This window comes from Pempheris klunzingeri, chromosome 16, assembly GCF_042242105.1.
Source record: "Pempheris klunzingeri isolate RE-2024b chromosome 16, fPemKlu1.hap1, whole genome shotgun sequence".
NCBI classification, from domain to species: Eukaryota; Metazoa; Chordata; class Actinopteri; order Acropomatiformes; family Pempheridae; genus Pempheris; species Pempheris klunzingeri.
Window position 1 is genome coordinate 4,041,264 of NC_092027.1, and position 288,358 is coordinate 4,329,621.

Below are 288,358 nucleotides of genomic sequence, written 5' to 3' on the forward strand. Positions count from 1 at the left end.
TGAGGTCACTGAGTGCTTTGCAACTTCAAAAAGGATTATTTTGATAATTATACATCAATAGGAGAATTCTGAGGCTCCTGTCAGATTTAAGCACTGAACTGTTATGTTGTAACTCAAATTCATGATTTATGCAAAAATAAATGAGTTATTACCAGAAGAATATTTCCTGTAAAAGCTATGAGTGCAGATGTCTTACAATAATGAGAAGTATTAAATTATGAACTTGGACAAAAGATTAATTTTGAGAATTTGTTTCAATACTACAAAACTTTGGTTCCTTATTACTTGAATCTGTAAAAAATAAGATTTCTTTTCTGTGGCAGCAGGTGTTCCCTTTATTTTAAGCCTGTACTGTATCCCTGCTCTTTAGCGGAGGCCTGTCAGATCAGATGAGATGAGACACGCTCATTGTCAGTGAGCATTTGTTCACTTTTGTGGCTAATTAACCGTATCGCTAAGTTCATCCTGGTCCCTGCCGGGCTCTGCTTCTGACAGAGATATTAAGTGAGTGAGGAGAGGGTTGGGCATCAAGAGTGGTTTGGTTCAAATCAGAATGAGGCCCGCACTGTCATGTGATGGACGATCGTATTAAATGTTGAAGAGCATGGATGATGAAACCACGGGGCCACGGCTACTGCCAGGAGGCTGCACATTACCAGATTTATGTTCTCCATCCGGTGATATCAGGCATCCATCAAATCTCAGTGGTATTTCAGGTTTGATGTTGACAAACCTTTGAATGATGCACAATTTGTCCTAGTCTTAAAAAATTAGGCTGACTGTTCTATTGGAGAGCCGAGTTTAAAGGTTCGTTTCAAACTGAGGTGGAGGAAGAAGATGAAAGTAGGAATCCTGCCAAACAAACCACATTTTAAACTTAAGGCTCATCCCAGTTCAGTCCCATCACATCAGCAGACAACTGTAGCAGACGCTGAATGTGCTGTACACACTGAATGAGATGCAGTAATCCGTCTGTTCAATTTAACATTAGTAACTAGAAAGAGTCTGCATGTGTTGCTGCTTTTAAATAAGACTATAAGTCTAAAACAGTCCATCCCCGACAAGTTCTCCTAGAAGTCATTGGTTGGACTGTAGTGACATGTACAACACACTGCCAGGATCTGATTTTACATTATCAGATTAATCTCCAGCTTTATCCAAATCACCCGTGGTTCAACGAATGCTGTCCAATTCCCCCATGTGGATGCGTTGGTCAATGAAATTGTTCAAAGATGGTGTACATGAATTATAAACTGTAATAGTATTGTTTTTTATTCTTTATTGGCATCACCATTAGCTGCCTCTTGGGTCGCAGCTACTACTCCTGGGGTCTACACACACGAAAAAGATATATAACACATGTAAAAAGGCTGAAGTGTAATAATCATAAAAGTATTTGACTCCTTGTGATTGGTGTTAACTGGCAAATGCAGGAACACATTTATGATTTTGATTAGATATTAATGAGGTTTACTACTTTGTGTATTTGCTTGCATTCAGTGGTACCTGTATCGGTTAGCGATCAACCCCTGCATACCACCAAGAGCCTGCAATTACTCGGCCTAATGAAACCACTTTGTGCTCTCAGTCCCAAAGGTATGAGTGAGAAGATTCAAGAATAACGTGGAGGAAGAGGAGCGACGGCTGAGATGAAGAGACAGAGAAAAGGGTCTGTGATTGTGAGTAGAGACGTTAAAAAGGGAAAGAAAAGAAATTGCGAGATAGAGGGATTAGTGTAAGAAGGTATGGAGATAGACTCAGAGAGATTAAGAGAGTGAGATAGACTGAGGCAGAGTGGGCCACCGAATCAATGAGCTAGTCGATAGTGAGTGGGAGAGATGTGATGAGAGAAAAATGGCATGGAGGAGGGAAACGCCCCCTGTAGTGTTGGAGCCCCACCGAGAAAAATGGCCCCAGAGAAAATGAGAATCCACGACACTCTACAAGTGATTGAAAAAGCCTGTTTTATTTTGGCTTATCATCTGGAACAGGTACAGATTTGAGATAATTTGGTGACAGATGCTCTCACAGGAATCCACAGGGAAAAAATGATAAGGTAATAGAAGTTTCATGTTTGATTTGAGAAATTATGACGATCTGCGTACAAGAGATCCTTATTCCCAGTAAGACATTAATTATTGTGGTTAGGTGACAGGCAGACAGCTAGATAGATGGAGGAGGGAGAGATGGACAAATGTAATGAGAGCAGTGAAGTTGACAACCGGTAATTATAGAGGAAACCTTCAGAAAAAGCAACATTATGAAGAGAACAGAGGTGTGAAATTGATTTTAAGGTGCACTGTAGGTGGCAATAAGTAGCTGAGAGAGACTTTTTATTACTTTATCTCAAAACCACAGTGTATAGCAGTGGCTATAGTTCACATCTGAATAGTAATTTTTTGATATGTTTCTTAAAGGCATGACTTTACGAGGTCATGTATCTAAGGACTAGCTGCTGTTTGCACGATCTTGACTAAGCTCCAAAATATCCAAGATTAACAAACTGTCTGAAGATTGAGTAAATATATAACTGTACACAACTATACAGGAGCTGTTGAGATATTTCAGTCCAGAATAAAGTCATGGATTTACTGACAAACCAACATTGCCAGAGCAATGCTGCTAGCAGGGCTAAAATAGTTTTGTGAATAGCAGATAAGCATTGCAGACTGGTCTGTCATTGATTGATATATAAATTAGTCAATACAGAGACGGCAGCATGACTGAGATTACAGATGCCAAAGTATTGACCTCTTGTCCTTTTGTGTCTTCTTTTTCACTTTTCTTCTGGGTATATATTCTACTTTTGACAAGTTTCAGCTTTGAATTAGAGATGTGAATAATCAAAAAACACTAGTTAGTAGATAAGCTGATTAATATTCTTGCCCTTATGTAGTTTAAACGCAGCTTTAAATGAGCTTCGTCTTAAAAAGAATATTTCCATAAATAAGTTTATTGTCAAGTTCTATCCACACAGATTTCACAACCTATTAGAAGTGGTATCAGCTCTAGCGTGTGCACTTGATGGCTGACATTTTCTCTCTGTCGACGCTGACAAGAGAAATGAGAAAGAAAATGCTGGAGCCAGAACAACAGCCGCTCCTCAGCAGAGATGCTATCGCTGCAGGCTGAATCAGAGACGTCCCTAGGCAGAGGAGGACGCAGTCTTTATCTGAAACTATAAAAGTCCTCCTTTAAGCTGTCTCTTCCTGCCTTTACATCTCTCCTTCATGAGGTAACAGGTAAAATCGATGAAGGATTGTGGACTTTGCCGTGATTTGTAAGTTAAATCTCTCTTTGGGAGAAGAAGCAGTCGGCCCCAGTGGTTTGCAGTGAATCCTCATTTCAAAATGCAGGAAACATGTCATGTCTGACATGTACTGACATCTCTTCTCCTCTCAGGTGTGTGTCTGCCTTTTGTTTGAGTGTCTCAGAATTACAGCTGTCTGGATACAGAAGTACCTCTACACATAGTGTGAGCGTGAATGTGTGTGTGTGTCTTGTATTTGCTTCATAGTGGGGACTGGGAAACATCTTTAACTAACAGAGTGGGGACCTTTTTGGGAAGTGAGGATATTTTGGCTGGTCCAATGGACATTAAGGTTCCGGTTGGGGCATTATGTCAATGACGAGACGTTACAATTACAACAAGGTAGAAAGTACAGAGTACATATACAAGTACAAATTACTACAGGACTATTCTATTATATTTCTTTTTTCACATGCTGCCTTCTAAATTGCCTTTTATTTGCTTAGCATTCATTGCGGACATACTCCTTGAATCTTGAACCTTGAGTCTTGAATCTTTAAAATACAAAGTACAAGGTGTGTGTGTGTGTGTGTGTGTGTGTGTGTGTGTGTGTGTGTGTGTGTGTGTGTGTGTGTGTGTGAGCATGGTAATCACAGACTGGGAAGCTGCAGGTAGATTCGTTCTGTCTGTCTCAGCAGAAATAACGTGAGATTGTTTGACACAGAAACCACTCAGATGCTGTAATGCATGCGCACAGACACACACACTCATACACAGACCCATACACACACAAAAACCACCATGTTGACATTTAAATACCCCACACACACACAAACACACACATGCACACACACACCTGCAAATACTCCCCCTACCACCCCTACACACTCCTGCTCACACACACTTTACAGCATTTACTCATGCACAAGTGCTCTTTAACACACACACACACACTCCACCTACCCACACTTACAGCAATCACACATGCATAGTAAAGCACACTTATTCAGTGTCAAAACTATCACATACAAACTCCCCCACACACACACACACACACACACTCCCAGAGTTTATGAACAGCTCTGCTTGCATCTCCTCTGCAGGAGCAATTTGAGTTAAGAAAGGAGTACAGGGGTGACACGCTGTGAGACACCATTAATGGACCCAAACACAACAGACATTATTGACTGAGTGTGAACTCTGTGTGTGTGTGTGTGTGTGTGTGTGTGTGTGTGTGTGTGTGTGTGTGTGTGTGTAATTGCCAGTCAATCCTCTCAACAGCCATCTGTGGTAACACTGCCCCCGTGTGTCAAAGTCGAGGGAGTGCAGCTGAGAGCAGTTTCCACCCTGAGACGCTTCTCGTCTAGTTATGCTGTCTAATCAAATTTCTTTTAAAGTTTATATTAAACTGAGATGTCACCACGCACAAACAGTGGGAGCTATAAAGAAAACAAACAGAGAGATAAAAGGAAATACTGATCGTGAATCATTCCACCAAAAACCAAATCAAAACTGTCAGTAGTTGTCAGATGCAAAGCATTTAAGGTTGCAAGTGTTACAATTAAAAATCATCAAAAACAATTAGTGCATCAACCTCTCATTGAAGTGTGGTTTGCATCAGGGATTGTATTTGTTGTGTTTTTTGTGGTTAAGTGATAACATCTGGATTGTCTTACTGACATTCTAGCCAAAGACCTGATCCAGGTGTGTCAGACTCAGACCATAGTACCATACAATACCAGAGGAAGTCATGAACAGGACCAAGGGTTGTAGTGATGATAAGAAATTATTAAAGATGATTCTTTTCTGCTTCTTTCTAGTGTTATAAACCCGACAAAGTCATAGATATCTCACATAAAAGTCTTTTTTTAAACCTAAAAACGTGTTTAACTTCTTGGCTGAATAGTTTTAATAGTTAGTTTTTGTTTTGTTTTCAGTTTTTTAATCCAACACTAGTGTGAATTTCATCAACATCACAGCTACAGTCTAACTCAGGTGCTCATGAAAATGGAAGAGACACAGGAATCATTAGAGAGCTCTAGTTGTACCTGGATTGGGATTTGTGTGCATCTTTTCTTTAAAAGTGAATTTTTAGGTTCTGTTTTTCAAACTGTCTCCTCCTGCCTGACACTCAGCTGTGAGGGAAACTGAAAAAGTAATAAGGGAAACAATATTTCTTTCATTGCATTTCTCCTCCAAGGGTTCATTTTAATGAACAGTTCTTCGGTTCCTTATGAGATGTATTTAAAGCTTGTTTCTCCAGCACTGCGGCTCGTGCACGAAGATGGTGCAGGCCACAAGATCTCAACAACTGTACTGCACGCACTGCTGTGAATGTTTGTGCAGACATTCATGGTGTCCACATGATGAACCCTACTGACTCTAGCGAAGTTCACATTTGTGGTTCTGAATAAATGATTGGAAAGACTGAAAGTTGGCACAGACTCTCGTGTTCCCCACGAGATGAACAAGATAACTTTGGTGACCTTCTGGCTTTTGCATCTGCTGTCGTCATCAGATCAAAATTTCAATTTATCCAATTTCAGTTCCCATCAGCATCATATGAGTGTTATCGTTCTCATAGAGAGAAGTAGAACATAAACAAGTGAGGCACTATTGCACATGAGCCACTCGCTGCTGCTCTGTGCTGCCAGGCTGGGGTGACACTGTCCATGATGGACTGCAGCTTGCTCTGTGTGCATCTCTCCACCACCTTCCCCAATGAGTGCAGGCTCCTACTGAGCACTGCGAACATGCACATTCATGCATGCTGCCATCAGCATTTAGCTCAGCGATGCTTTGAGTAAGTACAGCTTCACATAGCTGGTCGCATGGCTGTAAACAGTCTGATCTTTGTGTGTGTGTGTGAATATACACAGTATATATCTAACTGTTTTTAGGACGCTTTGGTGATCATTTGTCTGCCGTCTTCCACAAAAGATACTTGCTAATATTCTATTGAAAGGTGTGTATATCTGAAAATGATTTGAATCGTTATGGAAAAGTGTGTGAATCAAAGATGAATTAAGAATCCCAGATGCTGAACTTTCACCAGCATGTCAACCCACTGAAATGATGTAGTAATGAAATCTCTAAACATTTTGCTTAAATAGCTCCTTTCCCACTTCCTGAAGATCTCATCATCACATCATAAACTCCAACCATTAAACAGTAATTCCTTCCATAAGTCAATTCCCTGGCTGGTCCATATTAGTTTTAGCAGATCAAACAACAGCAGACATTCACACACACACACACACACACACACACACACACACACACAGACTGTGGATATTTCTGATGGCTCTCTCATCTCTGAGGCTTTACTACGACTCATCTCTGCCATCTAAGAGCCATTACAGTCTCTTGATGCCTCCACGTTTGCTAATTTCTTCAAGTTAATTGCGCTCACTGCTCTTTCTTCATAACTCAAAGTTGAAGTCATTAACACGACGACAGTAATTCACATTCTGTCTGCTTGCTTGAGCCGTTACTCAGCTGTAAACCAATCAGTCAGCTGTTTGCAAATGAAAGGGGAAAAAAAATACTGTATATTTCATGAATTAGATTTTGGGCCTGAAACAGTTGCTGTAATGACTGTCTTGGGTAAAGGGTTGTGGAGGGAATCATTCACAATCTATGTCAAGGTTTGAGGATCATTTGTATTGGTTCATCCAGCCTTGAGTGAAATAATTATATCGTGAAAACTAATTGAGTTTGCAGCTGTAATGCATGCAGCCTCAGTCTGACAACACTTTGTGATCTATATCTATCTGCGGTAAAACAAACGACACTCGCCTTAAGTTTTAATGCAAAAATAGCGGTACAAAACAAAACCATTAGAAAACTATCAATTAGATTAGTTTATAAATGACCCAAAGACACTATGTAAGGCAACTATACAGTACGTCCTCTCTGTCTTACCTAGAATTCAAAAGAAACATCAATAAGATCAATGTGAACCACCGTCACTCTCCCAGCATCTAGCTGGTTCAGTAAGGGTTCGTTTAAAGTGTGTGTACGTTGTTGCTGTTTGGAAATTAAGAAGTAAAGTCTATGGCTGGGATAAGATAGCAAACATTTGATTAAGAATACTTCCAAACTTAAAGAAAAACAATCCAGTAATATATTAAAGTGATCAGTTTGATTCCATTTACTCACTTGTTTAGAGCTCCAAGATGTTGTTTCAGCAGTCCTCCAGCAGAGAGAGCAGTTAGCTACTGTATCAGAGCAGATAATGTGTGTGAGATCAGGAAGAAGGAGACAGAGAGAGTGTCATGGAGAGACAGAGGAGGGGGAGGAAACGAGGGAGAGCTCCTTCACATCTCATCACACTGTGGGTGAAAATGAGTCTTCAGGTAGATCTGAAGGTCACAGAGACAACAACAGGGAGGACATGAGGGATTCTCCTTCTCCTCCTCTCCCTCATCCTACAGTCTGTAATAACAACATGCCTGTGACATTTCAACATCTCAGTGAGTGAATACAAGCCGGATTGTAAAACTGTAAAAAAAACAAAGTGATGCCTCCACCTTGTGATGTAAGACATTATGCAACGCATTTAACTCACATCATTGCAAGCATAAGGCACATTTGGGAATTCATGATCACTGAGGCAAACTATAAAACCGCTCTTAGGGTCTCTCAAAGTGGTCCTCAAACTACCTATTAATTATGAAGTTATCTAATCAGAAAGGTTCAAGCCGCAGTCTGCTGCTGTAACAATGATAATTGCATTGATGATCATTAAAATCAGCTGCAGGCTGCATAGACCGCCGCTGAAAAGGCAGCATGTTGACCCTTTAATCATTTTCATACACCCATTTCTCATTGTCTCCTCTGTCAGGAAAGATGCTAATGACAGCGTTGTGAAATAGCCGGTTTGATTCAGGCCACATTATAGCAAAACTGATTTGGAAACTTTTCTTCTGAAAATATAATTTATTTCTTATTCAGTTTTTCTCAAATCTGCATCTCATGACTGTTCACTCAAATAAGACTGTTGTACTAACAGTGGATCGCATGGTCGATCGTATAATCCAATAAAGAATCATCACAACACTCCTCTCAGCTTTACAGAGCTTTTTAGCCTCTTTCAGCCCGAAGCTTTACTGTTTCGCATCGCTCTCATTTCTCTCAGCATCATTTTGGCCGCAGCAGGCAGTTATTTTTAGCAAAGTTGTCCAAATATCCAACTGACTAACATCAGACACATGGGGTCTGAGGTTTTCAGGCAAAGGGCAGTTTTAAATTCATGTAATACTCAATTCAATACATTGTAGCCAACACATTTCCTACTGGTCAACTTTTCAGGAGCACAAAGATTTCTTGCTTTAATCCACAGACACAGTTATCAACAAGCTGGTTGACAGAGTGGAGCTTTTAGCGGCTGTAGAGCCTCATATTTCCCTCAGGGATGGTGGCAAAAACACAGCTAGACAGAGAGTGAATGTTGGACGTATTTGCTGGATGTGTAAATAGGAAGCTCCATGGCTGCTTGCTAACGGGTTCTCCATGTAGATTAGAAAGATGATGTCAGATACTGCAGATTTAAGAGCACAGATCAAGGTTTAATATTAACCCAGCTTTAATTTTGCATGCTAAAATGCTGACTTATTCTTTAGCCAAAGGAAAGGCGAGTCTATGTGTGACTGAGGCTGACAAATTTCAACTTGGCTTCACAAACTCAGTCTGTTTTGTTCTAAAATGGCCACTTTCAGTTGACAAAGTAAGCTTTCAATTTGTGACATCAACGTTCTCTATTTAATTTTCACCCATTTAACAGCTGATTTTTTTCTTGGGTGCAGCAGGCATTTCAGCCTTACAATCCCTTGAGTATTGCTATAAACCTTTAATCTTGTTGCTTTTACAAATCTCCACATTGGCTTGAACATCTGTGGAGAAATAATGAATAAGCAGCGAATAATTACAGAACAAGGTCCCTGTGAGTAAGGCTGCCTGATGTCTCGTCAATCCATGCAAAAAACAACCACCTGTGCCTTTATTCTAACAGAGCAGGACTCAAACTACTGATGGAAGCTTTACCTGCAGATTTAAGTAAAACTGATACACAATGATTTACACAGGTGAGGGAAGGTTCAAACTACATTTAGAGGGAATACAGTATATGTACTGTATGTCAAGCACATGAATCAGCACCCAGCTCTAAACTACAGAGGCTCAGAGCTCTGCTTTATATCTGCTGCTCCTGGACGCTTGGTCGTCTCCATCACACCTTCAGTCTCCCTCCCTCTCTCACCTCTCCGTAGTGTATCATTGATCATTGCCTTCCGGCTTCTGCTCATCCTTTTATCCACATGTCACACCTTATCTCTTCTTCTCGGTTTTATCCTTCTCTGAGCAGCACTAAATAATTGCAACTGATTCTGTGCTTGTCTTGCCAAAACAGCTGGGCTCAGCTGAATCACACCAGATGCCAAACAGCTGTGTGTGACCATTAAAATGCCTCAATACAGCAACTCAGTGAGCTGAGATGCATCAGAAAGCTCTTGTGGAGGAAGTAGAATCATGAAAAGCTCACTGTGATAATTCTTATATATTAACCTCCACCATCTCTTGCTGAAAGAGACTCTCAGGGCACAGTTTGTCTGTATGGAGACAGTTTTATTTTCTGTGTGGGCTGGGCTCCTTTGTCGTCTAATATTAGTACATTAGACACCCATTAATCTGATACATGTGTGAGTATAATAGCTGACCTCATCTCTCTGATTTAACAGTGTATTATTAGTTTTATTTCTCACAAAGCTGGAACAAGAAGATGTAGAACATATATATATATATATATATATATATATATATATATATATATATAATATACTCATAACCTTATGAACATTCCCGCAAGGCTCTTTAAATCCTAATAATTATTCTTCAGTGCTCTGCTGCACACGTCTGAGGACACATTCTCTTATTTCCAGGATTTTCAGTATGTGAGAGCATGCCTGTTGCTGTATGTGTCCAAATTCAATATGCTGGCTTGTGCTAGAGGAAAATTAGGATGCAGGGTGAGGCAGCATCTGAGAAAAGCGCCGCATTTTAACTGCAGCAATTCCCCAAATTCCTCACAATTTAATCACGCAGTGTTCACTTCCTTTAGTCCATTTTTTTGCAGCTTCACTGACTTCATTCTCGCACACAAACAGTCCCATCTCTCATATTACACCCTCGGCCACTAATCGAATCTTTCTCTCCTCTCATTGGCATCATTTGTCTCTCATTTCCATCCTTCTCTCTCTTTCTCTCGCTTCTCCTCACACTCCTCCGAGGATGAGGCGAGGAGAAAAAAAAACGGTGATAGTGATCTCCATGGAAACAGCCCAGCAACAGGCTGGGTCCTGGCAACCAATCAGAGCCCACTCTGGCTCTGTGTCTCATCCAATGGGAGAGGTAGGGGAGGGGGGCGTGCAAGGGGTTTCTGGGCCCGTCAAGGTGAATGCTCAGGGAGGCGTGATCAGGAACGCTTACTTCCTGGTTGGACTGAGAATTTCAACAATTTATTGTAAAAGGGAGACATAACTTAGTATTAAAACACAATCATGGGGGTCATTTGGAAATAGAAAATACATTTAAATCAAAAACAAATTCATTTTTGATCAGTGACTTTAATTATGGGAAAAACATCACCTGCAAGATGGATGATACACATTAGTGCTGCTGAGATTTTATTTCCATCAGGCCCCCATTCAATCTGGCCGGGACTCTGATCAAGTAATGGGGAAGCCTTCTGCAGAGGATTATGGGATGTGTAACAACCACTGACCCATCTTTGGATACAGCTCTTAGTTTGCAGTTTGTACAAAGCTGCTTTGCCCATTTTTATGTGTGTGTATGAGTGTTGAAAGGTCTATGTGGTGGCATGACCACCGATTAAAGCCACAATCCTTTTCTTTCTTCTTTTAAATGATTGCAACTGCTCGCTCCCTCACTTCAGCTGTTGATTTTTTTATTTTTCAAGTGTTCTTACATCATATTAATTCTCTCATGATAAAAAACATAGATAGTTTCAACAAAATGCCCAAAAAACACATACGTTCAGGTGAGAGAGCCCAGTATACTGTAGCAGCTGTAGTACTTATGACTATTGTCTGTAGGGAACGAAGAAGAAAACAGTGTCAGACTTTAAAACAGGAAACCACTGTTTGTTTCCCATTTCTCACAGATGGCCATGTAGGTTTCCTTTAAACATGGCTGAGGTCATTCGAACAAAGCCCCCCTAATTATAACCAAGTAGTTATTTTAACCAAACTCTGATGAAATTTTCCTAATCCTAACCAGTTCTTTTTTGATTAAGCCTAAACAAACCTAAACAAAGAAAAACGTTTTATGTTTGAAACAGCAACACCATCCCACTAGTCGTGTGTCTTTCCGGAGAGAATGGCTCAACCATGTATTTTCTCTTATATTATATTCTTCCTTGAGTTGGAGTACATGACACATACAATACCAATATGTTTTATGTCAAGCTTAGGCATGGATAGAAAGATCAGCAAAGCTATTTTTGTGGATCACACTTTTCTATCTAGGATGTACACTAATGCAAAACACAAAAACGTAAGTTATCTAAAGAATTGCCTATTGCAAATGACAATATGACACCACCAAGGCTGTAGTTAAGACCATACTGTCCTAAATTGGTTCAAGCTGAATTTACAAGACCATTTCATGTCCACTGATAACTGTGAAACTAACCAAACTAAGGGAGTGGAGTTACCCAAGGCTGAATCCTGGGACATCTTTTGTTCACAACCATCTTTGCACAACACAAAAACAGTACAACAGTAAACTTAATTTACTTAACTCTTCTACCAAATTACTATAATGCTGTAGGATTTTCATCACAAAGTTCAACAAATTGATAATGAATGTGTGCCAAAGATCAAGGTGCTTTGTTTTCCGAACAACAAAAATGTGAACTTGGTGCGCAGTTCAGCAAAGACCATTTGTAATATAAATGTATTTTCTCTGGTCTTCCCAAAAAGACAAACACAGTCCATACAGATCTCTGCTGGCTTGGTCGAGGACTAATTAAGATGAACACATTACACAAGCTGTCAGGTCTCTGCACTGACTTTAAACTGCTGCAGCTCATTTATAAGTCATTCAGTGTTTTAAGGGCAAAAAAACTATAGGCCTACATGTCTGATTTGCTTGTACGATATTTAAACGCCCTCCAGACTTTCCTGAAACTGTCTCGTTAAATGTTCCAGGATTCAACACACAACACAGTGAATCAGCATTAGCTACACATCGCTGGGACTCATTTCCATATCGTTTGTTACTTCCTGTCCCTAAATCTAGTCTGAAAGCTTTTATGTTTCCCGCTGCATTTTCCAAAATATACCCATGATTTATTCTAAATTATTTTGTCAACTCCTTTTATTTTGTATTCATATAATTTCTAAATTCTTCTTTGCCTTTCTGAACACCTTAAAAGAAATACCTGTACATGAAAAAATAACATCAGCCTGAAAAACATTATTTTAGATTATATAGACGATCAAATTGCTGTGGTTCATCTGGACTAATTACCACGATAATTTCAGTTAAGTTTCACTGACACCACTTTATTTGTAGAAGCTGTCATCACATGTCTTATTTTGAGTCAGTAGATAATCTGCTTTTGAACAAAATTCCGCTAAATGTTATCTTAAGTAAAGTGAGTTAAGGGGCTCAGGTTCCACACCTGCAATTCTCCATTAAAGGGAACAGCACACCCATTATCACTCCTCTGAAACGCCCCAAGTCCCACCACGTTACGTAACACTGCAGTTAAACTGGACTCTCTAGAAGCATCAGGCGCTTCTAGACGGAGGAGACTTTTCTCTGTCAGTCTTTGTCATTCTGCTGCTGTGTGTCACTGAATCATAGATGAGTTAAAAAATTAATGAGACGATTGTTGATGTGTTGATGATCGTATCAATACAGGCTTGAAACTGTGCTGTACAGTGTCTTGGTGTGTGTGTGTGTGTGTGTGTGTGTGTGTGTGTGCGTGCCCTGCTCTCAGTCACAAGTGTGTTACTACCATATTCCATGCCAGTCATCTCCAGATCACATGAGCTGCCAAGTCAGGATACGGTTGCTACGCAACACCCTCTCGTCCTCCCTCCCTCCTGCCCCCTCCCTTTTAGTCCATCAAACAGTGATTGCGTGGGTAAAGAGGGGGCTGAGAGAGAGAGAGAGCGAAGTTTATTTATAGGGGACGTGACAAAATAGGGGGAATTACGTGTTGAGTCTAAAATTAAACTCACCATTTCCCCTTCTTTCTCTCTCTCTCTCTCTCTCTCTCTCTCTCTCTCTCTGTTTTTTCTTTGCTCATTCCCTTTCTCTGGAAGATTCATTCATAGATGCAGTGAGGAGTCGGGTGAGATAAGATGACATGGGTGCATGAGGAGTGTGGGAGTGAGAGGCAATAAGATCCAGTTGTGATTTATTATCTAACCCATACAGATAAATCGTTTTGTTACCATACATGATCAATTATATTTCATCCACATACAACGTCTACACATTAATATGAAATATGTAAATGTTTGCATATAAACGCAGTGAACATTCAAATAATATCCTACCCTTTTGTTCATAATTGTTGCACAGCATCTGAGATTTTCTGCCTGTTGACAAAGTTTCTAGAACACAAAGTACTAAATCACAGACTTTCCCCATTAACGTTCCTGTCATAGCCGCATTCTCCAAAAGTTAAATCACCCTGTAGCTCCCACATCCCATGAGTCCTGTGAAGGGGAACCATTTTAGACATGCTGCGCAGGAACTGGTGTTAAAATGGAGAGCCCGTTGGACTGTAACCGCAGCTGTCCTTGTAATGGATGGATGAGATGACAGGATGACAGGGTGGTGGTGGAGGAAAAGATGTGTGGAGACAGAAGGAGAGAGTGACTAATAGCTGTAGGAAAACAGGAGGGAGAAGGACATACAGAGAGAGAGATGGTGATTGTAAAATACAGGCAGGTACTGTACATTAACATTTTCTTCCATCCGGCCATCCATCCATATAATATACAGTGAAATACTAGAAGGAGACTGGCATTGTCCCTAGTAAGATTTCCTATTAAAGGAATAGTACGCTTATTCACTCTCTCACTAAGAGTCAGATGAGATCATCAATATTGCTCATATGTCTTCATTAAATATGAAGCTTGAATATAAAGCAGCAAATTAGCTTAGCTTAGCATAAAGACTGGGAAAAGCCAGACTCCCCCACAACATATGAACGAGCTGACAAACCAGACGAGTCCACGACAGAGATGAGAAGACTAAACGAGTGCACTTGTTTATTAGCCTATTAAACTTCAAGAACCACAGCCCTCACTTGTTCTTCGGCTTCGTGGGTGTGTGCTTTGTGCTGGAAGCTCATGGCAGAATATCGCTGAGCCGTCATTTAACTTTTGGCTGCACTTTCACATTCTCATGTGACTAACTCACTAGCGGGGCAGGGTGGACAGGCGAGTCGGCCGTTGGTTTATTACAGTCTTGTGACATTTTTTTTCTTTTTTATGTCAGTGCTTCTGAAATAACTTCCAGATAGTACCTTTAGACTAATTATATAAACGGCAGTGTAAAAACAGCACACTGTGGTTTAACAGGGGGGTTATGAGTCGGACTATTTATTATCTGGGTGCAGTGAATTCCAGGAGTCTTATCATTCTTGGAGACTCCAGAACATGTTAATTAGTTTTAAGAACCTCTTACAAACACCATATAGAAGCCATTCATCTTCATCTAGATACATTACAGAGACACAGCAGTTAATAAAAATCCTCAAAATAGCAGTGCCTCGAAGAGCAACAGCTTCCACGTCTCTAGTGAATGAACTGAAGTGTGAAGAAGTTGTGCCGTGGCTTTGTCCCTGTCTTTGTTCAGGGACTGAAGGTTGTTGTTTTTTTTCGCGGGTTTGTGTTGAGAAATATTTGTCGTAACTGTTTGTATGATTCACAGTTGAGTTCGTTCCAGGCTTCTCAGAGAAGCTTTTCAGCAGGTCAAAGCACTCGTTCTCATTTTGAAAATGACTAAGTCAAAATGAAAATTAGTTTCAAGAGCAACAACAACACAGTTTGCTTTCACACGTGTGTGTTTCTCTTACTGTAAGACAAAGGGAGGCCCATTCAGCCATCAAAAACATACTGTACAATATACAACAACAGCACAGCATGTTGTTATCAGTACTTTTGGATGTTGTTGCACTGGGTTACACTTATAAGGTGTTATTGTGTCCAAACCTGAATATTTACAGGACATGTCATACGAGATGAGTTACTGAACGTGTCCCAATGCTGCTTCCCCTCGTTACTCTGGAGGGAAGGTCTAGTGACCCCATCAGAGTGTGCAGTGGTGAGGTTTACAACAGGCTAACTTATTCCCCCTGTCTCTGTGTTTGCCACCATCTGCTGAAATGTTAAATAGGTAGGTGCCTCCATAGTTTTCATACTAGTTTATACTAAAAACGAATCCCAGCCAATCCCAGTTACTCCCAGCTGACAGCTGACATTGGTGACACTGGTGACACTGGTACACCCTGGGCTGGTCTAGAAACACAATTCTACATCCAAAGTGATGGTAGTTTATATTGTTGGGGGGGGGGCTCTGTAAAACCTCAGTGATATTTAATAATAAATGACGATGCCAATTCATGGCTTTAACATGTAAAACCTTTAAAAAAAAAAGGTTGCTCTCACAGAAAGCCACCTCTCATACTGTTACTATAAAACCTGTAGAACAACATTATTGCTCAGTTCTCATATAAAACAAGACACATGTCGGCCAAACAACCTGTGATTTCTACCATATACTAGTAGATGTTCATATTATTGTGTCCACCCATGGTTTTATTCCCGATTTGTTTACTGCACACTTCACTTCCTCTCATCTTTACTGGGATAATCTCACACACAATCTACAGATTGCTACAAATCTACACTACGGTTGCTATTGTGTCACATCTAATGGTAACGGTGAGCAGCAAAATGCACATAACCTCGACATAACAGACGTGTTTAGGAATGAGAGAACTGTGACAGATGTTGGTCTAAAACTAGTTCAGTGTCTCAGGTTTCTTCTGGCCCAGCTGAGCCTCATGTGGCCCTGCAGTGGAAAATCGACAGATTTTATCTCAAGGTCTTATAAAATCTCCTGTTCCTCGCACCACTGGAGCCGTAACATGATGAATGGGCAGTGATTTCCTCTACAAGGTTATCCCGACACCTCTAAACATCCATCTGTGCGTGTGTGTGCATGCCTGTGTGTGTGTGTGTGTGTGTGAGTGTGAGTGTGTTTTCCCAGGGAAACAGAGTTGGCATTTGTTTGCAGGCCAAATGAAACATCAACATTACAGAAGATAAGGAGAAAGGGGATGGAGATGGATGTCTGAGGCAGTTCTGTTCCTCAGGTGAGTAGCCAGACAGATCTGAAGGATCGTACTCAAAAAGACCAGAAAAGAATCAGTGAAATACATATAAACCAAATACAACACCTTCTTCAACTCTATCCTGCAAACTGTAATTGATTATACTTTGGAAAAAGGAATACTTGGTATTACTTTCTGCTAAATCAGGCTTTTTAAGACGTGACTCATTTGAAAAAAAGGTCCTGGTTCTTTCCAAACCATCATAAGTGTCTGTTTAGCACAGAGATTCAAACCATGTAATGTTAGCCCAAGAAAAATGGGACATTTTTCACCGGTTTGTAATATTATTTGAAACATTTTCAATTATGTCCAAATATAGAGATGAAAAATTATAAATTATATATATTCATTCTACACTTGGAGCTAACATACATCACTCCTATACTGAAATATTTCCCCCATAAGTCATCTTACAGGTTCAATATCTCTAATGTAAAGACAATATGGTTTCATACCACACTGGTACCAGACATCTCATCTGTGATTCACGATTCCTGTTGGTCCTGTCTTTGATAAATTACGCTTCATTCTTCATTAGCTTCGTGCCTCCAACCAGCATCACTCACAGCACTGAGAGCACAACTTTAGAAGTCAAAGTGATGCATTTCTGCGTTTAATAAATGATTTGTTGAAAAGCCTAAATAGCAAAGAATAACAATAATGATTGATGTCATCACTCAAAGTTGCAGGTCGTCTTATAAATCATGCATGCTTTTTAGCGATGAGGTGTTTAGGGTCCGCTGAGTGTGGCGTTGCAGTGCATGTTGCATCGTGAGTCATTCTCCCTGCTGCCTCTCTCGCCTGTTCCTCACCTCCATCCCTCCCTCCATCTTGCCCTGCCTCCCCCATGCAGGGAATTATGCAACACTCTGCAGGGCTGTCAGGAGAGAGGAGTGAAGGGAGAACCGTGTATATGTGTGATGGAGGGGTGGCGGCGGTGGGGGGGGGGGTGTAGATGGACTGAGAAAGAAAGAGAGATTAGTGTATAAGTGAGAGGAAAAGAGAGAAAGGCAGGGAGAGACTGATCCTCGATTATAAACCTCTCCTACTGTCTTTCTCCTTCATTCATCATTCCCATCCGCTCTCACACATCCTCCGTCCTCTCACTCCTCTTCCATCAAGGTCGTTGACAAGGACGGTCTAGCCACGTTTTGTAGCCTGTGATAGGCTGTTGCAGCGGAGCAGGGCCTTAAAGAGACAGCAGCGTAGCAGCCATCTTTGCCACAGCAAAGCACCAGCTGGGGGAGGCGTGACTGTGTTTGACAGCTCCTGCCTCACACTCACAGGTCCTCCCAAATGCCTTTTTCCCCCTCTTCAATTATTTATCGTGAGCAGTTAAAATAGCATTTAGAGCTGGCAGTGGGTGCTGTTTTTATTCTGTTTGGGCCTCTAAACAGAGAGCAAGGTCAGAGTGACTTCCTGCCCTTCACTACTTATTGATCACTTGTTTGCAGCCGCAGTGTATTTATAGATACAACACTTCAACGTACAACTCATCATGTCACCCCACATTGGCTGATACGATTGTGGTCATTAAATGTGTAGACTGCAGAGTTAAATTCAGTACGTGTGTGCAGAGCAGCTGAAAGAGAGAATTTGAAATTACGTCTGACAGACTTTATGGAGATCTGTATTTGGTTTTCATCGTCTGTGTTAAAGAAGATACAGAGAGGAGGGAAAACATGCCACGGTTGTATTAAGCAGCACCATTTATCTTTAACATCTGAAATAGTGAGGCAGAAATGATACCTGACAGCTTTCATGGACATTAATGGTCAATTTATTCTGCAGAACATTAGAAAATCCATTCAGGAACCAAACATAAATCTTCCAAAATTCTTTTTTTGTTAAATGAATTGTGTAAAATGACAGAAACTCACCAAAGGAAAGTGAAGGATTCCCTGCAAACATCTTGCAGATGGAAACTATTAGACACACACATAAATGCAATAATAGGTTGTAAAGCATGATTATTACAAGGAATAAGTTGAAACCTCCTTGTAGTTGATAAATCTCGGTCTCAAAAAGGGTGGATATTAGCGGTGGAAAGACATTTTACATACAAAAATTTACTTCAATGATCAGAAGATGTGGCATTCCTCTGTAGTGACTACATTCAGCCTCTAGCTTGTCATTTGTGTCTATATTATTTCTGCAAGATTTGCAATTAAACAGAAAAACAGGGATCGAGAGAGTGCTGTGGAAATGAAAAATGAAAAATCACAATCAGTAGTTTCTATACATATCCGCCTTCCCTCCCCACTGGGAAAAACATTCTTAGTGTGAATTAAGCCGTCGCTGTAGCTACAGCTTGGCCAGTGTTTCTATTCTAAGATCTGACTGGAGCAGGAAGTGCACAAAACGTAGGCGGAAGAGAAGGACGCTAAGCCAGTGGCATGCACACACATAGAAAAACACAAATAGAAACTTCCATATTAGAGTGAATTATTTATTCAGCAGTGCCACAATACCACATTTCTGCAAGGAGCAAGACAGAACAGCTACCTGAACTCATCCCGTTCAGAAAAAATAGACTGTTCAAACACCTTTTTCTGCCTCCTTGTTCTGAAGTAACAATAGCACGAAATATACTGGAGAGGAGGGAGAGATGCATGCAGGGAGAAGAAAGTGGAGAGAGAGATCAAACAGCTGGAGGGCAGTTGAGGTACAAGAGAGGAAAAGAGAAAAGACAGAGAGGAATAATTATGAGTATGTGCTCTACTTCAGTGGAGAGAAGGAGGCCACTGAAGTAGAACACATAGTCAGATGCCTCTGAGATGTTTGCTCATAAAGTATCATCCATATTGACTCTGTTTTCATGTCCAAACATCCCTTACGACTTTTTTTATTGAGGTTTAATTTTCAGAATACTGTAGTTGAATTCTCATTAAGGCAGATTTGTCTCGGGCGAGTGCTGTTCCTGGAGCTGTTGGGGATGGTTTCCATCATGTACAGGAGGACTGAGGCCATTAGCTACATACGAAGCTTTTGGTTGTGTGTTTGTTCTCACATATGCTGCAGATGTTTCAGGTCCTGTTTGCTGAGTCTTGGTGCCATTTACAACTAATAACCAAGTTTTAGTTTAGCAGCTGCCGGGTGTTACTGAACACTGACAGTTAGTTTTTTTGAGTATTTTTACTGTGTTCTATTTTCTATTATTTGAATCTCCTTAATATTTGTATATGCTGTGATGCCTTTATTGCTTTCTCTGTGAATGGCTCTGACACTGATGGTCCAAAGACGATGAAGCTTACTGATTATAGAAATGCCCTGACCTTTCCTCTAACACCGTGGCAGTGGCAGTGGGCCCCCAGGAGAAGGACTGGGAAACATGGTTCTAATAACTTTGGTGATCCTCTGACTTTTCATTGAGCGCATTTTTATCCAGAAATCTGTTGTGCAGACATTCCTTGTCCCCAGAGGACACATTTTAACAACTCTGATCCCTTTACTTTTCTTTTGGCACAATCATCTGGTCAGAATGATCATCTGTCCATTGCTTTGCTGATTTATGAGCAAATACCTGCAAAAACCTTCCCAAAAGCTTCAGCTGTACTGTCAGCTGTGTTTGCACTCACCAGCCACTTCAAGCCTAAGGGTATCAGAGGGACCTGTTATTCTCACATGGCAACAGACTTACTTTATACACAACAGAGCATCTGTGTGCAGGTATGTGTGTGTGTGTGTGTGTGTGTGTGTGTGTGTGTGTGTGTGTGTGCGTGCGCCAGGACCTGTATGTCTCCGGCTGTGCAGTCGTTACACCTGAACCGTGGAAGCACTGATATCACTGTGTTTCCTCATTCATCTCTCAGATGTGCATTTGTGTGGGTTTTTGGTTTTTGTGTGTTTCCATGTTTGTATCTGCAGGACATGTCTGTGCTCTGTGAAGCAGAGATAATGCTCATCAGAGCATGCATGGCGTCCTGTCCATTTGCAGGTACACACACACACACACACACACACACACACACACACACACACACACAGACCTACACACACTCAAAGCACTCTTGATACTTGCCTCTTGCACAAAAAGGCACCATTAGTGCAAGGGAAAGCAGTGACATTGTCAGGTTTCTTCAGTGCATGTTGTAAGTGATGAATAATTTATGACATCTTTGTATTATTTTCCAATATAAATTGTGCTGCTGCACATGTAATAGTAATGGGGCGTAGTAATTTGGCCACAATCACAATGGTTCACAATGGTGAACTACAGGAAGTCCAGTGGTGTGAAAAATGACCATGTCTGATATGTCAGCGGTCCTTTAGTGGTCTTACCATGTCTAAGGTCATGTCAACATTTCAAACTGTTGATTTAGTTCCTTTTTTCAATGTAAAGATAAATATGTATGATTTTCAGTCTTCAAAATGTTGTCTGGTGTTAGTTTGAGATCGATGGAGCTTTTCAGTGCAGTTGCATTTTGCAGGTTATCTGCAGTTGGATTGAAGAGCTTGTTTAAGAGCTTCATTTTTCTGTCTGTAACTGACTTTTTATTGTACAATTAAGCTAAAATTACTGACTGGTGATCCAACACGAGCGCCATTAGACCTCTAAGTAGGACATTCACACTGTGGCATTTACAGAGTCTGTGAGCTAAAGGTCGGAGCTTGCGACCTGAATCCCCAGACATACTGTAAAAAGTCTTGGTGAGGGAAATGAGCGAGGTAACCCCCTCCACTGCATCGGTGAATACCGCAGAGATCCCCTGAGCAAGGCACTTAACCCCACAGCTGCTCCACTAGAGCTGCTTGGAGTCCTGCAGCTGCATTAGAAAGCGTGTGGGCACTCCATGCCTCTAAATCATATTAATAGCAAATAGTGATATTAGATTTTTCTTAAAAATAGAGATGATCTTAGCTCTTGTTAGACTTCAGCTCAAACTGAAATATTTCAACATCTTTTGGATGGATTGCTATTACATTGTGTACAGATATTTGTGATCCTGAGACAAGGAGTGCTAACAACTTTGGGTCATCGTCCAGCAACCATCCGCTGGTCAAGTTAAGCAAATTTTACTCACATGGCTTAAAATCCCAAATTTTCCTCAAACTTTTCCAGTGAAATACCTCAACAGCAACTTGATGGACTGGCACAAAGTTTTGTACAGACATTATTGCTTCCTAGATGATGAATCCTGATGACTTGATGACGCCCTGACATTTACTTTCCTTAGGTTGAATTATCGCAAACATTCTTGGATTGATTACAATGGCGTTTAGTATAGATTTACAATCATTTTAAGGATGTGTTGTTGTAACTGTTCTTCCTCTCTCTCTCACTTTATTTATGCATTATAAGCCAGGTATGTTGGACGGTGTACAAACATACAGACGTTAGGACATTCAGACAAGATAAAACCACAAATTGAACATTGAGCAGGGAGTTTTCAGTTGGTAATGTGCTAAACTGGGATGCTGATCACAGTAAACATCACCTGCCTAAACGAGTACTCCACTAATTTGGCAGTGCACATTAATATTGTTGGACTTGTGATGGAAATTTTCAATAAAAAGGTCAAATTGGATTCAGCAGAACCAGAGATTTACTCCACTCCTTGTCAAAACCTGGCGCCTATTACTCAACTCAACAGTAGAGAGTTTGACGCTCAGAGATTCGGTTTTATTTTATGTTAGTGACGGCTAATGTAGCCTGGAACCACTAGCCTGAAGCAGGGATGAGGAGCTGAGGGATGAGGAGCTGAGGGATGAGGAGCTGAGGGATGAAGAGCAGGGCAACAGAGGATCGGTGAGCTGACTTCTCTCTGTCTCCACATCCCCAGATATTTATAGTCTTTAGACCCAACCGATGCTGCCTCAAGACACGTCACTTGAGATAACTTATCTAATATCGCGCAGCTCCCTCTGGAGCCACAAAACGCAAAGGAAAAATCTTTCAGCCTGTACACCATCAAACTGTGATTCCAGCTTTAAGACATTTCCCATCATGCCTTTGCTTCTGATATGATACCTTTCTCCCAGTATGCTTTTTGCATTGCTTTTATTTAAGAAAAGTTTATGAATGAGTCATCTCAGCTGATTAATCTGATTGTTAACACCCACAAAATTATAGTTTGATCAGTTGTTTGCATTTTGCGGCGCGCCATGACAAAAGTGTGTGTGTGTGTGTGTGTGTGTGTGTGTGTGTGTGTGTGTGTGTGTGTGTGTGTGTGTGTGTGTGTGTGTGTGCCTCCTGCTGTGTGACAGACTGGACTCAGTTCTGCTAAGACATCAGTCCACAGACATGCTGCTCTCGTTTGTCCCCGATAGGAACGGTGACGAAGCATTTTTCCACCATGAGATCTTTTCTCATCCATTAATCTGAATGATTTGTTTGCAAATAATCAAACCCTGATCAGCATCAGCATCAACAGAAAAAGGCTCCACAAAAAACATGCATGACTACTTTAATCTTCTGTCTTTCTCCTTTTGCTCTGCTTCCTTCTCCCCTCTCCCTCCACCCGTTCATCCTGTTTTCCAATTTCCAATTTTGTGCTTGATGCTAGATGATTAGGGAGCCACTGTTTCCTGACAGTCGTTGCTATGGTGACCAGGTCTCTGAAATGTCTCTCTTCTCTCATCTGAATCTCTCTGCTTTTCTCTCCCACCTTAAAATAAACTCCTTGTTGTTTCAACCTTCGTGGAAAGATGTGCAGACCATTTCAGCAGCACCCTGCTCAAAACTCTGCCGCTTTCACCTGGATGCTGCCCACGACAACCACAGAATAACCAGAGAAAGTGGAAGGATGGATGCCGGTGTGCAATAGACACAACTGGTATTCTGTCTTCTTATGAGGAAAATTACAATGAAATGTATTTTTAATGCTAATTCAAAGGAGGACACTGCTTAGCCTTGAGGTTGCCCAGTTGTATTTGCAGTGAATCTGTTGTAAGTATTGTTGCATCAAAAAAACCAAACCGCCTTTGGTCTTCTGTTTCTCTTACACAGGTTATCTGACATTAGAGGGACAAAGGACCTAAAGCCAAGCAAATGTCTGCACCGGACTCCAGAGTAATCCATCTAACAGTTGTTGGAAATATTTCTCTGTGAACTATGTCAGCCTGCTGGTGGTGCTGCAGGAAATATCAGAGAATCTCCACCGCCAGTAAGCTTCATCTTGTGGAGACTGTGAGTGTCTGTGCAACACGTCATCGCATCCATCAATAGTTGTCAAGGTATTACAGCATAACCCTAAGATACTGACACTGCTCCCCCTCCCCCGAGAGCCACACTGTTAGTGCGGCTAAAATATTGGATATGAACACATGTCAAGTGCTTTATTGAGAAATTAGCTTAATAGCTTGATAAAACACAAAATTAAGCACCTTATGTGTCTCCTCTCTTCAAACCAGGCTTCTTCTCTCTGCAAAACAAACATCAAAAAAAAAAATAAAGCAGTTTGCCTTCAGCTTCTACTTTATTTCTACCAGTCAGTGCGCAACACTTTATAGACTTATAGAATTTCCCAGGAGGACTGGAGGGCATCATGCAGCATTAACCTAACCAGAGAGTTTGTGGGGCTACATGACACAGATAAAAGTTAAAGCTAATCTGGTCGATTTATACAGTAATGTCTTCATCAATAAAGCTGTGTAAAGTAAAGATGAGCTGACATACTGCAGCGGCAGCATAGCAAAGTTATTACCGGTGTCACAAATGGAATGGGAGAACTAAACAACGGCCTTCACCCACTGTATTCTGCTCTGTGTTTATTTACAGTCAACACCCACATGTGCTGATATGATGCATCTTGCCTCCTGGTTTGCTGTATTTCACGCCAACACACTAATAGCTCATGTGGTCGTCACATCACACCTCGGTTTTACCTTTTCCCGTCATCACGTCTCTCCAGCATTACCTTCCCATGCTGCATCTGTGAGCACTCAGTTTTTTTTCCAGCTCAGTTTTAGAAACTTGATTTATGGTGCATGCTGTGTGGAGAACAAAGCAGAGCAGAAACCAGGCCAATCTTCAATTATGATCGAGGGGAGTATTGATCCCATCTGGACACAGTGGCTGCCTTCAGAGCACGCACACACACACACACACACACACACAGTTTCACAGGCATTCACAGACAAACATTTGCATAGCAACACACACATTTATGCAGCGACAACCAGACATTTTCACACATTCACTTGCTTATGTGTTATGCAGTATAGCATGCTTTCCCCTCCGTTCATTTGCTCACTGTTCATGGTTGAATCACCTCAGTTGGGATGGATGGATGGGTGTGTGTGTGTGTGTGTGTGTGTGTGTGGCAGCTGCACAATATTCATAGCCCCCTGCTCCATTTGAAGGCTCTAAAAACAGCAGTGTAATTGTCTAATCTACCACAGCAGGTGGTGCGTACAGAAATAAAGCATGTGAAGCCACAGCTTTGCTCTGACCGACCATGAACATCACATTGTTTCCATGTGATTTCTGTTTTCAGTTTATTCTGCTCGTACTGTGTATCTTGGCCAGGGTTTCCATCCCCCTCATAAGCACCGTGTAGGCCAACTTTACTTCGTCTCTCTTCTACTCTTCACTCTCATGTGATCTTAAAACAATCCTACGTTTTGTCTGCTGCTCACATCTGTCGGATAAAGGCTGTCATACTAATGCAGGCTGGATCCCGCCCCGTGGAGAATAGTCTGTGTGCGCCAGTCTTTTCCCCCGATGCCACTGATGATGCAGATGTGCACTTTGTTCACGTCTGTTTCACAGCAACAGAGAAGCTGCAGTGGGAACAGCTGCTGCCAACTAAACAGAAATGCAGGAAGAAGATGCTTCATTTTATTTGCCTGAAGAGTTGAAAACAATGTTTAATTGTGCAGCTTCTTGCTAAACATCACATCTGTGTACGGCCTATAGGCGAAGACAAAGTTACTTTATACAACAATTAGCATAATGGCTCAGTTCTATCTGTGTCATATATGCATCCCTCTCTTTGGCACATTTTCAGCTGACTTCAGTCATTAGCGGAGCTGGATTACCAACTGAGCGAAGGAGACAACCTCCCCGGGGCCCCAAACCCCTAATGGGCCTCAAAAGCCCCAGGTTCACTGTGTGAGTGGTTTTGGTAATTCAATTAGAGAGTTTGCACAACTAAAGTGCAAGATCAACTACGCCTCCCTTGATAAATCCTAGAGAGGGTCTTAAAGAGGGATCCTGTGTCAGATTTTTGTTTTTAATCAATCCACCCAACCCAGCCTGTTTCACTTACACTCACTGGGTCAGTGGGGAAATAAAATGAATCAGTCAACAGGATACATACGATTCTGATTTCTTACACATGCAGAGCTCCGGGCTCTCTGTGTCGACTCCCAGTTAAAAGCTTCATTATGTTAGTTTCTACTTTATTTGTATTGTGGATACTCCTAAACAAAGATGTGACTAACACTCATAGTATCACTAGTATTGCTTCAGCATAGGAGCACTGGGTGCACTGGATTCAATGGGAACTTGCACAGAGGCCGATTCTGTATGTCTTTGCCCCGGGGGCCCTTGAATAGATGAATGTGCCCATGCTTGTGCCTTAGACTATAAATAAAACTGCTTTCATCATTTTATTTGCTCTTTAGATCAGCGATCCAACTCATCAAAGGCTTTTGACATGAATCAGTAACTCTCTCTTTCATTAAAATGAATCCTTTATGACCACAACATAATACCCTTGTTAGCTAACAGCATTTATCACCTAAAGGCTGAATTCACGAGGATTTCCAGGCTTGTTCGATCAGTTTATGCTGAACGCAGCAATTAAAGTCTCCTAGAAACATCTACCTCCTCGGTTCTTCTTTCATCCGCGGAGTGAAAGCAGGGAACCCTGAGTGCTGCGGCAGCCGGGGCACAGCCGCGGAGGGAGACGGCATCCGAAGAAGAAGCCTGCTCTGCGGGACTACTTTCCACCGGCATCATTTGGGAGAAGGTTGATGGAGCTTCACCAACGGCTGCGCACTATTTTTACATTTTATGCCGAAAAAAATTAAGCTCTTTCGCTTTTCATCTGATTTGGGTGCAGCTTCGCCGAGGTGTTCGATGAAACTTTGCCTTGTCAAGTCACCGTATGTCTGTTCCTGTTTTAAAAAAAGATATATTTAGGATATTAGCTAGGGAGTTTTCTTTTTTTGTGTGTGTGTGTGTGTGTGTGAGTAACGTTTGAGCAATATCTATCAACTGGAGGGAGACATCTTCTTTTTTTTTTCTTCTCATTATCAGACGAGAAACTGTTTTCCTCCCCGTCTCCCCGCCTTAAAAAACGCCAGCTTTTCTGGTTGAATCGAGCCTAAAAGCGACTCATCCGCCGAGGAGACCCGACCGACTGCGCCAAAATGGGGGTAAGAGATGCACATGTTTTGATTTATTTAGCGAAAACGTTGTAAAAAAGGAAAAAAAAAAAAGTGGGTTCTGTTAAAGTCTGGTTAGTAACGTTAACGATAAGCCCGCTAAGGAAAGGGTTAAAGAGCATGCAGGTAAAATGACATTGAACGCGGAGGGATGTGTGTGACTTGTTTAAGCTAGCTCTAACTCCGCGGGAATTATCATTGTCTGACTAACAGAAACGCCTCTGCTCTGCGTCCGGTGTCTGTTATTAACAGCATTTATAACAGCAAATCGATGCGTTTCAAGTTAAGGCAACGACCGAAATTACCGGATGACTCGCTGTCTTTTGTATTTGTGGGGAATATGCGCCAGATTTGAGAGTCAATCCGCCGCAGCCAGACTCCAGCCGGTGCGCCAGAACCGGTGCAGGGTGGTTTCTCGGCTGCACCTCACCTGGTGTCTTTCTGCAGCCCTTTTCTTTTTTTACAGCTTTCAACCAAGTGCAAATGTGTTACAGTTGCAGTGAAAAGCACAGAGGAGCCGATCGATCAAATAGCCACCTCCCACCTGCAAAACCTGATTAATTTCCCTCATGAGATGGATGAGAGATGAGTGGAGGAGCTTCAATTTTAATCACCCAAAGGAGAAAAATGAACATTTGGCATCCACACCGCAAACACGCATCTTCTCTGCATTTTGTTGAGCCAATCAGAGAAGCTTTTTTTTGGCGCTGTAACACTAAAGTAACGTGCCGAGCTGTAGATCCAGATCACAGGACGGGCCCAGCATGCAAACCAGTGTCGTTTGGGTTAACTAGAATAAGAGATTAACAGGTCGCTAACAAGCATTTGGTGGTGCAGTAGTGGGATGATGTGCTGTTTTATCCATCCAGCTCCAAAAAAAAAAAAAAAAAACCCACGAGATTACACCGACCGAACATCTGGCACCAGGCGCCGGACCTGCTGCAGGCGATTGAGGAAATTCACAGCTCTTAAGTGCACGATTAGTCACACTGCATAATGACACGGGCGAGCCCAGTCAGAAATGAAATGGTTTGTGAATAATATGCAGGGGGAAACGCGCAATTACGCACGGGGACATGTAGCCGACTGGTGGTGAAAACCGCAGCCCAGACTGCGGAATATCAGATCATTCCTCCAAGTCTGACTGCGATAACTCTGCACAAATACGCTCCTAGAAAGTAGTGATTTTATAACAGTGTTTGCAATATGGGGGTGCGAAGTGGAGAATATCTCTTAATGTCCTTTACCAGCCATTCGGTGCATTTTCTTCTGAGCATTACATAATGCGTCGTGTTGCTGTCATTGACGTGCTGGGCTCGGTGAGGGTGTAGAGGCTGCTCAGGTTTGGGTGCCAAATGGGCACAGACAAGTGCGTCAAAATGGTTCCTCAGCTGGTCAAACACCCCCCACCCCCCCCTCACTCTCCCACACAGCCAGCACCTCCACTGTCTTGTTTTACCCCAGCAGCCTCACAGAAACTCTCTGATCTTTCAGGTCACGAAGGACATCCTGTTCTAGCCACTAAATTTAGACTCCATGATGTCATTCCTACTGAAATATCCCTGTTACATCCCTGTACTATTGTCATAAGGCATTGTCCTGTGTCTGCACTCAGTAGTGAGGTATTACAGCCTCATAATGTTTTATGGAATTTCATAAACTCCTGCGACATGCAGTATTTATAGTATCTAGCTTTGTTTTGCTGTATGTGGTGCCTATAAAATGATGTGAGGTACTGATGTGTGGGATATCTATAGCTCCATTACTTCCCTGTCCATGGCGTCATGGCTAATGAGGGATGATGGGCAGTGGTTTCTCCTCTACTCCACATCCGGGTTAGGGCGATTGGGATGAGAGAGCATTCAGGCCGAGTCGTGGAAATGTTGCCGCTCTGTCACGGTTTGTGATGATGTCCACTAGATCGCCGGAGGGGATCGCACACAACTCTGACTCCTGCATCAATGAGCGAGGAAGAGTCGTGTGTGCATGCATGTGGGGGGGGGTGTTGAGTGGAAACTCCCATGTTCAGGCTGAGATTTGCCATCAAGAGGGGTGGAGGGAGAGGAGATCCGGGTGAAATGGGCGATAGCAGGGGTGGGGAGGCCAAAGGGAGGTTCAGTTGACAAAGCAACTGAGGCCATTTGATCTGGGCCAATCGATTGTCAGGGGCTGCTGTTGCTGCAGGAGACAACGATCGGGTTGGTGGGTCAAAGGAGTGAAGGCAGAGAAGAAACGAAGGTCAGCCACTGAAGGCCTCAGAAGGAGGTCCTGCTTAGAGGAAAAACTGAGCAAGATCCAGTGATTGACACTGAGCGATAGAGAGAGAGAGAGAGGGAGGGAGAGGCAGAGAGAGATGCCTTTGTGGTGAGTCACCTTGAGAAGGGTGAACACTGGGAAAGATGGAGGAGCGGGGGAAAGCAGGAAGAGATGCTGCTCATGTGCGGCGAAGACATAGAGGAGGAAGAGATGATGGAGACTGAGGAGAAAAGTGGAGACATGAACACTGAGATACAGAAGGAGAAAATGAGATATATGTATGGATGGATGCATCGCTGATATCCCATAGTGGTGTAGAAGCTTCGGGAGGCGAGCTAATCACCATGGAGGATGGATGGAGTCTGAGGCGATGTGTCTAATCCATGCACTGCAAAGAACCATACACCATTATATATGATCGTCCCCTATGCACTAAAAATACAGCTCAAAATGAAACACTTCATGCTGTAAATTAATATTATTCATACATTCAGAACCCACCATTTTCTGCAACTATTACTTTTAAATTTTAAAACAGCTTTAATAGAGTGGAATGGAAAATATATCAAATCTTCAAAGTAGTAACCATTCATTAACCTAATAATAGTAAGCTCACACTTCATGGCTGCTGGAGTTCTTGTGCACAAATATTTGCCAATGAACCTCTACAGCCCGAGGTATTACTACAGTGTGTGTGTGTGTGTCTCTCGTAATTCTTTAATTACTTCATTTTTGTCTATTTCATTCAAGTTGTTCATTATCTGACTGGACCTCTGCGCTGCGGCAACATGTGAATTTTTCACCCTGGGGACCAATGAAGTCTCATCTCTTAAGGAATCATGGTGCCGTGTAGTGAAAATGTAAAATACAGATACACACAGATGTTGAATTATAGATTAAATGAGCAGGAGTGCTAAATGACCAAAACCTTATAATCCAAAATATTCTATATATCATATCCATGGAACGATTTATATCATGTATAACTTATTTTCTGTAAAAATGACCAAATGGAAAGGTCTATTTCACATTCACTGTCCTCCATGTTTAAAAGTGCTGCCTTTGTGTAGTTTCCCTGCCCACATTCGTACCATGCAGAAGAACACAAAGCGTCGTCCAGATCGTCATATGATATGTATCATTATTGATACCAGCGCTGATTAAAACAGCCAGACCAGTCTGTAAATAATGATTGTCCCAGTTAATCATTTTCAACAGTAGACCCCTGCATTATTGTAGGTTCTACTACTACTGCCCATCAACAAATCAATAAGAGAATAAATGTACAACATTTTAGTTACAGATTTGAAAAAAAAAAAATAAAATCACTGGGGGCCTTAAATAAAAGTAAAAGTGCCCTCAGTGCTCCAGTGTTGATGTACGTATGTGCAGCTTTCAAGTACAGGGCAATTCGAGGTGCATCACATAAGAATGCATGAAGATAAAATTCATACATGCAGACACAAAGCGGGTGCTTATTGTCACCTGAACATACAGTTGTCTAGTTAGTCACACCCTATATGTTCTCTTGGTCATGGACTCTGTTGCATAATTGTTCCAGTCAGTCAGTGTTAAATGTCAATACCGACTCTCAACTTCCTGTCGCCTACAATTTCCATCTGTGTGTGAGTGTGTGTGTGTGTGAAATAGCATGGATCCATACTACTGCACATCAATGATCAGGGTTTTCCAATGGCATTGATAATGTTTAGTGCATTGTGTTTTTCCTGGAATCACTTCCTGTCTGCAGGGTGACGTCAAGTTCAGATCAAAGATTCACGAGGAGATGAAACCATTTTAGAGCATAGCAGGGAAAAGACGTTGTAAACTGGATCGTGGCGTCGCCTGTGATTCAGTTTGTCAAGTCGCCAGTGTCTGATGTTAAAACTTACCAGTACCATGTCACCAGTGTCAACATCCAGTCAGCTCGTAGTGAAGTCACGTGATTTAGTCAGCTGGTCAAAATGGTAGAGTTTTGTACAGAGGAGAGAGAGGATTATCGTGTCTGTATGACACAAGCCGTAAGATTTTCTCAAACGATATCAACAAACATACTGCTCGTTGTCACAATGGACAGCTCCAGTTTCTCAACCCTGTCGTTTTCTTTACTTTGTCACCTTTTCATCAAGACTGGAAATGAAACATGTAACTCACCATCACTATTCTCATTCATATTTTAAGGTGCCACAAAGTACATCCAGCCACAAAAAGCCGGCAGCTGAAACTGAAGTAATGAGAGCTGCTGCTATTGAGACGATGCACTAGTGGACTGTCTAGTGCATATATGTCAAACTCAAGGCCCACGGGCCACAACCGGCCCACGATACAATTATATACGGCTCGTGAGATAATTTCATGTGACTATTAACAATGGCCCGTCGGTAAACAGCACTCCCACCTCTAATACTACGAATCCCACAATGCACTGAACAGCTGCCGCGCTAGTCAGGACCCGTGCAGCAGCCCCTCCTCTCGCAGGTATAATGACACACCGATCAGCAGATCAATGCTTCGCTCAGCGCTGTTATAGCGACACTTATGGCGTGTTTCCACTAGTACCTACTCAGCTCTACTCGGCGTAGGTACGGAGTAGGTACTAGTGGAAACACGCCATTAAGCTAGCCCCCCCAAAATAAATGAAACGAAAAGTGGACTTTGAAAACAGAGACTTTCAAGGCAGGTGGGGGGCAGAATTTTACCTGTTTGTCTTGTTTGTGGAGCTGATGTGGCCATAATTAAAGAATATAAATATAAGACGACACTATGAGACAAAACATCAGGATAGTACAAAAAAGAAGAAAATTATTTAAAATTCTATTTATTTTATTGAGGAAAAGTTAGACTTAGACCGTGTTTTAAATTTTGGCCCTTTCTTTGATTGAGCTTGACGCCCCTGGTCTAGTGGGATTTGTGTAAATTGGCATGTTTCAGTGCCAGTGCATTGCAAGTAGTTTTAAGATTCAACTCGTTTTTTGTAGTTAACCCCCCCAACACACACACAGAGTTGACTTCAGTTATTTAGATGGACCAAGGGGATTGGATGTTGCTAGGAAACCTCTCATCCCTCATCTATCAACCCACAGGAAGTAGAAGCTGTCAATCTGACTCTGTCAACAGCTGCCATTTTCTATTCTCAGACCCGCTGCACCACAGGAGGTGTCACTGCTGAATGGTGGAGAACATTTAGAAATGTACTCTAACACCAATCATAGCTTAAAAATATTTTACAGAATCAGATCAAATTGATGTCTTCTATGCGTTTATTACTGGAAATACACACACTAAGTTAAAACACAGTGTCGTCACCACACAGTCTGCATCCAGAGTGCAGCTCAGACTGTCTCCTCCTGATGAAACCTTGTTGCAGATGAGCAGATCAGAGTAGACGAGAGCAGAGAAACAGATGGGCAGCCTGGAGGGAGGAGAATGTAAACAAAGTGGGAGGGTGAGGAGGGGGGTAGATAACAGAGAACACCTCTAACTCTGTGTGTGTGTGTGCGTGTGTGTGTGTGTGTGTGTGTGTGTGTGTGTGCGCGCGCGCCAGTCCATCAGTATTTTCTAGGTCGGCCAGTCCACTGATCTGTGTGATAATCCATTTCTTTGTGTGTGTGTGGTTACGATGATCCACTGTGGCACCACCAGAGCTGCAAACACCACTGGAGGCAACATGTACTTCCAAGATCTTCCATCTATCAAATCTGAGCAAAAATTGTGACATTTTGGTCTCTGGAACATCATCAGATTTAGCTGAAAAATAGGCTAAACACCAGTTCCAGCTTCACTAAGGTCTTATGGCAGTAATACTATGGAGTTTACATTTGCTTGGTTGTGAAAAATCATATGGGCACATAGCAGCACTGTAGTCAGGCAGCAATCTACTGCTTTTTACATACAATAACTGGTGACAGAATAAACTAAATTCAGATTATGGAAATTAATAATTGAAGCCCCTTTTTCTCATTACAGCTCATTTTGCTGTTCTTACCCACATAACTGATATGATCACCATAGATCATAAAGCTCACTTGGAAATGAGGCCACCTGTTTCCTGATCGGTACCTTTTAGTTATTTACTTATGGTTTATTTTAAAACCTTTCATCCATTTATTCATATTCAAACTAGGATGCACAGATGAAAATGTCTTGACCTGACCATGTGATTTATCAGCAGATTAAAAAATGGCTTATCCAGCCTTCCTCAGACCTGTGCTGTCCTGTTCCACAGGCCACGCCGGGAAGCAGCACACAGAGCAGACTACAAATGTTCAGCATGTACAATCTGTCCTGTAGCTCAGCATGAAACATCTGGAAGCTGCTGCTGAAATCTCCTCAGGTTTTACAGCCTGTAACCAGACAGAGAACAGACGGTATGTAACAGCGTTTAGTGGAGGACGAAGTATCTGCAGGAAATATTCATACAGTTTAATCATGAAAGATACTGAAAGCATCACGTCAGTGTACTGCATATTATTCATAACACCTTATGGAGTTCAGTGCATGGAAAAGTGGAATAAACCAACTCCGTGGCACAATATGTCGGGACATCATGTCATTTCTGTCCTGAAATGTAGGAAATGGTCTTGCCCTCATTTGGTTCAGTAATGTCCCTGAAAGTCAGACTTGATAATCAGGGGAATACTGTATATTGTCCTTGTTAATTAGGAGTAGACTTCCTCTATTTCATCCTGCTCATAATTCTTTCATCAAGTGGTCAAGTATTTATGTGATTTGAAGCCCAGGAGATTTTTCCCTCAGTGCATTTTGGGCAAGAAAACTAACACAACCATAGATGGCTGCTACGGCAGCAACATTCAGCTCAACGTTTTGACCAGCGAACACCAGAATCAGTTTTTAAAGCAAATAGATTCTATTTACAGAAATAACCAGAACACTGACCAAAACTGAAGGAGTCTGAAGGCCTGGCCAACAAAAACAAAAGGATGGAGGAAGTCAGGGCCAAACACACAATGGGCTGTCGGACTCAGAACAATCCCAGAACTACAAAAACAGTGTAGAAACAAAGCTGCCAGAAGTACACTACCAGACCTCTATTCAGCCTTCAGAAGAAATAAACACACAATAAGGATCAAAAAGGAACAAAACACCAAACAGTCAGGAGGGAGAGAGCTCCTTGTCCTTCAGCCCCCCTTAAAGAGAAGCAGGGCCGGCCATGAATCATCTGACCAGGAGCACCTGAAGGGGCAAGAGAGGAGAAGAGATGACAAGTTCAGCCATAAAAAGAAGACTAAACAGTTTGAACTATAATGCAGTTCAGGTCCATCAGGCTCATTTGAAGTGCTTCTGTGACTTCACACATCTTAACCTGCAGCACTGACGGTTGTCTTTACGTGCTTGAGTCGCCGGCCTTGTCTCCTCTGTAGTCATCAAGCTGAATGGATGCGTGCACACATGACCCAGAGGTCAGAGGAACTGAAAAGGGAAATGTCTAAGAAAATAAAAGCTGATCGTGTCAGAGCAACAACGCCGCAGTGTGAGATGGTTGAGTGTCTGTTTTACAGTTTTCAGTTGTCAAATTGTGCTTTATGGTGCTTTAGTTTTTGCCTCGCTTGTGTTTATTTCGTTTCCATTGTGAGAGCAGTGATTAGCTTTTGTTGTCAAGAACGACTGTGAGGTGTTTATTCACGTAAAATTGTGGCGAATAGTAGACAGTCGGACGATTTTGTACACTTGACGTTGCTCCGCTCGTCTGGTGCCTCCGCTGCCTCACTCAGGTGGTAAACTAGCAGGTGAGTCCACAGATTTGACAGCTGTTTGTCAACTTTGTGCACAGTTAGTTAAATCATCTGTGGTGTTGAACCCAAAGGATTGTTCGCTCCAGACAGGTTTGCTCATTAGTGTCCTCCATTTTGGGAGCAACCAACACAACATAACTAGCTTAGTTTGATGGCAGGTTATAGGTCAAGCTGATGGTGAAGTTTTACACCGGCCTCTGTTGGATCACATGACAAACTACTTCAGATGGTCTGTTGTGATCAAAAACTATGAAATTTTCCTCCCGTGTGTGAGTGTCAGCCCCAGCAGACTGCTCCACAGGGTTAGATGGTGGATTTTACTTGACTGGTCCATTCGGTCCGTTAATTTAAACGCAGAAGATGTTTCAACATTGTAAATAAGTGACGGAGTTTGGATGAATGACTGGGATTGAAAAGACGGGAGGGAGAAAGAGAGCGAGAGTGATTGAGAGGGATTATTGTTGTTCAGTGGGTTAATCTGTCAGTGTAGTAAACAGCAGTAATCTGATGGTCTGCTGGACGCAACCGCCCGGGGAACACTGCTCCTCCTAACAGATGGTGACACACACACTCGCTCACATATACACACACATTTAAATACACTGCATGGCAGATTTCACTCGTACACACAGAAAAACACAAGCATAGTAAAATGGTCACGTTTGAAGTCAAGCAGAGAATATGGAATATAAAAGTATCACACACCATAAAAATACTGTATGCAGAGGAAGATTGTATACGAGCTGTACACCACGTTTTATTACAATCTGTAAAATTTGATACCCACACAAATAATGTTGCATGTTGGAGTCTTTCTTTAATGTTTAATGTGTTCTTTAACACCTGTGCAGAAGGTGGCAGATTTACACACACAGCCGACAAAATGTACGGCTTTTACCAAAATACAGATTACACTTCAGCGCAGTCTTGTCTCTTGGAGCTGAAGCTCAACGTGTGTACACAGTTTGACTAGTCCTGGTTAAATTAGTAATGTGACAACATACAGTTAAGCCACTTTTCTCAATTCTGTTCTCAATGATGATGAGACCTGAAAACTGTACTAGGACTTAGTCTCATGTAATGAGTCATATCTACCTAAAGCAGGGATTGAAAAGTTCTTTAATTAAGGATCAATTATTAAAAAATACAGTATTCCTCCTATTAGAGAACGTTGCAGTGTACAATGCACACACATGTACAGAGCTCATTTCATGCCAACACCTACATAAATCATTGGAAAACAATTTCACTAATGTTAAACACTAATGCACAAAGGGAGATGTAGAGAGGTAACACACAAAGTGCTTCACAAGGGAAAAGAAATGTTAAAACAGAAAAAGAAAGAAATAGTGAAGGTATTGAAAATAAGCCCATAAAAATAGTACAAAGAAGCAACAATAAAAATCAGAGGACACGAGTGACCTACTGGAGATGTAAAGATGAAGCAGGTCAGAAATGTAGCCAGCTGCCTGAGCACGCAGGGATCTGGAGCTTTAAAATGAACCTTGAACTGGATAGGAAGCCAGTGTACAGAAGATGGGATGGGTGGGATGTGAGTCGTCCTGGTCACCCTTATCACCCTGCTAGCTTTCCACCCTGTGGGATAAAAAAAAAACGAACAGGGGGGCAAGCAGCGTAAAACAGCCATTAAATCAGTGTGAAACCTCTCAGCTTAGACTCATCCACATAAGAGCTTTTCCAAAATAAGCTCCCCTCTCTCATCAGACAGGGTCATGCAGAATACGAATCTCAATATGAATGTAATTTGTATTAAGGCCGGGTGGTAGTTACATCTGCCTGGTGAGCAAATGTCAAGTCAAAATGCATTTGTGGTAGAAAGGAGTCACATTTGTCTGCACATCATGAAAATACTCCTGAGTTTAGGTTCAAAGTGAAATTTAAGTTTAGTAGTTTAGTAAAAAAGATTTTCACTACTAGTGAATGGCATTTAATTACCCTTACTTCATTTTATTTCTCCTGTTTCCTAAACTGAATTCGTAAATTGTCTCAGTACGACAGTGGTGTAGCAGCTAAACCATCATTTAGATCCACTACCGGGCTGCGAGTGATCTCTGTCGTCATGTCTTGATTTTATCTCTCTTGATTTTCTCATTCTCTTTGCCTCGCAGTTGTCTTTCAGAAGAAATTAAAAATGGGCCATAGAATGAAGGGAAATATGGTGGCATATTGGAAAACAAATATAAAACTCACTGGTAAAATTATTATTCACTAAAAATGTGTGCATAGTAACGTTTGAATAAATCGCTGTGTTCCTTTTCAGAAGCAATAAGCTGGAACCAAATATAAAACTAAGTATAAAATCAATAGTTGTTCTACAGAGAGATGAGCATGTCTTCTCTCTCTGGCAGCATCATTGTTTTGCAAAGCGCAATTGTCAAAAGAAATCGTCAGCGTTTATTAAAAGGAATCGATAAGCTAAGAGACACGATTCTGATCTGACAATCTGGGACGGGTTCTCAGATGGAACTGGTTCTCCCTCCCCTCCCATAATATATTATATATATTTAAACTCGTCATTGTCAGAAGAACAGAGGAGTTACTAATTACATTAACTTTGTTCTGTTCGTGTGCCAAAGCAGCTAAACTGAATCCAGCCATCATTAGCAGGTGTCTTATTTACACCTGTGCTCCTCCTGCTGTGACATAACAGGCTTAGAGACACTTACCAAGCTCTGCCACACTAATGGAAGTGCTTGAACACATATATGATAGCATACTATCTGATAGTGAACTATCCTGTACAGACAAAGAGTTTGTTAAATTCGCATTGTGAGGAAAAAGAATAGAAATGCATAATCTCACAGGAATACAGGAATAAGTATATATCTAAGGGAAAAACCTTCAGTGTTGGATGAACTGTTATATGACAAATATTAAAATCAAAACAACACCAAGACTAAGGAGAATTTACAGATTTAAGTCAGATTTGAGCACAGAAATGTTCGCATCCTGTGTTTCTTCCTGCCATTTCCCAGTGTCTGTGAGGTGCAGCGGTGAGCCGAGCAGCTGGCTGACATTTCAGTATGTTACTAGAAATCCACACGGCGTTCATCTTGGATGGTGCATGCTGGGTAACAGGTTGATTTGCGAAAAAGGCACTAATCCTCCAGGAGCATATGAGCAAGCATGGGCTACACAGATACACACAAACATTATTTTTAGTCTAATCAAACGCTGATCAGACGTAGCTTCACAGTCATTATGCGGATGTAGAAGATACTCATTTACCAACATTCAAGTCTCTAGAATTTATTTGATCTGATATTTCTAAAGACTTAAAGCTTGTTATTATATAAACACAGTTTCATGCATAGATAGAAAGGGCACAGACACACACAGACACCCCCATCCCATGATGCACATTACAGTTACTGACAAATCTTTTCTCACGTCCGGGGTCCTTTTTCCTCCTCTTCACTTTCCTTGGACCTCACTTTCTCCTGATTGTGTTTATTTTTCTTCCTCCTCTCAGGCACAGCAGAAGTGTGTTATCTGAACAGCAGTAGCCCAAGTAGTGGTGTGTAAATTGCAGTTTGAGAGGATCTCCTGTGAGAGGCCAGATCTAATCAGGAAGTGTTGAGTTCCCCTTCTCGCGTCAGGGGGATTGCATCTAAATTTGGATCTCAATCTAGATGTTTTGACTGGGTCTTGATATGGAAGAAGACTGGGAGTGTGCAGCGAGGCGTGTTCTTAAAATTATGTGTGTTATTAACACTAATGGTTATTGCAAAGCTTTCTTTGGCTTAGACTTTCTTACCTTTTCTTTCAGGTTGTATTCTGTTTCATAGAGCGTCATGGTTTGGGTTGTGTCGTTGCAAAGTGGTGTGTTGTAACTGTTGGAGGCATCTTTAGTTGCAGTGAGATCAAGAATATGAGTGTCAGCTATTTAAAAATGAAATACCTGTCAAGTAACATGACAGGATCAAGACTCAGTGATCTTGTCTTGTGTGTTACAGTATGGACGGTCAGACAGCTACCGCGTGGCCACCACGCAGGACAAGGATGAGAAGGAGTCACCCAAGAAGAAGGGAGGCAAGGATCTGGATGACCTCAAGAAGGAAGTTCCCATAGTAAGTCAACTGCCTCCTTTTTCCTGTGACCCTTTCTGTTGTTCCTTTTCACCTGGTCGGCGTCCCTGATTGGTGGCACACCAAAATCTAATTTAAAATCAAACCATAGCTAGTCAGGCATGACAAAAGCCTCGAAGTCCCAGCTGAGTGGTGAGGAGTTCATGGATAGTCTATCCTGGCCTCACTCCAGCACTCAAAGAGCTGCGATCCAACTCTAATTTAATCTCCCTGTTTGAAAAAAAGGTAACAGAGACGTGGTATTTCCTAGCAGCTGGTATACAGTAGTGGGACAGTGTGGTTTGAGGTAATATGCCAAATCAATTTAATCCTGTTGTGGAAGGATTTCCCCCTGTATGGGGCAGGAAGCCAAACCCTCAGGATATCCCTTTGTTATGAGACTATATGAGCTGGGTCAGATACACATATTGGATTATTGTATTATATTATCTTTTTTTTTTTTAAACTTAAAAAACAGAAAATTCTTGATGTAAAATGCATTATGTCACCCAAGGACCCACTTTACTGTACATAGCTTCTATTTTACACAGTGATTCAATCCATTTACTGCTGTTAATTAAATTGTAAGAAACAGTGAAATTTGTTTCCTGATAGTATCATTAGATGTTCTGCATAATTTATCTTGCATATTATTTTGAATTGATATCATGACTGACAGGTTGTTTTAGTTTACTTTCTGTTTTGATTCTTTGTAGACGGAACACAAAATGTCTGTTGAGGAAGTTTGCCGGAAATACAGCACCGATATCGTCCAGGTATGTAACTTTTCCACCATCAATTTATTAATTAAAAGAAAATCTTTATAAATCTGTTTTGTAAAGTTAATTTATTTATGTATTTATTCATTTATTGTATATATTGTATGAACAACACTCCCCCCTCTTTTCTACTCTCCTCTATCCTAACTTTCCTCCATCCACCCTCTGTCCTTCCTTCTCTAATTCTTTTCTTACCTTTTCACTGACTATAACTCCAATCTCTTCACTGCCCTCTTGCCTCTGCTCATCCATCTCTTTTTTAATCCATCTTCCATTCCTTTGGTCCCCTCAGGGTTTGACTAATGCCAAGGCAGCAGAGTACCTGGCCAGGGACGGCCCCAACGCCCTGACCCCTCCCCCCACCACCCCAGAGTGGGTCAAGTTCTGCCGCCAGCTGTTCGGAGGCTTCTCCATCCTGCTGTGGATCGGTGCCATCCTCTGCTTCCTGGCCTACGCCATCCAGGCTGCCACAGAGGACGAGCCCGCCGGGGATAATGTGAGTGGAGAGCTCGTGTGGTACCTGAGAGTCACTAGTTGCTGCTACTGTGTCTGCTCCCTGTCCTCCAGCACATCACTCAACAAGCAGTTTGCTGAGTCACTGCTCCTTAGGGATGTGGCTGTGTCAGTGATAGGAGTTGTGTCAGCTGTTTGTCCGAATTATGCCTGCCGACCCATCTTTAGTATGACAGACACCATCCTGTCAACATCCATTTTGGGCCCGCCACAGGGAGCGTGTGACTCCTGGCATTGGTAATGGCAGAGTAAGAGAAGGGCGTTCACGGGTCAGCACTGCTTCATACTGGGTCAGAGCACAGCGTAGAGCCTGGCGGGGACTGAGGCTAAACGGCGATGACACACACTGCATGAAAGGACAAAATACTTGGTTGAGACCACGGGGGAGGACTCGGGGTGAAACAACAACAACAACAACAGTGGCGAGTCAGCATGAGTGACCGGGACTGTATCACACACAGAAAATATAAATTCACACTGGTAAGCGGTTACACTGATGTCAGCTGCCGCAGGACACAGATGAAAGATGGGATTAGACCTTCTAGTGGTGAGGCATTAAAACATGAGACGATAGGCACACCAGCATAGTCAGAGTAGATAGCAGACAGATGGACGACCTCCAGTCGACTTCAAATCAAACCACATGCTGCTGTCAGCTACAGGATGAAAACATTAAATGAGGCTTATTTCTAGAATTTAAACTTTACAGAAGCCTCAACTTCCTGAAGTAGCTTATTTTATGTCTTGTTCCCCTCTAAAGTGTCTGATGTCAGAATGTCTGACTGATAACTTTTTTTTTGTATCTCCACTGGTCTATTCGTCACCTCCTTTGTGATATATTTTTAGATAAAGGTGAAGTCAGTCAATTCATTCACCTCACCTTTCTGTCCTCTTTGCAGTTGTACCTGGGTATCGTGCTGTCAGCTGTCGTCATCATCACCGGCTGCTTCTCCTACTTCCAGGAAGCTAAGAGCTCCAAGATCATGGAGTCCTTTAAGAACATGGTCCCGCAGGTACCTGACATTCAATAGCTCAACCATAAAGGGACACGTGATGCTTTAAATTAGTTTAAAAAGGTATAAATCTCCATATTTAGAAGATGGTAGCAAAGTATTTCTTCTAAATTAAAACTGCAGTAATGCTTGTTAAACTAATGACAACATTATTCCTGGAGGTGCTTATAAATCTCTGCGTATCATTCTTATCTTTTACAATGTTTCCACCACAGAGTTGTTCGCTGTTGATGAAGGTAAACCTAGTTTGCTCAGGTCTCATTTGTTTGGGACATTTTATCTAAATTTGTTCATTAGCAAACATAACTGTTGAATTTAGTGTAAGTAAGAAGCTGCACAATAATTTACTCAGTAATTCCTTTAGGGACTACAGGGCCGTCCACACCAAGAAAGACAACTGTGACAGTAACTATAAATAATAATAAATAAATAACAGTGACAATAACAGCAAACAAGATCGTTGGGATCATTTTCAGAGCACTTTGATGAACTGTAGTATCCATTTCCCACAGCTGGACCACGCAGCACGTGCTTGGCGCCATCGTTATAATTATCTGTCTTGGTGTGGACGGTTCTAAAGCCTCTGTAATTCAGAGACTAAAGAACAATGGGAACAATTTGGGCCATAACTAGTGTTCCCACATAAAGCAGGTGTCTACTAAGTGGTAAATTCTATTTTTATGGAGCCGTACATCTCAGTATCTTGCTGTCACTGCTGTCACACTACTTCCTTTTCCCCAGTCTGTGATGTACCTTTCAGATGCTTTAGCCTTTACAATGATGTTCTGTTTCACCTCGTCGGAGACCTTTCTCTAAATAGTTTTTTCAGATTTTGGGTTATTTTTGGTATTACACAGTCCTCTCTCTCTCTCTCTCTCTCTCTCTCTCTCTCTGTCTCTCTCTCCTTCCCAGCAAGCCCTGGTGATCCGTGAGGGAGAGAAGATGCAGATCAATGCTGAGCAGGTGGTGGCAGGTGACCTGGTGGAGGTGAAAGGAGGAGACAGGATCCCCGCTGACCTCCGCATCATCTCCTCCCACGGCTGCAAGGTGGGCTGCAGACAGACCGACAGCTATCATACAAACCCAAAGAGAAGCCAACACCTACTATGAAGCTGCTTTTTATACAGCTGCTTTATACGTTTTAGTTTGTTATCAGTAAACACATGACCTTTCCGCTCTGCCTCTTAGTCACAGTGGATAATATATGTGAAATATCAGCAGTGAGTTTCTGTCCAGCCTTTTTTTATTTCACTTAGTGTGTGAGTGATCAAGTATTCACTAAAACAAGCCCAGCATTTTCACAATATGACAATACAAATTCTTAGTAAAACAGCTTTGTAAATTTATTCAGCTGATTGTTTTCCCCCAAAATGCTGCAGGTACAAGCTATAAACAAACAGATAACTGGTTTACCTTTCTGCTAAATTCACACAGATTTTCACTGTTCCTATAGGTCCTCACATGAACCTTAAAACAGTCTGTAATACAGATATTAGAGAAATTATTAAACACAAAAAATCTCTGTGTAGTAACACAAGCAGTCATTAGAGGCACAGTAAGCACGAACAAAGAAAATCAAAACACAGAAAACACACACAGTAAACCGAGTGGTTTTCTCCTGCTCTGTCCAGGTGGACAACTCATCTCTGACTGGTGAATCAGAGCCCCAGACCAGGTCACCTGACTGTACCCATGACAACCCCCTGGAAACCCGCAACATTGCCTTCTTCTCCACCAACTGTGTTGAGGGTAAGGTCACCATCACGTTTATCCAAAACCAAAACCATCTTCAAAAACACACTTTCACTGTGCAGGTTAGCCACTCTGTCTTGTATTAACGTGTCTATGTGTGTTGCATGCGTGTGTTTGTATTGTTCTGGGTCAGTGCTCAGACAGTCCTGCAAACAAAGACGCCACACATTGGCTCTCTCTGTAGGCCACAGTCTGACCAAGGAGTGGTCAGTGACATCACTGGGTATCAGGAGAGCCCAGCGACTGCAAATGTCACCCCATTTAACCTCGTACCCGCTCCATTCAGGCTCAGTTCATCATGTCACTGGGGGGCCGTAGCTCATGCTGTGCTCCTAAAATAGAAAATAACAGCATATGGTGCCCCCCTGTGGAAACTTTGCTACACTGCATTAAATCCTGCACTATGCTTCCAAGCATCAATTCTGTTCATTTCTCTAAGGACACTGCAGATTTTCTCCTTGATGTGTTTCATTCTTCTTTTAGTCTTTCTTCATGGAAGGATATAATTTTACTAAACCCCCCCCCCTCTTGTGCTTCAGGAACGGCACGTGGCATTGTTGTGTGTACTGGCGATCGCACAGTGATGGGCCGCATCGCCACTCTCACCTCAGGCCTGGAGACTGGCAAGGTACAATGTTCACTATAAGTCACTATCTGACTCTGTCAGTAACAAGCCACATAATTAAACAATAACACCAGGCCTTTTTTACCTGGTATGTATTATTCATTACATTCTTAATGTAAAGAGATCAACGTATCTGATAAGTTTCCTACGTTTATTAGTTAGTGGTCAGCTGACCTTTAACTGCCACCAAAGTAATTTCATGTGAATCAATCCAAACTCCTTCTTCTCCTCAGACACCCATTGCTAAGGAGATCGAGCACTTCATCCACATCATCACAGGCGTGGCCGTCTTCCTTGGCGTGACCTTCTTCATCCTGTCAATCATCCTGGGTTACTCCTGGCTGGAGGCCGTCATCTTCCTCATCGGTATCATTGTGGCTAATGTGCCAGAGGGACTGCTGGCCACAGTCACTGTGAGTAGGCAGAGAGATGAGAAACTGAGTGTGTGTGTGTGTGTGTGTGTGTGCTTGTCTGTGTTGGAGGCGGTTAGTGTCGGGAAAGGTCGGTTTGTTTTGTGTTTTTTAATCAGTGAGAGGGACAGGAATGTTATTATTTCTAGTACGTGTCTGTGTGTGTTTACATGGTTGTTGTCCAGTCGTATGATTCCTTAATTTCAAGCTGTTTTTCCTGTGTCTGTTTCTCTTTACAGTCCTTGTGTGTTGTGTTTCCTCCTCAGTGTTTTTCACAGACTTGGGTCAAACAGTATTTTCATATACTTCATATATTAGAGAAATCTACAAGGCGATATAATATCAGAGAACCGCATTCTCTTTTTACTCACTGATGTCTCGCCATAACAGTTACAGCTTAAGATTTTATCATGATATGTCTCTTTATTTTTAAAAGACTATCACCAGAGGGCCTGTTTTCTACTGTTATCACTGACATTAGAACTAGACGGTATTTATGGTTTGTTTTATCCCATAAATAAGCTACATCATAACAGAGACTTCTTGATTAAGAGAATTACTTTGTGCTATTCAACATGCGTCATGTAGTCCTAACTCTAAATGTCCCCCAAGCAGTTTGTAGTTTCACCCATGTCTGATTGTGTTTTGGCTGTTGTCGTCTTGTTGTGTCAGCTGTTTGGTTTTATCCCTGCTTCCTCTCTCTCTCTGCCTGTGTTGTTGTTTTTTTAAATGTGCGACGTTGTTGTGTGTTTGTGTGCATCTGTGTGTATTTGTATTTCTGTGCATTAACATTCTCCTGTGTCAGTATCTGTGGTGAAGCTGGTGTATTGTCTTTGTATATCTCTCTGTCCATCCCTGTCTTCTCTCTCTCCCCAAGGCAGCCCCATGTGTGTTTGTCTCTCTCTCCCTCTCTCCATCATCCTCTTTGTATGTCTCTCTCTCTCTTTTCCAGGCCAGTCGCGGTGCTGTCTGCAATGACAACGGCTAGCTAATGTAATGATATTAGGCTAATGATTAGTTATGAACTGAATTTGGCCTCCTCTGCTTGGCCTTGGCTAGTTTCTTTTTGGCCCATGGGTCTTGCCGTACTTGGCATGATGACATAATGCACCGCTGCTCTGCTTCACCGCCTCACTTGTTCATGCATCATGTTCTATCTGCATCGCTGTTTGGGCTGTGTTTTTATTTTTATTTTATTATTTTGTTTTGGGTTTTGCAAGGAGGATCTTAGTGCATTTTGTAGTAGAGAGACATTTTGTGGGGCAGGATGAACGTCTCCAGGTGTCAGGGCGGTTTGGTTCTTGGCTGCGGTTAATTGTTTCAGGTACGGTATGGCACTGATGTATCTGCTCTTTGGCAGAAGTCAGCTTCATACCTGGAGATGTTCACCTGTGCTGTTACTTTACCACATAGGTACTAATTCTTTTTCTCCTTTTCCTTTACTTTGTTTCTATTCTCTCCTTTTGTGCTATTCTACCATCAACGACTCCTTTCCTCCTCTCCTGTCTTTCTCCTTGCTGTTATTTCCTCCTCTGTTTCCTTCTTTGCTGTGGTCTCTCATCTCTCCCCTCTCAGGTGTGTCTGACACTGACTGCTAAGCGAATGGCTCGTAAAAACTGTCTGGTTAAGAACTTGGAGGCTGTGGAAACTCTTGGCTCCACCTCCACCATCTGCTCTGACAAGACGGGCACCCTGACCCAGAACAGGATGACCGTGGCCCACATGTGGTTCGACAATCAGATCCACGAGGCCGACACCACAGAGGACCAGTCTGGTGAGAGATTTTTCTCTCTCCTGCTTTCATGCAGTCTACATTAAAGCAGCTGTCCAGCAAATCATCACGAATATTATGACCTTATATTCTCTACGGCAACATTAATTACTGGCCAAGATCCAAAATCAACACTCTCCAAGTGCCAAATGCTCAAAAAAATGCATGTTTGGTATGCATCTCATTGAGCTTGGCATTGCACACTCTTTCTGACCATCATTTAAATCCAAGCCAAAAAATGTATAACAAACAAGCCTTTCACTGCTCCAAACAAGGTTTAGACGAGGCTTTCTGCGTGGTAAATGAATGGAGCTACGATCTGCCTGTGTGTAGTTGAAGCGGGACAAGGCTGCCACGCTCGGGTGACTGTGATAGGCTGTGACCTGTCAATCAATTTCCCCTTTTTTCATCACTGTCTAGGCTCTTCCTTTGACAAAAGCTCCACAACATGGACGGCTTTGGCCCGCATCGCTGCCCTGTGCAACCGTGCTGTGTTCAAGGCTGGCCAGGAATCTTTGCCCATCCTGAAGCGTGAGGTGGCCGGCGACGCCTCTGAGTCAGCCCTGCTGAAGTGTATTGAGCTGTCCTGCGGCTCCGTCAAAGCCATGAGGGACAAGAACAAGAAGGTGGCCGAGATCCCCTTCAACTCCACCAACAAGTACCAGGTTCGTATCGTTTGCTTATTCATTCAACTAACATGTACTGCATACGATCTAAGACTTGTGGTAAACGTGCCAAGACGTGTGAAAAGACCGCATACTTCTTAAATGGTCCTAATAGTAACACTAAGATGTGTTCCTGTCAGCTCTCAATTCATGAAAGTGAAGATGAAAATGACAACCGCTACCTGCTGGTGATGAAGGGAGCCCCAGAGAGGATCCTCGACCGCTGCTCCACCATCTTGTTGCAGGGCAATGAGCAGCCCATGGACGATGAGTTGAAAGAGGCTTTCCAGAACGCTTATCTGGAACTGGGAGGACTGGGAGAGAGAGTGCTGGGTAAGGGAGACAGATTATATGGTAATTTAACAAAAGGTTATACAGGGTTTTGGAATTAAAGGTTGGTTTATTGTATTGTTTTTCACATCCTCAGTGTACAATTAAAGAAACTCCTAAAAACTCCTGTATGTACAATTCAGTCATCTTTCTTTCCTCTTCCCTAATTTCTCCAGGTTTCTGCCACCTGTTCCTGCCAGAGGACAAGTACCCCAAAGGTTTTGCATTCGACACAGATGACGTCAACTTCCAGACAGACAACCTTTGCTTCGTAGGCCTCATGTCCATGATTGACCCTCCTCGTGCTGCCGTTCCTGACGCCGTGGGCAAATGCCGCTCTGCTGGCATCAAGGTGGGCACCTTCTGAATCTGCCATTTAAAAAGTACCCTGAATGTGAATGTGTGTGATGACTGTCATGCGTGTTTTTAGAGGAATAGAATAGTATGAATTTTATTCTTTTTCTCTCATTGTTCTTTTACATCTTCTCTCCCCTTCCTTTCATTCTTCTTCTCATCTTAATTCTTCTGTCCAACCTCTTGGTCTTTTCTCCTCTCGCTTGTTCCTAAATGTTTTCTGTTTCTCCTTCCCTCTCATCTCCTGCCTCTCCACCGTCTTCCTCCTCCTATGTTTTAGGTTATTATGGTGACAGGTGACCACCCAATCACAGCCAAGGCCATTGCTAAGGGTGTGGGCATCATCTCAGAGGGCAATGAGACAGTGGAAGACATTGCTGCACGCCTCAACATCCCTGTCAGCCAGGTCAACCCCAGGTAAGACAGAAAATTAGAAATAAAGTGAAGTGTAGCTTCATCATTGCTACAGCACTGCAGGATAGAACCATTTTTATTCAGAAGATGCTCAGTGCAGCTTTTGGCTTCGCAGCGTCTTTATAGTACAGTAGCTTTTATAATTTGGTGTACAAAAGTCTACAAGAGTGTCTTATCTGTGTTGTGTAGAGACGCCAAGGCCTGTGTAATCCACGGTACAGACCTGAAAGACCTCGGTCAGGACCAGATGGACGATATTTTGAGGAACCACACAGAGATTGTCTTCGCCAGAACCTCCCCACAGCAGAAGCTTATTATTGTAGAGGGCTGCCAGAGACAGGTACATTTACTGTGCATACACACACATTCATATACATGTGCAGACAGCTAAAGGTTAATATGCACCAGCAAACAAGTGTGTGTAATGAAAAAAATAACTGCCGTGGTTTTTAGCATTGTGCACCCTGAATGGGAATGGAAACGCTGAACCACCCTCCTTTTCTGTCAGGGTGCCATCGTGGCTGTGACAGGCGATGGTGTGAATGACTCTCCAGCCCTGAAGAAGGCCGACATTGGTGTCGCCATGGGAATCTCTGGCTCAGATGTGTCCAAACAAGCTGCCGACATGATCCTGCTGGACGACAACTTTGCCTCCATCGTCACTGGAGTAGAGGAAGGTGAGGGATATACGAACGAAGGGAAGGTGGGAGGAGGAAGAAAAGGAACAATGGGATGAAGGGGGGTGTGAAGAACAGGTCATTAGAGCTAAAATGTTAACAGTAAGCCGAAGATGTCAATATTTGTGCAATATATTTTTTCTATTATTACTTATTTTTTCTATATTACTATATTGTGTTATATTTCAAGACACAGGACATATGCAGGTAATGTTTGAGAGGAGAAATACATGTTGCATCTTCTCGTTATCTTTTTAGTGTTAAGTCTCTCTTATTCTTGTTTTTACCTAAAATAAGCTTGCGTCATTGACTTAGGTGTGGCGCCTACTTCATATCAAGTAGTATTTCCATCATCCCTGCTTATTGAGGTTTCACCTGTTATTTCTACGCTGCCGTCATCCTTACAGGCCGTCTGATCTTTGACAACCTGAAGAAGTCCATTGCATACACTCTGACCAGCAACATCCCAGAGATCACCCCCTTCCTGTTCTTCATCTTGGTCAACATCCCATTGCCCCTGGGCACCATCACCATCCTCTGCATCGACCTGGGAACTGACATGGTAAGGGACGTGTTGAGGAAAATTAAAGGAATCAGCCGGACACCGACTTCAGCAGCCTCTGGGAATTTTATTAAGTACAACACAGCTTCACAAAGCAATTCAGTATTAATATCAATTCTAAAGTTCTGATCAACTTCAGGGGTTTTTATACTTTAATACTGCGTCACTACTCAATGTGTGTGTATTGCATTGGGCGGGATTTCATGGTGTGTGTATGATTATTCTGGTGAATTGTGTGTGTGTGTGACATCCTGCTTTTCACTTTGTGTGTGTGCAGTATTCCAGTGACGTACGTGCACATCTGTCTGCTACTGCAGAGTGTGTGTGTGTTATGCTGTTTCTAACTTGGGTTACCTTACCATGCCAGGAATTGCTGTGAATGTTCTCATGAAACTCCTCTTCCAAACTTCCAGGACAGGACAGTCACATTTTTCCTCCCTAACTGGGCACACTCACATACTGTCACATAAAGCTCTAATGTGTTTATGTCCACTCAGACAGTAAATGCAGAAGCCAATGTGTGAGCCCACTTTTCCAATCACAGGTGGCTCTGCACATCCAGGTCTTCTGCATGCTTTATCTTTGACACTAATGCATGCACAGGGAACCAGTAAGGCTCAGCTGTCCGCAAACAAGGAGTGTATACATCCAGACAGGCGCTCAGGTGGCTAAATGTATACAATAATGCCTGGTGATTATCACCAGCGCAACACACACAGGTGTTCAGTCAAGTATGGTCAAGAGTGGTCAGATTTGCTGCAAACATGATTGGAAAAACCAAGCATCTCACAGCTGTTGCTATTTAGCATCACAATACAAAACAATGAATGAAGGAAAGCTCCGAACTTGAGTTCAAGGTCATGTGTAAAAAAGTATGCATACAAAAAGGGACAGCAGGTGGCAGTGTGGGACCAGCCCAGGTTTTCATGCTTGGAAGCAAAATATACCCAGGAAATAAATGCTTTCACTGTAAACAGAGCCGGCTGCAGATACATGAAATCACAAATGAAGCCACGGTAACAACACCGTCTCTGTTTATCTCTCTCTGTCAGGTACCAGCCATCTCTCTCGCCTATGAGGCAGCAGAGAGTGACATCATGAAGCGCCAGCCCAGGAACCCACTGAGGGACAAACTGGTCAACGAGAGACTCATCAGCATTGCCTATGGACAGATTGGTAGGTGTCACATTTATGTAACACAGTACAGACTATAAACACTGAATAATTAGTGCTGTCATTTTTAGATATTGGTGCAATTCTTGTCAACATGGTAGACCATGACAGACACCTGACAGCCTTAACTGGCCCTAAATCTGCTGTTTATTCCTTCAAAACTCTGCTACAACCAAATGAAGGATGCTATAATGTCCAGAGTGCTTTGAGACAATCCTAATCCAAACACATTGCTTTTCTGACTCCACCTCGATACCAACATGATGCCACTGCAGGCAGCAGTGCCATCAAAAGTCTGTTTGGTGAAATGTTTGTTTTTCTAATCATTTCCAATTGTCTGTCATTCTGTTTTTCATCACGTCATGATATTCAATGACTGTCTAAACTCTTCGTCTGTCTGCAGGTATGATCCAAGCTCTTGGCGGGTTCTTCGCCTATTTTGTCATCATGGCTGAAAATGGTTTTCTGCCGTCTGTGCTTGTCGGCATCAGGCTCAACTGGGACGATCGCTCCACCAACGACCTGGAGGACAGCTACGGGCAGCAATGGGTATGAGACACACTGCCAGTGTTCTCCTGCTGGAGCTCTGTTACTGCTGTGTTTGAGTTGATGTAAACGAAAGAGCCACAGCAACGTACACATCTTGACATCTGTTTCTCTCCTCCTCCCCCTCCTCCTCCTCCTCCTCCTCCTCCTCCTCCTCCTCCTCTGTACAGACCTATGAGCAGCGTAAGATTGTGGAGTTCACTTGCCACACAGCCTTCTTCGTCAGTATCGTGGTGGTGCAGTGGGCAGATGTCATCATCTGCAAGACCAGACGTAACTCTGTGTTCCAGCAGGGCATGAAGTAAGTCAAACGATCATGTGACAGTCAGCTTGCTGCACTGAATGAACATTAGTGCAGTATCAGAAGGAGTTGACTTTTATTTATTAAACAGACCATGATGTAGCTAATGATGGCTAAAAGCTAACGTCAGCTCACCGTATTTTGTAGCTTTGAAAAACATCCAGCAGTATTCTCATTGTGTGTCATCTTTAACTTTGAATGTGTCTGTTGCCTCCTACAACTTGAGTCAGTTTGTACTAATGTAGTAACATTGTGTGTATTTATAGTAAACATTGTTATAATAATCATATAGAGGGTGCATTTTCCCAGGTACTGTGTTTAAGTACAATTTTGAGACACCTGTACTGAACTGAAGTGTTTACTAACCCTAACACCACTAGCCAACTGCATTTCAAGGGGCAATACTCCACTAGTATTAACATCCATCCATTATCTGTACCACTTATCCGTCAGGGTTGTGGGTCCATTAGTATTAACAGTCTAACAAAGTATAGTACAATGAAATATCACTCACAAGATGAAGTACTTTTACTTTGATAGTTTAGTTACATTTTGCTGATGATACGTTTACTGAAGTGAGATTTTGAACAAAGGTATTTTTACACTGTTGTGTTTGTACTTATTTAAGTAAAGCATCAGAATTCTTCTTCCACCACTGTTCGGTGATGGTTCAGGTCTTTTCTCTGAAGTATAATATCAGTAACAAAAGCAGATTTTACAAAGGAATAAAGTGGAGATTGTGGCAGCGACGAGGCGTTTGCTTTAGTTGTTGCAGTTCCCCACAGCTGCCACTATGTATCAGTCTTATCTGGTTCTTACCCGTCTGTCCTCTACCTTTGCTGCTCTGCAGGCACCATTTAGGCTCCAGTCACTCAAATACAGATACTGCTGCTGCTGCATCTGTCCTCAAGTGTTCTGCCTGCAGGAAATAAACTTTAAAGCCATTTTTATTATGTTTTCGGGTTCTTCTGTCCCATTCTCATAAACGCGACATCTCAGGAATGTCTTGAGGGAATTTCTCAGAATGTCTAAGCTGCAGGCTGGTTGGCAGAATCATCAGCTTTACTATGATCCAAAAGTAGATGTAGATCATAAGTTATGCAGCAAAGAGCTCAGCAGATCCTGAGACACCAGATGACCCCCCATTGCCGTGTATTCCTCCCCTCATGATCATTTATTCAGCATTTCCTCACCACCCTCACATCTGTCGCTTTGCTTCCTTTGTCTACCTTTGTTCCTCGTCGCTGCACCGTGTGTGTGTGCTGTAATTCACCCTCTTCTTTCTGCACTTACTGTTTTATAGGAACAAGATATTGATCTTTGGCCTGTTTGAGGAAACAGCTTTGGCTGCGTTCCTGTCCTACTGCCCTGGTATGGACGTGGCACTACGGATGTACCCACTCAAGTAAGTGACATCACTTATCACAGTTTACTTTTTATGCCAATAACATGTCTTTTACTTTTAGTAATAAACAATAAATTAAAAAAAAAAGTTGCTTAAGTTTCAGGAGGAACAGGAATAAATACTCATATATATATTAATTTGTGCACTTTTGGGGTTTGTGTTCTGCACCTGGTATTTCCTCAGAGCTCTGACTGGCCTTGTGTTGGTCATCATGAAGCTCTGGTAGCTCTGAGTTACTGGAGATGCCTCCACCTGGTAGAAATGAGTGTGCAGGTGTTTATTTTCCAGGTATCATCAAAGTTACTGTCTCCATCATTCCCTCTTTTTTCTCTCTCAGGCCCAGCTGGTGGTTCTGCGCGTTCCCGTATAGTTTCCTCATCTTTGTTTACGATGAGATCCGAAAACTCATCCTTCGCCGAAACCCCGGAGGTAAGACAGAACATATACACGTACATATGCATGCGCTACTTCAGCTGTGCAGTAGTTTCATCTTTAGCTGAATGAAATGAAAAGCTTTTTCTGTATTAACCTGACATCCAAAAACATATATCAAGTTGTTATTCACAAAATGAATTAGGTAGAAAACAGTGTTCTTCACCTCATCAGGCTGCTGCTGAACTGCAAGATACAAATACATCAGCACCATAACATTTAAACGGTTAAGAATAGAAGAAATTATGAGTGGAATAGAATAACATCTCAGTAGTTGTGCGTAATGTTGGTCACAGATTAATTGTTTAGCACCACTGCATCAGGCTACTTTTTAGGACATGGTGTTGGATGATATCATCCAGTGCCCAGTTGCAGAAACAACCTTCATGATCAAACTGAAGTGTGTTCTTTAATATTTCCCTAAATAAAGGGGTTTGTTTAGGGTCATTGTATAAAGTTCTCTCCTTGCTTCACTGTTTAGACCTTCAGGCTTTCATGGCCCCGCGGTTACCATGGTTACGCTTACCATAACCTCTGTATCCTTGTAAAGTGAAGTAAAGTTTACCTTAAATTCACTCAGCTCAGCTCAAACAGCAACAACATTTAATAAAAGTAGAAAATTCAGCTCAGTAATAAGACAGAACGTTGTCATTAGCTTGTCCCACATTTAAAACACGCTAATGTTGTTAGTTTAAGCCTAAGGCATAAATTAGTGGCTTAGTGGCCAGCAGACTTCCTCTTCTGGCAGCTTAACAAATATCATTTATACGTCTTCTTACTCACTGCTGATGATCTCCTGACAGAGCAGCACGGTTGGATGTTCATTTCATCAGCCACACAATGCTGAATCACAGCGGCAGATGATGATCTAGTTTACTGGCGAGTGAGAAGCATCTGCTGATGGTTCCTCTGCTCCAACCTAAACCTTTAAGACACAGTGAGGGTCCCTTAAACTTTTCAGAGGAAAATGGTCACTGAGGACCTTCTAGGAACACGTGAGGGAATTTATGTGATTGTCTAAAACATCCTGAAATGAAACTTAAGGGCAGCCTTAGCTTAAGTGGTTTTATGGAACTAGGCACAGGACCTCATTGTTTGAAATCATATTTTGCTCTAACATCACTGAATTAAATCATTTGATTGGTAACTTCTCTTCTCTCTTTCTCTTTTTTCTTGTTTCCCTCTTTTCTCTCCTCTACGTCTCCACAGGATGGGTGGAAAAAGAGACATACTATTAAATTATCAAAGCATCATTTACTTCTCACCCCGTCCTCCCCTGAACTCATCCCTCCTTCTCTGTCTCCCTCTCTCTTTCTCTCTCTCCTCCCTCTTTCCCTTCCATCCACCCCTCCTTTCCTGTCAGCATACTCAGTCTGTACAAGAAAACAATGTTTACTCCTCCTCCTCCTCCATCCTCCCATCTTCATCCCCTAAAGAAACAAATAATCAAACGCCAAGACAACAAGAGGACCAACGACAGAGGAGGAGAGGATCGGGGAGGGGGCTGGTTTGTAAACCTTCCCTGTCCTCTCTGTCCCTCTGTCCCCTTCTTTTCTATCCAAAGTCTCTACAGCACTAGTCTGCCAGTAACGCTGTCGTGTCGATTCTTTCTACTGCACCGCTAGCTGCAGCCACTCTTCATACGTGTGCTCAAACTCCTCTGCTGTGTAGGGCTCAATAAAGAACCTAGTTACAAGAATAAAGACAAAAGCCTGACTGTTCCACTGCGATCGCTGCTGCAGAGCAGAACAACAGCACGCTAGCTGCCGTCTGGCGAGTCAAGCGGCTGCTTAGCGTCACATTTGTGTTTGTTTTGGTTTTTTCCTGCCAGAGAAAAGCCACCTGGATCCAGCTCTTCAATCACTGCCATCTTCTTACCATTCGCCAGCTACGACTTAACTTCTCTCCCTTCCTCCCTCCTTTTCTCTCTTTCTCACTGCCAGTCCTCTACTGCCGTCCTCTCTTCCTCCCCCTCCTCCTCCTCCTCCTCCTCCACTATCAAAAAAGAATCAGTCTCACCATAAAACTTAAGCATTCGCTCACTCGCGCCCTCAACAGGGTTTTAAAAAAGGTCCCCTCCTCTGACTCCTTCCCTCCTGCTCTGTCTCCCCCCCCCTTCCTCCCCCTCCTCCCCCCTCCTCCTCTCCATGTGTTACTTTCTGCTTGTGTTGTTGTTGTTTTCTAATAGACGACTGGGTGTTTTTTAAAAAACAGAATTGTTCGTAAAAGTTTTATGTTTTCTTTTTATTTGAGTGGGTCTGAGAGCTGCTTGTTTTCATTCGGACATGACAAAGCACACTGCCCCTCCCTTACCTCTCCCCAAACCGCCTCCCCCTCTCCTCACCCTGCCTGTCTTATCTGTCCCTGTTTGTCTGTCTGTTTGTGAACACCGTGCAAACCCTCCGTCCTAGTAAACTTCCACCCACTTTCACTACCTGCCTCCTCTTAATATCCCGCCCCCGCCCTGCCCCTCGCAACCTCCTCCCTCAACCCCACCCGACCTCACCCCTGTTAAAAAAAATACAATCTTTCTGTGTCCTCGGAAAAAGAGATTTCTCTCCAATTTCATTATTTAAAGAAATCAGTGGAATTATGGAATAAGGCACTGTACCTTAACATGCGAAACAGCAGCAAAAAAAAAAAGAAAATGAAATAAAATAGAAGGATCTCTCTTTTTTCAGCTTGGTCTCGAGTTTGTTTTGTGTGGAGTTTTGTCAGAAAATGGAAATAAATGCTGTGACCAACTCTTATTCATGGCAGCAGTGTCAAGTCATCTGTTTTCTACCTTAAGAGATTCACCAAGTCAGAGGAAAGCTCACACATTACATGCCAAGACATACACCATTAAGTTAGCAGACAGAATTTAGTAGAAGTCACCGGAAGAAGATGAAGCAGGACTGAGGAACCATGTTTGGTCCAGAAGCTACATTTCAGTCCCAACAACAGGATCGTTGGATTTCTTTACACGGCATCCATCAGTTGAGCTCTCACATGAAGACCTAACAGGTGTCACACTCAGGAACATAAGACTCACTGACAAAACAGGTTCACTACGAGGTCCATGTAGAAGCTTAATCACATATGATATTGTGACACATGTCACACTAATCCTGTTGTCATGGAAATGTAGTCGTTCAAACATAAGCATTTCTGAACACTTTAAACCTGTAGTAGCTGATTTCTTGCCACTTAGGGGCAGTGGAAGCAAGTAGTGAACTCAACACTTACATACAGTGTCACCTTTGAGTTGAGCTGCTTATTTACACATCCAAGAGGTTACAGGACAACATGATCCTTCATGTGGAGCCACGTTTGTGTCCAATATTCACTCTTTCAGCTCTGTGTTCATTTCTAACATCTCCTGAGCTGCTAAACACTCCACTTTGTTCACCAGCTGGAGTTGGTCACTAACTGTCTGCTGCGTGGTGCTGGGCAGGAAGGGCTCAGTGGGTTTTTAGAGGGTTTGAGCTGAAAGCAGCTGCCCACTGCAGCCACAAGCAACGCCGGGCAGTGAGAGAGAAGCAGAAGAGTGAAGCTGTGGGCTGCACAGCTGAACTATAAGATGAAACTCAGCATAGAGCTGCAGGAGCAGGTTACAAGTCTGAGCGACTGCTTTCATTGTCTCATTGTTTGCACATCCTCATTAAAAGAATGTCAATTACAGCTGCTTTGACTTCTCGTCCCTGTTGGCATAAAAGTTATAATAATAATAATGATAATGCATTTTATTTATAGTGCACTTTACATTAGTGCTACATAAAACACCAATAGGCAAATCAACTATTGAGAAATTAGTCAGCATCATAAAAACAGCGAAAGAAAAAGGTTTTTAGTGCTTTTTTAAAGGACGCTACAGTCTGTGGTGCCCTCAGATGGTCCGGACGTGCAGAGCAGAAGGCCCGCTCTGCCACGGTGGTGAGTTTTGTCCTTGTGACAGCAGCAATCAGGACCTTCAGAACTTCGGTTGGATGACGTCTGATAATGAAGATCCCGTTAGTTGCTCAAAAGCCCCGAATCAGCAGTAAACTTTCACTCTGAACCTTTTACGCCAACATGAAGGAGAGGCCCGATGTGCTCAAACAATGGAAGTCCAACTGGGCCACTCCTCCTGCTGTAGAAGAACATGCAAAATGATCAAAAGCACCAGAAAAGTTACTACATGGACCTAGCTGTGAATTTGTTAAGTGAACTTCTGTTTCCAAATGTCAGGAATGACGTAAATAGAATAATGGTACTGTAGTTTAATCATTAGTCGGCCAATGCTCTATTGTCTGCAGTATCTACACTATCAGTAGTAGGTCAGAGCTAATGTTTGCTTTTCTCCTTCTTATGATCTACAGTAGCTCCCTGTTAGTCGTTGATGTGAGAACACTCCCAATCGCACACATGAACAGTCAAGGCTTGTTTGATGTCTCGAGAGGAATTAAAGCCTACAGCCTCTGGGGGGAAATATGTTTTGATTTGAACAAACAAAACAAGGACAATATTTGAGATTTGCGACTGCAACACTGGTAAAGACACACAGACGATGTCTCCATGTAACACAGGCTGCAACCTTCATAAAGCACTAAAGAAGTAATGTTGCTCCGTCCTGCTTAATAGACCCATTGTACAACTCTAACTGGCAGGTTCATCATCCGACTGGTGAGAGTTTAGGTTTTTGAATCCAGCGCTGCTTACAACAGACTGGGTGAGAATTACGTTAAAAAACATCCCTCATGTTTCCGCATTAAAAACCCATCACACCTCAGCCAAGCAAAAGCAGGACTTGTATGGAGTTAAAACAATCTCGTGAATATTCACAAACAAATCAAACATGATGCACAAATAAATGCAGAGTGATTCGGATCGTTAAATCTTTATCCATATCACTTCCTCTAATTTGCAGCTCGTATGTCATGATTTGTGCGTCAAGTGAAGCAGCAGCAGCAGCAGCAGCAGCAGCAGCAGCAGCATGGCTGGCTAACCAGCTGCTACATGGAGCAGTGTGTCCTCATTACTTCTACTGATAATGTGATGTAGTGTGTGATGTGAAACAGTCTCTAAAGGATCCACAGGAATCTGTTGAGATTCACGAATATATTTTCATTTTAGAATACAAACATGATGTAGACATGATGATATTCAAGTTGTAAATTAGAGGCACAGATGCAAAAATATATTTAAAGGATATAAAAACAGATTTACAGACCAAATATATTTAGGAATATATAAGGAAGAAAAACAGATTTATTACAAAACCATATTTTCAGATACAAATCATTCTACATTTATTTGTGCACTGTGTTACATAGATATTATACCTCGATAAGCAGTTACAAACCTCTTAGTTAATTTAGTTAAAATACTAAGTTCACCAGATAAAACTACTGCTGACACATAACCAGCACGGTTATTTATAATTTAGGTGTAATTACAAAGTTCACACATCAGATCTGATCCATCAGGAGCACTTTTCCTGACAAGCATGAGCGTCCTCAGCACCGCGAAGGCAAATGCCAGTGAAATGGATAATAGAGACGTCCATTTCAATTTCACTGCTGATATTTCTGAGTAAACTAACCCTCATTAACATCAATCATATACATTAATAGTCTGCATATTTTTACTGAGCTGCATGTTGTCTAAAAAGTAGGAATTATGCTCAAGTGATACAAAATACAGAGATACAGAAGAAATAACCTTTACAGCTTATTTGGTGAATTTAATAACAATGACAGGATTTTCTGTCTCGTCTCTATTATGTTTGTTTTTATATTTTCCTATTAATAAAGTACTTTATTTATTATTATTGTTTAAATGAACTGCTCTGTAACCAGTGTGGACAAACATGTTACAGGACATGAATAGAGTTAAACTATTGAGAGGTTTATAGTTCACACTCACTGTTCTAATTAGAAATGTAATAATTATACTGAATGTAGCTTATTTTTCACTTTTAGCCCTTTCAAAATAAAACAAATTAATTAGTTTGTATGTTAATTGCAGTAATGTACCAGAGTCAGAAACAGCCTGTGAATCAGTTTGATAGTTTTATACTTGATGAGTCTGTACACACACACACACACACACACACACACACACACACACTCTCACAGTGACTGAGAGCAACACTGTCTGTGTTTCATGAATACTATTACAAGCCTCACAGAGCAAATGAGAGCTCCTGCCCACTTGACACACACACACACACACACACACACACACACACACACACCCTTGTAACCCAGGGATATAGGTCACCTCTTTTGTGAGTTCATTGTGTTTTTCCTCTCTTCTTTTCTCTCAAGAGTTTCATGCAACCTGCAGTGTTATGATTTCCTCCTGATGTTCATTAACCTCCTGTCTCCCACACACAGACACATTATTGATTCATATTAATAATGGTTAGTTTGGATAGATGCTGCCCTCTTTAATTCATCCAAAATATGCTTGTGGTTTATGTGCAATATCACAAAAAGTACACAAAAATACCATTTTTTAAAAAAAGTCTACAACAATGCAGTACGCTGTGTTTTTCAAAGTGAACACACACACACACACACACACACACAAAGGCATCCAAACAATTATATAGAAACGCTGGCCTGAAGGGTGACGTGGTGCCAGTGTGGAAAAAGGCCACCGAACACGTCCTCTAAACAAATATCAGATATAACCAAACGGATCTCAACCTTTATTGTGGAATCAAACAACTATCGACACACATGGGGGAGACAGTAAAAGGGGTGAGGAGTGTATTCAGTAGTCATTTTAAAACACAAACACGCCCCGTCACGTCATAAAAGCACACCCTTCTTTCTGGGCTAAACCAAATGTTAACTTAAAATAATCCTAAAAATATAATAATAAGCACCTCTTATGTGAAAAGGTACTAATAGTGTCACTAATAGTTGTAATTACAGACAGGTACCCAGTACGTCTGTTATTGATTTCACTTGTTATTTCACTGTAGTACTTTTATTGAAGTAACCGTATGAACTCATTCAATCCATCTTCCCAAACTAGACGTGTGACTTCACACACAGAACATGTTGTATGTTACAAGTTCACCTCTAATATACGACACCGTCTTCTTTTACATATGGATGTAGTGTTTGCCCTCCTCTCTGCACCCTCCAGCTCTGTGTGTGTGTGTAATGTAAGTAATGTGTTATGAGCCCACATGGGCAGGACACCCTCAGGTGTGTGACACTCTAATGAAAGTATTCAATTCATCAGGACTCACACACACACACACACACACACTAAGAGAGAGAGAGAGGGGCAGGAATCCACTGACAAACATCTGTTAGAATAGAAAAAGAGAGGAGATGCCTTATAGCGGTGCAGCTCCACTCCACTCATAATGATGCTCACACACACACACACCTCCCTTTCTTATCCACCACAACAACCACACTAAACACACACACACACCTTCTCTCAATCTTCTACCTACTTACACACTCAGCCCCCTCCTACTACTACCTCTTTCTTCCATACTCACACACACACACACACACACACACACACACACACGCACACATCTCTCAATCTCCTACCCGATTACACCCGCACGCTAAAACCCCTTTTTGCACACCTCCCCAACACACACATCTCCTACCTTCCCTAAAACCCTTTTCGTTTCCTCTGACTCTGACACACACACTGGCTCTCTTTTTGTCACTAACCCCCCCACACACACACACACCTCCCTCCATCCTCCCCCCTCCTCCCAGTAATCTGGCTGGCCCGTGGCCTCCTCTCTCTCGCTCCACTGTTCTGTGTGATAGAATATCGATCGGTTTGCCTCGGCTTGGCGTGGAGCAGGAGGAGGGGGGCGGCTGTAGGGTTTGAGGGGAGTGTGTGTGTGTGTGTGTGTATGTGCGCGCGTGTGTGTGTGTGTGTGTGTATGTGTGTGTGTGTGTGTGTGTGTTGGTGGGGCAGTGGTCAGACATGCTCCAAGGTTGTTACCACAGCAACAGCGGGATGGGTCAGAGGGTTGCCATGGCGCCTAGGTCGCAGGGTCAGGGGGAGGGTCCTGGAGGGCTCTCGTTCTCTCCCTGTATATATATATGTGTGTGTGTGTGTGTGTGTGTGTGTGTGTGTGTGTGTGCGTGTGTTAATAGGAAGGGAGGGGGGCAGTGGGGTGGAGGAGAGAGGTGTCCAGTCCAGCTATATTGGGTGTGTTAATAATGAATGGTGTTGTATGTGGTGGCTGTCTCTTTCTCTCTCTCTCCCTCCCTCCATCTGTCTCTCTCTCCCTCTGTGTGTGTGTGTGTGTGTGTGTGTGTGTGTGTGTGTGTGTGTGCTTAAGTTGTTTCTGTGTTTATTTGTCTATTTAAAAACAAACTTTAGTCAGAAGACTTTATTTATCTCCGAGCGGTTCTTTACAAAGCAGTGACAGATCTAGATTAAAACAACGTGCACAAATTCATCCTATAATTTTTCTACGATGTGACATCATATCCATGTTTCATGTTTAGAGAGCACACACACACACACACACGTCGTCATCATCATCATCATTGTCATCATCATCATCTTAGAAAACGTGCGATATAAAAGCCAGTGACGACCGCAGAATCAAACGGACACGTAGTTTAATGTACAACAAGAATCCTCTGAGCAGCTTTTCTCTCTTTGTTCTATTTCATGTGATATTAAAGTCTCCTGTGGACACAGTTCACACACACACACACACACACACACACACACATGAGAAACAGGCCAACTGAGACAATTCATGATTAAATCCAGCTACTCAGACATGATCAGTTATTAGATGTAATCATTCAAGAGCAGCAGATGAACAGTAAACGTACTAAATCTGTTTGATAATATCTGCATCATTTAGAATAACAGAATGTAAACTTCTTCAAATAGAACATGTTGGTTTTGCTCTCACTCTTTGGTCTTACTAGTTTTATTTTTTACTTTGTCAGCATTTGTAATGTTTTTTTTTTTTTCACTCTTCCTGGCGCCTCTTTCAGCAGGTAATTTGTAAAACACTGCTGTCTTTTTAGTTTCCTTTCCTGAACAACATCGATATAATAATGAAGTACATTTTAATTTCCTGACTGAACTGTTGCACTGGAGGGGAATATTTTAGTGTTTTTAATTAATTGGTGGATTTAAAAAGCCAAAAAAGGCCTGAATATCTGTAACTGAGAAAAAATCCCAAATGAATCATGGGACTTATTTTAGAGTAACAACACACACGTTCTGAAATACGGTGACAAATACTGGTGAAAACTTAACATACAAAACATTGTCAAATGCATGCAAATATCTCAAAATGCAAATCCCACGAATCTAAACTCCCTCCGGTGGTGTCACAGTCGAAGCCTCGTCTGTCGTGTAGAAGAGCAGCAGTGACATCTTATACAGCACGAAGCCCTGCGCTCACTGCCAAACGCTGCTCGTGTGTTTACGGTGACGTTGTGTTTAATTAAACCTGCTGGACGACAGCTGAGATCACTTTTTCTTTCCTCGGCGACGCCGAGCCGCAGGTCTTCATCGCCGTCTTCACGAACAAGCCGATCGCAATGCTGGCAGCTACGGGAGACACACAAAGAAGAAAAGCGGAGGTCGGGTGAGATTCTCTGACCCTGTGCTGCCACATCAGTCCACTTTAAACCCAGTCAGGCCGTAGAAGAACATTGCAGGGGTTGGCACAAAGCTGTGGACAATCTGCCATAAATACTAACTTATTCATACACTAAAACTTAATATACCAAATTATGTCATATTTGTTGAGATAATAGAGAAATGTAGGACATTTTAAGGTGTAAAATATAAGATTTGCCTCATAATTCTCGTCCACACAGCTCAGAAAAACAAACTCCTCACAATATAATAAAATCCAGACAATTCTTCAAACAATGGCATCAAACAATAAATTAATCTGAGCCAAAACCTTCACAATTTTAATAAAAATTGCCCTTTAAAAGCTTCACAAAGGTGAAATTAATTGCAGGGCTGTTTGGATTAGACCGTCCAGCTGTTTATGATGTGCTTCATGATTTGTTTTCAGCCTGCGCTCACTTCTGGTAAATGTAACCGAGGACACTTCAGTGTTTAGAGAAGTGAAAAATGTTGCCAGCCTGTGGTTCAGAATACAAATTCACATCCAGCTTGACTTATCTGGTCAAAAGCACCTTAGTACCAAGATTTCCTTTTTTTAGATTTTAAGCCAGTGGACCAAATAGGATCTTAAAGTCACAAGGCGTCCGTGCAAAGCCAATCTCTGAGCGCTGCAGACCCGCAGCCCCTTCCCCTCCAATATCCTGCATTACCACCGCAGGGTTATCAAACAGTCCCCGTGCAGCTTGGACGGCTGCATCTGTGTGACCGATGTCGGACACATTTCAGTGCTGCTCTTACTGTTTGCTCTGGGTGTGTTTAAGAAAACTTTGTGGCAGGACATAAATACAAATCCACGTTTGAACAGCGTGAAACCAAACCTCACCAAACAGCACTAGCGGTACGATTCCCCTCCGTCCAAACAGCCACATTTGGTCAGAGATGTAACCCCATGAAGGAGCTGCAGGAGGAGGAGAAGACAGGCTGCAATGTCACTTCCATTCGTCCTTTTGAGATACAAAATCTAACAGCAGAACTGAAAATGTTCGTCCATCCCACACTAAACACTCACCATTTGGGGAAAAGACTGGTTCCGAAATTATTACACTGTGGAGGAGGGAAGAGGGAACATATTAGATGCATTAATTCATTCACATAATTAGGGATAAAACACGGGATAAATCCTGTTTAGCTTACTTTATTATATGGGTAATAAAGTTTGTCTGCCGCCTGTGAATTTATGAGGTAAAATCATAAAATACACTCGACTGCAGTGAGCAATAAAGCTGGAGCGATTAGTCGATCAGCTAATTTATCATTCAAGGAAAGAAATTACCTTAATAATTGAAAAGTGAAGTCGTTTTTCTTCTTCCAGCCGCTGCAACATTTCTGCTGCTTCTACGTTCTCTCTGATTACAGTATCTTTGTGTTCTGGACTACATCAGCAGTTTGAATGCAGCAGCTCTGTAACAGGCCTCTCTCACCGTTTCACAGAACAAACTGTGGATCTTTTCAAATGGGATAAATGAACCAGCGTCTGCCTCTAACTCACACCTATTTAACTGCATGAACAACAACTGAATCCATTTACTTGACCGTGGCCACACTGAGGAGGAGGAGGAGGAAGAGGAACTTGAGGATCCTGTTGAACGTGGCCTCCGGGACCCTCCTGGACGAACAGTCGCAGTTCGGCCATATGGACACGCGGTGGCGCTCGAAGCCCTCCCGCTGCAGCCGGCTGAGGAGGACCCTGGATGAAGATGACAACCAACCAATCGGCTCGCTTTTAACCTTTTACAACTTTAGAGTTTTGGACGCAGCGGAGCGGACTCCTGACTATCTGTGCTCCTCCTGCGCTTCATCCAACGAAAGTGCGCAACCAATAGAATCTGTGTTCACCCTGACACCCAGAGGACCGTCAGGGTGTCTCTCACACTGGACGTTTACGCACCTGAGATCATTCCGCTGAGCGACCTTCAGAGCCCCTTCCTCGTTGATGGAGATGTGCAGCTTCACCATCAGGTCCTCGGGCTGTTCTCCGCTGCTGTGAGGAGTGTTTGCTGCTGCCGAACAGGCCCGATGTGAGCTTCCGGGTAGACTCTCTTTACTGGCACCGCGGTGCGCAGACGGGAAGTTTCTGCCCACAAGGATCGGTGTGCGTGCGTGCGTGCAGGGGGGGGCTGGAAACAAACAAAACTCAAACATGCGTAGATTCATCTTTAATTCCTAACATGTCCACTTAAGTTTCCATCCTGGTGCTGCTTTTTTACATTTAAAACTTGGCCAGGATTTACAGAGCTCATGGATCCACCCCCCAACAATGCTGCTGAAGTGCTTTGCAATATTATTTTAAAATGCCCCCCCCCCCCTCCCCCCTGACATTTAAAGCATTAAGATTTAAATTCTATTTGCAGAATCCATTGTTCATTTATTAATTTATTGTTTAGAAGTAGTCACATTTAAATACGTGCTGTTAAAATCAGTGTATGGTTATGTTGAGTTCCTGCTTTAGTTCTAATGGTTAAAGGTGTTGTGATGTGTGTGTGTGTGTGTGTGTGTGTGGGGGGGGGGGGGGGGGGGGGGCAATGACCACAGATGGGGTGTTTTACTAAAATATAAATACATTATTTCTTTCTATTGTCCCTTCAGAAGAACACTAGACTGAATGCGCCCCCCTGTGTCAAAAATCTGCCACTATGTGGACGTTAGTGCAGAAAGAAGATCAAACATCAAACAGGTTTCTGTTAAGGTGTTTTATTCTGTCTGTTTTCATCACTGAACTCAGGTTATTCACAGAGCTGCGCTGACTTTAGTGTCGACCCAGCGAACTGACAGAAAGGTCTGTTTGGGAAAAGACATTTTGACTTGTGACCACAGGAAAAGCACAAACAGAGACGAGAATAAACGACGGCCAAGTGTCATTGAGCCGCTTCAGTTTCAGGGTCCTGGGATTCTTCATGCTGACTCACCTGAACACAACAGAGCCACGCTGGCTGGAACATCTCTGTCTGTCCTGCTATTACAAGTCCGAATGTCTGCTGTGAAGAAGGCCTGTTCACTGCTGGGCTCCCTCGGTGGTCTGGAGGTTCAGGCCTCCACCCTGAGCTGGTCGCACGTCATTTCCTGTCTAATGATATAACCCCTGCTAATAGCGGCCTGTCACTATTTCACCACATAACAGAGCTCAAAGAACTCTAATGACATGAACTCCTTTTTACTGAGCCGCCACATTAAGGCTCAGTCAGTGTGTTTTATCCACAGTGCTTTTATTTGTATTTCCAAAAACCCTAGATATGTGTCTGGTTCCTTTATGATCTGTACGAGACATAACGTCTACAGCACAGTGGCATCAGAATGATGTTTGATTCATTAACATATAAATACAGATGTATGATGTGATTCAGGCATTTCAGGAGCTGAACAGGACGGCGGTGAAAGCGTCCTGCATCACTTCGGCTTACTTTACTTCACTCCTTATAGTTGTCCAGGTCATTTTTTTCCTGCTGAGGTCTGTTTTCTCCTTTAATGACGGTAATAACGGCTGTTTTTTCCCCCCTTTCTTTCCTTTTCCATGACCTTAATATAACTTTTATTAGAAGGGAAAGAAATCGCTCTCCCAGATGCTGAAACACTGTCTGCCGTGAGCTGAGCCTCATCACCTGCTGCTGCTGTCCACACACACACACACACACACACACACACACACACACACACACACCCTTTCTGGTTGCAGTCTTAACTCCGTCGCCATGGAAACAGCTAAGATGCCGAGTGCAGGAGAGGTAAGAGGTGTGTGTGTGTGTGTGTGTGTGTGTGTAGACTGTGAAGGTATAGAAAAATCATCTGAAGGACACATATAGATTAAAGGTGAGTGTGTTTTATTGACACCATTTCTGAATACATACTCATCCTCTTTCTCTCTCACACACACACACACGATCTGACAGTGTTACAGTTCACTAAACTGATAACTGAATGGTTCCTTTTCCCCCTCACACACACAAATGAAAATCCTCCACTTTTCTGTGACTCTTCTACATTTTCTCTAAACTGTTTTGGCCTCCTCTATTCTTCTTCCTCCTCCCATTCACATCCTCTTCCTCTCCCTCTTGTCTTTTCCCTCCTCCTCACTCTGACACCAACCCCGACCCTTTCAGAGCGCACATTCACTCAAAAAGCACCTTACATTACAATGAGAGCCTATATTTTTACCACCGGCGACCCCCAGAGGGAATCAAGTGCCCTAAACGCCTGGCTGTGTTACTGTCACGCTCTTTCCATTGAGCAACACAGGACCCCTTTCTCTCTCTCTCTCTCTCTCTCTGTTCATTTCTCTCCCTCTCTTTCTCCCTCACCTGCTTTCTGTCTGCGTCTCCCGGCCTCTCTCTCTCTCTCTCTCCCCTTTCTTCCTGCCTCTAAGAAGCCAGATGGGCCGGAGTTCCTTTTATTCTTGAGGCCGGGTGCACGTGCCGAGGACACAGGGCCTCACAGCGTTTAATTCACTTCTTTTAACCCCCCCGTGACAAACGCCACCCTCCCTCCCTCTCCACTCACTCTCTTTCTGTTTTCTGTCCTTCCTGGCCCCCTCTTTTCTACTCTACTCCATCATCTCTTCTTCAATTACTCTTCTCTGTTCTGTCCTGCTCCTCTCTGCTCTCCTTTGTTCTATTTTTTTGTCAACTTTCACACACTTACCTGATCTTTCTGTTCTGTCCTCTTCTTCTTCTTCCTCTGGGCTTTTTGTCTATTCTGCTCTGCTCTCCAATGAACTCTATTCTTATGTTCTCTGCCAAATCTTATTTATTGTATTTTACTATTTGCTTTTTTAAATATAAAACTCTTTTCTTGCAGTCTCTTCTATGCAGAAATTGCTTTGCATGTCCAGTATAATCTGCTGTACAAGCACCACATATTCCCCCCAAATTACTGAGCTTTGATTGGATAAAAACAGATTTTTTATTCTCTAAATAAGTGAATTTTTGTTCACTAAACTGAGTAAAGATTCTGTAATACAACCAAAAGCACCAGAGCAGCTGCTATTGGACTTTATGGTGAAAAATGTCAACGTCAATAATGAACTTTTCTCTACTTTATTCTTTGACTCATCAGGGATGACACAGATTTATTGGCGCCAAGTGTGTCAGAGATTTGGTCAAAAGGTGGAATTTTAATCTCAAATTTTAATCTGACAAAATATTTAAAATCCATACAGATAAAATAAAAATCTGGGCTACACCAGAAAAGTATGACTTTGCTTGTTAAAAGAGAAAAATGAAAAGAGTTTTTCTCCAGTTCAGAAAGCAAATCCCATGTAAATACTTCTCATGCATAATGGCACATTTCTACATAACGAGATGGTGCTGTACCAAGGAACATGGGGGAAAAAGTAGTTCCTTCTTATGTATTTTCCAGGAGGAGAGGCCGGCGGCGGAGGGAGGCTGAGAGCCAGTTGAACCGCTGCCTGCAGGCTTGTTTGACCTCCTCCTCGTCCCCTCTTACAGAGCCACTGAACCTGACTGAGAGATGCTACAGCTTGACATTTCACACACTGACCAGAGTCAAAGTGACTGATGTGCACAGCAGGCCTTTTAATTGGCTGAGCTGGTGTGAGAGTGGATTTAATGAGGTTAACTGATTAAATGGGGGAGAAGGAAACATCAGCATCACAGTGGCCTGTGAGCTTCTCATCATCTTTTCTTCTCTTTTCACTTTCCTACTATGTGTTTTGCAGAGAGGATGATGCAGTCCAGAGCCAAACGGGAGAAGCTGCAGTAAGCAGACACTGAAGCTCTTTTCTTCCTCCCTGCTTCCTTTGTTTTTACCAACTTCCAGCTCAGCACGAGCACTCCTGTCCACTGATGTGAGCTGCCTGGTCCTGAGGCCACACCGTCCGAGGGAAGCCGGATTATTGAGCGCCGTCTGGGTCTAATTGTTATTGAATGTGGTCAGTATTTATTCGGGATTATTCGGGTTAACGTGGAAATAATGAGGTTGCCGATCTCGAGGCGGTGTTGGGCGGCCGGAGGGAAATCGATGAACACACTGAGTTAATTATGAGAAATCAATTAAAAGGAGGGAGAGGGTGCTCTGAGAGGGACACCCTGTCGGCCAGGGGGGGAGGAGGGTGACGAGCAGAGCAGAGTGAGTCCCCTGTTTCTTTTTGCCTCTCGGAGTAAAATAAGAGACATTTATGGTTCCTGTTTTTATACGAGCTCTCCTATCGGTTTGTTTTATGATCCACATTTTTCCTTCTCTATCTCTGCCAAACACACACACACACACACACACACACACACACACACACGTGCTCACACTTGACAGCAGTTGACATCAAACAAAAGCTCCTTTCTTCCCTCTTTGCTGTGTTCAGGCTCATCCTGCAGACGGAGATCCGTCCGTGACACATGTTTGGTTTTCCTCCGAAAACTCCGAGCCTGCAGGTAAATTAATGGAAATCCTATCGGTCACACACACACACACACACACACACACGCTCGCAGGTCAATGGGATTTTCACCCTGATCTTGAGTCCGAGAGCAAACACACGGTCCAAAGTGTGCTGCCCATCTGAAGCCTGCGTGGACACAGACACGCGCGTCATGAGCCATTGATCCCTCTAATGCTCCTGATTCCCGATCAATAAATTGCATAAGCCATAATCAGTTCATTGCCATGCACATTTGCCCGCCTGCACATAAATCCATCTTCACAATGTGATTCATGTCACAATATTTAGATTACTGCCTCCGGTCTATTTAGGGTTTTAAATGTTAGCTGGAACAAACATTTAATTTGAAATGAAAGTTTTCAGTGGGATCTGACTGACTCAGCTGCTGATGGAGGAAATCAGCAGCAGCTTTTCTTTATTGTTTCCTCATTGATTGTTTGGATCGATGCAGATCATAAAGTGCACATTTAGCGCAGTTCAGCTGCTCCTGCAGTCCTCCAGTAAATTAAAGAAAAATCACGTGAAGCTTCTTTTTCTTTTGTTTTTCTTATTTCAAAATTCCTCACAGTTTGCCCAAACTTATTTTAAGCAGCTTATTATTTTTCGTTCTGGATACAAAAATAGAGGCTAATTTTAGAACATTTTAAACAAAACGCAAGAAGCTTCACGTTTATTCCACGAATTTAAATATTTCTGCTTATATGCAAATAAGCCCCAGTCCGTGAAAAGGCGCACTGTTCGCTATCATTTCAACCAAGACGTTCTAAATAGTCCCAGTCCTCACAGGATCCGCTCTCTCTGCCGGCATCTGTATTGATTTTGATCAAGTTTTGATTTATGCAGCATGTAAATGGCCTGTGGCCTCTGCGCCGGAGGAACGGAGAAGAGTTTGGCTATTTCACACTGAGAAATATTAATAAATGTAAATAATAAAAATGTTTTACAAAAGCAGAAAAGTGAAAGTGAACGAAATTAAATCCATGAATAATTTGTCTAAAAGAAATCGAACATGTTCGAGTGTTAAAGACAATTGTTGACAACTGACAGCTGTTTCATTCCCGTTTAGTGGATCCAAGTCTGCAGAAAGAAAATGTGTGGAAGAGTGAATTAGGCGTCAGTGTGTCTATTTAAATCTGATTTTCTAGGTTATACAGTTCAGGACCAAAGACTGACCTCTGGACAAGGAAATGCTCTCGTTGTGGCTTCCAAACGTCCATTTGTCATCGATCGATTTCCCATCCAAACCCAACAGTCTGACTTTGATTTGAATTGATGAATAATAACCATAATTTCATACCTGGGGGGCCACGCTGCTCACCACACTCTTTTTTTAATCAGAAACGTTTTGCTGGCATTTTAGAAAACTTCTTCCTGAAAGTAACATGAAAGAAGAACCTGATGGCTGTTGGGCTGGTTGTGTTTCTCAAGAAAACCAGTTTGGGACTAAATCTATTTGGGGAAAAACAAAAAGGAGAAGAAAATACAGATGAGGTGAATTATTCACGAGCTTCAGCTCAAAGTAAAATCACTGCCTCCTTAAACATGTTCATCATAATATTATTGGGAAAATAAATTCTCCCGTTTACCAACCAGCGCTGTTGACACTGCTGGCTCAGTGATCACCGTGATGGCGGCTGCTGCCCTTTTATTGCGGACTCTATTGCCTTTTCATCAATTTGCGGGCAGCGTCTGTCTCCGCGGCCCCTCCAGCCAGACCGGCCGCCCCGCCCGGGTCAAAGGTCAGCCGGCCACTCTCCCATCGGCCCCCTCGTCTTTAATTAGTTGTGACTAGAACGCGCTTTGCGGACACTTTGTAGCCGAACGTGAACTCCAGCGTTCGGAGCGGGGTTCTGGAACGGTGCGGTTGCTAGGCGACACGCCGGCACGACAGGTGAGCTCGTTTAGCGGCACATTAATATTTAAATTAGCCGCTAGCTAACTGCTAGTCCCAGCCTGCGGTCATGGTGCTCAAAGTTTACACCAGAAGTGTTTCACCACTTTCTCTGCTGTCGACACGTCAGGAGCGAGCAGCAGGGCCGGGTGTGTTTCAGCTGGACCCGGAGTTCTCTATGCTAGGCTAGCGCTAACGGTGGGCCACAGCTAGCAACATAACTTAGCATTTTAATTAACTGACTCATTTTATCAGTTTCATGTTACATTCTGCTACCAAATGCTGTTTGTTACCGCCATGTTGGAGTAGATCCGCTTCACGAGGCTAATGAACCCGTGTTAGTTATATTAGCGTTGGTTCTGTCACTACAAAGCTATCTGAATGGCTAATTCTCTTTAGTTAGCAACCAGGTTCCTCAGCTCACCTGCACACCTGAAAGTTAATAGAAATGCAGGATACTTAGAAATAGGCCCAGTTATCATGGCTGAATTCTAAATCCATAACTTCTTGCACTGCTGAGGAATGTAGGGAAGTTTAATTACCAAGCCACAGTTTGAGCTTTGCTGTAGAACTAACAACCGAACTGTCCTGGTATTTTCATGATTTTACAATTCTCTCATAACTACTGGTGGACATGATCTGCTTTTTTTTGGTGACTACATTTGTATGTTTTTAGATGGAGTAGGTTAAATGTCATCCTACGCTAAGTTTCCTCACCTAAAATATGTGATTGCATTCAGTAAGAAAAGTGGATAATTAACAGCCTTTTATTATGAAAGACTTAATCATCAAAATACTGTGACAGCAAAGTTCTGTGGCTAAGCTCAAACTGTAGGCTGTTAAATAATATTTCCTCCACTGCTCCGTGGAAAATAAGGATCAGGACTGTCCAGTGACTGATAAGAAAGAAAAGCCCCTCACATCCAGACCTCCTCCTACCCCCCGTGGCTCACTGTCATCTCTGCGTGACTCGCTAGTCTAAAATGAATTAATTCCAAATTAACTGATAACATCTGTGAGTAGCTATATTTCTAATTTCTGCTTGACGCTTCACTGTATCAAAAATGGTGCAATCAGCAAAAAAGAAACAATAACCCCAGCAGATGAATTACAAATCTAAAATCTTTTCAATCCATACAAGTAACCCTTTTTTTTCTGACAGCAAATGGCTTCCGGCTAACGTCTGATTTATGAATCTCAAAATAATTAACCATAATCATAATGCCTATTGCATATTGACTCTTGTCGTTGTGTGTATTGACATCTGTGTAAACCTCACAATAGTCGACGTTTGACCAGCGCTCTTCAATAAATAGTGGAAATGAAGCTTGGGAGGTCAGGGAAACAGTAACTCCCCTGGATTGATTTCCAATAATCTGGCCATTGCTTGTCTGATCCGCAGGATGCAGGCTACGGGGAATTGTCAGCTGGCTGTTGCCGTGGTGACTGGTGTGGAGATAATAGCAGTTAATGAGATATTAACCCCGAATAAGGAAGAAGACAGGAAGTGATGAGCATTTGCAGGAAAGACTAAAGACAGGATTCATCAATGGATGACCCCGGATTGATCAATATTGTTCTGTTATTCAGCGTCGGTAACAAGCAGCACGACCCCGTTCCTTTGAGACTGCCGAGGTAAATCCAATTTCTCCGTACAGACACACTCGCACAATGGAAGCTGCATTCACAGACATTAAAACACATACACATCACCAGAACACACACAAACGGACAAAAATGTAGATACACACACACGTAAACAGACACTACTTGCAAACAAACACACACACACACACACATATATAAACAGACACAGTGATGGTGAGATGACTCGCTCATTGTCCAGCTGGTTAGGATGCAAGCGGGTGATCGTGCCCTCCAGGTCAGAGGTCAGTTTCATCCCAGACGCCTGACCTCATCCACCAAAGGTTGACCTCTCTGGGCCAGGAGAGTGTGTGTGTGTGTGTGTGTGTGGAAGAGAAGGAGGGAGAAATCTGGTGGACAATAAGGTAAAATGTGAAATATGGTGTCAGTTGTTTCATATAAAAACTGGCGTGTGTGTGTGATTGAAGTGGAGGATGGATGATGGTGTGTGGGAGGATTTTAAGACCCCAATGATTTTAAGGCAGTAAAACTGTCATTTTAGTGTGTTTATTCACCTTTTTCATACTAATCATAATCGTAAAACCACTGAGAATGAGAGATGGAAACGGAGACAAAAAGTGAGTGAAATCAGAATGTGAGGAAAATTCGAGATGGAATAAAAAGCAAGTTTGGAGGAATCTGGCCAAAAGAGAACAATGACAGATTGGAGGAGAGCTGCAGTAGCAGGTTTTCTTCTTCCTCAGTGATTGGCCTCCTCTTCAGTCTCAGCATCACTTTGCTATCATTTCCTCCCTCTCTTTTACTTCTTCTTCTCTCTCTCCGTCTGCTCCGCTGTCCCTCCATCCCTACATTTCATCTCTCCCCGGCTTTTCTGGTGAATTATCACCTGACCTTGACTCGTGACCCCGTGTAACACCCCAAACACACACATGCACACACAGAAATACACACTCTGACATATAACACACATTAGCGTGCACACATGGGCTTGCAGACTCTACCGTGTACAGCAGCCCACATTTAAGTGGACACACACACACACACATTAGTGCTGCCAGTTCCATGATGCACTTTTTGACTTTTAAAGGAGTCATTTATTTTTGCAGTTATGTGCATGGTCCCTCTAATAAGTCTAAAAATCTTTATTCTGGAGACATTGCTGACAGTAATTTTCCAGTTTTCTTTGCTACACATCAAAAGTTTCCCATTGGAAAAAATGCTTCCTCAAATATTGGTGCCGTCAAATTTGATTCAGTAGAGCAGGTTTAAATATCTGCCCTAACTCAAACACTGTGAATAGAGAATGGACAGTGAAGTAGCAGTAATCCAAATAGATTTGCATGATTTGTTTGATTTGCAGTTCTTGAGTCGGGCAGGACCTGAAGTAGCCTTCCCACATTGGCATGTATTTATGGCTTCTTCAGCTAACGACCTCTCAATGCAATGTGTTTATAGATGTAAAAATTCCAGTCGTGTGACTACACTAGTGAGTTACGCTGCAAAATGACAACGAGTCAAGTGCTGCTCACTCCAGAGTGACTGCTGTGTGATATCAGACGCAGCCAGAGAGACGCTGAAAAGATTCATCACAGTTTCAATGATGTTTTAAGTTGTTGCTGTAATAACTTTTAATTTTTTCATTGTCTTGTGTCTTAAACCATAAGTTGAGGAAATCGAAAGGCTTTCTGTTTGCTCTTTGTTTCTGTTGAATGAAAACCCCGAACACACAGACCAACACCAAGTCTCTGGTCAGGTTGCATGGAAACTAAAAGGAATTAAGTTCAAGGTTTTCACTCATTCCAACAATTTTGCCCATACGCTTCCTGTGTTCACAGCAAATAACGACAATCAAAGGATAACACCGGCCTTGCCCCCCCCCCCCCCCCCCCCCCCCTCCCTCCGAGTCCTTGCACACCAATCTCGTCATCCCAGAGGTTCAAAGATGAAGGTGAGTGGGTGGGAGGAGGAGGAGGAAGGCAGAGGAGGGGATGTGGGATGAAAGCGGGGTGGAAATGCGCCTGGCCGAGCACTTGTGTTTCCATCCCTCCCCTTCACCCCCCTCTCCTCCCCAAAAAACATTCTTTTCCTTCTTCCAGCTCTCGTTCACCCCCTAATCCCTCCCTACTCCACTGCATATGTTTCCTAATCCAGAGTGTGTGGGAGGCCGGTGAACCCCCCCACCTCCTCCTCCTCCTCCTCTTCCTCAGCCACCTCCACCCTCGCCTTTCTCTCGGTGGCTGTAATGCTGTAACCTGCCTCCATTCGTCTTTCTTTTAGCCTTGTTCTCCCTCTCTGTCTCTCTTTCTGCAGCTCTTATCGTTAGACAGCAGTGGACCAGCCTGCCCCCACCCAACGACGGCTCCTCTTCCCCTCCTCTGATTACTGGAGCCTTTCTGCCACTTTCTCTCTCTTCTGCTGTTTTGCTTTTTTGCTCATTTCTTGCATTTTCTCATTTCTTTTACAGTCATGTAGTCTGTTTTCTTTTGTTTTAGCCAAATCTCTTGAGAAATCCACTTAAATGTGCTCAAACATGAAACACTGCAGAGTTTGTGGATCCAACTGGGCCTTTTTTTTGTTCTTTTTTACATCACACTAAAACCAAAATCCTAATATCAACTGATTTACCAAACCAGACCCAAACTCTGATGAATACACAGGTGTGTTATAAAGCTTGTTCTATATAGGGCCATCACTTAATGGATGATTTCAAATTTAGTTATTTTTGTAGGATATCAAACTAGCGTGTCCTCCTCTCTTCCCTCAACACTTGATTATTTTCCACTGGTTTCTCTGCTGCTCATTCATCCTTTTTTTCCCCTCCCGCTAGCTGTCTTATTTTCTCTCTGGTGATTTCGTTCTCTCTCTTCTCCCTCATTTCAGCTGCTCTTGTAACACACACACACACACACACACACACACACACAGGCGGGCTTTTTGTCCTGCTTCTTCTCTTGCTTTACCCCATTACTGAATAGTATTCCTGGAGCCTTTTGTAGAGCCTTGTATAGGCACATGCCAAGTCAAGTTATTTCAGAGCGGTTTCAATGGAATTACCCCCCAAAATAATCTCCTTTTGCCTCCCCCCCAAAAAAAGTAGAAAAGGACAGAAGAATAGAAGAGAATAATGTAAAATGAACCAGCACCCTTGACACAGAATAAGCCCGTAGTTCCACACTAGAGGTACATGAGAATATCAAAAGATCAGAGAGGCTACATATTAAAGAAGCACCAAGGAATCTGGATATGAATTATGGATAAAAACAGGGATGTAGTGCAGTGTAAAGCCACCTAACTCAGCTTACCCTGCTTCTTTTGTAGAGAATAAAGATTACTCGCCCTTTTAAGTTCACAGAAAATGTTCAGGACTTCAGATTTCTGGTGTGTGGAACTGTTGTGTTGTTCAGCGAAGGGAACAACACACAGAGATTTTTTTTGTTCATATTGCCGGCTGTGCTCTAACACACATTTTGATACTAATGAACTGTTGCGTATGCAGAAAACAAGGCTTTGTCATCGGCAACACTGACGAGCACAGCTGAGATACTGAAACACACAGAACGGTGGGATACATTGAAATTTCAGGTTCACCAACATTCAAAGCCATTAGTGGCGTGGAGATCAAGGGTCATAGCGGCGGTGCTTACACAATGCATGTAATAAAACTGAGAGGTGGCTGTTCATTTCAAATGATCCTTAAATGAAGTGTGGCGACTGAAAAGGGATCAGTGCTGTGTGTTCTGAATTAGGCTCTTGTGCTCGAAGTATGTCTTCATTCCACAATAATGTTTAAGTAGCAGAATTACAAAAGTGTTGTAAGTTACATAACTGTGTCTTCCATCCATCAGTGTCATCTGAGCTGCTAGTTTTAATTGTATGCTTCCAGCCACACGTGTGTCTGTGTGAGCATGCGTACTGTCCAGGTCTCCACATGAGTGTGCATATACATCCACCAGAAAGTAAAGTGTGCACCAGCAGCTGTTCTGTAAGCCTGCATCAGTCCCCATGCGTGCAGCCGTGCAAACACGTGCCAGCCACCCTGAGGCATTCACATATGTGTTTATATGTGCCTCTGTGTTCGTCAATACGTATATATATATATATAAATATATATCCATGTGTGCAAGTGTGTGTCAGTGCCAAGTGTCATATCGATAGGTTAATAGCTGTGGTGTCAGATTCAGTAACTCTCTGATTAGTTGACAGTTCACTAATCCACACACCATCCTGAGTTATTGGCCCGGCCCATTGATTTCCAGCCTGCCAGCCAAGCCAGGAGGAACTCAGGGGTCGTAAGAGAGCCTGCCGCTATTGATTGGCCCCAGATCAACCCCACCACCACCTCCCGATAACACACACACACACACGCACACACACACGTCAAACCAGACTGGTTTGTCCTACGGCATGCAGCCTCACCATACCTTCAGATAGTTTTCTTTCTATGGCTCTCCTCTGGCCACCTATCCACCTTCTGTCTCTCTCCAAGTGGACCACTGGGTGTATTTGTGTCATGTCGTCTGTGTCATCTCCATCAGTCAATTTTTTTTTTTTCGTTTTGGAGTGAAATATTGTTATTGACAGATTTTATGAGTTGTAGGAGGCATCTAACAAAAACTGCTTTCCCCCCTTCCCTCCCCGTCTCTCCACATCTCTGCCCGCTCCACCCCACCACCGATACTTTCATCTCCTTTTACATCTCTATCAGTACATTAAAGTGGCACTCTTCCCAAAATCTTTTGAGTATGAAAAGCCTTCACCGTCTGTAGACTTGAAAGGTGGCTGCAAAGCATTTGTACTTTTCATTCTTCACAGAGGAAGCCGCTGTGGTCAGTTTAAATTGTCGGTTTCAATGGATTCAGATGTGGTGTCGTGTATCACAGAGGGGAAAAATCTAATCCAATCAATATTAAAATGTATTATGAGTGATAAAAAGTCAATACAGCAGCTGCTGTTCCTCATGAAAAAGTAAATTACAGCATTACTGTAAAAATAGCATTACAGCAACCTTTCAAGCCTACATGGTTCAGTGTTTAATTCTTAAAAGATCTTTAGATTCTGGATGTGCAGAATCAGCTTTTGTGCTTCCTGGGAGGTGTTTTGTCAGGGATGAAACATCCTGGCAGGTTTTCTGGAGGCAAATTCGTTCCAGGTGGCCAAGAGCCATTAAAAGATCTCTTTGGGTTGGTACCTCCAGATATTGTACCTCATCCAGATCAGCAAACCAGGAGCCCCTTCCTGGAAGGAAATGGACCCACCACCCACAAAGCCGTGTTTTAAAGTCTACAGTGTAACCAATTAGGTGGCAGGTGTGCGTGAATACATGCTTTGGTGGATTGATCTCAGGCTTTTGGCCTGTGTAACCTCTCTGATGGAGCAAATGCACCAGCACCCACCCATGAACCAAACTCCAAGGGAGGGACTGGACTCACCCAGAGGCACCAGGTGAATGTGTGAATATGACACCCTGGCTGTCAGTTTAGAGGTGTGGCCACAAGACTGTCTGTGCCTGTTGTGGCAGGAAGCCATAACCTGCTGTTGGATACCAGCAGTGAAGCTAAAGAGACTCTCTTTTTTTTTTTTTAACTTGGTCATCTTAGAGAACTCCTGAATCAGCAGACAGGCATTGGGTGGTACCAGCAGAGCCAGAGGACTTGTACTGAGAGTGGAGAGTGGTTTGGTGTGGTCAAGTCAGGATTGTGTCTCTGCCAATAATGAAGTTCTGCCGGTGTCACCAGACTGTGGCCTGGATTCTCCCGTTGTCTTTGGGAGCGAGAGGCTGTTATAAGTGACCTGGTCTCTTAGTCACAAGTGAGGCTAAAATGAAATGTGAGATTCCTGCTCCCACCCGGTCTGGAGATGCCTCAGGATCCCTTGGGGAGAACACCACCTTTGATACCTTGCTTAGCCTGCTAGCACCAACCTTCATGAGAAAGTCTTAACAATCAACAAAGTATTTTTCCTCTACTTGGTTCCAAAGTGTTCTTTTTTTTTTTATCCTTTTTTTTTTTTTTTTTTTTTACAGATTATTGTGAGTCTTCAAATTGAGTTGAGAGACGGAGCAATGTAAGCTGATGACCTTGATTCAAACGTGCAACTTTACAGGCAGTTTACCAGGTAAATACACACCCAAACATCGCCACCATCTTCCCCTCGACATTCCCAGCGACCCTCTCTTTTTCTTTCTTCCCTGCGCTCCCTCCATTTCTCCTCGGCCTCTGTGTAAGCATCGGGGTGGGGCGGTGGTGGGGGGGTTGTTAAACATTTTTCTCCTTCTTAATTGTTTTGACTTGTGCCATTGGCATCCCGATTAGGCCCCATTGATTTCCCACTGCTAAGTGCATTGATTTCTACATTTCTCATTGATCCCCGCTTCTAAATCTACCCACACACGCACTCTGTGTCTGTCTCTCTCTTTCTCTCCATGAACACTACGCAGGCCGAGCATGAACTCTGTGTGTGTGTGTGTGTGTGTGTGTGTGTGTGTGTGTGTGTGTGTGTGTGTGTGTGTGTGTGTGTGTGTGTGTGTGTGTGTGTGTGTGTGTGTGTGTGTGTGTGTGTGTGTGTGTGTGTGTGTGTGTGTGTGTGTGTGTGTGTGTGTGTGTGGAGAGAGAGGGAGGCAGAGTAGATATGGATATGGAGGGAAGAGATTTGAAACATTAGTCAATGGAGTTTGTGTAGTACAAGAAAAGGGATTATATGGTTTGTGTAATTAAAATGTACTCGCTGTGTGTCTGTGTGTGTGTCTGTGTGTGTGTCTGTGTTCGTCTGTGTGTGCACAATCTCTTTAAATAAAGCCGTCCCCTCCTGCCTCACTCACCCACAGCTTAGTAAATTAACAACATTTTGGTGAATAGTACGATTTCGTGGGGTCAGACAGCCGCTTCTGTCTAGTTTTTTTTTTTTTTTTTTTAAAGAGTTCTGTATTTATTTTTTACATTGAAGTTGATGTTGCTCTAAAATGTGTAAACTTTGAATAGAGTGGCTGATGTTATCTGACATGCTGTTTCAGCATCAGAATACTTGTGAAAGACGACGTTTGAAACACCTTTCAGTTCTTATATTTGCAGTATTTTTGCAGCTATTTCTTGCTATCATTCTTGTACAGACACACACACACACACACACACACACACATTCGTCTTGATCGTATTCCATGGTGTCCAGGAGAGCCGGGTCTGATCCTCTCAGTGTTTAAGGCCCTCCCCCCTCCGCCCCCCCAACGCCTGCAACAAACACACATGTGAACACACACAGAGACACACACATACATACACGTACACACACTCCAGGCTGCATGGGTTGGAAAGCTCCATCCATGTCATTGGCATTACCTCAAGCCTTGATGCTGCATTTGTGCTAAGCTAAGCTGTTTGGGCCTCTCTGAGCATGAGAAGTGTGTGTGTGTGTGTGTGTGTGTGTGTACTTTTCGTGCATTCATGTATGTTACGGTGTGTTTATATGTACGTGAATATTTTGCATGAGTGTGTCGGTCTGATGTGTTCGTGCTCTCTTGCATGTTATGGTGTGTTTGCATGTGTGTGCTGCTAAGCATGTACATAAATTTGTGTCTAGGCGTGCACCAGCATATGAATCTGTGTGTGTGTGTGTGTGTGTGTGTGTGTGTGAAATACATGTGTGTGAAATACAGGCCTGTGTGTGTGAACCTGATAGCAAGAATGACAGCAAAAAGCCGATATAGCACCCTCCACCCCTCCTTCACTTCAGTGCTGTCTCGCGTTTTACATCTTAAATCCATTACAACCAATCCAGGATGAAATGGGATGCAGAACATGTGTGAAATATGAACACTGTGAAATTCACGGACAGGAAAATATCTCCTAAGTCGAAATAAAATTATGTGTGAAATAAAAGAGAATATACATGAAAAAAAATCCCCAGCCTATGAAGATAAGAACGCGGGAAGACATCCAGTGAGAGTAAATGCGTATTCACAAACCAATTTTCACGCTAACTGTTATTTCCAGCGCGCCCAAGGTTGAGGCGAGCTCATGAGCTGTAAGCAAGAGCATTGATCTGCCTCAATGATCGTATCAAGGCGGCGTATCGACAGCATCGTGTTTTACTCTTTTCTGTTTGTCCTCTGCGGCATTAAGAGGAATAATGGATATGTAGGAGAGGTATTGGCAGGGCCCGCACTGGCCTATTGACAATCTGTCAGCATTGATTACTTAGTCGGGCTGCAGGAGGAAAGGGAGAGAGACATAGACGATGGATGAAAGGGACAGAGAGAGAGACGGAGAGAGAGAGAGAGAGAGGGATGCTGAAAATAGATAAAATGTCAGAAGCTAAAAATAATGTGTGTATAGATCGTGTGTTTGTGTTTTTTCAGGGTCAGTGTCACAGGAATGATTCCTTCTATGTATGCATGGGCATGAGTGTGTGTGCAAAGGTGTGTGTGTACAAAGGTGTGTGTGTACAAAGGTGTGCGTGTGTGTGTGTGTGTGTTTCCAATCCATGTAACCAAATTATTACCAAAGTAATAATCTCTGTTCTTTTGTGTGTGAATATTTTGTTATTCCCCATTTTACAGCGAGGTAAAGGTGTGTGTGTGTGTGTGTGTGTGTGTGTGTGTGTGTGTGTGTGTGTGTGTGTGTGTGTGTGTGTGTGTGTGTGTGTGTGTGTGTGTGTGTGTGTGTGTGTGTGTGTGTGTGTGTGTGTGTGTGGTTACAGCGGTGGGGTACGTGGTGATATAATTGTAAGCTTGTATTGATTGGGCCCCTCTTGTTATTGATGAGGGAGAATTTAATTCAACCAACTCGTTTGTCAACATGACACTGCCATTTAACAATGAACTCTCTCTCACACACACACACACACACACACACACACAGAGCAATAAGGTCTAATTCTGCAGACTAACAGACTTCCTCTTCTGAAAAGGATGCGTTCACTGGTTCAGACTTGTTTTCTTTAGGCCTGTAATTTTAGTAAAAATGGTGACGCCTGTCGATACTGACACAGTGTGATAATATAAAATAATATACTTCAAAAATAATAGAACTTTATGGAAAACTGAATGCGACAGACATTTATTTTTTTGATTTTATGCTTTGTAAAGGATGTAGTCGTCTCAGCTGGAGACAGTGATGTGTGTGTGTAGTTGAATATGTCATTATGAATCATAGCAGCTCTCAATCACATGTCGTTATTTCCAAATACTGTAAATATTTTAGATTAATAGCTGAGTGCAGGAACAACAGGTCTGGTTTTAAAGGTGAGAGGCAGAATCTATTTTAGGGTCCTTGTTATGCTGCTGTGTGTGTGTGTGTGTGTGTGTAACTGATCAGAAGTCCACTATGCCCTATAAGCCCACGATGTCAGACAAAGCAACCACCGCAGCAGGTTGCAGAGTAGTTATAAAAGGATAGATATTACAGAAGGGAAAAAGAACATATTGCTATTGATGAGGCCCGCCGTGCGCCATATTCTTCACCTCTCCTTCAAATCCACACACACCTCCCTCCCCTCCTGCGATGGACGCACAAAACACACCATATTCTACAAGAAATAATTGCTTTTGTCTGGAAGGAGTTTGGATCGGGGCTCCTCTGCGCTCAACCTCATCTGGAGAGGGGGGCTCTTGAGGGACAACCGGTCGCTTCTTTATATGGCCTCCCCTCTCCCTCCTCCTCCTCCTCCTTTTCTTTTTCCTCACTCCCTCGCTCGTTGGACCCGTGGATGTCATCTGTCAGTGGGGAGTGGGCTTTTCTTTTATTGTGGGGGGGCCTCCTTTGTGATGTGACGTGTGTCTATGCATAGATGACATCAAAAGCTGCAGCGGGTAACGGAAATGCTCTGAATCGTAAGAAGAAGTACAAGTAAAAGCAGCAGAAAGTAATAGTCCCAGTATTAGGACTAGTAGCACTAACAGTGCTGCTGTTGATACTAGAAGTTGTAGTATCACCAAAGGAGGAGCAGGAGTTGGAGTAGAGGCCTCAGCAGCAGGAGGAGCCACAGTATCACTACTAATCATAGTTATACATGGTGAAACTACTGTTAATACTGGCAGCAGGAATACAAACTTGATTGTAGTGTTACTAGTAGAAGTGTAGACGTAGTTGTGGCAGCGTCGGCTGTATGAGCACTGATACTAGTAGATGGGTGATGAGAGAGGATCAGTCCAGTGACAGGAACAGCAGGAGAAGCAGCAACATTAGTGGTGATGAGGGGCTGACGGTGGTAGTAGTAGTAGTACACAGCAGTAGTGGCCATAGTATGAGTGTTAAGTCAGTGGATGTGTGTGTTTATTGGTGTAGCAGTTAGTTTGTATTTGACTTTTTCTTTCTCTCTCTGCATAGACATTAGCATCGGCAAAGAGCCCGAGGCCTTTCCATATATGAGGCCATAATTGATCGATAACTTATTAACAGCTCAGTCCCACCTCAGAGTGTATATAGAGAGAGAGGGGGAGAGAGAGAGAGAGAGAGAGAGAGAGAGAGAGAGAGAGAGAGACGTTGTGTGTGGTTTTGGTCGATTTTCTTTTATTGACTGCGATATTTAGCGTATAGATTTTTCTATTTAAAAAAATCCATGCAGGCGATAATCTCGAGTGTAAATGCACAGCGCAGGTTGGGGCGGTGCGTCTGACCGCCGGGTGGAGTGGACCAGGAGGAGAGAGCTGATGGCCGGGAGGCACCTTCCCTCTGACACACACACACACACACACACACAATGGCAACTAAAACACTCACCGAGCCTTAATGGGAAAAACATGCAATTTAGATTCAGCTCAACTGACATTTTACGCACATTTTACGCACACACTCACGTAGCCTGCCCGAGTCCGAAATAATTACTAATTTAACACCCTTGGCTCTGCAGGCTTTGATTATTCACCTCTGTGCGGAGAAAGAAATACATTAGTTGAGTGCTGCAGGTGACCTTGCGTGGTCCAGACCCGCGTACATTTATATGAGAGAGAGAGGGAGAAAGATCCTTCTGCTGAAATATACATCAAAGGTTCCCCCCCTTTGAATTCATGTCTGCACATTGTGAAGAGGCGATCGATTTCTCGGAGGCCGGCGATGATGTGATTATTGGCTTCATTATAATGAAGTAATCAGAAGATCAATCTGCTGGATCTGTGCTCGTCTTGTACGGAATTATAGTGGTCAAAAAAAAAAAAAAAGAGGGCGAGTGTGTGTGTGTGAGTGTGTGTGAGTGTGTGTGTGTGTGTGTGTGTGTGTGAAGAGGAGGTGTATATTTTAAAATTGTAATTCAACATAGTCTCTTTGATTTTACACATGTACGTAGTTTTTTTTTTCTAAACGGGCTTCTACAGTATTAATCTCTGTGCCTCCGTGTGTAACTTCAACAGGCTCGCTGATCAGACAGAGGTGTGCCAAGAAATGCTCAAATGAGTGCAAAAAAATAAATGGACATAGGAAAGTGGGGTTGTGTGTGTGTGCCGGGGTGAGGGGTACAGAGGGGGTAGGGGGTAGAGAGGGGAGGGAAGGGAAGGGGGGTTTAAAAAAAAAAAAAAAAGGGGGCTGGGTATCTCCGTCTGTCTCCCGGTCGGAGCGCTTCGCCGTGCCAGAGTGCGTTCAGGCTGCGCGGTGTCGGACCGAAACCACCGGGGTTCCCAAAATAAACTGAGGGGACGCAGATACGCGCGCACACACACGCAGGACACACACACACAGAGGCTGGAGAGAGAGAGAGAGAGAGAGGGAGAGGGAGAGAGAGAGACATACACACCGGCGGATGGCGGAGCTGAGCCAAAGAAAAGACACTACAGCATAAAAAGAAAAGGGGCTATCGCTTTCCCCGCATCTTTTCTCGCTTTCGCGTCAGTGGAAGAGGAAAGCGCAGGACAGGTGTCCGTATTGATATGGATTTATTCATTTATTTATGTATTGATTTAGCTTTAATTAGTGACCCGCGGTAGAGAAAGAAGGAGAGAGAGGAGCAGCGAGGGGAGCAGAGGGAGGAGCGAAAGTCAGACAGGAGGTGCCTGCGTAGCCTTACTTTATTATTTCATTATTTCTATCTTTAACCAAATAATGCTTTTTATTATTGCGTCGCTTTGTGTGCATGTATCCTTCAGCAGACCAGCCAGCTACTAACCAAATCTTTACGAGAACCAAAAAGAAGCAACTCTTGCGTTCCACCGACAGTTTTCCCCCATTTCTCCCTGCCGAGGATTCACCGGTGGACAGTGTTTGTTTGAGACTTTTCATGACAGTGCAGGAGGAGAATTTTCTCTTTTCCCAGCCTAAACCAAAGCGACCCCCGCCGAGGAGGAGAGACAGAGACAGAGAGCCACCGCGATCTTTACGCACAGCTGTCTGGACACAATAAATGGAGTCTAATTGTGTCTGTGTTGCATCCCATGGAGAGCAGCTGAGAGAGGAGCGCCAACTGCACTAGATTCACATGGGTGAGACGATAACGGATATCACCCACTGTCCAGTCACCCGCAGCCCGTGTTAGCCTGGATGGATAACCGCTGGTAGCTTCACACCCCCCGAACATCACTGCGTGAACGTGTGTGTGCGCCGCTCGAGTTGACTCCGAGAAGACACAAGTGAGGGGACCGTAAGATCCTTCTGCATCCCAGAGACCCGGCGAGCTAAAAAAAAAACAGAGAGATGTGAATCCGCTGAGGCGCAAGGAAGAAAAAGCCAAACACTGAGTGTCTGATTGTTTCCAAACCATCCGAGCGTCTCCACACACGGCTGTCCACAACCCTGGAAAGCATACGAAGAAAGGCCAAAGAACGACGGAAGGACGACGGATAAGAGAAGAAGAAAAGTGAGACTAAAATAAAAAACAAAAAAACAACGACCCCCAGGTCGACAGAGGACCATGTTTGTCCCCCTGCCGGTCCCCTTCGTCTTTCAGAGAACAGCGTCCGACTTCAGCGCCTGGAGACTCAAGTCCTCGCTGGCTCCGCGGTCCAGCCCCGGTAAGAGCGGTCCTTTTCCCCCCACGGTGCCCCTGCACAAAGAGGACACCCGGTTATTAGCTTCAGATTAATCTCTCACCTTAATCTCTTGATTTAGCTACAATTATACACAGAGTTTGCTATTTTCTCAGTTTCATCTCACATTTAAAAAAGTCCAATAAACTTATATGTAGAAGGTGAAATTACACGGTCACATGAACATCATTTAATCCTCTATATTTTACTTAACACACAGCATGCAAGTCCCAACAAACACTGTTCCATATTTGAAAGTTATTAAGATAACATTCAAATCATCAAATGTCATTCTGTTGGTACAAAAAAAATCTGACCGAGTGTTTCTATAGTTTCAGCTGTTTTAAATCCAAATCAACTCGTCTCCTGAATTACTGGTGATTTTCCTGATTCTGCTTTCTTTGAAATTACTTAAACAAGCAAAGCTGCATTATCTGACTCACTTGTTTGAAGCAAAATCTGAAGACTAATTATGTTTCCTGTTGCCATCTTCCCCTTCATCCCCACAAATAGAAATAATGTGATTTTATCGATGAAAAGGCAGAGAGTTTAGTAAAAATACTTACTCGCATATAAATCCAAAATGTGAAATGCGCCCCGATTGGATGCATGAATATATGGCTCATTAGCATCCATCACAGTCTCACAGAGGCGCCACGCTCTCTCCTCATCTTTTCCTCTTTCATTCATGGCAATCCATCCATTCCAGCCTCCATCCCATCTGTCTCCTGTCCTCACTCCTCTCCTCTCCTTCAGTCTTTCTCGGCCAGGTTAGGGGGGAATATTCATGGTCATCTATCGATCAGCGCGTATTGATCTCTGACTGGGGCCACATTGGGAAAACGGGAGTAAAGTCAAGTTGGCTGAGGGAGAAACTTTGGCTACACTGGAGGTGACGTGAGAAGAAAAAAAGAGCCGAGTGACATTTTTTAAATGGCAGAAATTCAAATTGTTTTGACAAAAGAAAGTTCACATATTTGTCACTAAGAACACCACACTCTCATTCTGCACTGAAGCTGTGATACTGCCATAATTGGCCTATCACTAAAGGGACTTGCAGTGAGATTGTCAGTCAATAGTACTTACTATAATGACCTTATCATGCCTTTATGCTTTGCTTTAATATCCTATGACTGCTGTAATGTTGCTTTAGTGACTTGCAGTGTGATCAATAATGGCAGTGCTCTTTATGGTGGTTGTTTTTCCATCTCACTATTATGTTCCCAAAGGGCTGCATCACTTACCTGTGATATCTTCTCAGTGTACTATTCTTAAGTTCATAATAGGGTTCCTACAGTAGAAGCTGTATAAAAAAAAAAAAAAGAGGAAAATGTGGAATTAAATGTGTCGATTGAACCGTAGCACAAAGCAGAAAGAAAGAAATGCCTACCTTTTAAATAGATTTTTTTTTTCCCTGATCTCGATGCACATGCTGGAGGTCAGAGTTTAGCTTTCAGCTCACCTGTTTTAGTTTTTCTCGCCACCTGTGGGAGTTTTAAAACTTAGAGGTGCGACTCGTCGGTCACCGATTAAACGTAAACCGTGTGTGTTTACTGAACCGTGGCTACATGTTTGAGTGAGGTTCTGAGAGGGTGGCGATGCCAGCGGGTCCCCTCTCCCCATCCCCACCGCCTTAATCCATCCAGGCGGAAATTTCAAATGACAGATGGGGGGTAGGTGTGTATGCCGGGCCGTGCAGGGGTAATTCAGGCTATCACCTTAAGTAGGTGTCAGGAGGAGAAAAACGGTTGAGGTTTTAATGAGAGCTGCTCCTGGCGCCTTTGACAGGAGACATATAACCACTGGCGTCTGTTTTGGGGGTGGGGTCAGTTTCTCTGTTGGTCCTTTAAGAAATTAAAGTAAAAGACTCGGCGAGGGAAGCAGGAGAATAGGTGGAGGCTGGGTGTGAGGGAGTGAATGAACGACTGAATGAATAACAGAATGAGCGAGTGCATAAATGAATGATGAATGAAAGAGGAGGTGAAAGAGTCAGTTAGTAAATTAACAGGTGAAAGAATCAGCAAATTGAATTAATAAAAGCAGTGAAAGAAACGGTGACGACTGAGTGACTAAAAAAACAAATTGTAGGGAGTGAAATGTAGGAGTAAATTAATAAAATGGGTCGAGAGACTCAATCATTTAATGACCCGTAAATAGTCTAAAGAAGGAGTGAAAGCATGGATGAATAAGTGAGGAAGTAAAGTATTTAAAAAAATAAAAAAAAGAATGAATGTGTGTCTCCTCCCTCGTCTCAAAGCGCCTGTACGGGTGCTTTTTTATTGAAACGTGTTTGTGTGATAAGCAGCCAGTACACATGAGAGAAATAAACTTGGCATGGGAGCAAAGGCCAACACTCATCCCTCATTTCCCCTTCTGTTTTCCCCTCTCCTCTCTCCGTCTTTTAACCTTAATCTCTGGAGAGAAGGAAACTCAGAATCCTCTGTTTCTCATTCTCTCCCTTATTTCTGTGAAGTCTTCACTTGACACTGAAGCCTTTTCAGTAAAATGCAAACTCTCCCCTCGTTCTCCCTCTCCATCTCTCCCTCTCTCTCCCTCTCTCCCTCTCTCTCTCTGTCTCGCTCCCCACGGACAGGGAGGTTGTTGAATTGGATTTGCCTGGTGTGGTTTGGCCGGGCCCCATAAGCCACTTTAGCTAAGTCTGTTACCCACAATTCGCTGTCTCTTTCTGATCTGTGCCTTTGACCAAGGTGTGCATGTGTGCATCTGTATGATTGCCTGCACCTGTAACAGTGTGTGTGTGTGTCTGTGTGTGTGTGTGTGTGTGTGTGTAGATATGTGGATGTGTTTGCGTTAGTGTGAGTGAAGACAGGGTGTCAAAAGTCTAAGATGAGGTGAGTGGGGTTCAGTGAGAAGGAGAGAGGGAGAGGTTCTAAACAGCAGAGTTAGCAGACAGTGGTTTTACAGTGGATCTAAACTGAGGGCTTATGGGTTTTTTTGTCAGCTGGACTCTTTAACACTACAGTGTTGAGTCCGCTGGCCTCAGCTCAGCTGGGCCTGAGACTCACCGCCACAGAAAAACCCCTTTTAAACCGTGAATTTGTTATCAGAGATTTAAGATGTTTTCGCTGCATGTTTTTGTTCATTTATTTGCCTGCTAATGTCGTTTATATAAATATATAGCATTACATGTGAGGAACTGCTTCAGACTGTCGGCTGCCATTAAGTCAATGTTTGGGTCATTTTATTAAGTGCTAACGGAGCTTTATTATTGAAATGTCCAATGACTCCCCCCTCTATGCAAATACCGTTACCATGATGGAAATGAGAGAAGTTTTAGGGTAGTGAATATCTGCAAAAATTGTAAGCAAAATGTTGCAAGTTTTAAAAAGAAGATAATTATATAAAAAAAAAAAAAACATGATTAAAACATGATTATAGTCAGTGGATCCTTTAAACTCATTAAGTGGCAGAGAAACCTGTTTGTTTAGTGAATAAATGTCTTTTTACTTTTATTTCAGAGCAAATTTCTGTGGTTTAGTAAAACCATCCAGAAGTCTTTGCATCAGTTTCTAAGACGAACAGTAATTGAACACATTCCCCTGTTTATTTTCCAAGACGTGATGTATTTATGTAGATTTTTGTAACATTCACTGTGTAGTTATTTTTCTAATTGCAGCTGTACTGGCTAAAGGCTCAAATGTGATCATTTTGAGGTTTTCTGTGTAGACTGCGTACAGTAGATCCTATCCTGAACAAGAGTGAGCAGAGACACCCGGCGGGGCGGGGATGAGAATGAACCCTGACATCTCATCTGTGTTGGCTGTGGTCATAAACCAGCAGGAATATAAAAAAAAAAACCCACATCCTTTGTCCAGAAGCATTGCCCCCCATTGAATTCTTTCTTGTCGGCTCATCATTAATACACTTGTGCCGTGCAGCTCCACAGATTAACTGCTGAAGAGCGGACACTGATGTACCTTAGTTGATTTCGAGCATCAGATCTTTGCCACAAAGACTCAAAAAGCTTCTTTTTTCGTGCCGCTCAGAGATGCGTCTCCTCGGCTGTGTGGTTTTCAGAGGGCAGACAGGGCGGAGAGGGACCTGTAGCTGCCGCTGCTGTGTCCCTGCTCTGCACCACAACAAAGGAAATCTAAATGCTCTTTTATTTTATGTACACTGCTGTAAAATCCTCCAGGGCCGCTGTGGCCCATATAAAACTGAGAGCTGTCAAATTCACAGAGAGAAGGCACGTGTCTGGATTGAGAGGGATGGTTTATTTATGTTGGCTACACTGAGAGACCTCTTATCCAAGCTGTAGTTATTCAGCTCAGTGTTGATTTTATCCTCTGGTCCAACCCGTTCTTTTATAGATAGTTTACATACACAGAAATAAAGTGATGATACACAACTAAACAAAAGAGCTGTGTATAAAATATAATGTTTCATGCAGATTGTATTAAAAATACAACAAAGAAAACAGCAAACGAACAACAGGAAGACAAAAAGAACAAAAACTAAAGATGGTAAAATCCAACTTCACTTCATCAGCAACTTTGTGGAAGAGCATGAAACAGTTGGAGGCAGTGTGGCGATAATCGGCGCTATTCTATGCTATTGTATAACAATAGTGCAGAGAAACTTTTTTTATTGCAGAGTTCAAAGCGCAAAACTCCTGCCCACATGCACACACACACACACTCACACACACACACACACACACACACACACATAGACGCACACAAAGCACTACGTGCTGCTCGATAACTACCTCCTCTCCCACCCAGGATCTTCACCTCACAGTGCCCAGGAGGGGGTTGTGTTGTCTGGGCCACACCAAACCAGGCCTGAGCAAAGGCCCCTACGCCAGGATTAATTGGCTGTGTGTGTGTGAGTGTGTGTGAGTGTGTGTGAGTGTGTGTGTGTGTGTGTGTGTGTGTGTAGGAAAGATAGATCTTTTTTTTTTTCCAGGTAGGAGCAGCATTTCTTTGTCTGCATATGTAGAGGTATATGAGTGTGTGTTTGAGCATATGCGGGAAGGTATGTGTGAAAGAGAGAGATGTGCATGTGTGCCGTTGTAGATACTGTAGGAGTGTGTGTGTGTGTGTGTGCGTGTGTGTGTGTGTGTGTGTGTGTGAAGCTACCAGCCCTGTGTGTGAGCAGGCAGACAGGTAGACGATTCAATAATTACACGTTGAGGTCAGTTATGGATCTATCCGGCATATGTGGTTTTTATCTGGAAACCACAAGCATCTCATAGCTGCCCATTGTGTGAGCGGTTTTAACCTTCCACCACTATTGATTAGCCAGCATTGACTACTCTCCCACCACCACCCCATTTGTGCGTGCGTGTGTGTTTGTCGGTGAACTGTTGATATGTGTGCATGTGAATTTGTGGTTTTAACGTGTGTGTGTGTGTGTGTGTGTGTGTGTGTGTGTGTGTGTGTGTGTGTGTGTGAGAGAATGAGTGTGGTGACATGAATGGCTGCCATAGATGTGTAGGAATTTGAGAAAGTGTGTGCGTGTGCGGCCACCTGCTTCTGTGTGCGTGTGTGTGTGTGTGTACACGTGTGTATGGATCAGATTTTAAAAGGGGCAGCGTTGTTGGTGAGTCCCGGTGCTAACGTGATTGCGAATGACAAAGCGTCCAGGCGGGTTTGTTAGCTCCATAATGGGGAATCAATAGACACAACACAGATGTCAATACAACATGCTTTATTGCGTTAAGCCGCCTCACCCCCACCCTGGGCTCTGCACACACACACACACACACACACACACACACACACGCACACAAACTCTATCTGACGATGTATCTGCTCTGTAGTTGCAGTCTGAAACACAAGCATGCCGATATTGGCGTATTTACACGTCTTCCGTCACACACACATACATAAACATGCTCACTGACTGGTATCGCTGTCAAACCAGGTCACACACGTTGCTGCCGTCACACAGACACACACCTGCACGCTACATTATGTATTTATGTATCTCATCTTCAGACATTTTCATGTACAGTACACAGCCACTGGAAAAGGTCTCAATGTGAATGATACACTCACATAGAATCATGTGAACCAGGCGGTCAGTGAGATTGTCCCGACAGTATGTACTCGCTTCACTACATTTCCCAGAGTTCACTCTGCAGAGAAACATTGATGAGTACAAAAGAGTCCCAAATCAAAGGGTGAATTTGGTTACTATTGACATACAGGAGCAAAATGGTCATATACTGTGTTTTACCCACCTTCACACACAGCATTGTAGCACTGCATTACCTTCACACATGCACAGACCTGTGAATGCAGCAGTGAACACACACACACACACACACACACACACACACACGCAGACCTTTTGTCTTTGTTTCACATACATACTAAAAGTCATTTCACACCATAGGCACTTCCCGCTGTGCTCATATGAAATAAAAATCCCCCCACAACCAAGTATGGTCACCTGAACTCTGCTTCCCCTCTGCTGCTTGTCCGTGTGTCGGTCCATCCGACCAGCTCAAACTGTCATTGTTACCGTGGAAACATTCATAGGCCATTAGACACACATATAGAAGGAAAGGAACCTAGGTAAACATGGCCCTCCTCCACACACACACACACAAAGGCAGACACACGCACACACGCACCCTCCAATGGACAGTCATCTTCGTCTTGCGCTCTTGATGGTCACAAAGACCATTAAGGGCTAAATTGGTTGTACTCAGGCTATATTTGACTGCCCAGTGTGTCTCGCTCGCTTTGGGCTTGTAATCATATGTAAGCGTGTGTGTTAGTGTGTGTTCGTGGCCATTTGTGAGTACATCTCCGGTATGTTTGTGCTTCTAAACATGAGTACCCGCATACTTACTGTGGAAAATTGGTGTTTCCCTGATGGCTCATCTTGGTACTTGTGTGTGTGTGTGTATACAGGCCAGTGTCCATTTTACACCCCCACTAAATAATGAATCCACAGCAGGGGGCCTTTTTTGGTTTAACACCAACACCCCTAATCGAATGCACTCAGCGTGTGCTGCCCCTTTGTCCGACAAGGTGTCCATCGATAGGCTTTCTTCTCAGCGCACATAAATGCCATAAAGAACCCTGTGCCTATTCATTCGTCTCATAGCTCACATTCCTCCTCTTCACGCTCCTCTCCATCCCTCCTTTCACTCCCTCCATCACTCTAATTCCCTGCCTTGGCCCGGCATGCCACTGGATGTGTTCGGTCAGACGAACGGAGGGAAGGGAGAAAGGAAAGAGAACATGAGAGTAAGAGTGAAAGGCTGTTCAACTGATTAGCTGCTGGTCTGAGGTCAGGGCTGCTGCTCACCTTCTAATTAGGCAGAATAATTAGGTTTCACACTATACACAAATCAGAGGTGTGTGTGTGTGTGTGTGTGTGTGCTACTGTAAGGTCGAACATGTTTGGCTGGTCATATTAGCACCTTCTTCATCTTCATATAAACTGTACATATTCCAGCGCTTATATATTATATGGCTAATTAAACATTTGAATCCTCTTACGAATACCTTAAAAGCTTTAAAGGCAGACTGTACCTCTCAAAAGCCAGAGCAGAGACATTACTACGTCAGTACTTAAACTTTCAGGTTTCTTGACCGCACGTACCCTCGAGATTAAGAATCAAGACTTTGACTGACTCACTAAGTTTCACTGTCACGTCTAAAAAGAATTATAATCGTCTTATTCTCCTGATCCCAGATCACAGCCAGTATGTAATCTGTATGTTTCTGGCCCCAGACCTGTCTGTCCACCAGCGTTTGTAAGAGTCTGTTACTCAGTTTTTCATTTCATTTCTCATTTCATTTTACATTCCAGGAAGACAAAGCAACTAATGTAAACTAATGGGAACATATATCCCTCTGGCCAGACAGAGTTCGTAAACCAGTATTAGAGATTCTTGTAATTTGCTGTCAGTTTACCAGCAGTCAGAATTTTCCAAGCTCCGTAACTTCAATCAGAAAATGTTGCTCTTTAGATACAACAATGCAAATGTAGTCGTGCTTGTTCTGTGTGTCATACTGTAGTTTAGTGCATCTCCAGCAGGTGTGTGCACTTATCTGTTAGCTTAATGTCCATCACTGCCGGATGCTGCCGTGTGTAATACAGAAGTGGTCTTTTGTGCCACCTGAAGGCAGTGATCTTGTTCCCCTGCTTGCATGAATAGAGAGAGCAGGGCTTAGGAGAAGGCTCCTGTCCTCCTTCACAGGCCCCTGACATAATGAAGCCAGTGTGTGATCTCATGCAAACCCTTTGTGGAAGTGTGAGTAAGCTCGTTTTGATGCACGCCTCTGTCGTCTCAAAGCTGTGGGACTTCTTTTTCTTTTTCTTTTTTTATAGAGATCAAAATGACAAGGCCGTGGATAAGCAGAACGGTGTGTGTTTGTGAGTGTGTGTGTGTGTGTGTTCCCGTGTCTGTGTGCCTGCCTGAACACACTTTCCTCTCTCTGTGTGTTTGCATGTTTATGTGCGCCGCTGTAATGTAATCTCGTCGTTTGCAGCGCCGCGGGGACGTTTTATGCTCGCCAACATAGTTTGTATTGAATAAACCACACACAGAGAGCAAACGCGTGTCCTTTGTGCGGCCTTTTGCATGTCTGTAAGTGTGTGTGTGTGTGTGTGTGTATGTTTGTTCCTAAGCAATATGAGTCCCAGCAGCCAACAATGCGTTTCTTCCTGCCGCTGATACATTTAGCTAATAAAGTCGGATGACAAAAGTGGGGTTAGTTAGATTGGATTCCTCCTCTTTTGTCTCCTCTCTCCACCCGTCCGTCCCCTTGGCTGGTGGTCAGCACTGTTTTGGGGGGAATAGGGGAGATTTAAACCCCCAATTTAATTTAGCGGACAGGAGTTATGGTAATGAACGTGGGGGAGAGAGGAGAGAAGGAGGCGTGTTTGGAGAGAGGAGGAGGGGGCGGGGGTCCCCTTTTACCTCAGGAGCACCACATCCTTCCTCTCCTTCCTCCTCCTCCACCCCTCCTTCCCTTCAGCCTGTCTTATTGAGGGACCAGCGGTGACTCTGAAGGGTTTTTAGTGAAAAACGTAATATCATGCAGGATTGGGGGGTGGAGGAGGAGGAGGGGGGGGGGTGTATATATGCACAGTGACAGAAGTAAAGTGGCAACAATAGAGGATGGAGAGCAAAAGGAGGGGCCGGGGCGGTGGGCAGTCGCAGGGTCCGGCCCTTTTTAATAAATCTGAGTGCTCTGGTTAGTGCTTCAATCTGCTGTACGCAACTAACCTCCTACCCACATTACACACACACACACACACACACACAAATACATTCATGCACATACTCTGTGTGACTCATTTTCACCCACATATGCTGTCGCCAGACTATAAGCTCAAGGGCTTTTAGAAGGTGTCTTCAGCAGACTGTACAGCTGATGCTGCTCCCAGTTGTGCTGTCCATCACATGTGAGCACACTCAAGTGTAAAAATCTGAGTTCATGCTTTTAGTATTAACTTGTACTTTTATTTTTTAAACATTTTTCTTTTTGACAGTCTTTATCAACTGCCTCCACGATCAACACTGCAGAAAAGTTAAAGGTGGTACAGTAGATGTGCAATTTCAACAAGCATAACCTAAGAGCAACGCTAGACAGTGAGCTACTCCCCTGAAAGCGGCTGGATGGGCTGTATGTGCTGCATCTAATGCACGCAATGAATCCAGTTTGGATGCTCTTTGAGTGCCTGGTGAGTTAAAGGGAAAAAAAATCCAAGCAAACACACCAGAAAACACCTGCTGGCTATGTGCCTTGCATTTTTGGGTCCATTTTGTTGTTTGATGGTGTAATTTTCTTATTCGTCATAGATAACCGCCCAATACAGATGGCATGATGTCACTTTGAGACATCTCCAGCAGCTACAGTGGAGGGTAATAGCAGAAAATATTTCACCCGTCTGAAGCATCAACAGTAAACATCAGGTTTTAGCCTCAGACGCTTGGATGGAAAGTGCAGGAGTGTCTTTGCAGACCCTCCATTTTGTACCGATGTTAAACAATCATACATTGCAGAGAAGAGTTCTCAACGACACATAGGCACAACACAGGTTGTTTTTTTTTCACGTAAGGCTTCAAGTCTCTGTGGACTAGAAACACTGTCGCTATCGCCACTGCTGTTTATGTGACGCGTCAAACCCAACAAGTTCAGGCTCATTCTCAGGGATTCTGACAAAAAGTAAAATACGTAATAAGAAATGTTCATAAAGAAGCTCACAGGTACAACTGCATACAGTATTTGCTCAGGTGAGATACTGATTAAACCTAGAATAGATTTTCATCACTGTTTTCATTTGAGGCTCTTTTTCTGTTGTTTTTACTGATTTTCATCCAAAAAATGGTGTTTACAGAGGAGCAAATCAGTTTTTATGTTCTTGTTAGATATTGAGATATTCATCAAACATATATAAACATTCTAGATCTTTAACTATAAATGAAAACTAAACGTTGGTTGTTGGTTCAATGTGGGCTGCAGACTCAAACACTCAAAACTGCTAAACTGTGTCTGAATTTGAGAACCTATATTTTTACCATGAAAGTCTTAAGATGTGTGTAGAGATTACTTGAGGAGAGGAGAGGTATAAAATCAACCCCCCCTCTTTAAAAAAACGAAGAATTTGTGATTGAGATTTTGTTTTGTTTTCCTAGAAATGGGACAGATTTGAAGAGTGGACTTTACACTCTGAGCTGTGGCGCTCTGCATGATTTTAAAGTACCTTAGTGGGCCTGTGAAGTTCAGACGCACACAGGCCAGACATCCTCACGAGCAGTTTTGAACACATAATCGTCTTCACACTCCGTGACTCCAATCTCTCCCACATACAGTACACGCACATTTACTACATCAGATAAAGGAGAGAGAAAAACTCTTTTTCTTTACCCCTTTTTCTCTCCTCCCAGCTCCCCTGCTTATCACTGCCCCCCTCCTCTTTTCGTTTTTATCCTCTTTTATTATCCTCTGCGTTTTTTTTTCCTTCAGCAGAGGAGTGCTCAGTCCAGAAATGAAATTAATCTGTTGTACTACACCCCTCCCTCCCTCCTTCCTCCTCCTCTTCGTCTTCCTCCCTGCTTTTCCTCCTCCCGCATCTCAATCTCATTCTCTCTTTGCTCTGTGGGGAGGATTGGACTCGTCACTTTAACCTCTTCATATTGGATATGAATCTGTTAGCCCGTCTGCCCCTCTCTCTAACACTCCCCACCTCAATCCACACAGTTCACACACACACACACACACACACACACACACACGTAAGGAAGTACATGTACACAAATACACACACACAAAGGCACTGTCACACTTATTTACGCACACACACACACTGTGGTGAACATAAGCATGCACAGACACCGTACTCACTCTCACTTCATTCCACACAGGTATCTAAACAAATCTTTCGACAAATCCCAATCCTCCCGCACACACACACACACACACACACACACACACACACATGTTGACATCTCTGACAAACGGTCCTCCGGCGGGTTTCTCCCGATGCTTCAATCAAAGCCATTGATATGAATCTGGGCTGTTTTCTCCATGCTGGCAGCAGCAGCAGCAATATACCAGCTGTACTTTTTAGCAGCTACACATCTTTCATCAGGGCCTGTGCCTGGAAAATAGCTGTTTACAGCCGCTCCCGCCCCCCTTTTATTCCTGCCGATTCTACATAGAGACAGGAGATATTGCTGGATTTTAGCTTTGGCCTTGGCTGAACCACCCTGCCTTATTAGTGGGGATATTGAATGAATGAGAGGCTTCATACTTCATATGAAAAAAGGAGGCAGGGAGATGCGGTGACGGGAGGGAGGCAGAAATGGGGGGTGAGGGGGAGAAATGTGGGGAGTGAGTGAGGTTCTCCTTAATGGTTCCCCCTAGGGGTTTAGCGGCCATGCGAGCTGGTGCAGCCACATACAGTCATAGCAGCAAAATGGGACAGGTGAAGATCCTCTCCCCCCTCCTCCTTTCTAAAGAGTGGTATGAATATGGTAAATCCGCTGTCCGCTTGGCGGCATGATTCTCTCCCAGAAAATGGCCTGTGTCTGCGTCCCTCGGGGGTATAAGCTAAGGAGATTCTGCATTTAGGCCCAGCACTCACTCCCTTTCTGCTCTCTGGGGGTTTGAAAGGGCCCTGGCCTGCCCCAATCCTCCTATCTATCTCAGCACCGCAGCTGCAGTGATAGCACACAACACAGCAGCTCAGCTTAAACATGGTGGCTGAGCTACACAGCTATCGCTATCTGGATGCATGGCTTTTACACTCTCACACACACACACACACACACACACACACACACACACACAAACACACAAACACACATGCAGAGGCTCTATCCATGTCAGTGTCTGACTGAGTGAGGTACATTTAGCTAGTGTTCGCCTGAGGCAGTGAGGGATCACCGATGACCATCGTCATGTTCTGTTACACACACACAAACACACACAAGCGCGCGCAGGGTTGTTTTCTGCTACCAGCTCTGCAGCTCCAGTCTTGTCGGGGTCACAGAACATGGTCGGATGGCAGCTCACTCAGACAGTCTGTCAGTCATCCATTACTGGAGAAGACAAAGCATTCAGTTTATTTGCACCGAGTTGGCCTCCATAGTAGAGCTGGGAAGCATTGACACAATCACCCAGCATAATGCCTCTGACGCACTAGTCACTCTACAGTAGATTGTATAATATGATCTCGGAGGGGAAAAAAGGGTTAATAATGGTGGTTTTATGGCCAAACACAGGCTACAACTGTAATGCAGCTTTTAAGAGCAAGAGGAAGTAACAGTTGAGCTGGTTATGATTACAATAACCAGAAGATCCCGGAAGATTTAAAGTCATTACATCAAGGTATCTCCATTAAATTGATATATCTCCTTATTCTACTCAGTAGGTGATTAAGTTGTTCATGCAATATATAGCCTATGTGTAAATCTTAATCACCTAGGCTTGTAAAATTAAACATTTATTAGGGTCAGGATGTTGAGAGGAAGAGAGAGAGAAATTTGCTATCCTGCCCAAGGACACATGACCCGCAGATTGAATCAATCCTGCAGCCTCTCAGTTGAGGGATCGTTTCTCTGATCAGCTGGTCGAGTTTCTCATTCAAACACCAGATTTGGAGCGTTAATATCAGCGTAGTCATTATGAAACTTGAAACTGATGCTTATTTATCTCGAGGTTTGTTGCATGTTAATGATTTGCGATGGTTCATTTAACATGTCAACATAATCTAAATCTACGTAAGTGTATTACGCTTCGAATACTGAAAGTATCCTGATAATGATTTTGTGCCTCTGAATATAATCGGTGGTCACAGGGTGAAGCGTCCCTGTGCACAAATGTTAGCATTTCAATTTAGACGTGATAAAATATTGATGCAAATGTCCTCAGTGTGCTCATTCATGTGACTTGAGGCCCAAGTGTGTGTATTCAGATGAAAAGGAGTAAAGTGTGTGTGGGTGTCTGTTTGACTGTGTGTGTGTGTGTGTGTGTGTGTGTGTGTGTCCGAATGTTTTTGTCCTTCAGCTGTGGCACATGTGAGCCTAAGTGTGTTTGCATAGTGCATCTGCCCGCGTGTGTGTGTGTGTCTGTGTGTGTTGATTTCCCAGCCCCCCACTCTCCCTCCTTCCTCCCCGTGGGGGGGCCGGCAGGGGTCCGAGCGCCCTGCGCCCCGTGTCATCCCGAACCCCCTCCTCATCTCCTTTGTCTGCTCGTCAGTTAGGGAGCGGCCCGTGCGGGACCCTGGGATGCGGGGGGTTGACCTTTACCCTTAACCCCCTAACCTCACCCCTCCCCTCTCCGTTACCGCGGTGATTCATATGCAAGCGACCCGTCACCCGCCTATTCTTTTCTTTCATCTGTCCACGCCTGGCCAGGCTGTTGTGTCACGTCTCAAGTTCAAGTCCCGGGACAAGCCAGGCCGTCCGGGGCCACGCCAGGCCACAACAGACCAGAGCTGGCAGGCAGCAGGGATCCGGGGAGGGAGGGGAACCAGTGTTTGGCTGCTCATTTTTTATCGGGGGTCAGGGAGGGACGGTGGGCCGCTGTTTTGGGGATGGGCCGGGGTCATAAGCCGGGGTCAGCTTCACTCTGACAAACATGTCTGTTTTCACTGTGATTTAATCTGCTGTTAAGCCTGGATTTTGTATTAGTTAGAGGACACGGGAAACTTCTTTGGTAATTAAACATGGTCATTTGACCTTCAGGTGCTTTACCTTACTAAAGTATTTAAACTAGATGACGTACAGACAGTTGTGAATTTATTAGACACACCTAAAACTGATGTGCTGTAATACAGTCCTGCAGTAGATCCCACCTCCATGGGGGGTATAATGTTGCAGAAACTCTTTTAGGGAGGTGAGGATTCAACTGTGTTGCGATTTTGAAGGATATAGTTGAATTGTATTACATAATACTGACAGGTATTTCTAATATTTTAATATGGGTGAAGAACAAATAAGGACAAGAATCGGAATTTAAACGTACATACAGAAATTTACTTCACATGCTATAAATTATTTCTAACTTCATTCATAATTTTTACTCTAGGTAGGATGATGGGCAGTCACTTGTGGTTGTGGATTTAGAAATTGCCTTCATTGAAGCATGCGCAGCGTTTCACCTTTGCAATCTTAAGTCGTTCTGTTTTTGTCAAGAGGCTCCATTGTAGCCTTCACCGAGGGGTGCTGCTTTGGGGGTTGACGCTTCGGTCTCGGGGTCAGGGTCAAGGTGGGTGGGGCCCGGGTCAGCTAGCCAGACGGACGCACAGACGGTGGACTTGACATTGAGTGGATCAGTGGATTAACAGGATTGGGAGGCTCCTTGTGTTGAAGTGTATTGTCAGTACGGAAGGCTTGAAAGTGATGGTTTTGGCGGGTAAGGGTTGTGGTAGTTTGTGTTGGGCAGAGGTTGTAAGTGTATGTGGTTAAAGAATTCTTATTCATGTGGATTGGGAGATTACTAAAAAATCAATTTAGTCTCTTATCCATTTTTCATTTGTGGTGCAGGAGGAGACCTTTTGTGAGCTTGGAGCGCAAAGTTGATGCTCTCCTGAATTTTTCCATGTGCCGACTTATTTATTGTTTTTATTGGAAAGCACGCACATCTTGTAATATATCCACTAACAAATTAAATGTATATGAGAGCGAACATACACAAACATCTACACACACAAATACAAACACACTGTCCTTCAATTTGTATGTGTAGCAGTGAATGAATGCCATGCGTGAAGCATCTGCTGACAATAACCAGGCTTTCATTAAACTGAAAAATACGTCCATTGTCCCACCGCAGCACTGTTAGCCTGCAGAGGACACTCTGAGATGAATAAACACCCACTCAGAAGAAAATAATAATAAAAAAAAAATCTTTGCATTGTACACTCCACATTCCACACACATTATCCTCAGAAAATATACAAATATGTCTTTTTTTTTTTGTTCTTCTTGTTTTCATAGAAAATCTTAAACGTTCCTTTAGGAGATTCAGAGCCTCACTGGGTTCAAGGGTACACTAAGTGGGAAACCAATTTTTTCAGGCATCTGACATCTAGCCCACTGCTTGTGTTTGGGGCATTCTTGCCGATAATGGGCTGGAGTTTGTTTTGAAAGCATCCCAATTGACAGTTGATTGAGCTGGCCTGAAGGTTATGCAGCAAATGGAGAATGACTTCTGCCCTCCAAAAGCTAAAGCTAGCCAGCTGGTAATGGTTGTTCTGACATGTATGTAGTCAGCGCACTGACTTGCTAATGTTTTTCATTTTTCAGATGAGCCTGTATTTTATGCCGAGGCTACAAAATGCCTGTGACAAAAGAAAGGTGTTTATTTTATAACACAGCATTTATTTTTATGGCCAGTCAGTGCCTGCCTTTCTGTACGCACTTTGCCTATTTGTACCTCTGTATTTAACAGCTGTTGAAGCTGAAGTTCGAGGGCTTACACATTAGAGAAATGTTTAGACTCAAGTCACCACGAACTTTCATCTTTAGTGGAGAATTGTATTGTCAGAAAAGCCACTAAAACAGCACTCAGACCATCACAAGACTCTCAAGCTGAGACAAATCAAAGGTAGGATGGAAATATAACTCTGTTTTTACACGTTTCTGATTTCTAAAGCTAAAATACATGTAATCAATGTCAGACAAACTGCAATAGTGCAATAAGATTTATCTATCTGAGACACTTATTGTACAGCATGTGTGCGTTTGAATGTAACCCAACACAGAAAATGCCCACACGATGACAAAAAAGACGAGACTCTTAAAGCATAAATTCATTATATGTCTCCTTTTGTCTGTGATGTGAGACTTGGTTACACACACCTGACACTGCCTATTAGAAAGCCTGCACTTGAGAGCAAAACACTGTTACATGTCTTGACTCGTTCAGAATGACGTCTGATCAAAAGGAAATAGTTAGAATTTGTGAAAGAAGCAGGTGTCTTACTCAACGAATCATATTTAACTCAGTATCTTTTTTTTCTGAATTGGTTGGAACTTTATAACCTTAAGGTTTTATCCTCATCTTTGTGTGTCCTTGGCCCTGCGCTGCTTGGGTGTGTTTGTATCTGATCGCTGCAGGTTACAGTCATTTTGGAACCACATATGCAGCTGGTGGTTTCAGCTGATTTAAACCACGATGGCACACAGGATTCAGTTTCTGTATTTGGAAAAATTGCCTTGCTGTCAATGGAAGTGCAGTATACTTGGTAATTTTAGTGTTTTAATATTTTTACCCTTTTATGTTTTTTGCTTGCCTGAATTGAGAGCTTGTTACTTACGTACTAAGTGAGTTATATGAACCATGAAAGTTAACACCTGATGGGACAATTTCAGAAAAATTCAACAGAAAATCTTCTCTTCGGCCCTGAAAATTGCACTTTTTGCAAAAACAGAGTTTTTACCTGACAACGATCATATGCAATCGGCGCTGACAGGAGCATGCAACCTGTCATTCATTGCAATTGCCACTTTCTTCTTCTGTTCCTGAGTGGTGAAATCACTATGTTCCAAGTTGTCCGTTTTCTCCCCTCACTACTGTGTTTTTACCGTCATATTGATAAAATTACACACTGTACATGGAACATTTTCTTGAATATGTGCAAAATGAAAAAAATACCTCTTTGCTGAAACATGTTCCCATGCTTCCAGCAGATGTGTTTTCCTTTAGTATAGTATCTTTCTCACTTCACCCAGCATTAGCCACTGTCAAATGTAGTGGTCACCAGTGGCTACTCTCAGGCTTAATAAATATCTGAAAAACAGGAAAAATCCAATAGAGCTCTGCTGCAGCCGTAGTCGAGGGTAAGACAGCGTGAAACGGCTCACTGGTGTTACAGCCAGAATTTGTGATCTAGATAAAAAGGTGATTTTTCTCAGGTGGTTCCACAAAATAATGATCAAATACTGTCTGCTCTGGGTTTTTAATGAACTAATGTTTTAATAAGACATAAGAAAGATTTTTTTTATCTTCAAATATTGGCATTCTTTCCTAATCCCACCACACACTTCCACCCAGATTTGCTAACAACCCTAACCCTGCCACAGAAGGGTGGAAATGGCCGATGTCCCAAACACATACACACATATATCATTGCATCCTCCACACCTTCCTCCCCAGGTTTTTTTTTCTCTCCCCTATCCTTCCCTCAGGAAAAAAAAATGAGAGAAAGAAAAACAGAAAGGGGATGGTGTTGGGTGGGTTTGGTGAAAGGACAGTGAGATAGAGAGAGAGGAAGGGATGGACAGACACAGAGATACATCACAGAAAGGGAGAGAGAGAGCTGCCTCCAAGAATAAAAGGAGAGGAGGTGAAGATGAGTACTAAGAGAATGGGAGAGAGAGAGAGAAAAGGGGGAGAGAGGGTGGGCGGGCGACAGACAGACAGACAGTGAGGCATTAAAATTCATGGCCTTTTTTATTTTCCGTGCTGAAAATCAATACTGTCTACTATGGATGAGGTGAGATGTGGACAACAGCGGTTGCTGGCCAAAGCAGGGGGGGAGGGAGGGTGGAGAGAGAGAGAGAGAGAGAGAGACAGAGAGAGAGAGAGAGACAGAGAGAGGGGCGGGGGGGTGTCGTCAATATTAGCAGTGACACAGCCACTGCAGGCCAAGGTAGAGTTTGAGAGGAGAGAGAGTCACCGGGGGGGATGGGCGGTGTGTTTATATATATATATATATATATATATAAATATATATGTGTGTGTGTGTGTGTGTGTGTGTGATGGCGTGGGGGGTAGGGTAAGGTTCATTAAGTCTGACCAGCAGAGCTTTTGGCCAACGTAGCAGCAGCAGGCCTTTTGTCCGTACACACACACACACACACACACACACACAGATGGATGGACTGATGGATATTACCCCTCTTTCCCATTGTAATTTACAACCCCCTCAGAAGCTCCATCATTCAGCCAATGGTGTGTTTGACTAATGTCTGGCAGATGTTCTAACGCTACACTCCAACTATTGTCGCAGGGCTGGGGTCAGTTTGCTTCTAATTCAGGAAATGGAGATTCTTCCGCGCACGAAAACTATAAATCTTGCTCCATGAAAAGCCTCATCCTTCCTCGGCTCTGCGGTTATTACATTAGTTTCATTTTACACTTTAACTGCACGCCGAGGCCACCGAGCCTGCTCTGTGCATGTCAACCTTCTGAACAATGTGGAGGACATGCACTCTGTCCTCTAGTCCAGTTATGGAAATATATGCACTTTAGCTGGATTTAACTAAATCCAAGACGTATAGAGGCCACAAGTTCCTACTCTCTGTTTTGTTCACACTGTAGAGCAGAAAATCAACGCTAACCTTCTATATTAGATGGGAATGATCAAATAGTAACACACTTTAGAAAAACATGGTGGAAACTTGATGCTACTGATGAAGGAATTTAGTACTTAAAGGAAAATTGCTGCATTTTTTCAATCTCTTCTTTATGTTTTTTAATTGCGGTTATCCTGATAATGGGGCGTAATAACTTTGCACTCACAACCTCCATTTCAGAGAGTCGAGAAAAACACACAGCCGACAAAATGACGCACATCAGAGCAGCTATTTTGTCTACACAGCACAAGTGGTGGAGAATAAGATCCCTGTAGAGTTAACTACTACCACTTAAGGGTACTACTTTCTGTGTTTACTCTCAGATAGACTCAGAAATGAGAATAAGAACCAGGTTTAGAAATATGGGAATCCCCCTTTAATGTATGATAATGTTTGAGGTGGTCAAGTTCAACTGCAACCAAACAAGCTTTAAGAGGATCTAACCGCATTTAGACATCAGAGCCCTTTTACAGGTGAGTATTACTGCATATGTGGAAAAAAAAGTTCTATAAAACCCTTTTGTGGCTCCAGAGGGAGCCGCCCGACATCTGATGAATCGCCTCAAGTGATGTCACTTGAGTCAGCGTCGTTTGGGGCTGAAGACCGCACGTTTGAAAATGGAAAATAAATCTGGGGGTGTGGAGTTAGAAAGAGGGGAGCTAACCAGCCCGGTGGCTACATTAGCTGCTACTAGCATAGCATAGCACACTGTCCGAACTGTGGGCGACCGAGCTGCATTGTGGGTAACGTTGGTGCCAGCGAGGAAGCACGTGTGGAATTTAGAAAAAACATATTTGTGGCTCTGCTGTATCGATTTTTGATTTTTGTGTGTGTGCCCTTAATAATATGACCCCATAAAATAAAATCATGTTTAGCAGATTTTTAAACTGACAGTCTGGGTTCAGATAATTTTGGTGCAAGTTTTTAGAGATACTCTGAATCCACTGCTGCTCCCACAGCAGCTGTGCCTCTGCCAAAAGGTTTTGTTTTGTTATGAATAAGTCTCTTGATTTTTTCTTAAATAGAATAGACCATCTAAAAAGAGTCCGATGCTGAGAGTGAAGTGCTGCTTTGAGCTGAAGTGATTTTTCTGGCACAGGAGGTGGTGTTCCTTAAGCTATTGTCAAAGTAGATATTTTTATGTATTACCCGCTTTCTTCTCTGGAAGTGAGGTTGAACCCAATCCACAAATGGGTTTGTGCTATAAATGCTGCTTGCATCATTTTTGACTATGAGTAAGTTATTGTCAGAGTAATTGTGATTCTTCGTTGTAACTGTCATATTTCACCCTCCACCTTCTGCGGTTGTTAGTGTTGGTGCCGGAGTTTCTCCAGATTAACACTTTTCCTATAAATCTTATAACATCCAGTTGTGAAGGTGAAACACAGTGTAGATGTTGTCAGCAGTGGCTTCTAGTCTATTGCAAATATTCAAATATCTGTTTACTGCTGCATCGTTAGTCATTTGTGCACGTTACAGTAAAATGCTAATTTAATTTGTAGCACTTTAACTTTTTAGAGATTGGAAGCATTTTGAGTATTCTAAGCATTGAGTAGAGGTTTGTGCATTAGTTCAGTGTGGCTATGCAGTTTCCGGCAGAGGAGCATCCCACATGTCAAGATAAAACTCTGCTTCCCTTCAGGCAGACAGACCGACAGGAAGACAGAGGGGCGCGCTCACAAAGAGGGAAAGTTTTGACGTGAAAGTGATGCCGATATGACAGCCGGTACTGTCACTGAACAAACTTCTAGATATAACACCAAAATGAGAGTGGAGAACACATCTGTAGTCATCTGTAGCTGTTGTCTGCAGCAGTAAAATCTCTGCTATCAGTCTCTCAATATGTTTGTACGTGAAGTTTAGCATCAGCTTGTGATAATTCAGCGATCGGCTGCGTCTCTTTTGAACTCGTCACCCATCAAACGCTCGTTGGTACTCGTCGGTCCCACTCGTCGGTCCCACGGGCCGCCGTCTCTTTCCCTCCACACACCGACAGTGTTAGTGAGACCCAGGGCCAGTGGTTACTATGGGGATAAGGGGAGAGAGAGAGAGTCAGAGCAAGTGGGGTAGAGAGAGGCAGGCCCTGGTTTTGAGGTGTAAAGCATCATAAATAATGGAGGCTGCACCTCACATTGAAATGCAAAGGCTGGAGCTCGGGCCTGAGCAGAGGTAATGCTGGCTTTTTGAAATTTATTTTTCATAAGCATGATCTCCCCCAACCACCACCCCAATCTTTCACACACTCATACACACACACACATATACACCAATTGCTCCTTATAACCAAGGTACCCCCCCACACACACACACACACACACACACACAATACAGAAAACACACTTTTACATACGTTTGCATTCCAAATTTCATCAAGTCTGCCAGAGTAGATTGTATTTTATTGACTTCAGTCATTCATCAATCGCACGTCAAAGGCAATATCGAAGTTTAGTTGCTGAGGCATCCTCATTGTGCTGTATCGAAATATTTCATCTTTTTCCTCACTGGAATGAAAATGTGATGTGGTAATAACATATCTGCATATCGTTCATGCGCGACAGTTATTAAAAAGCTGCACTTCTTATTTGAAGTCTGAGATTTTCTGATTTTCTGTCTCCCCCCTCACATAGTGAGAGAAATTACAAAATCACCGTCAAGGCGTGCTGATGACGAATGCCCACAGGTCCTCTCTTTTTTTGACTGTAAGCCTTCCGCTGAACACAGACGGGGGGTTTTAATGTATCAGAAACTTCTCTCAGATGCACAATGGAGCTTAAAACAGGTTTATCATTGCAACAGCAGCAACAAGGCGATGTAAGTTTGAGGCAGTGCTCAGATCATAATCATAAAAAGGTAAAACTCTTGTTTGGTTCATTTATATGTGAAAGTCCACTCAGGTTTTAAATCGAGGGGAAGATTTCTACACTTTTGATCACACCTCACGTCTGTTGGTGTGTAACAGCGAGAGAGTAGGAAAGAGGAGAGAGACCACACATTGTGTATGTGCATTTATGTACGTGTGTGTGTGTGTGTGTGTGTGTGTGTGTGTGTGTGTGTGTGTGTGAGAGCATACACACTTTTTTGTTTTGCATCATGTCCACAGTAACATGCCAGCGTCAGCTGAAGAAAAAGAAACGAGACATTCAGCCAGAATGTGGATGAGACTCCTAACTACATATGACTGACTGAGGCCACTCACATGTAGCCTTGGTGTGTGTGTGTGTGTGTGTGTGTGAGCGTGTGTGTGTGAAACGAGAGTGAAGCAGGAAAGAGAGATACGGCCACCACAGTGGTTTTTCTGCACAGCGATGAGTTTTTCTCACCAATATGCGGTTATCAGTTCCAGTCATGTTTTTAGAGGATTGTGACCATTGAAGGATGATGATAGGGGCTCACATAAATGCTTCATCTCTGATTAGACATTACTGATGATGAAGATGATGCATCTGAAAGCTGTAGTACAACATCTTAATCAGCGTAACATTAGCTGGATGTGTGCTGCATGTGTGGTGTTAACAATATGTGCATTATAGGATTTTAATAAATGCCAGAACACAGTGTGAATAAGTGTTATTCCTCCAGATTTAGTCAAAATCAGCTCGGTGAACGATGAGATTTGATGTTGGAGTTAAACATTTTAGCAGCCTTTCCATTCCCACCTGCTCTGGTGTCCCTGTGGTGAAAACACTGACTGTGTAATCACAACGTCCTCGTTTCAAGTCCAGCCAGACGCCTTTTTTTTTTCCCCATGTGATCCCATTGATTGACGGATACACTCTGTCTGCAATGTGTATTCCAACATTATTCCCAAAATTCATATAGTGTACGATGTTAGTTTGGAAGAGAAGAACTTCATCCTTTAAAAATCCTTGTTACACTGAAATACTCTCAAACAATCTTTTAATAATCTTTGTGGTCATGTGTTCATTCAAGACCTTTTTAAATAAAACACCTGGAATACAGGACATGTCTGACTTATAAAAAGTTAAAAGGCAGCAGGATTTCAGAGTCATTAGATGTCTATTAATGTTCCTTTAGAGCCTAAAGATTTTATTACTCGCCAACTTCACTGTAGGGTTCAAACATTTTGACAAAATAAACAAATGTGGCTTCTTGTCAACATATAACAACGCACGCAAAGTTCTCACTGCAACTTTAACTGTTTTTATTTCTATGAAAATTTCACAAGCTTGAGAGCAAGGGAATATCAAGCAGCGTTCACAGTTTAGTTTAAACATATATAATCAAAGCAGACGTGGAATGAATCAGTGCGGGCAACACTTGCAGAGAGTTGCAGCATGATGCATTTGCAAGAAAGTGATGGAGTCAAAACAGACAAGTTAAATCCAAACCTAAAACTTTGGGACTTTGGTTACAGTGAGAAATTAGATCAGTGTGTGTGTTAAAAACTGTAATTTCAAAAATGCACAAGAGTTTATCTTTTAATGGAGGCTTTTGTCACTCGTTTGTCATTTAACTGATGTAAATACATACAAAGTGTTTGAAGGCTCCGCGCATGAAAACTCACACCAGTGTTGTGTTTTCCACCTGTCTCTGTCTTGTCTCTCCACACCATCTGTGTTAAGGAGCTTTCAGAGAGGTGTAGGACTATTCTGTATAATCAACATAGCAATCAGCAGCACTCTCCTCCTGAGAGACACACACACACACACACACACACACACACACACACACACAAAGCGTTGAGGCTAGCTGGCGTCAGGCCAGGGCATCAATAAAGCCAGTGTGAGTTTGAGAGCCATTTAAGGGCCATTTCGCCCCAGACCTACAATCCTCCATACTGCTCACTACAGCACCTTGGTGACCATCAGGCTGACCCTGTGGAAGGAGAGATAGAGTGAGAGAGAAACGAAGAGAGGAGAGAGGCAATGAATAGGGACTGAGGAGAGAGACAAATTGAGATGGAGAAATTGTGAATGAAAGTGGGAGAGTGATAGAAAAAGAGATTGCAGAGGAGAAGAGTAAAATACCAACAGAGGATTAGAAAATAAAGGAGGGAGAGTTAAGGAAAGTGATGACGAGGGAGATCTGGAGACAAAGAGAAGCTCGTTATTTATGTTTCTGTCCACATTTCAAGCAAACGTTCGAAAGGTTAAAGAATAAAAAGTGAACTATGTCGGCATGTATAAGTTTTTGTTTTCGTCTGCAGGGTTTAAGGTTTGCAACCTGAATGTAAACAAATGACAAGAAAATCTAAAATGGACGTTTCAGAGCTTGAGACTTGGGGCAAATGTCACAAAAATACTTTAGACTGGTTTGTATATTGTCAGGCCACTTTTAGATGAGCCTAATGCACGTTAAAATAAGAAGGGATGAAGAGTTAGCCACCCTAAGAACGAAGAGCCATGTTTCCATGATCGATATCAACCAAATGACAAAAAAAAAAGAGGCTCATATGGTTCGTATTTTGTGGTTTGCTAACAAAGGAATGAGATTATAGAGAGTGCAGTTGAATTTTCCCAGAGGCTACCTGAGTGGTTTGTTTTCCAGCTTGAAAAGACGTCTTAATTTACCCATAATTAAGATAACAAAGAACTAAAGGTCTATTTATAAAGTCTGACTGTTAGGTTAGTTAATTAGATCTAAGCCATACTAAAAATCTATCAAAGTTACAGAAAATAAGACTTGACTTGGGACTTGAAAGCAAAAACATCAGGAAAGTCTTGGATTTTGACCATCGAAGGTTGAAGAACAATAAAACAATGAGCAGACAGGCCCTTTGTAGCTGCACAGCTGAGACGGTTTCCAGTAACGTCTGAAGGTGATGTTACCTTCATACAACCAACATCTGTCCTTGTTCAGTGTCCCCTCAACTCCATTTTGGTGCTCCCGCCTCTTCTTCAGCATCCCTCCATCCCAAGCTTTTTCTCCCCCCCCCCCATCTCAAATCCGTCCTTCCACTCTAACAGAGGATCTGTCCACTCATTGATCTCCTCACACTTTCTTCCCCAAGTACATCACATGCTAAGTCATCAAATACCCACCCGTCATTTTCATTAACACTTTTATTATCATCGTTTAAATTCATGGACCTCATCCCTCGCTGTGAGATTTCTCGCCAGTCATCTCTTCTCCGCCGCCTCACCCTCTCCTCCCTCATCTTGCTTTAATTCATTTTCTCTTTTTATTCGTACGTAATACTCTGTCTCCCCACTCACTTTTTCATCTGTCGAGTCTCGGCCTCGTCTCTTCTTCAAGCCCTCACCATCTCGTCTGTCTCCAACTATCCCTCTTTCCTCTGCCCTACATCCCTCTCTCCCTCCCTCCCTCTCTATTGATCCAGCCATAGTTTTCTGTCTTCCCTGTGCTGGCTGGCTGGCTTTAATCAATATAGATAATTGTCTGCTTTCTCTTCATGCCAAACACGCTGTGTTTTTTCTCAATGAATCCAGGTCTTTCCCCTACGCAACCCGCTGCCCCTCCCTCCTACTCTCCACGCGGGAATCCCTCCATTAATGACAGGAGATAACCTGCTTTCCTTACCGATTTTTTCCGACCCCCCCCCCCCCCCCTCCCCCTCTTGTTCCCTTGTTCATCGATTACCGTGAGATATCGCCCCACGTGCCCCCGTCAACAAATGTAAACACACCGGGCCACGTGGCTCGCCTGTGAGTACAAACACACGCCGATAAACAAATATTCAGATTCACAAATGTACACCAAGTTGGACCAACACACGACCTCTGACGGTCCGGGGGGAGCGACCGCAGAGATCCTGATGTGACATCATAACCCTACTTGGCCCTTTGGTTTGAGAATATTATATAATACACGTGGATCTGAACAAGAACTACAAATATTATTCAAGTTTCTTCCATTTGATGGGATTCAAACCCTCTCAGCTCAGTTTTACACGTCACCTCCCGTGTGTCAGCTTGGTGCTTCGAACCAGAGGCATCATAGTTTTTATACAGCACACAATATCGCTTCAGTTTTTGTTTTTATTTTAGTTAGCTGAAATGTTTTTTCACACCTAGTTTTAGTCTTTACTGACAATGATAACCGGGCTTAATACAGTTATTAAGTTAGTGGCTCCCATCTCTTATATGTTTGGTGCAGATGATCCAGCAGAGGATCGAACTATTAAAATGCCTTTATGTGTTTCAACACAAATCCTTCAAAAACAGTACCAGTTCAGTTTATTTACCTTTTCTTCAGATGAATGAAAGCTGGAGCCAGTGAGTGCGTACATACACTGACAAGATGACACATCACTTTATTAGTGCTGTAATTTTATTCTGTTAGTCAGATACTTTAATTCTGCTTCACTGCTTTGATTTTCATGATTTGGTCTGATGTGTTGTGCAGTTTGTAGTGCTAGTGATGTTAAAGATTTAATTTTTTGTTCGCCTCACAGTGCCTTTGTAAGAAAAACACAGAACTGTAAGTGTGGATTAGAATTTGTAATATATATATATATATAATACTTTTCATGTGTATTTGTCACATTATCTGTCCCGCAGGCACAAGATTTAGCTCGCTGACAAATATTACAAAAATTAAAAAATCCAACTGGATTGAGGATTAATTACACCACACTAAGTACATTGGATTTTTCACAACATTTAAAGGCAAAAGTCAGAACGATGGTTCAGCGAAGGCAACACACATGAATCTGTCTTCTTTCTACTCTCCTGCTCGTACGGACATTAGTACACAAGACCTACACGTGACGGCAAACATCTGAAAATAAACAATGCAGCCGCTCCCTAACAGCATGCGGTCCTGGCATCCACACAATTAAGACGCTATAGGGGGGTATAGCAAGGCCACACTGTAATTACAGAGCTCTATATGAAGCTGAGTGGGGGGGACTGGGAAGCAAAGGGTAGTGTGCACTATATATTGTGCTGCATTGTGACCCGAGCTGCCGCATTGAAAACCTGGCTTTCAATCGATAGTGTTTCATCGGAGTGAATAGAGACGCGAGAACATTGAGTCAAGTCAACTTTATGTATACAGGCCAGTATCACAAATCACAAAATTGCCTTCACAACCTGTAATGCATAGAGCACCATCTATCCTTAGACCCTTGATCCAAATAAGAAAAAAACTCCCACAAAAAAAACAAACCTGGAAGACCCCACTAAGTGCAACAGAGGAGGGATCCCTCCTCCAGGGCAGACAGACATGTGTTCAGAATAGACCAACATAGTATAGTTACAGCACTGACACTCAGCATGAACAAATTATAGATTGTAAACATAATGTATATGAAGAATAGATCCAGGAGGACATTGAACAGCTTCAGGTGCCTCTAAACAGACCTGAGCCACATGACTTCCTCTCCACCACGAAGGCCTGACCACAGAGATAAGAGAAAGGATGCAAACACACAAATGGAGAGAGAGAGAGGTTGAAACTCCTGGAGGACAAAGATCCAGATCCAGAACATTTGGAATGAGGCACCGACAGCCAGGGTACAGAGAGAGGTCCCAGGACAGTCGATCAGAGAAGTTTTGAATGAAAAGACACATCAAAGAGGAAGGAAGAGGAGGCATGCAGCTTGGATGCTCATATGGTTGTGGGACAACAGATTAACAGAGAGTTAGAGAGACACAGTAGTTTTCAGAAAGTTTACAGTACTCTCATCAGCAGGTCAGGGTCATGGACTATAAGCACTGGGCTTAACAGACTGCCTGATGTCAGCATGACGTTTTGCCAAAGGAAATGGAGACCTGTATTTAGCCTGCAGAGAGCATGGTTTGGAATATAAGGCTCAAGGAGATCAGACAGGTATGAATAAAGTCTGATTTTGATAGGGAGCCATTATATGGAAGCTAAAATCAGAGTAATATGGTCACATTTTCTGGTTTTAGTTGCCTAATGGCAGACCAGACAGCAAAATGTTAGGCTAAGTAAGTCTGGATGAATGAAAGGTGTGAATCCACCACCCCTGAGGATGGAAAAGCATCTCAGTTTTAGTATCTTTTAGGGGCAGGAAATTATATGATATACAGTTGTTCAAAGTAGACAAGCAGGCTTCTAATTTTATAATTTGGGTATAATCATCCCTCCTTACAGGCATATACAGCTGAGTGTCATCAGCGTAGCAGTCAAAATTGATTCAAAAACTGCATAGTTCAACCGAGGTGAAATATAGAGGGAGGAAAGCAGAGGGCCAGGAACAGTGCCTGGAGGTACTTCATACTTCACTTCAGTCCATTTTGATGTAGTATTACCATAGGATAAGATTTCAGATAAGATTTGAGCCAGGCCAGAGATGCCAAATACATTTTCCAGTCGGTGAAGGAGTATATCTGTAGTAGGCAGAAGATCATTCACCGCTTTAGTAAGTGCAGTTTCAGTGGAGGGAACAGCACTGAAAGTAGATTGAAAAGTTAAAAAATGACTGTTAAATATGTGGACTGTAAGTTTCAGAGAGCCTGGATCAATGTGTGGTTTCTTAACTACTACAGTCTTAAAGCTATTGGGGACAATGCCAGTCATAAGTCATCAAATATAGGCGTATGCAAGAGAGGGCACTGGTACAATTTTCCACAGAGTCTGTCCCTGTGGTTAAGAGACCAGGACCAAAAGCAATCTCTCACCAAGTGCAGTTACAGTTGACGGACCAATGTGGCGAGTAGTGGTAGAATCCCCATCAGGAGGATAGGCTAGTGTCGCTTCAGATTTAATAAGAGGTGGATCTGACCCCCACGGATGTGACAGGAGAGACTGTCAGAGCAGAAGGCACTATCCTGCATGACAGATTCAAGTCAAGGGTGTTACCACTGCAGCCAGTTGGTTCATGTACAAAACCAAAAGCATCAAGTGCACCAAAGTTACACAGTTTTGTTTTGTTTTGTTTTGTTTAGACCTTTGTTGGACACTTCATCTACATCAGGACGCCATGCCAGATTAGCCTCTGTGTCCAAAGCTCTGGCCCCAGATAAACAGTAAACAGTAGCTGGAGATGCTAAGATCTAAGATTGTGGGTAATGGAGTCCCTTATTACTAATGTTTGTTGTTCAACTCTCTTGATGGGGTTAGAGGAGGCAAGCAGGCCAAGAGAGTAGAAAAATGGTTTGCAGTCAGTAGGGATGACTGCAGACCGGGCCACACAAGCAGCTGCTTGCTCTTGCAAAACTTCCCACACCGTTGAACGGGGATAAACTCTACATCGTCTATGTCTACACTAGTGCCGACACTAACAGGCCTGCTGCCAAGCCTGTGGCTGAAGCTGTTCTGATTGTTTATAGAAAATTAAAGTCAAATATGATATGAAATAAAAAAAAATTAAAAGTGAAAATTGAGGAGGGAGACTAGATGGAGGTTGTTGTCTACTGAGGTGTAAACATTATATACTGGAGAAATTGGAGGGGTGAGGTATGCAAGGTCACACTCTTGATAAAATGAAGAACAGTGGCACACATATGGTTTAACACACAGAGATGTGGGGATTTAACAAAGGGGAAAGGCAGGAATAGAAACAGGCAACATATGTCACATGTTCAGCCTTCAAGAAAACTGAGGTGAAGAGACAAAGATGTTAAAACAGCGAGAAGAGAATGTACAGACCCGAACCAAGGCTGTGGTAGCAACAAGGTCCATACCGCAACAACAACAACAACAACATGCTTGGTCGTCAAAGAGAGTGTGTTCTGGGTTTAAGTTGCTCCACACAGAGCAGAACGAGTTTGAACAGTTTTAGTCTGTAAAAATTATAATAATGACAAAATTTGAGTGGTGATTGACAGAATGTGATGAAAGTTTAACAAAAAGAAGAAGGAACCATGCACGACCTCCTTATCTCACCTCTCCTCCCCTCTCTGCTCTCTAACTTACTCGGCACTGAGAGACCGACTCTAACCGCAGCATTTCGGCCATTTTGAGCTTGTTGTGTAGAGCGTGTGTGTGTGTGTGTGTGTGTTTGTGTGTGTAAGTGTGCTTGTGCACGTCGTGTCTGTGTGTGAAAGTGTGCTGGTGCAGAGAGAATGGACCCTTATCCAATTTGTACTGGTCAGTAGTGTGAAATGGCGGTAGGTCAGTCAGCCAGGCAGTGCGTGTGTGTGTGCGTGTGCGTGCGTGTGTGTGTGTGTGTGTGTGTGTGTGTGCGTGCATGTGTGTGCGCGTGTTAGAGAGAGAGAGAGGTCTTAGTTGTACATAACACTGTGGTGGTTCAGCATGTGCCAGCATGCTTTCATCTACAGTGAATAACGACCAACGCATGCACATACACACACATACACATACACACAAGCATATACACACACACACACACACGCACATACACTCGCGCGCGCACACACACACACAGGATAAAGGACATGATTATAGTACAAGTAATAAAGACACATGGTGTAAGGCATAATATTATAGTGAAAAGTATAATGGCATCATGCTGGCATCCCTGTTGTGTTTTACAGTCTAAATGCACGTACACACACAGGCGCGCACACACACACATTCCACCCACGAAAAGATAGACTTTTCCATTAAATTGGTCGTTATTGTATAGTCTACCCCCTATGGATTTTATCCATACAATGCCACACACACAAACACCCGCACACACACCTATTCTCTCTACGGTTGTTACAATTATCTCTGCTCTGGAAGCCCATAATTGTACGTGTGTATGTGTGTGTATCTGTTTGTGTAATGGACTTTTGTTACCCCCACACCCCACTGATGTGATTATTTTCTGTGTATTTTTTCTTTTCTTTTTTTTTTGTCTATATCTTCAGGTGTTACAACCCTCAAAGCGGCTTCCTTAGGCTGCCTCTATCACACGCTTTTGATTTTACATTATTAACTTTTTATGAGAAAAATGTTTGTGCTTATAAAATAGTGAAATAGTTCTGATGAAAAAAAAAAAAAAAAAAGAAGTCTTGTATAAAAATCACCTGAAAGAAATAACCTTCAAGCTCAACTTCAAGCTTTTATCATCATTTTGTTGCTTTGTTTTGCAAGGAATTCACCAACGCACAAGTCAAATTTGAAATCGCCTCGCCATGTAAAAATTTCCTTAAAAAATCAAACATAAAACAAAGTGAAGCACAACATGTCAGAGAAACCTTTCTGAACCAGCCTAATGCTTAAGAAAACTACTTCTGATCAAACCTCTGGTCAAACAGCAGGGCAGCAGGTGATTTTCAGTGTCTGTAAAAGGTTACGCAGTGCACATACAAACACGTACAGCCCACATAAATAAAAAACACTCACACTCGCCTAATGACTCACAGTGGCTTAGCAGCACCACAGTCATCGTCCATATCCATAATTGTGTATTTTTCTGCGTGTGTCTGTGTGTCCATGTGTCATTTGTTGAGTGAACATAAGTGGGTCTGGGGCGGTCTGTTGATGGAAGGAGTGTAAAAATAGAGAGATAACAGCCACTCTGGAGCAAAAGAGTTGAAGGAGGAGGGGGGTCAGAGCAGGGTGGCCTTGAGCACCCATTCTTCCCTCCAGCTGTCGATTCGTCCATATCTCTCTCTCTCTCTCTCTCTCTCTCTCTCTCTCTTCTCCATCTATGTCTCTCTCTGTCTCTTCATGGCTGGCTCGCCGATTCGTTCAGCCCACCTCAACAAAATGGAGTTTGTTAAGTAGAAGGCAGCGACGACGGCCGGGAGGTTACAGATTCAGGCGAGTGACTGGAAAGTTGGAAGGCTTGAATCCCACAGCGTCCAGGAAAGCCTTGAAGGCAAACATTTTGATTTGTTTTTGTTTTTTGTCGTAATCTGTCGGTCATGCTGTGTTTTGTACACAGTAACTTTAATCGAAGATATCTTGGATCATTATCCACCAATCTGAAGAGGCCATTTGCTGCCATACTCTCTTTTAGATTATAAAAACAGTGTCCACTCAGCAGGGTAATTCACCAAATATGCCCATTTTGTCTCTCTTTCTATGCATATCTATCTTTTTCAAACAGATTTTTTTTAAATATTTGTGAAAAATTAAAACTCTCCTCTTCACTTAACATCCATTTGCTCCAGCAGCCAAAAGTAAAACATGAGTGTAACTGTGAATATAAGAATAAAAGAGGGAGTCATTGATCCCCATGTCTCTCCACTGGCCCCCTGTCCCTAGGAATGCTGGGAAGTTGGGTGCACAGTAAGGGGGCACAGAGGGAAATCATACCACTTACCTTCCCTCCCCCTCCACTCACTCTCATCCTGGCTCCATCCCATCCCTCCGTCCCTCGGGGTGATTTCAGAACCTGCATCCCCATCCCATCTTATCCTTAAATTCTGAATCTGCCCGGAGCGCCCTGATCCCTGCCTGCTGGAACTGAGGACGGTCACGCTCCCAGATTAGGGATTTCTGATGCAACTCTGGTCAGGACTGCAGCTCAGCCCTGCAGCCTGGGATTGTGTTTTGGCTGTGTGTGTGTGTGTGTGTGTGTGTGTGTGTGTGTGTGCCCCCGTGTTGGTTGGTGCACTTCATGTGAGTTGCTGCAACACATGAGCATATTCATGTGAGTATTGCCTTTCCTGGCCAAAGCGTTTCACCTCCACTTGAGTGTGTTTGCGTGGAAAGTCTTTTGCGAGAGAGATCATGTTTTCATTCACTCTCATTCATGCTCCGCTCTCGGCGGCGCGAGGCTCTCTGTGTTTGGGTGCGTTGATGTTGCACGCAGGTAAATAAAAGCCGCCACGCTTCGTCTCTTGACCTCTCAAAACAAGAAAAGGAGCCCGCAATTTTAGAGAGAGGCAGAATGAGAGGAGAGGGAAGGGTGTGTTTGGCTAATGCGAGGTGGGGCGGGTGGGGCGAGGCAGCAGTCAGCGGCCTCTGCGAAAGAGCCTCCAGTGAGCGTGGGTCTGGCTACCCCCTCTGCGGGGCCCCGATCGATACAAACTCAGAGCAATAAAGCTTTCCCCCTGTCATCTCCACAGAATACAAAGCAGAGCGGGGAAGGGAAGGGAAGGGGGTGGGTGGGTGAGGAGGGAGTGAGGGATGGGGTGGTGGGGAGGGAGGGAGGGGAGCTGTTCCGCTAGCCACACCAATTTCCTAACCCCCCCTGTTCACCTCCCTCTTCTTCTTTTTCTCTCCCCCATTTCCAACCCTAACCACAAACCACCTCACCCACCACCTTTCCTTTACCTCCCAATACTTCATCTCCTTCTTCTTCTTCTTCTTCTTTTCCCTCCCCATCCTGTTGGCACTGGCCTCAGTCAAAGCAAATAGACTGACAAGCTGCCTGTATTTTATAATTAATGCTGTTTGAATAAATACACTTAATAATTCATCGTTGTTATTTAAGGATAGATTGATGGATTGACTGAGAGAAAGTGTAAGAGAGAAACAGAGCAAAGATCAGGCCCGGGGAAAGGTGGGAAATGGACGGCGAGAGGAAACAAATGCAGCGCTGTACGGTGATAGAGAGAGAGGGGTTTAAATTGAGGGGGGTAGGTGCTGTAACGGAGAGTGGGGATGGGGTGACGGCCACAGACGAAGGGGGGAAGGGAGTAGAGGTATTACACTGAGCGAGAGATGGATGTGTCGATGGAGAGGAGTCTCGGTGCGAGGGAGGTGGGGAGAATAAGGAGATGGAGGTGTGGGGGATATTTAACGGGACAGGAAAGGAGAGGACAGGAAGGGGTAAAGAGGTCAAATAAGCGCTCTGTTTAATTGGGAGCCAATTTAAGTCGGGTCCAATCGATAAACCTGTAAACCTAACCATCTAACGGCTCGCAGCACGCACCATAGATCACCGGGCGTCCGTGGTTGGAGGAGAGGACGGCGGGCCGGTTTCAACTCGCCTCATTCATTCATTCATTTGGTTGCACTTGTGGAGCAGCATAGGTTATCAAACCTGGCAAAGATACAAGCTCAGATCCTGAATCAGAATTGGAGGTGTTGCAATAAATGGAAAAAACAAAAAAACAAAAGAAAGGCTTGATGTTAGATGGAAGGGAGAGCTTTTTCAGAGCGGTTTTCACCCTGAATCCAGATCGTCTGAGCATAAATATCCCCGCAGTCACATGACAACCTCATAACTCCAAATTGAAGGATAATATGATCTTCTATGGGTGGAGAAAATTCTGTCTTCCCTGGACTTATGAGATCCTCTCAGCCCCCATTGAATAAATGTGGTGGTCAAGCTGAAAAGGAGGCTGCAGGATTTTCACTCAGAATTACTACTGAAGCATCTGAACTCCAAATAAGAACGAAGACCAGCCTGAGCCTTTTCCTGTTTTTACCTCTGAAATAGTATATAGTAGATATTTCTTGTAAATGAAGAGACAAACGTGTGGTAGATACTAACGCCTACGGTACACGCAATTAAAATGTTTTTATCAGTATCAAAGACGTTAGAGGATTTATTTAGTGTTTTCAAATTTAGTCTCTTTCCTTGTATTTATTCACGGTGAGTTTTGGGGGATTATTATCACGGTTTTATCCTTTTTGTCCTCATATGAATTGCCACCAGTGCATACATGGGGCTCACAGCAGTAACCGTGATGATACATCCAGGTTAGTTCGGACGTAGAAGTGGGATCTCACAGTGCACGTTTTATGTCTCGGCGGCTTTTATCTGACCTTTTTTTTCCTTCTTTTCTTTTCTTTTCTTTTCTTTTTTTTGACCCCGCTGCACCTCCATCGTCTCATTTTTTGGTCATCTTTCTGTCCACTCTGTCTGTTCATTTTGTCATTGACTCTGTTGCTCAAAATCTGCCCCCTCCCTCCTCATCCAATCACTCACCCACACCATCAAGGCGAGGCTGTGTGTCTTTGTTAGTCCAATTGTCACTAGCTTTTCCTTCCTGCTATTTCTTGTGAGGATGCTCTGTCACGCTGCACTGTACTCTGCTTCATACATGTCCATTTCATTTCTGTTTTCCGCTGCTATTTTTTCTTCAGTTTTTATTCTCTCTTTGCCATTATCACCTATTTTTGAAAATTTTGGCTGCTTGTTTCTCTTTTCGTTCATCTTTGCTGATTTATTTCCTTCCCGGCTCTGCTCTGTTCCTCACTTACTGTCCAAGCATCCCTCTACTCATCCATCCACTCACTCCTGCTCGTCTTATCTGTCCTTGCCTCTCTCTTTTTGGGGTGGGGGGGGATTTTTCTTCCTCTAATTCTCTTTTTCAGCACACCTCGTTATTTTTTTTTCCACCTTCTGCCATTATCCTGAGATTCATAAATTTTTTGTTGGCTGTTTGTCATTTTCTAGTGTATTTATTTTTTCATCATCTCTCCTCATTTGGTTTTGCTCCCACCTCGCGTGTCTTCCCTACTGTCCCATCACCGTCCTCCCTTCGTTCCCTCCATCACTCCCCCTGCCATTTCCTGACTCTTTTTCTCCCCTTGTTTTCTCTCTTTGAAGCCATCTCTATCATGTCTCCCAGCCTCCACCATTATCCACCCCAAATTCCCTAAATTTTCAGCACCTGCTTGTTGTCTTCATCTTTCTTGCTGATTTGTTCTCCATCTCCAAGCGTCCTGCCCCCTCTTCCTCCTTCATCCACTCGTTTTCTCCCTCCATTTTTGCACCCCAGTGCATGGATTCTGTGAAAGGAAGTAACACGCAGTGGCCATTTCCTCTTCCCCCTTGTCCTCCCTCCCTTTATTTCTCTGTTTCCATCCCTCCATCCCTGCGTTGTGCTCCTTGGGGAGGGCAGTAATAATGGTGGAGAGAAGGAGAGAGGGAGGGCGGTGCGATTATTGTCTTGTCGGGAGTCAGAAGAATCGATCGGCACAGAAATATGTGGTGCGAGAAAGAGGTACTGTATCGGATATAATAAACACTCCAGAGACATATTCGGAAAGCGCTCGCCCTTGTGCACATTCACATATGCCCGCAAACACACATGCAGACAGACGCGCGCACACGCACTCATGTAATCACTCTCTTTCTGACTCACACACACTCACACACACACACACTTTACAAGCACTGTGCATAAACTCATACAAACACTCTCCTACACAAATCACCAACGAACCAGCGTCTCACACACAACGTTACTCATTCACTCTGGAGAGGCAGTTACAGCGCAGCCTCCTCAGTATATAGATGCATGAAACAAGTCACTTATGAAAAGTATCGACTCCTCAGCAAGAGTATTATCTCACGGATCAGCGCTAGTTAAGCCTGCATGAGCATACTGAAATTACATTTTGTGAGTGTTTTGTTCATACAGATCCTGCAGATATTAGGCCTTTTTAAAACAGGAAGTGCCGCTTTTTTTCCCCTGTGAACACTTTTATTATGTATTGACACAAACCTGGAACCATGAAACACATTCTTGACAACCTATTGAAACTAAAATATCCTTATTGTTTGAAATCGTTTAGCTTTGCCTGCTGTAGAATTGTGTGATCATTATGGTGTGAATATCAGTAGAAAAAAGGCAGAACGGTGCTTTAATAGTCGTTGTTAAAGCGTAAACATCAGTGGAGACATTAGCATGCAGCACTTTGTTTGCCTCACACCGAAGCCTCAGCTACAGGCAGGGAAACATGTTTATTTTTGATGATTAACACTCTCACAGGTACACACACAAACATGCGAGCGTAGCAGACAGGCACACACATACGCCTGTGCACACATGTGGACACACACACACGCGCACACACTGATCTTTCATTGCTGTTGCCTGGCAACGAGTCTGTGTGTCCTGTGCTAGCAGAGCGCTGTCCAGTGGTGCCATGACCGCTGCGGCTGACCACTACTGAAGGAGTGGGGGAGGAAGGTAGAGACAGAGAGAGGAAGAGATGTAGGGGGTGAGGGGATGAAGTGAAGGAGAAATAAAGACACAGAGGGAGAGAGGTCGACCAATTAGAGTTTTAGTCTTTAACATTATTACTCTGACACAGAAATAATCGGCTCTGGGATGAAACTTAATGACTGAAGCAGTGAAAAAAGCCTTAAGTCAAACAAATAAGACCAAATTCTGACCGTAACAGTATTTTAGTTAGTTTAGAGGTTTTTGTTAAATAAGAACTTTTCCTGAAATTTTCTTTTTTTTTTTCTTTTTCTTTTGTACTGAGTGAGTTATTTGCAGTGTTTAATGAAACTTAATGAGACCAGAGAAGGTTGTCAGAAGCAAAATCACCCTCCATGGTTCACCTAATGAGGATGATCTCCTCCACCAAAGTGTTTAGCTGTTTTCCAGAGCAGCTCGGACAAAACACTTGTACAAAGCCCCAAATGTATGACAGACAATACAAAAAATGACAGGAGGGGCGGATGTGAGGGGAGAGGGAGAAGGGAGGAAACTGGACCAAGTGGAGGACAAAGAGCGGTGGGAGGTGAGAGACAAAGTGAAGGAGGAGGGATGCTTATGGGGAGTGTGAAGATGGAGAGCTGAACTCAGATTCTCTTGTGTCACACTGGATCTTAACAAAGTCAACTAGTACACTGGAGCTAACAGACAGCTTTCTGTCCAGGCTACCTGTTAGCACCAATACCATCAGTCCTTCCTATTTTGTCCTGTTTTCAAATCGCCAAATATGCTCACCAATAACCCAGAAATACTTGGTTTATATTGGAAAGTGTCTCTGGTAGCGACACGCTCCCCAGTAGTGTGTTTCTCTGCTGCAGGACTTATTAAACCAGGGCTGGACTTAGAAAGGATCATTTTTCAGTGGGGGTGAAGGCGTGGGAGGCCAGGAGCAGCGACTGTAGCTCTTCAAATGAAAATAAAAATCCCCAGCCCTCACTTTAAAGAAATTAGAAACAGCGCTCTTATTTTCAGATTACAGATGGTGCAATTTAAGAAGTTTCACCGTGTGCACATGTTCGCGGGTTTAAAGGCCACGTTTTGTGACTCATTATATTCTCATCTCTTCTTTTGTTATATATGAAATGTGTATTTTGAGGCAAAATGTGCGGCTCACCCACATAAATATCCAACAAGATGTGAACCCTGTTAATAGTAACTATGGCTGTGTAAAGCTACAGTATAGAGCGTAGAATATGGAATCAAATATACACAGTAGGGTATCAATTTGGAAGTATAATCTCCCTGTTTAGGGATTCAATATGGAGAACACAGTAACTTACAGGTACTGTGCTGGTACATATGCAGCAGCTTCTCAGAATATATTCTCATTAAATGTGTACAGATGGCTGCTTTGTTTCCTGGGTTCTGTTTGTTTTCAGCCGGTGTGATGGTCATTAAAAGGAGATATATCACATATGGTCCCTTTCTCAGATGTATTGTACGGAAGGAAATGTTGAACTTTAACCAGCAGAAAAAGCGACGTGGTCGTGCATAACCAGCACCGCTGATTGTAATATCACACATTTGCTTTCCATGACAGCAGTGTGGTTTGAAAAGTTGATGTTTTGTCTTTAGTCTTTTGATACAAACAGCAAAAGGAAAAACAACTTAATGAAAATGTGAAACTTTTGTGAGTCTTGTCATTCAACTGTTTTCTTAGTTGGGTTTTTATATTTTATTAAGCTGTGACTTTATATGTAAAGTTGGAATAATGTCTTTCAGAGGTCAAAGCACTGAGGAGCAAACTGCTGTTTAAGAGCTGTTGACTGATAGATCCTTTCTTATTTTAACTCCTGTGTATCTCAGCTTTTCTCAAACGTCCTGACATGTCTGCATGACTAAAAGTAGTTTCTGTGTGAACCAGTGTTGCAGAAGTCATATTCATTCACCCTCCAATCATTGTAGAACTGAGACTGAAATCCCTGCTCGATGTTCAGCATCATCATCCCATAAAAGAGCCTGTCGATCAATAGAGGATTAATCTGCAACTATTTTGATAATCAATCGTTTTCCAGCCTCTCCAATGGGAGGATTTGCTGCCTCTCTTTGTCAAGTTGTCAGCCAGACAAAACAAGCAAGTTGAACTTGATCGACGTCTTTTAGAAATAATAAACGCTATTATCTCACAATTTTCTCACGTTTTATAGACTAAATGAGACAAAAGAAGCTGCCGCCCTAAACATGATGCAGCACCTTAGAAATAGGCTGAGAATTATGATAACTGATCAAAGTTTTGTTTTCAGGGTGTAACCACATTTTTTAAATTAAAGATCAATCGCTCACTGCTGCTTTTACTCTGTTTAGTTTTATTTCTTGTTTCCATTTACAGCTAAAAGCTCATTTCAGATATCGGTCAGTGACGCTGCCTGAGTTTGTTTGGGAGTAAATGTGACGGGACAGGTGGAAAAGGCAGGCAGCTGTGTGTGTGTGTGTGTGTGTGTGTGTGTGTGTGTGTGTGTGTGTGTGTGTGTGTGTGTGTGTGTGTGTGTGTGTGTGTGTGTGTGTGTGTGTGTGTGTGTGTGTGTGTGTGTGTGTCACTGCGCGACACGAGGTGGCTGAGACCATGTGCCTGACCTCTGACATCCACACGCCAAGCAGCACAGGCAGCCCCCCCCCCCCAGACCTACACACACACACAGAGAAACCCACGCGCCGTCTGTCACCGGCCCCTGACAGGCGTGACCGAGGCGGGGTGGGTGGGCAAGAAGGAGGGAGGGAGGGGAGTTTAGGACCCCTCCAGCCATCCTAACCCCCCCCCCTCTCTCTCTCACTCATTCTCCCCTTTCTAATTCCCTGACAGTGACCCTGTACCCCCCCTCTTTCCCTCCTCTAACACACACACACACCAAACACACACACGCAGGCAGGCTGGCCATGTCAACCCCACAAGACGGATACATCATCTGCCCAGTGGCCTCTCTCTCCCCCCCCCCCCTCTCTCCCCCTCTCCCTCTATGCTATTAGCACTGATAGGATGAGTAAAGTCTGGGTGGGGTGGGCAGTGGGGTGGGGGGGGTCTGCCTTGAACCTGAGCGGCTGCTGTCAAACTGCCCCGGGTCGGTGGGGCATGTTGGGAGAGTGTCCTCTGCTGCTTGGGAGAGAAATGTAACACTGACTTCAGTCATTTCCAAAATGATTCACAAATCAAAGGCTTGTGACGTCTCTGAGACGTTTCCTGTGACGTGCAGAAGGTCCGTGCTTGTGGATGGAAGACAGAAAATAAAACTGTCGACATCTGTGACGTTTGGTTTGTTTGGTGTGTTTGATTTGTTAGCATATATGAGGTGGTGGGGATGGGAGGGGCGGTGGGGGTTGAAAGGCCTCATGGCCAGAGGGGTTAGGGGCAGTTGAGGCGTTATGGGGAGGGAGCGATGGAGGGGGGGAGTGGGGTCCCTCCCTTCTTATGCTGAGAGGATGAAGGAGCCTGGAATAATAAATGTGTGTGTGTGTGTTACATTTAACCTCATGAGTGAATGAAAAGGATCCAGCGTTTTAGTAAATTGTATTTTTAAATGATGTGTTTTCTGAAAGGTTTCTCTCTCAGTGCTGCTGTTTCTAATGGCTTCCCTTGTATTGGCTGTAGCAGCAACAGTACCAACAGGCGCAGCGGTCCAACTGGTACCAGCAGTATAGAAGTAGTGGTTATAGAAGCTGCAGCAGTAATGAGAGGAACGGCAGCAGTCCTGGTGACAGTCGGTCTAATGGTGCTATTCAACTTTTATTGTCCATTAGAAAAACCATACAAGGTGCAATACAGCATTAAAATCAAAATAAAAGCATCACAGCTTTTTATATAAAATGTTTCCACGGGGCTAAAACTAGGATTTGATAATGGCGCTCTGAGAATCGTCCCCATGGCGTGAGAAATAACGTATAAGATCAGTCGAACTACACACACACACACACACAGGACGTCTGACCAACAGCTTTAAGGTGTGTGTGACACACAGCTTGGTTAGTTACTGATGACTTAATATTTTTAAATCATCTCTTGGATGCTTGTAGTGATTCTGGTGCCAGAATGACCTAATAAAGAAGATGATTTGTTGGTGAAGGTCACAGAAATAAATTGTGTTTTTTAACCAAGGAGAATCTCATAAAGTTAATCAATCAATCTTTGAATGTTTCTGCATCTTTACATCTGAGAAATTTGGGTTTAGAGAATTTAATTCCAGTTGTAGTTTTGGCTCTTGGTTTATTCCCCTGCGTACCCGTGACTGCAGAGTTTTGCATCCTCCTAATAATTTATTTCTGGATAAAAAACATTTTTCCACTGAAATTATACAGTTATGAATTACTATGTAAGGTGCTCGGCACAACACACACACACACACACACACACACACACACACACACACACACACACACACACACACACACACATTTCACACACTTGGTTGTGGCTCAGTATTTCCAGGAGGGTGCTGCCACCATCTGGTTGCTTTATGTAACTGCAGCTGTCCACCAGCTGAGCGCTCACTGGAAAATGTCCTTTTCGTTCCTATAGTGCAGGTTTGATCGATGCATTTGTGATTTCAGATGAGAGATTAAGACATTTATGTCCATGATGATCTTTGATGGAAGACAAAGCTTTTGACATATAAGACAAAACAAATTAATGAATAAACACATCAGGAGATGCTGCTGGCTACTTTAGCTCTCACTTCCTCTTGATTATTCATTTCAGGGGGAAATTATCATTAATGTGCAATGTAATGTATTAAAGGGAAGGAAAAAGAATGAAATCAATAAAAAGTCCAGCGCACAAATGTTCCAACTGCAAAAACTACATTTTTAATCTTCCCTCTTTCATCTTTTTCTCTAACATTTCCCCCTTTTCTTATTTTTTATATCATCCTCCATGTTTACAGCCTCACATTCCTCCCTCTCTCCCTCTCTCTCTCTCTCTCTCTCTTTTCCCTCTCTTAGTCTTTGTCTCTCTCCTTTATCCCCCTTCCTTTCTTCTTGTCCACCTCCTCTCATCACACCTTGAACTTGTCTGTGACCCTGATGATAAGATTTCCTCACACACACAAACACACACACACACTCACACACCGAGCCTTTATATAATTTCCAGTGAGCCCGTCTCTTCTTTTGTTTTCAGGTATTTGTTCTTTCCTTGTCTCACATCTCCCCGTACCATACACAAAATGTGGGCTTTCCAAGTGTGTGTGTGTGTGTGTGTGTGTGTGTGTGTGCTCCATAGGGCATAAAGGAGGCAGTGAAGCAGCAGGACGGAAGCTGTAGTTACAATTATAGCGAGGAAGAAGCGGTGCAGGGTAGAGGATGTTAGCTGTGGTTTTATCAGGTGTATTTTGATATTTTCTCACAGCTTCCTGTCAGACACAACGTGTGAGCTAAATCACACAGAGCTTAAATTTTCTGCTCCTCCTCACCACGTTTTTATCGGTATGTCTCTTTTCCCGTTGAGCTGCTGATCTGAAGAGGGTAAAATAAGAGGCAGAAGTTAGGAGCGTAGTGCAGTAGGGGTGGAGGAGTGTTTTATCCAAGATGGTGGCGGCGGCGGTGCTGACTAATGTCTGGTGCTCGGCTAAGCAGTTTCTCTAGCGTCGCCGTTCCTGGACCAGCTCCTTCTGCAATCCCAGAAGTCACCACAAAACAGAGGAGGGTAGTTAGGAATACCTGCTATAAAACGCTGATTCCTAATCCCAGTTCCACATGCTGAGTCAATACGTTTGCATTTAAAGAGCTAAATCAGACCACAGCATCATTCATGGTCATGTGAGTTTTTGCTTAGCAGGGTTTTTTTCTTCTTCTTCTTCTTCTCTTGTATGCAGCTCATATTTAATGAAAACAGGAGGAAGTTATCAGCAGGAGCAATTTCCAAAAGTCATCTCTGCAGAGTAAAATACCGTGGTGTATCTTCCCAAACCTGAACGTTTCAGGAACTGAGGAGAACACCTTTGGTTTCATCTCCACAGTGATGTATTTCTGATTTTTTCCGGCCAAGGTTTCAAAGAGTTTCATCACCAGTGCAGGAGTAACAAGGTTATCACAGGACAATAGCAATATAAATCCATTTCCACTTCTTGTTGTCAGAGACGCAGCAGCTCAGGATGAACACACTTTATTGCCGCAACAACAAACTTTGCTCCTTTTCTTTTGAGTGAAAATGCTTCCTGACAGCATTGATTTGAGCTTGAACTTTGACCTGCTAAAGGTCAAGTACAAGTACGGAGTGACCTCTGTTCAGGAAGCAGTTTGTTTGTACTCATTTGTTTATCTGAATGGTGAACACGAGTTTTTAAAACATGAAGATTTGATTTTTTTATGTTTCACACAGTATTCACTGAATCTGACTAAAATCTTAAAACTCAAATTTCAGTAGATGCTCATCGAAAAAATAAGAGCAGTATATTTATAGTCAGACTCTGGACTGCAGCTTCTGTTCTTTTTTTTAGTTCCATTTCAATTTGTCGCTGAATTAAAGGGAATATAAAATTATTAAATGTATTACAGCAAAACTGTGGGCCACAAATATATTAGAAATATTGATGTCAGGGCTTCAGCTCACCATTGGTTCATCTGTCGAGTGTTTTTTGTTAAAAACAATATTATTTGTTTTGAGTTGTTTGGTCCATGAAATATAAAGAATAGGGTGAGAAATGTTGATCAGTGTTTCCCAGAGTCCAAGATGACGTCTACAAATGTCTTATTTTGTCCAAAACCCAAAGATATTCAGATAATTGTCATAGAGCAGCCAAGAGGCCCGAAAATATTCTTCTTCTGTTTTTCTAAAAAAAAAAAAAAGAACAAGCTGCTTCATCATTTACTAAAATAGTTGGTGATAATTTGATAGCTGACAACTAATTGATTAATTGTTGCAGCTCTTGTTCATAGTTCCAGTTATTAAAATGCTTGTAATTATTGCAGTTATGTAAATTATCAAATAAATAACCAAGTTAAACACATTATTTCTTTTTATTGCATTTTAGATTGAGATTTTTCAGTCAGTAACACAAGAAATACTTTTATTGCTTCTGTTTTATTTTACAACACGGAGAGAAACAGGGTGTCTGTGTCGCCTCCAGTTTTTGTCAGATTTATCGGCATTAGTGTGTGTGTGTGTGTGTGTGTGTGTGTGTGTGTGTGTGTGTTCGGAGGGTAGTATTATGTGCTCCTGACATACAGTATGTTGGTCAAATGTGGTTGTTGAGGGTGTTTTTTTCTCCGTCGACCAGGAGTTTGACCCAGCAGCCCTCTGCTTTTCTAACCATGTAGCGTAGTGGTATGGATGTATTTTCACTGCCTCTTTCTGATGTGTGTGTGTGTGTGTGTGTGTGTGTGTGTTGCAGATATCAGGATGTCTAAAGCAGCAGAGGAGGAGAAGCCTGGGGCGGACTATCCAGGGGACAGTTCAGGTACACACACACATTAACATATTTCATTATATGGATTATAATTTACATTTTATTTACCTCACTATATTGTAATTATTATAAACATTTTACACAACAATTTATCTGTGTTTGAGAGCACATAATACTACCCTCTGAACACACACACACACACACACACACACTGTGTAATAAGGTGTCCCTCTGTGTTTCAGACTCTGACAGAAACAGCCCTGATGACCAGGTTGGTTTTTCACTTTTCTCCACTGTGACTTGTAATAATAAAAAAATAAGTGTTAATATTTACTTTGTAAATATTGTGTGCTGTCTGCTGTAGTTAATACTGTTTTTTATAAATTTAATCTTTGCCTTGATTGGCTGGTTTGACTTTAAAAGATTACAGTTCGGTGAATAGATAAATAAATCACAGCAACAATATCTGTATATCAAATCTTATGTTCTCATCTGTTCATTATTAGTGTGGCTTGACATTTAGTGGGAAGTAAAACAATCTCAAATTATGATGCATGATCGCGAACATCAGAATATAAGAAATGAACTATGTAATGAGATACAGACATTATCTTTTCTGTCACACTGAGCAAATTACTTTATTTATTAGATTAACTCATTAGCTCCGTCTACATCACGCCCACTGTAGCGTGAGAGTGATTCTCTGATGATTCATTGTTGTGAATGAGTGTGATTTTTTTTTATTTTTCTCACATGTGGGTTTTGCTTCAGGTCCAGCCAATGAAAACCAGCCCCTTCAGCATCTCTCCAACACTGGCTGGCAGCAAGGTGAGCTAGTGCAGACATGCTGTGTGTGTGTGTGTGTGTCAATCTCAGCTCATACCCACTCATACATAAAGGCTGTCAGCAGCTTCAATACCAAAGCTCTGTATCAGTCAAACCTTCTTGTGTGTATACAGAGGCTACGAAGAGCTGAGTAATCATTTTACTGTGTGTAGTCAACTGAGGACATTTGCTTCTTATTCTGCTCATTTAGTTTATCAAATAGCACCTGATGTATTCTATTTATGTAATCGAGCATGTATTACAAATAACAAATGCTCAGTAGGCGTGGGTTTGTGTACATCGCTGCATGTACACGTGACTGTGTGCTTGTGTGAGAAAACATCCGTGTGTCCAGGGTGAGACTCCTGCAGGCTGCATGCAAGTATGCAAATCATGCGACTTTGGTCACACCCAACTTAGTGAGAAGCAAAGAGCCCTGAGAGAGATGACGGACAGAGAGAAAACGCATAAATGAGATGATGGTGAGTGAACGGTGTAGAGATGAAGCGCAGTGCAGAGGTGATGGATGGGTAATGACAGGACTGCGAGCAGGTAACGACAGCTGGAGGTCCGAGGTCAGCGGCTTTGGAATGTTTGTGACACCATGAAAACGAGGACGATTTACTCGTCCGTCTGGACACTTAACACTTCAACCTGTGAATCAGGGGTAAGCAGCAGCCAGGAGTTCAAGTCAAAGTCAAACGAACGAGCGCGGATTAAATCTTTGTCTGTTTTCTGTTCACCTGCACAGTTTTGTCTCGTTTCGTTTGTAAGAGTGGAGTGAATGTAAAATATGCGTCCATCTCTTGTAAGTGGGAGCAATCGAAATCCGCTAGAAGTTCAGACTAAAGTTGAAAACGGCAGCAAAAAGTTAAACTGGCTTTGATCCCTGAGGTGTGTGCACAGGTTGATTGACGTTTCCTCGCAGTTACTACAAATCCTGCAGTTTACGTTCAGCAGCAGCAGCACAGCCACACAATTAGTTGTTTGTCACTGGTGTGCTTTGTGTTTCTGATGTGCCTCATTAAAAGCTAACGAATCATTCTGGTGACACACTTGCAGGATTTTCAAGGATTTCCAGACTTGTTCCATCTGGAGTTGAATAACTGTAATCAAACAGACATTTTCTTGCAGTGTCATGTTCAACAGCAGTTTGATTTTGAGCAGGTTCACTATCATTTCTCATACGTTCTCACCTTGAGGTATGACATTTGACAGGGGTGGAGCAAAACAATCCACCAAGTCAGATTGTCAGTAGTAGATGACAAAAGTTGTGCTTGTCAGCTTTGAGATCTGTGTGTGTGTGTGTGTTTCTGTTCTGTTTCTCTCTGTTTGAACAAAAAGAGGACACTTGCTAACAGAAGATTTGTGATCTTTAGGGAAAGAGCAATCAGAGCTCCGAGATGTCCCAAATCACTGTTGCTCCTCCTGCTCCTCCCTCCCAACAACAGCAGCAGACCCAACACCACCACACACAGCTGATGCTGGCTGGCAGTCAGCTAGCAGGGGTGAGGCAACACACACACACACACACACACACACACACACACACACAGTAAATTGTCAAAAGAAAGTTAATGAGAATATTGATGCTGTTCATAATTAGATATTAGAATTAAGGATGCTTTTCTGAACTGCTCTGGACATATAGAGACACCTGACTACTGATCACAGCACACAGAACGTCATCAACTAGACGCTTTCTTTCTTTCATCTGATGTGAAACGTGAAAAAAGCGTCTCCTCAATTTGATGGATTTAAAAATTGAAGCAGGGTTTTGAACAAAGGTTCACAAACTTGTAGCCAAGTGACCTGTCAGGACACTCTGAAATCTCAGCTACACGCAGTGGACTGTTTCCCACAGTTTATCTTCCCCGATGTGTACGTAAGAGCAGGAGAAGTAGCTGAATATGAGGACATAACTGCCCTGAAGGACAAGAAAACACTTGCACAACACGTATTAAAAGCTTTGGGGATACAGTATTTGCAGTAGAGTGAAATACCTGAGCTTCTGTAAGTTAAGTGGTTGGCTTTTCTTGCTTGTCTTGCTCTGGCATGCTTTTACTGTTTGCTAACAGATTCACCTACACCTCTGTTCCTGGAATGCTTAGCTGACACTGCTCTTTGTCGTCTCTGATGTTCTTTATGTCTCCACTGTCTTCATTTTATTCATCTTTACGTGATGTTTTGTCCCGTCACACTTCCACTTCTGTTTCCTCTCCTTCCTGCATGTTTACATCTTTATCTTGTTTGCCATCGCTGTCGTCATTTCTCTCTCTGCTCATTGCCATCGCCCCATTCTTCCTCCTCTTCCTCCTCCTCCTCCTCCTCCTTCTCCTGCTCTCCCCCAGCTTGCCGCTCTCCTCCCAGCTCAGCAGCAGCTGCTCCTCCAACAGGCTCAGGCTCAGCTCCTGGCGGCCGCCGTTCAGCAGTCGAATGCTGCCCACGCCGCTCACGCCGCCCACGCCGCCGCGCAGCAACAAGCCAACCAGCAGCAGCAGCAGCAGCAGAACCAATCACAATCCCAGCACCAACAGCAGCAACAGCAAACCAAACAGGAGCAACCTGTCCAAGCTCCGCCGCAGCTGGCCCTGTCGCAGCCAATCCAGCTCACGGCCCAGGTAAGAGCAGCTTTGGTGAGCAGAATGTGCCTCTTTACAGCTGATTCAGAAGTTTAAGCATTTTCAAATCTTCAGTCATCACTTCATCAACAAGTGAATTAACTTCCCTGTTAGGTTGTCACTGTGCAGCAGAGAGCTCCTGTAGGCCTGGTTTATTTGTGCTGTCTGTTGAAGCGTGCTTGTATTGCAGGACATCCAGCAGCTGTTGCAGCTCCAGCAGCTGGTTTTGATGCCGGGTCACCATCTCCAGTCTCCCGCCCAGTTCCTCCTGTCTCAGCCAGCACAGGCACAGCAGCCACAGCAAGGTGACGCCCACTTAGGGAACTTCTGCTCTTTAGTTCTGCTGATTACAATAAAACACACAACCTCAACCACACAACAGTTACTATGAAGAAGTTAAGGCAACAAGAATTCACTAAATATTTTGTTTTTAATCAAAAGTAAAGCAGACATCATATAAGAGCCATAAATCAGTTAAGTTTCTTGATGAAGCATTTTTGCATTTTTTTTGCTCCCCGACTGTTTTACAGGTCAGTTAAGTGAATAATTTAATTGTTTGGTTTGTTAATTTGTTGCTTCTTTCACAGGTTTGCTTTCGACACCAAATCTGATCCAGCTACCTCAGCAAAGCCCAGGGGGACTACTGACAACCCCACCCCGCCTGGGACTCCAAGCACAGGTAGAAAAGCTCTCTGGTCCCTGGTATTAAAATGCATGGTGGGTGATCTGATCACAAGTGGACCACTCTGAAGACGTCAGTTCTATTTGAAATGTCTAAACATTAAAAGAATGTGTTTAACAACAGTGTTTCCTCTGTTCAAACACTGGCTCCTATTTAAACGTCTGCGCCTGTGTTTGGTGTGACAACATCACAGCATCATGTTCCGTTTAAAACATTATTGTCTTTAATATCACACTTCAAATCATATCCACAACATGAACTACTCTGATGAGCACAGAGTAACGTTTCAGTGAGCAGGCACATGGAGAACAGAGACATTAAAGATTTAAGATTCACTCGTCACTCGTGCTGATTAGTGGGGCTCAGCAGGCGGACATGACAACATCTCTAAATGTACAGTAGGACCACCTCCGAATGTGATCTGAGCTTTTGGATCACACCATGCATTCACACCTGTACGTAGAGCTGTTCACACGTTAGTGTGAGGTCTGAACAGGGCCTCTGTGTGAGTGTGTGAGAGAGAGTGAAAAAAAGAGACCTTGGATTATAGAACCTGACTACACAACAAGTAGGACTTTTTTTTATGCAAATCAAACAGGTGTTGAATCTCTGCACCGCGGAGCGTCTGTCAGACTGATGTTCACCACTTTAAACCGTCACCTGCTGCAGACCTCATGCAGAATGCAAAAGACACATGATCATCCTTCAACTTGTGCTTGCATGTAGCAACTCACTTTATGTTTAAACAAATAGACGCAATAGTTTGTTCTTCTGGCAGGAAGCAGGTTGATGTAGCTGCTTAACACTAAATATATTCCATGGAAGGTTCTTTTCATAATAGATGTCGTTTTTGAGTCCAATGAGGATCGTGAATCTTGATGATATATTAACACGCAGGACAAACCGCTCCCCTTGTGTCCTCAACCTTTATCTTCCATAACATAATGCATGAATGCGTCCTCACACATCCAAGCGCCGTTATAGATTTTTCATAAGCTGTGATGAAGTCATGTCAAACACAACGTGTGTTGTTCCCTGCCTGTTGGTGTATTTTATGCACAGAGACAATGAATGTAAATGAGGCGTGCATTAGCAGATTTCATGCATGATGTCTGGTCATTTAGTGGATGCGACCAAAGCCCTCAGGGTCAAATTCCTGCTTTGACGCTCTGTTCTTGTTGTCAGCTGAACCTATTGGCAGGCAGAGGGTTAAACTCTATTTGTAGATATTAGATTCATAGTATATTTCCTCCTGTTTAGAATAAAAGATGTGCTTGTGTTTGTTGTGCATGATGCCTGTCAGATCTGTATAATTTGTCAGGGCACCCAGGGCCAAATGATTGTTTTTCATGCATGTTTCCCAGCTGATTATCTCAAATGTATTCACAAACCGGTTTATTTCACTTCCCAGAAAGTTTTCAGGGAATGTTTTCAAAACCTGTGAAGGATTCATTTAATTTCTTGTGCCTCACACGCTCACCTTCAACACATTGTGTGAGGCCTTTTGGAATAAAGCGCGCACGTCTTCTTTATTAACTTCTGTCTTCCTGACACTGCAGAGGGAGAAGAGTGGCGATGTTGCCGTTGGTGGAAGCAGCAGCAGCAGCAGTGGCTCTATAGTCGGCACTGGCAGCAGCGGCGTTGGTGTTGTGACGTCTGTGGGGGCTACCTCAGCGTCCAGCAGTGCCATGGCTTCTTCGCTGACGTCCGGTTTGACTTCCGGAGGCCACGGGGGTCACATAGGAGAGGAGCCCAGCGACCTGGAGGAGCTGGAGCAGTTTGCCCGCACTTTCAAACAACGACGCATCAAGCTGGGATTCACCCAGGTAAAAGTCAGAGAAAAGAGGACGGTGCACACGTGTGTTTGTGCCGATAGACGTCTGTGTGTGTGTGTGTGTGTTATGGAATCTCAGTTCTCACACCGTTAATTTTTCTCTGTCAGGGCGACGTCGGTGTCGCTATGGGCAAGCTGTATGGCAACGACTTCAGCCAGACCACCATCTCCCGATTTGAAGCGCTCAACCTGAGCTTTAAGAACATGTGCAAGCTGAAACCACTGCTGGAGAAGTGGCTGAGTGATGCAGGTAAACACCCAAAACATATCACAGCAGGTGTCCTTACCCTGGTTGTCAGGGAATAAAAAAAGAATCATCAAGTAAGCTGAGTTTGTTTCCTGCATGAAGTTTTAGTTTTTCTGTGCACCTCATGTCTTCTCTCTTTTTTTATTCTGTCTGTCTGTCTGACAGAAACCATGGCAGTAGACAGCATGCTGCCCAGCCCCTCTTCTCTCTCCTCCCCCATGTTGGGCCTGGAGGGTCTGCCCGGCCGGCGCAGGAAGAAACGCACCAGCATCGAGACCAACGTGCGAGTGGCCTTAGAGCGCAACTTCATGGCGGTACGAGGTTCACTTATTCACCAAGTGTATAGAAAATCTGTTAATCTGCACAAGGAAACTGACACAAAAGCATAAAATGATATCAGGACATTCAGAAAACTCATTTAAAATTTTTCAGTTAACAATAAAAAACACATTTCTTACATTTCATATTTATATTGTACCATCATACAGAGCGTGCTGGAACTTCTCATGAACCGGCACCAAACCCAAATTATTCAGCGCAGTAATCACAGTTACTTGCTTGTGGTCATTGTAACGTGGCTGCGTGCACCGTGCACCACTCTGTTGTTTCGCGTGTGAGCGTGGATGGACAGAGGCGGCATCTGCTGTGTTTTTGTTGGAGTTCCTCAGCTGTTCCGTTCTGTTTCTGGAAAAAAACAAGACCTTCGGAGCAGCTTTTAGACAACGTGGCACCTCTTCCCTTTTCTCCAGCCACAGCAGAACAGAACAACAGCACAATGCCAAGGTTTTCCACAAAAGTGTGTAACCTGGGAGCTCCACTGACTTCCCCAGTTGGAAATTTGTCCAGGATAATTACAGCAGGGTTGTGACTATTTAACAAACTATATCAGATTCCCACACTTCCCCTGGGACCACTGCTTGGTTGGTACCTCGACCGTTAGCTCCAAGTCTGCTTTTAAATAAATAAATAAAAACATCAATTTTGACATTTTGACACCAGAACATTGTTAAAGACAAATAGTTAAAGGAATCCCTGTGAACTGAGTGCTTGATTGAATGATTTAGGGTCTGTGTGCATTTAAGAGTTAAGTAACATCACTCTTAACACTGTTTTCAGTATCTACTCATTTTTCCTCCTCAGAACCAGAAGCCTACCTCTGAGGAGATCCTGCTCATGGCGGAGCAGCTCAACATGGAGAAGGAGGTGATTCGTGTTTGGTTCTGCAACCGCAGGCAGAAAGAGAAACGCATCAACCCCTCCAGCAGCACCACCCCTCCCCTGCCCAGCCAGACCTCACCTGTTGTGACGCACAAAGCCCCCTGCTACAGCCCGCACATGGTACGGTCCGCCCTGAATCCACTCACCCCTTGTCGCTCTTACTTAATCACATTTTTTGTGTAATTTCAGAAGTTGGCCTGATACTTGTTTCACAGATGGACGGATGTATTTCCTGATATCTCTCTCCCTGTCTCCCTCTCCAGATGTCGAGTCATGGTCTGTCCCAGGTCACTACCAGCCTCAGCACAACAGGTGAGCTGTAATTACTGTTTGTGCCTGTGTAAGGACTCGTCAATAAATAATTAAAGTTTTGAGCGGTGTTTCTCAATTGTGTTTTTGGAACCCGAAGGTCGGTTGCAGGAAGATTAAACTGCTCCTGACATTATTTGGCAGAAGTTGATATTTCTGTATTGTCGGAGCCTTTCGCTGGTTTGATGAAACGCTGAAGAATCATCACTTTAAAAAAAAAAAAAGAAAAAGATTTCTGGGAGAGAAAGATTGAAATAGAAAACAATGATGTTTTGTTGACAACAACATGGAAGCACTGGTCCCATCTTGAGTTGTTTACCTCCAGGAGTCACGACCCGTCCTCATGATTTATAGACCTTGGGCTTCAGTGTGAGCTATGCCAGGCTTCACAGATATGACAGATGGCCTGACAGGTAACAAACACAGCTGGAAATTTATTGGCCTGTTGAGCTGAGGCTAATACTTCTCGGTCGCAAACTTCTCTCTCCAGTCAGTAGCTGAATGGAAGTTGAAGAAGACGCTCAAAAAGCTCAGGATCCTGACTGCTGATGAAGAACTGTGTCACCCAAGTGTTTATTTAGTAATAACGCTGTAACTCATTCGCACAGCGGCAGCAACACCCACTACATGACACCGATATCGCTCTTCTGCTCTTCCCCTCAGCTGCCAGCTTGTCACCCTCAGCATCCTGCCCCATGACTCCCGTCAGCTCGGCTGCAGTGGGCTCCACCTCTGCTTCTGTGACTCCGCCCCCGCATAGCACAGCCAGCCCTGCCCCCCCCAGCCTCGGGGCCCACGGGCTCAACACTGGGTGAGTGTTTACATAGTGGTGAATGAAAAAAAAAACAATGGCGGTCATCTTTGTCTTCAGTCAGTGCAGGTTTCTTTCAAGACTGTTAAAACATATTTGCTTTCTTTTCATCAACATCAACATCAATTAATCAACTAAGCAATCAATTAAAAGAATAATATCCAGAGGTTATTCAGTTATGAAAATGATTATCAGTTGCAACTCTGGATAAGAGAGAGAAGACCAACTCTCATCTACTCTTCTCTTTGAAAGCAGATACAATACGTTTTTCAGGGTGTTCTTTTGTTTAATTACATTTATAGATCAGAAGTCTTTGAGATGAGAGGGTTTTTTATTCATTTTGGAGTGTTTGAGTTGTTTTTTAGTTAGTCAGAGTCCAACACTCGACCACTGGTAATGAAATCATGTTTGACTTGACATCGCCTGACACGCGTGGCTGCATGTTGCAGAGAAATCTCCGGTATTTGAAGGCACGTCAGACTGTGGCCGCACCAGTTTGACTGTAATTCTGCATGTTCACACACATTGAGACATGTGCACAAGCTAAGGAATGACGTTTTGACCCAGAAAGAAAATGTCAAAACTACGAGAAGCTGCCGGTGCCTCAATTACGCCGTTAAACACAAGACGAGAGATGAAAGCTTCAGTTCTGCATCACTGTTGCAGTTTTTGGGTTTATATCACTTAACCTTTTGACTGTTTCTCTGCATATGTGAATGTTCTCGTGTGTGTGTGTGTGTGTGTGTGAATTTGCGGTCCGTCCACATTTTAGGAACACAATGATGGGAGTAAGCACAGGGATGAACCAGGCCCTCATTGGCAGCAATCCCCTGGCTACCATGCAAGGTGTGTGTGCATGAGTGCATGTGTGTGTGTAGGTGCATGTTGACCCAGCGGGTCCTCGTGAGTCTCCATTTCTAAAGACCTCTTCCCATTTCACCCTTCATCCATTCTGTCCAAAATGAATTTCCTTGCAGCCACACTCCTCCTCCTCCTCCTCCTCCTCAGCACAAACTTTTTGAATCGCTCAGTATGGTGAAAGATTCAATTTGATTCTCATACAATAGCCTGCTATTATCACAAAGTGACAAGAGCCCCTTATGGCAAAGCTTAGGAGGCCAAGTCAGCTTACAGTAAACAGTTGAACAGGCACAATCCCATCCTTCTCAATATCAAGGCCTGTTGGCTAAATAACTAGTTTCCACTCAAAATTCCCCTTTTTTGAAACGAGCCGATCTGCTGCCAAATCAATTAAGCATCACAAATAAGCTCTGTTGAGCTGAGCTTTGAATCCGTCATGTGGTCCATCTCCCTATAGCACCGATTCAGTCCTTCCCCCTTCCTCCCGCTCTGTTCGGCGTCATTCGCAGCCGGCCTCCTCCAGGCCATGTGTTGATGGGAAGGATACAGTCTGTTATGGAAACTGCAGCTCTGGCACAGCCGGCTCTGATAGAGTTATAGGCTGAAGGACAGAAGAAAGAGGCGCCTCTGTGAAAGGAGGAGGCTGAAATGAAGTGTTGATGTGAAAGGATTTGTGGATTGAGACCCTTTGGGGCCACACACGATATGAATGTTTACACTCAGGGCGCTGTAATGGATAAAAGTGTTGACTATTACGCTGGAATTCAAAAGTGGGCAGGTGTCACTCTGTGTTACAGAGGAGCTCTGACTGACTCTGTTATGTCTGCTGCTGGACGTTTGCAGAAAAGCACCAGATTCTTTTCACTGTTTGGCAGTTATTTCTTATTGTAATGCAACAAAATGACTTATACCAGCTAAAATACACCTCTTCAGCTCCCTTATTGTTACTTATTGCCACCTGGTGTTGATTGTAAATGAATTATTATTCATTTTATTTCAATTTTGTGTGGCGATTCATGGTTTTACGTGCAGACAGTCAACAGATGCCTGGTTGACAGGATGAGACAGAAATTGTTCGTTTTCCCACTTGAACAAGCGTCCATTGCTTCATCATGTAGAAGACCTGGTTGTACCTGTGTGTGTGTGTGTGTGTGTGTGTGTGTGTGTGTGTGTGTGTGTGTGTATACATGTAGTAAATAACCATCTCTATCTTCATCTTTCAATATATTCATGTAGAAAGGGTCAGTTCACCTTTTTTTTTTTTTTTACCTCTAGTGGTATCGATCCTTTCAGATAGTTTTGGTTTTATCTTCAAGTTTTCAGAGTTCTGCTTCCTCCCCAGTGGCATTGAACTGAAATGAAATCTTGTCTGTGTGGTGCTCACATTACAAAAAGGGTTTTTCAACATTCAAAGATTCAGTAACACCTGAGACTCTCCAGGATACGTTTCCCCAGTAATCCACAGAACAAATAATCAGGGGCTTTAAAGGCACTGCTGTGTACCACCACAATTATTCTGATGTAGTTGTTTTATTGTGAACCGACCCTTTAATCATTTACACACCCATCAATAGTTTATGTCTGTGTTATGGATAGAACAACGTGTGAACTGTCATCGGTCTCTCTCCTCTTTGCTCTCTGACGTCTCTTTACTTCCTGTCTTTTTCTGTCCCCTAAACTCTTTTCTCATCCACTCTGCCTTTCTTCAAATTTTCCCTCCTTTTTGTCCTCCGCTTGCATTAATCCCTCTCTTCGTCTGTCTCTTCGTCTCCTCCTCGTCCCTTCTCCATGTTTGCCGTGTCCCTCCTGTCCTCCATCTTTTTCTGCCTCTCCTCATCATGTGTCACTTTGTTTATTGTTCTTCCTCTTGAGTTCCTCCTTTCACCTTTTTGTCGTTCATCTCTTCTCAACTTCATCTTTCCCTCCTCATCTTTTCCTCTTATCCCTCCCTCTCCATCCTCTTCCTCTCCTTCATCCCTACCAGCCCTGGCAGCCAGCAGCGGTCAGCTGTCCATCTCCAGCCTCGAGGGGGGAGCAGGTCACATGCTTCTGGGTGGACCCGGGGGTCCCACTGTCCCCCCTTCCCTCCGCTCCTCCCTTTTCCTCAACCGCCCCACCCTCCTGCCCATGGTGACCGGCTCCATGGCGACAGCCTCCACACCTGCCATCGGACTGGTCAGCGGCGGCGGCGGTGGGTGCGGCCCGAGGCCCCCCTTCTCCCAATCTCCGCCCCCTGGTGCCAGCAACCTCATGAGCCCGACCTCGTGCCCCGAGGAGTCTGCATCTCCTTGTTCAAGTCCCGCCTCTTTCTGTTCCTTCAGCGAAGCCTCACCTCCACCCCTGGGAGGGGCCATGGCCGAGTGATCCCTGACTGACAACCAAAGTATCCTATCAGAGGCGGAGGAAGAGGAGGAAGAGGAGGAAGCAGAGCATTAAAGGAGCTTTAAAAAAATCGAAATTTACAACCTCGCCTTTCAACCAAAGCCATCTCTCTGTCTGATCCATTTCCAGTTGGTCTCTCTCTTTCCGTCTCCCCGCTGAAGTCTTCTGAAGCCAAAAATATACACAGATGGATGAGGGGAGGAAGCAAAGAGAGAGGGAGGATGGGGAGGATAGAGAGAACTGCAGAACAGAGGGGGGAAATTTGAAACCAAATAATGATTTACAGCTGGAGAGGTGGCATTGAGGAGTGTTTTTGCTTGGCATCGGCAAACAAACACCATGTATTTTATCGGCTGGAGAAGAAATAAACTCGCTGAGGGCAGGGATGAGAAGCGAAACTGTGTGTGAGACATGGGAGGCAAAAAGAAAAGACTTGTTAAACAAGCTCGGAAGGTCGCGTGGTTTATGAATTTAAAAAAGAAAAAGATGCTAGAAGAGAAACACACACTTACAAAGATGAAAACCAAAATCTCCAAATACCAAAAACTGAAAACCAAAAAAGACAAAAAAACAACAAACGGAGAGAAAAGCTTTAGTTCAAAAAGACTTTTGCATTCTGATCTGTCCGGGATCAGTTCAGTGCTCCATTCCACATCCACGCAAACATTTTCCATTGCAGTCAGGATTTCCATTCTTCTCATTTTCAGTTAAAGATTAACACTATTTTTATATTATTTTGTAATCACTTACGGTATTTCGTGCCAAGAACCTACGTTTAATGTTTTACAGCTGATCCCACATGCAGGATATCTACCTACCTCTCTCTTTACAGCCTCACAGTGTGCACCTACCTTACATTAGAACAGACCGTGTTTGTTTTATCCAGCCTGGAGTGGCGGACGGGTGGGGTTTACCACTATAACTACTGTAGCATCAGGTAAGATGCCAATCCATACATACTGTAGATAAAAGCAGCTTTAAAAAGCTCCCCGGCATTCATTAAATCCTACCGCGTGGTGAAACCCACCCTTCTGTCACATTATGGGATTAAACCGACCGTCTGCATTGAACCCAGGTAAAATGAAAATTTTGGTCCATATTTGGAGTCATTTAACAGTTAATGTCAATTTAAAAGATCCACTGTGATTTTGGGGATTTATCACATCTTAATGTTCTGTTGAAAAAGACCATCATCATCATCATCATCACTTTTCTCATTGTTGTCTTTAATGTTTGCTGCAACTGAAGTATACACTCTCAACAGTATTTATACTGCCTACCAGGAGGATGCACACACACACCACAGGCAGATGTGGATAGTCTTGGGATTTTTTCAGCATCATTTGCCGTCTTTTATTTATGATCGCTCCATACCATCATCATGTCATCTTCCAGACTGCTCATCTACCACCAGACAGTCACTCTTGGATACCAAAGCATCGCCTCTGGCAGCGTTGTCTCTGGATTCGCCCGGGAGACGAGTGTCCAGACAAAACCTCAGCAGTGTCAAAGGAAAAAACACACTCACATACACACACTATAAGCATAAGAAAGAGTCCAAACCAAAAAAAAAAAAAAGAACAAAAGAAAGAGGTGAAGCACCGGCGTTCCCCTTACTGCCCCCAAACCCCTGCCCTCCATCCCTCCCTCCCATGTGCCCCTCTCCTTTGTCTCCAGAGATCAGATCAAAGGGCCAAAAGAAAAGTGGAGAAGAAGAAGAGGAGGAGAAGGAGAAGCGGACAGGAGCAGAGGAGCCAAAGGTATGAAAAGCTGCAGGGGGAAAGCAAAAAGACGAGGAGAAGAAGAAGGAAGAGGAGCAGGAGGAGGTGCGCTCGAAGCGGCGGACCAAAAAACCAAAAAGTAACCCAAAACCAAAAGCTACTACTACTGCTACTAGTTATGTATGAGTGACTGAACCGTAACTAAACCAAATACAAACAAAGAGGGGGAGGACGAGGGGAGAAAAGGGGGGAGTAAGGCCCTGTCTGTCTGTTCGTCTTTAGCTGTGATTGCTGTTCTTGTATCGACAGACAGAAATCGTTCTCTCCCACCCTCTGCCAGCGACCTCGGCTTTGTTCTCACTTTCTTTTTCCTGGATGGATAAAATATGGAATAACCTCAACAAACTGACTTTGAGAATATATATATATTTTTGTTTTTGCTTTCCATAGTGTGTCTGTTAATGATGTATGGATTTGTCTCATTGCTTTCTACTTATTACGCGGCGGGAAGGAGGGAGGGAAGGGCGGGGAGGGGAGGGGAGGGGAGGTGCTGGGTTTGGCGACGTGTTGCCTATTTTCATATCTTCTTGTCTCTTCGGTTGTGCTCTGGGTTTTTATTTCTCTTTACGGTTGGAAATAGCTGTGAAACTGTAGCTTCCAAGATGATTCTTTTTTTTTTTACTTCATCCAGAATGTTATGAAAAAGCCAAAACTGAAAACCAAAAGCTAAACTTTTTAGACATACAACCAAACCAAATAGAACAACCAAACCAATGCACAAGTTGTACGCGTGTGTGTGTGTCTGTGTGTGTGTGTGTGTGTGTGTGTGTGTGTGTGTGTGTGCATGTGTGTGTGTGTGTGTGCTGCATCCAAACCAAACCATTTAACACTGAGTGAAGCCCACTCTTCCAGTCACATAAACATGTTGAACTCAATAATTTCACTCAGTCCTTATTTTTTCCTTTTGTGGATTTTACTTTTAGTTAAAAGCCAAACTCGGGTCATTTTCAACCTGGACCTGTTTTCACACAGTTTTCCCATCATGCTCGTGGTCTCCAGCTCACTCTCCTCGTGCTCGGAGCGATGGAGGACACTTTTAAAGAAAAAGCCAAAAAATCCAATTCAAAAGTGAAACACAAAGCTGCTTTTCACCCCAAACCATCTATTTTTCCAGAGATCTCAGCTTCTGAAGTCTGACTGTGCAACACATTTCTTTACAGCGAGACGTCTTTCGGACTGTCGCACGTGTTTTATCATAGTTTTAATACGTCACATGCAGCCGCAGCTTAAGTTCTATTATTGTATGGATAATGCCGTTAACAGCAGGGTCACATATTCACAGGTTATGTGACCTGAGGAACCAAATCTAGAACTCAAACTCTAAATAATGCAGCATTAACACCAGATCACAAAAACTAGGTTCATCCTTTAAGTAGCTGGAGATGTTTTTGTGCGCTCTGATGGAGGAAAAGGCCCAGGTTGAAAACAGAGTTGAGCTTTAATATAACAGACACAGGCACTGAGGGGCAACCAGCGATGAAGATGATATGGGGAGGGAGGTGGGGGGGGGGCGCTGACGTCAGAGATGGATTAAAGGCTGTTAACGTCCACTTTTAGAGGGAATGTATCCATTAGTTCTTCTAGGTTTTTGTAGGGGGGAAATAATCTATGTTCAACTGCTCTTACTTGTTGCTGATGTATAAAAAAGGCTGGGACTAATATCCTTTGATGACGACGACCGAAGACGGTGACTTGATTTAAAAACCAAAAGCTTTAAAACTCTTTATCTCTCACGGGCTCTTTGTTGGTAAAAAATATTTGTATTTATTGTATGAGGGAGGTGTGTGCTTTTTTCGGGGATGGGAAAAATGGTCCGTTTGTATTTTATGAACTTCTTTGTCTCTCACCTTGTTTATTTATTGATTCTTTATTTATGTATTTATTGGATTCTATTTATGTCTTTCTGGATCTTTGTAATAGTTTTTCAGGGGTTGTTGTGAGGCTTGTATCTGCAGAGAGGGGTGTTCTTGAGATCAAGACAAGAAGAGAAGATGCCAAACGAATGTTTCAAAGCAAAACCAAACCTAAAGACTGTTGTAACCGGAGACAGAGAGAGAAAGTAGCAGGGAAACTGTGACGGAGGAAAATGCTGTATTTAAAATAGCTTTGTGGGGAAATTGTCTGCTGAAGCTCAGTTTTCCATGTTTACGTTATCAAGCAGAACCTGGAGTGTGTGTTACTGTTGAAGAATCCTGTCAGTGGCAGCAGCTCTTTAAACCTACTTCTAAAGTAACTTTACACATTACAGAATTAAAATCAGTTATTTGTATGTAGACTTATTCTTACTGAATGCTGCAGCTAAAGGAACTAACACTAACAGACAAAGCTAACGTTAGCTTGCTAATATACGTTTAGATTGACGAGTAAAAGCTAATTAAAGTTAGCTGACTTGACAACTGATCAAAATGTTATTAAACAAAAGTAAAGTGGAAGATTTTACGTGACATTTCACACAATTTAGCGAAAGTCAGACCCAGTCTGAGCTCAGCTTCACACACTCCAAGCTGGTTGAACTAGTCGGTGGCTGACAGACATTTCTCAACCTTTGCTGCATGTTTTGGGTTAAAATCCAACGTTTTTGTCCCGTTGAGTGAATTTCCTCCGTTCACGTCTCCTCCTCTGCTCTCTAAAAAAGCTTTCTGATTGCCTCCGTCCCGCTTCAGGACGAGGGCTTTAACTCATACCTCTGATACTCTGATGAAAAACCAAATAGACATTCAAGCTTTAATGACACAAAGGGATAAACATAAAAAGACGTGACTTGTCTGAACTCAGGAGCGAGGGATGTGAAACTGGCCCTAGCAAGTTTGATGAAGGAGAAAAACAAAGATTTTCATTAACCAGTTGTTCTAAAGGCTTTAACCTACTGAACACGCCGCCATGTCCTCTCACGGTCACTGTTTGGAGTTCAATAAAGTGCTGAGGACGTGGTTGTGTTTTGTAGAGAGGAAGGTGTGTGCATATTCATCACTGCTGTCGGAGGAAAGTCTTTCAACTCCTGACGTTTTTTTCTTAAAACACACACTAATTTCTGTTTTTAGTGTGTGTTACTCGACGCTCGGGCCGTTAAAGATCCACCGCAGATGTTAAAAAACTCGCGTGGATGCCGAATTGATTTACTAACTTAAGAAAAGACAAATTTCTATTTTTAAGATGTGTGTTTTTGTTCTCCGACAGCAGTGCGGTTCTGTCAGTATGTGTGCCTGTGTAGTCCGACTCGGCTGTGGTGTCCAGAGAATAATACCAAAGTTAAAACTACCACAGTGAGACGCTACACTACAAACACAACACACACACACACACACACACACTCAGTCATTCCATGTGTATATAAACATTCAGGATTCTTGTTAGGGACTGTAACTGCTAAAATAAAAGGTATCCAGCGCCTGTCGTTAATATAAAAACACTGTCAGATAATAAGAGCACTTCAGGCATTGGCAGTTTTCTACTGTAGTTCTTCTGTGGCTGTGAATTTTATTTTACTACTATGCTCAACTTTCCAAGTCACCGTGACACATAAAAGACTCTTTTTTTGGCCTTGAGAACACAAAATGTAAAACATACTAACAGAGTGAGAAAAAAAGGAAATAATAACTTCAGTCGATATTGTTTGCCCCATGTTTTCCTTCATTTATTTAGGAGAAATTTAAAAGAAACGTTTTGCTTTCTATTTTTTCTACAATGCAGCTTAAATCCAAAGGTTAAGAGGACAGCAAAGATAGATTTTACTGCTAAATAAAAAACCTCAATAGTGAAAACCAAAGAGCTCCACTGTATCTTCTCACCTTGATTTTACTTTTCTCCGCATTGTACAACTCCCACGTTTTTACGACGGCTGTAGACTCCAAAAGTATTCTTTAATATAGCCTAATGATGATGATGATGGTGGTGATGAACTTAAAAGATGAGACAAACACTGCTCTGTAAGCTTTAGTATCTGTTTCTTGGGTCCTTTTTTCTGTTTGAAAGTACGCTTACAATATGCTGTTTTTTGACCTTGAGGCTCTCTCTGTCTGAGTTGATTCTATAACCCGATTCTGTTGGAAACGTTTGGGTTTGAAACTGTTCTCTACTGTCCCTTAACTCATCGCTATCTGTGTGCCTGTTGTTTTGGGGGCCAGGGAAACGGGGACAAAACAAACCTGTAAGTGTTAGGAATAAAGTGCGAATTTAGACCAAAGTCATCTCCCGTGTCTGTGTTCTTTCTCTTTTAGTGTGAAAACTGTAAAAGCAAAACTCAGGCCGGACATGACGGAGGAGGAAAACGTCTCTATTTATCTTTAGGAGTTTAGATGGTTTTAATCACTTTACATTAGTGGAAAGTAAATAAAACATAAACGTTTGAGTGCAGATTTCTGTGAATGTTAATTATTTTGTCCATTATTCAGCACTCATGTTATTATTAGTTATATTTCTATATTAAAGCTGCTTTAATCAATATTCTAATATTAATTAATAAAATCACTGAGCAAAATGTATTGATAAACCCACAGGAAATCCTTCCTATACGGAGTATTTTACCCTCTTTTAGCTCATTTTTATGTAAACCTTGTTTCCAGCTGCACTAAGCAGCAGTTTTGAGGAAAAAAAAGGCACTAATCTTACAAAGTTAGCAGTGAATACAGAGTATTTAGCATTTGGCCGATTAATTAATTAGTTATTTGACAGCATTAAAAAAAGGGGGTGTGGCTTCATGATTGACAGCTAATCATAACCTGTGATTGCCCTGATCACTGACAGACTGAGGCTCCAAATGACGATGGCAGCACATTTGGTATGTTTAGGCTTCATTTACAGTGGGAGGAAGTGGAGACGCGTCCTCCATCTTTATAGACGTTGTTGTTCTTATAAAATCACTTTATTTCCTCATTTTTTCCTTCAGGCCGTCGAGGCTTTGTCACTTTAAAGTAAACATGTCGCTGCGGTGAAATCAATTACATAGATACATGTTCGCTTCATCACCTTTATAAGGTGACGAGGTCAGTTTTGTGTTTCCGCTGCTCCCATGTGAGTAAAAACATTTTAACGGCACTTTAAATTTCAGAGAAAACTTTTGGGGATTTTGGCCTGAAACTCTATCTGAGCAGGAAATGTTGAGGAGCTCTCGAAGGTGAAGAAAGTAGCAACAAAAAGGAAACTTCTTCAATCACAGTGAGACACAGTGTTTAAACTATTAATATTCCCAGTTAAATAAAACTTTTCACATACTTTTTTTCTCCGTGAGGTTCCAGATAAAGTTTCTAAATATAAAAATACAGTACTTGATTCTTGAAAACCTCAGGTTCTTGTGCTTTCTTGGCATCCTTAAAAACAATACTTAATTATTAACTACAGAGTTGATATTTTCAGGGGTTTCTCTTTTAAGATTAGCTCCAATAACAGTCTTATGATTTAATGTGATTTTGTTACATGTCTTCTTGTCTTTCACTCTCCCATCTCTCCTTCCTCTGCGCCGTCTCTCACACAGGTTTGGTTAGTTGAGAGTTGCTGACACAGCAGGAGGATTTTAGCAAACATGTGCACTTTGCTTTACATTCCTGCAGTTACACATGTTGAGGGGTGCCGGCGGGGAGGGAAACCCCTGAATCATTCACAGCAGCCCTGCAGCCTTCTAGATATTTAATGTGTCAGTGCTCTTGTCGAGCTCCGAGGGTCCTGCCTGGCAGCGCCCCTTCACACCAGCATCAGTCCTCCACCCTGCAGCAGCTGGAGCTTCAAGTGTGTTGTTGTTCTTGTTGTTTAGGGAGATCGAACTTGTTTTCTTTCCAAAAACTCCATCTTCTCAGCCAGTTTCTACATGCGTCCTCCTCCTCTTCCCCTCCCTCCTCTTCGTCCTCTCCCTGCTCTTTTTTCATGACTTGGACCCAGAGTGTTTAGCAGCTTTGTAATGTCACAGATCGGCCAAACCACCAGACTCCCCCACCGCTCCTGCCGTCTACAGTAAATCGTAGCAGTGCATCCAGCCCCACATACAGAGAGCTGCAGGGTAAATCTGAGAACTTGGTTTTCCTCAGTTCGCTGTCCAGCAAATTATCGGCTGCTGGGATACAGTCAGATGTGTTGGTTCATGCTTTGGTCGCCCGTTTGCACCAGTAACGTAGTAACCTGACAAACACACATTTTCTGCTCAAATAAAGAGTCAGCAAGTCATTCTGGCCTTTTAAAATCACTATTTCTATCTTCTCCCTCTTAAACCTCACATGTTTTACACTGTATTTAGTTTGACTTTGGCCCAGACGGTCGTATGAGAGCTGCCAGCTGTGGTGAAATGAAAGGCAGATATGAGGCTTCTGTGTGAAACTGATGATGTGTAGTTTTGACATCCAGCCGCCTCCCTCGTGAACTGAACTCATGAAATAATGATGCTGCTATTGGTCCTGGGTGGTTCAGATCTGGGTGGCCTGGTGTGTGTGTGTGTGTGTGTGTGTGTGTGTGTGTTTCCAGTCAGTCCCAGTCTCTCTTCTGGGAACTAACATGTTGTAACCCACAGGTCCCTTAGGAGCAGCTTCGCCTGCTTCTCTCTGCCGCTCACAGTCCTGCCTCCGTCCTCAGGCTCTTGTTCTCTGTTGCTCTGTAACCATGAATGAACGTCAGTGTTTGCACCTTTACGCAGTCTGCGTGCCAGATGTGATGGAGCCAGATGTTTGTAATACCAGGTGTGGAGCAGCCGTGAGATCAGCAGCCTCAGAGGTCGCAGAGCGGCAGGAGTGACCTGCGGAGAGAGAGGGTCATAGCAAGTACTACTAACTTCATCTGTTTCTATACTTCTACAAAAAATACATAATAAGAACAGCTACCTTTTATGTTTCCCTCTCCTAAAAGAATACACACAAAAATAAATACAATTATAATAATAATTATGATAATTCAAATTAACCAGCTTCATAGCATATCGAGTCACAATGATACACAAAAACAATAATGATAAAATAAACAAACCATCAAAATAGTCATTAAATTCTGTTTTTTCTCCCTTTGAGTAACTTGATTTGGTTTGTTCATTAAATCTCAAACACTATAAAGAAAATTCCTTAAATTACATGTTGTTTTTTCATTGTAGGAACAACTCAGTAAACCACACTGATGGGGGGGGGGGGGGTATAAACACTTTAATATCAAATATTCTCCCTCAGTATCAACCCTTCCTTTAAATGTCACCACAATATATATAACATAAATCCTCATGTACTTACTTTAAGACTTCGTAGTATCTGCTTTAGACTAGTTGTGACATTTTCTTTAAATGACAGAAATGAAAGTTGATTCTGAACGCTCGCTCCTCCTCCATCAGTGATGGTGACACAGACCCTCAGCAGGGAGCAGCGTGTTCAGCTGCATCACGTCAGGAATCACTAGATGGCGCCTGTTCACTGTCCAAACATCAGAGAGACACAAAGTCCCAAACACGAGCAGGTCACTTCAGTGGAGCTGGTAAACTTTCATTTAGGAAATATTTAAAATCTAGTATTAATCCATTCTGATTTACTCATGAAGCACAAAGAGATTCCTATGACAGTGTCAGCGTCACGGCTGGAAGAGGAAAGAGATGTCGTTTCTTTGTTCCCTGACTTCTGAGGTGTTTTTCCTTCCTGTGTGAAGACGTGAAAACCCTCACTTATTATGAGACACACAAGCTTCTCCATCTAACGTCAGGATTTGAGAACCACAGATGTTTTAGGACGTTAGAAAAACAAAACAAAATCACTCTAGAAAATCTAGAAAGCACACCTGCCACACTCACTGGACGTTTCCAGGAGCCTTTTCTAAGACCAGGGCCTAGTTTCTTTTTCCCCTAGAAGCCTTATTCTTCCTTTTCTGGGTGATTTTTATATTTCATGTCAGCTGCAGGGCGACACACTACTGTTCAGCAGTGGTAGAGGGAGTGTTCACGTCAGTAAAAGTACAGAAGTATTATCAGGAAAATGTACTTAAAGTATCCAAAGTAAAAGTTCCCTGTAAGTTTACATCTATCTACTGACTAATATATATATTCAATTATTTCTTATTACTCATGCATTCATGTTTAAGCAGAACTTTATGTTGAGTACTAGCTGGTTGAAGTGGAGCTAATATATTACACTGGTCTGTAAGTGATGATTAGAGTTCAGACCTCGACAGCTCAAATATCAAAATAATCCAGTTCACTCAAAGTTAAGACAAAGAAAAGCAGCTCATCTAAACGTTTCAGCTTTAATTCGACACACTGTTTGATTATTCACAGAACAGTCAGAAGCCTTTAGTGGAGTAAAAAGTACATTATTATGAGTATTAATACTTCAGATTTGCATTTAATTACAATATTGGAGTAAATGGACTCAGTTACATTCCAGCGCTGCCGTCAGATGAACTCACATTTGTTAAAGTGTGTAAACAAACAGTCTGCTCTCACTTTCTGTAGTAAGAAATGTAAATGAGTTTTTGCTTTGTTGTGAGTCGCAGTCACATTGTGGCGGTTTGTGTTTCACCACATTTCACATGTAAATTCTGTCCCAACAGTTAAACTGTCTGTGGTGTGAAACCGGTACAAACATGTCACGTTGGTTTGAGTCATTTTGAATAAATATTAAAACTACTGGGCAAACATCTCCACACTAGATGCCTTCATGAGCCTGGGCCGTCGATTTCATATTTGTTTAGCTAATAATGTTTATTTAAAGTGGATCCAGACGTTTTGTAACTTAACACTATGGAGTAAATGTTGACTGCACAGAGAAATGGCTGCAGAATCATGACACCATCAGAGTTTCGGTCGGTTCCCTAAACGCCTCACTTTCATTATGCAAGTTTTATTATGCTTTCCTGGAAATGACGGCTCAGTTTATGACACAAAGGAAGTGCCTCAACTACGGCACCCAAACGGTCATTCAGTCAGCTATTTTTCTACTCGATCAGTCAATAACACAACCTGCCTGCTTGTTGAAACAACCGGACGTTTTACTCTGACATTATCACAGCTCGGCCTTTCTGACGTGACGTGAAAGTTGTTATTTTCTGTTGCGATCACGGAGTAGAAGAGCAGACAGATGGGTGAATAAGTGAGGATGATCCGGTTGTCTTTGTGAAATCAGTGTAGTAATACTAATAATGTAATAATAATTCTTTCACTTCAAACTATTACGGTTATATTCCAAGTATTTATGAGAGCTCTCATATGGGTCACATGTATAAGTAGAAGTCCTGGACTCAAAACTCTACTTAAATAAAAGCACATACGTATTATCAGTAAACTGTACTACTACTATTCTACAATGAACCCTGTGACTGACACAGTATCATATATATGATTATTAATTGTCAGTACTGATGCTGATCCATTTTCAACTGCTTTATATACACTTTGACAAATTAGTGCAGTGGTTCCCAACCTGAGGGTCGGGCCCCATCGAAGGGTCACAAGATAAATCTGAGAGGTTCTAACATCATTTGAGAGAGAGGACGAAAAACACTTCTTCTTTTTACTTTTCTCTGATTTTTTTGAAACCATTTAAGAAGTTCAGAGGGGAAATATCTCATTGGTGGAACTGGTGGAACAACTCAGACATCTGAAACATGATGAGAAGCAACAAGACGCTGTTTTTGTTAGAGGTCACAAGTCAAAACGGTTAGAAACCACAGTTTTAATCTTCCACAAAGCATTGTTTTTTTAATCTTATCACATTTTTTAATGTTAAATCTTAATCCAAAAAGGATTACAGCTAAACACATGTAGTGGTGTCAAAAGTGATGCTTCCCTCTGGACCAGAGGGGACTTACAGAATGAAGGAAAGTGAAATATTAAAGTACAGTACTTGTGTTCAGAGTCGCTCAGATCAGTCTGGGAGCAGACCGGTTTAGTTAGAGTGTCACAGGTTACAGGATTATGTAGAAATCCTGTTTCCTCAGATCAGGTTTCCCTCCGTCAGGACTGTCAGGGTGTGGACCCCTAACATCCAGGAGGACACCACATCTGCTTCTGACGTCTGACTGTCTCCCATAATCCAGACAGCACCAGACACATCGTCCCCCGGTAACCACGGTGATGCAGACAGTCACTCTGTAGCTATAGAGACTAAACCATTGCACTCGGGGTGTGTGGTAGGTGGCCGGCTGCTTGCGGTTGGCTGGGCGGCTGGTTGGTTGGCGCGTCGTCGGGCTGGCTGATCACCGCAGCTCTGGTGTGTGATGTCTGTTGCCATCACGCTCTTGACTCCAGCCAAAAGGAGCGGGACTCCTGTGCACTCCTGAGCCCGTGGGCCGCTTCCCGCCCGGGCCGACCCCACCGGCACAGCCAAACCTACACAAACACAGCGCCGGCCAATCTCAACCCAACTCAGACAAACTCCGTCTCAATCCAAACCCATCCGAGCGTAACTGTGTGCAGCCAGGCCCACCACACTCCACCCTGCCCCAACCCAACATCTGATATTTAATACTGGAGGCGTCTTTTCGCCAACACTCTCCTCCAGAGCGACTTCTAACTGCAAACAGTGGAAGGAATCATCCTAATTGTAGGTGGCAGGATCACCCTGTGGGGAGGGAGAGCGTCTTGTAGCTAAAAGGTCAAAGACTTGATCGTATCGACAAACAATTTGTCTGTCAGTCTGCTGTCAAAGTGTTTTCTCAAGATACTAAACCGCAAACCACTCGGTCTGAGTTACTTTGGATACCAGTGGCAGCTAAAGGCTACGAGCCAAACCACAAATGTATCAATATAGACAATAATTTAAATGCAAATTAGTAGAAAATGATGGAGGGGTTTTTTTCTCTTTGAGCAGAGGGAAGAAACGACACAGCCAAACCTTCTCTGTGATGCAATTTTTCAGTTTTTATGTCAGGATTTAGAGTTTTGTGGGACAGAAAATAGTCTTAAGAGTCTTCACTATGGAACTGGCCAGCAGAACAGTTTTTACTAAAACATGAGTTCCTCTCTTGGTACAGTCACTATAGTTTGCCTCATGCAGGTCCAGAGCAGCGCTGACATGCAGCAGGGCCTCACATGCCTGTATAGTGCAGGACAGTAGACTATACACGTCAGTCTAAATATATACATTATAATCAAACAATAAAGACACGGAGGATGAGGGGGGAAAGGGGGAGAAGACGAAGGCTGCTGAATCTCAGGTCTGTTTCCTTGTCAGCGGAACACGAAGGAGAAGGAAACAGAAGGGCAGAGTGACGAAGAGCAGGATGAGAGGAAAAGGAGACGATGATACAGAGAAGGAGGCGAAGGAGGTTGGTGTCGAACAGCTACACACCTCCCTCCCATAGAAAACCCTTTAACTGAGATGAGAGAAGACAAACACAGGATCCAAGCCACAGACCTTTAGACCAACACTGAGCCTAATCTCAGGACCTCGTTAGTATTTTCATTGGCCCGTTAGTGCCGTCGACTTTTACGTGCTCCTCTGTCTCCGCTGTCGACAGACAGTGAAACGTATGAATGAAGCACTGTGAGGCTGTGGAGGGCAGAGAGCCTGTGAGCGTCGCCATCATTAAGAAATGAAATGACTCTAATTCAGTTTGCTGAGAGTGATTCAGTCAGTTTGGACGTAGGTTAATTCTCCTGAATGGTTACGTTCAAGGAAGCATTTATCCTCAAAATAACGTAATATTCTCACTAATCAGTTGTACCTTTGGTTGTTTTTGAGGGTCTCATTTTGTTCCTGTTTAGTTATTGAACAGCTACATACCACTTGTTACTTGGTTTATCACTATTATTAATTGTTATTACTCGAGTTTCTGTTATAATATTCATTTCTATCATTTCAATTCCATATCTTGATACTTGATATTTATTACGTCTTGTGTTCATTGGGTGCTCAGTTTCTTACGGCGTACTTGCGTTAGAGTAACTTAGAATTTGATTGATTTGTAGTAGAAAGAAAGTTAGCTAGCAGCGTGACGTCCAAATAGTTTTACAGAGATCTCACTAGTCTGACAAAGAAAGTGAATTCTGCATGTTTGGAAGAAAAATCTGCAGGTGTCTGTTGTGTGCAATAACCACATTTTTGGCCACTTGGGGGCAGCAGCTGTGAGCACAACACTGACCTGTTATCACCTTGTATGCTAATGTCGTGAACAAACATTTGCATATTTACACATCCAGCAGATACAGAGCAACTTTTACATTTGAAGTTGTGCTTGTTGCCATCTGAACGTAAATCCAACATTCGGCCTCTTTTTAGCTCTGTTTTTGGTCTCTACCAACCTCTTGAGATAAAAACTTTGGTTTGCAGCTGCCAGATGCTCCACTGTGTTCCTGTCTGTGTTTGGTGCTGGACAGACGGCGCAGTTTAATGAGGACCAAGAGTCTAGATGTTGAGGAGCTGCTGTGGACCAAAGTAAGCTAAAAGGCCAGAAACACGCGTCAGCTTAATGTCCGATCATTTGCTAAAATGTTAGCTTAAACTTAAACTTTATGAGCCCATAGTCCATCAGAACTGTGTGTCTTTGTTTTGGAGTTCCTCTGTAGACAAAATTAGACTGATACAGCTTTAAATAAGCAGCGTGGCCCCAAACATTACCAATCTAGTTGGCTAACCAGCTTCATTTATACACTGTACATGAGCCCACAACTCACCTGACTGAACTCAACAAGTTCAAGCATGTTCCCTGAAGACTGTTGAAAGTCATTCTGGGAAATGTAGGCGGCCACTTAATAAAGTGAAACACAGGCGGCGGACTGACGGAACGTGATTGATGATGTGCAGTCTTATACACAAGCTGCCGGCAGCGTGTTTCTATATTGACACAGTTGACGGAGCGGTCTGAGTATTTGGGGAGTGTGTTATTGGAGGAAGCGGTGCGTAGTGCCAATAGGAATAGGAAGAGGGAGTTCCTCCAGAGACGGACAGAGGAGACTGTTAACACATACACACTGAGCTCTATATAGACTGACACCGTTCCACACATAGCTCGCTCTCACTTTGACTGACTGACTGCTGGCTGCTCCGCTCCCTAACCCCCCCCTACACTCTCTCTCTCTCTCTGCTTCCTCCTCCTCTTTTACTGTCACCCCCTTCTCCCCCTCTCTCTCTCTCTCTCTCTCTCCGCTTTGCCAGCTCACACTTCTCTCCTTCACTCACCGATTCCTCTCGCCTGTGTACTCTGCCTCTCAGGTTTCCCTTACTCATGCTCCTCTTCTTCTTCTCTCTCCATTACAGACTTGGCACAGGGCCGCAAATAGGTCAAATATAACTCTCGCATTCCTCCCCGCAGTCCCTCTTCCTCCTCGAGCACTGAATGTGGCCTCTATCTCTCTCCACATTAAAGGTTTATTGAATGTGACTCCGCCGTGTCTCTGCAGAAGAGTTGACAGAGAGTTGAAAGAGTCGCACCTAATTAAATGCTCACTTTTTCCGAGTTCCCACCACTTGGCCACATGGTGAGTGTTTCAGGATCTCCTGTGCAGCTCATTATGCAGAGCAATAATCTGTGGCGGTTCTTTGGTGACAAAACACAACGTCCACATTTAATCTGCTAATTTTGAAATGTGTGAAAACAAAGTCACTGCATTATTTTAGGTTGTTTTGCAAATAATGAGCTCCGATCAAGCTGAAACTCTGAAACTTGTAAAAAAAAGTGTTATTTTTCTGCCAGCAAACAACCTCATGTATCTCACGATCTCCATCAGCAAACTGAAGTTGGCTCACGTTTACAGACACAAACCGAACACCTTGAGTTAAGAGGCCAAGAAGGTCAAGAACTGTCTTGGAGTTTTAATATTTCACTGAGTGTAAACATCATGTAGCTTCATCACAAGGCTGGAATAACATAATACAAAGTCCACCGTATATGATACTGTTGGACAGACACAAATTAGATGAAATTAGACTTTTCAAACCTTAAAGGGAGATAAAAAGGCAAATTCTATAAATGCAGCACACACTTCAAATGTGTTTACACAGAGAACATTAGAAGACCTTGTTTTCACTTTGTCTGCACGTACCATCTCTCTTACACCTGATTTAAGTGCCTCGTATTTGCCTTCTTTGCGCTCTCTGCTCTCCTTCAAAGGTTTTTCAAGTAGCCAAAACACAGTTTTCAACTATTTGAGGTGAAAGCCGGCAGGTAGCTCAGATCTCTGACTGAAACATCCTTTTTTGTGTCAGCAGATAAGCTCGTGCGTCACAGTGAGCGTCTGATCAGGTGGTTAACCTCCTGCCTGTCCCCTCCTGGTGTCTCTGCTCATAAATGCAGCTAAACTATTGTCATGTTTCTCACTGTTGCTCTTTATTAGTCATATTCATGTATGACTAATAGTTGCTGTTATTGTTCTCTCTCTCTCTTTCTTCCCGTTAAAGGGGAATTTTTCCTGCCACTGTTGCCTAATATAATATCTGATGTTCGCTCATGTGGGAATTCTTGAACCCTTAATTTTGAATTCTTGAATCGTTGAGTCTCTCTTAGTTAAAGAGTTTAGTCCAGACCAGCTCTTTATGGAAAGCGCCTCGACATAACTGGTGCTATATAAATAAAGATTGATTGATTGACAGAAATCTGCCACACGGTCCCTCGACCAGACTAACACAGGAGACCGATGACTTCGGACTAATCCACCGCGGCAGTCAAGTTTTTCAGGATGTTTTTAGGTGTCAGAAACACCATCTCAGTGTAGACGGAGGGCCGGGACTGATAGAAAACTAACTTGTTAATGTGGATGTCAGTAATTTGGGTCAAGTCACCAACACATCAGTGCCATCTAGCTGTGCAGATGCTGGTTTTGAGATAACCTACAGAACAAACAGGGCCGTTTGTCAGAGGTGGAAATCACTTTGCTGATTCGAATCAATTCGTTCAGTCCAGTTAAAGGATTCGTGATCACTGGCTGTGTAGTTTCTTGCATTGCGAGGTAGCATCACCATTCAAATTCATTCCAGTTCGTAGGTCAGTCAGTGAACGCATCACATCATTCTTCTTCCAGTCAGCTGAGTGTTCAACAAGTTGCTGGTCTCAGGTTAGGATTGTTTCTGTGTCTTTTCATGAAGCTTTTAATGAGGACGTCACGTACTGTGCACCAGTGACAGGAGCTCCACTGCTGATAGTTTTTATATTTGTTGATAGAGATTCATGAAAATCTCCATTGTACTGAGGTGGCAGCTCAAATCTTGACATTATTATTTTAAAACTAAAAAAAAATAATAATAATGTGACCTGCCCCTTTAAGTGTGGTCAAAAAAAGTGACAGCACTATAAAATCAGCTGTTCTTTCATCAAATATAGAGACGAAACACCTCAAACACTCAAATTTCTGTACTTTCATGTTCTTACAGTTTGTTTTCCTCTTGGAAATCTTCCTTTAATGTTGATCCTAAACTTGAATTTTTACTTTAATAATCCTCCACATGGTTAATTCAAGTTGATTGATTATTTCAGTATATGAGGTGGCTGTTTATTGATAACTGCAGTTTGTTATTCAGACACTTCTTGGTCTGACTGTATGCAGATCGAGCTTCAAGGGGGCTGTTCTGCCCAAAATTCAAATGAGCCTGAAATGTCCCCCGTGACCTCCCGTAGCCTAATAACAAGTTAATGGAAAGAGCTCTGCCACCCCTCTTTCTTTCCTCTATGCATTTGTTTTCCTTTTCAGGAACCCCGCTCTCTCCTCCCCCTCAACCTTTCCCTCTTTAGCCCCCTCTCTCTCTCTTTCTTTCTCGCTTCTCTCTCCTCCTCCTCCTCCTCCCCCTCCTCCTCCTCCCCCATTCCTTCCATGGCCTCATCTTCCCCTCATTCCTCCATTTCTGTCCTCTCTGCTCCGTCCTCCCCAGTGCAGGAGCGTGTTAATCCCATTACACATGTGTGAATACCAGCTGGAGGAGAGCGGGAGAGAGAGACAGACAGAAAACAGAGAGAGAGGGGGGAGGAGGGGGAGAAGGGAACAGAGAGAGAGTGTTTGTGTCCGTGTGTGACTGACTGCATACTCTACGACTGCGGCTGCTTGATGAAAAATCCCCTGATTCAATGTGGTATTTACAGTAACATACATTATAATGAAGTGTAACGTAGGAGTGTTTTAGTTTTCAGTCCTAGTGATCATGTAGGCCCTAAAATGTATTTTTAGTTAGTGAATCCTTTTTTTTTCAGCAAGTCTGATTTATTAGTTGGCTGAAGGCTCGAGTATCAGTCTGCTCCTTCTGCGAGATCACATTATGTTAAAGTTTTAAACCTCAATAAAACCTGATGAACTTTATTTTAAATTCTCAAATTTCTAAAAAAGAAAAACAAAACAAAATACCAGAATGAACCTGGGGTTCATATGTACAAACTGGTGCTTTAAATTCATTAGACAGGATGACGCAAACATGAAACAATGCAGTCTTGATAAAATAATGTTACCTCAAGGTCCACTTACTCGCCTTTTCTGGAAGTTGAAGTTGGCTCAGGTTTACAAACACTAACCAAACCCCTGGAGAAAGCTAGTAAGTGCACCTTGAGTTAAGAGGCCAAGAAGGTCAAGAACTTTCTCTGAGTTTTACTGTTTTACTCAACGTAAACAGTTTCATCTCAAAGATGGAATAAGAAAATACAGAATGCACAGTATATGATACTTTTGGACAGACAGAGATAAGATGACTTTTCCAAATTTAAAGGGAGATAAAAAGGAAACTGGATAAATTAAGTGTTTCAAGTAAAAGCCCTAAAAGTGCAGACGTATTCTTAGTAAAATGCTCGTGTGAGTGTTGTATTTTTGTACATCATTTCATTATTATTGATGCATTAATTATATACTGCTGTGTATTTAATTCTCCGACAGGTTTATAAACGCATCAAATGTAACTACAGCTGTCAGACAAAAGGAATAAAAAAGATTAAATATCCCTCTGAAACATTGCGAAGTAGAACAAGCAGAGAACTGGAATAAAATACAGGAAAGTACAAATACTTTAAAATTGTGGAATTTGGAGAGAAAAAGTAAAATAAGGTAGCTTTAGTGAGAGTCACGTCGTTTGACCGAGTGCAGCTCAAACTGTCTATAGAGACGTTTTCTAGGTTTTAGGTGCTTGTTTTGGTTCGGACACGGCCGCCTCCTCTTTGTGATCCGGGGCCGGTTGCTGGGATGTCGGGGAGGCGATGAGGCTGCAAGCTAGACAGTGCAGACAGGCCCAATGTGGCTCCTGAAGAGTTCAAGCGCCAAGAAAATAAACAAGCCTTTTGATCACAAAGGGCCTATTCACTCACTCTCTCTCTCTCTCTCTGCCTCACTCTCTTTCTTTCTTTCTCTCCCTCTCTTCCCCTCCCCCTCCACTTATCCTTGGTAGTTTCTCCTCAGCTCTCCTCTCCTGACCTGTACGTTTTTTAAAATCCTTTTTCCATCTTTATAAAAACTCTCAACGTGTCGCTTTCCTCCATTTTAAACTTTCTTTTTTGTCATATCAACATGCCGAAGACTGTCGTCCTGCTGTGACTGAAAGACAGGAGCGGCAGAGAGACAGACCTCTATAGACATCATCTGACCAGCCAGGGGGCAGACAGACAGACAGACAGACAGACAGACAGACAGAGAGAAACCCAGACAAGGGCCTCCTTATTCCACAAACATACGGTCATGGTGCAGAGCAGGGGAACACAACATGGAAAATGTCTTCATCACTCCATCTTTAGCACAAAAACACGAACGTGGACGCAGGAGAGAACTTTCCCCTCCAGCCACTCAAAGGTTTTCTGCTGTCACGAACACACTGGCTGCCTCATTCGGGCGCTTCTACTGCGTGTTTTCTTTTGCATACAGATGGAGCTGGTGTGAAAAGGCCTCTCCCATTACAGTTTTGTTGTCGGGAGTGAGTGCCGCTCACCCTGGGTGTGGCTCGGTTACCATTTGCCCCCTCAGGCCTATTTTCCATTTTAAAAACACACCAGATTTCCTCGGAAAGGAAAAACAAAGACCTGGCAACGGGGCAGGACCCTAAAACACACTTTATCTTCACGTTGTAAACCATTTATTTTAAAACTATGGAGAAGAATTTGAATTTTGTGCTTTTAATCACAATTTAAAGGTACATTTCAATGTTTTTATCCCACACACTAAAAATCACTGTGTATAAATTAACCCACTGACAGAAAAACACTGTTGGATTCTTCACCCAAACCAAAGTACAGTTTGGTTTCGGCATTTCTTACTGGCTGCTCTTTAAACTTCAACTTCAGTTTCTTTGAGGTGCATGTCACCCAAAAAATCTCTGTACACTCTACAAGTCAGTAAGAACAACACATATATGGAGAGATGAGGGTGGAGATATATGAGGAAGCAAGTCCGTTTAAAAAGCCCTTTAAAACCTACATTTCTCTGTTTGTGACTGATTCTAAATAATATGTGTTTTATTATCAGTTTTAAATGTCGTATACACGTCGTTTTGTAACTGACAGCACGTTTCTGACAGTTTTGAGGTAAAACTTGAGCTAATCCAGTCTAGAATATAATGTGTTAGAAGGAATAACACTAACACTGGGTCTACACATCCACTGGTTTGGGGTAAAGTCGTCCCAGTATAGTTTCAGTGCTGCATTGATCCACACTGGGTACATTATTTCCGTGGCGAAACCAACTGAGAGAATTATCACATTGATCCCACTGATCAGACATTTTAAAATATCCTCATTCATTAATCCCACTGATTCCTGTATTTCTTCATTATTTACCAATCACTGGTGATTGATTGCTCCTGTTTACTGATTAGGGTCATTACCACCTCAGTAATGAACAGATAGTGACTCTGGTGATCAATTAGTCCCAATCGCCCCACCAATTCACACGTATATGCAGCCATCAGAGCTCCCGCTGAGCTTTTGTTGCCGTCGCTTTCACATGCGGCCCGCCTCTGAATCCCCCGATCAGGCCATCGCCGCTGCAGACACCCGTCCCTCCTGTTTCATCAGCACACTATTATTTCCACGGCGGCTTCCCGGCACAGTGCGGACACTTAAAGCTGCTGTGCCGCGAGGGAAGAAATTGGCTTGAAGTCATGTGGCACAATATTTCAACCAGACTCATCACACTCTTGAGGAGGAAGTCTTTCTGTAAAACATAAGGCTTTGTGTTTAAGGTGCTACTTTTCTCAAAACTGTGTTTTTGTTGTTGTATTTCTGTTCTTACAGGAATGTTTTCTGTCACAATTTTATTACTTCTCTTTTTAGACTTTAAAACAGACACACACGCACCAAAAGCTAGCAGTTAATACAGTGCCCCATGTGAAACACAGAATTTATAGCTGATGAAACTTGCATACACAAAACTTGAACTATCTGCAGAAGATATTTGTCCTTTGCTGATAATATACGATACATATAATGACTATAATGATATAGTCTATACCAGGGGTGCCCAATACATAGATCACAAAGGCAGTGCAGGTAGATCACATGACATTTAAGACATTAAACTGATTTTAAGTGACGTAGTTAGCCTTCCAATTTATATCTACTAAAGAAGGGATATTCTGGGATCGGAAGGGAGATTAGAGAAGTGATAGGTAATATTGATCACTGTTTGTCACCTATGTGCATTACTGCTGTCAGTTTTTATGTGTAATACTAAGGGTTACATTAGCTGCAGTTATGCAGTGTACGCCAACATGTATATATAAAGTATACTCAGTATATATAGAAATAAATATATGTTCAGCATTTTTAATGTAGGTAGATCATTTTGACCTGGTCATTTTAAAAGGAGCTGAAAAAGTGTGGATCTATACTGTTAATGTAAACTACTCTTTTAGCTCTACTTCTCTATTAGCATTGTTGATTATTAAACAATAATACTACTATTGTACAAATTTGATCAAATCAGGTTAGAAACGCACTAATTCTCTGGAATATATTGACCTAAAGCGTTTAAACAGAAACACCATACTGGGGCTGTGACTCAGAAGTACGATGAGCATGTGAAGAAGACGAGGTACATCTGATTCTCAGGGATTCAAAGTGTTCGCCAGCACATTAGCATTTCACACGTTGGTTAAAAAACGGTATTTTAATGAAGGTTTGGTGGAAAAACGTATTTTGATTCATATGTTCCTGCCTTACGGTGGCATCTCCCCACCTACACGGCTACAAGAAACAGGTTAATTTGCATTATATTATAATTCACTTGAATTTTTTCCAGTAAACTTTTTGGTTTACAGCCTTTAAGTCGTGCCGTTCTGCAAACAAGTTTTAGCATTTGTTTCTCTTGGCGTGTGTTTTGATGTCACGAACAAATCGTACTTTCTGACGTCGTAATGCTGAGCGGACCAGACACAACGAACCCGTTCACACTTCACTCTCTGCACGTGTTTGTCTTGACGTGTCCTCAGGTGGAGCAAAAGGTCAGCAGCAGGCCAGAGAGCGTAAGAAGTGACAACCCCCACAAATTCACACACACGAGAGCTGCAACAATTACTCAGCAGGTTGTTTTCACCACTGACATTTTCACTTGTTGTAGTAGTAAAAGCAAAAGCGTTACTAATAACATTAACAGTGGCTCTGTTGTATCCCAGTAAACCAGTGATGCACAAAGCCAGGGCCCTGAAACAGAAGCAGCTAAATGGAATTCAGCCGGTTTTTACCATAAAAATTCAACTTCTCAAAAATGAATATTTGCTGTTTTGTTCCCTGGAGATCTTTGAGTGTTGGACTGCACAAAAAAAGACATTTTGCAGACGTCACTTTGGACATTTTTCACAGTTTTCAGACCTTTTTTAGCCAAATCGTTTTTGTGGACATGTTAGGAAATACACCACGGCCTATTTGCTCTCTGTCTCTGAAAGGATTGATACTACTCATGTCTGTGTCTTCCAAATGAAGCTGGACCTAGCTACTGGTTAGCTTAGCTTAGCTTAGCTTAGCATAAAGACTGTTACCTTTAGCCTGGCTCTGTTCAACGGCAACAAAGATCCGCCTACTATTACAGAGACGAGACTTAAAACAAAATGAGCCATGACAGTAGGTGTGTTTTATTACCTGTGGACCGAACAAGGCCAGCTGTTTCCACCTGCTTTCAGTCTTTAAGCTAAGCTAAGCTAAGCTAGGCTAAAGCTAAGCTAACCGGCTGTAGATTTGAAATGAACAGACAGACTTGCAATCAAAAAGGCATACTTCCCAACATGTTGAACTATTCCTTTAATCTGGAAAATAATCAATATATGAATCAGACATGAAATGTTGCAGCCCTGTGCACGCACACACACACACACACACACACACACACACACACCTGTGGATATGCTGTAGGAAGAGAATCAACTGGAGGTGAACTCAGGTAAAGAGAGGAGAGAGCGTGAGGTGGGCGAGGAGTAAGAGGATGCACGAAGGCAGTAGGTGACGAAGTTACAAAACTGAGGAGGATGAAGGGCCTGAGCCGAGCAGAGGAAGAGGAGTAGGAGTGTAGTGCATGGGGTACTGCAAGGAGGACACGAGGAGGAGAGGAAGAGGAGGAGGAGGAGGAGGAGGAGGAGGTCGGTGCGATGTGACAGTTTTCGGTGATGATGAGATGTTTTGTGTCGTATTGTTATTGTGCCTCTGTGTGTGTGTGTGTGTGTGTGTGTGTGTGTGTGTGTGTGTGTGTGTGTGTGTGTGTGTGTGTGTGTGTGTGACAGTGTGACAATGGCATGAAATGCTTCACCCACCTGCTGGCCTTCACTTCCCACACGCTGCCACTCAAAGTAGATGAGCAGAGCAGAGGAGGGACGGAGAGACACACACTCAGAGCGAGAGAGCGAGGGAGAAAACAGTGGGATGACTGATTGGACATAAAGAAGGAATAAAACAAAAAAAAAGTGGCCACCTTCGATCCACTCACTTGTTGTCGCCACTTCATCTCCCTCCATCCTCTTCCTCTTCAGCTCCCTGCTCTCCAGTTCAGGCTCTTGAGTAATTACTGCTCCTTTCTTTCAGCTCCGTCTCTCTCTGCTGCCTCCTCAGAGCTGATGTGAGTGCTGGAGGGCCCTTCATTAGAGAGGAGTGTGTGTGTGTGTGTGTGTGTGTGTGCGTGTGTGTGTGTGTGCTAATAACCAATCAGGCTTCTTCTAATTGCAGTCTGAGTAAATTTTCAGTGCCTCACCGGCCTCCGTCCTCTCCCCTCCCGCGGGACAGCGCACCTGTTGACTGGCCTTTCCTTCCTCTCCGGCAGTTTACAGGTAAACACGCCGCCTCTCATCACCCGCGGCGGTAACGGGTCTCCACAGCAACGCCGTGACGCGCCAAGCGGGAGCGAGCGGGCGACAAACAGGAGGCAGCACCGGGCAGCTCGGCGAAGATCGTCTACTAGGACGATGAGTCACTCGGAAACTGAAATAAACTTAAATTAAATTAAAAAAAAAAACATAAAATAACACAGAATAAAGTGATAAATAAATAAGCTAAACTAAAACAAAATAAAATAATAAAAACATAAAATAAAACAGAATAAAGTAGTAAATAAATAAGAAAAAACTAAAATAAGCTAAACTAAAATAAAATAAGATAAACCAAATTAAAATATAGTAAAATAAAAAACTTAAAATAAAGCAGAAAAAAGTAATAAATAAACAGGCAAAAACTAAACTAAAATAAAATAGAATAAAGTAATAAATAAATTACCAAAAACTAAACTAAACCAAACTTAAAGAAAATAATATATAATAAATAAAATACAAAAATATTTAAAATAAAACAGGCAAAAAACTAAACTAAAATAAAATAGAATAAAGTAATAAATAAATTGCCAAAAACTAAACTAAACCAAACTTAAAGAAAATAATATATAATAAATAAAATACAAAAATATTTTAAATAAAACAGAATAAAGTAATAAATGAATAGGCAAAAACTAAAATGAAATATAATTTTCAACTCTTTTCTTACACAGAAGGTATTTACCTATTCATCATTACCTGTTGAAGTGACTAGCGACTAGACTTTAAGTCTTCTATGATATTTAACAGAAAATATTTGGGTTTGGGTTGTTGGCCAAACAAAACAATACGCTTTAATATGTCTGCTTGTGTGTTTGACGGCTTAGAAGGACATTTTCTAATATTTTATGGCCTAAATTATAAATGTATTTTAGTAGATTAATCACTATAAGAAAAATGATCATTAGTTGCAGCCGTTCTTGAAAACCTGACGCAGAGTGAGAAATGTTGACCATGAACATGCTGTTTCAGGGCCCTCTCTACACTGCTCACCTGAAAGTGTCCAAATCTGAATATTTAGAGTCTAAATGAATTGGATTCAGCATATAAAATACTCATCATGTGTCCTTTATTTGAGTGTTTCCATTCTATGCTACTTTACACTTCTACACCACATCTCAGAGGGAAATATTGTACTTTTACTTTTGGCACTGATAGTCAGTAGTTACTGTTTACATAATGATATGATGCTGTACTTTACTATTGATCTTCCCAATAGCAAATAAAGTGTCTAAACTTGGCTTCAAACTGACGGACTGCAACACTAACATGCTCCCATTTCTGTATTTGTCTTTGGTAGTGATACAAACAGAATAATATAGTATTTTTATAATAATATCACACTGTGAAAGAGGCCATTCTACATAATAAGTGCTTTCACTTCTTATATTATTTTGCTGATATTACATCTGTGAGTAACATTTTGAATGTAGGACATTTACTTTCAGTTTAGTGCCTGAATGTTCATACTTTAATTTTTAAAAAAGGATATAAGTACTTCTTCCACTGCTCCCGTGCATTTGCTATATATTATTTTGCACAGGAGAAAAGCAAACGAGTAATGACAGAGTGCAGGAAGTGGCTGTGATATTGTCATAGTTGGAGATTTACGCTGCTGTTAAACAGTCTGACAGCAACGTTACTGAAATATCATTATGGTAGAAACAAATGATTCAAACTTCTTCTTTTAAATCTTTTATCTCAGTTCACCTCCTCAGCATGAAGCTGCAGTCTCAAAGCTCAAGTCCTTCAAACGTACATGAATCAGTTCCATAAAAGCTGCAGATCAGTGATATTGGTGAAGGTTTTATCTGTAGATGCAAAGTTAAAAAGTGTTTGTTGTTTTGTGTAAATGTGCCTTGTTAAATTACACACATGCTGCTATAAGCTCACAGGTTTTGCAGCTTTGCACACTCCCTGGGTTTGTCCTGGCAGGAAAAGGAAAGCCTACTCTTTCATACACAGTAGATATTTACATGATTCATCATTACTTAAATCATTTTTTTGTTAAAGTGACTCGCATCAGTGTTTGCCTTGCTCACACACGTCAAAATAGCTGAAACAAGTCGATTACTGAATCGGTTTGACGCAAACTTTGCCTGCAACTGTTCTCAGAGTCAGTTAATTGTCATTTTTTAAAAAGAAAAAACTGTTTCCAGCTCCTCAAAAGTTTTTTTTTTTAATCTTCTATGATGTTTAACTCAGAATATTTGGGTTTGATCAGTGATATTCATGAAGTTTTTATCTGTAGATGCAAAGTTAAAACAGTGTTTTGTTGTTTTGTGTGAATGTGCCTTGTTAAATTACTCACATGCTGCTGTAAGCTTTGCACACCCCCTGGGTTTGTCCTGGCAGGAAAAGGAAAGTCTTTAAAAAAAAAAATAGACGATCTTCGGCAACAAGTGGGCGTTCGGTTCCTCTCCCCCTCCCTCCCTCCGTGGGTCAGCGTGGGCGGCCCCGTGTGGCAGGAGGAGAGCGAAACACGACACCCCGACGGAGGCAGGAGAGGGGGGGTTAGAGAGGGAGCACGAAGTGAGTGAGTGAGTGGAAAAAGAAAAAGTCCGTGCCGGAGAAAGAGAGAGGAGCAGAGGAAGAGGAGAACTGGCTTTGGTTGGGGCTTTTTTTCTGTTTTTTTTTGTTGCTTTCAGAAGCGCCGCTGCGGTGACTGTCGGTGAGGATGATGATGAAGATGATGTGGAGGAGGAATCGACCATGCGACACCGTTGCAACAAGCGGGATGAACATTTAGACTCGTCGCATTCCGTTGCTCCAGTACCGACCAGCGGCAGCTCGTCTCCTCCAAACTCCGACCTGCGCCATTCAGACCCGGGCGGCTGGATCCCCCCCTGCCCCCACCACCACCACCACAGGCTCGGGGCAACTTTTCGCATCAGAAGCCCCGCACTTACACACAGATACTCCGGCGCAAAAGTTTTCCAGCAAACGCCGATGCATCGAGATAAAACGCAGAAGCTCACGTGAAGTTTTTCCTCTTTATTTTGTGTAACTTTAAAGCTTCAAATCGGGGCCGGTTCTTGTCCAACGAGCCGCTCGTGAGAACAACACCGGAGGAAGCGGAGAGGGGTGTCGCTTGCTAACTTCGCTAGCTAGCTCGGCTAACGGCTAACTTTAAAGTTAAAGTTAGCGGTCGACGGGGAAAGTGAGCGAAGCGGCCCGCCGAAGACGACAACAAACATGAAAACCCCGGGGGATTCGGGTAAGTCGACGGCCACTTTTCTTTTTATTAAAATTAACTTTTTTGTTGTTGTTCAGGCGCTGCCGTTGTTCCGCACATGAAAACAACAGCGCCTAGCTTCGGCGGCTAGCTGGTTAGCATGCTAACAAACTCTCCGCTCCAGGGAAAGTGTGACAAAATTATGGCGCTAGGGTGGATCCATCCGAGGCTCTTGTTGTTGTGTGAAAAAGAGCTGAGCCCCCCCACTCACGACCACGTTGTGTTTATTTTAGCTGCAGTGAGTCCACGCAACCTCAAAAGCCATTAAAAAAAAAAAAAACTTATTTCCAGGGCGTTGAAGGTAAAAGTGATGCCCGGAGCTGGTGCTGTGTGAGCGGGTTACAGTGAGGGCTGGTGTCCCGGAGCAGTGCTAAGGAGTCGGGGTCAGGGCCAGAGTGCTCTGACCCTGACTGCCAGAGCTTTGCTTTTGAAATTCAGCTGATGCCAAAGCGCTGGACTGCATAAAGCTATCCGAGAACAGCTTGTAACATCCAGTGTGTGGCTGCAGGTATCAGATTTAAGCAGATATTCCTGCTTTAATCTAAAGACAAAGACGAGGGAGAGGGGGTTAGAAGAGGAGCATGTGGGTTTTTTTTTTTATTTATATTGCAGGGAAGACACTACAAGACTGGCTTTAGTAGGTAATTTGAGAAAAGAGGGCAAGTATTCAAGGGATAATGTGAAGTACTGCCTACTTTTCTGTGTGAACAAGTCTGTTTGGTATCTGTTTTCACTTGTTTATATTCAAGTGCACTTCATGGTTCTTGGTGGTGTTTGTGTTTTCGTCACTACAAGCTGGGGATCACTTTCCATTAATCACCACATCACAGCCTGCAGTGAAAGGTCAGACAGTGACTGCATGATTGGATGAACTGTAGATAAATTTGGGGTTGTAGTGGAGGTTAACTGAGATTGTCAAACTCTCCTGGATAATGTGCCTGGACTGATGGTGTGAGATCCTAAAAATAAACCAGGATACATCGTTTGTCCCCTTTTTGTTGTATGTGGCTCAGCGTGTTCTTTTCTTCCTGCGGGGTACTTTGTAAGGAAACCTGTTTGACCTTTGACACATGCAAGAATCGGATCCAAGTGAACTATTTTACCAGTTTAGTCCACAGCTTTACTGAACCGCTTCAGGAATTCAAATAGATTCAAACTCGGGAGTCTTTGACGGTACTATTTCAAATTCCGCTCATTTTTTCAGTCGCTTGTGTTGTCACCTTAATGATAATGATTTTCCATCCATAACTCATAATTTCCCCTCCGTGGTGCGTTTAGGTGCCCTTAAACTCAAGTTTAGTCAGAGGTCTTCTTCGGTACTCTTGGGCAGACAAAGCGCCAGTACCCATAATGGATGTTTAAGTGGGGAAGGCCAACCACAACACAGCCTCATAATTAGAGATATGACTTCTAGGTCTCTGTGCTGCTTCAGGTACCTTTTTATATTACAGAAAAACGTAAACTCGAGCAACTTCGCCTCATAGCCGCAAAGCACTTGAGAGTAGAAGTGACCAGTGAAACAACCTTTTTTCATCTTGAGCTCATTATTTAGAAAACTCTCAAATAAAAGCCCTTAATTGTAGGAAAGTTTCATGTGGTCGGACCATAATTCTTACACATTAAATTTAAGGATATTCTGAATATGTAAAAGTGGCCATTTCATTTTTAGAGCACGTCACCGTCATTGTCCTCTCTCCTAATGACTTCCACTGTCCAGAGGATCAGATTAGTATGTTTATTCAGCTCTTCCTTGTAGTTTTTAACCTCGACAGCCTTGTTTTAGCCACGTGCCAAGCAGGAGAGGATTGCTGCTGCCGTCTATTTATAAGTTATTTTATGGTTTGGTTGAGCAGTTGGAATTACAGACAGCTTGAGGGAGTTTAAACCGTTGCTGGTGTGTCCGCTCAGCTTTTTAATGAAACCCAACTTGGTTTGTAAGTTTTCAGTAGTTCCTATTTTTCAGCATTTAATGAGTGATCCATGCCAATTTCCCTTGTAGTTTGTTGTGCTAGTGAGTCACGACTCCAAATGAAGCTGTGTGGCTTTTACAATGACATCAGTAGGATGTGTGTCATTTTACTTGGCTGTGTTTTTTTTTTGTGTGTGTGTGTGTGGTGACCCACATTAATATCAGCGTATCCCTTTGGGTTAGTAGCCCTGATCTGTGTCCATTTTACATTATGCATGGAGCTACACAGACCCTTTGTCTGTCCCTTTTGTATTTCCCTTGGTGTTGGAGCCTGTTGACTACTTTATGTATATATGGGTCAGCCTCCACTCTCTTCCTATCAGGAAGTCAGCAGTCTGGCCCCACCAGCTCCAATTTTCCACTTGTGTTACTCCTTATATCAACACAGAGCCACATGTGAGACGTCACAGCTGTAGACGGCCAGCCAGCACGCTGTGTGTGTGTGTGTGTGTGTGTGTGTGTGTGTGTGTGTGTGTGTGTGTGTGTGTGTGTGTGTGTGTGTGTGTGTGTGTGTGTGTGTGTGTGTGTGTGTGTGTGTGTGTGTGTGTGTGTGTGTGTGTGTGTGTGTGTGTGTGTGTGTGTGTGTGTGTGTGTGTGTGTGTGTGTGTGTGTGTGTGTAGTGAAAGGAGCCATACATGAGCAATTAGCTGGTGTTAAGTCTGGTAAGGGCTGGGCTGCTGTTTATGACTGTGAGCTTATTTATGTGTTTGTGAATGTGAAACGTGTGTGTGAGTGCGTGCCATGCACATATGCCTCCAAGTGTGCGCCCGTACGCCTGTCACCGTGCGGTTCTACCTGACACTGATGTGGTCACAACAAAGCGACTGTTTGACTTTTACTGGTGAAACCAAATTGCCCCTGAGGAAGACCATTTGGCTGTGGGCAGTTGACTCAGCCTATAGTAATTACAGGAAGAACAACTAGACGTCTTTAGGTAGATTCAAATAGCTCTAATAACACTGGGTAAACCAAAGCTAATGAACCACGGCCTCATTTGGTTTAAAAAAAGATACTGTCGGTTTCTTTTGGGAAGGCCTCTGTTGTGTTACTGTCTCACCATTTTGCTGAATTATGGTGTTGGCACCAGCAGCAGAGACGGCACAATTACTCTACAAGTTTGGGCCAAGTTGTTTGTCTCAGGGAAAGTTTGAGAAGAGGTGCTGATGTCTTAAGCGTTCAGTGATGTGGTTGTGCAGTCTGTGTGTTTTGGGACACCCAGTCTCTCTCTGTGATTTAGTAGAGATGCTGTAGAGTCACGTCCTGCCAGTCGGTTACAATCTGCGTAGTCTTTAAACATTTAAGATAAGAGTGGATTATTATTATCATAACTTGTGCTGAAGCGCCACTGTGCCATAACGTCAGGGTTCGTACAAAGTCTTAAAGGCTTCATTTTAACCATTATGTTTTCATGGTCAGATTCTTGGTGTTTCATCTACACAATCACTCATGTGAAACTCTGAAATGAAACAATCCTTCCCCATATTTGTTTGTCGTCTCCTGGCTTCTCGCAGCAGATAAAAATCACAACGGAAACATAGTTTAAGTTGATGTGAATAGCAGGTTAAATAAATGTGACAATATACATTGATAGCTGCGGGTATAAAGGGTTTCTGTAAACTTTATTTTTGCCTTTGCATTTATAGTAGCAATTTAGATGTGATGAGAAAAGCTCCAAGGTTTGGTTTAGGTGCCCTAAAAAGCTGTGTGAACCCTGAATGTGTAAGTCAAATACAATATGGAGTTGTAATATTATAGTCTTGGGTCTCATCTGAGTTAGGACATTAACATGGCGGTACAGGCTGCGTCCAGGTCTCTAATAGATCCTCAGTCACCCAGAATCCATTTAGAAAGAAAGCGCCACAACTGAAAAAACCCCTAAATGTCAGTTTTTCTCACAGGATGTACTTTTTCCCCCGTTTTCCTCTCTTTATGTGATTACTGTGAGTGATTGGGTCAGCGCAAAGGTTGACCTGATCACATTCCTGATTACTGCTGAGTCGAGCCCGGGCATGCAGACCCTGGAAAATGTACCGGAGAGTGACGTCAGCATTTCTCTGGTGTGCTGTCAAGTGGCGGCCCAGGTCAGTGTTGCTATGATCATCTCTCGATGTTACGACAGGCCCCTTTTCCTGGAAGTGTGTATGTACAGTGGCTTTAGTGACCCATACAAAGCTAGGAGAATAGACAACAGGCAGCACGAGCTGGGACATGCTGGCCCAACAAACAGTGGGGCCTCACGCACAGGAAAGCCTGACAGTCGGCCTGCGAGTTCAGTGTTGATAACCTGCAGTTTTATTTAGATTTTTTAAATATAGAAGTTCCATTGGGCAAAACTGGTCTAATTATCAAGTAAAGGGTTACATTGCTAGCTGTCAACTCATTTTTGTCACTGTGGCTCTCACTAATGTCGGCTTATTGATATCTGAATTTGAAATTAGAAGTTCACACACAAGTTAAGGAAAGTGTGAGGTGACATGTTTTATTTAGCGGTGTAGCAGCTTCATTTGGGGATTTGGGATTTTCCTGTCTCTATTTAGTTTAGATTGTCTACGCAGAATTATTCTGACATTAGGAAATTCATGTTAATTCCATATTTTACCCTTTAGTTTAAATGGCCTATGCCTACATTGGTATTTATGCTTATTGTGATCTCATTTCAACAATCAAATTGCAAAGACACAAAACATACTGATCCAAAACAACTCTGAATATAAACACATAAACAAAATAATCTTTACGCTTCATTAGGTATTTTAACTATTGAACACAAACATGATGCCTGTGTGTTTTTAACTTCTCAGCAGCACAGTAGATGCTTTTATGATTTGCCTACTTGCCTATGGGCACTATAGTGGTTGCTGTGCAGCAGCTCAGATATTAAAGCAGAGTCCATCCTCTTGTACTGTGAAATCATTAGAAATCATCAATTTGTATTATTGCACTGAGGTAATTTTCTTTTTTTTGCACATGGTTTACATCCTACTGCCTCAATGCTGCAATTAGTGATCTCCTACATTTCCCAGGGTGACTTTAAACAATACCCATAGACTGCTCTTGCAAAATTCAGCTGCCTGCTTTAGATGCAGGTGGGAAAGCAATAACAATAGAGAACTGAGTAAAGAATAAAGAATAAATGAGTGTTGCACCCCATACAGTAATTGTTCCTTGATGTTCTGTATTATGGCCTATTGAGGCTACTGTTGGAGGCTAAATTGTTCTCTCAGTCTATGATACGTTTCTCAACATCTATATAAAGTGTTGAGTTTGGAGAGGGCCCTTCCTTTTTCCCTGAGAGGCTGACACTTATACTGATGCTGTAGATAGCTGAATCATAGTTTATTGTGGAAACACATTGTCTACATACATCGTCACACCACCAAATTCTGTTTTAAGACACATTTTGAGTGTCTCAGGCTACGTTTTTCATCTGGACTGGTGTCTTCTTCCTCTGTCCTAGCATGAGAAAATCTGCCGTAAGAGCACTGTGAAGCCTAGGTGTTCCTGAGCAATATCTTTATATGTAATTTTGCTGTGAGGAATTCAGCTTTGGAGCTCTCAAAAAGAAGAAATGCAGGCCTGACTCAGACAAAGTGGTGGTTACCTCTTTATCTGTGCACTGTCATTTGTTAAGTACTGGGAGCACCACTTCTTAGTCCAAGGAATGTCTTCTTCATCTTAAATGTCTCTGTCAGCCGGCCCGCTCGCTTGGTATCTGTAAGTATTTATGATTGAGTGAATCTGCACCGTGACAGTCGACCTCCAGCAGGGCAGATGAAAGGACAGAGCAGGTCAAGTGGAACCAGCTAGTCGCTTCACTGAGCAGATAAGGAAGGCTTCTGCAGCAGGACAGATATCTCTGAAACACCTGACAGGGTACGGGGTTTCCGGCTTCACTGGTGTTCGTTCACACACTTATGAATCCCTTTAGCATGTACGTGCCCTCTACTGCCATTCAGTCAAACACAAGTACATACACAGATACAAACACAGGTCTGTTTAGAACATATATATATATTTATATATACATATATATAGTGCTAATGTGTTGTTCAGGTTCAGAGCTTTATACCATTTACCCACCAGTGTAATAGATTTATCAGGTCGTCCTTCTGAGTGAACCTTGTGAAGTTCTTGTTCATTCAAAAATGCAGACAGTTTTTTTTTACACCACTTGCTCTTGGAGCTCTTTTTGAGGTTTTTTGAATCAAAGCAAGGCCGAGAGAGGCAGAAGGTGTACAGGTAGGTTTGTGCTTTGTCTGTGCCTGTTTTGGCTCGAGTCGTCCTTATTGAAGGAGGTGTGGAGATTGTGCTGTGTGTTATGGCTGTCGTCTGTAGGTCGTGGAGAATGAAAGGGGGGGGGGGGGTTGGGAGTGTACCCTGGTCGGTTTTGGCATCTTTTATGGTCAGAGGGATTGAGCTAGGCCTCCACCAACATGTGAGTCAGCCTTCTATAGACTGCAGAAAGGATAAGGGGAGAGACAAGGTGTGGTCCTGCATGGCTCTGTATAATACTGCCCACGTTACCACTGTCACTGCCAGCACCAAAGTAGTTACAACCAAGTTGCTGTCAGCAAAAATATCCACCAAATGCCATATGTTTTTAGGGAGTCTGTTAGCTGAGAGGAGTGGTTAGAGGTAGCCTGCCAGGTTATGTTCTGGCAATTAGAGAGACCTACGGGAGGTGGCAGCATCTAGGATATGTTTTTTTTTTACAATGAAATAGGAGCATTGACACACTAAAATGCAACTGTGGCATTCACTGGCATTACTCTTCAGTAAGGAAAAACTCAGTTGATTTAGAAACCAGTTGTAAAATGATGCAAAATAAATTGCATGCATTTTTTTTTCTAAAGGGACCACCTCAAGAGCCACTGAGGGGAAACCTTGCCAACAGGTTGCGCGGAGTAAAAGAGCTCAGTTTGGTTTTGTGGTTGTTTAAACTGGGTTGATCCAGCCCAGACTTTTCCTGCTTTTACACTTGCTGGCGTCGCACCTGCATTTTTAGCCCACACTGCTTGATTGAAAATGCGAAATGTCCAGCCTTCAGAAATGCCAGGCAAATCTTTTTTATTCATACTTTCACAAATAGAAACCTTGGTACTTGTCTAAATACTAATTTCTACAAACCCCACTCTGTTGAATGTCTTACCACCTAAACCTCCATGAAAAGGCAGAGGAAAGTCGAGCTCAGAGCATAATTGAAACCACACTGTTGGAGTATACAGCCCTTAAAACTTCAACAGACTCTCTGTACAAATGTGTCCGTGTCTTTCAGTTCTGTGCGGTGCTCTGCTGGTTTCAAGGACTGACTTTTTTTCTTGATACTGATTCAGGTGGCAGTCCATTGCTTTAGTCTCAGAGGTGGTACAATGTAGGCAGGGGCACTTACATGTTCACACTGTGCTACATATGTGGCCACATGCTTCTCTGGCCTCCTCTGAATGCTAAAGTCCTGCTGAAGACACTTGATTTCTTGGACATAGGCATGTGCAACAGAGTTTCTTAAGGAATCTTTATAAGAATGCATGTGTATGACAAAAGACTGTAGTATCAAAGTGGCTTCAGGCCACGGGTTGAAAGGAAAGATCATTACTTGTAACAGCGTCCCTGTATCCAAAGCAGTTAAATCCAGAGCCAAGACACCCACAACACATTTTAGCTGACTCTTAACAGAAACTGAAAGGCACATTTCTTATGTTATGAAAGGGACAGTTTCCTGCAGCTGGTTTTCAGCGAGCAGAACGAGATATGATATATGATGCACCTCTCCTCAGATCCATGTCACTACAAGACACTGTGTGCTCAGTGTACATTTCTCAAAGACCATTGTTTAAATGCCTTTCAGGAAAATAAAGCAAAGGTGAATGATGTAATGTTTTGACTAAATGAAGTCAGACTCAGCTGGGGGAGGTTTTTGCTGACTTTGCTTGCAGCTCTTGTCTTGTCTGGGACCTTCAGAGTCAAGTAAACCTGTTGGAGTTAGTGGAGGGAAAAGAGCCAGCGAGAGGGGGAGATGGATTCAGCAGAGCGCAACCTTTCTTGGCTGTTGTGTTTGTTGTTGTGTCGTTGGTCTGTTGGGAATCCTGTGGGGGGGTTTACACTTTTAATGGCTGCCACAACTTGCCCTGGGATTCTGTGGCTATCTGTGTGTGGTGTGTTTATGTTTGATGTGACTGTGTGTGTGTTTCATACCTAAAATATATAAAGTTTGTGTTAGCTAAAGGCTAATTGCCTAAAAACTTTATACACCCCAGATCACACACATTCATCTTTCTAACACACACCAATGTCTTCTCACACACCCATATTCAGACACAAATGTTCAGTGAACCCCTCTCTACATGACACACACATCTCCATCTCCAGCTCAAAGAAACACACACACACACACACACAGCATAAAGCTGACAGGCTGTAGTAAATGGAGCAGGTCAACGAGGAAAAGAAGATGTAAAGGTGTGTTTCCACCGCAAGCAAATTACATAGAAAGGCAAAGCAAAGATATGAATAGATGTAAGAATAGGGGAAATTGCAGCGGGCGAGGCAAATGGCGGGAATTAGGAATTCGCGTGTTGCAGAAATTGAAAATAGAGTAAAATATTTGCCCGGCAGAGAGCCCCATGTTCTTATAAAGACTGTTTCAGTAAACGTATCCTCGAGGGGAACCTCAGCACCAACAACTGTCTTGACGTCCTGATGGTGAATCACACATGGAGCATCCCAGTCCGAGTCTGCGAGAACCTGAAAATACCGCTTGCCATGCTGTGGAGACTGGACAGAAGAAAAAAGGGCTGGAGAAAAGCCGGCGAGAGAGGTGGACTGCCCTAAGGTTAAAATGTGTCTGTTACTTGATTCTACTGTTCAGTTGTAGTTTTCTATGAAGCATGTTGGCATAACCATTAGCCCCAGTTAGCACAAGCAGCACAAGCGTCAGCTCTCCTGTCAATGTGTTTACTGGCACGAATAACGCAAATAAACAAAGATGATCTGGTGATCAAACTCCAGCGACTAACGCAAGGTGAATATTCACTTCTTATTTGGTGGAAAAGCAGCTTAAGACAGAAGACCTGAAGACTGTTGGGGTTTTAGAAGCTACAGTATGACCTGTTAGTTTAGAATCCACCATTTTGTCAGTCCAAACATGATAAATTTGATGTAACTTATCCCCAGCCATATCTCCTACAATAATAGCCAGATACACTGAAACACATGAAAACAGAATAGAGTTCTACTGATCAACATCTGCTTTGTGGGTCTTCAAGGTCCTGATCAATTGTCATGAGATAAAGAACCAAAATTGGCCTGTTTTCAGATCATTCCACAACAGATATATGAACTTTCTATAGTTATAGAATAACTTAAAGCAGCTGCACCAGCAAAGGGAATGTAGGGTTTGGACATGTCTTGTTAGCTGCTTCAAAGGTAAGCCATAAATTGCGTTTGTGATAAGAATGGCACCATTTGATCAGGTCGGCACCATCAGCCAGCCATAAAGCTAAAGTTGCTCTTTCTCCTTTTCTTTATCAGCACGCAGACTCAGCTGATGTTCTTCATTACAACACTAACATATAGCTGAATTCTCCTTTTTGGCAATCCAAACGCTTTTTCTGTACTTGAAAGATATGATGAATGAGCTAATTGAAACAAATGATCAGAATGAGAAAGAATGCTGAATCATTATCGTTTGGGTATCACTTTACATGTTGAATTTATTAAGTTGAAAGCGCTGCTGTCGTTCATTTGTTAGTTGATTAGAAGTAGATTTGTGGCCCATTTGCTGTCTTTGTTGGTCGTTTGAAACCCCCAGACCAATGGCAGTGATGAATGAGACAGTTCTCTGTTTTATTGAAACGTGAACGTCAGACAGTCCCTCAGACACTCACTCACTCATCTCGCCCACTCACAGCATGCACATTTTATTAGGGGGCCTGGACCCCCCACATGCCATGAAAACGGGTGATGTCTGTCTTGCATTAACACACACACACACACACACACATAGACACACTCTTTTAATTTTCTCACTACAGCGAGCGAGCGTGGCTTGCTCATTTGGGCTGCCATCTCCCTGCGGTGACGCCGTCGTGCCTCTGTCTTTAATGTTTTAACACAGGGAGCGAGCCACTCAGTCTAGAGACTGGAAGATCCAGCTTTAATGCAGTAGACTGAGGAATTAAGACTGCGGTGGCTCTGCCAATGAGGAAAGGCTGACTAACGCACCCAGACATCACACACGCAGAAAGTCCCTTGCAGGCTGTTTTACATTTTTAAGAATTTCACGGACACACTCATCCAGAGCAAATTACTGTCGCTGTGATTGTACGAGGGGCTACAAGTGGTAGATCAACAACGTTATGAGCCAGTACTGAAGAGTGGCAGCTCAGAACCACAGTGCTTTGGCAGTAATAACAAACATTCATGTTGGAGTTGAGAAGCACATGTAGAAAAGGTTTCTTTATAGTCAGAGACGACCCTCAGCGTCATCATGCAGAGCTAAAAGACCAGTTTGGGATTGTACAAGGTGGCAAGGTTGAGGTAAACTGGGTTTCAGGTTCAGGAGCAAGAAGGAGTTTGAGTATTATCTTTACAATTGAAGACCTGACCACTTCAACTCTACTATGAGGAGTTTTTAGATGGTTGTGAAACAGTCTCAATATAATACTGATGACTCTAAATAACCTACATAAGCAAACAAGACCATCAGCAGGAAGATTTCTATATTGATTGTTTCTGTTTTGTCGTTCTAAATGCCTGACAAAATGGTTTACTCCTGTCCTCCTGGGGCGGTCACAGTGCCCACCATGATGCTTGGTCTGGCAGGATGTTAGCCAGGAGCAGCCTTAGGTCCAAGCTGAGTTAGCTTAGCTCTTGTCTCAGCTGTCTTCTCTCCTTACTAGACTGCCACATCGCCCCCGCTGCTGTGCTTAGTCCGACTAGTCTGCCTAGATGGTCAGGACACGACACGGGGAGTGATCACATCAAGGTCCGCTGCTCTTAATCCAAACCCCACGCTTCATTTTCCAATATTTCTATCTGTCTATGCTTTCTGAGGTGCTCCAACACAACCTTTGTTCCAGGAATCAGTACTGCTATTGTTCAAAGGGACTGCCAAAGTCAACACAAAAATGAAAGTCCGATATAGCTGCTGAAAGAGGTATATGACCGATCTACATTAAATGCAGTTACTTCATCAATATTGTATGAAATTCACTATTTCCACTATGAGTTGCATTCATTCAGTCACACTATAAACTGCTGACTCAGTTAATAATGCTAAGCTGTTACCTTACATTTAGATTATGCCTTTAGGGGAAAAAGACAGACAGGTCTATTTCTCCATATTGTAATTCAACTATTTCTGTCTGCTCTGTGTATGTAACACCTACTGTAACACCTACAACCCTGAAAAAGTTTGCTTTTGAAGTTTCTCAGTCTTTTTAAGAGTTTTTTTCCCTAATCCAAAATGAGGGTTTGAGGACAGGGTCTGTCACATATTGTTGTACATATAGTAAAGGCGTGATTTTTTTTGGACTATAAGTATGAGTGATATTTTGTTGACCTCTCATAGCCAAGAGCGTTAATCAGTGCATGAATATGCACATTCCTGTCTGATATTTGCTCTTGACACACTCCGATAATAAAAGTCACTATGCAGTATGTGTATTCTGCTGGCTGTGACTGCAGTTATATTATAATTTATGACTCCTGAAGTCATAAAACTTCAAATTTATTTAAGCTGGAAATGCAGAAAGAATTGGTTTGTTAATAATTAACTCCTTGCTTTCACACCCCAGAACTGAACCTCTGGTGTTTGTTGTCCTACTAGTTGTAATCAACAGTGGAGCCTCTTTGTCTGTGTGGAAAGATGCTGAAAGGAAAGCGGCATTATGGGAAAGAAGGAGGGGGAGGTGAGAGGAGCAGATGAAATTTGATTGGCAGGGAGTATGAGAATGAGTCACTCATCCAGCTCCCTGGATTTGGAGTTGTGGGCCTATTTTGGGCTGCGGTGACACGTGTATGCATGTATGTGGTTCTGTGCATGTACGCACGCACACCAGAGTTCGCATGGCTCAATCCAACGGCTGAAGTCACCAGATTTTCGGAGTTGCCGTTGCCACTGCGTGTGTGTGTGTGTGTGTGTGTGTTGGAGGAAAATGAAAGTAGTCTGGCAAACAAACCACAACACAGAAGCCAGATTTAAATGCAGATATTTATCTTCTTTCTCTCTTTACTGCTCTGAAGTCCCCTCTATTACACCACCACTCTGTAAATCACCCCAGTTCCTCCATCAAGTTCTGACAACTTCACTTATAAGTTGTATTCCTATGGATTATTTTCCATAGATTGTCAGGTGAACAGTCTGTGGATTACTGAGTTCAGGGCTTGTCCGTCAAAGTGCTTTTCTCTCTTAACTGACAGTGGCCGACTACAGGACATCTTATCTGATTATGTCATTTAGTCTTCATGCAAATACTTCTGTGGGAAAAGCCACTGAGATTGATTTAATCTATTTCCTGTAGTTAGAACTTGTCTTTGGCTCATGGTATTGTTTCCTCTTTCCCAGATGTATCGGTCTTTCCCTTCCTCCTGAAACAAGGGCTTTAGTGTCTTTCGTGACGACGCTTCAGAAAGCGGCACACTTCTTCTTTCAATGATTTTAACTTTCCTTCTGTCAGTCGGCAGCTCAGTTTGATTATATCAATCAGTAAATCAGCTACCTGAATGTGGAGTTGGCTGGTTTATTAGGCTTAAGATTCGGTGACTTCACTCTGCAGGATGCCAGCCTGCCTAATGTCCCGTGGACAATGTGTCATAAACATGTACAAATTAGGTGTGTTTTTGTGTGTGCGCACATGTATGAATCAGTGCCGCCTCAGTGCACCTCTGCATAGAGACAATAGAGTCACATCTTACTTATTCACTCTCACTCACACTCTTCTTTCTTTCTGTCTCTTGTTCTATTTTTCACTACCTGTCACACACTTGTGCACACAAACACACACAGAACCTTTCACCACATTCTGCCCTGACAGTAGGAAGAAAGTTCCAGCGCGGCTGTCAGGTAGCCAGGAGCTCATTACAGCTGAATGGTTTACAGTGTTGTCATTTTCTGGAAGGAAAGCATGCTCGGACGAGTTTCACTTGTACATGCATGTGTGTGCTCTTCCTCTCTGGGAATATAGGCCTGAAGCTGATACGTCTCCGGCCTTTGCTCAGGTGCTGCAGAGTAGGAGACAGAAGTTAGATCTCTGAGATAGTCACTGATGTGATTGATTGTTTTGTTTCTCATGAACACAACAGTGATAATCCTTTAATCTTCCTTTTTGTCTTCCCTTCAGAGCCACCATTACTGTAATTATGTCTTAATGAGTTGGACAGGTGCACTATAATAACATTATTTTGATTTCCTTAAAACAGCTTTGTAACCATGCATAACCCTGCTGAATGCAACAGGAGCTTCCCCTCATGTCAGAATGTAATAAGTGACTCTTGAATGTACACACACACACACACACACACACACACACACACACACACACCAAGCCAGGGCTGGCTTAATCACAGCCTTGGCTGCCTCCAAGGTGCTGCTGAGTTCTCCAGGACGTGACAGGTTTCTGTCTGGCGAGGTTCAGGCGGCCGCTGTGTCACAGATTAGAGTGGCTTAGCTGTCTCAGTTGTAGCAGAGATGGTTTATACACTTAAAGGCTTCGCTTTGCAGTCCAAGGCTTTACTGCTGTGGCAAACGGTCAAACTCCCTACTTTCTACTGTGTCTTAACTCTTCTCTGCAGACTGGAGAACACAGCAGTGCAGCTGTCTGAGCTCTAAAACTGCTCATCCCAAATGGTGAGGCTTTGTTTAGTTTGGATTGCTCACAGTCTAGAGGAAGCTTCGTTCACAGCGCAGGCTATTTGGAAGATGGATCTCTGAGATGGAAAGCAACCACATCATCCCCACGAGAACCAGTGGGCTGATTTAGGCCACACAGTGCCGTTTCATTGATGGGTGCTGAAAGCTTCAGCAGTGTTACCCAATCTGCCAACAAACATAGTGCGTTACTCATTGTTGTTTGCACAAATTGAAGTCACTGATTACAAATCACCTCCTGGCAGCTCCGCTCATTAAAAACTAAGCATGTAGCCTTTAATCTCACTACTTCACCACCATAGATTTTTGGAGACTTCAGCTATTAAAACTTCCTCCCTTATAGTAAATTTGTGTGCTACCCCCACTGTTACAATGAACATATTTAATCCTGATCTCATTTTTTGTAGGTTGTATCTACTCTCCCTATCTCTATTTTAACACACTTCTCAGTTCCTCCATTGTCCTTCACACTCATTTTCCATAATTTCTATCATTCTTTCTCTTTCTGCACAGCTTTCCCTTTGGCCTTGTAGCATTATGTCGGCTCTTTGGTTTCAGCCTACACCTCAGCCTAAGATTTAGTTTGTTTTTTAGCAATACACGTACAACTGTCTACATTTCAGTCTGTATGTCTCCTCCCTAACAGGCTGTCTCCCGTCCTTCCTCTCCCTGTCTGTCTCTGTCAGTCTGTTCGTCCGTCTGTCTCTCTGTAAGCCTTATGTAATGGACGGATCATGTGAGAACTGGGGCGAGGGTTCACGCCATGCACCTGCGGACGGCTGTCCTCCTTTTCCTTTGATCTCTGCTGGATTCTGTTTCTTTTTCTCCCTCTGCCCCTCTCCTCCACCTTCATTCCTCCTCCCCTCCTCTACCTTTCCACCTGATTTCCTCCTCGTCCCGTCTGTTTCTGACTCCTCCCTGGCGCTAAGCCACTGGCTCCTCGAATCTAAACTCCATCTTTTGAGGGTAATTATGAGATCAGCTCAATGAGGGTCTTTAAACAGTAGTTTGAGTCTCTGGACTCCTCAGTAAAGCAGTGTTAGATTGTCTGTTGTGATCCCAGTGTTGCAGACGGGTAGTTTACACAGCAAGACAAAAATGGAAAGGCAGACAACCATCTGCATGATCCATGTGTAAAGTGCAGGATCTTAATTTTGAGTTCTTAAACAAGTTGTAGCACTTGAAAGTTGGCCTTTTCAGGAGTTTTTTTTTCCATTTGTTTTTATTTTTGTGTATTTTCCTCTAGACTTTGACTTTTATGCACATGCCAGCTCCATATACGCCCGGAGATTCCCCTTTTCCTGCTCTGTACACATTTATTTCCTGCCTTTCTGTGTTGTCCTGATCCCATCCCTGATAAGCCCCATCCAGATTTCAGCAGTCAGCCAGCCCCCGGCCATTTAGCCCGGCCTGTTACCTTTACGCGTCGCTCTCTGTGCCCCTGAATCATTATCCTGCAGACAGACACAGACCGACCTTTCCAATTGCTAAATATAGACCCACCAAAGAATTGGAGGAAGGGAGGGAAAAATAAACGGGGGGATAGATGGATGGATAGAACAGCATGTTAAAGATACTTGTTGGGGAGTACACGAAGCCATTTGTGTTTAGTCTCAGTGGCTGCAGGCCTTCTGGACAATACCCCAATGATGGCTATCAGTTATTAAGAGCACTGTTCCAACTGAGGTGACGTCAGAGTCCCAAAGAAAAGCAGACCTGTGTGTTAAATCCCCTCATCCACCGCCTGTGGCTGCACAGATCCTGTGTTTCTCTTGGAAAGGAGAACGCAGGTGGCTTGGGACTGCAGGCTAATGGTAAATGAGTTTTTCTACCCTGTACTTTGCTATATATAGAATCCAATGAGGCCTGAAATGGTGTGTTTCACCTCCGCCTGACAATCAAAAATTCTTCCTGTAGTTGGGCAGAGCTTGCCAGATAGTACAAAGGGCCTCTTTGGGTTTGTCTACTCCAGTTTTCCCTGATGTGTAGCCGTGCATTCAGACCTCTTGTGCTGTCAAACAGTGCCATAGAATAATTTGAAGTAGCTGTAAAACAAGCAGTATAATGCAGAGTTTCCCCCAGGATGGAGCTGTAGCAGCAGAGGTGAAGCGCGTGTGCGAAGACTGGCCAGAAGGTTTCTGTGTCTGCCGGCATCAGAAGGGCTCTTGAGGCTTAAGTACATAGAGAACATTTGGGCGCAGTAATGAGCAAGAGAAGTCTGTAGAAAATAAAATGAAGAAATGAAATGTGGGATCATCTCAAAATAAACTACAGTGCCCAGGGTCATCGTAATGAAGGAACATGTCACCCAATGCAACAGTGTGGCCCATTGATGTGTTTTTAAGGTTTTGGAGAACAATGGAGCTCTTTGGAACAGAGGAGTAAGATATATCAGGCTTTAGCTCCACTGGCAGTACTGTAGGCTACTTGGTCCAATCAAGTCATTGTTAGTATTGGAAAAATATAGAATATCACCAGCCTTTTCCTTTATTTCCTGTCATCGGGGATTCTGATATTCTGGTTTTTGTAAATTCTTGAATTCCTCTCTGATTAACACACATGAACCCAAAAGAAACTTCTCCTCATTAGCGTAAAAGATGGTTAGTTTGCATTTCATCTTAACAGCTGACAAGTAGGTAGTAATATCATGCTCTTGCTCTCTCACTGCCGCTTAACCACACATTCACTACGCTATGCAGATGTGGTTTGAAGAATGAGGATCGGGAGGATTTTAGCAGCGGCTGCTGAATGAACATAGGGGACACAGTGTAATGTAGCTCGCATTGATCATCGGTAACACTTAACTGGCTGCTGATGAGGACCCATTGTTGTGACATGCACTGTATTCTGTAAAAGCTCTGCCAGTTTTACATGTTAGCATTGTAAGAGTATCATCTTTATATATATGATGTCTCTACATGCAAACCTAATACAAGAGATTAGACTATCTGAAGTTTTGAAGTTGCAGATTCGACATGTGGAGCCACAGGAGCTTCACTGCATTTGGAAAAACTACGAGATAACAAGTGAACAATGTGCCACCTCCAGATATCAGATATCAGGCAAGTTTACATACCAGACCTGCCAGGTTTAAACAGAGTTGGCAGAGAATAATTCATAAAGGATGCTTACATCTAGAAGCTAGCAGCTGCAGGTACCCTGGAAATGTAGAGATATTATTTAAAAACTTGGTTAATTTTCATTAGAGGAGGACTTCTACCTCAAAGGGGATCAGGAGCGACTTGTGTTGGCCATGGGCAGTGATTACTCGCTGTGTAAATATCATAAAAATTAGGCTGAACTAGACTGGTGTTTCTTCTAGTTATGATAGATGATCTGCAACAACAAAGTTGGGATGTTTTTTCAGTCCTAACTGCTCTGTTTCTGTCCTCGTGCTCTTTTTTTCGTCCCACTCGTTCTTGCTTTCTGTCTCAGCCCTCTTGTATCTGTTGTTCTGTTTTTACTCACATTACATTAACAACCAGCTGAAGCAGATGCACCTCCAACTACACCCTCAGTTGTGCATCTGTCAGAATGCCACACCGTCAGCTGTGCTGCATGTCTGTTCCCTCTGAATCATTTCAAATGACTCTAGAGTGTGAATGAATGGGCTTCAGAAGCAAAATGTAATAAAAGTACTTGATTTTCAGGCTCACATTGATAAGGGCGGTGGTGAAAATTGCTCCTCCGGTGCTTACAAGGCAGGACATCGTGTCCTTTCTGTTGTAAACACAGTGTGACAGCGAAGCCAGCGCTGTAACGAGAGGTCTCCGCCGGTCAGGCCGCCTTAGACAGATCATACCCTCACTCTGTAGCTCTCTGGATCAGTGCCCAAACTCTAAACTCTTTTGGCAAGTTTCTGTAATTGAATCATATTTTGTCTTGTCTGTCGTGACTCGGCCATTTATTTTTAGAGCTAAAAGCTTTTGTTGCTAGGAGACAGTGTGTCTTAGGAGAGGCTGAGCAAGGGAGGGACAGAATGAAAGAGGAAAGAAAGAGATGGCAGTGGTGTTGAGGGGGAGAAAGGCGGAATCTGTGAAAGCTGAACGACGAACGAACAAGCTATGAGTCAGCAGGGACATCTGCAAAACACACACACACACGCGTGGTGGGCATGGTTGCTATTCTTGTGTTCTTTGTCTGTGTGCTCTGTGCACCCACGCATGAACCCACTTACCTCTCCCCACAAACCTGTGTTGTGTGTCTGTGTGCTTGGTGTGTGTGAGAGAGAGAGAGAGAGAGAGAGATATTAGCTCGCCCACTTTGATTTAATACACTCCTGCTGTGTGTTGTATGCGTCAGCTCGCGTCTGTGCACGCACGTACTTGCAAGTGTGTTGCGTGTGCACATGTGTATTACTGTGACAATCACCAATGTACCCCATTATACAGCAGAGTGTTGTGTCTGTGTCACAACGCCTAACCTGTCCCCAGTGACAAGATCCTTATTGTCTGGTGTGTGAATCATATGCTTTGTACCCCATTAGTAATCTGCCTTCAAATAGCCATTATCAACATTCATAGTCAGCTTGTGTGTCTTTTGGCTCATTCTCTGGGCACCATAGGAGCTCAGATAGCATGTGGCTTATTAGTCATGAGGAGCCGCTCTGTTTTCAGGATATTTTCTATTCCTATTCCATTTTTTGAGTGTTTTTTAAGAAGCTCTACGTCGTGAAAGTGAAGAAAGAACCATATTTTTGATTCGGAGAGTGAACGCTTGCATATCACTTTGTTGTATTTCAAATGATCAATGTTTAGTCTGGTTCTGATAAATTTTCATGGTCGCTGAAGTTCATAAAAACACAAAAAAATACTTAAAATAGAGACAGAGATGCCTCCCAATCCTCACCAGTCGCTTTTATCACTTGTTTGGATTGTGCCTTTAACATATTTGTGCACTTCTTTTGTGCACTATTTCCATGAGTTGCAACTGAATTTGAGCAAAGGTTGAGGTAAAAAAAAAAAAAAAAAAAAAAAGGATGCAACTCTGCTCTACTGGTGGTCTTGCAAAATTGGGTATCATTTGGACACATCACAGCTTGATGCTCCTAAATCCATCCTGAAGGGAGACGCAGTTTGCAGTTCTTCAGCTTGTGTGTGTGTGTGTGTCTCCGTTATTTAGTCAGACACTGAGCACAAGGGAGTTTGCAGCAATGTCAGAGGCAACGTGCCTGCGTTAGGTTACAGTTAGGTTAGGTTTTCATGCACTTAAAAAGATCTGTTACAAATGTGCCTCCAGTGTTTAGTCACTTGAGTTGTACTTGCTGTAGTGTGGCAGCCGGCTGTATTGAAGTATTACATTTCCACGTACATTTGAGTGGTTTTCTCTCTCTGTATGAGTGGCCCTCTGGTAGATATTAAAGCGCAAACTTTCATTTCTTGTGGTACGATTTTCCACCTTTTAGTCAGTTGTGTATTTCTACTACTACTATTACTACTTCTGCCACTTCAACTATCGATTAACAGCGTTTGCAGACACGTAGCTGCACTTTGCACACCTGACAGTGAACTTTGGTTTCACCGTGTCCAACATGGATAGTTTTTCCATGACTCGCTTTGACTCCATTTACACCTGCTATTAAAATGTGACCTGTATCTGGATAAGGGAAAACACATGTTGAGGCTGGCCTATAAATACACAAATCATTGTGTTGAGAATTTGATCTAGAGTATCAGTGCGGTGCAATCGATACCAGCAAAGTCAGCTATTTGTGAATGCAGTTCACGACAATTCAGAGTGTGTTACTTTGTCTTTTTTTGAGAAAGCGCCGCCCTTGTGCGTTGTAATGCCATGACTCACTCTGGAGTTTGTCGTCCACTCACCTTCACAAAAAGATTGGCGCAGTCCATTTCCACCAGTTGTTGCTCCTTTAACTGATCCACTGAGCATCAGAGCAGCTACAAACACCGTTGCAGCCTAAATGTAGAAGAAGCCCATTTTGAAGTAAACATCAGGTACACTGTTTGATATAATACAATATTTTAATAAGCTGACACCTGCTGTTTTTTATTAAGTTTACTGCCTAGTCATAAATGAATGTAATCCCTGTAAAAACACAGTGCAGACAATGAGAGCACATGTTGTGTAAATGGAAAAGTCATAATTGGTTTAATTACCATCTGGGCACCATATCTAGATACAGTTTACTTTACCCAAAGATTTAGTTGCCAGGTGTGTCTTCCTACTTCAACTCTTTTACAAGTCTTTTTTTCCCTTTTTTTTGTGTCGTCTTATCCGTTTCATCTGCTCTTTTGTTCTTTTGTATGGGTGTTTTTGTGTGATGATGTCTGCTTTTATGGAGCTGCCCCAAGGCGGTTTCCTATCAAATGTTGACAAGGCAGCTGAAAAAATCCCCTCTTTAAGATGTCAGATCAGTGGGAGTCCGTGTAGATCCATGAAATGGAGTTTTGAGACCCTGATCATCTACAGTCTGATGCAACAACTTTGTTATATCAGCACAATTGTGCCATGTGCTGTCATAGTAACTTGGGTCAATAGGCCACATCGCACCAGTGTTACAGTCTGCCAGCCTTGAGCATATCATTGTGAACACTTCACTGTCACTGCTGTATAGATATGACCGGCTTTGTGGAGTGTGGGAACCTGATTGTAACCTTGATAATTAGGATAGTGTGTTACTTTACAGTTACATAAACACACACACTCACTAAATTCAGCATTGTTATATTGTGGCCATATGTTTCCCACCCTCAGCTTTCTCAGCCTGATTGCCAAGGCACATCTGGTCCTAATGAGGTGTGTGTGTCTGTGTGTGTGTCTCTGTGTGTGTGTGTGTGTCACTGTCTTTGCTATTCAGCCTTTCAGCCTGTGCTGAAGTGGTGTTGAGTCTTTTACTGCCACCCACTGCTTTACAACTCAAAGCCTATACTTTTAACTGTTGGATAATAGTGTGTGTGCATGTGTGAGTGTGTGTTCTGATAGTAGTTATAAAACCACAGCTTATATTTTGTCTGCACATATCTCAAGGCCCGTTAATCTGTTACAACACTGCTGATTTTCCAGCTTTGATGGGCGATAGCAGGGAACGTCTGATATGACTGCGGCATGTGGGAACAGATTTAGCCAAAATGCTCATCGCCGGCTTTCCCAGAGGCACCAGATCCACTTTGCACCAAAGCCATATATCGAAATGTGTTAAGGATTTCAACAAACATATTTCATCCAAAGTTTCATCCTTGATTCTGTGATTCCCAACAGTCTTGTATTCTTACCTAAACACAATCTTTATTGTTCCTCTCATGTTGTCTGTTCGTTACTAAACTCTTTCCCTCATTGAAAAATTGTTTCCACACATTTTTTGCATCAAGTTATTCTCCAGAGAGACAAAACAACCTCCAAGCACAAAAAATGGATGCCACTTGACCGTTTTTTTCCCCCTGCAAAATGCACCATGTCTTTTAGTGTCAGGAAATTACCACACAGACTATAAAATCCTGACTATTATTAGCTGGAAACACAAGCATTTGTCACCTATTGTGTTGTTGACCCTGGTACCATAACAGCTGCAGTCAAGTAACCAATTAACAACTTCAGAAGGGTAATGGTTTATCACCTTGAGGCAAACAAAAGCCTAGACGCGGTTAAAAAGCTGGAGTAAACCCAGATTTTTCCATCATTCTTTCCTTGAATTGACCTCTTTTCTCGATCATCCAGCTGAACGTCCCTCTCCTCTCTCCTCTGCTCCCCAGGGTTTGCCTTCCCGGATTGGGCCTACAAGCCAGAGTCGAGCCCGGGCTCCAGACAGATCCAGCTGTGGCACTTCATCCTGGAGCTGCTGAGGAAAGAGGAGTACCACGACGTCATCGCCTGGCAGGGGGACTATGGAGAGTTTGTCATCAAGGACCCAGACGAGGTGGCCCGCTTGTGGGGAGCCAGGAAGTGTAAACCGCAGATGAACTACGACAAGCTCAGCCGAGCACTAAGGTGAGACTACAGTGGGATGAAAAGGATGAAAGAAAAGAAGGATGACACCTCCACACTTGAGCCCAAATCATGCTTTTCAAGTTCAGGTGGCTGCAAGGGTTCAATTTTTGTCATCTGTGGAATGTAGAAGAAGAACTACGCCTGTGCCCATACGTGTGCTATATCTCATGCATGTTTTTAACTTTAATTTAATGGCCCCTTTTTGATCAGCTGGTTTTGTCAGTATACACAGCCGTTTAAGGTCACACCTCTAGCTGTTTTTAATTTCATTCCCTGAACCTCTGAAATGTAAAAGCAATGAATATTTCATTCTGCGTTGTAGCTGACGCTGAAAGGAATGACCCAGGCTAGTCTGGACTGGTACTAATATTTAGCTTCGTGTTTGTGTCATGTGTTAGTAGGCATCAACACCAGAGGAGTCAGAGAGTGGCAAAGAGCCCAGATGGGTCTATCTTAAGTTACAGGATCTGGGATCATGTTGTTTTGAGCTGCAGATGAACTGTGATGCATTCAGTGAAGCATACAAGATTGATTTTAAAATTTGTCAGAGGTACAGCCCAGCAGACCACAGGGTTAAGGATAACAGCGTGTCCATTCACACATCGCACACACACGTGGAACAAAACCTCTTTCAAAGATTACTCTCAGCCTGTTTTTTGTTCTTAACAAGGTGTAAAAATGAGCTGAAATGGAAGCTGAAGAATAGAAAGAGCAGGAAGGCAACGATGAAAGGTGTCACGTCACTTCTTTGCCGTGACCCACGCTCCTCCTATTTAGATTTTGTCGAGTTACAAGACTAACGGACTACAAACTGGGAAAGCACGTGTTCATCATCTTTTCAAGCTCGTAATCATAGTTAAATGACAATTCACAGATCACAAGAAGACACTCAAGCTTAATTTACCTCATTAGGATTGATTGTGTGCAGTGTTGCTGACCTTCATGTTTTGTTTTTTTTTCAAATCTCATTTCTCCAACTGGCTCAGGGGTGAATTTGATTTGAGTTTAGTTACAACAGCGCTAAATGTGCTAGAAAAGAATTGGTGTTGTGTCGTGAATTGCGTGCTAAAACTCCAGGTTGACAGCAGATTTAGAAACACACACCTTCACCCTCAGCAGAGCACATGTGGGATGCTGCAGAGTTTTATTTAGCTGCCCGTCTGTTCTCTCATAATCATGTACACACACACACACACACACACACACACACACACACACTGCTAGTCATCAGTGTCGCCTCCTGTGTTGTAGGTTGGTGTGGGTTATAGTTTGCCATGGTGATGACTAGTTACACTGCCTCATCACAGCACACACACACACACACACACACACACACACACACACACACACACACACACACACACACACACACACACATACACACACTCAACACCTTGTTATATGTCAGCCCTCCTCCAGCCCATCTGTGTCTTGTTTGTTGCTTAAACCTTTTTTTGTCTTTCACTTACCCTCCATATGACTGTATATTTAAAACCCTGTATAGGAATACATGTATAAACGCAGAGATCAGAACGTGATCAACAGAGATACTAATGCTAAACATTATTACTCAGGGAGATTACTTATACTTCACACTCGAGTACTTTTAGGTTAGAGTCTGAAACAGTGCAACAGATGAATTGTATGTCGGGCCTTTAGCTGAAGCTAACCTGTAGCGTCTGGTTAGTCATGAAATTATCCATTCTTCTATAGATCTACTTTACATTTAAAATAAACACATTAAGAAAGCATATCCTAAATATATCAAGAATTGTTTGATTTGTTAGTTTTCCTGATTTGCGACCGTTTGCTGTAGGTTTTATTTGGTGCCGCTAGTGATCCTCACTTATTTGAACTATGTCAAACTTCTCTAATACAAATAGACCAAAAACCTACATGTCCAAATTATACAAGGGCACTGAATGACTTGTATCTCTAAGAAGCCCACAAAGGTATAACAGTAGATCAACAGTGAGTCTGTTAAAGGAGCAGTTACTTCCTCTCTGGTCTCAGCGAATATTTTACACGAAGGACCAGTTGGAGCCAAACTTCATTGTGAAAGCCTTTATTGTGGTTTGTAAACCTTTTCCATGAATCAAGGACTGTTAATTAATTCAGACGTCTCTGGAAGAAAGTTCTCTCTCCGTTAGATGTAAAGTCTTTGATTAATGCTCCTCTGATGTGTCTTTGAAGTGAGTGTGCATTCGTTCATGCATATAGAGCACATGTGTGTGTGTGTGGAGACATGCATGTCTTTTGTGCTCGCACACATCTACGTGTGTGCGCAGTACTTCGAGGTCGAGTCTATACAGTCCTAAAGTCCTTTCTAGTTTATTTGAAGGGAGTTCAAATGGTCTTCAAAGAACGGGAGGCCTGGAGCGAACCTGGGCCCAGTATGTGAGACCGGCTGTCACATATTGACTCAGTACTGTTGTGTGTGTGTGTGTGTGTTCGTTCCTTTCACATGTATGTGCCTGGCCTTTTCCTCGACACGTTTAAAGTGTCATCCATCTATCCGCATGTCTGAGAACATTATGTCCTTCCAGCTTTTACTGAACATACAGGTCTGATACTGCAAAGAGCTGCTCACAAACACTGATGCTGACCTCTGAGAGTGAGTGTGTGTGTGTGTGTGTGTGGTAAATATCGTTTAGATATTTTTCCTGTCTTTCTTTTGCACGCAGTGTTTTGCATGTATGTTTGCTTGACCGTGTACTTGTTAATTTACACCTGTACAAAGTTCCCACATTTAAGGACCTGACATACACTTCGGTTTTTGCCCTTTTGTGAGACCTCATACTTCACGTCAGCCATCTTTCAGAGGGAAATAATGTTCTTTTAATGCTATTATTGTGAGATGACAAGCTAATCTTACTTTACAGAATGATCTTTTAAATATAAAATACAATAAGCTAAAAAATTGCAGATTTTTAACTCGTCTAATTAATATATGTAACAGTTTTAAAGCACCTCAAATGTTTAAATACTCCTACTTTATTTCCTCCCACATGAAGTCTAAATGCAGCCCTTCAATAGAGAGTTAGTCTCTTATGTGTGTTTACTGAACTCTATGGTTAGAGGACCTTTTCCGCCATAGCAAGCCTCTATATGTTTGAGCTTATTATTGAAATGATAACACTGTGTGCTCTCAAAAAGCTCAGATAACAGCTCAAATTTTGTTTTGTTTGTGACTTTGTTTTTTTCATTACTGGCTCATGTGTGCCTGCTGTGCGTCTGCCTGCTCCTGTGTGTGTTTGTGTTTGATGGTGTGGGTGTGCGTAGTAGTCGGCTCTGTCAGAAGAGGCCCTTCACTCATTGAGTCACTGAGGGGCTGCATGAGCTCCCGGTTCACACACTCCTGCTCCACTTTGTTCTGCACTGTACCAAACTCCAGTGACTAATGCACCAACCACACTGAAGCAGGGATGCAGCTGGTCACGGCTTCATCATCATGACAAACATCCACAATTATGTTGTTGTTGTTTTTAACTGTCACTACTAGTGTGGCTGGTATTGGGAAAATAATATTTTACTGTACTCTGAGAATCATCTCTATTATCTTGGTCTGCAATGGTGCATAAAATTCAAGTTTTGGGGGCAAAAGTTAGATATTTTCATGCATAATTTTGTAGCTACATGAAGAAACACAAAGAAAGGTCCAAAGAAAGGTTTGACGTGGCAAAGTTTTTTGCAAATACTTCATAAAATTTGTTTTATCCCACTCGGAGGACAAAAGGTTGTAATTAGCATCAGGTTATTGTTTGTTTTAACATTAAGCATCTCACAGATATATTTTATTTATCATTATTACCATTATTATTTCTGTACTTTAACCTGTACATTAGCAATGATGAACTGTGTTTGTGTTATATCATGCATGTTATATATGAGGCCAAAAATAGCTATTGATCTTGTTGGATGGATGGATGTATAAAGAAAAATAGGTCGATAAATGGATGCGTAACAGTTACCCAACCTGAAATAGTCACTGCTTACCTGCTATGATTTACATTCAACCTTGTCTGCTGGTGGAGAGTAGTTCAATTCTAAGTTATTGACAACAAGAGGCGTGTTTACAACTTCGTGTTCACAGAAATCCATATTTTTCTGTACATATCTAGCAGCTGAGCTCCCCTCTGCTCAACTCCACTGGAAATGATGAATAACGCATGATGGAGTGAAGTGGCTGGTCTCAATTGAATGAGGGACACTGATTTAGAAGTTTTTATGTAAAGAAATATGAATGTGTTTTTGTCCTGAGGCTATCGGTGAGTCAGAGGGAGCCATTTTATCTGCTAGATGAGCTGTCAGCGGCTCGCTATTCACTCCTCTACTTCGCTCTGTGTATTGACGATGACTAATGCACTCTTACTAATGGAGCCGCCTGGGTAAGACTAAATCAGAACGGCTGTCTCACTTCCTTAAGTAATCAGAGTGAGAGTTTGAATCTAACCGTATGTACACTTGGTGTACAGCGCACAATTAAACTAGCTGCTCACAGAGTAATGGAGAATTATCATGCAGGCAGTGCAACGACATTCTGATGTTTCACTTTTAAATAACATTCATGCTGCGTTGTTATGTATCTGTTCATGTGCTATCAAACCAAATCCACTAACATTAAATAATAATCCCAGTGAGTTCTGTAAAGGTGGGAACATTTGGAAGACTCATAGTTCACTTCCACGTGCAGTTGAGTTTTGCCAGAATGAGTTTTCATCTTATCAGCATAACTAGGAATTAAAGTTATTAACTAAACTTATCACACAAATAGTTTTTTGTACATGTTTTTCTCACCCAGTCGTGGAGTTCAGAGCTAGCTGGTGACCCCACAGTTGGGTGCAGCCTTCATCCCCGTTGTTGAGACACATGCTCCTTCAGTGGTTGAAATAGAAGTTCCATTTTAACAACTGAAAACCCTCTGATGGCTCTTATTAGCGCTTCATCCTCTGCCATGCATGTACTCATGTACAGAAATAACTTCACATTGGTACGGATACAGGAAAGTGCAGATTTGATTGGCTGTTGATGACTGGTGACCCTAAAAGCTGTGGCCAACCCAGCCAGCAGGGTTGATAAATGTCCACATATGAGCCCACAGTCACAGTTTATTCAGGAAAATAATGATTTGTTGTTCATTTTGGTTGCACTGTGACTAATCACTGGCGGGCTATGCAAAGTGAGTCGTTTAGTGGCATGCAGAAGAAGTCTTGTTTCAGTCCATGGTGTCAGCTGGAAAAATGTACATAATAAGTGTTCTTACCCACAGTTTCACACTTTTTGATATTTGGCCAAAACAAAATGTGGCTACAATCAGAGGTTTACCACATGTTGCAGAAGACGTGGTTTTCATTTCAAATCAATGACTCACCGGGAGATAACACTGTCCATCCTTCTCTCTTTAGATACTACTACAACAAGAGGATCCTCCACAAGACCAAAGGGAAGAGGTTCACCTACAAGTTCAACTTCAACAAACTAGTCCTGGTCAACTACCCCTTCATCGACATGGGCACTGGTACGCACACGCTCGCTTTTCTGCTGTTAGATCCCCAAACTCCTCTCAGCAGCAGACGCTGAGGAGCAGACGTCTCACTGGAAAAGTTCAAGTGTGTCAAGTTGTCTGTGAGAATTTGTAGGGGGCACGTCGGTGTATTAAGCACTTCACCAGAGCTTTTTATTCAAAGCAGAAATTGTTAGCAACAATTGTGTGTTTGTTGCTTTCTCTGCCCTGATGGCAGCGTTTGGCAACTGAAACGCGTTGTTATTTTCCATGAAAAGGATGGAATCACACTTGACAGCAAGGACCTGTTTAAGGAGTGAAAGCTCCAGGACAGACAAAACGTTTTTGTCCTTCAGGTGTCTGAATTTAACGTCTGTGTGTGTGTGAATTTCTAAAACTGACATTCATGTGCATTTTATTTGCTGTAGGGAAAGAAAAAAAAAACTGCTAAACACAGCTGGTGCAGATGTTTCTCTTCCTTATTTTGACGCCGTTTACTTGTTAGCAAAAACCAGAAGTTTAGAAGCTGCTATGTTTTATATTGTGCAGCATTACAGCGAGCCAATCATGATCTGAGACTTTGCTCTGGTTTTGTTGTAAAGTCAGTCAGTGCTTTATTCGTCATGGACATAGACATAGGCATAGACAGCGAGACCCAAAGATTGTATATATCTTTCAAATGTTATTGTCTGAGAAATTTTCCAGTGAGCAGAGTGGGCGAAAGATGAATCCTACCAGTAAAGACGTGAAGCAGTTCTACAGTCACAATCTTTAATCTAATGAAATCACAGTCTCAGTCTGTGTCAGGTGCCGTCGCTGTAGACGTTTAAAACAGTATTAGGTTTTAAATTTGGGTATAGTGTGTGTGTATCTGCCTGGTTTGTGTGTGTGTGTGTGTGTGTGTTCTAAGACATCAGTGTGCCACGTCCCACTTTATCCCTCTCCTCCTTCCTCTGAAGTCGTCTTTCGTTCTGGTCCCGGCCACCCAGTGTAAACACAGCCCATATGGAGCGTTGGATACGGGGTGACATAAGTGCAGCACGAAACTTTAATTATAGCCTCTGTGTGATGTGGCCCACACACTGACATGTTGTGATATGATGGTTTCATACGATGGTTTTACACACACACACACACACACACACATATGCCCACCTCAATCTGGATTGATATGCAGAGCTCACAAAAAACACTAGAGATGAACACACACAGTTTTCTTTTTACTCCTCATCCAGTCTGATACACATGGCTGTGAGTGCGTGCGCACACACACACACACACACACACACAGACACACACACGGCAGTACTGGAAAAAAACAGAGGAACCCAACCCATGTTTGTGATGGCAGAAAGAGCGACTTTTCCAATATTTAATTCTGGCACGTGCACAGATGCCAAGAATTTATTGCAGTGCCACAGTCTCCCTGGCAGGAGGGAGAGAGGGAGAGAGAGGAGGGGTTGAAAGAGATGGGAATTTGTGGCTTTGTGTAACCCAGTGTTTTCTTTCTGTGTGCCTTTGACCCTCTGGGTAAAATAGTTGGAGTTATGGGAGACATGTGACCAACTCTCATCAGTTACTTTTCCCTTTCTCTTCAATTTAAAGGGCTGATTCGTCCAAAAATAAACGTACAAAAATTTGCCTTTGGATGTTAATGGAATGTCTCTCTCTCTCTGTCGCTTTTAGCGTTTAAGAAATGAACAGTAACATCTCCCTCCAGAGGCAATGTCCTGTTTACTGTGGATAATCCACACAGGGTGGCTGCAGAAATCTCAGGCTAGCTTCTCCAAAATCAAAAACCAAACTAGACGCCATTAGAGATGATGCAGAAAATACAGTATGCTCTTTTATAATTCCTGTTTTTTAAAGTTTTTGCCAGAAACAAAACTGCTTTTATTTAATAAGAAATCACAGGAAGTCCTCTTTTGTCAAAAGTATGAGCTTCCCAGCTGAGCGTTCATGCCCAATCACAACAATGCAGCTCAGCTGGTTTATCCAGTACCAGCCACATGTGTAAAGTCTCTGGATGAGACGAGTGTTGACAGCTGGGAGTCAGAAACATCGTAATTAAGTTCTGCTCGTTCAACAGTTGTTTGATAAATTGCAATGAAACATTCAGAGAGGATTTGACTTGTTACTTGGTGCTGGCTCTTAGAGTGATGCCACAAATTCCCCTATGCAGGAAAAACTATTCAAATGTTTTCTTCAAAAGTCATTTCCAACTTTAAGCTGATCTGTCTAAAAACCTGTACGACACGTTGCTTTAACTCAGTCCTGCCCTGTTTTCTTCCTCACAGGTCGAGGAGTCCCTCAGAGTGCCCCACCAGTGCCAAGTGGAGGCACACACTTCCGTTTCCCCCCCTCCACGCCGTCAGAAGTCCTCTCATCCAGTGAGGAGCTGCGCAGCCCAGGCATGTTCAGCAGCGTGGCTCGCCGCATGGCCCGCGGCTCTGTGAGCGACTGCAGCGACGGCACCTCCACCAACTCCGAGCTGGAGGAGGCTGTGGGGGCTGATGAGCGAGGCGTGGGGCCGGAGAGGGCTTTCAGGGGCCTGCTTCCCCCGCGCCTGCCTCACGAGTCTCTCTTCAGAGTCTACGGAGGGGCCCCGAACCCAGGGCTTGCCAGACCTGCCCCCAGGGTCCACCCAGAGCCTCTGTCTCCGTTCCCAGTCTCCCCCCTGCCTGGCCCCGGGGGTCTACTGGCCCCCACTCTGTCCCCAGCCCTGTCCATGACCCCTACCCCCCACCTGCCCTACACCCCCTCCCCGTCCCTGTCCTCTCCCATGATGGGCTCCCACTTCTCCTTCAACGCGGAGGACATGAAGCACTACCTGCAGGCCCACACCCAGTCCGTCTACAACTACCACCTCAGCCCCCGAGCCTTCCTCCACTACCCCAACATCGTCATCCCGCAGCCCCACCGCCCCACCCTGGAGAAGCCGGCCGCCCATCACCTCCACGTGCCGCTCTCTCACTCGCTCAGCCAGCAGCCAGGATGCGGGGAGGAGGGGCAGCAGCAGCAGCACCCATCGCCGTTCAAGTTCAAGCTGCAGCCGCCTCCTCTTGGGCGCAAACAGAGGGAGGCAGGGGGCTCATTGGCTTCTTCCTCCAGCCAGTCCTCCTCTTTCACAGGGTCTGGTCAGATAACCAACGCAGGACCTCCCAAGATCAAGGTGAGACACACACACACACACACAGGATGTTTGTGGTTTCAGAAATGCTTCTCAAGTATTTCTAGATATAAATAACATTTGAGTCCTGAATAAAATGTCGTAATATATTCTTCATCTCCAGGTGGAGCCCATATCAGACATAGAGTCAGAGGAAGAGGTGGAGGTGACTGACATCAGTGAGGAGGATGAGCGCAATCACAATGATGAGGATGAAGGTGGCGACGTCTTCACCCCGACTGCTCGTCACTATAATCATCAGCTCAACAACCATCACCAGGCTAATGGAAACGGGAGCAGCCTCTCAGCCCCTTCACACAGTAACCCTGACGATGACCCCGAGGATGATGAGGAGGTCTTCAAGACTCCTGCCACCCCTCCCGTTGGCGGCGGCGGCCTGGCCTTTCCTCTGATGAGCCTGAAGAGTGAGCCGGGCCAGGCAGCTCCCATCAGCCCCGGAGGCACGCGCTGTATCCCACTCAAGCTCCGCTTCAAACGCCGCTGGAGCGAAGACCAGAAGATGGAGGCAGACGGAGAGAGGGACGAGGCGGAGGACAAGAAAGTGAGGGCTGAGGGAGAGGAGGAGGCGGAGGGGAAGAGAGAGGAGGCGGGCAGGAGCGTGGGGGAGGTGGAGAACGGAGGAGGAAGAGGAAGTGTTATTCTGGGGTTGATGCTGCCACCGCCTCCCACCCAGCGCAGAGCGAGCTCGGAGCTGCAGAGAGCTACGGCGCAGCTGTCTCTGGAAAACACTGGCTGCTGAGCTTCATGCACACACACACACACTCACTCATACACAGGGGATCCTATTTGGACACAAAACACACACCTCTCCCAGTCTTGTCAACAATCTTCATAGTTTTATGTAGACCATAATGCCTTGTGGTTTCTTGCCAGCGGTAGTTAACATAGTGTTAGTGTTAACATGTGGAGACAGTGACTGAAAGGTGGTGATACAAACACACCTAGATGTCGTTCTTCAGTCCACAGCTGAACGTGTTCATGCATCATATGTGGGAAACTGTTACAGGAGTTGTCGGGCACTTTTTACTGACCTCACAGCCCCACAAGTTCCTGAAATGACTTACCATAAAACAAAATGTTCTCCCTGCATAGGTTCACACGCTCGCTAGGCAGCAGAGAACAAGATGAGTGTGTTACTTGAATCACCTCTCAGGCTTTGTCTTTCCTTTACTCCCTCCTATGGTCAGTACTGCCAACAAGCAGCCACTAGACATTAAGGCCTTTGTAAAACCAGAAAACACAGAAACATACACCTGTGTAGCCTCCCAGGAGAGACGCCTCCGTGCCCCTGGTACCCAACCAACACAGCACACAGAGGATTTTTGCTGTGACTTTTAACATTAAGAGAAACTCAGTCTACATATTTCCCTCTGTCCCATCTTTAACATCAGCGCCCCACAGAGAGGGAGTGTACTCTAAATATCTCTTAGGAATTGCACATTGCCTTTTTCAATGCCTCCTCATCCTCATAGTGCCAGTTATGCCACAAGTCTGCACATCACGCCCGTGACCAGACGATGTCTCCGATGGCTTTATTTGTTTATCTCGTCCAGTGAAACAATCAAACTCGCCCCACAGAGTACCGAGGCAGACTGAGTTGTACAGCAGCAGATTGAATGAATTTCTCACCCACGTCTGACTCACCTAAAGGTGGAGAGCCTTCGTCTTCACTTCCTCCCTCCTCTCCTATTTTTCCTCATCTGTCCTCCCCATAACAGACAGACAGACAGACGGATCCTAATGTTACTAAAACACCTTCAGCAGCCCTGATAGAGATTACAGAAGTGCCTCTCTGTCTGCACTCGTCACAAAGAAGTCGTTTACAAGATGGAGGGCAGTGAGAGAAAAAAAATTAGACCTTGCTCTGATGAATTTTACAGACTGAAGAGGGACTCTTTTTTTCTTTTCAAGAGGTGATTAGAAAGAACTCGTTTCATCAGGGCCAGACCGAGTGGTCCCTTCATCCTCGGCTCATTCACTACAGTGTACAAAAACATGAAATGAGGATTTGTACATCTTAAGGACAGCCGAACTACGTCTGAGTAGGAGAGGAAGATTTTGATGAACTGACTTTGACCTCTCGGCCTCCGACCCGTCGCGCGGCATCGTCAGACATTTATCAGCCAGCGAACGGGCCGTTGGTTTCCCCTGTACAGAACGACCGCCTGGGTCTCAGAGGAAAGAGCCGCGTCTTTCTCTCGCTCTTGAGGAAAACAAGGAAGCAGCTGCCAGCAGGGCTGCAATTACAGACACACTTGTTCTGAATGTGTGTGCGCGGACCTAAAGCTGGTGTGAAAACCTCCTCGAGGACACAGAGGGCGTCTCTGCCTCTTGTGTCCCCGCGTGACTGCACACAGTCTCTGAGGGGTTTGGACGTTTGAGGGCGTTCATCGTGTTTTCTCCCTCAAACGTACAGATCAACAGCTCTCTTCTGCATTCCCCCTGTTCTTTTTTGGTTTTTTAAAAGACTGTGTTCTTTCTGACAAAGGACGCTTGTGCCTCACAAGGACATGGACAGTATTTTAGGGCATTTGCAGTGATCTGAGGACTTTTCTGCATTTTGGAGATAGTAGCCGAATCCGTTCACGTGATGTTTTGAGAAGCGACGATGGAAGCGAACTGATTTGTCTGGGGGAGAACGGGAACCGTGGAATGAATGTGGAGCATCAAGGTTAACTCAGGCAAACCTTCACTGAGATATCGAGAAAACAACTTATTTTTATGACGTTTTATTCACACAGTTTGAAAAGGAAAAAAGAAAAAAAAAAAAAAAAGACGTCGCCCATTTTAAAGAACAAACGTAAATAAGATTGTGCCTTTTTTAAGCCACCATGAGTTTTATCGAGTGCCCCCAGCAAAATGTCTTATCACACTCACACAGTACCACCATGCCTTCTGTTTTTGTAAAAGAGAGATACAGAATAAGTAAATCTACACATATATATTTTATTCAAATATATATTGAATTCAAATATTATATTTCAATATGGTCATTTGATACAAATCAGGAAAATCCTACTATTTTTAATGGTAAAGATATGTATATAATCTAATGGGCATATTATTACCAGTATAATTCAGCCTTTGCCTTCTCACCCTTGCCTTCTCTTGACCGTTGAGCTGCAGTGACAAAAGGCCACCGGTGTCAGAGTTTTATATTTATATTGTAAAAACAAAAAAACAGTTATTGTGTATTCAGGGGACGGAGGGCGTGACGGGACACGGATAAACAAGTGATCGGGAGCTTTTAACCAGAGCTGGGTCAGAACTTATTTACCCTGTTAGTGGGCGTGTTTGTTTTACGCTCCCAAGAGTAGCAGCCAGGCGGAGTTTACCGCTTCACGACAGAGTCGAGGTGAGTTAATTTAGTCCCGTGTGGTAAACTCCACCCGCCTGCAGCCACTGTTTGACCCTGATCTGCTTAAAACCCCCGTGGAGGCGCAGGTTGTGACGGGCAGCCGGTGGAGGACTCGCGTGTTCGGAGCAGACTGATTCTGATTGGACACGCAGCAGCTTTTCAGCCCTGCGTCGCCTCACAAAGCCGGCAGGCTGCTGATAGGGCTGGACTTTGGTTTGAGTGCGGACTGTGGACTCAAGCAGCTTCGTGTGTGTGTGTGTGTGTGTGTGTCTGTGTGTGTGTGTCTGTGTGTGTGTGTGAACCCTGCCCATACACACACACACCCTCCTGGTTAGTGAGGCTTTACTGTGGCAAGAATAAAGGGAAACATGACATCACACGTGACATCAAGCGCCCCCACAGTCTCTCTGGAGTACACGGCAAACCATAGCAACTACACACACACACACACACACACACACACACACACACACACTCAGAGGAAATGGCATCACAAAACCTCAGAGCAGAGTGGAGAGAGAGGGACTTCCCATAATCTGACTCGCTCATTTTGCTTGTGTGTGTGTGTGAATGTGTGGTTTCTGTGTTATAGTGTGCCGTCTACACACACACACACACACACACACACACACAAAGCCTGTTAAACACAGGTTAGAAAAGACGGGCTGGATTAAGTCTTATTAGTTATTTAGTCCCAGATTTCTTGTCCAACCACCTCCAGTCTCGTACGTATTTACTTAATTTTCTTCCCCAGACACAAAAAGACTCTTTCATCTGTCCCTCTGATTGGCTTGTTAACTTTTTTTTTTTTAAAAAGGTTAAAAATCCCACTTACTTTTTGTCATTTATCATCAGTGGGTGTTTTTAAAAGCGCCAGCTAAAACTTTTTAGGGAACTAAGATGGACAGATGCGTTTCTGTTTCCGAGCCGCTCCTGAACTGTTGCACCTGCGCTGCCTTACTTGTCGTGGCTTAAACAAACAAAACACAAGAGAGAAACTTCTTTTCCCCACCGGGTCGATATTTTCACCCGTCGATCTCATCGATGTTCTTATCATTTTCTTCTGTACTTTCTCAGACGTATTACTGTTACTCCTGTAATTATTATATTATTAACACGAGTATTTTTGATTCTTTTGTACCCTCTTGCCATGGCCCCGTCTCTTCTCCTTCACTTCCTGGTTTTCTGTGAGTGTTTGTTCCCGTTTGCACTCTTTCCCATGAACTTCAACTAGTTGGCTTCAGTGCAGTCGTTTCTTTTTCTTTACATTTTTATTTTTTTTTTTGTACTCACGCTGATTTTATAACCATGTTACCATGGACAAGAGGAGGGTCACATAATCCCCCATGATATACAGCAGGGGAAGAAACTATTGTTTTCCTTTTTTAGATGTTATGTATATATATTTTTTTCCATTTTGGAGGATTCTGTAAGAAAAAAAAGCTTTGTACTGTTTAACCGTTGTATTATTTGAAAGGCCTCCCCCTGTCCTCTCTCTGGCCGCCTCTGTCTCTCCTCTCATGTCCACCTTCGACGGTGAGCCGTGACGCCGGAGGAGAGACGGAGGCGTTTTGTTTTTATCATGGAGGAACCACCTGTACTTCTGTTTCTCTTCTATCTGTTCATCTTCATTTGTAATTAAACAATAATCAGGGTTCATTAAAAAAGGTAAAAATGGATGTCAGGTTCTGTGTCTTTCTTTCATTTATCCTCTTCAGCCTTCAGTCTCCATTTGAGAGATAATTAGTGAACCAATAAGGATGAATATGATATTAAACTGCTTCTCTGTGTTTCATGTGACAGTAAACTGAATATTCTGTTTTTCTTGGACTATTTCAAGACGTTTCTTTAAGCTGTTTTAACCATTTTTCTTAGTTTTATAGACAAATTAATCATTAATGCAACACATTAATCACTAGTGAGAATTAAGTGCTTGTTGGAGCCATTATTAGTCACTCAGAGGAGGGTTTGGGTTTTAGATATCAGCTGATCTTGGGGGAAACACACACACACACACACACACTGGCCCACCGGTGTGACTGAGTCAGATGTGTGGTGCTGGTAGTGTTTGTATTCAGCGTCCTGAAGCCTCGCCGTGCCTCCCTCTCTCAACGCTTCATGACTTCATGTCAACAGCGAGTCAAGAGCTTTGTACTTAAAGTCCCAGCAGGTTTTATGAAAGAAAAGCCAACCAGGGATAAGCATCCTCACTCCCGCTCACAATGGGCCTCTGGATTTTTCTTTTTATTTTTTTTTTTTGTCGCCGTCTGGCAGACAGCAGCTACAACAAGAGACCTTGATGGAAGCGATTTGGTTATGACAATGTGAATAATTCAGGAGGAAGCAGAGATGTTTGTGTGTCAGCCTTCGAGTGTGAGGCCGACCTTGTGACTGACTATTCAGGTGCTGGAAAGTATTTGGAAGAGATTGTTGAACTGTGTTTAACACACAGTTTCTTTCTGCTGCATACATTCACATGAGATGAATGTTCTTCATACAGGTGTGAAAAGCGTTGGGTTCGTATAGAAGACGTAGCTTCAGATGTAGATATTTTACATTTTATTCCACATTGTAAGCGTCTAGCTGATGTTTGAGAGTAAACACATCAGTATTAGTCACGATTGCCTCGACAAAATCCTGAGACCTGTAATGATTGTGGTGCTTATGGCACCTCAGTGATCCACCCACCTCGTGTTTTTGCATCTGCCGACATGGAAGTTTTAAATACTCAGCAGACCGGCAAATCTCTTCCATGCACGCTGTGGGTTTATCTTCGGTTTCATCTCATAATATGAATCAGACGCGTGTTTGTGCCCCCTCACAGATCCCCACAGTCCTGGTTTGGGTCTGATTAGAAGGCCGGGCTTTGTGCTCCAGGGTTTATTTTGATGTTTAAAATCTGGTATTTAGATTTTCTTTATTCCAAAAGTGCTGATAATAATGATGAAGTGTTTATTCAGTGTTGTTTTAATTTGTTTGTAAGTGGCCAAACTACAATGTTTCATAATCAAACGTGGCCAAATAGTTGCTCAGTTTAAGTTTAGCGTATAAAATATCAGAAAATGGTGAAAACATTTCCCAGAGGACCAAGACGACTTCTTCAAAAAGCTTGTTTTGTCCAACCAAGAGCTCCAAACCTCCACAGACATTAACTTTAGACTCACTGAGGGCCAAGAAAACACGCAAATCTTCACACTTGCGAGGCTGGGACCAGTGAATTCTTGCTTTAAAATGATTTAGATTAGTATCTGCTATGAAAAACAGCTTTCACTTTTAGCCAAAACATCTCACATCCACAGTTTGTCTCAGGGGAAAGCTACTGAAACAAATATATACTGTTTATATATTCATATTTCCCATTAATTCTCCTCAGATGAGTCTCAGGCTGCAGGTTAAGACGTGAAAGTGAATATTAGTGTAAACTTAATAACACAGCACCATCTTGTTCTGTGTAAAGTTCCTTTTCTGAGCGCACTCAGACAGAATTTGGAGCTTTTCTAACCAGAGGACTGAAACAAGGCCTCTTTGTGTTTGAATGTGCAGCTCCTTAAAACAAACACACGCGCTGAGGAGCTGTTTTTCCCGCTCTTGTTTATGTCTGAGACTCACTTGACAACCTTTAAAGGCCGCTGGAGCAAAGATCCTGCAGCTCACTTCTCTCCTGCTCTCCTCCCCGAACCGCTGGCTCCCCCTGCTGCCGCTGCCCGGTACTACACCGAGCAGATCTCGCGAGAGTTGTCAGGGAACGGCGGGATGACACGTGAAACCCTGATGTCCTGATAATTGAGTGTTTGCCTTGAGTTTGTTTACTGAACTATGTAAACACACATTTCTGTCTAGACCCACCGGTCAGGTGACTGTAAGTCTTCATTATGGAGGATAATGTTATGGAAATACAACAATTAACCTGTTTAACCACCATAAATACCAGAGTTTGTACTTCTGCAGAACATATAATGTTAAAAATAACTAGTTTTGTTATATTTGCTCACTTTATAGGACATTTTTAACTGATTTTGACTTTGTTTGAGCTCATGAGGCAGATGACTACTTTTCTGTGTGCAGGTATTGGACCCATGTCACCTCTCTGTGTGCCTCCACTTGTAATTTTCCACATTTTCCTCATTTTCACCGTCTCTTTGTGTTCTCGTCTGTTCATCATTTCAGTATTTGTTTCCCCTCTCTCTCTCTCTCTCTCCACCCGTCCTCCCCTCCGTCTCTCCCCCCTCTGCAGTCTGCTGTGAAGCATTCGTCGGCTGATTGACGGGGACGTTTGTCCTCCAGCGGAGAGGGATTGTTGTTTGGTGGTGGGACGAGGTCAGAGGTCACAGTCCAGAGGGCCTGAGACAGAAACCAGATCACAGCAGAAGGCTAATTATCATGGATTGTTGGTGGACTCCTGCTGGGACGCTGCCTTCACTTTCACCAGCAGGTCACAGAAACTGTGGAGCTCCGACATGTGAAACCAGGTGAGAGCAAAGTTTCTTCAACATTTATATCTAATATATATCAGGGTTCACACACACACACACACACACACACACACACACACACACACACACACACATTTTATACTTTCGTTCTGTGTGAGGATACGGCTCCATGAACAGCACATCATCCTACATCTATTTTATTATTGTTTGTATGATTTATATTTTCAAATGAAATAACAAAAACTAGATTAAATTGTATTAACTGTTGATTATAATATTCTGTATTTAATAAATTAAGATGCAAAATTAGATGAAATAAATTAGAAGTAATTATCTATTAAAAATCACTATTTATTTATTTATCTTTTTATTTATTTGCTTGTTTGTTTGTTTTGACAGAATATTTGCCTGTTATGTAACGTTCCCTCATCAGTATCCATGTTAACAGTTGTATCTCTCCCCTGTTTTTCCTGCTGTATTAATGTATGTGAAGGGATTCGTCTAATTGGGGACTTTATTTTAGTTTTTCCTTTCTTTTACTTTCCTTGTTACGTCTGCAGCCAGCGGAGTAAAGGGGAGGAGAGCTGGGATGATTCGTGAGTCCTCAGAAATACTCCACGAACATAAAACTTTAATTATCTGCAGAAATTATTATGGTGTAATATTTTAATCTGTTAGTAACGGTCGATTTTGGGATCAGGGTTGTAGTTTCCGTTTGTAATCCGTGTGGTATCAACCAATCATGTTTGAGCAAAAGCAGCCGAACACATTAGCCGACATACAATCTCTGAACCCATCGACTATCCTGTAACTTTTTAGAATCTATCTGCAGTCATATGAAGATATCTGTTCAAATAAAGAAATGTCGAAGAGAGGAAAGAGGAAGTGTTAGCCTGAAGGCCAAATCATCGTCAGGTGATGATCGATGGATTCTGAGACTTTACAAACATGAATGTTTCGGTCCGAATAAGCTGAGCTCACGTCAGGAGCTGTGGACAGTAGCTACCAGTCTGTCTGTCTGTCTGTCTGTCTGTCTGTCTGTCTGTCTGTCTGTCTGTCTGTCTGTGCAGAAAACCAGAATAAGGAGACAGACAGGCAGAGGAGGCCTGAGAGGGAGAACAGATTTGTAGAGAGTTTGTCACTCAGTTGTTCTCTGAGACAAACAGGCGAACCTGCACAGCAACATTAGCATTTAGTTAACAAACCAGTGAGCTGCAGCACAATAACATCACTCTAGTTTGATTTGGGTTAAATAAACTCTGTGGACAACACAGATGATTTTCTTGCCTCTGCTATCAGAACTGTGCCCATGTCAGTCATGACTGACCAATCAGAATCAAGTATCCAACAATGCTGTGTAATTAAGATCAAATATATATATATATATATGATAAACCTGTAATCAGCTGTTGTTACAGCAGTACCATTATTACACTTTTTTCTCGGTGTCTAAAATCTGTGGACACATCTCTGCCTGCAGCTGTTAAAGCAGAGAGAAATTAACCCGGTAAGGAGAAAATAAATGAAGTAATTAACAGACAGAAGCACAGAAACAGTGAGTTTAGTTTAGAATAAAGGTTCTATTAAAACAGAGCTGACGGCTCACACCGGTTGACTCCCAGCCTGAGCAGTCAGTCAGTACGTTGGAGGATTACACGCTGACAATTGAGCACCTGAGCAGCAGCAGCAGGCGTGTGAGTGTATTTCTGGATCCAGATTGTCCTCGCGGCTCAGTGAGCCGGCAGAGCAGCCTCCTCGGTAATAAGGATTCATTATACGTGGGAGTCACGAGAAGGAAACGTCCACAGGCTGCTGCTGAGATCTGTTGGCTCCACCGTAATGTGTTTTCATCCAACAGCTCTCAGCCGGAGAGTCTGGACCCCCTGAGAGCAGCAGAGCACCTGGAGGGGTCCAAGTTTATTTCAATAACCTTTAGCACAGGCAGTGAGCCTGCTTACAATAGATTAGACTGGTCAGTCGCTAAAATCAGACTTTTATTGAGGTCACATTACGATTTAAGGGATTCTAATGATTCCAATTTATAAATAGATCTTCATCCTTATTATGAACCCTCCCTGGAGCTGCCTCCTCTCAGCAATCAATGCAGCTGAAAATGAACATAGTTCTAGTTTTAATCTTCCTACATGTGAATCAAATAAACCAGTTGTGCTTGAACAGCGTCTGATGGCTCTAAACCTGACGGCAACATCACAACCAACCAAACCGAAAATAAGGAAGATCTCACAGGTCGGCGCTTTAGTCACAGAGGAGGCAGCGCCATCTACTGACCCTTAAGGGCGACTGCCACAGATGTTTCAGAGGTGGATAAAACTGAACAACCACCCAGAGTGAATGAAAAGGTAAAAGAAAAGAAAAAACATTGATGATATCTCAGCGTTTCCTGATTCTCATCTTTATTAGGAAGTGGTTTGGTTCACTTCTGATAACCAATATTCAAAATTGGAGATAATGGTGATGTTACAAGGTTAAAACGTTATATGTATAACACCTTTAATGCAGGTTAGTGCCATTCTAAGTGAAGCAGTGTGAGACTAGACATTTAAACATTTTTAAAATTAAAATCAAATCATGGCCTTTAAACGTTCTTATCAAAGCTAAAGGACCACGCCACAACATACGGTCATTTGGGTTTAATGAAATACTAAATATTTGTATGTGCAGGACAGATGAATGGATGCGGATGAGAGGGGTGAGTGTGGAAGAGTGTGGGGGCTCCATCTCCGGCGTGTTCTCCACCCAGACGGTACCTAGAATTACACACGGGAGAGGTAAGCACCAGCTGGAATAGGAAGGGGTGAGGGAGGGAGGGAGGGAGGGAGGGAGGGATGCAGGTACGGACAAATCTGAGACAAACACTTTGACACTTTGAGGTTTGAGGCGAGGCCCTGCAGCCATTTGATGATGTGCAGCAGGTCGGGAAGTTCAGGCTTCATCCAAATAAGTACAAACATGATGTACATGTTTTAAATCGTACCTGGAACGCCTGTTTTTCAGTCATGTTGGAAGTTGCTCGTATATGAGAAACATGCCGAGGTCAAACTGAAAGAGCAACGTGAGGCCGTTCTAATGGTTCAGCTGCTTCATCTGTGCACAGGAAGTGGACATTTATTTTGGAAAATAAGTAGTTAGAGGTGTCCATAATGGAAGAGAGGTAAGAATGTAAATATGAATCAGCAAGGCCTCTGCTTCAGACCAAATGTAATTTCCCAAAGATGTTTTGCGTGTGTTGGAAAATTAAATTTATTCAAATTAAATTAGCTTTAAAATGAAAAAGCAGTTTGTTGGTGGACGCATGTTTAACTAAAAACATCAACTCCTGTCTCATCTCATCTCATGTGAGAATTTGAGCTCGAAAGTTCGTCCTTGACTTTGGAAACAGTTGTTGACAAAACAATTTCTAGTTCAGATATATTAAGTCAAATACTGAACTTAAGTAAAGTCAACAAGTTTTTACTTTACTTGAGGATTTCTATTTTCTATTATTTTCTACCTGTAGTCCGCTTCATTTTATTGGAATTATTGTAGCTTTTACTTCACTGCACTTATCTGTCATAGTTACTAGTTACTTTGATCTGTGTGTAAAATGTGATACATTATTAGAGATATAATAAACTTTTAGCTTAATTCATGTATTTATTTATTCATTTGACTTAAAAGTAGGTCCACATTGACCAAGTGTGACATTAAAATGCTGCTTACATGTTAGCATGTCATTTATAATGATACAATAGTATATTTTTATGTTTTATAAAACTATAATTCTCTCTCTTCTACATGATGTTTTTACTTGTGATACTGTAAAGAGGCTAAAATTAATATATTTATAACATAATATAATGTGAAATGGTTTGTTTGTAGCGATGTACCTTCAGATAATTGTCACCTGCAGCTCCGCTCGGCTTCACAGAGCTTTTTTAGTGATTTTCGTTGTTTGGCTGCCCAGTCGCACATTTACTGTTTTGTTGACTCTCACAGCTCTCATAGCCAATTTTCACAGTTTTAGGTGAAAAATAACTCACTACACACTATCTGCTCAGCGCCAAGCAGCAGCCAGACACAGTGAGAGACCAGCAGGTGAACAAAGTGAAGCTTTTAGCACCTAAAAGCCAGATATTTCCCTCAGCAGCTGGTGGACACCAAAAACGGAGCTAAAAAAGAGTCACTATTGGCCTGAAAATTCATCAGTGTGAAAGCTGGTTTTTTTTCATTTGAACATCAAATTTGTTTGTTTTAGCTCTTGTTGCAGCATTTGCATCAATCATCAATCTTTTCTTTCTTTGATCGGCCACAATACTTAACTTGCATGTCAGCAACACGCCACAAAAGAGTGGAAGAGTGAGTCTGCTGCTTTAGCTCAGGAGTGTCGAACTCATTTTAGCTCAGGGGCCACATGGAGGAAAATCTATTCCCAAGTGGGCCGGACCGGTAAAATCATGGCATAATAACTTAAAAATAACGACAACTTCAGATGTTTTCTTGATGACTTTACTTTGCGCTTCAGCTGGCTGACCAAACCCGCTGAAAGATCAGAAATCCTGTCTGCAACTGTGCTTCTTGTCAGGCTGATATTTGCAAAAGCCTGGCATGTTTCAGGGCACACGATCTCCACAGCCTTCAGCATGCATGTTTTCACAAATTCACCCTCACTAAATGGTTTTGAAGCCACTGCAATTTCATTAGCAACAAGGTAGCTAGCTCTCCGCTATGAGTAAACACAACAATTCATTCACCTTCTCTCTTCTCTGTTGTCCTTGACGGTTCTTGTATTTGTCGGCATGAAGAGTCTCATAGTGGCGACGAAGGTTATATTCTTTCAGCACTGAAACATGCAGTGAACACACCAAACACACAGCTTTCCCACTCACTTCTGTGATTAAATAGGAGGATGACCATTTTTCTTGGAACACTCTGCGTCCACTTTTCTCTTGCCAAAGCACGTAATGTTCAAAGTAGAAGACGTAAGGTAGCTCCGAGGTAGCTAGCTATACTTGCTTAACAGAATTAACAGACACCCAGTGGACACATTTAGAACAGAAGTTTCTTTCATTGAAAAATTGCAGCTCATTTTTATACTTTGCAAAATCATCTCGCGGGCCGGATTAAACCCGTTCACGGGCCTGATCTGGCCCACGGGCCGTACGTTTGACACCCCTGCTTTAGCTCCACCCACCCACTCGCTGCTGGGTGACGGCGAACGGGTCAATAACTTAACGGACATTTATTTAAATGAAAATCTTTGAAATGATCGTCTTAAGTTCACTTTGCTGATAATACTAATGTACTTTAATTTAAAAATGTTTACGCCTCTTTTACTGTGTGTAATTATTACTTTTATAATGATTCTGAATATGTCCTCCACCACTGCTCGATTGTTCTGGAGCTCTCGACCGCATCGCCTGGTCCTCATCTGTAGACGGAGTTCGCTCGGGTGCCATGAAACTGTAGATGTTCAAACTACCCCCTGATTCACGAGCGCCTTTTGGCCTTTGACTTTACAGTTTGGTCTGACACTTCATTCCTGACTTTGGACGCAGCTGCTGACAACACAGTCTCACCTCAAGGTCAACTTACTCGCTCGTTCTGTAGCTTTCGCCCACGTCACCTACATGTGTGAAGTTGTGAAATTCAAAAGTAATGGCAGCTCCAGAGCCGCAGGCCGATCTGATATCACTCAGCACATGCCTGACAACACTCTGTGTTTACTGCGCGTGATACTACTAACACTAACAGTGTAGCAATTGTATACAAATGAATATGGGTTCACGTAACACCAGAAAGTTATTTAATTTTCAACAAAATCACTCAGATAATCGCACAAGCAGCGGCTAAGAGCGACTGCACACTCATCACGGATTTCATTATTCGCAGCAGGTGCAGGCTGTTAAATCTACTGTGTGTCTACTCAACCTCGAAACGTTGGCCGGGGTGGAGAAGAAGAGCAGAGTTTGACTCATCTGCTCCATCTCTCGCTCTCTCAACTTGTTCTGGGTTTTTTTTTTTTTTTTTTTTTTATACACACACTTGAATTAGAGAGTGTGAGAGTGTTGGGTCAGGTACCGTGCAGAGTCCCTGGAGCTGTTTAGCAGTTAAGTGGCCGTAATGCATTTAGTGTAAAGTGACTTGGATTGGGGGGGCTTAGCCGCAGCTCTCCGCCTCATTCTTAGAAAGTGCTCAGAGGTGCTAATACCAGTCGGATTTATGGCGCTCATTCACTCTCTGTCTACCTCTCAGGCCGTTTCCCTCTGCCTCCCCTCTTCCTGGTTGCTTCTGTCACTTGCATGATTCCTCTGTGTGTGTGTGTGTGTGTGTCCGTCCCCCTTTCTCTTAGTGCGACAGCCCGTCTTTCATGATTCTCCTCACTGTCTGCTCCACCTTTTCACCGCTAACGTCTCCCTCACACTTTCATTTCCAGCCCCGTTCTGAAGCTTTTTTTTTTTTTGACTCTCACGTCTCTCTTCGTCTCTCTAATGTCTCCCGACGGTGCCTTACGAAACCAGCCACCCCTCAAAGTTGTGTGCTCGCTGTACTCGCCCTACATTTCTGAATACACACTCGTCTATGGTGAATGAGCAGTCAGTTAAAGAGAGAGAGACGGAGACTGCAGTGCTTCACTATCAAGGGGTGTGGGAGATGTCTGGAGATCCCACTCACTCTGCACTTAAGTGTGTGTGTGCGTGTGTGTGTGTGTGTGTGTGTGTGTGTGTGTGTGTGTGTGTGTGTGGTGCATTTTCGCAGATTTATGAGTCACAAGTCGTACATGTTCTGGCCATGAAATGTGTACAGTAAATACACAAATGCTGAGCCTGTGTGTATGTGTAGGGGTTGCCTGTACAAACTAAACACAAATAATAAACCTGTAGGCTACTTTATTGAGCACGTCTGTATGTTTGCGTGCTAAAAGAGGCCATATAGTCTGCACAATATACACAAAAGTGTGTGTGTTTGCTTGCACAGGGCTAGGCGCAGTGTGTGTGTGTGTGTGTGTGTGTGTGTGTGTGTGTGCTCCAGTACACGTACAGCTTATGTAACGCCCAGGCATGTTCTAACTCCACTGCGCCTGCTATGTGTGTGTAGGTGCTTGCTTGTATGTGTGCGCCCAGTTGTGTGTAACTGTGGTAAGTGTACCCGCTCGCCTGTGTGCGCGTGCACGTGTGTGTGTGTCTGTGTGCAGACTGCAATGCCGCAACCAGCCAGCTCTGTATCATCATTGACCAAACTCGCCATCTGTGCCTGTAAGCTATAGAAACAGCACGTCGCACTGCTGCACAGAAATCCACACACCATTAGTGTCTTATGAAATCGCAGCAGGACGCCACTCTGTTGCTTGTGTGTGTGTGTTTGTGTGTGTGTGTTGCAGAGGCGCGTATCTGTGTGCATTTGTGTGTGTTTGTGTGTGCACTCATGTGTGTCTGACTGTATTTTTTTTCAGCCTGTTTGCATGTTGTCATGTAGTCTACAGTGTATTACAGCCTGCACCTGTTTGTGCACATGCACGCCTCCTTGCGTCCACACTCTATGTGTGTGTGTGTGTGTGTGTGTGTGTGTGTGTGTGTGTGAAGCCCACAGTGTATATGGGTCACTCTCTTAGGAGCCATAATCCCACGTTTGGACCAACTTACTCACTGGGGTTTCACTCTTCCTGTTTGGCCAAGCTGATGGCAACAAGCATAATGACCTCACCACAGCACTCGGTCATTGGCCTGCAGACCCCAGGGCTCTCAGCCAATCACACGCTGGTCTGGTGACGTATAGGCTCCAGCGGCTGTCCTGATTGGCTGGGGAGGCGGGACTAAGGGATGCTGTGCAGCTCAGAGCACCTCTGATTAGCTGGGAGGGGAATAGGGAGAGAGTTTGTGAGAGGGATGGAGAGGGAGAAAGCATGAGAATTTGGGAGTTGGTGTTCTTTGTGGTTCCTCTGAAACTACACTCAACCTGTGGCTCACATGGACTTCACTGGGAGCACTAACAGACCAATGAACAGCACACAGAGAGTTAAATAGGCTTGTTAAAGCTGTTTTATGAGCTACAGTTGAAGCTGTAACACAGGAGACAGCTTGAGGCTTGACATATTGATCCATATTAAATTTAATAATGCCATGTGAGTGTTTTTGAGTCCAATCAGTCTAGTAACGACAGACACCTCATGCTCTATCTCAGCCGGTTTTTCATGTTTGCAGACAAAAGAAGAAGGGATAACAAGCAGACAGAGGAGCAGACAGAGAAGCAGAGAGAGAGATTTCATTCCTGTCCATGCAGTTTAAGTCGCAGACATGCCCACAGAGGAGCTCCATTGGCCGCCGCAGCCTCGCTCTCCCAACAGCTGTTCTGTGTTTTCCCACACTGTGATTGGCCGCGGCGCGCCGTCCATCAAATTTACTTTGACGCGCGGCCCCGCCCCCGCCCCCCTTCCTCGGCTTCCTATTGGATACTGTACCCGTTCGTGCTCCGCGATTGGTCGCCCGGGCTGGTTGTCAAGGCTTTCGGGCTTCATTCACCATTTTGCGACTGTAGTGTAGAAAATACAGGGCAGTAGTTTTTCCTCCTTTTAAGTTGCTTTGCCGGAGAAACATGAACGGCCGCTAACTGGCAGCTGCGGACGACTGGCCACCCTGCCCTATTTTACCCGGCGGAGTCAACAGAGAGCCACACACGGGTACTACACTAGCTCTGGTGAGTACAAGCTGCCCACAAATCTTTCTCCTGCAGCACTGCAGTGGGGCTTGTTGTGCTTTTGCCGAGCCGCTAACGTTGTTCGTGTTTACTGTGGCCACAAACAGTGTTAGCAGTGGAGCCGATCAGCGTATTTTCCGATATCTGGGTGGCCTACGGAGAGGAGCAGAGGGCGGATTGGGTGTCTTCTGTGAAAAAAAAGGGAGCGGTGCGGTTAGACATAGTGAGCCCGAAACTTTTCCACTAGAAATAAATTCAACGCCATAACTGCCGCTGGACTTCCTAGTAGAGCAACTGTTATTTTTCGTGCGTTGTATCAAACCCTAAAACTCCCCGTTTGTCATTCCTCCTCCTCCTCTCTCCCCCTGACATATTTCTTTCCTCTTTTTCATGAATCAACGTGGCCGTTTGAATTAATGTGTGTTTTTTTTAAAGGGGGCTGGAGGGGCCTTCTCCTTGGGACTAGTTTGTGGCCACATATTGACACTTTTCTCGCCTCTCGTACGGCGGCTGCAATCATGCAAATGACGCCGATGGTGAATTTAAAGTTGTCCGGACAGCTTTGGCTCTATTTTCAGACGACTGTCACTTTCGGATGGGCCAAAACAAGCGACTTTATCCGCTGTTTGTCGTCTTGTGTGCATGTGTGTGTGCATGTATACGTGTGTGTGTGTGTGTGTGTGGGAGAGAGACTGTGGAGTGGATTGACAAAGTTAACGTGTTCATCTGCTTGGGACATTTCACACTGTCATGCCGCACGGGGAATATGGGCCGTATTACATGGTATTAAGGGCCAATATGCCCGTTAAACCGGTTATTTCCCGGTGACAGTGAGCAGAGGATTTCCAAGCGGCCTTGTGTGTAGTTGAGGCCTGGTGGCTGCACGCCTCGGCCTGCTGTGTTGTGGAGTAAAACTGGTAGTAATCGCGGTACTACGAGGGCTTGACACATACACGGTACTATCCAGCTAAACCAGGGGTGACGACATCTCCTCCTGTAGTTTGCATTTTGGGCTTTAGGCCTCGTCCGGATAAAGTTAACAGCTGTTATCTGCCCCGGATTGTGTCAATACATCCATACACCCTGGCCTGTGTTGAGAAGTGCTGTAGTAATCCTGTTATACACTTTTTTAAAGAGGTGCTCTGCTCATGACAAAACTTTCTGGATGTCATGCATTTTGTTGATGCCCACAAATAAAGACATTAAGAAGCGTAACTGTTCACAACAGAAGTGTATAAGATATCAGAAGGGAATAGAAGGTGTGTATAGATTCACCACTGGGCTCTTTATTCCCAGGTGATGGTGAATTATAGTGAAAGCAATTTAACTTTGGTTTCCCCACTGCTCTCATGTACAAGAACAAGAAAGCACACATTTAACTTCTATTTCACCCCTATGTGTAATTTAGATATATGAATATATGTAAAAGTATAAATGCAAAAACTAACATCTGGTTTTATGTGTGGCCTGTGTGTTTATAGCATACACATTGTCATGTTAACTCACTTCATACTTGATATAATCATCAGCTGCTTAAGCTGTTTTTGCCCTGTTGTGTTTGAAAAAGTGATTAATCCACAACCTAAACCTGGATAATCACTTAGCCAAACTAAATTATGCATCCGTAGAGGCAGCGGCTTATGTTTTTGTCAGCTTGCGTGACTTGTGTTAGCTCGACGCTGCCTGCAGTCACGTTTACTATGTTTTCATGTCAACCTATAAAAGAGGCTAAACGCTGCTCTGCAGATAAAATAGGATTGCACTTGTTTGCACTTTATGTACACCTGAGACGCGGGCCTACTATAGCTCCTATATGGATTTCCTTGCTCCATATTTCACAGAGGGCAGCATGAGTTGCATCAGTTTGTCTTTAAGCTGTTATCATTAGGCCCATGACTCTGACACCAGCTGTTGTACACAGTGCACTACTGAGTAAACACACGTAGCATACCTCTATCGTGACCAAGTAAGGCCGGCTGCCAAATTATTTTATGGTGGCTGCTCTACAGCTGTCTGTCCTAAATAGGGATTTACATAGAGCACAGTGATGGCTGTGAGCTCTCTGTGCGCACTATCAACTATCATCACATAGATGTTTGCCGTGTGTGTGTGGCCTTGAGACAGGCGGCACTCATCTCTGAAAATGGATTTCTCTCTAGCTGATATGATGTGGCAGATATTAAAAGGACCTGAATGAATGCGAGCCTTCACAGACAAACAGGAAGGCAGCAAAAGGGAAAAGAGACAAGCAGACAGAGAGAAAGAGACTGGTGGGAGGACGGATGTAGAGACAGACAGGGACGGACAGGCAGACATGTACGTTAACAGGCAGTTGCTGACAAGTAGACAAGCTGAGTGGTAGTTGATGGACATCAATCCAGAACATTTTGACAGTGAATATCACAGTTGGAGTGGGAAATTTCCAAGAGATGACAGAGCATATTGGGGATGTTTTTATTCTCCCTCTTATGCACTTGTTGTTAACATCTTTCTGGCACTCGTAGCTGCGTGGAGACTCTTGTATTGAAAGAAACCAGGCAGAGCATACAGCAACTAGCCCCGCGCGTACACACCGCACGGCAAACACACCAGTTAAATGACAACAGTCCTCCGTTCAACAAGTCAGCAAAATCAATTTGTTTTACTTCTAAACGGAGGCAGAGCTGTGAATGAGTCCGGTGTGGAGCAGGAGATATTCTGAATGACTCTGGCATGGCTAAGAGTGATACTGAATGACTCTGGTGTGGAATAACAATCATTTGCAACAACTCTGCTTTTCTAGATGACCGCAGCACAAAATCAGGATAGAGACTAAGTGGAAGGAGAGGAGAGAGAAAGAGAGACGTGAGGTAGAAATCGATATTAGAGGCAGAAGAGAGAATACAGGCAGGGGACGAGAATGACAGTGTAATAGTAGCAAAGAGAGAGAGGGAGGAATAAAGTAACGGGAAGTTAGGTAATGGTCTTCCACAGGAAATGGAGTTTGTAGGGGCGGATTGACTCTGCTTTGAAATACATAGATAAAGGTCGCCACAGAGGGAGAGACAGAGAGAGAAAGGGAGGGTTTCAGTATGCGAGCGAAGAAGGAATTCCCCCGCCTCTACTGCCCCGGCCAAGAAGTAGTGTGTGTGTGAGGGAGTGTGTGTGAGAGGAGTGCATGCAGAAAGGCTTGTCTGGGCAAATTGCAAAGTGCTTCTCACTATTTCCATACTGTGTTGTAAGTCTGAATTGTGTTCACCCTACAATATGGCCTCCTGTTTGCAATATGTACCTGGTATGGATGCAGGCCTTGTGTAATGTGAGTAGAACCTGTTATGCAATGAATTAATGTGTAATGTGTAATGAATTTGTAGATGAGTCATTTTCATTACTACTGTGATGCGTTCGTGCATCATTTAGCAGGGAATATGTTTCTTTAAATTATTGTTTAACTGTTTATTACTCTGTATTTGTTTTTTTATCACGCCTGCGATCACAAGTGCCACTCTGCTGTGCTTTTATTTTGAATTACTTTGATGCCACTTTAATGTTTTCCTAGATTTGATTTGGATTTTGATTCAATCAGGCACTTTCTCTCTCAAAGGCACGCAGTTAGTTGCTATCTTGCTTGGTGAATAGGCTTTGTGCACGTCTGAATGCGTTTGCCACATGAGTAACCCACACTCCCTGTTCCCTTTCTTTCAGAGTCTCTGGAATAAGGTGGGCAAGTGCCGAAGTCGCGCAACAAAGATAAGTCAGGATGAGAGAGAGAGGCCCCGACAGAGGAGAAAAATAGAGAGAATAGAAAGGAGGGGGGAGAAGGAAAAAAACGAGGCAGAGCAAGAGAGGAACGCCAAAGAGAATCTCTGGGATAAATAAATACAAAGACTTGTTTGGAGAAAAGGCAAGCTAGATGAAAAGATGAAGCCGATAAAAAAGCAGGGCCGGCGCTCTCCTCCCTCCACCCGGGCCAAAGGGGGGAAGCGTCGCGGAGCGGGGGACGCCCCAGAAGGAGGGGAGAAGAGAGACTCAGATGAGAACAGAGACAGAAGCAGATCCCCACAAAACCGAACACCCTCCTCATCTTTTTCTTCTAATTCACACTCGGAGTCCTCCCAGGCAGAGCCAATCAGAGCACGGGACCCTTCAGAGGGGGAGGGGCCTCACAGAGAAGGGCTGTCAGAGGCGACAGTATCAATGGTGATGGATTCTGGGAAATTGTTGACATCCTCGGACGATAGACCAGGGAGGTCAGTTATTAGCGGCAGCAGCCACAGTGACAGTGGTGGCAGCAGTTGTAGTAACAGTAGTACACCAAGCGCCAACAACAGCCCAAACCCTGCCTCCAGCCGAAAAACGGCCACCTTCAAGGCCCGCGTTCCCAAGAAGAAGTACACCTCTGAACACTGCTCATCTACTACTGGCAACCATAGCAATCCTTCCTCCAGCACGCCCCCTCCTCCTCCTCTTAGTGGTGGGGTCATCAACCACGGGTCAACGGGTTCAGGAAGTGACGTCTTTGTCTCGCACCCTGATGGCAACAGTAGGAGCCTGATGGATGACTTCCATAGCAGGACCACAGGCAGGGAGGGGCCTCAGGATGGTTCTCCAGGACCCCCTCCCCTGTCGGTGGGAGGGGAGAGGGAAAGGCCTGGAAGAGGTGAGGGGGTGAGAGATGCGGAGCGAGTATCGCCCAGTCCGCTGCCGCGCTGCTCCTCAACAGACACTGCCAGCGAGCACTCAGCTGACCTGGAGGTAGTCGGCGACTCCCACGCTCTCGCACAGTTGTCTACACATGCCCCACCCAGTCTCCCCGATGCGCTGTCTGACGCCCTGGCCAAAGGCCTGAAGAATCAGCGAGTCCTCGCCCGCCAGCTCAAGAGAAGAAGTGACGAGGACGGAGGAGGCGAAAGGAGGGATGATGGTGTGCTGTCAGACTTGGTGTTTCGGGCCGGGGTGGTCCGTAAGGTCAGTGGTGAATTTGGAAGCCTGGAGGTGCAACTGAATGGGGAGAAGACGCTGTGCCGTTATCCGTATCGACATGACAGCCCCCCCGGGGTGGTGGACATTATCCTAGATGCCCCGCCGCCTGGTGTCCATCCAATACCTATTGGCACCCGTGTCTGCGTACCATTTGGCAACGAGGAGGGCAGCGAGGGCCAGTGGCAGTGGTACAGAGAAGGTGTGGTGACCCAGGTGGACACACACCCTGCAGTGGCTAACCGCTATCGTGTCCTGCTGTCCGAGGAGAGATCTCACGGTGTGAACGAGGAAGAGGATGGCAGAGGGACAGCTGGTGCTACCCAGGCAGTGTGGGTCTCCCGACAAACACTCCGGCTTCTGGTGCCACCTTGGGACCTGGATCTACCGTCTGGAGGAGGACAAGATGGAGAAGAGGGAGTCAGAGACAAGGAAAGGGAGCGGGAGGACAGGGAGGAGATAGACGTGGAGCAGGAGGTGTGTCGTTTGAGCCATGGGATGACACCCGGTGTGGGGTCAGTCTTGGGGAGAGGAATGCCCTACCCAGGCATGGTCCCTGTGTCCTCCACATCAGGCCACAACATCACCTCCCCAGTAACACCAGCATCAGTCCTCAGCCTTGCTCCTGGCCGGGAGTGGGATGTCGAGAAGGAGCTGGAGAGGGAGAGGGACCTCCAGAGAAAACAGGATAGAGAGAGGGAAAGAGAGAGAGAAAGGGAGAACAGTGCAAAGCAACAGCAGCAACAACAGCAGCAACACCACCCATACATGCCACTCACCCCTGAAGAAGACATGGAGGTGTCCCACTTTAACATGGTCCCAATGGGGGCAATCATACCTGGGGCCAAAGCAATGGCAGTTCCTCAGCACCGCCACATCGTCTCTAAGCCCCCACCTGGCTACCTCAACCCCCACATGGTGGGGTCTGTGGTACGGGGCATTGGGATCCCCACCGCGCACCTGGCCTTGAACCCCCACCCTCCTCCTTCACCTGTCCTGTTAGGCCTTGACCCAGCAACCGCAGCAGCTGCAGCAGCTGGTGCTGTCATAACCACCCCCCAGCTCCCTCCTCTCCCTCCCATCTCCTCTTCCACCGCAACCTCCTCCAGAGTGGAGAAGGCCTCAGGAGGGTGTTCTGCCAGTGGAGGAGCGGGTGGCGGCGGTGGTGGATCCGGATCAGGTTCGACTTCCTCGTCCTCCTCCCGTTCACGCACCCCACTGACAGCTGCCCAGCAAAAGTACAAGAAGGGAGATGTGGTGTGCACGCCAACAGGCATCCGTAAGAAGTTCAACGGTAAGCAGTGGAGGAGGCTGTGCTCCAGAGAGGGCTGCTCTAAAGAGTCCCAGCGCCGAGGATACTGCTCCAGACACCTGTCAATGAGGACCAAGGAGATGGAAGCCAGCGGGGGCAGCCGTGAACGGGGTGGAGCCAGCAGCACAGGGACCCTGACGCCGTCTGACCTCCGACTGAGCGGTGGTAGGGCCAGCTCAGAGTTTGACTGGGATGAGACGTCACGGGAAAGCAGCGAGGCCAGCAGCCGTGGAGGAGACTCCCGCCCCCGTTTGGTCCTTCCCTCTCTACTCCCCCAGGACCTCTCTCGTTTCGACTTTGATGAGTGTGAGGCGGCAACCATGCTGGTGTCCCTGGGGGGCTCCCGCTCAGGCACCCCCTCATTCTCCCCTATCTCCAATCAATCGCCCTTCTCCCCTACCCCATCACCCTCACCCTCTCCGCTCTTTGGCTTTCGCCCTGCCAATTTCAGCCCCATTACTGCTCCTGCGTCACTTCCTCCACGCCGCCATCGCCAGCTTAGCGGCACAAAGATGGGCACACCAGGTGCTGAGCGAGAGCGCCACTTATCTGGGATTGTGCCCACTTTCCAGACCAACCTCACCTTCACAGTCCCCATGAGCCCCAGCAAGAGGAAGCTCGACACCCATCCACCCCCCCCACTGCCTCTAGCCCAGGACTACCAGACCAAACCTGAGCAACAGCAGCTGGGTGGAATAGGGGGAGGAATGATGGGAGACCTGACCCTGGGCCACAGCCCTGCTGCCTTCAGAGTCCTCTCCCCCCAGAGTCAGCCCACAACCCCCTCCTCACTTTCTTTTCCCCGGCCCCGTAGCGCCACCAGCAGGCCACCATCCTCTGCTGCCTCAACGCCTCCGCCCATGCTGGTGTCTCCCACTCCTCCCTCTCCGCTGCCCCAGGAACCCTCCCCACGCCGCATCGTGCCCCTCCGCGATTCCCCAGTCATTGTCCGCAACCCAGATGTCCCCCTGGCCAAGTTCTCTGATGGCCCACTAGGAAGGAGAGACAGAAGCAGGTCCAGAGAGCACAGCCAGCCCCAACACTCAGCCCCAGGCCTGCAGGTCCCCGTCCCCATCAACGGGGCCACTACCAATGGTGCAGTTCTCCTGCGCAACCCCACATCCACACTTGTCCTGGTCACCTCCAGCTCGGTAAGAAAATCAACTAATTATTGTTTTTGTGCAATATGATCATGTACAATAAAGGGTTGAGCCATATGGATAAAATCTTAGCACTATAAATTTAATTTTATATTGCAATGGCAAAATAATATCATAGCTACCTCTTCATAGCAATGATGCAATAAATAACAGTAGTTTTATTGGCTAATGGTGTGTATCATCACATCATTGTCAGTGACTGAGAACCGTGGAAGTGAATTAGAGAGAAAAATTCTTCTTAAAATCTATATTTTAGTAAGGAGGCCCTCAAAAACTTGTCGCATGTTCCAAGTTATCTTGGTATTACAGCAGTCATTAGGGAGTCTAATGGAGACACAGAGTCGTGGCAGAAACCTCTGACACCACTCCTGAACAAAGTATATCATGCTCCAGGGGTAGATTTAGTCACTGCCATTTTTTAAGTATTTAATTCTCAAAATATAAATGTTTGGTTGAGTATTATTGTGACAGAAAATACTCATCTACTATAGTATTGCTATGAGCCAGTTTTCTGTAAATACTAAAAATACCTTCTTGATGTCTCCTCCCAGTCCCTGACTCCAGCCACAGCAGGCCACGCTTCCCTGTCCAGTCCCTCCACCCCCGGGTCGACAACCACTTCATCCGGCTCGTTCCTGTCCTCCTCTGGCTCTGGAGGCAGGGAGAGGGAGAGGAAACCTGAGGGGCACCAGGATGCATCGGGAGGGGCGCTGCCACAGCCGGTAGCCTGTCACCCAACGCCGACTGCCCTGCTACCGCTCATACTGCCAGCCGAGTCACCTCACCCTGCTCCACGCAAGCAAATCATCATGGGACGCCCAGGGACTGGTAAGGAGGGACGGGGAGAGGGAACGAGAGAACATCGTGGCACTGTTGCTTTGTTCACTATGTTGTAAAGTAGGAAGGGATGTGCAGACTGAAGCTCATCTACTCTAGCCCAGTACTTCTCACTTTCATTACTCTCTAGGGTTACAGGAGAGTCTTTAGAGTGCTGTGGCTGTGACTCATGCACACATACGACTGTTTGCTTGCTTAAAAAAGTAACTATATTCAACACACATGGCATTATTAATTCAGATTTATTAGGAGCGTATGTCGCAAATACAAAATTCGTGCAAAAGTTGTTAGATTAGAAATCATATAATATCGTGATAGACAGAGTTAGAGTATTAGAAATGTTATGCTGCATACTGTTTTCTAAAAAATGCTCTTTTTTGGAGTGAACACTTAAACAGCAGATATGAGAAAGTAATTCCACTCAAGCATGTTATACTGACAACAAAAAAAGAGAAGACGCAGGTAATTAAATTATAGATGTGGTTGGTTGGCATTTTATGAACATTAATTTTTGACCCTTCAGTCCATTTCATGTTCTGCATAAATACATACATATATATACTGAAATGAGCCTCTGAAATCATGCCATCAGCCAACTCTCTAAAATACTAGCTGCACTGTAAATGTCAGAAGAAACAGGGAGAATAAAAAGGGGCTGCTGTTAGCCTTATCAGCAATTCTGTGCTTTTGTGTTTTTCAAAGTATGCATTTGGGCAAAAATCTGTTGTGAAAATATTTTGTCAGCTTTGTGCGCACACTGTTGGATGTAAGAAAATTGGCCACTGAGAAATAGAGGTGTTTGGGTTAATCATATACTGTATGCTTGTTTCCATGCCAACCTTGCGATTACAGCCAAAACCCTGAAATGTTACTTTGAATATGTGAATAAGGAAAGTGGTTTCCATTTGAAATACATTATTTCTCATTTTGTGTCATTTTAACACTTTCTAAATCTGAAAACTGAAAGTGTAATAAGTGTACAGCAGCTGCACACAATGCAGAGAGATATTGGCAATTTATCGGTTGTTTAGTTTCACACTTAATACTCACATTTGGTGAAACAAAATGTAGTATATACAAGTCATATGGATGATTTCAAGATTCAAGATCTTTATTATAAACATATAGTTAATTTTTCAGTTAATATTTACATTCAGGAAACAGGAAGATATTAATTAACAGATATTAGATTAAAACCAGTGACATAAATAGCACGTGTGTCACAAGCAGCAGATTTATATCATGATAATAAAATTGAAAATTATATTTTTTTCCATTTCATAACCCTTTCCTGATTAAGTGATCATTATTTCTTGACTTGGTTTAAGCGGTAAAGATGACTTGAGAGTGAAACCTTTTTCTTCTGAGGCGTGAAGATCAGACTTCAGTTGCTCAGGCAGCCACCCAGACCTGCTGCTTATTGTGTGTAATTTGTGACTCAGTGTGTGTAGTGTGAGAGTTATTGGTTGTGCTTATGTGTGAGTGTGAGTGTGTGTGTGCAGGGGGTGTCACCCTTTTAATATACGCATGTGTGTGTGTGTCTGTGTGTGTGTGAGAGACAGATAAGGAGTGTTTCACACAAACTTTAAAAGGATATTGACATGTCTAGACATGCAAGACTGAGAGCAGGAGTGCAGAGAGCAACAAGGACATTCACACCTCCTGCTAAACATCCCCCCAACAAGAAACACACACACACACACACACACACACACACACTCATCTCGGTGTTCCAGACAATCAACAACCTCAGACAGGGCATCAAGGGCAAGTCCAGCGTGATGTGAATGTGTTTCATCACTCTCAGCAGAAAAAGGAGTAATTGTATTGCTGGCGTGTTGTCATGGATACACTGTTTCCACCGGTAGAATTAGCGCAGTAAAGCGTTGAGGCCTGAGCTGATTACCGGGGCGCGTTTTTATTTCTCTCTCCCCTCTCACATCCCTCGCGCTGCTGCTAACAGCCACCTGCCTCTGTAGCGTAACGTTTCCTCCGCCATACATTTTTAAAAACACCTAGAGCCACAGCGAGCCCAGAAACAAACACAGGCAGAAGGCAGCGGAGGCCCCACGGCTGAGATCTCTCCTAAATATAGCCCTGCTCAAGTGCAGCTGCATTAGCATTACAAGTTTCATTACTGCTCTCTGTGAGTACATCTGCAGCCTTCAGTGAAGAAGATTAGAGCTCAGATGTAGCTGAAGCCCCATCTTGTTACACAGATCAGGAGCTGTATTATTGCGTTTGCACCCACAGGAGAAATTATATGGAAAGTTCTCCAGTGGTAGTAATGTGTAGTCATAGGAAAGGCGCATATGTACGGGTCAGTAGTGTCATTTTGCCGCCGTAAAGCATGACGACAGCCGTTCACCCCATCGGGCATGTTTCTTTATCACTGTTGCTTCTTGCTAGTCGTCACTGTCGGGGCTTTAAGTAAACCCATGGAGACGGATGGATGTCTGAGCAGTGTTTCTGTCTCTGATCTGTTTCACAACTCACCACCGTCAGCGCTGTACTGGAATATAGTTGCCTCGCCTCTCCAAGGTGTCGGCAGGTCCTCTAAAAAGTTTAAGGAATCTCAGGTCAGATTTTGTTTAGCTCCTTAAAAGATGAGGCTGGTGTTTTTCCCATTTGTTCCCTCTGAAGTATATTTTAAAAATGCCACCAGTGTATAGTTTAATTTGAAAAAAAATCACCAGCATCCTAAAACAGCTGGGCACTGTAGCTTTTATCAGATGTTACTTAAATAAGAGTAAGTAGTGCATTTGTTGGCCTGTCTTCAGTGGCTGGTATTCTTGCAGGTAGGTTAGTGTACTGGATGTTGGAGAACTTAAATTACAGCACCTCAATTACAGTAAATCATCATCATCAATGTGATTTTCATAGTTTTTGGACAACAGTGGAGCTCTATGGCACAGAGTAATAAAGCAAAAAGTTTAAAAAAAAAAAGATTCTTTCTGTGTGCTGATCTGCTCAGTACATTGTTAGTTTTGGTCTTTTTATGGGATTTGTAGACAATGAAAATATAGAACATATTTATTATTTAAAAATTGTTGAAATGTCACCGATTGTCTATATTTATTAGTTTTGTTGTAATTTTAATCCTTAAATGTTCATTTTTTATATTTGTTTGTGGCAGTAGTTTGAGCACAACTGTGGGTGGAAACAGAGAAGGATGTGTACTTTGCATTTCCTCTGAGTGACATTATGACTCTCGTGTATCTTCACTGTTACAATAACACACGACAGAGTCAACACAGTGTTGCCCCTATAAACATTTCCTGTTGCACTGCTCATTCAAGTCTCTCACACAACTGTCATTTAATTGGAAACAGCCTGTTTCTGTCAGCAGAGTTTCTCTATTGTCATTATCGATTTGGTCTTAATTCTAATTCAAGATGGCACTGAAATGTCTGAAAGAGTATTAGCGTTTGCTTCAGCCTGCCAACGACCTACTGTTGACCACTGTGGTCTCACAGAGTATTCAGAACTTTTAAATCAGTTTTTACTTTCTGGTAGTCTTGCATATCCTCCTGATGGCATTTAGGTTTAATGAGAATGGAGACTTTCATTTGAACAAAGCATCTGGGTTCAGTCCCTGAAGCTGGCTGGTATCCACACTGCTCATTAAAGCTGGACCTATAGATCGGAGATATTAGCTTTTGCAGATAGATCAGCGGGGGGTCGCACAAAGTTTTGAATGTTTAGTAAATGCTTCATTTTAGCCATTCTGTCTTGAAAGTTAGGAATATGCTTGAATTAGAATATACTCCCTGAAAAGTGCTTGATTGTCAGCTCAGCCGTGTGTTTGATCTGCACAATCACTCACATGGACCAAAAATCCAAAAAGATTTCAAATGAAGCGATCCTGTCACCACATTTGTTTCGTGTCTCCTGGCGTCTCACACCAGATAATAATCCTGATAAAAACATGCACCCAAAGTTAACATGAACAGCTGGTAAAATAAATAAACTGGCAATATATATTCATTTCTGTGGGTATCAAGGGATTCTGTGAACTTTACATTTCTCAGCTGTATTTATAGCAACAAATTAGATATGATGATAAAGACTTTGAGAGTCTGGAAACTTTTGCTTTTGATACCTTGAAAGCGCTTGAATTTCTCTCCTAAAAAGTCGTTCATTCGTTGTATCAGAATAGCTGCTTGTCAGTTGATAATGAACAAGGAATTACTGTTCAGGAATGCTAAACTAGGTTTGAGGTCCACCAGAGAGGGAAGACATGTATGTTACTATGTATCTCAGTAACGATCCTTTAAAAGATATCTACTGGATCTGTATCAATATTATTTGTTTATGGTATGTGTTATATGTAAAAACAGTCTGAAACATCATTATAGATTTTTTAAAACACAAGTATCAGTATCGTTATCAGCCTTAAAAAAAATCATTATTGAATGGGCTGCACTGCTGATGTCTCCTTAAGCAAGTCATTACATCTTGTCAGTCTTCAGAGCTGCTTTAGTCTACCTAAATATGTTCTAAATATGATCTGTGGATTTTATTCATCTATTTATTAATTTAGATCTCCATTAGCTGCCGCTGGGGTAGCAGCTGCTCTTCCTCAGGTCCACACACACAAAAACATATAACGCATGTAAAAACTCTCAATAAGAACATGGTGGCTAAATAAGGAAAAAAAGCACCTATGTAACACCTATATCCAGTGTGGACCCTTAGGCAAAGTCCTTGGTGCTATTAGCCTTCCTCAGGATGAGTGGTGAGTCACAGCAGCTCAGACGGTGGACGGGTCAACAAGGTCTGCGTCAGGTGTTGGTTTACCAGGGCAACCTGATGAGAAACTGGCTACTGGAACAAAACATATATATATAAATAAAGCATATCATCAGTATTACACCTGGTCTTTCCAGCCTTTAGAAAGAATCTTGTGGCGTGTAAAACATTTAATTAAGCTTAAATTCCTCATGCAGCAGCATGAAGTGTTGCAAGTCAGTCAGTAGTAAGTAAGGAGTGTAAAGGTCACAGTGATAATAATCACGTGGAACAACTTCTTGAAGATTGTGTGTAACCAACATGCATCCATGCATCCAGGACATATTTACAGGTTCTCCGCAGTATCTGGATCTCCTTTGTAGATGAGCCATAGCTGGCGAATGGTTTGCTATAAATAGACCATTTTAATACTTTATTGTACGATTATTAATGGAAATGGAAACTGGACATTGCAGCGCTGCAGCTGAGTTCATAGCCAGTTTATTTCCACCGGGATGGACCTGTATGTGGAATACTGCAGCCAGGGGAGGAGTGGATGGTGAAATCTTTGTTATATAAATGTACAGACACTTTGAATGGTCTGCTGAGCTATTCCACTCATTCCCAAAGCTGAAATATCCCAAAATGCATTAGTGATGGCAGCACGCCTAATTGTTATATTTTACACAATGGAATAAATGTATTCCATTTTGCAAAGATTACCATTTATTATTCTACAGATGTTTTACTATAAACTATATGAATATAAAAAACTGTATTGTATGTTTTTGAAAACTCCTTAAAAATATTATGGGGAAAAAATGGTTAAAAGATCTCCAAAGTCACCAGAATTCATCCTGTGGGGACCATGAATGTCTGTAGGAATTTGCTGTTGAGATATTTCAGTCTGGACCAAAGTGGTATATTGATAAGACTGTGATACTGCTTGTAACCATATGAGCCATCTCTGCTCATCACATCGAGTTAAACTTGTGCTCTGCAGTCTGTCTTGGCTTGAAATGGTTCAGTTGAGAGTCTGAGGCTCGGCAGCGGTGTGGCAGCAGTCTAGACAGTGAGTAGTCTGGAGTCTGGAATCTCTGTGGAAAATAACAGGTTCCCTCGTCACATCACACAACACATGACCCCTCAGCTCTCATTATCCTGAGGGATGGACTGTGTGTGAGTGTGTGTTGGGGGGCAGTGTAGGTGACTAAATACACAACTCCATTCATGGTCTTCAGTCTCTGGCAGTTTCTATGAAAGTGTAGTTTTTAGTAGCGCTTTAGCTCATCGCTGGCCGACGATCACATAGGATTTCACTTGCTGCCAGAGGGCAGAGCGCTGCCTTCTGTCTACAGTCCATGATACTGAGGAGGATAAACATGATGACATTTCACTTTTTCTCTCTCTCTCTCTCTCTCTCCTCTGTCTCCCTTCGTGTTCCCACAGTTTGGACCAACGTGGAGCCTCGGTCAGTGCCAGTGTTCCCTTGGCATTCGCTCGTCCCTTTCCTGGAGCCCAGCCAATCAGGAGCGGCTGCCCAGCCTGCTGATGGCCAACAGCTTGTCAATCAGAGCAAAGGTAGCAGACGACCCCTCTCCTTTTCTGTGGACACAACATCATGAGAGAGACACAAGAGGGCTCATTTCACTGCTTGTACGGAAATAAATATGAGTGTATTTCACGAAGTGTTTCCCACAATATAACAATCCTAACAGGAAATGGTGTGTAGGACTGTGTTTCTCAAATTCACGACTGCCAAAACACTCCAGTACACAGCCAGTACAAATGTTGGTTGGACATACCAGCAGCCAAGTCGGTGTTTCCCAAAACAGTTGCGGCTGAGTTGCAAACCAGCACAGTTGGTGTTCACACCAGTACAGCTCCAGTAACATTGTTGATAACGTTGTTTATTGACTGGAGTGCTTGAATTTACTCAGAGACTAACTTTGAACTCTAATTTTAGGAACACGTTTTCTTTTTCTCAGAGCCTCACTACTTTTCTTTATCGGTCTTAGTTCAGTCTATGAAGTGTCAGCAAATAGTGGATACAATTTCAAGGTCACATCTTAAAATGCACGTTTGATCTGAACAGCAATCTAAATAATGAGGTATTTGATTGGCTAGAATATAAAGAAAAGCAGCAAACCTTCACATGTCAGAAACCAGAACCAGTGAGTTTCTGGTATTTTTGCTTGTAAAATGACTGAAATGATGAAATGAAGGAAACAGCTGATGATGACGATCTTCTCATTTCAGCTCTGCACTGTTAAATCAAAGCAGTGTGATTTTTGGTTTTGGTTTTGGAATTTCATTATTAAGTTATAATGTGTCATGTCATCCCATTGATGTCTGTAAGAAATAAGACATTTTGCCATTTTAGGATGTGGAAACAAAATAGATCACTTTAACTTGGAGGATTTGAAATTTGAAAGAAATCACCACACTGTGTAAAACCTTAAAACAAATTTTCCCGCTAAATAAATGATACCAAAACTCTAAACTAAAAAAATGTAGGCTAATCTGTATGAACCCAGTAAAAAGAAGGAAGCTCACTAAATGGCTACAAGACAAAACACTGTGTCATGTTTTGTAGTTACCAGATTTCATGACGAAATACTTCAGTAATGTACAGATGTCGTCACCAAACCCTTAAGGGAACATTTCTTCACATGCAAACAGTCTTAAACTGAAAGTATTCTTACCACTGTAAGAGATTATAACATGGCTGCAGTCAGAGCCCATATCTTAACCCATACAAGCTTTTTACTAACTGGCATTTTAAATGGCCTTTATTTTCAGAGCCTCGTTGCGGTGTGGCCCTGGTGAGCGACGGGCGGTGTGGCCCTCCAGACCTAGAGAGGGGATCGCCGTCATGCCCTCCCCCGACCAATGACAATCCTCCCACAGACAGGGGCGGGGCTGACAGCGAGACAGAGAGCGATACGGACGACCCGTGAGTAGCTGATCTTTTCCTCCTCCTTGGTTTTATCAAGACCAGAGCGCTTATCTTGGTGCTTGGTGTTTTGAATTGTAAGATGTTTTATGCAGATTTCATTTTTGGCACAAAAAGTCAGTTGTTTAGTTGACATAGCAGAATACGACGGTGCAGTGCTCAGAAGTGCATTTTGTGTTGGTTGTCTAAGTCCAGCAGCTACAGATGGCAAATACAAAGATTAGAAGAAGCACTAGAAAGATTTGATAGAGAGTAGCACAGTGACACGTTGACCACATTGTGAAATGAGACCGTTAGACACAGCCAAGACAAACGTTAGGTGTTTTTTACGTGCAGTAATTTTGTTATTCATTCACATATAAGCTCACTGACTTTATATTGTAGCACAGGTTCACTAACATACGATCTAGGACTTTGCTGTTGTGTAAATTATCATTAGATCATCATTTAACTACTCTGGATTTTTTGGGCCTTTTTGTAACGTTTTCCAAAATGATATGTATCCATTAAAAAAATATGGAGAATAGAACAAAAACAACAGTGTTCTTAAGCTAACCTTCTGTCCTTATATAACTTGTTTTGGTGCTGTATGTAAATGGTATAAACTTTATACACTGTGTTTGTTTCCTTTCTATCACTCTGGGTATGACTCAGAAGAAAGCAGATAGTAACTGTAGATTATATTAGACACAGTTTGTCGGCGTAGTTTGAATTGACGACTTTGAAACTCTCAAGAACGCTACGCTCAGAACAGGTGCACTGAAATCCTCCTCTGACAGCAAAAATTCAAAGGAAACAAACAACAACAAACAACTTTTCTACCAGCTGCATCAGTGTTTGTGTGTGTGTGTGTGTGTGTGTGTCTGGCATAGAGTTGTGCAGCCTGTGCTTGCTCATTCTGCTCAGTCTCAGGCTGCGTCTCTGCGTCTGGCTGGGTTATTGCTCTTTCAGAGTGACTCAGACGGGCTGCGTGGCTGTCTGGCTGGTAGTGTGGTTTTGAATGTCTCAGGGTCACCGCGCTCACTGTGACTGCGGCTCTAGACAGAGTCGCCATCACTGCGAGCACAAAAAGAAATGCTTCAGCAATCTCTCAGTGTTGAAGTGGTTACACTGGTTACACTGTTATCTAACTACATCTCAATGGAGACACTAAGGGCACTAATAAAAACAAAGAGCTCCGTTTATTAGCTGTTTAACTCTGCCTGTATCAATACATCCCCACTGCATTGTACAGCACCTTGTAACACCCAGGTGCAAATAGCCAGATGGCCTCTATTCGACTATTTACACCCAAGTCAGATTGATGTGGGTGTGGTAGCTGCATGGTTTAGCCACCGGGCTTTCAGCCAGGAGAATGGGGTTCAAATGCTGTGTGAGACTGACAGTATATAACATTAACTTACTTGCTAACTAATATTTTTCACTTTTCTTTTATTGTTAACAGCTCTCTGTCGCTGTTTGGTTAGGTTTAGGCACCAAAACTTGAGTAAGGTTTAGGAAAAAATCATTTGGTTTGGTTTAAAAATAGTAAGTCAAACACAAATACAGGTGGTTTGCACTGTTGCCTCACAGCAAGAAGGGTCCAGGCTTGAATCTGCTGGCCAGCTGGTTTACAGTTTGAACCTGGGGCCTTGGGGGGAACATGTTCTCCCCGTGTTTGCATGTTTTCTGGCTTCCTCCCGCAGTCCAGGTTAGGTTAACTGGTGACTCTAATTTGCCTGTAGGTGTAAAAGTGAGCGTGAATTGTTGCCTGTCTCTGTAAACAGGCGGAAACGTCACCTAGCAGAAGCCATGTTGCAGTGCTTTGCTTTGGGCCTGCTGAGAGACGTGTATCAGTCATGTACTGGAGTTGCCAGTAATAGTTTGCTGAAGATGTTCAGGCACCCTCCTGTCACCACATCATCACATTTCCCATGATGGTTCCTGATGTTCCCCGCTACAAAGAAAGCTTTTACACCACCCACATGTTCACCCAAACGCCTGTAAACAAGCACACAAACAGCACATCTGACCCAATCCCGACCAAACTCACATCACCCCACTCTACCCGACACCGAATGATTGCTCTGGTAATTGTGTCTCCTCTTCCTCTGCTTAATTTCTGCCTTCATGGACATTGTGTGTGTAACTCTTTTGCCTTTTCCATTTATGTAATATTTGCTCTATTACGTGTTTGCTGTATTTAATCAAAGTGCTTTAGTAAAACTAGACAAGATGGCACAAAAGCGCCACAGTCACGTAGTCACGGCTTGACACTGAGGTCACTCTCTAACAGAGAGTCAGACTTCTGTCTGCCGGCTCACAGTTTCAAAAGACTTTTCATGTGGTCAGAACTGTTATGCTCACAATTTAAACAGTTTTCTTGTCAGCTGTGCCAAGAAAACATTAATTCAGGTTTATTTATCAGACAGTTTTGCTCTATTGCTAATAGTTGGGAAGTTTGTGGTGTATGTTTTATGAAAGTTGCACAAAACCTGTGAAAAGCGGACTTTGTAGCTACTGATTGGCTGAGTGTTTGTGTTTGGGAGATACCGGCTTATTTTGTCGACCATCTTCCTTTTTCAGTATCTGTCTTGATTTCTGTTTTATTATTCATGTTCTGTTTTTCACTCTAGTGTCATCACTAATATAAACTTTGCTATCATTGAAATGATGAAAAGAATTTGTAGTCTGTTTCTCCAGCGGCTGTTAACACAGTAGTAATTCAAACTTAAACTGGTTTGTGACAACGTTTTTATTTGCTTTTTTTATTTACTCTGTGTCTGGTCTGGTCTTTTCCTGGAAACACTCCAGTAACTCACAGGAAAAGTGCAATTTAGTAGATCTAGAAACAGCAGTTTTTGTGTAATAAACTGGATAAATACTCAGTAGTTAACATGTACATGATAACAACCCAGGCTGAGCGCAGTAACAGTAAATGAAAGGACAAAGAAGGTCAGGAAGACAAAGGGAAAGCACACGTCGTAAACTAAAAACAACAGAAAAATAGAGTAGGATCGAATTATCAGTAGACTCCCCACTCTTTCACTGTACACTCAATATGAGGAGCACGTTGTCCTGAAGTCCTGCCTAAATCCTTCAGCTGTGTTACTCTCCTTAAAGTCCCTCACAATGAGGAGTCTCCCTCGATTTCCTGTCTCTTGTGGACTCACAGTTTCACTTTTTCTCTGTGTGTGAATGCAGGTTCTCTCCGGGTGTGGCCAGCGATCCGGCGCCCTCCACTGGCCCTATTAAGAGACGTACACAGTCCCTCAGCGCCCTGCCCAAGGACGGAGACAGGAAGGTCAGTCCAAGCTGCAGACAGACAGTCAATCAGTAGAAAAGGCAAAAAGATGCAAAAAAACGGGAAAGATCAATGCTTATTAAATGTCACCCTATCACCTGAATCTTTTGTCTTCTTCCAAACCCCAAACAGAGGGAGAAGGACCACATCCGCCGTCCCATGAATGCTTTCATGATCTTCAGTAAACGCCACCGGGCCCTGGTGCACCAGCGACATCCCAACCAGGACAACCGGACAGTCAGTAAGATCCTGGGGGAGTGGTGGTACGCCCTGGGGCCCAACGAGAAGCAGCAGTACCACGATCTGGCCTTCCAGGTGGAGATGCTCTCTGAAATTCTTCAAGTGGCTTTATTCCTACATTCCTTCATTTTACAGTAGTGATTCTTCAGTCAGCATATAAGTGTTTAATGTTGTGACACCCAGATACACAAATAGCAGCTTGTCTGAAATTAGGTGATAAAAAACAGTTTTTAATGAGCAGTGAAAAGCATCATGGAGCACCACAGAAACTCAGACTGCTTCACCAGAAAATTAAAGACTCTGTCCTCCTCCTCCAGGTGAAAGAGGCCCACTTCAGAGCCCACCCCGACTGGAAGTGGTGCAACAAGGACCGCAGGAAGTCGCTGTCAGAGGGCCGTGGGACGCCGAAGGAGCAACGGGAGAGAAGCATGTCAGAGAGCATAGGTCTGTATGTGCTGATGAGCACTGATAAGCATTTCTAAGCCAATGTAAAAAAAAATCTTCTTAGATGAAAACCTGGTTTTGCACCGTAATTCTAATGGTTTTGGTTTTAGTCGCACATTGCAGGCATTTTTCTGATGCGTTTGTGTGGATTTTAAGGAACTGGTTCTAGGTTTTGTTCATCTGTTCCACCGTGATATTTTAGCTTTCTCCTCTCCTCCCCAGATCCCCATCCAGAGTCCCAGGTGCTGGAGGGGAAAGGAGGAGGCTCGGGCTGGCCAGGGGGATCGGAGCGTCGAGGGGGGCTGCTTTTGGGGCAGCACCCCCGTCCCCGAGCCTTTTCCCAGAGTGCCGTGCACACCCTGGAGCTGAGGGAGAGAGAGAGAGACCAGGAGAAGGTAGGAGGTTGTTAATCTGTAGCTCAAAGGCAGAAAACAGACTCGGGAGGTTTAAGAATGTGAAGCAAACTGTTCACACATCACTGACTAGTTTAATCCTAAAGCTTGAGGAAATTATGATCATATTTCAGAGTATCATTCAAGCGCTTTTAACAAATATGCTGCATCTAAGAGACCAAAGAAATAAGTAAAACGGCAAAATGCAGAATGTAAAAGCAAAAGACTGAAGTAATTCCTAAAACACAACAGCACCTACGCACCAACATGCGTGTGTGTGTATTCACAGCCAGCAGACGTGTGTCCTTCGTACTGCAGAGCGCTCGGGTTGAACTCTACAACTGAAAGCAAGCTGTTCAAAAACAGTTCAAATGGACTCTCTTTGTTCTTTGTGTGAGGGCTTGAGTTATTGCTGCTGAAAACCAACTGAAAGCTCTGGGGAAGCTCAGCCTCCAACTTCAAAGGTTTCACATTCTACTTTTTTTAGTGCCTTTGAAGGTATGAGACTGGTGTTTGCTGCTTCGCTCCTAATCACAAAGGAATAGGCCTGCATGTTAGCCCTTTTGTTTTGAAGGCATTCGTTTAATGCTGGCGGCAAAACCATATATGTATGCATGCTTTGATAATAGTTACATTAGTTCTGTCTGAAGCGTTGTTCTGAACTACTTCAGGTTTTTCTTTTTAGTTTTAAGTTTATAATAGGTGTCCTTCATAAAAAAAAATCTTGTCTGCAACAACGACCTAGACATTTTTATTTTAAGAATCATAAAACTGTTTTCTTCTTCTCTCCGCTGTCTCAGGAGGACGGGGGGAGTCTGTTTCGCCACCGACCCCTGCCTCAGTCTCTGTACGAGGCTGCGGTCAGTGAGGATGTGACCAGCGACGAGGAGCGCATGGTCATCTGTGAGGAAGAGGGGGACGATGATGTCCTCGGTGAGTTAGATGATCACGAGTGGTCGAGTGATGGTTAGAGAGGCTGTTGCATAACCACAAAGCCGTAGTTTCAGTTCCTACAACGATCAGTGTGTGTGACACTAAACTTCTTAGTCATGATGACAATGTCAGCAAAACACCTAAAGCTAAAAAAAGTAACTGTGTCATCTGGTTAGTCCTTGCCTCAGACCCAGACTATTGATTCCAAGTGTTCAAACAGCTATAACAATAGCACAAAGTTTGCTTTTTGATGGTGATGATGGTGGTTTGAAAGCAGCCTTTCTAGTTTTTAGAATCACTTCCAGGGAGTAACTGAAAGTAAATTGTGTGTTTAGTTCCCTTTGCTAAAGCACTAACTTCTGATATCTGTGCCCCACCCTCAGAGGATTCCTGCCCTGAAGGCTCCATTGATCTCAAGTGTAAAGAGAGAGTGACGGACAGTGACGAGGACGAAGCAGATGGACAGGTACCTGCAGAGATAACTTCACTTTGGACTAGATTTTACTACCATGTCTCTCTCCCTTCCCATTTGTACTGGACATGTACAATATGAAAGAAATGTTGATTTATTTATTTTTTAAATCATTCTCTACTTGTTTCTGGTTGGTTTATAGTCTCTGTGTCAAAGGTATCAGATTTAGTAAAAAGCTGCACTGAAAAAACACATTATTTTTGCTAAAAGCTGAATCCGTCTCTCCTTCAGCAATGTGATTCTGCATGTAAGGCGTCATACTGTTGGTGGTTTAATTTAAGCTTTTTGTTTCTCAAGTCCTTTATTCCCATCAAGCATTAAAAACCCACAGATTTTCCAGACTTACTGTAAGTTGAGAAACCTGTGAGCTCGTAGTAACTTTCCCGCTTTTGATCTCTCCCTCTCTCCACCTCTCCGTCTCTCTCTCCCCTCCAGCATGGCTTCCAGCCAGTGGCTCGCTCCTCTTCCTCTCCCTCCAACCCTCACTGCGACTCCACCTCAGCTAAAGGGAATGGAGGAGGAGGAGGAGGAGGAGGGGGAGGAGAGGGAGGTGGCGAAGAGGGGTCTGAGAGGAAGAGAAGGAGAGGGGCCGATGGAGGAGAGGAAGGGAGCGAGGGAGGATCCAAAAGAGAAGAAGAAGCAGCAGGTGGAGGAGAGGGAGGTGGGCAGGGTGTCTCCTCTCTGTCCATCGCAGGCTCACCATCCAGCACCCAGGCTCCCCTCGCTTCGGCCCAGCAGGTCCTCGGCGCCGTCCGCATGGCTCCCACTATGGTGACTAATGTGGTCCGACCCATCGCCAGCACGCCCATTCCCATCGCCAGCAAGCCCGTGGAAGGAGCCATCACCCTCAGCTCCCTGCCCCAGGACAAGAAAGCCACTCTCCTGATTGGAGGAGGCGGACCTCAGCAGCTGCCAATCACCGCAGGGGGTGGGTACCTGTCCTCATCCTCCTCCCCCGGTCCAGTCAGTGTAACTCCTTTGGAGGGGTTCACTAGCCTAGTTGTGGGAGGGTCCTTTCCTGCAGCCCAACCTGTGCAGCTCCTCACCCCGCCACACGCACAGCCCCCCCTACCTGTCCTCCAGCCCCAGCTCCACCCCACTGCCACCATCTCCTCTCTCACACCTCCCGCCGGCCCCAAGCCGCTAGCGCAGGTCCAGTACATCCTGCCCTCCGAGAGCCCCTCCTCCCCTCAACTCACCCACCAGCAAATTCTCTCCCTGCCCACCAATGCCGCCCTGGCCAATGGCGTGCACTCGGGGGCGGGAATCAGAGTTGCGCCAGTCAGCCCCGGGACCAGAGGTGAGACGGAGAGCAACGATTGGCTGACAAAAAAGAACAAATCAGAGTCTTAGTGTTTTCATTGGTCCTCTGAAAGCTGAAAAATGTCTTTCTTTCATTTTTCTTTTTAGTTCTCTTCCCTTATTCCTTAATAATCATCTCCACGGGAAGCACTGAAAATAGAGTTGATTGGCTTACGTAAACCAGGGATGAATGATTGACGGGACAAACACTGTTGACACGAGCATGAGTGCCCGCCGCCCACCCATGCTTTAATCACTCTCTATTCATAACAGTCAGAAGCAACAGAACATTATTCCACCTTGTAATAAGCAAGAAATTTCACTATTATCAGTAACTAAAATGTCCTCGCTGTCTCAGTGTGTCTCCACCCACCCGTCGCTCCTGTGCTGTCTTCACCTTCCCTCTTCTGGCTCGATTCATCTGTTCCTCACGCTGAGTGTTATAATTCTGTCTCTCTCTCTCTCTGTCTGTCTGTCTGTCTGTCTCTCTCTCTCACTCATTAGTCCAAGCCCAGTCGCCTGTCTTGCAGAGCAAGATGTTGGTTCCCATGGCAACAGTGAGAACAGGGTCTACTCCTCCTCATCCCTCCATTTCCCTGGTCGCTCCGCCTCTTCCTGTGCAGAACGGTCCCGCGACAGGAAACAAGGTAAGAACATCAACACGGTAACGGAAACAAGTGTCAGCAGCGTCGGAGACAAACAGACTCCAGCGTGTCTGCTGACAGATGAGGAGGGAGTTCACTCATTAAAACTAGACGGGGACGACACATGTTTCAAGTAGACTACAGACGAGACGGTCGCCATGGTGAAAAGATCTTTGGGGGGAAATCTGCTGTGAGCTCAGATTTTACACTCGCACACTGTGATGAAAACTGTACAGTTTAGTGCTGATCAGTCACTGGATGGAAAATTAATTGATACTCGATTTGTTTAAGTCACTCATTAATGAAAAATACAAAATATCATCATTATAAATGGAGTAGTTTGGGTCTTTTGGACTGTTTGGCAGACAAATGTAATCATTATTTCTTCACTACTTTCACTATTTTTCACTGCTATGATTAATGATTGCCGTGCTGCATTTTATTCAGAAGAGATCAGCTGCTTCAACAAAGTGCTGGAACTGTTCTGAGGACCATAAAATCACATTTGATATTTATAGTTTGATACAAAACAAATAAATGATTAAATATCAGCAGCGTGTTCTCTGGGTTTATTTGTTTATTTGTGTTTTCCTGCCCCCCTAAGATCATCCAGATCGCTCCCATGCCCGTGGTCCAGACCAACGTTCATCCCAGTGGCGCAGCAGCAGTGCATCCTGGGAGCCCCTTTCCTGTTTCCGTGGCAACTGTGATGGCTCCCGGTGCTGCGCCCCCACAGACCGTTCTCCTGACCTCTCCACCCACCAGGTCACTCACACAGGCCGAACACCTGAGAGATTTTCCTCATGATTTTCTTCAGTCACTTGAGCTTCAGCTGCTCAGAGATACTTTAGATCAACAGCATTAAAGACACTGATGGATTTCGATTTTAGCCCGGTCACAACGTTAATGGTACATTGTAAAGTCAAAGCTTTGAACACATTCTAAGGGATGTGAACTATGATACTAACTGTAAGCTTTAAAAGCACCTTTCTCAAGCTTCAACAAGTTTACTGAAATTGAAAAATTGTTTTCTTTACAGTTGAAACTTCGAAACTGAAATTTGTTTATTGACAGAAAATTAACACACACAAAATTCCATATTTGCCATATTTTTAAGACTTTTTTAAGGAAAAATGCCCAAAATGTGCTGTTTTTTTCAGGATAAGATGCTTGAGATGTGTCTGTAGAGCTGTTGTGTCATCTATAATTCGTCTTTTTTAAATATGTCTGTTATTATAAATGAGTCATAGAGGTTAGTCAGCTGCTCAGGTCATTATTGACTTTTGTCGTTTGTAATAACGTTCAGCTTTTACACTCATGACTCTTCCGTCCTTTAGGATCACATATGTCCAGTCCGGCCTAGGAGTTACCACGGCAACACCCCAGCAAGCCACACCCGCACCAGGCCCTGCGTACCTCCCATCATCTCTGGCAACGCTGGGCTTCACTGCCATCGCCCCGACCGGTCAAACCCTGGTTCAGTCGATCGTAGGTCAACCGCCACTATTGTCTCCGGCCCCGCCCCTGAGCTGTCAATCACAGACGCCTCCCATTCAGGCCTCGGGAACCGCGGGTCGACAGGTAAAGAGGACTTTAAAACTGAACTGTGTCTGTGTGATCGTGAAGAAAATTAGAAAACTGAAACATTAATAGTGTTCTACCTTTTTATCAGTTTTTATTTTCCCAGTTCTTTTGAGTTTTAGTTTTCCTTTACAGTACGTGTACTACAGATTTAATTTGCCTGATTTCACAAAATGCCCATGTTTATGAATGGTAAATTAATCAAAAGTGTTTTGCAAGTATGCATGCTTTTAAAAAAGTAGCTGCATTTAGTCAGAAGAGGCAGGAGCACATGCAGCTCCAGAGGCAGCGGGATGAAAGGTGCTCGATGGGAAATTAGTATAAACAAAGGAGAAGATATTGGCAGCCTCTACACAATAGGTTACGTAGTGTGGCACTGCTTTTAAAATCTGGTAGGAGTTAATAAATTGAACTTCCACTTTATTTACTGCGTTGTTTCTTGTTTAGCTTCTCATGACATGTTCACTGTTATGTTAAACGAGGGAGTGGACCCAAATGCAGCATCGGGCTCAGGAGCTGGAATCAGTTCAAAGAGAGATTTATTGCAGGGAAGATAGAGTGGGGAATGGATGAGAGGCTGGAGCAGGGGAGCTAAGCTGGAGAGGCAAGGAAGGCAGATGAGGGGATGAGCATGGCTGGTGTATTAGCTGGCGAGGCAGGCAGACAAGCCTTCAGGTGAAAGCGGCGAGTATGATTCTGAAGGCACAGGGAGAACAGTCCAAAAGATAAGGATACACAATTTGGAGAGCAGCCTAGCGCGAACACTACACACAGAGCATGAAACAGCAATCTGATGAAGAGCAAGTGAAGCGCTGGAGTAGATATACTTCAGGTTAATTAAATGATTGGTAGTAGGTGTAACTGGGAGCACCAGAACTAGCGGCATAGTCGTGACAATCACCTCCTGTCCTTCCTCCACAAAACAGACAAACAAAGGTGAAACCAGAAAATCATCTGGTTTTCCACCAGAAATAACCCACAAAGTCTCTTATTTACTGACACGCTTGCTTTGCTATCGTCTTCTTAAGGTACTAACTGCTATCTACCCTGCGCCGACCGTCGCACTGGCTACTGGCGTGGTCTCTGTGACATCCATGCCGCCCGCAGTGGCCGCCCCAGCCCAGGACGTGATCAGCCCCTCCTCTCCGTTGGCGACGGGGGTACAGGGCTCAGCGGTGGAGACATCTCAGCCTAACGTGGCGGCGGAGGTGGAGCTGAAGGTGGAGGTGAAGAGGGAGATCCAGCCGGATGGTGAGACTGAGGAAGGAGGACAGGGGTTTCCGGGCTGTGCTGCCAGCTCCTTCCTGACCACCTGCATGAGTAACACAGCAGGTAAAGCTCCTCTGGTTTGACTGCTTTGGTTTTAAAATTCAGATTCTTGCTGTTGGGTAAACGTTAGCTTAACTTATCGTTGAGTGTGTAGCCTTAAAATCCTCTTGAGTTTCATCTCTTTTTGCTCTAACGTCCAAACAAATTCTTTACATCAACATATGAACCCTTCGCTCTCCAATTTCAGTTTCAAGGTTAAGAGGGTGGTGTTGCAGAATCATCAGATATTTTCTAAAAATGTAGGCATAAAAACGATCCATATTGTTGCCGAATCAGTCTGTTTTTCAGTGAATGCTTTCCTGATTAAAATCTTAGAGAGAAACTAAGCTTGCAGGATTGAGGGTGTCGTTGTGACTCATGCGAAGTGTGCAGATGAGGTTAGATACAGTAATTTAAGTGAAGTTCATAATCATCTTTATCTGCACCAGTAAAAAAAGAGGAGGACGTTGGTCTGTACATCAAAGAGGAAAATCTGAGGGACGGACACAGCAGGGAGACACGAGGCGAGATGGACAGAGAGCGAGGGATGAAGGAGAACAGTGAAAAGAAGGGAGGCAGAGAGACGGACAGAGACGACCACAACATGAGCGACAGCAGCAAAGAGGTGAGAGAGGCTCCACGTCATCCATTCAGCCGGCTCTCTCATCCAGCCGCACAGTTGGGGATCTGTAGAGGCCTGTTCAACCCTCTCTCACTCTCTACCCAGGCTGGACCTCGTTCCCCTCCTCCACCACCCTCAGGTTTGGACCTCCCTCCCCCTCCACCTGCGGAGAGAGAGCCCCCCTCCTCCTCAAAGAAGACCAAGTTCCGACCCCCACCGCTCAAAAAGACACCTGACTCCCTCGACAAGTAAGTAGGACGATTTCTGAGCTAGAAGGGCACGAATCATTAAGTGAACTTCACACGAGTTACGTTTAATTTAATCAAACATGTCTGAGTGGGTTCAGTGTCTGAAAGAAGTGTCAGAATTGGCAAAATGACATGAAATTGCTGCCCAGTGAATGAGGAATTGAAACTGACTTGGTCTTGTCTTTTATCAAGGCCCAGAGTCATTCCCGGCAATCAGACTTTAGTTTTGGCTCTCATGGATTCAGCGCCAAAGCAAAATAAAACAACTCTGCCCGGTCCTTCTGGCTTTCTGGCCGTCGTGAGACAATGTTCTCTCCATTTTAACAGTTTACATTTTCTCAAGCTGAGAGAGCTCATGTAACAGTAGCCGATCTTCTGTAATTATGTCGTGAAGCAGCTTGAAGATGAGCTACAGCGCCCTGGAGGGGACTCCATTTGTTGACTTTGTTTAACACTGATTTTCACACATAGTGGCATCTAGCTCCATTTTTAGTCTGTGACCAAACCTCCAACTTCATAAAATGATGGTGGAAACTCTTGTGTACTGAATGTGAGTGGGCAGAGTGCTCACCCTTTATGTTCTTTATTTAGACGGTAGGAGAGTGGTGCTGAAGCCACAGAGGAGAGAGAGAAAGCCCTGGCAGAGCTCAGCCCTGAGGCATGAGGAATGTGCATGCATTCAGAGGCCATCCCGCCAGATTTTAACCTCTGGTTTACTGGACTGGGGACTGACCACTGTGCTCTCTGTTTGCAGGGTCTTGTCGGAGACCTACTTTGAGGAGCGTTTTGCTGAGCTTCCAGAGTTTAACCCAGAGGAGGTCCTTCCTTCGCCCACTCTGCAGAGTCTGGCCACCTCACCAAGAGCCATCCTGGGGAGCTACCGCAGGAAGAGACGCAACTCCACCGGTGAGAAACGGAGAGAGAGATACTTAGACACCTAATACCTAAAGTGATATCTTGTTTGTAATCAACACTTTTTGTCTCATTCTCATTTTGTATATCTTCTATCTGGTTTTGACCTCCATGTCTCCCATTCTTTGATGTTTTTATTAACGTGCCCTATTCTGTTTGCTCCCTTTCTTCTTTTGCTCTTTCTCCTCTACTGGCCTTTCATCACTCCCTACTATCACTGTTCTATGTGTCCCTTTTCCTCCATATTGCCTTTCTTCATCCGTCCTTAACATGTTTCTAGACCTGGAGCTGACAGCAGAGGACCCCAGCTCCCCGAGGAGAAAGACCCGCCGTCTCTCCAGCTGCAGCTCGGAGCCCAACACCCCCAAGAGCGCCGCCAAGTGCGAGGGAGACATCTTCACCTTCGACAGAGCAGGTACGACGGGCACGTCAGGCTCCAACAGCTGCAGAACTGCTCCAAAAGGTGTATCGAAAGTGATCTGATGTTTTCCTCGTTCAACCAGGTACGGAAGGAGAGGATCTTCTAGGAGATTTGGACCGGGTTCCCTACTCATCTCTGCGTAGAACTCTGGATCAGCGCCGGGCCCTGGTCATGCAGCTGTTTCAGGAACATGGCTTCTTTCCCTCAGGTAAGCCTCCAGCAGATAGTTCATGAGTGCAGATTTATGATTTTCTGCCCAAATTAAGTGAATACCACTAAGTTGTAGTTGTAACAAGTTAAGACTTGTTGTCACTGGTGTAATTATTGTAAGCAGCAGTTTTACTATTGATGATTCATTGTTTTGGGCAGCACGGTGGTGCAGCGGTTAGCACTGCTGCCTCACAGCAAGAAGGTTCCAGGTTCAAACCTTTGTGGTCTGAACCTTTAACCTTTCTGTGTGTTTGCATGTTCTCTGGGTGCTCCGGCTTCCTCCCACAGTCCAAAGACATGCAGGTTAATTGGTGATGTGAATGTGAATGTTTTTCTGTCTCTACGTGTCTGCCCTGTGAGTGACTGGTGACTAGTTTAGGACTAGTATATAGACTAGCAGGAAGAATTGTTGCTACCTCGATAGCAGATAGTGAGGATCAAAATAAATAGATGAATGGATGAATGAATGAATAAGTAAGTAAATATCTAGACTCTGTATCCTTTTTCCCTTTTCTCTCCTCAGTTTATTTAGTTATTGCTTAACATATTGAATGTCAGATTGATACTGATTGATCAGATTGATACTAGAGTCCCTTTAGAGAATATCACACAGGATATATGGTAATATTTAATACCAAACTGCTCCCTGTTTTCACTCTTCCCTCCTGTTTTTCTCGTCCTCTCCAGCTCAGGCCACCGCTGCCTTCCAGGCTCGCTACTCAGACACCTTCCCCACCAAGGTGTGCCTGCAGCTGAAGATCCGCGAAGTCCGTCAGAAGATCATGCAGACGGCCACGCCCGGATCCCTCGAGCTTGGAGGGCTGGCTGAAGCCAACCCCGCCCCATCCCACAGCTCCTCTTTCAATCAATCAACCCGGGAGGACGGAGGGGCGGAGCAGCAAGGAGACAAAGGCCGGAGCCCTGAGGAGCCGAAAAGTGAAGGATCGTAAGCTGGAGAGGATGACAAAGTGGGAAAATCAAGGAAAAGAGGAAAAGAGAGAGGAGTGTGTCATCCCCGCAGAATGTTCTTTTATGTGTTGAACCAGTACTATGAATGGCTCCAGCGGGATCTGTTCTACTGGCACTAATCTCCACCAGACCTGGGCACAAACACATTTGAGTATGGTCACAAATATTCAAACTACTCAAGGCGCGCTTGATTTGTTTAATCAGACGTTCAAAAAAAAGCCTCAAATATGGACGAATCACATGCAAGTCCTGATGAGTCAAGTGCTTCTTGTAGTATTGTTTTTCCTTTTTTTCCCCAAGTATCCAGAATATTTCAGTTAACACTTTGCCCAGGTCTGCTCTCAGCACATTTGTACAGTAGTTTGTAGTTTGACACACAAACTCTGTGGTACGCACTCTCTATCTCTCTGGCGCACACACACGAACACACACACAAACCATGGTGCATATGTAATCTCCAGCATGCACGTGATCCCACATACACACACACACACACACACAAGCGCACACACACCCTTACCAAATCAGACTGTTACTCTTGGTTGGCAGTCCCCAGGAGCCGCCACCAAGGACCATGACACACAAAGGCACTTTGTCACTTATTGTGCAGATGCAGTTTGCTGTTGCCAGCCAGCCAGCCAGCCCTCAGATGCCATTGACTTGACCTCCTTCTCGCCCTTCCACTCCTCAGCACAGTGGTCGGGACACAAACACAACCCCAACGACCTCCACTAATATTCCACAGCCCCTCGATGCTGCAAGACAGACAGCACACACACACATACATATACAGTACACACACACACACACAGACACTCACAGTGCACGGACACATCTGTGCAGTGTGAGCACTCGCACACAAACACAGTCAACCCTGGTCTGACCAAGCCATCGGCCTGCACAGTTTTTAGTGATTGTAGTGAGAAGAGAAACTGAAAGCATGAAATCTATTCGCTCCTGAAAAACAAAAAGAAGGCAGGAGCTGGGATGTAGTGTGACCAATCTTTGCACCTTCAGTTATTGCCATTATGAAAGACTGAGTCCTCATTGGCGGGAGCTGATTATATATGTCTGTATGTCTGTTGGGGTCCCCTCCCCAAAACCTGTGTGGACAGGCACCTGTAAGAGATTATGTAAAGAGACTATTGGTTGTGAGGCTTTGAAGAAGCAAGTTCGACACTGACCGGCTCCCAACAGAGCGCAGAGAAAAGGCAGAAGAAGAAACTGGATGATGTTCATTGGACAGAAGATTCATACTCCAACTATAGGACGACCGATAATAATAGCGAATAAGGACAACAACAACTTGACAAGCTTACAAACAGAGAGAAAGAGTAGAATTTTAACCAAACTTCTCTGAATCTCCCAGTGGATATAATGTTGCTTTCTCTCGTTATCGTTGCCGTGGAAATAACCAGTTTTACCGTGGCCTGTTTTTCTCTCGTGGCTCTATTGTGTTTCTTCTCCAGCATAAAAAAAAATCACAACAAAAAAAAAAAAACTTTGGACAAAGAGGGGGACAAAATCAGTGTGTGGCCCCCTACTTTTAAATGTACCTGGGGCGGTTCTCACCCCCTCGCCACCACCCCCTTCCCTCCCTCCTCTACGATTTCTCACCAGACACAGATGTGGGGGAGCAGGGGCGTTTGTTGTTTTGTAAAACGCAGAAATCAGGTGTTTGCACAATTTGTGCGGCCCCTCTCGTTTGGGACCGCCGCAAGTAAAATCAGGAAAGTATTGTTTTTAGAGATTGTTTTAGTAGAAAAAATAATAACCTTGTTCCATATGTTATCAACCACCTTTTTCCTCCCTTTGACCTCCCTGCTTTTCCCCTCCTTTCAACCCATTTCTCCTCCCTTCTTTACCTCCCTCCTCACCCGTCTCTCCCTTGACCCCTCAAGTGTTGTTAGAAAGTGCCCTTAAGCACTGGTCCCGGGTCAAGCGCTATGTAGCTCAGGATGGCTCTGGTTAGGGTTAGTTCAGGGAAAGAAGATCCTAGACCAGCCCTGGAGGGCAGTCTCTGGAGCCCTCCCCTCTCCCCTCTCTTCTCGACACTTTATCCTTTCCCGTCAAATGGTGCAATAGGACATTTATTTTCTTGAACGTGGGTGGGTTATTTTGTTTTTCGGGGGAAGGCTCTGTGCCATAGATATTAAATCCAGTGCAGTCAGTCAGTGAGAGGAATGAGCTGTTGTGATACTATCTTTAACTATGGGATAAAACAAAACAAAAAAGAATCACACATTTGTTGTTATTGTTGAAGAGATAGAGGGTATAACTTACTAAAAGTCAAAGACAATTTTTGAATAGCACTTTTTTGGCTCTTTGCTTCCTTGGTGAAGAGTGGGGGTAGTTATTATTATGGGTATCTCTTTTATTTCTCTGTATACAGTTGGATGTGTGAAAAAATATATATACCGGTATTTCCATATATGTGCATTTAGGTCTGTGTTTGGGTGTGTGTGTATGTTTTGGCACATGCAGGTAGCGTGTTAACACAACCAACCTCTTGTTCTTTCTCCACACAGCAACATTATCAATAGTATATTTTTCATTGTATTCTACATTCTATATTCTACTCTAGAGACAGTATTTTTATAGTCATCATGACTATTTTGTCCGCCATCTTGACTGTTATCAAACCCAGTTGATTCAGGATATATATGAAATATATATTCAGGATATATAATATATAAATATATATAAATACACACAGATAATAGAGGACTATCAATCCACTTCTCTTTGGGGTTAGGGCTGTAAAAGTGTCCATCTGCATGCATGTGCAATCACATGCACACGTGCACACACCCACACAGACATATGTGCATACACACACATGTATGCGTGTACACTGTATGATTGTGCTTAAAAATAAACTGTCCTTACTTTGGAGAAGGAATTTTAGGATGAGCGAGGTGAGTGTTATCTCATAAGCAGGCATGTTGACCATGTGCAATATTTCTAAACAACAACAAAAAAACTAAATATTGAAAATATTAAAGATCTAACACAACGACTTATGTGCTTGAATTTATTTCACATCACTGAGCTTCTATTGGGTTTTATGCCTTATTTATCGGTCAGCATACAAAAGATGTCTGATGACTTTGATGCTTCTCTCTGCTTTGACTTTGCTCTGGAGAGAGAGAGACATGAGAGAATAGCTGATGCAGATTCATGCTCACTTGAACAAATTTGGCTGTAGGTTAATGAACAGGATCTACAGATGCTGCCACCTTGACCCACCAGGCAAGTCCCCCCAAATCCCTGGAACATACAGTGTGTACTTCTCCAGCTGGCCTTTATAAAGTATCTCAGTGTTAAGAGTGCTTATTGGATTAGAGCAGCCTTTCAGATTCAGGTCATATTGGGCCAGAGGTGGGTTAAGGTAAGGGGACCTGGTTAGAGCGCCTTCTGTGTTGAGGAAAACACTCTGTGGGGAGCTGGAGATGAATTATAACAGCCTGTCACTTCAATCCTACAAATAAACTCAGAGGCCTTTAGCACAAGATGTTTAAATGGTGTTTTCCCCAAGCATGACACACCATCATATCCCTGATTATGTTAAATAAGATTATGTAAAAGCCCTTTATAGAGTGCAAATTTAGCTGAAGATTTTAAAAATACTACAATGCTGAAACTCCTAGTTTTTGAAAAAAGTATTTTGTTCCCATTTTCCTAATTATTGCCACTTTTATTATAATTTTTTGAGTACTACTGCTGGAAAACCGAGTAAAACTACTACTCAATATGTTTTAAAATAAGGTTATAGTGTACTGCACTGGCTAGCTCCACTAATCTGTAATATAAAAATAATCTCTGTACTGAGGTGTTGGGTAACCTGAGGCTAACAGGGTATATTTATCAGCCATTTTAATCTAAATTAAGTTGAGCTGTTCATTGTTATGGGGATCTAACATATACTGTGACTGATGCTGATTCTCTTGCCTACATCCACAATTATGTTATTTTAAATGTATAGTTGTTTTGATTGATTTATGAAAGCCTGGACAGTAAACCTGAGCAACAGCTACCTTGAACTTCATCTCCCAGGTGGCATTGCGAGCGGTCTGTTTCTAGGTGTCTAGCAACAGCTATCAGCCCAGACAGCCGGCGGCAACGGGAGCGGTGTTTCTCGGCTTGTCTTTCCACGATTATTCGCTGCCGGGGTGTTCATAATTAATAGTCGCTTGGCTGAAAATAGTGAAAAAACAACCCTGACCCCTGCACAGAGATATGAGCGGCAGCGGGCGGCCCAGGACCAGCTCGTTTGCTGAGCCGCCAGGTGTTCCAGGAACCGCCGCCGCGTCCACCGGATCAGCCGCTGCCGTGGGGAGCAGCACAGGAAAGTCCGGGGTCCCGCAGGCCTCCGGCAGCAGCTCGTCGGGATGCTCGAACCTTAAGCTTGCTCGTAAGTTTTAATTACCAACCAGCGATTTGACGGAGTCTGTCTGTCCATTAAATTATATTCTGTGGTTTTACCTCTAAAAGTGTGATGTGTCACAACCCGGAGGAAAGTCGTTATTGCCCCCGTGTAGTGGTACCCAACTTGCTAGCTTGCAAGCTAGCTAGCCTGCTAACGTTAGCCACTTGTTTTGTATGTTACTAGTTCCCGTCCGGCCGATGGATGCATTCAGCCCTACTGATGTCAAACTAAACAGCTGGCTGGTCTTTACTTTAACCCAGTGTAATGTCAGCCAAATAGATGAATAATCTCATTTGTTAATGTTAAGTCACAAGCCAATGATCTGCTTGATTTCACTGTGGTCAGTGTGAGTGAGCAGTAAAACGGGCTCTGTTGTTCTTTGTGGCCAAGCCAGACTCAAATGCCCAGAGTGCTGCATTCACGGTTTCTTTTTTTGGGTGTCGTTGAGAGTGCGGTATCAGCTATCAGTCCGGCTCGCCTGGAGAAGGATCAGAACGGAAAGTTGCCTTTTCACCAAGGTCACCTGTGGGGCAAAGGCTTAGCAGCAGGTGGCCGACGCCTGGAGGATGCAAATGATGCACGTCCAAGCACAAGAGCTGGGCTGTCTGCTGGGATGCCAAGGAGTAGGTTTCCTCTGTCTGAGATGGAGTTATTGTATGCTCCTTTATCACCGTGGTGACAGGTGTAAGCAGAGATCTGATGTGTGTGTGTATGTGTGTGTTAATCCAAACCTTATCATCCATTAGCAGGCTGTGGTGTGTGACTTTGATATTAGAGCCCAAATGGGGGGGGTCATCTTCAGTTCAAAGCAGTGTGACCCTTGTTTCTGCAGCAGCAGAGCAACGCTGCCCGAGGCCTTAAAAGCCCAAGTGTTGCCTTCTGCTGGTAAATATACCCTTTTGAATGTCTGATGGTTATGTTGGTAGGTTTGGGAGTCCTGGAGGTTATTTCAAGAGACATGATTACCCCTGTTAGCCAGATATTTTGTGAGAGAGAATTATATGATTTGACATTTTGAATTACTGTTAAAATTAAACCTGGACATGGAGCATTAAGGATGTTGTGTTGCCATACCAACCAGTGATCTGTCATTATGAACAACAGTGGAAGGTATTTAATGACGAAATGTTAAAGGTTTCCATTGAGAGCTCCCGCTTTTATAAAATACTCCTCATACTGTAAGTTGGTACATCTAGTCTGAAATCAAGTCTGATCAAACTTTTGCAATTTGTATTTGCAATTCTTGAATTTGGTTTCACATTTTGTGAACCTAAACAAGAAGAGCTACTAATCAGCCTCCTCATGCACTGGCACATAAAGTAATAAGTTTGTTACCCACGTGCTTACTTGTTGAAGTAGTTGGCAGAGCCGGTAAATATACAGTAGACTCTTGCCTGCATAGTAGCAGCTGCTGCATATATCCCTAGGATGAACTAACAAGCCCAGACATGTCAGACAGAGAATAAAGAGATGGCAGCTTTCTGAAATGACAGTCAACAGTTTCACTGTCATTTTTGCTGATATAGATAATTTCCCACTGATTTTATTACTAGATGCAAGAACAGGTCCGAATTCTGCTGCTAGAGAATAGTAGTTATATTAGGTGATGGAGAGCGGAGGATGAGCTCTGTAGTCTAACAGCCTGAGGGAAGAAGCTGACTCGTAATCTGGCCGTCCGACAGCGGATACTATCTCTTTCCAGATGGCAGCAGGTTGACCAGGCCGTGCTGGTGTGAGTATTGTCTTTTAGTGTCCTTTAGGCTCTGCGCAGGAAACTCACCTCACTGAAATATTTGCCTTTTCTTCTACAGTGGTATCATATTTCTTAGAAATTAACATATCAGCTAGATGATTTGATGATTTCATCAGGTGACACTTTTGGAGCTGGTCCACAAGTGTGGTCAGGGAGTTTGTGCATATTAAGATATAACAACAAAGATATCACACCCAAGGGGATTTGAAAACAAGGCTTACTGCCATGAATCAGAGAACGTCCTCCCAGCATAATTACCATTGCTGCTGTGACAGTGTTCAAGCAGTTGTTCCATTATTCACTGTCCGTGGAGCAGCTCCAGGATCTGTCTCTGGGTGACATCACCACCACGTCTGTCTCTTCACTGTCCAGTTTGATGAGAAATGCTCGTATTCACAAATGAAATTGAGCTGTGAAAATATTTTAGGGTGAATGTTCCTTTTTTAACAAAACAGCAACTGCGTGATCAATCACGGTTGTTCCTTTGAGAAACACTATAGTTTTGATTAAAAAATCATGAGAATAACACATGGATGGTGGCAGGGAATGAAATTAGCAGGTGAAAATTAAAGGTCACCTGCCATCATGGGGTGTTTTTCTTACATTTAAAGAATGTAATTTTTAGAAATGCAATTCTTAAGTTAGTACTCAGTAAATCAGGGATTAAAGTTACCTGATATGTCTATTTTCTACTGTCTGGTTCCGCTCCAGTTTCAGAGGTGCCAGACATAAAACTGAGTGGAAATGAGAGGAATGTTCAGTGTTCGATTGTTTATCTCCCCAGTTGCTTCATGAAAATTTGATGTACACCAGCTTACTGTTTACTGAAAGATGTACCCATGATCCACTGGGAAGTGGACACGGTGTTGATTCTGTTTGATGGTCGTCACATGAGCAGTGTAACACTAAAACAATAGATACTTGACAGAAACCTCACGCTTACACCAGACTCTCTCCCTGTAGAGTAGACGGCCTGGTTAGATTTTGGAAGATCTTGCTGCATTAAACTGCATATTAATAAGGTAAACGTAATTATCTTGATGCTACTTTGCTTCAAGATGTTTTTTTTGTGTTTGAACACAAGACATTAAGATAGAAATTCCGCTGGTTCGTGCATTAATGAGAATTGTGTGTGCAAATTCTAATATTTCATATTGGACACCAACTAAATAGATGCGCATCGGATGAGGTTTGAAAAATATCACGTTTTTAAGGGATTATTTCCTCCCGGAGACTTGAGTTTCCTTCTGTGAATGTCAGGTGAATGACAGGAGGCAGAGTGTGACACAGTGCACCACTGATATGAAAACAATGAAGTGAGACACAATGAAACGATGCTAAAACTGACACACTGACAAAACCGGAGTAAGGCCTCATCTTAAGTGTGATGAATTTCTCTGGAAAGGTTCAAGCCTGTGGAAGCGGTTTTTCAAGCTGAGAAACATGAATGGCAACAAGAAGAGAGCCCCGATATCTCCAAATGTGCTGACTGACATACCAGCAAGAAATATGTAAGAGGAGCAACATAGACAGTTGGCACAAGTGTATCCTTTAACCAACTGCCCTACTTTTCACCTGGAGGCGTGCGTGCGTGTGTGTGTGTGTGTGTGTGTGTGTGTGTGTGTGTGTGTGTGTGTGCGCGTGTGTGTGTGTGTGCATGCGTTCATTCCTGTCCACAGGCTGAACCCTGTCACTGAGTTGAAGAACCCAGTGACCCGGTCGCTCTGCAGGCCTCACAGTTTCAACCGTAACAGATATCACCAGCGTGCCTATTGGATGACCACCATACTTTTGTGGCAGAGGACAATTTACTGTGTGTGTGTGTGTGTGTGTGTGTGTGTGGACGTACAAGAACACCAGGATATGCAGTTCTGGCTGTAAGAGGGCCATATCAATAAGTGCATTGTCTTGTTTGGTAAACAAAGCATTAAGTATGTGGACATGGTCAGAATGACATTGATACGCTGCCCAATGACCGCTAGATGGCAAAAGGCTGCTGCATTATTTAAGTGCCATAGATCAGCAGGAAAATTACATTTCCATCAACTTGTTATGGTTGAACTTCGTTGGTTATTTTAGTACTGCTGTGTCAGTACGGAATTACAGAAATAAATCTGTAAAATTGTAATGAACTGTTTGTAAAGTGGCGTTTTGAGCAGAAAAACTTAAATTAACCAGATGTTTGTGCTTCCATCTCTTCTAAGCCGACTGACGTTTTAACCGCATTCAGCTCTTTCTCCTTGAACTGACATTTATCCTTTCAATTCTTGCACTTTAACACTTCAAACCCTTTCTGATTTCTGGTCTTCGCCTCTGAACAACAGCAGCAAAAAAAGCTTTTAAGCTTTTTTTTAATTCCCACAAATTCCATTGTTCATACTATTTACTCCATTTGCTTTCTGCACTTACACATAATCTGAAACTTTAGCCTCTTTCAGCAAAATTTAAGCATGTGTGTATTTTCTTTAGAAGATTCAGCATTTACCGGTTAGTATGTTACATTTTGGACTCTGATTTTCTGAACCTACTACAGACAACATTGGAAAAAAACTTTAATTGGTTAAAAAAAGAGAGTCCGCTAAGATGTGGCTGTCAGACTGAGAAAGTTGTGAAGTCCTATAAGGGTAAAGTATAAGATTGTTGTTGTGGGGATTTTTGGAGTAGAGCTGTACTTTTTTTTTTTTTTTTTTTTTATCAGTGTGTTTGAGTTAGCAGGTCGTTACCAGTGTGTGTGCTGCTGAAGCTCCTCTGATCACGATGTGTGCTAAGGCTGCATGCAGACAGAACAACACTATAGCTCTGTGCTTTTTCCTCTGAATATTGGTGAGACGATAGCATAAGCTGTACAGTGACTATACAGTGTAGGCTGTCCTTTTTTTTTAGCTGTCTTATTGTACACAGTACACAGCAATGCAGGCTGTAATCTTAAACTGTCTCAAAATGGCCCAAGCTGACAGTGATGGAAGTCGATAAGATGGTGGAAACGGAGGGCAGCCTGATATAACTCGTGCCCGTCGACTTCTTTTCAACCGGGCGCTTGTACATCCTTCTCTACTGCCGTCGGCTATCGCTCATCGCTCAGGATACACACTTTTGTCTTATCTGACTGTGGAAATCTGATGTTTTCATATCAAATGTTATCATCAAGGCATTCAAAGTGGACTCATGGAGGCTGATACTGGAGTTTAGCGTGGGGCAGCTGCTCCAGTGGTATGCTGGGCTCCCACTAACTGGGGAGTGAATGATATATTCCTCATAGTTGGAGGTAGCGGTTATTGTTTATGAAGCCAAAAAAGAAAAAACATGAACCAAATAACGAAAAGCACATTTCAAATTAATATCCTGGAGAAGACCACAATCCTCTCGCATCCAACTCAAAGTATTATTTTGAAATCAAACATGAAAATCCAAATTCAGAACACACAATAATTTACTGACGTTTTGAGCACATTTGAGGTGATAACATATGAACCAGACTAATCGCCACAGTAAATTAGAAAAATACTATGAAGGTACACACGACAAAGTCTAATACCTGATATGTGTGCTTGCTCGAAAGTGGTTGGCCAGTACAGAGTGTTGGATGATAATGAAATGAAAATAATCCTTATATGGAAGGCAGGTACCACTTAAAACAGTTTATCAGGACAGAGAAAGCGGTTGGCCTATTTTTGGGTTCATTCCCAGTTTAATTAGTCACGGTGTCTTGAATATGAACCCTGCCACTCCTCTCTACTTCCTTGGAGGCTTCTTAAAGTTGACATCCATTCACCAGGCTGTCATTAACCTCAATATCCAACCGTCCAGCTGAGAGACCGCCGGCTGCTGCTGCTGCTTGAACGTCAGGGGTATTGTTTTGGCTACATTGTGAAGCGGTTTCATATCATTACCTCTTGTAGAAAGGAGCCAGAGGGACCACAGCCCCTTTTAAATCCTTTTTTTTCCTAACATCACAAGTTTCAGCACAATAAAGCAATTAACAGATTACGTGCTCTGACTCGTAACTACAGGGTTTCATTTCAAATTTAAATAGAGGATATTAAAAAATGTGATATCCTTATTCTTACCCATGTAGACGCTGCTATTCTGCACCATAACACTGTACTCTTTTATCCCCTGACCTCATATTGACGCGGTTCCTGCTTGTTTCCTAGGAGACAGCGGGAAGGTGACGACAGTTGTGGCCACACCAGGTCAGGGACCGGACCGCCCACAGGAAGTCTCTTACACTGACATCAAGGTGAGCAAGGGAGTCAAACCAGGACCTGATCGTGTCCTCATGAGAGGCTCTGTCCTTACGAGTGGAAGTGCATCTTTACTACTCGTGTGTCGCTGTAACTAAGACTTTTATCACAACTTTGCACATAATGACTGCAGTATATCTGGCCGAATACGATGAGCTTGTTGATCATACCATCGGCTCCATCATTCTTTCGCCAGGTGATGAGATTTCTGACTTTATAACCTACTTTCCGTTCGCTTCAGTCACTTTTGCTGATGTTCGGATGTTATTGTATTTGATCAAATTGACTCGAACGTTTAACCAAAGTAATGAAAAAGTAACTTGCTGTTGTTCAGACTCAGTATTTATTATTTCACTGGACAAGTTCAGTCATGACTGTTCCTATGGTGAATCTGAATTATAGGGATTGTATGTTTTATGCTGTCATTGATGTATGGGGGGGGATTTAGCATGAACCTGTGCTGGTGGACACGCAGAGGAGGTGGATTCTTAAAGCCCAGCTGAGGCAAACTATGCTTTGTGATTTGGGGCTGTATAAATAAAATTGACTTTACTCCTTCCCCAAAACTAATATCACAATTTGTGACTGACCGACTTTAAACACGTTGCCCCAGTTTAGGCACTGAAAATAACAGAAACTGGAAAGCTGTGACAGAGGTTATTTGAAATTGTAAACTCCATTTTAAAACCCTCTGCTGTATTAGCTGGACTGACACGTCGGACAAGTTGCTGGATTGTTAGTTACGCCGTCAGAGAGAAACTACAGTAACTCATACATCATGTCTGAATTTGCACTTCACCTGATAAGCTGTCACTGATTTCTGCAGTCTGGCGTCTGACTGTTTCCTCTTCTGTGAAAACCTTGCAGGTGATTGGCAATGGGTCATTTGGTGTGGTGTACCAAGCTCGCCTCATCGACAGCCAAGAGATGGTGGCCATCAAGAAGGTCCTGCAGGATAAGAGGTTCAAGGTAGGCGTCTAATATATTCACTTTCCCATATACTCATTTTCCTCTTATTGGGATCTGAAGTTATTTTATTTGTTTGTCAGACAATCATTTTAAAGATATTAAGGTATCTTTATGTAAAGGTGTATAAGGTTTGTTCTGTGCATGTAAGGTTTCCCTGTCTTTTAAAGTTCTTCACATGCTTTGGTTGTTTTCTACCAATGCTCATGTGTTTTTTTGTCTTTTTGCAGAATCGGGAACTACAGATCATGAGGAAGCTGGACCACTGCAACATTGTCAGACTACGTTACTTCTTCTACTCCAGTGGCGAGAAGGTAAAGCCCACACCAGTCTGTTTTCTGGTCATACAATCATTTACCAGATCACCATAGTCACACACTCTTATCCCACAGTACCACATTTTCAAGAGATTCCAGTAAAACAGAGGAAGTGGTGTAAGCACATAATGCACATCAGAGTCAGATTACTCAGATGCAACGTAACGAGAAATACCCCAAAGCTGAAAAAAGGGAAGCAATCCATTTCTTGGAGTGACAAATATAGAAACACCTCTGAGTTTAATGTTGCAGAAGTATAAAATCAACAGTCACTGCAAGCAGTTTGTCCGTGTGTGTGTGCTTGTGGAATAATTCATGTAATAGCATCAACACTGTCTTTTTATGCCATGAACTTACTGTCCCTACAACAATGCTTGCAAGCTTATATTAAATCATACATATTTAAACACAATGGTCTCTCTCTCTCCGTCCTGTGCTGCACAGAAAGATGAAGTGTATCTCAACCTGGTGCTGGACTTCGTTCCTGAGACGGTCTACAGGGTTGCCAGGCATTTTAACAAGGCCAAGAGCATCATTCCTATCATATATGTGAAGGTAATTTTCTTCTTTTTCCTACCAAGACATTTCTGTGTTGTCTAAGCAAGCCTTGGGGTTGTTTCTGAACTTCTCACTAGAGGGCATCTTTGCTCCACCTTTTCAGCACTCTAACGCAGTAATACAAAGCACCACATGATCGTTATGTTATCTTTTTATTTGTTTCCATTTCAGCAGTGTGGAGCGCTTAACTATGTGCTGTTCTCGTGTCCTCAGGTGTACATGTACCAGTTGTTTCGCAGTCTGGCTTATATCCATTCCCAGGGCGTGTGTCACAGAGACATCAAGCCCCAAAACCTGCTTGTCGACCCAGAAACTGCCATCCTCAAGCTGTGTGACTTCGGCAGGTGAGCTGTATGAACGGATGGAGATTTAACACGATGTAGAAAGATGTAGCATGTTTCTGTGTGCAGAAAGAACAGACTTAAACTGGTCATTATCTTTTCTCCATTTCGGTATTCGGCTCACCTCAGAGCTGAATGTACAGATGTTGTGGGATGCTCCCACCCCTTTAGTAATGTTTGCTAGCGTTAATTTGTTATCGGTTAATTTGATTTCTTGTGTTTCTCCAGCGCCAAGCAGCTGGTCCGCGGTGAGCCCAACGTGTCGTATATCTGCTCACGGTATTACCGCGCTCCTGAGCTCATTTTTGGTGCCACAGACTACACGGCAAACATCGACATCTGGTCAGCAGGCTGCGTGCTGGCTGAGCTGCTGCTCGGACAACCCATATTCCCCGGTGACAGTGGGGTGGATCAGCTAGTAGAGATTATTAAGGTGAGTGTGTTCATCAGGTATCTGTGTGCTGCCATTATTTTCTATCATTACAATGTGTTTTCTCACTGCTCACACGTCTTTTTTCAGGTGCTGGGAACCCCAACAAGGGAACAAATCCGAGAAATGAACCCAAACTACACAGAATTCAAGTTCCCTCAAATCAAAGCCCATCCATGGACCAAGGTGAGTAAACACCTGCGGTCAAACACCAGCAGTGCTGCACTGCCTGGAAACACATCTAGAATAAATCCATGTGACAAACTCCTGAATTGAGAAAGAAAACTTGTAAATGTTGAGAGCTGCATGTATGAAAGTTGTTTAAAAACAATGTTTATTATTGTTATTTTGCTTTAGATTTTTACAACAGTGTACATCTAATATGAGACATATTTTGATGTGCAAATGTACCTTAAGAATTTGTCTATATTTAGGCCGTTTGTTCCAAAAATTGACACCAGCGTGTTGTGTTGGCTTCCAGCAGATAATAAATACTCAAGCAGTTGCACAATTTAGCCAAAAGGTAAATTTGCCACCTTTGTTCACTGATTTCCTTTTTTTGGGGTGCGTCTCATCAATAATATTATTATGTTGGTTATTAAGAATTGGATATTACCTCCAAAGTGCTTTACATCGGTGCTAGAAGTGGTCTAGTGTGGAGTTCATTAGACTTGGAGTAAAACTCTTCTTTCTCTTCAGGTGTTTAAACCCCGCACCCCCCCAGAAGCCATTGCTCTCTGCTCCCGGCTGTTGGAGTACACGCCGGCGTCACGGCTCTCCCCGCTAGAGGCCTGTTCACATGCCTTCTTCGACGAGCTGCGCCAGCCGAACACACGACTGCCCAGCGGCCGGGAACTGCCGATGCTCTTCAACTTCAGCCCCACAGGTAGACACAGACACTTATCGTAAGGGTTTTAGTTCCATTTTAGCACCACACTGGTCTCACATAAGGTTTTTTTATTATTTAGCAAGGAAAAGTCAGGTTTCTGTTTTGGTTGACCGATTGTTCAGTTCATCCCCATCTGTTTAGCTAAATACAATCAGGTTGTAGTTTGCTTGACCTACGCTGTGATCTCTGGGAGAGATGAATGCAGCCTGCACTAACCTGTCGTTGTGTGACACTGTCCTTTTGACTGACTGACTCACCATTAAATAAAAACCCCTCTTTTATTTTCTGCAGAGCTGTCAATCCAGCCCCAGCTGAACTCAACCCTCATTCCTCCTCACGCTCGCTCTCATACAGCTGCTTCCGCCCATGGTGAGAAGCTCAAACGTTAACATTATCGTAATTTTATTGTCAATGTGGAGATCAGGGGTTTGTGATGGCTGCAAAAATCATACTGATTTATTTAAAATGAAGGCCTCTGAAACACGTTTCTTCTTCTTTCTTTTATTATGCACCTTAATGAGGTTGTGAAGTTTTCAGCAAAAAAATTTTAACAGGTGATACGTTGTGTCAGAGGGACTAATTTTTAATTAATCTGAGTTGAAAAATACACTATTGGATCCCTATACTATAGATCCTAATACACTACAATCACACAGCAAGGAGACAAAGACATACAGCAAATTTAGACAGGAAATACTCACTTATTTTATTTTTAGATAAAATAATTTACCAAAAAAAACAGTGACCCGTCCTAGAACCATAAGCTGGACTAGTTTGGGGTGTTTTATTGCTGAAACCAGAGTAATGGCTGTTTTTTGACACAAGATGGCAGCAGTAGATGTGAAATGAACTATATTTAACGGAAAATAGAGACTTCAGAATCGACATATTGTGGAATAAAAACATTGAATCTTTGCTTTATTGGCTCAACTATAAGACAGCTATGTTTATAATCGACACCTTCAGAGTCCGTTCTCATATCTGAAGCCTTTTTCTCTGCTACAAGTGAAATGTGAAATACTTCCATCACAGAGAAACTTGATTTCACATTTGTGTATTTTGTCCAGGTGTGTTTTCAGTCATAAGACATCCACGACATCCACCCACGCTTCTCCATTCAAAACCAAATCTGAATTATCCAGATCTTAAAGGCATAATGACCCCCACCCTATCAAATGTATTTCCAGAGACCTGTATAGTCTCGTCTTCATGCTCATGCAGTATTATTATGTGTGATACTATGTGCTGTCAGGTGCTTTGTGCACTGGACTGTTGTTTAACACTCGCTGTCCTTTGTTTGCTCCTCTGTCCCTCAGATGGCACCGGCTCAGACTCATCTCAGCACAGTTCAGTACCAGGATCTCTTAACAGCATCTGAAGCAGCCTCTCACCTGCCTGCCTGCCTGCCTGCCAGCCTCACCCTTACCTCAGACACTCACACACACACTCACACTCACACACACACACACACATACACACTTAGGCCACCTTTGGGAACATTACATAGACTTGCGTTCATTTTCTGGAGACGTTACTTAAACGTAACCACTGACTGAAAAATCATCCCCAGTTAACTGGTCTTAAATCTGAACTGTGTCCCTGAGGGTAGCCTAAGTCTCACACACACACACACACACACACACACACTTTACCGCTTTCCTCCATGCTGCTTGCTCTCCTCTTAGATGATCTGTTTTTGTACAGTAAATACATCGAACAAACATTACTTCTTTAGCTGCCAGGGTTGAAACTACAGCAGGAGATTGTTACACACACAGAGTTTCGCTGCTGCTCGGGTGGTATGTGAAGGTTCAATAGTGGGGGCTGGTCCTCTGTAATATAACCTTTTTTTTAATCAACATTTTCCTTTTTCTTCCTCATATTTGTGTTTATTTATTTGACTTATTGAAAGCATCATGTGTCTCTAGGATTTTGTTGTTTTTTTCCCCCACTTCAGATTATTTTTTTATATCCTTCAGTATTTTTTTTTTGCGTCCCAGTTAGTGAAGGGTGATCTTCACACTGCCTGACCGAGACCAGAAGGGGCCCCACAAACGTCATCAGGGTGAAGGAAACTTTATTCCACTCAGGGCGGGAGCGCAGATGTGGAAACTGAAAAAGTCCTAAATCCTCCAGCCACATTATTTCACCAACCCAGTCTGATGTTTAGGTTGAAATTAAGCCTTCAGGCTGTTGATTTACCTGCTAAAGTGGTTGGTAGAGCAGACAAACTCATCAGCGTGTGGTTAGAGGTGTTCAGTAGCTGCATTTATACAGACTATACAGGAATAAACCACTTTTTCTTGTTCTACAGAGTAAAATATTCATCTAAAGAACAGCTCCTCTTCCTACAGCTCTAAATGAACCCAACAAGGATAATGCTTTCACCCCTCCACATAGATTTGATTAATCAATCATGGATTCAAGCTCTTTTTCAGCATTTTTTTGTGATTTTTAAAAAAAATTAATTTCCACATCCAGAAGGACAGCAATGTTAATTTATCGGAAGAACAAACATGTCAACATCTTGCTCTTGTACGAAATGTGTTTAGAGTTGTAAATCTCAGTTGTGAAGAAAGTGTGAATGTGGTGCTCAGCAAAACCAGATGAGATGCTCGTCTCGGAAATGAGCCTTTAGAAATCAAGTAAACAAATTAGAATCGTGGTAGTGCAGCTAGTGGTACATCTGTGGAGGCTGCACAGTGCGCTGCTTGTTCTCTTCATCATCACAGCAACAGAAAACTTAGAGGCTCTCTGAAATTCAGGATTGAATGTGGATCCAGAAACTTTAGAGGTCAGTCGGCGTTCTGTGTCAAACCCTCAAAGGTGAAATTGCTTCCAGAATTTACTTTTTAACCTAAAATGAATGAAAAAAATGAACGCCCTCATCAGTTTCTCCTGTTGTTGAGGCCTCAAGTCGGAGCAGTTAATTACTGCTGTGTACAGAATGTCGTAAAGGTGTGTTCCACCAAAAATTGGCCAGAAATTCAGTTTTTAATTAAACACAGAATGACACATTTTCTTTGTTTCCACTTTGAAGCTTTTAAAACTGAAAGAAAAAACTTTTATTGGCGATGCAACCATGTGGTAGGATGTTAATGATTAGTCACATTTTTGGATAACTGGATGTTTTTAAAAAGTCTGGAATTGTTTTAAGATAAATTATTGATTCTAAAGCTTTGTATTAGTTTTTAATACTACAATTTCCTGTAGACATGCGTTCATACAGAGTACAACAGGCTGCTTTTGCCAGCTTTGATTTCTTATTTTAGTCTGGTAAGTTAAAAAGGCATTGCTCTAAAACCTGTGAAATCCCCTGAAAAATATCGGCAGATTAAACACAAACGCTGCCACATCAAGAAGTCATTTTTGGTGGAATTCCCCTTTAGCCCAAAGATCCTTCCTGCCCTGATGTTTAGTGTAGAAAAAATGCTGTGAGTGAATGTTGGTCCTCGTGTTGGTTAAACGCAGCAGAGAAACTAAAGAACGCTCCGACGGGAGATTTAATGTTTCGTTGAGCTTGATGTGGGGATGCTTCATGTAAATGTATTTATTTGCTTTGGATGAGAGTCGGATGTCAGTTGTAGCTGAAGCTGCTTCTTTAGCAAAGTGTACTTCCATCAGTGGAGACGACAGAGGAGCTTTTAGAAGCTTTGTAGAACCAATAATAACTTCGGAGGAGAAACGGACTTTTGCTTCAGTTCATTCATGCTGAGCACGAACAGAAGGCTTCATGGGAAAAGTGTAGGCGAATGTGGGGAGTTCCTGTGACCGTGTGCTCTTCTACTTCTATTTTTGTGAGGACTTGAACTTTTTCGCCATAAAGAGTGTGAAAAGAGCTAGAATTAGGTTAAGGTCAGAGAATGTATTATCTCACTCGTCATCCTCTCAAATATAAAAGTACAAGTGTGTGTGTGACCATATTGAAACCTGCAGTCTGAACAGCCAGTGTTTTAGGGATTAGAGCAGTCAACAATGCAGATTTTTAGCAAGCCGTACAACCACTTGAGCGTTTGTAGTATAGTATATTTGATACTATTGTACCATGCCTCCACCTGCTGCTTTAACAGCAGCCATCTTTGTTTTGAACCTGTTTTTTTTAAAAATATAAATCATTTTGAATTCCACCACACTCGGCGCATTCACGTTGATTTTTTACGAGGAGAGTGGAGAGCATTTTTCTTTCTCTTTCCACCGAAGGTTTTCCTCCCATCTGCTTCTGGGTTTCAGACTGCGGACCTCCCCGTCCTACGGGCTCCTGCCGGGCACGTTCTGCTTTTGTTGCTGCAAAGAGTCCAACCAGCATGTTGGATTCGCTCTGCAGGGCCCGTCACACTCAGAGCTGTCAGACTTTCTGTGGCTATGAAACAGTGTGGGAAAAGCTGCGCCCACATTAGGACGAATCAAACATGGCTGATTTTTCTCTTCTTCAACTTCAGAAGCCACCCCCCCCCCCCTCACTCTCCCGTCTCCTTCTCTTATCGCACGTGTAAATATCACTGATTTTTATTTCCCTCTTTTTACTTTTTATTACAGAGTTGTTTATATCTTATTCCCCTCATCCTGTTGATGGAGCAGTCTTAGTTTGTGCATTTTTTTTGTAAATAAGTTTCTTTTTTTCACGATTCAAAATGTAAATACTGCAAAGGAAAAAAAATCAGCCTACTCCTCATGTTTGTTGATGATCTTTCTCTCTCTTTCTTGTAGTCCAGTGAAAATTCGAAAGCAGCTGTGCTCCCTGTTTAATCAATATTTCAGGGTTCTGTTCCAAAATGTCCTCTTCTGTTCACTTTGGGTGGAAAATGTAATCGCCTACAAATGAAGCGACCCCTCTAAAACTGACATGACTGAGGCCACGTTGGCTCGTTGGCATCTTGGGTTTGAATCTTGCCGAGGATGCATGACAGCACCTCTCCAACCTGCCCATCCATATCTACTGTTGGTCCGCACCGTCTAATAAATGTAAAATGTGTGAAACAGTGATGTTTGTTTTACTTTACCAATTCAAAACAGCTGTTCAGTCATTAGAGGAGTTCTACAGACAATTTTCAAGATACATTTCCAGTCTTCTTTTATTGGTTTCTATTGGCCTTGGTAGCCTCGTGACCTTTTATTGATCAGTAGATTAATACAATCAGCCTACAGCAACCAGCAGAGGACACACAGTCACACTCAGAGCAATGTGAACTCAGCTGCTGAAAATATCCTACATCTGACATGAGTTTTACATTTTTCTGATTTAAAGTGACCAACTTGAGGCTTAAACACCCCAAAACAGCAGCTGTGAAGACAGAAGAATCTGTAGTTGTAACACTTGAAGCCTAAAACACTTAAAATCAAAACTGAAGCAGCAGAACCAGAGAAATAATCTTTTTTTTTTTTTAATCTGCACATTCTCCTTGTCAAAACTGGGCGCCTACATTACCCACAATACAACAGGTGTGTCATTCTAGTACTGCTGAATGTAGCCTACAGAGTTCAGGCAAACTCTCTTCTTCCCAGATTGTCTGTCATTCTTGTAGTTTTGAACCCAGACTGACTCCAGCCATTAAAGGCTGCACACACACATTTTTTCACATATGCAGCAGAACTGAAACCTGTAAACAGACTCACTGTTTCAAGTGATGCTTCTCTTATGTTTCCTGATTTTAGGTGGAAAAGTTGAGACCGTACAAGGTTGTTTTTTTTTTGTTTGTTTTCATTTTGGAACAGGACTTGGTTTATTGGCTCAGATCACATCATATTATTACTGTGCAGTATTGAGAAAATGACTTGTTTACAGGTCACAGGTGTTTTCAGAGAAAGTGTAGCGTCTGACTGGAGTGATCTCCGAAGTCTGTAGTTGGGCTATAAATCTCATAACTAATACTCGACATGGGCATTTTGTGTCATGTGCTGTACGGCATTCAGATTTGCTGCTAATGATCACAAGATGTCTGAAATGGACATTTGTGTTGTGACTGCAGACAGAGCCACCTATCAGCTGTGTGTGTGTGTGAGTGAGTGTGTGTGTGTGAGTGTGTGTGTGTGTGTAGCCAGTCGACACCTAGAAAAGTTGCAGTTTTAAGTAAACTAAATCTCAGAAATTGTTCTTGTGTTTGTCTTTTTGAATTCTCTGAAAACTCAGTTGTGTTAATATTACCTCTCTTATTTAACTGAGGGACGTCACTGCGTCTCTTTATGATTTTAAACGTCACATTTATTTAATTTTTGTTTTTTTTCTTTTACTCCACTGCTTTTTAACTTTGGTGGACTGGTGTGTCGGATAGATGGAGGGATGGACAGAGAAAGAGAGAGAAAGAAACACAAACCTGTCTGTCTCTGTTCTGTGTGTGTATGATATGGACTCATTTACTGTAATAAAGTGATCAAGCTGTGTTTGGACCGCGTGCGTCGCTTCTCTCTCCAACACTGATCAGAGTAGAGTTACACTTTGTAATCGCTCTAAATCTTGACCTCTGCAGCTGCACGTAGATTAAACAAAATGTCTCCTCGATGAAAGATGTAAGAGTTAAGTTAGAATATACAGTTGTGTGGAGGGCAGGTGGGGATTTCATACATGTAAACATGTATGAGTATTGTCTTATGTGCTGTATGTCCTAACTTTACTCAGACCAGCTGTTGGTCTGCAGGTGGATAGTAGAGCGTTTGCCATGAGGACTCCACCTCATAACCTCCCACTCCTCTTTGAAAGCAACTTTAAAAGTAGCTTAATTTGAGTAATTATTCGTAATTGTACTTTGTGTTTTTTAATAGTGCAGCTGCACCCCCACTATCAGACCTGGGGTGTGTTTTTTGACCAGACAACTTTGCCATTTTAAAATGTTTCAGCTTGTTTGGATCAGAATTAGTTATATCTGTCGTGTCATATATACCTGTACGCACCTAAGAAGTGTTCTCATAAAAACTCCAACATTTTATCGGTCGCTCACTGCTGAAACTAATACAGAACACAATGAAATGCTTATCATTTATGGTGCGATATAAACTGAGCTTGACTGGTCATGATTGAAGGGAAAAAGTTAGATAAATGAGAATTTTTACCTCCCTTTGCTCATCACTAATCACGTACCCCACTGTTATCTATAACCAGGCAGCCATGATGTATGTAAACAGATGGGAAAAGTAGAATAGAGGATCTGGAACTATACAGAAAGCATAATAAATAAATCAAATAAATCCAAAATAATAATCAAAATAAAGGAAGGGTTCTGCATACGAGGGTTCAGGTTAGGTGCATCCTCAGCGCAGTAACTCCATGGAGACAATTTCCTTAATGTTCAGTTATAGTAAAGTTCAGTTATAACAACAGATTTTACCATGTCCGGCTTTTATTGTGTTGAAAATTATTTCAAATAATTGTGTTAAAAGATTTTAACACAGTTCCACCTTTGAGCAAAAGTATCAGCTGTCAATAATCAGTAATCAATAAGAGTATCTGTAAAATATGTACCTCTGGTCTGTATTATATGTCTCATCAGGCTACCAGCAGGAACAACAGAGGATCTAATGGAGCAGCCGCTTTCAAAACATTTCCTCCAACATAATGCAGCCAGAAATTATAAAGGTGTTATTTTTCTATCAATCATTTGTATTGATAATTTTTAATTGTAGAATTAAAAACTAGAAAAATTGCAATTCCTGAAGAAATTGCAGTGTGAATGCTGCCCTCTGCTGTCTCGCTGCTGCTGCTGCTGCTTTACATGCTGTTATTTGTTTGGATAAAGTTGAAAAATGACCTTGATTTCACAGTTTTAAAGTTCCAAACTTTGTGGGTTTGGTCACAGATTTCACAGCTGAAATAACATTAGAGTCAATGAGGGTTGAGGGTTGAGTTGAAGTCGTGTCCTGGTGCTTTGGGGCCGTGGCGCCAAAAACCACGGGTCCTGCAGCTGAAATGCTTACATGGTCTTAAACTAGACATGTTTATCTACATTTTGGTGCATAAATGGTGACTGTGGGTGAAGCGGTTCGGCCGCTCCTGTCCTGCAGCATTCACACTAAAAATAAAATCGGATAACATTAGTGTGAATGCTGTTCAGCATTCACACTAATGTTATCCGATTTTATTATTAGTGTGAATGCTGTTGGCAGCTTTCTACTAATAATAAAATCGGATAACATTAGTGTGAATGCTGTTGGCAGCTTTCTACTAATAATAAAATCGGATAACAATAGTGTGAATGCTGCCAACAGCATTCACACTAATGGAAAAAAAAAAAAACCCACTGTCGCTCCGGACCGGCAGGGGGCGCTGTTGGTTTCTTCCACAGGCTTTAATGGTTACAACCCTTCTCTGGAGTTTCCTCTGGCATTCAAGAAAAGAGACCGACAAAAGAGCGAAGAGGGAGTCAAATCTCGAAGGTAAATCCGCCTTTAAACGAGCAGACAGGCGACTATTCAACAGTTACAGCTCATTTTGGTGGTGTTTAACAGCGGGTCGTGTCCGAAGCTGGTTTCTTTGTGCTGTATTTTAACGTCGTTGTATTGACTCACATGTAATGTTAGCTTCCCAAGCTAGCTTAGCTAACGGTGTTAGCAAGGCGGCGCCGGTTGACGCAAGGCCCGTTTGGGCGAAGCTTTCCGTTACACCGAATTTAATTAAATAATGGTTGAAACTACAGCTAATTTGAGTTAAAGGATTAACGTTATTAACCAATTAACACGTTACAGGTAATCAGTATCAATAAGCTGCCGCTAGACCAGATTCACGACGGCGCTACTGTTAACGGTGTCTTAACATGACGGATAATATCGTTTCACTGATGTTGATTTAACACGTGAAACCGAGAGATGAACCATTAAAAGTCTTAAATAAATCGGCTTCAGATGCCTCTAACAAGCAGCCAGTCTAATCCAGTGTTAAGGACAGTGGTAATGCTAACGTTAGCCTTCCTCCTTTAGCTCACAGCTTTATCTTACATGACCTCGTGCAGAAAATGAGACATTAAAAACTATTTTAGTGAGTTTAGCCTGTAAAGTTGTAACCTAATAGTTAATTTTCTAAGAGGAAACTGGCAGGATTCATTGGTAAACATTCAGTGGTTAACATCTGTTAAATGTGTACCTGATTAGTTGTAATAAACTAATAAAGAGAGCTGGTTGGTGATGCCCTGTTTTATTTTGTACTTCTGGCTAAAACAAGTTTATATTCAGTAATGTAAAGTTCAGTTGTCCTACTTCCCTCCATGAAGGTTTTACTGCTCAGCTCTTTGTGAAATGTACCAACAGAGGCTGCTGTCAGTGTTTCTAACATTTAGTCTTTGTGCTTTAGGAAATTGTAATTGTGAGAATCTTATTTTTCATTATACTTGGCGTTTTGTAGACTAAATGATTTATATCAGATAATAGAGCAGAACAACCTCACTTTAATGTGCATCACTGTTTATATCCCCCCTTGTGTGTGTTATCCCTAGTTTATACTTCCTCTTCTTTATATTGTACATACTTTTTATGTCCTATTTATATCACTGTCCACTTATTTATTATTCATTGTTCTGTTTTTACTGCCCACTTGCTGCTGTGACATTGTGAATTTCCCCTCATATTATGTTATAAAATGTCTGTTAAACTAAACAGCATCACAACCTGCAGCCTCTAAAGTGGCTGTGAAGATGATTAAACAATCTATAACAGTTTCTACATATATTCAGTAATTACAAGATTATATTAGAGTGTTAGTTTTAGTGCAGCGTACCTACTAAACTGACCTACTGGACTTTCTCATGATATCAGACAAGATATAATCTGACTTTTTACCGCTGGTATTAATGGCTGTTTCATGGTGAAGTTATATCTTTGGTTTTCCTCGCAGGCAGAATCGAGGGCCATGGCTCGTGGGCAGCAGAAGATTCAGTCCCAGCAGAAGAATGCCAAGAAGGCGGCAGAGAAGAAGAAAGGCCAGGCCGCTGATCAGAAGACTGCAGCGAAGGCCGCACTGGTCCACACCTGCCCCGTCTGCCGGGTTAGTGCAACACTGCCGCCAGATGTTTCCTACAGCTGAGAGCTGATCAGGCTTAGCTGGAGCTTGGAGGTCTTTTCACATGAATGTGTGATTCTTATCCATTCGCTCTAAGGTTTCAATGATATGACAGCATTTATTTATTCATTTCATCAGGTGATTTAGTTTCACTGTGATTACTTCATTACAGTCAGCCACATGTGCCACAGCTGGAAAAAATGAAATGTATGTTGAGGCATGAAACTGATTTTGTAAAGCAGGTTGAGATCTCACCCGGAACTTAAATGAATTAGTAAAAGATGTTTTTTTTTATTTTATTAATTTGGCTCAAGTTCAAATCCAAAGTAGAAGACAAAAGTTATGTAGTCATTTTCTGTACGGCTACATTGAACTGTTCTTTTTTTTTTTTTATTCATAAAAAAGAGGGAACTTTATTTATCTTGAAGGAAATTTCTGTGCAGCAGTTGCAGTTTAAAATAGGAAAACTTAAGCGTTATGAGTGTATTATCTAAAGAGTATTTTCTTGACAGACTCATGAAATAAGGTATTTGGCGAGGCCACCTTTGGTACTGCAAAATTTAAAATTTTTAATGTTTGGGAATATATAAATTAGAGTATTTTCTTGATTGATTTATTTCTGGAAACTCTCAGAAGATATTAAACTTATAATATCTTATATATTAATTTTGCAGTAGTGAAGGTGGCATCGCCAAACACCATGTTTCATTAGTCCCAAATTTATTATACGTGACAAAGATAAGCAGCAAATCCTCATGTTTGAGTGGTTAAAATAAGAATTGTTGGTATTTTTGCCAGAAAAATGACTTTAAATGATTAATTATCAAAGTACTTGCAGATAAATAAATAAACCACATGAGGAAGTTGTTACCACAAGATAAAACACATTGAAATCACAGTTCTTTGTTTTATTTCCTTCAGACGCAGATGCCGGACCCGAAGACCTTCAAGCAGCACTTTGAGAGCAAACACCCCAAGTCCCCCATGCCTCCTGAGCTGGCCGACGTTCAGGCGTGAAGAACTGCAGACTGGACAGGACCTCGGTAAGGCCGACTGTACTTCTTCCTCTTGAACTGCTGCTTTTATGAAACCTCTGAATATTTGTAACCTCCCCCTCCCTGTAGATTTGGTGTAATCAAGGTGCCACCAAAATAATACCAGAAACGGCTTTTTAGATTCACCAAATGTTCTGCTTTTTGTACAATGAACAGTAAATATTTAAAAAAAGAAACTGAGGGTTTTTGCAAGCTCACTTAATATTTTTTTTTATAAACATAATACTAAAAAACAACAAAAACTGTCACTTACAGATACACAGTGACCACGGACTAAACGTTGAATCACAGCGCCTGAAGGATGACAAACACTGGGACCCGTCAGTATTCATGGACAGCGGGTTGGGGCAGAGGGAGGGATGTGTGGATGTGCTGTGAACGTACATGTGTGTTTGTATAAGAGAAAACAATAACGACGGGGCAAAAGTACACCAGCACCCCATTTTTATATTTATTATGTACAACTACCTTGTTATTCCAGATGGGGGAGGGGACCGGCAAGACTGCCTGCTAACACTGAATAAAATTATGTTGTGACTAATTACTGGGAGATGTGATAAGTCAGTAGGGAAGTAAAGAATAATACGGTTGACTGTATGACTAGCTAACAGCTGGCTGTACTTAGTTTGAGAGGAATAGACGGCCCATTTCAGACCCCCTCTGTAGATCGCATCACTCATCCACAGTGGACGTGGCACTGCTGTTGGGTTCAAACTAGGGCTGCAACTAATGATTGTTTTCATTGTCCATCAATCTAGATAACTTTCTCGCTTAAATCAATAATTTGTTTGGTCTGTAAAATGGTGAAAAATGTCAATCAGTGTTTCCTGAAGCCCTCAAATGTCTTGATTTGTCCAAAATCCAAAGATATTCAGTTAAGTCACAGAGAAACCAGAAAATATTCACATTGAAGAAGCTGGAATCAGAGGATTTTGACTTTGATTAAATATTCAACAGCTAATCGATGTACCTTATCGTTGCAGCTCTAGTTCAAACTTTAACTCCAGTCAGCTTGTTTCCCCCTGGGCAGAGGGTATTCACATCAGTGCAAACCCTCCAGATAGAAGATAAAACGATTGGCCTCTTAAAATTACTAAAAGCCCTTTTGTGTAATTTCAGGATTCATGGTTGTCCATAAAAACACAGAATATTAATAGAAGCTATTTTTTGTCCAGTGAGACAGACGGACTCCACAGCTGCTGCTCCACAGGCGTCCACACTCAGAAACACCTCACAACAGTACCTCATGTTAAGACCACACAGAAAGTCTCATCGCACTCTTTTTGTTTCCAGGTCCCTCTTTTGCTCATTTTAATGTCGACCTCAACACCTTCTTGGCAATAACATCATCTTTGTCCCAGTTTATTCTGAAAATGAAGCTTAACACATTTCTGCTAAATCCCCTCTAACACACACACACACACACACTCTCACACACACACACACAAACACACACAGCGCTTATTGATGCTTTCAGCTCATCGGTTTGGTTGTTCATTGACTGAAGAAACTGTTAAGTCGCCCCAAAGAGAAATTTGTTCAGCCAAAGTGATAAATCCCTGTTCTTCTTGGTTCTTCATACATTCACTTGCAGGAAAAACTTCACTAATTTGTTTTCACTATACTTTTTTTTTTTTTTAACCCTTTTCAATAAATTGAACGATGTATTTAATGTGAACGGTCTTCAGTTGATTCTGTTTACACGACACGACGAGACGAGAGACGTGACGTCCTCATGGATTAATTCCATCAGTCATTTATTTTTATTGGTGGAAGATTCTCCTTTTATCCTACGACCACAAGTCAAGAGGAAGTAAATGGTTTTTATTGGTTCAATACAATTTGACATTTTCTCTTCATATAGATTTTGTGTTGCTGCTGTTAAATGTCTTTTTTGTAGAAAAAAAAAAAAGGCATCACGAATGGCATGTCCTGCCATCCAATATCATTTGCCATTTAAACCTGTCTATAAAAACTAAATCTATATTAATTTGTTATTAATTCCATGTGGTTGGCAGTATTGTACATTTCAGGTCAAACGTGTGTCGCTCACATTCATGCAGAGTGACGTGCGGCTGTTTATCCTGAGGACCAGCTGACTGTCAGGACTTAAACTTAATTTAAAACAATGCAAAGCCTCTGAGCAAAGGTTGAAATCTTTCTGTCTTTGAATTTGGAAAATTGATTAAAGCCAATTGGTCACTGATCCTAATTCAGACCTGTTTAATTAGATATCTGGTGCGTTCGTCAACCAGCGTATTCGCCAACATTAAAGGTTTCTGCTGAGTTCACGGCTGAAGGAAAAGAATGTGTGGATTCTTTCTGCTGGACTCGGCTCCCTTCAGCGTCCCGGCTCGACCTGTGTCGGCTCTCATAGACACCCGCAGGTCTTCACCACCATGTTACGGTGCTTCTTGAGGATGACGTTGTTGTTGTCGTCGTAGAAGAGGACGGAGATCGGGCTGAGCTTCGTGGGGGCGCAACACGCTTTGGGAACCTCATCAGGCTTCAGGAGGTGGACCTGCCCCAGGAGAAAGAAACTCAGTTAATATTTACAGCTCAGGTGTTTCACTGCAGTCCTCCTACACTGAGCTGATGTGGAAGAAGAACTAAAAGTTCTGTTGCACAAATTTGGTTACTAGTCTTTGAAATCATTGGATCATTTGACCTCTTTGGGCTCCAGACGTTTGAGGGGAAGTTAGTCTTTAGTGCTCACATCTCATGACAAGAGACACAAACTGTACACTGTTAATTAAAAATCATACAGGACTGATTTAATGTAGAACACTTTATTGCTAATGTATAATTTATTTATTTTAAATAAATGTTGATTAAAAAAGGTTTCACATAAGGTGAGGCAGAAATGACTACTAAACTGGACAAATAGGAAAAGTCTCTTCATACCAGATATTAGTGTTTCTCTTTTACATTTAAGGATATTTTCAGTTTTTAATCGTATCATAACAGTGTGGTACTAAATGAGCAATGTTTAACGTTCCTCTATTTTACAGTAACTTGACAGTAAAATAATAATGTTAAGTCAGCTGTTCAGTTGAACAACAGTCACAGACTATATAAGTAGTGGCCGTAGTCGCTGTGACGTCACCTGCTGGTATAAAAGTGTTCACTAAGGTAATAAACAGGGAGAAGTCGGCTCGTCTTCTCATAGATGTTCATACAATCTGACAACCGCAGAGTTTCCCCCTTCTGGCCTTTAGAAAGAATGCAGGTTTGAGCACCAACTTTTCATACCCTGAAGCTACATCCACTTCTTTTACGGGAGCTCTCAGTGCAGGTGACATGGAGGAAAGTTAAACCTCATTCATTTGTGTTTACTACCCACAATGCAATGATACAAAGCTGGTTTGAAAATAGGCCTGTGGAGTAAACCTTCAGTTGTAGTAGAGGTTTGTCCTATTTGTCAAGTTTAGTGATACATTTTGGTATCGATTCAAAGCCCCTGCGTCACATAAAGCTATTGGGGGGGAAAACAATCATAAATGTTTCATTAAATACTAAAATACAAGAAGCCCTAAAATCCAGATGAAAAGGAGCGGCCGGTGTAGTAATAATTTCTAGTATTGATTTCGGGTCACTGCCATAGAAACTATTATTTTTATAGAAAATCCATGACTTGTTTCCTTAATAATGTGAAATACAAAAAGCACTAAAATCCAGACGTGTTACTGGAAAACTATTAAGAAAACAGATCATTTTCTATAAAAATAATCCCGTATGGCCTGTGTAGTTCTAATATATAATAGTATAGCCTCACATTACATAGAAGCTACTGGAAGAAAATCATGAATTTTTCCATGAAAATGTTCATAAAAAATACCAGAAGTACTAAAGTCCAACATAAAGTGTCCTACTGTCCTGCTGCAGTCACAGTTAATGGTTTTCATTCACTGACTTTTCCATAGAAATATGAACGTAAAATTCACCACATTATGAATACTTTTACATTTGTACACAACATTTAAAGCAGCATAAGGGTTAAAAAGGTGTGTGTGTGTGTGTGTGTGTGTGTGTGTGTGTGTGTGTGTGTGTGTGTGTGTGTGTGTGTGTGATCACTGTACTGACCACTTGCTGGATGAGGGCGTGGTTTGTGGCGTTCATGCAGGAGCCCAGAGGATAAAAACACTCTCCGTCGCAGTAGTAAGCCGAGTATCCAGTGGGGGCCAAAACCCAGTCCTGAACGACAGGAACACGTTCATGATTGATCTAATTAACGTTATTAGATTTTACCACCATATAATGTGACATAAGATGAGGAAGCGTCTGTTCACCGTCAGTATTGTAACTACCATTAAGTAACTTTTGAATAAAAGCTATTAATAATAATAATAAATTCTGTTTATAAAGTCACTAAGTGCTTTACATGGTTAAAACAGTTCAGGACATGTGGTGAACTAAATATTAGATATTTAAGATCTGATCTTATACTTGAAATAAAAGGAGTATTACAACAGTTTAAAAATACTATTAGTCCTGCTTTTAAAATCATACATAAGTAATTAAGCACATAAGCATCATAATATATCTGGAAGTGTTAAAAGTAAAAGTACGCTTTATGCAAAATAAAACACATCTCAGGAAAATAATCATCCCAGTGGATTAATTATTGCTAAAGGTCATTTTAAGGACTTTCTATGCCGCCTGGTAGCTTCGTCTATAACATCAGTTATATGTTCAGTCTGTCTGATGATCTCTGCTCTGCTCAGCATGAATTATGTGTGACTCTGACATCCAACCCCCTAAAAATCCTCGACTTCTCCCTGCTGCACTTCTTCGCCATATAGTCCAGTTTGAATCAATGCAAGTGAGCCACAACACTGTTACATGTAACGTCCCCTGCGCTCATATTTTGGGATGTGGATCCACTGATGGCTACTTTGCCTCTAAAGCCGTCTGGAGCTGGAAGAACAACAGGTGCTTGTTCACACTACATAGGGTTGAAAACCTGCGAAATGATCCTTTAAGAGTGATTCTTAGAGGTTCTATGAATGCAGATTATAATATTATGACACAATATTAACACTAAGACGGAAGTTTCTTTAGTTTCACTGGTTCCCACCTTTAAGACAAACACACTGTGATGAATCATTTCAGCCCCAGAAAACAAAATCCTCTACTAAATATACAGTGTGGAGAAAAACAGACTTGAACTGTGAGCTGACCTTCCATCCGAGGTCACTGAAGCTGACGTACAGCTCGTGTTTTTTACAGGGCTGACCTCCGCTGTTAGCAGGACTCCGATCTGAACAGAGAAGAAAGAAACATTCAGGAGAATCAGATTCACACTGATAAAACTGAAAACGATTAAAGGTCCCATATTCTGTTCGTACGATTAGAGCGAGTTCATAACATCGGCGGGCAGCGAGGTGGATTCAGGAGATTTTCTTTGGCTTATGACATCACAAAGGGAGTCAAATCTAAACCATGTGTTTTCATACACGTTTATCTGGCTCTCAGCACACCAGGGACACATATTCATGTTGAAAAGACATTAACGAGTGCATCTTGCAGAATATAGGACCTTTAAATCCGTAACTTTTCTATATATTTTTAAGTTTTAAATAGATGAACTTCACGAAACACAATCGTAGCATCATATCTCAGTAAGTCCCCTTCAGTTTTTTTAAAAATTCAAAATGTAAAAGTATGCATGAATTAATATCCACATAATTTTTAAAAAATATGAAATGTCTTAATTTTATTCATTTCGTCATAGATTTTATAAAAGGAACCACAGAGGTCCTTACTTAAGGACATTTAATACCAGATAAAAATAATTTAAAATCCCAGAATCATTTCAGACACAATCATTTGGGTGTTTTAACGTTAAAGCGTTGAATTCAGAGCTGTTGTTCCTGAGCCTCACTGTGGATGCTGGGGACCGGCAGGTCGTATTTGGGTTTCTTCCTGCGGGGATGTGGCTTGACAGCTCGCGGCGGCCGACACGGGACCTGACTCTCCCTGAAAAAGGTCACCATGAAGGGTTGCTTGGAGCGGGGACCCCGGCGTCCCACCAGCCCGATCCAGCCTGCAGACAGGGAGCGGTCTGGGAGAGGATACGGAAACATGAACAGAGATGAAGTGAAGTTCAGACAGTTCTGCTACTTTGAACCACTACATGAAGTGGTTCAAAGTAGCTCACTACACTGATCTTAAGAGGCGGGTGGATCTGTGGTGTTGTGCGGCCCGGCGGTCACCCACCCTCCTCTGTCTCCACGTAGAGACGGATGCCCAGGTTGCTGCGGGGGTGGAGGAGCCAGTGGTTGGAGGCCGAGGTGACGTCGAAGGCGAGCCAGCCCTCCTGTCCTGCAGGCACGGACTGCATGTCCAGCAGCACCAGCTCTGGCTCTCTGAGACGGAGAGTAAAGTTTGATCAAACCGTCCAACTTGAGAAGAATCTTTCATGTTTACTTCAACTCAAACTTTTCAATAAAAGCTGTTTATTAGAATACCAAAAATACTTTAGATCTTTGTTCGCTCTCTTTGGTGACATCAGTAACTGCAGGTGTGTTTTTGGACCTCGCTGTCCAGAGAAAACTGTGTCGCCTGTGTGACGTGTAATAAGAGTGAGTCGTGTTAGCTCTACCTATCCTCTCTGGGTCACTAAGAGGATGTAACACCCCTTAAATATCACAGCTCTGATCTCTCAGTGCACACAAGCAATTTTTCTTCATATCCTCACCCCAGATTTACTGGGAGGGGTCAAAGGGCGGCTCAGCTACAGGCAAGCATCTCAGATCTTTTGGGAATTCGTTGTTTTGTTTTTTAAAACTAAAGGTCAGTGTACAGTTGTATAAAGTCTCACTGTAATGACAATAATAAGAATAATAACACACTGTATTTATAGATGGCTTAATAAAGTTACAGAGCAACTTGAAAACATAAAGAAAGTGTAGACTGGAGGAAACCTGTGTCTGTTCTCTCGTTGGATCTCGTAGACGGAGATGTGAAGCGTTCGGTTGGCCCTCTGGCCCATCGTCAGCGTCTTATAGATACGAAACTCTGCTGCCGTCACCGTCTCGCCCTGAGGGAGGGGGGTCAGGTCGAAGCGAAACTCCTTCCAGTACGGACGAAGCTGCAGGAGGTCGCGCTCCTGCTCCACTGCAGGCAGGGAAAGACAGACAGACACAGACAGACAGACAGACAGACATTTAGACATTTACAAATACAGACAGAGAAAATCTGGTGAACTTCAGGCTACAACTACAGCAGGACAGCTGAGTTTAATGGATTGATAGAACAGAATTGACACGTTTACACTGTACTGGTCTTATGTGCACGTTTGAGTTACTTGTACTGTATCAATGATGATTTTCAGACTTTACATTTTAAAACAACACATCGTTATCTGTTAAACCACTGGCTCCCAATCTTTATGGCTTGTCTTGAGTTGTTGGTGGATCTGACAGAGAGATTTCCCTTCTAAACGTCTGAGATAGTTTGATTTTAACAACTGTTAAAGGGTACAAATGTCCCATAAACCACTAGACAGCAAAGATTAAAGGAAAGTCAACAGGTTTGTGCAGCAGAACTCTGTGTTTTTTCCTCTTTCTATTCTAGACTAAATATTTGCTACTTTTACACAAGTAAAGGATCTGAATTCTTCCTTCACCACTGACGGAGCTTTGGAGGGTTTTTCATTATTAGAAGAAGTTGAGACGTTTTATTGTTGGAATAAAACTGGAATTACAGAGATCGTTCGTCAACCAATCAAACTGTGAGGAATCGTTGTTTTTCTGTGTTTTATTTGACTGAACATCTTTAGGATTTAGAGTAATGTTTGGGGAAGAATATAAAGGTGCTACATTGGTTTCTAGGACATTATAGTTGTTTTTTATTTTTATTTTTTTACATTTTACAGACAAAACAGTCAATTGATGCCAAATATAATCAGCAGATCATGACAAATATTCGTTAGTTGCAGCCCTGCTTTGACATTCAGTGAAACTATTCCAAAGAAGAACAGTATTGAAAGTGTAAAAGGAGCCATTGTCTCTAAATTCACCCTACAAGAGAAACGACACGATATTCCAAGTAAATACAAGTCAGACAGGCCGGAGTGTGATGTGTCTAGATGTGTCTGATAGAGAGACGTGACGGGAATCAGAAGAGAAAAGCTTTGGCTTAAAGCAGAAAACATGTTGGAAACACAGCAAAAGAGCGACGATGAGCCGCCGTGTGAAGGTGCAGATGAGATCACAGGAGATGAGTCAGAGAGCGACACACGAAGCACTCAGTCAACACCACCATTTAAAATACAACAATACATGACAGAGTTTACCACAGGAAAACAAGAAGTACGGATCAAAAGTGCAGAAAAAGGGACCCTGTGAGTGTTAGATTCTACTAGTGATGATTATTAGTGACGCTGATTGTCTAACTAGGATTTAAAGTTTTAACAACTTCATCTTTAACAAGAGGTCACAGGCTGAAATACTGTTTCTATGTCAGTATTAAGTATTAAATACTTATTATATAGGATTACTGAGCATAAAGTGGAAATACTTGAAGGTTCAAGGTTTTATTAACTGATTCTCTCATGTCTGCAGGATAAATATCAGGTGTAGAATACAAGTGCTGTAAACTAGAAGCTGTATTACAGCACAGTGTCTGTAAGAAGTCGTCCGTCGTGTCAGCGCCGTTTTAACAAACTGAAGGTTTGGACTTTTTCATAGAGGAAGAAAAACGACTTTTGTCCTGAAATCTGCAGAGTGAAATATAAATAGATAAGAAGAAGAAGTTAACATCACTTAACATCAGTTCAGCGCTTTATTTACTAAAAGATATCTGAGGAGTGTGCGGTGTTTTCACACTCACACACTGCTGAGCAAGATGAAGGGAAGTGCCTTGCTTAAGGGCACCTCAGAGTGGAGAGCAGCTCCAGGGTTTGATCGTCAATGGTCGCATGTCCTCACACACACACACACACACACACACACACAATCCTTCACCAAATCTGAACATGAAACTGAAACACCAGTGCACAGTGTGTGTGTGTGTGTGTGTGTGTGTCCTTGTGAAACCCCACAGGGACACGAAACAGCTCTGGTCACTGTGGTTTGGCACACACACACGCACACGCACACACACACACACACACACAGAATGCATGGTGAATAGAGATACTAAGGACAGGACACCCCTGATGGGTTGGGCGTGCTCATATCACACACACACACACACACACTGCAGTAATTAGAGACACTTAGTGCCCTGAACCGCAGCAGCTGCTCAGCACACACACCACTAATTGCAGCCCTGCCTGGTATTTTTAGAGTCGCTCCCTCCACAGCAGTATTTTCATCTCGCTTCGGAGCGTTTGCTTCTTTTTTTTTCAGTGTGTGTCAGTGGGGCCTTTAATTCTAACCAGCTGTGTCTTCCCATTACATATGCGTAGGAACACACACACACACACACACACACACCCTTGCCTGTTTGATTCAACTTACATGAACTACACACACTGATTAGATTAGTCACAGAAATAGAGAGTAAATATCTGCATTAGATCAGGTGACACAGGAGGAAGAAACAATCATTACTTTCTGTGTGATTTCTTCCTCCAGCTCCGTGTGGACTTTGTGTAGATTTGATGGAGTTCAAAAGGTTTCACGACAAAATAAAAGCTCCACCATCTGAAAGGAAACACTGGCGTGCGCTCTGGGTCCCCATTAGATGCATGAGTCACCTTTGTTTACAGGGCGGATTGCTGCTTTTTCTCCGTGTTGACTGATAAATTTTAGGGTGCATTTTCTTCCTCCAAAACAGAGCTGGATTCTCTAGAAGGAAACCCGTCATTTGATGCACTGAGTTCAGTAAAGACCCAGAGCAGAGAGAGGAGACGATGATTCCCACGGTGAGCTGGGTCACGATCAACGTCCCGTCCCAGAGGAGCCGGAGGAAGGAAGCCATTCACAGAAGGATGTTTCCTCTTAAACTTTGACTGATAGGCATCAGTCAGGCTGCTGGGCTGTTTAAACACTCACAGGATCTGGATCAGGATCCAATAATCTACTGTTTATGTTCTTGATTAATCAATCAATCATTTCACCGTCAAGTTCCCAGAGGCTTCAAAATGCTTGTTCTGCTGAAGAACAAATCCAAAAACTTTATTTTCAGCTCATTTTTAGCTTTTGTTTGTTATCATTAACATTGTTGGTGACTAGTTTATTAATTGACTAATAATTTAAACTCTATAACTTATTGATTCCCTGCTTTGAGATACGACCAATTATATCCACTGAAATTCACTAAATGTGGATAAGTTAATCAAAATTGGGGAATTAATTCCTCTGTCTTGATATTATTATATGTTTAAAACCATTAGCCTATGTTTTAATCTTTAAGTCTTTCAATTTTAGTCACTTTTCTGATAAAACTTGTGTCTTTTTCAGAAACCTCTCAGAAGGAATCATTGATGAGACGGTCTAAACTGCTCTACTTAGGTGTTCTGGTACGAATCCACGTCCTTTGTCAAACATCGAAGCAGAAATCTTGTCAGAGCTGAAGCGGTTAGCAACGCCCGGCTCAGTTTGGCCGTCGCAGACGCTGCTGCATTCAGAATTGCCGGGTTGAAATGGAAACCTACGGATATAGTGCAGCCGTACTGACACTGGTTTTAATCCTCTCTGAATGTTTGTGGAAATTTGCACAGCAGTGAAACCTAAAAGGCAGCAGCATGTTACTGTCAGTGTCATCAGGTTCAAACAGTGTAATTTCATCCTGTCTCAGTTTTCACACCAAACCGCAGTAAAAAACTGCTCTGTCATTCGAAATTCTTGGTAAAAATGTCCTCAATGCAAAGGAATAGTTTAGTTTTGGGAAATACACGTATTCACTCACTCGCCAAGAGTTAATTGATGCCACTGTGATGTCATGTCTGTCTGTTAAATATACTGTAAGGCTGCAGCCTGCAGTCGCTTAGCTTAGCTTAGTTTAGCTTAGCTTAGCATGAGGACTTGAAACAGTTAGCCTGAACAAAATCTGCCTGTTGGCACCTTTAAAGCTCACTGATTACTATTTTATAATCTCTACATAAACAGACATGTAAAAACGATATTGTGGTTATTTGTTGGATTGTGTCTCGAGGAAAACATCCGCCAAAGAAATAGTTCGTTGCTTAAAGCCCCTGTAAAACTTTGATGTGTTGTTTTTACGAAGATTTTTGTAATAATTGAACAAAATGTAATAATTAGTCAGCTTTAGACTAATGGAACTGATAAAAAGGCTCTAAAAAAGAGAAAAATAATTAAATATGATTATTGGCTGAGTTTATAATTCAAATTGTAGTAAAAGAAGAAGAAATTGGCCTTTTCATTTTATATAAATAATGTATAAACTATGAGCTACATCCTGATACAGATCGTTTTCTGTGATCTGTATCAGGATATGAGACTTTGATCATGTGACCCAGCCCTCCTGACTCACCCAGGTTGACGAAGCTCATCACCGTGTCGGCCTCGCTGACCACCGTGCCCAGTGGCGGTGTGTGCGTGCTGAGGGTCGGCGGGGCTGCGTGGTGGTGGCCCTGAGCAAACCTTTCTGTCCCTCCAAACTTCCCCATGCCAGGCCCGTTCACAATAATCTCATTCCCCTCGTCCTCCCCGTCAGCCGACATGGCGTGGTACAGGTCCAGCATGAAGAGGGGCGCGGAGGAGGGCGGTCGAAGCGGCGGGTGGGGTCTGGGTCTCCCCGGCAGACCCAGGATGGACAGGATCTCCTTCTGCATCTCCTTCTTCTCGCGGCCGCTGAGGCGCCGGAAGCTGGAGTGGACGGCCTCGGCCTGCTGGCTCCACAGGGGCAGGACGAGCAGGAGCAGCAGGGGCAGGAGCAGCAGGGTCCTGGGGTGGAGGAGACGCCACCGGGGTCTGGAGGAGGATCCGCTCTGCTGCTGGAAGACGCCGCTGCTGCTGCTTTTGCTCATGTGCTGCTGGTTCATCTTGCTGCAGAGGCAAGAGGAGCTGTGGGAGACATCTGAGGCCATCTGAGGCTCTTTGCACTTCTTCTCTGCTGGCAAATGAGGATTTATTCAATTTACTCTGACTAATAATCAGCCGCAGAGTTTTCTTTGCCTCAGTTTCTTCCCTCCAGTGTTTGCAGACTGACAACCACAGTGTTTTCTACTCGCTCCAGTTTGTCCCCCGACTGTTTGTCCTCCTGGTTCAGCGTCACCGCAGACAGATGCAGTGCTGATTTATGTCTGATGTGTTTAGAAGATAGCTGGCTCTGGATGGGACGTGTTTACCGCCTTAAACTCCCCTTTGTTTATTTCTCCCTCCCCCCTTTGCCTTCCTCTCTCTCCCTCTTCTACCTTCTCTAATCTTGAAGACCTCTCAGTCGTGCAGCAGCAGAAACAGAGATAATGAGAGTGAGGGCATAATTACAAGCTTACAATGTGTTTTGAATACGGACAAACAATGCCTCTGTGGAGGGCCGGTCCACGCTTTGAAGTCGTAAACTTGGAGGATGGAAAGCAATTTCAATAAAGAGCAGGTGCCGCTGAGATTAGAGGGAAATTTGAGATCTCTGTCATCAAGTCTGCTCCCAGTCCTCCCTGACCTCACCAGGAAATAAAGTTCACACCTGCAGTGAGTCAAACTCAACTCAACTCAACCAGATCCCCCATGAGGATCGCCTGCTGTGGAGAAATCACTGCTGGAAACTTTTATCCAGTCGTCCTTGAGCGCTTATTCATCCATTCAGGACGGCTCCCCACCCACACGTCTCTGGGGCTCCAGATGTCTTTTTTAATCCAATTTTTAACAACGATAACTCCAGGAAATTGTTTCCTGATTGTAATCCTTGGGGGAGGCGAGAGGTTTCTTCTAGAGTCCTTAAATCTGTGGCGGCTCTCCCCTCTCTCTCTCTCTCTCTCTCTCTCTGTCTCACACACACACACACACACACACACACACACTCTCCTGCCTGCTGGGAGTGTGTGAGCATCCAAAAGCAGAGCTGTGCAGCAGTGCGAGTGTGTCCCGTGTATGAAGCTTGGAGAGGCTGACGGTTGTTCATAACCAGGAGGGAGTTTCCCTCCCAGCCGCCTCCTTCTGACCTCCTTCAAGTCTTTAAACTTCTCTCTCCTGCTCACATCTCATCGCCCCCCCGCCCGGTGGTCTCTTTGGGAGACCTCATCTCTCCCTCTCTCCTCCTCACCTCCACCCATCTGTCTTTTCATCTTCTCATGACTGCTTCCTTTCATAGCTGCTCAGCGTTGGGTCTCTGATGCCCCGTTTAATAGCAGACTAACGGGTTCAAAGCCAGAAAGGGAGGCGATTTCTCTGCATAATGTGTATGAAGCATTAAAACAGACGAGTCGAAAATGTGACTGGATACACCAATAAATAAATGTAAATAATGTAAATCGAGTGTTAAAAAGAAATATATTTCTTTTTACTTTTGCTTTTTGCTATTTGAGACGTGGCTAGCTAGCTTACCTGAGCCACAGCGTTAGCTTTGTCAGCTAGCTACCGAGCTAAAGCCGACTTTCTTTATAAAAATACACCAGCTAGTGTGCATAATGCTAATCATGTATGTATTTTACAGCATGCTACTGTGGGATTACTATACAAACTCTTGTAACTTGAAGATTTAGATCAGATTAAAATGGTGTTTGAGAATCGCTAATTAGCATTAAGAAGCTAATGTTTGTAGCATTTGCTCAGGAGCTAAATTGTAACAGAATTTATAGCATAATTTATTGATGCATTTAGTATTTAGCACATTTATTCAGTTTCAGGGCACATTTGTCATTTTGGATATTTATATTTATTATTTTTATTCTTTTGCCAACGTTAAAGCTCTAAAATCCCCGTCATCACTGTCATAGCTGAGGTTTGGAGCCAATACAAAATGTAAAACACAAATTTTAACTCCATATTCAGTCGGCTGTCGAGCAAACATTAAGCAAAAACGTTGAACCCTTCTGCTCTGAAGTGGCAGGTTTTGCGTTACACTGTGTAACACCATTTCCCGTCGAGCCTTTCATTAGTGTGCCGAGCTCGGCCTGCAGCGAGCCTAATGCAAACACACTCTTCTGTGCATGTGTGTGTTTGAACCGAAGGGGTTTGGAGGGAAGAAATGACTCAAATATAGTAGTGAGGCGCAGCCCTGTGCCAGCCCGTGTTTGTGTACTCTTTTCTTCAAAGCGGCCTGGTACTTGTGGTCACTTTGAAAGGCATGAATAACACTGACCAAACCAAACTGACCACGGTTCATTTTGTCCTGGCCAGAAGGGCGAGTCCCAAATGCCAGGAATTAACGCTCTGCCCATTTTGTTTTTCTTTCCTCTGCACATCTGCAGCTTTAGGAGGTTTTGTCTGGAGAGATAATGGTGAGAGGAGTGAGAGAGGATGAAGAGGAGGAGGTGAAAGAACAGAGAGGCAGTGAGATGAAGAGGACAAAAAAAAAAAAAAAGAGGGAACGGAGGGGAGCGGAGTGCCCTTAAAACCATATAAACCCAACTAAAATGAAAAATGACATTCCTGAGAAACAGAAGTGGTGGAACAGAGTGAGGACTGTCATCAGAGGGAGAAGTCTGGGATGACAGATGGGCTGCAGGGAGGACGGGCGTAGATGGATCGAGAGTGGACAGAAAATGAGAGGAGTGTGTGTACACACAGCTGCAGAGGGTGGACTCAGACCTCATCATCTCCGGTGGAACCACCAAATAAACAGGACAAAGTTATTTTCAATTTCTCCCTCTCTGTCTCGAACAAACTTGGATGGGGATTAAAAACTTGAAAGTGACAAATCTTCACATGAGGCAGAGACAGAGGGGAAATTATTAAGATGACTTTGAACCGTCACCACCACCTCCCTCGTGTTTACTTCCTCTTTGTCCACGGAAGTGAAGATCCAGCTGGGTGTGCCCTTATCTCCCACAGGATAATCACCTAGAAATGTCCGGTCTGCGTCTCCGACTGTGGTCTGCTGTCAGGCGAGAGTGTGTGCAGACACGCACATGCTCACATGAGAGAAAAGAAACAAAATTACATCCATTTAGATCATTCCAGTCTGTAGAAACACTATAAATGAACGCACATGTCCACATAAGCCCCACAGAAAAGTCCTATGTGCTCACTGCATGTTAGAAACTGATAAAACACAAAAAGAATTAAAATCATACTTGAGAGAAAAAAACTGGATAGTGCATGAATACGTGTGGGAAAAGAAAGCGCAAAGACGCATGTAGATAACTGGGTGCTGGTGTCGTACTGGTCTTTATAACTATAAAACAAAAGCAAAATAGAGGGAAAACTACAGACAATTAAAAAAAAAACATTACTAAACATCATAATAAACAATCATGCATTCTCACACTATTCAAAAAGCCAAATTGTGCCACAAATCAGAGAAAAATAAGAAGAAATCTTGTTGTCAAACATAATAAAACAAACACTGCATGCAAGTGAAAAAACATTAAGTCCACATTCTCTGAAGTACAAATAAATTAATCTGAGTTTTTTTAATTGATTGATTAATCATTTAGTCGACAAAGTGTCAAATCTGTTGATTTTCTTTGATGAACTTACTGAATGTGTTCAACTCATCATGAAGCGCTACGAAAATCAGCATTTAAGAAGCCGAAACCAGTGATTTATATACTTAAATTATATAAATGATTAATCAATTTAGTAGTAGTTTTCTCTGGTCCCCTGCCCAACCTGACCAGTGATGACATGTACAGCCGCATGTCATCATTTAACCGCTGGCTGTCGAGGTGGTGCCCAGCTAACAATGTGGGCTTCATAGACAATTGGCAGTCTTTCGGGGGAAAACCTGGTCTCATTAGAAGAGACGGCATCCATCCCACTTTGGATGGAGCTGCGCTCTTATCTAGAAATATGGCAAAGTTTATTAGTCCTAAAACTTGACGATCCAGAGTCGAGACCAGGAGGCAGAGCTGCAGTCTTACACACTTCTCTGCTCCTCCATTAGAACAGTCACCCACCCAACATCCCATAGAGACTGTGTCCGTCCCCTGACCACTCAGATCATTTAGATCTATTAAGTCCAACAGGAGAGGAGTCCAGCATCAACATTTAATCAGAGTTAATACCACTGGCACTATGAAACAGGACAGGAGAGTGAAATGTGGACTTTTAAACATCAGATCTCTGCCATCCAAAGCTGTTTTAGTAAATGATCTGATATCTGACCATCAAATTGATTTATTGTGTCCTGAGGAGTATGTTAGCCTTAATGAGGCCACTCCTCCCAGTCACATTGATACTGACATTCCCAGATTCTGGACGTGGAGGTGGAGTTGCAGCAATCTTTAACTCTAGTTTAATAGTCCAACCTAGACCCAAACTTAATTATAACTCCTTTGAAAGTCTTGTTCTTAGTTTTTCACACCCAACCTGGAAAACTCTAAAACCAGTGTTGGTTGTCACAGTGTACCGCCCTCCTGGCCCTGACTCTGAATTCTTAACTGAGTTTTCAGAGTTTTTATCAGATTTAGTCCTCAGTGTGGACAAAGTGATTATAGTAGGTGACTTTAATATTCATGTGGACAATGATAATGATAGTCTCAGCACTGCTTTTGTCTCACTATTGGACTCAATTGGCTTCTCCCAGAGTGTAAATGAACCAACTCACTGTTTTAACCACACTCTTGACCTTGTTTTGGCTTATGGTGTTGAAACTGAACAGTTAACAGTCTTTCCACATAACTTCCACATTTTATCAGACCATTACCTGATAACATTTGATTTCTTGCTACAGGACTATGCTCTATATGACAGAGAGGTCCTCACTAGATCCTTATCTGATCTGTTGCCAAATTTAAGGAGGTGATTCCTTCAGTATTTCAGCCAGTGTGTCCCTGTGCTGTGGATGACCCCCATGTTAATCTTAGCCCCTCCCAAATTGATTATCTGGTCGATAGTGCTGCAGGTTCACTGCGAATGACACTAGACTCTATTGCCCCTCTAAAAAAGAAGAGAATTAAAGAAAAGAGACAAAATCCCTGGTATAACTCCCAGACACGTGAGCTTAAGCAACACTCACGAAGGCTAGAAAGGACATGGCGGGCCACCAAAGTGGAAGAATCCCGTTTAATCTGGCAAGACAGTCTTAAAACCTATAAAAAGGCCCTCTGTAATGCCAGAGCCGCCAACTACTCCTCATTAATAGCATTAATAAAGCATTAATAAAAGCAACCCTAGATTCCTTTTTAGCACAATAGCTAGGCTGACAAAGAGCCAGAACTCTATTGATCCCTGCGTTCCCTTAGAGCTCAGCAGTAACGACTTCATGAGCTTCTTTAATGATAAAATTCTAACTATTAGGGACAAAATTCAGCACCTCCTGCCCTCAACAGGGTCTGGTCCAACTTCAAACTTAGGAACCATAGAAACAGATGTTACACCTGATGTGTACTTGGACTGTTTTTCTCCAATTGATCTTGCTGAATTGACCTCAATAATCTCCTCATCTAGATCGTCAACATGTCTCCTAGACCCCATTCCTACTGGACTCCTTAAAGAGGTCCTGCCCCTAATTAACACGTCCTTACTGGATATGACAAATCAGTCTTTACTAACAGGCTATGTACCACAGTCCTTTAAAGTAGCAGTAATTAAACCTCTCCTGAAAAAGCCTACTCTTGATTCAGGTGTATTAGCTAACTATAGACCTTCATCCAACCTTCCCTTTCTCTCCAAGATCCTGGAGAAAGTCGTAGCTAATCAGCTGTGTAATTTTTTAAACGGTAATACTCTATTTGAGGATTTTCAGTCAGGTTTTAGAGCGAACCACAGCACAGAGACAGCACTGGTGAAGGTTACAAACCTCCTTATGGCATCAGACAGAGGACTTCTCTCTGTCCTGGTCTTGTTAGACCTGAGTGCTGCTTTCGACACCATCGACCATCACATCCTGTTACAGAGACTGGAACAGTTCATTGGTATAAAAGGAACTGCATTAAGCTGGTTTAAGTCCTATTTATTAGATCGATTTCAGTTTGTACATATTAACAATGAGTCCTCTGTCCACACTAAGGTTAGACATGGAGTTCCACAAGGTTCAGTGCTTGGACCAATACTCTTTATCTTATATATGCTTCCTCTTGGTAATATTATCAAGAAGCACTCCATTAATTTCCACTGTTATGCAGACGATACACAATTATATTTATCAATAAAGCCAGATGAACCCAGTCAGTTGGCTAAACTTCAAATCTGCCTTAAGGACATAAAGTCCTGGATGAGCAGCAACTTTCTGCTGCTAAATTCAGATTATTTTGCTTGGCCCCAGACACCTCAGAGACAGCTTTTCCACTACCATAACTGCTCTGGACGGCATCACTCTGGCCTCCAGCTCCACTGTGAGGAATCTGGGAGTCTTATTTGATCAGGATTTGTCCTTTAACTCCCACATTAAACAGATTTCTAGAACTGCCTTTTTCCATCTACGTAATA

At 43.1% G+C, this 288,358-nt stretch overlaps 7 protein-coding genes across 7 annotated transcripts; 6 read left to right on the forward strand and 1 right to left on the reverse strand.

Annotated features, from left to right (window-relative positions):
- The first annotated feature begins 26,674 nt into the window (after nt 1-26,674).
- On the forward strand, nt 26,675-54,317 carry atp1a3a (ATPase Na+/K+ transporting subunit alpha 3a). Its single transcript, XM_070846354.1, has 24 exons — nt 26,675-26,741; nt 26,896-27,014; nt 39,010-39,123; nt 39,837-39,896; nt 40,192-40,395; nt 41,312-41,425; nt 42,338-42,472; nt 43,057-43,174; nt 43,717-43,805; nt 44,036-44,215; nt 45,788-45,986; nt 46,404-46,648; nt 46,789-46,981; nt 47,155-47,330; nt 47,613-47,749; nt 47,936-48,086; nt 48,255-48,423; nt 48,831-48,985; nt 50,038-50,161; nt 50,562-50,707; nt 50,875-51,005; nt 52,309-52,410; nt 52,748-52,839; nt 54,052-54,317. Exons 2-24 carry the CDS (start codon nt 27,009-27,011, stop codon nt 54,078-54,080), a joined length of 3,069 nt encoding a protein of 1,022 aa, XP_070702455.1. The 5' UTR covers nt 26,675-26,741; nt 26,896-27,008; the 3' UTR covers nt 54,081-54,317.
- A 30,864-nt stretch (nt 54,318-85,181) lies between these two features.
- pou2f2a (POU class 2 homeobox 2a) lies at nt 85,182-140,900 on the forward strand. Its single transcript, XM_070846900.1, has 16 exons — nt 85,182-85,281; nt 129,114-129,179; nt 129,371-129,399; nt 129,900-129,956; nt 131,333-131,461; nt 132,305-132,574; nt 132,765-132,879; nt 133,162-133,253; nt 134,816-135,082; nt 135,199-135,340; nt 135,503-135,651; nt 136,478-136,675; nt 136,819-136,867; nt 137,528-137,675; nt 138,448-138,521; nt 140,521-140,900. Exons 1-16 carry the CDS (start codon nt 85,182-85,184, stop codon nt 140,898-140,900), a joined length of 2,265 nt encoding a protein of 754 aa, XP_070703001.1.
- A 26,995-nt stretch (nt 140,901-167,895) lies between these two features.
- On the forward strand, nt 167,896-199,289 carry erf (Ets2 repressor factor). Its single transcript, XM_070847042.1, has 5 exons — nt 167,896-168,043; nt 189,606-189,840; nt 195,246-195,358; nt 197,641-198,515; nt 198,637-199,289. The coding sequence occupies exons 1-5, from the start codon at nt 168,022-168,024 to the stop codon at nt 199,270-199,272; spliced, it is 1,881 nt and encodes a 626-aa protein (XP_070703143.1). The 5' UTR covers nt 167,896-168,021; the 3' UTR covers nt 199,273-199,289.
- Nucleotides 199,290-214,883: 15,594 nt separating this feature from the next.
- cica (capicua transcriptional repressor a) lies at nt 214,884-247,970 on the forward strand. Its single transcript, XM_070847041.1, has 22 exons — nt 214,884-215,015; nt 218,700-222,437; nt 222,998-223,274; nt 229,464-229,595; nt 230,817-230,970; nt 234,154-234,253; nt 234,386-234,568; nt 234,811-234,937; nt 235,160-235,332; nt 236,130-236,262; nt 236,646-236,728; nt 237,170-238,034; nt 238,541-238,683; nt 239,285-239,445; nt 240,018-240,261; nt 241,290-241,593; nt 242,019-242,194; nt 242,297-242,439; nt 243,194-243,345; nt 243,632-243,766; nt 243,855-243,980; nt 244,670-247,970. Exons 2-22 carry the CDS (start codon nt 218,916-218,918, stop codon nt 244,930-244,932), a joined length of 7,596 nt encoding a protein of 2,531 aa, XP_070703142.1. The 5' UTR covers nt 214,884-215,015; nt 218,700-218,915; the 3' UTR covers nt 244,933-247,970.
- Nucleotides 247,971-249,073: 1,103 nt separating this feature from the next.
- Nucleotides 249,074-261,181, forward strand: gsk3aa (glycogen synthase kinase 3 alpha a). Its single transcript, XM_070846239.1, has 11 exons — nt 249,074-249,365; nt 255,288-255,373; nt 256,245-256,346; nt 256,574-256,657; nt 257,105-257,215; nt 257,432-257,562; nt 257,788-257,992; nt 258,080-258,175; nt 258,689-258,875; nt 259,170-259,247; nt 260,195-261,181. The coding sequence occupies exons 1-11, from the start codon at nt 249,191-249,193 to the stop codon at nt 260,254-260,256; spliced, it is 1,317 nt and encodes a 438-aa protein (XP_070702340.1). The 5' UTR covers nt 249,074-249,190; the 3' UTR covers nt 260,257-261,181.
- Nucleotides 261,182-268,707: 7,526 nt separating this feature from the next.
- LOC139215313 (zinc finger protein 706) lies at nt 268,708-271,590 on the forward strand. The gene is made up of 3 exons (XM_070846240.1): nt 268,708-268,842; nt 269,779-269,900; nt 270,168-271,590. The coding sequence occupies exons 1-2, from the start codon at nt 268,708-268,710 to the stop codon at nt 269,872-269,874; spliced, it is 231 nt and encodes a 76-aa protein (XP_070702341.1). The 3' UTR covers nt 269,875-269,900; nt 270,168-271,590.
- Nucleotides 271,591-272,283: 693 nt separating this feature from the next.
- bmp8a (bone morphogenetic protein 8a) lies at nt 272,284-281,913 on the reverse strand. Its single transcript, XM_070846162.1, has 7 exons — nt 281,358-281,913; nt 276,839-277,031; nt 276,132-276,280; nt 275,797-275,976; nt 275,093-275,172; nt 273,996-274,106; nt 272,284-272,433 (listed from the first exon to the last, which is right to left on the reverse strand). The coding sequence occupies exons 1-7, from the start codon at nt 281,911-281,913 to the stop codon at nt 272,284-272,286; spliced, it is 1,419 nt and encodes a 472-aa protein (XP_070702263.1).
- Nucleotides 281,914-288,358: the final 6,445 nt, after the last annotated feature.

Excerpts from the sequence above, each read along its gene's own strand:
- pou2f2a (XM_070846900.1), top strand. The coding sequence starts at position 85,182 with ATGTTTGTCCCCCTGCCGGTCCCCTTCGTCTTTCAGAGAACAGCGTCC. Across the intron at positions 132,880-133,161 it reads GGCACAGCAGCCACAGCAAG|GTTTGCTTTCGACACCAAAT; the intron begins GTGACGCCCACT and ends CTTCTTTCACAG. Across the intron at positions 135,652-136,477 it reads TAGAGCGCAACTTCATGGCG|AACCAGAAGCCTACCTCTGA; the intron begins GTACGAGGTTCA and ends TTTCCTCCTCAG.
- LOC139215313 (XM_070846240.1), top strand. The coding sequence starts at position 268,708 with ATGGCTCGTGGGCAGCAGAAGATTCAGTCCCAGCAGAAGAATGCCAAG. Across the intron at positions 268,843-269,778 it reads ACACCTGCCCCGTCTGCCGG|ACGCAGATGCCGGACCCGAA; the intron begins GTTAGTGCAACA and ends TATTTCCTTCAG.
- atp1a3a (XM_070846354.1), top strand. Across the intron at positions 42,473-43,056 it reads TCTCCTCCCACGGCTGCAAG|GTGGACAACTCATCTCTGAC; the intron begins GTGGGCTGCAGA and ends TGCTCTGTCCAG. Across the intron at positions 48,424-48,830 it reads CGTCACTGGAGTAGAGGAAG|GCCGTCTGATCTTTGACAAC; the intron begins GTGAGGGATATA and ends TCATCCTTACAG.
- erf (XM_070847042.1), top strand. The coding sequence starts at position 168,022 with ATGAAAACCCCGGGGGATTCGG. Across the intron at positions 189,841-195,245 it reads AAGCTCAGCCGAGCACTAAG|ATACTACTACAACAAGAGGA; the intron begins GTGAGACTACAG and ends TTCTCTCTTTAG. Across the intron at positions 195,359-197,640 it reads CTTCATCGACATGGGCACTG|GTCGAGGAGTCCCTCAGAGT; the intron begins GTACGCACACGC and ends TCTTCCTCACAG.
- gsk3aa (XM_070846239.1), top strand. The coding sequence starts at position 249,191 with ATGAGCGGCAGCGGGCGGCCCAGGACCAGCTCGTTTGCTGAGCCGCCA. Across the intron at positions 256,347-256,573 it reads TGCAGGATAAGAGGTTCAAG|AATCGGGAACTACAGATCAT; the intron begins GTAGGCGTCTAA and ends GTCTTTTTGCAG. Across the intron at positions 257,563-257,787 it reads AAGCTGTGTGACTTCGGCAG|CGCCAAGCAGCTGGTCCGCG; the intron begins GTGAGCTGTATG and ends GTGTTTCTCCAG.
- bmp8a (XM_070846162.1), bottom strand. The coding sequence starts at position 281,913 with ATGGCCTCAGATGTCTCCCACAGCTCCTCTTGCCTCTGCAGCAAGATG. Across the intron at positions 275,977-276,131 it reads CTACGTGGAGACAGAGGAGG|ACCGCTCCCTGTCTGCAGGC; the intron begins GTGGGTGACCGC and ends ATCCTCTCCCAG. Across the intron at positions 275,173-275,796 it reads GCCGGTCCCCAGCATCCACA|ATCGGAGTCCTGCTAACAGC; the intron begins GTGAGGCTCAGG and ends TTCTCTGTTCAG.
- cica (XM_070847041.1), top strand. The coding sequence starts at position 218,916 with ATGAAGCCGATAAAAAAGCAGGGCCGGCGCTCTCCTCCCTCCACCCGG. Across the intron at positions 239,446-240,017 it reads CTGACCTCTCCACCCACCAG|GATCACATATGTCCAGTCCG; the intron begins GTCACTCACACA and ends TCCGTCCTTTAG. Across the intron at positions 242,440-243,193 it reads ACACCTGACTCCCTCGACAA|GGTCTTGTCGGAGACCTACT; the intron begins GTAAGTAGGACG and ends CTCTGTTTGCAG.